General features: G+C 40.7%; 1 protein-coding gene across 4 annotated transcripts; it reads right to left on the reverse strand.

The window, feature by feature from the left end:
* Nucleotides 1-20,369: 20,369 nt before the first annotated feature.
* LOC124803023 (trifunctional nucleotide phosphoesterase protein YfkN) lies at nucleotides 20,370-230,438 on the reverse strand. 4 transcript variants are annotated; one of them, XM_047264135.1, is made up of 13 exons: nucleotides 230,419-230,438; nucleotides 229,808-229,967; nucleotides 229,090-229,318; nucleotides 200,404-200,490; nucleotides 161,578-161,726; nucleotides 142,722-142,838; nucleotides 120,932-121,054; nucleotides 82,943-83,108; nucleotides 82,592-82,855; nucleotides 69,851-70,101; nucleotides 68,530-68,657; nucleotides 36,220-36,448; nucleotides 20,370-21,139 (listed from the first exon to the last, which is right to left on the reverse strand). In XM_047264135.1, the coding sequence occupies exons 2-13, from the start codon at nucleotides 229,931-229,933 to the stop codon at nucleotides 21,035-21,037; spliced, it is 1,974 nt and encodes a 657-aa protein (XP_047120091.1). In that variant the 5' UTR covers nucleotides 229,934-229,967; nucleotides 230,419-230,438; the 3' UTR covers nucleotides 20,370-21,034. The 4 variants fall into 4 exon arrangements, with proteins under 4 accessions (XP_047120091.1, XP_047120089.1, XP_047120090.1 ...); XM_047264133.1 differs by lacking the exon at nucleotides 230,419-230,438 and adding an exon at nucleotides 230,184-230,316; XM_047264134.1 differs by lacking the exon at nucleotides 230,419-230,438 and adding an exon at nucleotides 230,051-230,159.
* Between the last annotated feature and the right edge of the window lie 57,920 nt (nucleotides 230,439-288,358).

The following is a 288,358-nucleotide window of genomic DNA, read 5'->3' on the forward strand; positions in this document are numbered from 1 at the left end:
GACTTCTTCCATCTCCACACACTGTACTGTAGAGGTGGGGTGGAGAGTGCGTCTTATTTGCCATTCCCAGTACCTGTTTTTCCGGAATACAGTTTTGAGGTGTTCCAGCTCTTGGGCAGACTCTCTGCATCAGAGATAGTGCGCACCCTGTGCACCAGTGTTTTTAGCACCCCATTCCTCTGCGCAGGGTTGTGGCAGCGATCTGCTTGCAAATACAGGTTGGTGTGTGTTTTTTTCCTGTATACCCTGTGGCCCAGGATATCCATCCACTCTTATTTTGACCATGACGTCCAGGAATGGTATTTTCCTTCTGCTTTGGTCTCCATAGTGAATTTGATGTTCGGATGTATGGAGTTCAGGTAAGTCTACGAGCTTGCCATGGGGCCAGATCATGAATGTGTCATCCACATAACGTAGAAAACAAGTATGTTTCCATTTGGATGATGCCAAAGCTTCCGCCTCGAAGTATTCCATATAGAAATTTGTGACCACAAGTGAGAGTGGGCTCCCCATTGCAACTTCTTCTGTTTGTCCATAGTATTCTCCATTAAAGAGAAAATAGATGGAGGTCAGAACGTGCTTGAAAAGGTCGGTCATCTTCTCGTCAAATTTCTGTGCAATAAGCTCAACTGACTCTTGAAGAGACACCCTGGTGAATAATAAAACATCAAAACTCACCAGGATCTCTGAGTCTTTCAGCTTGAAGCTGTCAAGACGTTTTACGAAATCCACAGAATTATGAAAGTGATGATGGCATTTACCCACATAAGGGCTTAGTAATTCTGCCAGTTATTTGGCCAGCAAATATGTAGGTGCCCTAATGTTGCTGACAATTGGGCGTAATGGCACCCCTTCTTTGTGGGCTTTAGGGTGTCTATAAAGATAGCCACTGCCTATATACTGTATACTGGCGCACTATCACGGAAAATAGGATGAATATTGAGGAAACTCCGAGTAGGAACTGTCTTTTGCCCACCAAATAAAACACAAGCATCATTGGGAGGTGTCAAAGACGATCTCAGTTTGCGGAAGGCTGGCATATACCAGATTCCATGTCAATGTGGGAAGACTTATATTGGATAGACATTGCACACCATCGAAGATCGTTGCTGAGAACATCAGAGGCACACTTGACTCGGGTACCCCAACAAGTCAGTGGTCGCAGAGCACTGTTTGTCCGAAAATCATGAAATGGACTACCAACATACCAGGGTCTTGGCACAGACATCTAAATACTGGGACAGCGTCGTTCGAGAGGCTATCAAAATTTGTACCAGGGACAGATTCGTCAACCAAGATTGTGGCTACAACCTCCGCAGTACATGGGACCCAGCACTGAGTCTAATTAAAAAGATACTCAGCACAGGAAACGAACGGGCGACTTGGGCGGACGAGGCAATTACACCGACGCCACCACAGACGCCGATGCCAGCATCTCACCTACTGCTGACGCATGGGCGCGGACCGTGGAGAGAACGCCTCATGAGGGGAGGGGATTCAGGACGGCTGCCTGCCCTCAGGAGCTCAGTTTGTCAGAGCACCTGACGATGGCGACATGTCTGATCACCGAAGTATTGTGCCCGTTGGACACTACGGATAGGCAGTACACCCGTGGACTGTTCAAGTTTCATTATAATTGTTTGTGTGTAACAAATATATGATTACTGAGTTCCTGATAGATGAAAGAACTCTAGAAATAAGTAAATTATTGAAATATCTGTCCACTATTGTTATCAGAAATGTAAATCTGTAAGCATAATTTGTGAAAATCTGGCAAACAGTAATAGATAAAATCAGTTCTAATTATTGCAAACTTATGAAAGAAGCATGTTGGAAGCCATGTTAAGTCAGCCTACTGTGAGTTTTGAATGGAGCAGCATCTCTGTCCATGAATATGGTGGAATGTACCTCAGTTTATGTAGTACAGATTAAAAGTCAGAAAATGTTGTGCATTTTTTCCAAATTTTTATTCCAGAAGTTTATTCAATAATTTAATGAATTTTTATAAATGATTGATTGAACTGTGAAAGTGTAATTACTCTACTCTCATGGGACACACAAATGTAAGATTATCACTGATTGTGACAAGAGAACTGGGCAATGAACAGTGTTGCTTTCAAAACTGATACAGTGCATATTTTATTCATTCTGATATTATGATCTGCTTCGAAGGCCAGTGTAAAGAGTGATTTATTTACGAACTGTATTGTGTGTTTATTTGTTCCATGCAAAGAATCGTGCTTAATTATGTTTTAGTTGGGTTACTGCACTTGAACAATATAATGGGATATCAACTGAATGTAGTACATAATTACTCATTTATCTGTGCATAATTGACCCTTGTACTACCAGGATTTGTTTGTTCACTGAGTACCACTGGGGCTGTGTATTTGCATAATGAGCTAACATAAAAATATGCATTACATCTGTCAGTGCAAAAGCCATCATTCTATTTCTATAAATGTTACATTCAAGAAACAAAAAGAAATTTAGACTGGGATCATATTGACCCCAGTGGTGCTAAGTGCTAAAAACTATTAATAAATTTTAATATGTTGTAAATATAAGACTGAACATAATGTTATTAGATATAACTGACTCAGTGGGAGAAAACCATATCTTTTGAAAATAATAGCTTTGAAAACAAGGGAGATATTCTTCCCCATTCCATTCACATATTGAGGATGGGAAGATCAATTGTTTGAACACCTCTGTGTGTGCTGTAATTATTCTAATCTTGTCCTTATGATCCCTATGTGAGCAATACGTAGGGGTTGTAATATATTTTAGAGTCATCCCTTAAAATCTGTTCTTGAACCTTTGTTAACAGTCATTCTTGGGATAGTTAACATCTATCCTCAAGAGTCTGCCACTTCAGTTTCTTTAGTATCTCGATGACACTCTCCCATGGACCAAACAAATCTATGACAATTCCTGCTGTCTCTCTCTTTATACGAGGGCCGTTCAGAAAGTTACCTCCGGTTGATTTAAAAAAATACACCAAGTTAAATAAAAATATTTTAATATATACATCTTACAACTACATCTTTGCACTATTTTTCTACATAGTCTCCATAGCGATTGAGGCACTTATCGTATCTCTTCACAAGCTTTGAAATTCCTTCTGCATAAAAATCACCCGCTTGTGCCTGGAGCCAGCCTGTGACCGCATCTTTGAGCTCTTCGTCGTCATCAAACCGCTGTGACCCGAGCCATTTCTTCAAATGCATGAAGAGGTGATAATCACTTGGCGCCAGGTCTGGGCTGTAAGGTGGATGGTTGATAACGTCCCACTTGAAGGACTCAAGAAGGGCCGTTGTTCTGCGAGCAGAGTGAGGACGGGCGTTATCGTGCAAAAAAACGATACCGGAAGTCAGCATACCACGGCGTTTGCTCTGTATAGCCCGTCGTAACTTTTTTATTGTTTCACAGTACATGTCTTGATTAATGGTCGTACCACGTTCCATGAATTCAACCAACAACACCCCTTTGGCATCCCAAAACACCGTTGCCATCAGTTTTCTGGCAGAAAAATCTTGCGAGGCTTTTCTTGGTTTGGTAGGCGAATTTGAATGTGCCCACATCTTTGATTATTCTTGTGTCTCAGGGTTCACGTACTTAATCCAGGTTTCGTCACCGGTCACGATTCTGTTTAACAATGGTTCTCCTTCGTCCTCATAACGTGACAGAAAGTCTAATGCAGAGGCCATTCTTTGAGTTTTGTGGTGGTCGGTAAGAATTTTGGGCACCCATCGTGCACAGAACTTACGGTAACCCAATCTTGCTGTCACTATCTCGTACAAGAGAGTCTTAGAAATCTGTGGAAAACCAGTAGACAACTCCGACATTGAGAAACGTCGATTTTCACGAACTTTTGCATCAACTGTCTGAACGAGTTCGTCAGTCACCAATGATGGTCTACCACTCCTCTCTTCATCATGAACGTTTTCTCGTCCACTTTTAAATAAACGTACCCATTCACGGACAACTCCTTCACTCATAACTCTTGGTCCGTACACGGCACAAAGCTCACGATGAATAGCTGCTGCAGAATATCCTTTGGCTGTAAAAAACCTTATGACAGCACGCACTTCACATTTGGCGGGGTTTTCTATTGCAGCACACATTTCAAACTGCCACAAAAACTAAACTAGCGCAGGTACGACATTCACTCGACCACGGCTTGATGCCGACTGACCTGTTGAGTGCGTGAACGCACAGATGGCGTCGCTACTCCCCCCACAACCCGCACTGTGACCAATCGGAGGTTACTTTCTGAACCGCCCTCGTACATTCAATACCCCCTGTTAGTCCTATTTGATATGGTTCCCACATACAGGATATTCTAGAACCAGTCACATTGATTTATAAGCAAACTCTTTTAGACTTATTGCACCTCCCCAGTATTTTACCAATAAACCGAAGTTTACCACATGCTTTACCCACAACTGAGCCTGTGTGATCATTCCATTTCATATCCCTACAAAGTGTTGCACCCAGGTATTTGTAAGAGTTGGCCAATTCCAATAGTGACTCATTAGTATTATAGTCATAGGCTACTATGTTTCTTCATTTTGCAAAGTGCACAATTTTAAGTTTTTTAACATTTAAAGCAAGTTGCCAATCTTTACACCACTTTGAAATCTTACCAAGATCTGATTGAACATCTATGCAGCTTTGCATCATCTGCAAAAAGATTGATGTTACTATTGTCTGTTGGGTCATAAATATACAACATGAACAGTAAGGGTTCCAACTCATTTCCCTCTGTCACATCTGAAGTTACTTCTAAATCTGAAAATGACTCTCCACCCAAGATAGCACACTGTGTGTCCTCCCTACAAAAAGTCCTCAAACCAGGCACAAATTTCACTTGATACCACATATGATCATACTTTTGGCATTTCAGCTTTTGTTTTGCTGTCCTCAATTTCAGTCCTTGCGTCATTTGCTAAGGACTGGACACTAACTTTGGTGCCATTAACATCCTTTACATGCAAGCAGAATTTTTTTGGGTTTTGACAGTCATCTGCTATAGTAGTCACTGAATGCCTCATGCATTGCCCTTTTGACAGCCAAACACATTCGATTCAGCATCTCTCTATCTATAGTTCTATGCTTTGTTTTACACATATTATGCAGCAGTCCCCGTTTCTTTGGAAATTACTGTAAACCATGGAGGGTCACTCCCATTATGAACTTTTATACTGGCTACGTATCTGTCCAGTGCATTGTGAACTATTCTTTTAAGCTTGGGCCATAGTTTCACTACATGCTCCTTCCCTGTGCTGAAAGTTTCATTTTCCTTATGGAGATCTGACACTGCTGATTTTTTTTTATCTAGTTTACTGGTCGTATACTATACTGAAGTCAGTACCGAGACTAAGTTATCTGTGTACCGTTCAATCTTTCGACAAACTTTTTTGTATGGGAGCAAAAGCTGGGTGGATTCAGGTTACCTTATCAATCAGGTTGAGGTTACGGATATGAAAGTAGCTAGGATGATTGCAGGTACTAGTAGATGGGAACAATGGCAGGAGGGTGTCCACAATGAGGAAATCAAAGAAAAACTGGGAATGAACTCTACAGATGTAGCAGTCAGGGCGAACAGGCTTAGATGGTGGGGTCATGTTACACGCATGGGAGAAGCAAGGTTACCCAAGAGACTCATGGGTTCAGCAGTAGAGGGTAGGAGTCAGGGTAGACCGAGGAGAAGGTACCTGGATTCGGTTAAGAATGATTTTGAAGGAATAGGCTTAACATCAGAAGATGCACCAATGTTAGCACTGAATAGGGGATCATGGAGGAATTTTATAAGGGGGACTATGCTCCAAACTGAACGCTGAAAGGCATAATCAGTCTTAATTGATGATGATGATGATGATGACTGGTCATATATATATTTCTGCGTGTTTGAGTTGTCCTTTGTACTTCAGTAATCATTGCTGTCACAACTGCATCATGATCACTGACACCAGTTTTGATGTGGACATCCTGAAGAGGTCAAGTCTGTTTGCCATTAGATCGAATGTATTTGCATCATGGGTGGGATTAACTATATGTTCTAGGTGGTTTTCTTAGAAGTCATTTAGTAATGTTTCACAGGATGTCTTATCATGCCCACAATTAAGAAAAATTCACTCATGATTACAGTTGATTGAGGAACTTACATACAAGAGAACTGAGGTTTTCTCTAAAGTTTTCAGTTACATCAAGATATGAATCTGGTGGGTGATAAAAAGACCCAGTTTCCATTTTATTACCACCTCCTCATGCTGAGTCTTTTGCACAAATAATCTCACATGCAGCTTCAATGTCTGCCTCAGTGGTTGTGAGTTTCTTGTCTACTGCAACAAATACACAACCTCCATTTCCAATTAGCCTATCCTTTCGATATAAACTCAAATTTTCCCTAAAAGTCTCACGGCTATCAATTCAGTGTGAGTGCATTGGCAGCTAACTACTAGGATTTTAATACTCTCGTTTGGGAGGCATTTCTTCCAAACTTACACTGGTACATCTGGGTTTCCTATAGCTACCATTATCTGGATTGGATGGAGAGTCACCCAATTTTTTAAAAAACAGCCTCCAATATGTAGTGCACACCTGACCCATTTAAGGGCATCATACAGTTCTCAACCCTGTGCCGTCAGTCCAGGAAGCTGCAGCTAGCTTGTCACAGAACTTCTGAAGGCACTGGTTCACTCCTTCCACTCAACTCAGAACCAAGGGGCCATGATCAGTTGTGGGGACAATGGTGCAATTTATGAGCTTTGTTGAAACTGTGCACAAGGCTGGTGTTCTCTGTCTTCTCTGGCAGATGCTGGAATGATACAAGTATGACCTCAAAGCCCAGACAACAGTCATCATTAAATTAAATTAATTCACAATTGCAAATAAGGGCAATCATCAGTTGTAGAATGGAATGATGACAATGAAAATTTGTACCGGACTGGTACCTGAACCCGGACTGCCCGCTAATTGCTTGCAGTTGCCTCACCATTTGGCTATCCGTGCATGACTCACAGCCAGACCCAAACTTCAATATGTCGTCAACCGTGCATCTATGACCTGTACTCATACATCCATTATGTATATTCCCCTACAGGTCAGACGTACTTGAAAGTCGCTGGCTGAGTAAGGCAGATAAATATGATATTGCAGTGCCTGTGTTATTCTGATTACGATGCTACATGGTTGACGACATATGGAAGTATCTGGCCGTGAGTCGTGCAGATAGCCAAATGTTAAGGCAGCCACTCATGATAAGCGGGAAATCTGGGTTCGGGTTCTAGTCCGGCACAAATTTTCATTGTTATCATTCCATTCTGCAGCTGATGGTTCTCCTTATTCACAATTGAATTCATTTAATGTATTTCATAATGGCTATAGTCACTGCAGTGCCTGTTCCTTTAGCCACACATGCACATTCAACACAGGCATTGCAATATTGGCAGTCATCATTTGTTCCAATATGTGTGACACGATTTGCAGTTCCTTGCACACTGTTCCCTCAATGGCTGCCGGAGTAGCCTCTTCGACATGTTGAATGAGGCCCCCAGGCATACAAACTGAGTGCACCCAGTGACCTTTTTTGTCCCTTGCTGCCATTTCCCACAGGGGTACAATCTTCCTCTGTATATTTGAACTGGTGACAATTAATGGACCCCTACCCGTTTGCATTTGCCACCTCTTGATACCAGACAAAACATGTTTCCCCAAAACAGTTGGAGTGAGTCCCATGGGCTCAGTTTCAGCGAAAGGCAGCACCTCAAACTTGTTGGTTAGGGGGGACAGTATAACACCTTGAGTCCTCCCTGTGCCCTGTCCATGCTGTACAGGACACCTAGATCTAGCGTTGAAATGCCACTCACAGTCCAGTGGACAAGTAATGACAGAACCCGTACTTTTTACAGAGGAGACATGATCCACAGAGAAGGATAGTAACTGAGGTACCTTTGGTACCGGTACCACCCACCGATTTGCAGCAGTTGCCAATCGTTTGACAGTAGTCAGGGCGATTTCCAGCTGCTTATGAACAAGTCAACTCATCCTGTGTTCAAGAATAGCATTCACAGTGAGACTACATTTTGACTGGTGCAATGTACTACAGGGTGGTGAACAAATAACTCGAAACTAAGCCTGCTGATTATCTTTAATATCTGTTGATCTAGAAAATTACTAATTCCCTATAAGAACTGAAGCAAATACACAAAATGAGGTTTCTGTTAAGGCGAGAGAAAAACCTGTGATAATAATTACCAATTTCCTAAAACTAACTGAGGTTAATTACAGTTATCAGCAAACTTAATACAATTAATTAATAATGTATGTAGATAAAATATACTCCTCTTTAAGGGAAAACCAGATGTAACATGTTTGTTTGAATATGTACTACAGTTACTAAATCACAAACGCCAATTAACTACAAATTAAATTATGCACAGCCCAATGGTAACTTCCGAAAATTCTCGAAAATGCATATTTACTTGCTTTGATATACAACAAAATTCAGGAGTGATCTATTCTTTGGCAGTAACTGTGAACCTCAAATACTGATTTGTTATGAAATCAGGTATTTATTCAAAACACTCGTACTGATAATTTATGAAATATACTTTTATAAATAAGCTACTTGTCATGTTATTACACAATGAAATCACAGAAAGATTGTTTTGAACGAGGATAGGCCAACTGTTTTAAAAAATTTTAAAGAGTGCAAATAAGTTTAAGCCTACAATTGATGATTATAACAGAAGGTGTTTATCGAGGCACTCAAGAATGTTCAAAATTTCACAGTACATCACAATACAAACAGATATTGATATAGTCAATGAAAGATGCAGAATTTCAAATCAACACACAAATCTTGCACATGCGGTCTCTCACGAAGGAAGATCCTGAAATTGGCTTTTAAATATAAATAAACGTGTGAAATCCATGGATTTTATATATTTATACATACACTTTTTTCTCCCAGTAGTACTAGGAAGGGTACAACAGTTGAGGAAACTGGGGCAAGAAACAAAAATAGACTAATTGTTGCAGGTGTCTCGTATAACAGCTGTTTAGTGTCACAGTCATCAATCTACTTTCATAAATGTTATATTCAAGAAACAAACAGTTCAAATTGGAGTCATACTGACACCAACTGACTCTGTGCAAAAACCAATAATAAATTTTAGTATGTTCTACATATAAAAAAGAATGAAAGATCATTGGATTCAACTGACTCACAGGGAGAACGTCATGTATTTTGAAAACAATAGTTTTGAAAACAAAGGAGACATACATGTCCAATACATACCCAAACGTGCTTATGGGGTAATATTGACCCTAGTGGTTCTAGAAGGGTTAAAGCAGATGAGGCTTGAATTGGCCATAAACAGCAGTTTGTACAGCATCCAAGTATAATTAAAATGTATGAACTGCAATGTTGGCGTCTACTACATTATTGGCACCAGAGTATTCCCACCACCAACTTTTCAGACAGTTTCGATAGAGGCAATGCTACTGAGGCCATCTGTGCAAAGAAAATGGATAAGCTACAACTGTGTTTAGTATTACTGCAGATTTATCAAACAGCTCTCATATAGGCCCTGCACAGGAGTGACATATTACAGGAAAAATTATATTAAAAATGTAATTACTTTAGGAGTAAAGGAGATGAGTCAGTGATAACCAGAAGCACTGAGTCGTCAATAGGAACACACAAAAAGACAGAAAACTTGCTAACTTTCAAATCGGCTCCTTTCTCGACCTAAGACTATACGTGCATACAGAAACACATGCGCTTACATGCACACGCCTTTGCCCCTTCCTAGTGCTGGATGGATGCACAATGCCAGGAGTGCAGTTTGGCGGATGGACTAGGTTGCAGTGGGGTTGAGTCAGGTAGGGTGGGTTAGAACAGAAGGAGCCAGCCAGTTTGCTGGCTAGAAATGCAGGAGGGAGGAATGACAGGTGCATGGGCTCAGCATGTAACCAAGGGGGTTCGAGCTAATGGAAGTGCATGTTGAAGGTGATGTGAAGAGATGAATTGAGAGGGGGTGATAGGACATAGGAAGGGGAAGCAGTTGGGTGGTGGGTGTGGGGACAGTCAGTTAACTGAGATTTAGGCCAGGATGGTTCCAGGAACGAAGGAAATGTTGCAAGAATAACTTCCGTCTGCATAGTTCAGAAAAGTTGGTGGTGGAGGGAAGGATCCAAATTGCCTGGGTTGTGAAGCAGCCATTTAAATTGAGCATGTTGGGCTCAGCTGCACGTTGTACCACCAGGTGGTCTAGTTTGTTCTTGGCCACAGTTTGGTGGTGGCCATTCACATTCAGGTGGACAGCTGGTTGTTTATGCCGTCATAAATTGCTGTGCAGTGATTGCAGCAGAGTTTGTATATGACATGGCTGCATTCCACAAGGATATGATCCTGTGGCAAGGGGCTGGGAATGGGAGTTGCATAGAGATGGATTAGGATGCTGTGTAGGTTTTACTACAATTTCATCAAATATCATATGTGTATTTTATTTGTAAATATGCAGATAATCATATTTCATATCACTTAAATATGATGTACATTTTCACACATTGAAGTGGTTTTATGTTGGGCTTTTTAGTAATTTATGCATATATTTCATTTCAAAACAAATAATCATTTCCAATTATCACATGTACTACTAATGTTAATTGGAGTAAAAACCCTAGCTCTTTGACAGTCAGTATCCCCAGGGAAAAAAATTGTCATTGCCATTCTTACACTGCATTGTAGTATAATGTTCTCTCAACTAATGGATAAGGTCACATGAGGTGCACACACGCTGTGAGCAGAATGCAGCAAGAAGGGTTAAGACGAGGCTTTCCTTTGAGCAACACAAGTTCATACTTTATTTTGTTGTTAGTAGAAGCGTAAAAACATTACTTATGATACAAGTAATGTCTTAATCAGTTTTGAATTCAGCCACTAATATATCAAACAATTACCTATATCAGGATACATTTAAGAGCTATGGTACTGTTCATGAGTTGAGTAAGAAGCATTTGGTTTCTTTGATACTAACAATGGAAGCTATGATGCTATGTTGTTGTAACATTTTACAAAAAAAATCTGTGAATTAGGGGTAAAACAATTAAATGTACAGCACACTGTGCAGGCTGCAAAGTATAAAGGCTCAGGTACTGTGTGTAGTTCTAAGGCATGGCTTATATGAGTATGAGTTTGCAGCAAATGTTAATCATTTCAGATAAACACTATTGAAAGTGAATAGCCCCATAGATCGTTAAAACTGTGTGCTGGGTACTCTTGAAAATTAACATGTTTGCATGAACAAGGAAACCAGTCTGTCTGTCAGGGGTTAATGTATGCATTGTTACTGGCATGGTCTTCAATCCAAAGACTGATTTCATGCAGCTCTCCACACGAGACTAGCTTGTGCAAGCCTCTTCAGCTCTGAATAACTACTGCAACCTACATCTATTTGATGCTGCTTACTGTATTCAAGCCCTAGGACTCCCTCTACAATTTTTATCACTTGTACTTCCAGCCACTACCATACTGATTATCCCTTGATGACTTGGCATCTGGGTTAACCAGACCCTTCTTTTCTGCAAGTTGTGCCACAATTTCTCTTCTCCTCATTTCTTTTTCTTCAGTACCTCTTCAACAGTTATTTAATCTACCCACCTAATCTTCAGCATTCTTCTTTAGAACCACATTTCAAAAGCTTCTATTCTCTCCTTGTCTGAACCATGTTTCAGTTCCATACAGGTCTGCACACTCTGAACAAATACCTTCAAAAAAGACACATTTATATTGGATTTTAACAAATTCCTCTTCTACAGAAATGCTTGCCTTGCTACAGCCAGTATGCATTTTATATCATGTCTACTTCATCCATCAGTTACTTTGCTGCACAAATAGCAAAACTCATCTACTACTTTCAGTGTTTCATTTCCTGGTCTATTTCCCTCAGGAACAGCTGATTTTATTTGACTGCATTCCATTAGTTCATTTCAAGACACTATCCATTGTGTTCAACAGTTCTTCCAAGTCCTTTGCTGTCTTTGGCAGAATAACAATGTAATTGGCAAACCTTATAATTTTTATTTTTTCTCCCTGAACTTAACTTAATTTCTTCTCCAATTTTTTTTTTTTTTTTTGTCTCCTGTACTGCTTGGTCACTTTACAGTTTGAATAACATCAGGGATAGACTACAACCTTATCTTACTCCCTTTTCAACAACTGCTTCCCTTTCCAACAACTGCTTCCCTTTACTGTCTGTTGATTCTTAAGATTGCAGTCTGGTTTCTGTACAAGCCTCTGCTTCATCCCTGTTACCTTCAGAATTTCAAATAGTGTATTCCAGTCAGCAGTGTCAAAAACTTTCTTCAAGTTTACAAATGTTATAAACATAAGTTTGGCTTTCTTGAATCTTTCTTCTAAGACAAGGTAAATATAAAATGCTAGAAATGTTTCAGCTTTCAGAAAAACTCCTTCTTCAGAAATAGAAAACCTGCTTATCACTGTCAATGCCACCTCTCCCTACATTAACATCCCCAACGTCCATGGCTTTGCTGTTGTAGGACAGTTCCTTTCCCAACATGCGACTGACTGACTCCAAACCTACAACCTCCTTCCTGGTCACCATTACCAACTATATCATCACCCATACTTCTCCTTTGAAGGCATCACCTGGATACAAATCTGTGGTTTAGCAATGGACACCCACACAGCAGATACTAACCTCGTCATGGGCCATCTAGAGGAATCTTTCTTAACAATTCATATTCATTGATGACATCTTCATGATCTGGACTGAGTGTGAGGACACCCTATCCACATTCCTCCAGAACCTCAAAATCTTCTCCTGCATTTGCTTCACCTGATCCTTGTCAACCCAACATCCTAGACGTTAACCTCCACATGTTTCTCATCATGCCCTGAAATAAGAAATATCCTCCCCTCCCCTCCCACAGTGATATTCTGCCACCCAGCAAACCTATGAAATATCGTTATCCGTCCCTACTCTACCCCTGTCCAAAAACCCTTTGCCTGACAGTTTATACCCCTGCAAGACCTGTCCTATACATCCTCCCACTACCACCTACTCCAGTCCTGTCACTGGCACTACTTTAACTGTCAAAGGCAGGACCACCTGTGAAAGCAGTCATGCAATCTACCAACTTAGCTGCAACTACTGTGCTGTATTGTATGTGGCATGACAACTAACAAGCTATCTGTCTACATGAATGGACACTGCCAAACTGTGCCAAGAGAGAGCTGCCCTACCCTGTTGCTGAGCTTGCCACCCAATAAACAGCCTATGCCATCTGGATTCTTCCCATGGACCCCAGCTTTTGCGTAATGTTCATTCGTAAGAGCTCCCTGGCCTCAACCTTCATACCTGCTACCCTCCACCTGCCTATCCCCTTCACTGCTCTCACTCGCATACAATGCCCTATCCTCTTCACTGCTCCCACTTGCATACAATGCATACTCATCCCTCCCATTTGCCACCCCACACACCTCTTTGTTACCCCCACTACACACCCCATCCATATTGCTCCTCATGCCGGATGCAATCGCACCTTAGTGCTTATGGACAGTGGCCCTGTGTATATTTTCTTCGAGTGAAGGACTTTGTCTGAAAGCTGAAACATTTCTGGCATTTTTTCCCCATTGTGTCCATCTGCGAATCAATGCCTTCTCTGTGTGGTGAGTGGCAATCTATCCTTTCCATATTATTCTAATTCCATCCTGGGCTTTCCACTGTTTTATTTCTCTCTGTAATACCGCTACTAAACTTTAGTGATTTGTGCTGCATATTACATCTCGAACCAAATAACTTTGCAAGGAGACCAAGAAAATATACAAGTGTACAAGAAAAGCCCTTTATTGGTAACATGGCATTCTAGTTTATAGGGTAGCATTACATAACAATAAAAGCAAAATGTGATTCACGCACACTACCCAATAAAGCAATAAAATTATGTAAGCAAATAGTGCATACATATAAAAACATGTGCAAATATTTAAAATGACAATGCTATTTGACACAAGTCAAATCTACCAGTCAATGACATACCTTTGTCAAAATTAGGCCATTAACTATAATAATCTCTTTATCACATACTCATTTCATTCCAATATTTTGGAACCTATAAGCACATTTGTTACAAATACCCACAATTTATAACACAAAAAATATCTATCAACTGCAATTGTGTGTAATCTTTCACATAATTTTTAGTGCTTTCTTTGGTTATGATTTATTTAAATTAAATATCTTCATCTTGAAATAGTGAAATTACTGAAATATATCATCATACATTCCAGAGAGAAAAAGTAGATAAAGTAAAGTAAAGTAATTTAATAAATAATTTATCATATTTTCAGTGTGGACAATATTAATAAGACATTCTTACACTAAAAAGTGCTTTTTCACACAGAAAGACAATTGTTTTGACTACTTATGAATTGTGTGTGCTACTTTCCAAAAGATGTCTACAAGAAATGTAAAGCTGTTATATTGACACTTATTTGCAGTCAAGAGAAATTCCTTAGAAGAAAAAACAGTAATTATACATCGAAAAAACTCCTTAGTATTCCTGTGAACAGATTCCTGAAAGCTTAACAGTAAAAGTCGAATGTCCTGGAACTCACTGTTAGAAGTCAAGGGCACAATAGGGGTTAATGCGTTCTTTCATGTCATTGGAAGGTTGTATGTGAGAGCAGCACATAACTATATCTGCATAAAAAGATGCATAAATTTTTCCCCAAGAAGAAAAATGCACTTAGAACCAATGGTTCCATTTTATATGCTAATTTGGTTCATTAATAAGAGCAACAGATTTTGAGTTTTCTCCATATAAAGGCCACAATTGCTATCAACCTTCAGCAACAGTTCTCTTCATCTCAAAAACTCTCTCCCACACATTTCTCACTGTCTGCAAATGGAGATATGGGCTAGAAAGACTATCACTGAACACTGATAACATTTCTGCATTATCCCAAACTTGTTCTCTTTGAAGGTCATAATGGGAAGTAGAATATCCATAAACAAAATTATTATAACAATTTTTGGTAGCAGATGGTTAAAAAACAATAGTACTATATTCCAATAAAAATAACTTTGTGATTGACAGACTGTTGTGGTGGGGGCAGTGTTGCCAGTGTGCAGCCAGTGTGCTTTGCAAGGCGCCACATATAACTACAAAAAAAGACAACACAGTTTGCATATGGCACTGGGCCCCTGCCATCTGACTCGCTGAAACGTGTCACAGCGTGGGACCTAGGTTTCTACTCTTGAACTGCCATACTGAGAAAATAGTCACTAACACATTACAGTTTCAAAATTCAGATTATGTAAACATACCATACAAACTAAATGACAAATGTGTGCTTTAATTCAATATTTTACAACTTGATTTTGTGTCTTCCAGTACATCCAGATGTAAATACACAGTTTCTTTGATCAAACTAATTTTGTGTGATGAAGATGACAGTTTCTGACTGTACTTCAGAAGTATGGAATGAAAAGATAAAGATCAAAGGCAGACACAAACATTATTACACTGTGTATTTTGTAATCTTGTGCCTGGAAACATAAGGACATCTGCTGAGAGACTGTGGCTCTTTATAGTGCTAGGTGGTGATTGATATTACACTGGTATCTGAAATCAGAATCTGACAATCAAAGCATAACCCAATTTAAATTTTAAAAATAGTAATATCAAAAATACTCATGATACAAGCGGAAAATCCACTTACTAGTTGCCTAACAACAGCAACTGGCATAAGTCACAGAGACAGTTTAAAAATATGATTAAATATTGAGCAGAATTTTTAAAAATTTCATTGCGATATGCAACAGATAAAAGGTACAAGCATTGCAAAGAAGTAGAAAGTGCTCCAAAACATGGACATGGATGCGAGATCAAAATTAAACAAACACTTAAATGAAATGAAAAGGAAAGGGGGGGAGGGAGGGGGAGACAAGCAACTAAGAGAATATGATAATGTAGAATGTAAAAAGAAAAGTGAGAAAGGAACAAAATTGCTTTAATGCAGAAACAGCGACTGTAAGCACTCCGTCTTCAGGCCACAAGTGGCCCATCAGGACCATCCGACCGCCATGTCATCCTCAGTTGAGGATGCGGATAGGAGGGGCGTGTGGTCAGCACACCGCTCTCCCGGTCGTTATGATGGTTTTCTTTGACTGGGGCCACTACTATTCTGCCGAGTAGCTCCTCAATTGGTATCACAAGGCTGAGTGCACCTCAAAAAATGGCAACAGCACATGGTGGCTGGATGGTCACCCCTCCAAGTGCCGGCCACGCCCAACAGCGCTTAACTTCGGTGATCTCACGGGAACCGGTATATCCACTGTGGCAAGGCCATTGCCAGAAACAGCAACTGTACTGTATTATAAATTCATACAAGTTATACTTTCTTTGGATATAGTATTTTATAGGCAGTGCTCATCTAAAGATGATTTATGAACACAATGCAAATAAAACATGTCTGTAAATATAAACAGAAACTTTAAAAATCTGCATGCTTGCCCAGCCCCCCACCACCTCCCTCCTCTGACACTCATTTGCAAGTGATAAACTTGCTATTTGAATAACATAACCAATGAGTATGCTAAACCTTTCCGCTACAGCTGGGTACCTGCAACCCTCCAAAAGTTGATATAGCGACTTAGGCAGATGAGTAAATTATCTAACTTTTAGTGGTTTCCTTTTTCCCCTTCAGACTGTTCTAATGGTCTAAACCAATTTAATTTCTGTAGCAGCTTTACTTCCATTCCTCTAAGCAACAAACAATTATTATAAAGCAATGAAGGTTATTTATCAATATTTCAAAGGCTGTAGAAATACTTTGGCCAAAATAAATGCTGCTGGAAAAATTAACAATAATGAGTAAGCATCAGCATAACAACAGCTACATTCAAAAGAACAAAAATTATACAGTACCAAGGTAGATGTGATAAAATAATGAATAAGTGGATGAAATCGTTGGAGGATGGAATAGATTTTCATCTTTTTGTTTACAATCTGTCAAATAGGAGATATAGAAGCTCTAAATTTATACTTGCAGATGACAAAAGATTCGCCATTGTAATCAGCAATTAATTGTCTGCTCAAACAATGCTGAAACATTTTGTGTCACCATGATGGAAAACTCTTTTTTAACATGTTGACTGCTACACACACAGTGCCGGACATTTCACTGCCAGGCCAGGACAGACCATAGCATCAGGCATGACGAAGCTGTGGCTGCCGGCAAGCACACAGTTTCAGGAGTAATTCTGTATTATAGCTGGTGGTGGCCTTGTGGCATTTAAAGTGGTAAGTACAGAATAACTGAAGTGTTGGTATCAATGAAAGAAGAAGATAAATCTGTTGCCTTTCTTTGGGTGATGTTGCTTAGTATGATTAACGGTAATGAAATTGTTGACCACTTAGCTATAGATGCTATGGAAGGAGACATTACTCAGATTAAAATTCCAAATATGGATTACTTGGACTAAAATCTAAAGTGCAGACTGCAAATGAGTGCTAACTAGAAGACTGACAACATGAATGGAAGCAGACAACAAGGCACAATGGCAAGAGTCATGCAATTCATCTACTTGGCTTCTTTAATAGCTAGACTCAGATTTAACAATGGGCATTTTCTCAAACATCTGCACATTACACAGACTGCTTCTTGTTTGGTGGAGCACAGAACTTTCAGCATGTCTTTTTTGTCTGTCAAGGAGGACATGAAACTATGACTGTTCTCTCACACAAGTGAGTGAAGTTTGGTCATGTGTCACCCCCGTTTCTAATGGCCATGTTAGCAATACGGGAACACAGAACTTACAATACACTCTGCAGATACCGACATCTAATGCCAACATAATGGAGCCCATGTATGTAAAAACATACTGTAACAGTAATGATGTGTAACAAATCAAAGTTACTGATGGATCTGTTGCTAAATAATGATTACAATGGGGATTATTTGTTTATCACCTGTACTAATAAACAATAATGTTGAAAATGTGGTTGAAGAACAGTTGGAAATACACCAGAAGAAAAATCTTACTGGAAGAAGAATGACATTGCTGGGACATATCCACAGTGTTTCAGGATTAATTAAATTGCTCATAGGGCAAGAAAGCTGCAAAGTCTGAATATGTAATAGTGTTTATTGGGGATGTTTATCATACACTATATAAAAGAGATAAGTAGAGTAAATTAAGATACTTCAGTATACACTGCTGTTTGTTTGGAGAAAGAGACAATTAGGAAGTTCAGAATTTGGTATTGTGTTAAGAGTGGGATCTGCTGAAGTAAGGAAAAACACAGACCGAAATGAATCTGAAATATGTACTTTACTTTATGTTTGTTTGTTTGTCTTCTGGTGTTACTCTAGTTATTATTTTTGGTCACTACCAAGGCATTCTTCTTATATTGAATATATTAGCTCGCGTTTCTCTTTCAAACTCTGAATTAAGATGTTAAAATCGTATTAGAAGAATATTTTTATTGGGTTGTCACATATCATCTCCTCTTGACATAATGTTAAGCTCTCATGAAGCTATTAAATTATGGCTTAATGATATCTGTAATACAAGAAATTAATATGTATACAGTATATGCTGGAAATAGTTATAATGGAAGCCTGTAGAAAGAAATGGAGATCTGCAAAACAAAGAAATAACACATCAAAGAATGGAAAATTTGAAAACATAGCAGGCTTTTAATGTGTTTGTTTTAAGTTATTAGAATTTACACTGAAAAGTGAAACAGTGACAAAAATTAAAAGTAACTTTGAAAAAAAAAATAATAATAATAAAAATTAATACACTAACAGAGACAGATAAAAGAATAATAATAATAATAATAATAATAATAATAATAATAATAATAATAATAATAATAAAACAATGTTCCTGGATTCATTCTTGTCTATTAATTTATATTCACGAAAGGCCAAAGCTACATTTCCAATCGTCATTTTTAGAATGACATTTACTCGAGCACTATGCAGTACATACAAGGCAAATGCAAGCTGCATGTTCTCGGATTTAATTTTGAAAAGGAGAGAGAAAAAAAATTACAATAAATAAATGAACTTAATGATGCGAAGAAAATAAAGTTGTTATGACTGCTAATTGGGGGGGGGAGGGAGAGGGGGTGGGGGGTGGGTGGGGGGGGGGGGAGGCATGTGAACCATAATAAATAGAGTAAAATTACTATTTTTCTCATTATACAGAGGGCTCTCTTAAGCAAGTTTGAATGCACGAAACACAGATTTATGTGCTTAGGCTTCTGCCATTATATAGAAAGAGAATTCTTTTTATAATAGCTTCTCCTAGGATAAAATAATAAGAGTAAGCTACCAGCTTATACAACAATTAATGTTCCATGTATTTTTGTGAGGTTTTAAAAACGAGTAACAGGTAAACAATGCAAATTTAGGACACCCAAAAAGCTGTTTTGAAATATATTTCAGTTTCAATAAGTGAGAGGAAAACTTGTGACCACCAGCGAATGAAATTGTTTTCTCCAAGTGAGATGCTCCCAGAATAGCGTCCTATAAGTGATCACTTCAAAGATAAGAAATTTCTTACATTGATAATAATGAGCAAGAATTCCTCAAACAGGACAAGACACAATGATGACTGTGCATGTCTGGACTACATTAAAAGCTGCAATAAACAGCAAGTATAATTGTCACTACTTTTTAATGTATTCATTACTGCACTGTATTACTACAACAGTACATATGTTTTGATATTATTAACAGAAAGTTACAAAAAATGGACGGAGACACATTACAAGACTGCAGACCATCATTTTATATTCTTTAATAAGCCTGTAACATGGCTCTTGTATTTAAAATTCTAACACTGTGCAAAAACTGCAACCAACGTAAAGTATGTACTGAGGGCACAGGGTGTGTGTGTGTGTGTGTGTGTGTGTGTGTCATGATAAGCTTTAAAGAAGATATGCAGTGAAAAGATGACACAAAAAATGACGTATTGGATATTACTAAAATCACAATAATTCAAGTACAAAATATAATGTTTACTACCAACAAATATCATGATGATAATTTTTATCTATACAGAAAAAGTTTTTTTTTTTTTCACTGAGTCCTGTATTGTTTCACATGGCATACTCTGCACTTTAATTGAAATGATACATGAAATTAAATTTTTTGAGAAAAATTCTCAGCTACTATCACTAAAATATAATGAGAAAAAATCAAATATAATTATAATTTTTTTATATACCATATTTTGTTACAAGGAAAACAAACAAACAATTATTTGAGAGTAATATTTGACATCAGAAATCTAAATCCCAAGAATTGTCTTTTGAAGGTATAAATATATTTTGTACTGTTACCACTGTGCTTTACATGTATGTTCCAAATTGCAAAAGCAAATTGAAATTAAAATTCAATATAGGTCTATGCACAAGCAAATAGGTCACAATTTTGTTTTTTTTCTCACATTTTAGATTCTCTCTAACTACTATTAAACAAATATAAAATATTTCTTGTTTGTACACATTATTTACAATTAATAAATTAAAAGTGATAAAATAAAAGAATCAGTGATAATAATATAATTATGGCAATTTCTGGCACTTAGGATTTCAAGTGCAAGATTTTTGTACAAGAATACTGGTAAACATTAGCATAATTTGACAATTTAATGTACGATTATAACACACAGCACCATCAGTTACCTAGAAAATGTTTCAAAAACTGAAGTTTGGAACAAAATCTATCTAGTTTAAGGAGGTAGTCAAATAGATAATAAAATTAAAATTATATTAAATATTGTACATCCTATACATTGAGTATTATCAGTGGTACCACATATACTGTGTACAAAAGAAGGAAAAAGATACTGAGTGAGTCCAACAGTAAATGTGCAATACGTCCACAGCCATTGTCATTTATTTAATTCTCCTCTGTATTAAAATTTATAGTTAATCACATACTGAACTAACATGTCTTTAAGTATTTGTATATAAACTACGACTGATCAATGCTTCCCTGAGGTGAACATTCATCTTCTACTTCTGGTATTACTGAGTCTTCCTCGAGCCTCTTCCGCTCCAATAATAGTTCCTGGCGCTTCTACAAAAGCATGAGACAAAAACCGCAATTTATTTAAAATCTCAGTAAAAATTCTATACAGTAACAGAAGCTGCACAATTTAATAAGCCAACAGTTACCAACAGAACCTCCAACTCCCAGCAACAATAGGCAATCACATGTTTATGTAAAAAGATAAAGCTTAAAGATGCTTGACTTTTCTATGTTGTTTCTTTCATCCATTGGCAATTCATGATTTCCCAAGCCCTATGAATCTTGAAAGTCATTGTCTTTTTTTTTTCTCACCAGAGCTATTGTTAGTCTATTAGAATTTAAAAATTTTCCGTAAAAATAAACATCTGAAGAGATGGGCAGACGAAATTGCTAACTCTCAATTTTGTAAGCATGAGCATGATTACATCATTACGTGTTATATTTTCAATTGTGCCACATACTGTATTATATTCATGTTCTTGCCTCTGAATTTAAACAAACAAATAATATCCAATAACTCAAACTGACGCTTGTTGGACTAGCACTTTCTTCTACCTACCTCTTCAGTTTTTAGGATAGTATAAGCCAATCAATCATTTAGAATGTAGTACAATCATTTACCATTGAAGACATTCAAGATTTAATTCCAACCTAAAGCTTTAAAGTTATAACTAGAACACTATTCAGTGAACAACTGAATGTTGTTCTGGTTTGAAGTAGCTCTGCATCCTAGTCTCTCTTTTGCATGCCTTTTACACCTGTGCATAACTAATACATCCAACATACATTTGAACCTGATTACTGTAGTCAAACTTTGGTCTCCATCTACAATTTTTAGCCCCCACAGTTCTCCTATTACCAGTTTAACTATTCCTTGATCTCTCAGGATATGCCCTGTCGACTGACCACCTTCTTCTGTCAAGTTGTGCCATAAATTTCATTCACTGCCAAACTTACTTAGTAACTCATCATCAGTTACTTGACCTGTGCATTTAATCTTCAACATTCTTCTGTAGCACCAAACTTCAGAATTTCTGTTCTGTTTTTATCTCAATTGTTTATCATCCTGCTGCACTAGTGTCAGTCCTAGTCGAGGGAAAGGGAAATTTTATCAAAATTCAATGAGGGCGCAGTTGGGCGATGAAATCTAGGGTCGCTGGCAGAGTGTGGTAACAGTCGACAGTCAGCAGGTCAGGCAAGATAAACATGGCACTCGCGGGTGCGGAGCTGCAACAGCGGTATTGCACGCACGATTCGTTTTGAGTAGAGCAACAACGAGGCAGGAAACTGCAGCGTTGCTTTGAGTTATTGTGATTTATGAGGCGAGGCACTACGCCAGAGCCAAGAGTGGCGATTAGTAAGTGGCGGATGTGTGGGAATTTATCCCTGCCGAAGTTTCTGTCACTACGGCAGAAGCGAAGGAAAAGCCAGTATAAGTAGGCGGGCAATTTTAGCTTGGGTCAAAAGTGTGTCTGGTCAGTCGAGCATCAGGATGGACCTATGCTGGTCTTCACTTACAGGAGCCAGTCTGGCAGCAATGTTATAAGTATTCTGCATAAACTTGTATTCTGTTTTCTATGTACTTGTTCAGGCTGTATTCTGCCTCCGGGGCCGCAACACTGGGGTGGGACGGAATGGCAGCCTGGAACTTGGAGATTGCACGGTCTGCCTGAAAGAGGGCAGCGACGGTGGTCTGCAGTGGGCCCAGAGCGGCTCAGTTTCACTCGGGTCTGCAGACCACGTTCGTTTCCCACCTGGCATACCGGGGTCCGGGCGAGGCGTATGCTGCAGGAGGCACAGCAGCGCTACAACAGCGCCAGAGATGGTGGCGTGTGTTGCCATCCGGCAAGCACGACTAGCGGCAAGTTGCAGCACAGCGTCCAGGAGGGCGTGGGTTCGAGTCCAGTCCTACCCTGGGAGCAGCAGTGGCCCGAGGGCCACATGTGACCAGTACACCCACCTTCATCCCATGGTCGGACAGAGCTGGCCAAACGGGGCGGAGGGCAGTGAGGTACAGGGGGTTGGGTTGGGTTGGGTTGTTTTGGGGGAGGATACCAAACTGCGAGGTCATCGATCTCATCGAATTAAGGAAGGATGGGTAAGGAAGTCGGCCATGCCCTTTTCAAAGGAACCATCCCGACATTTGCCTGAAGAGATTTAGGGAAATCATGGAAAACCTAAATCAGGATAGCCAGACGTGGATTTGAATCGTCATCCTCCCGAATGTTAGTTCAGTGTGCTAACCACTGCACCACCTCACTCGGTCAAGGTCTAAGGACTGAAGCAGTTTCCGGAATTGCGGACAGTGGAACAGCACCAGACCCAACACCCTGGCGGGCGGCGACCAAGGGATCACAGCCTACTTCCATCAGTGGGCGGCCTTGATGATGGCAGAAGCAGCGTCGGCACATCAGGAGTTTGCTGAGCCGGGACAGCGCGGGCGGCATGCTGACATTACGCTTCACCCATCGAGTACCGTCAATTAGTTGAATAAATGAATGTTACAGAATACTGCTCTATCACTCTGCACTGCGACTCGACGCTCTTGAAGTTGCTCGGCCTCCTGACAAAATATGGCGCGGTGGGTCCCAGCTTCAGCTCTGCAATCTGGAGTTCCGGATTTGACACACCGACCCCACAACAGTGGTGTTGGAAGTGGTGCCGGTTAGAACGCTGATACCGGATTTCCACTCCCACATCTTATATGTCAAGCAAGTAGCATTGAGGTGTGCCTGTGTGGAGGGGTAATTGAGGTGTTTGGTTGCATTCGTGACTGTTGGTCTTGCACTTCTTGTCATTCGGCAGCTGTTCGTCCTTACCAGTATAGGGAGGAAAGCAGGACTGTTCACCTGCACACGAGCACGATGTGGAGGGGTGAGTGACATTTGATTTATGGTTTATGTGTCATTCTTCTGATAATTAGGATGGACTTCTTAAAGTTGTCTTTTGTAGGGGTGGAGGGGCCTGTAGATTTACCTGGATTCAGGGGAAATGGGAGACACAGCGCCTAACCGATGTAATTTTTGTAACCTGTCAGGCCACAGTTTACTGTGTACAATGTGGGTTCCAAAGAATTGTTTTATTTGTAAGAGATTTGGTCATTTGGCGTGCAATTGTTCAGAATGTAGATGGGCGATGATTCGCCACAAGAACTAGAAAAATATGAAGAATTAGCAGGGAGATTTGAGGCACTGCGAGTAGGGGAAGGGACGTCGGGTGAAAGTAAATTACAGGTCGTGGAGTGTCACAGACCATTTGACCCAGCAATCGCGGCATTGATTAACCCCTTTTCGGGTAAAGCAATGGCGGATGTGTTGGTATTCCTTAATGACATTATCACAATGGCTGAGGCCAATGGGTGGTCAGATGTTGTAATGTTGAGAGTGGCAAAGTTACACTTGATAGGGGATGCCAAGTCGTACATATTGTACCATGAAACGTTGAACAATGTGGGGACATTCTCAGAGCTTGAAGCTGGGTTACGCCAGAGGTACCAAAGACAGAATAGTACCAGGTTTTTTCGTGAAAAATTAAGTGCATTAGTTATGAGGAGCAATAAGACTGTGGAGGTTTTCTCAGACAGGATTCGAAAACTGAAAGCACAAACGTTCAAACTGTCACAGAATGGGGAGACTAATAGAGTGCTGTTACAAGAGGCCAAGAACAGGACATCAGATGTGCTTTTGCGGGGAGTACAGACAGAGATGTCACGTCAGGTGAGTATGGAGAATCCCAGCGATCTTGCGGCGGCTCTAAAGATTGCCGCATACTCAGAGGAGGTAGAGTATGCAACGAAGCAAAGGGTGGAGCATAGAGTTCTAGCAGCGGAAATTAAGTGTTTTGGTTGTGGCCAGGTAGGGCACATTAGGAGGCAATGTCAACATCAGTTGCAGTGTTACTCATGAGGGAAAATGGGTCACCGGCAGTGAACTGCAGGAGTAAAAGTGGGGGGGGAACCTCGACGGCAGCAGCCGTTAAATGAGAATGGGATTGTTTCAACCATCGGAGGGCAGTCCCGGTCAAATTAGGTAATGCGCTTGTATGTGCACAGACAGAATGCTGCTTATTAGGCTTGGTAAACAGGAGGGAACAAAGGTTTCTGGTTGACACAGGGGCACAAGTGTCTGTTATTAGTCTGGACCTGGTTAGCAAGAGAAGGCTTCAGCCACTATGTTATAGGTTACATGGGGTGAGAGATAATAAAGTGGAGTCATTGGTATGACAGTACTTCAATTCATGATCACAGGAACTAAGTTTAGTGAACAGGTAGAGGTGTTACCATGTGTGGGTGAGGGGTATTCGGTGATTCTCAGACTGGACTTCCTTGAAAAACATTGTGCAAGGATAGATCTTTGGCAACAAACAGTGGAACAATATTTTGCATGGGGGATTCGGTTGCAAATGGACAAATAACATGAAGGTGAAGCCAGCTAAACTGCGAACGGATTCATTAAAGGTCGATCAGCAGGATAAAATACTGGCAGGTACAGGGAAGGTAGTTTGGGTTTCAATAAATACGGACTTACCAAAGCATACGTTGTACATGATGGAGCCACTCTCGAGTGATGAGGAGTTGGATATGCGCACTGTTTTGTGCAGAGGAGTTTAGCTCATACAAGTTATGTGGAAGGAGATTATAGAGTTCCAGTAAGTATAGATAACTGCAGCAGAGCAGATTTTAGCTTGTCGAAAGGGTTGTTATTGGCCACGTTGGGGGTTTTCGATGAAGACGACCTAATAGGGAGGATTTAGAGGTGAGCCATAAGCAAAACCTCAATGCAGCACAATTAAGGGAAAAATTACAGCATTTGCAGGGAGACGACAGGGTCGCGTTGGAGGAAATGTTATTGACATTTAGCGATTTATTCGCAACGGAGGGTAGGTTACCAGCAACACCAATTACAAAGCATCACATACCAATGGAGGATAATACACCAGCATTTAGGAAACCATATAGGATAGCACGTCATATGCAACTGCTACTAGAGGAGTTTGTAGAACAACAACTACGAGATGGAATCATAGACCATAGCGATAGTCCATATTCAAGCAATGTAGTTCTCATACCTAAGAAGTTGGTGTATGGTGCAAGGAAATATCGGTTTTGTTGTGATTATAGGTTTCTGAATGCGAAAATCATTTCGGATGCATATCTGATTCCGAATATCACGGACACATGGGACAATCTGGGGCAGCAATGTAAGTATTTTATACAATGGATTTATGGAGCGGATACCATCAGTTGGAAGTAGTGCCAGAGGATAGGGCAAAGGCAGCTTTTACTGTTCCTGGGGGACACTATCAGTATATACGTATGCCATTCGGGTTGAAAAATGCACCAGCAACTTTTCAGCGATTATTAGATGGAATTTTAAGGGGACTGAAACCAAAGACGTATATGGTTTACCTAAATGACATTATAGTATTTTCAAAGAATATACTAGAACATGTATCATGTTTAAGAGAAGTCTTTAAAAGAGTGCAGTCGGCATGGTTAACATTAAATTTAGAAAAATGTAATTTTGCGTAGATGCATGTCAAATATTTAGGTCATGTAATAGTGAACAAGGAGTTCAAACTGATCCTCAATTAACAGAGGCAGTTCAAAATTTTCTGACACCACGTACAACGAAGCAGTTACAATCGTATACTGGATTACGTTCATATTATCGTAAATTTGTAAAAGATTTTGCTACAATAGCCGAGCCAACAAAGATTTTAAAGAAAGGGGTTAAATTTCAGTGAACAGAGGAATGTGAGGGATGGAGGAATGTCAGGAAGCTTTTGATGGATTAAAGATGAGATTAGTTTCTGGTCCGGTATTGGTGTTTCCGAATTTAGAAGAAGACTTCATCTTATCATGTGATGCTTCAAATGGCGCAGTAGGATGTATTTTGGGGCAAATGGTGAATGGACAGGAGCATCCGGTGGCATATGCTTCTAGACAGTGAAATAGGGCAGAGCGGAATTATTCCACAATGGAAAAGGAGATGTTGACTGTAATATATGGAGTAACTTATTTTCGTTGTTACCATTATGGTAGCAAGTTTAAGGTCATGACAGATCATGCAGCATTAAGATGGTTACTGGGACTCAAGGATCCTTCTAGTCGGCTAACACGGTGGGCTCTAGAATTAAGCGAATTTGACTTTGAAGTAATTCATAAGCCAGGGAAGAAACACGGGAAGACAGGTGCGTTATGTTGCAAATTAGACGTATTAGAAGTAATGGGTAAGAGTGTCGCGGAATGGCAAAGGGCACAAGCAGAAGATGAGGACTGCGAGGGTTTTAGAACTCAACCACATTTCATTGTGGAGGGAAATTTGTTGTTTAGAGTTACCAGGTGCAGACCATGGGTAGTGGTACCAGAGTTTGAGAGAGGAAGTCTTAAAGCAGGCCCCTGATCATGTGCTTTCAGGGCATGGTGGTCATCAAGCAACAGGAAGACGAGTAGCTGAATTATTTTGGTGGTGCACTTGGAGAAGGGATGCGGAACAATACGTAGCAAATTACGTGCTGTGTGCACAGCGTGCAGATGTGACGCGAGCAAAAATTCCATTGCAGCGGTTACCAGAGGCTTCGAAACCATTCGAGTTTATCGGGCTAGACATTTGTGGGCCATACAACAAAACACCGGTAGGGAATTGTTATGTTTTAACTATAATTGATCACTTTTCGTGGTTTCTAGCCATGGCTGTAATACCAGACCAACAGGCAAGTACGGTAGCATGAGCTTTAGTCAATAACTGGTTAATGAAGTTTGGGGTGCCTGATACCATGATTACGGATCAAGGAACGAACTTCATGTCTAAATTAATGTCACAGTTGTGTCATCTATTGAGAATTAAAAAACTACAGACCAGTTCATTTCATCCGCAGGCGAATAGGAGAACAGAGCGAGTACATAGGACAATTTCGAAAATGCTAAGTTATTATGTGAATGGAAACCATGATAACTGGGACGTTTATCTTCCATACAAGGTATCGAGTTATAACACTAAAATACATTCGGGGATCGGAATATCACCATTCGAGATGGCCTATGGACGAAAGATGCCATCACCATTTGACGTTCTATGTCCGAAATCGGGAGCTAAAGGGGAAGCAGTGAGGGAATTTGCACGAACAATATGGGAAGTCTGGAAGAGGGTACAGAAGGCCAATACAAAAGTGTTAGAGAGGCAGGAAGAACCGAATAAGTGGTTGGGACCTTTAGCACAGTATAGGGTAGGTCAATGGGTATTAATCATGAATCCATATACATCTAAGGGAAAGACGAAAAAGTTCTTGACAAAGTACCACGGACCATATCAGGTCGTGGACATGAGTTCGCCTGTGAATGTTAAAGTGCAGCTGCCAACAAAAACATCCATTATCCACGTGAGTAGAGTAAAGCCTTTTAAAGGAATGGTGGCTGGATTACCTCAATTACAAGGAAGTGGCTCGAATGCAGAGGCTAGGCAAAGCAAATGGAAGGAGGAGGTCTCAGGGGAAGGACAACAGCGGACGCATTACTTTCCATATACGTTACGGTCATGGAGGGAGTAAATTATTGTATGTGTAATATTTTATGGCATGTTTACATTTTGTGTTTTAGTATCAAGGGATAATTTGCATTTTGTTTTTTTTTTGTGTGTGGGTTTTTGTTTTCTCTCTCTTTTTCTCACGTTTTGGTGGGTCCAATAATAACTGCATTTTTCTTGTTTGTTGTTTTAGTTTTATGGGGGAGACAATTACTTTTTTTTTTCCAGAGAATTCGATAGGGGCAGAGTGAACTGTCGGGAATTTTTGAGGATGTCGTACGATGTTGTAATATCTTGTAGTGGAAAACGGGTGGTACAGGCATGTTCCTTTTCTTCGCAGGGTCAGAACATATGTGGATGTGCTGGGTGATAGCCATGGGGATGCTGATCTTTGGTCACAACAGTGGAGATGGACATCAACAGATAATGATCCAGACCTTGCAGTCAAGGGTACTGTATTCACGGCAGCCAGATATATTAGTAACAAGTCATAAGTGGTCACCACGAACAACAATAGAGCTATGGAAGATCAGGAATGAAGTACGAAAATTACAAAAATCATTCTCAGAATTGTATACCGCAGGGAGGGGGGGGGGGGGGGGGGTGAGGGGGGAAGGAATCACATATTTAAAAAAGTACAAGGGGAGTATCAAGAATTACAGTTGCCTTATAGTAAACTCAGGGAGCAGTTGTCTCGTATAGTGGAGAGTGTGCCACAGGCGGTAACTAGGAACAAGAGGGGATGGATAAATGCAGGGGGAAAGATACTGAAAACAGTATTCGGTACAGCAGATGATGATGATGTCCGAGCATTGAATCAATCGGTAATGCAGGTGTAGCAAGCGGTCAGTGAGGTTAGAGGAACCATAGAGTGGCACGCAACATGCTGATAACACCAAGCTCATACGAACCTTAGTGGAGGAGTTGACTCGATATGCGGGAGAGACACGGGAAATTATAAACAGTGATTTAGAGATACTGCAGAAACAATTGAACATATTGGATGGTAAGTTGTCTATTGCCTGATTGCTCAGGACATTAGCAGACCGATTAAGTGATGCACGTACAGAGGTTACGATGTTACCGGAATCAGTTTATCATGCAGTAAACAGGCATCGTGGTCCAGTGTCAATCTCGCCAGACGATCTTTAAAGAGGATTACAATTAGCAAAGAGACAATTCCCACCAGATATAGAGTGTGTAGTGGAGGTATCACAGACCGCTATACCAATATTCTTCTGTGTATTGTTGATACAGGTGAGGACAGATGGGGACGAGTTTACATCAATGTCAATTTTCCAGTAGTTGAATTGACTCACGTTATGAGTGTTACACTATTCATCCATACCTAGTGAAATCAAAGGAGATCAGTAAATGGGTGCAGATTAGGACGCGAGACATACTTTTTATTTTGGCAAACACAGAAGCTCACAGAGTACTACCATTGTCAGAGTTGGAGCATTGTACACAAAGATGAGTGATGATTTGCCCTAATTGACCAGTTTTTTCAGACAGTAGTACATGCGAAGTTGGATTGTTCCTGGGGATTATGAACGGCTCAGATTGTGAGACAGAGGTGTTATCGACACATTCCTACTTCTTGAAGGTAGGGAGGCATTGGTTATATTGGGTATTTACAACGATATGGGTGATGGTAACTTGTCATACCAATCAGAGAGCAGATAAAATAAGGAGGTTGCGACTGCGGGAGAGTGGAATAATTACAAATGGTACGGTTTGTGAGATTTTGGGGGAGGATTTCCATCTTCCAGCATCACGTACAAGTGAAACAACTTTAATTTTGTCACAGGGAACGTTGTTTTATCCGGAAGGGGTGCTGGAGATATTACCAGTGCAGCATCTGACGTATTCGAACTCCACGCTAAACCCAGAGTTTTTTGAAACATTGCATTCCTTTATTAATGCACACGAAGGATCTATCATGGTTATTAAAGTATTGCAACACGTTCAAACGTTACAACAGCATCGGAGCGACAGAACAATGACAGTGAGCATTTCAGCCACCGGGTGTACCTTTTTCTATTTTTCTTTAGTATAGCTTTGTGGAGAATGCGGAAACGTGCACCAGTGGAGGAGGTGCCAACACATCAGTTGCCTACAGCATGATTAATCAGTGCATAGGTGTCGAGTTAATGTTCTGACATTCTCGATAGTTTTAGTCTGTAGAATGTAAGTTTTGTGAACAACGTATGTCTATAGGCAGCCACAGGCCACATCTGTTTTATCTCAGTTTGGGATGAATCTCGTTGAAAGGAGGGAGGTGTGCTGTGCTAGTGTCAGTCCTAGTCGAGGGAAAGGGAAATTTTATCAAAATTCAATGAAGGCACAGTTGGGCAATGAAATCTGGAGCTGCTGGCAGAGTGTGGTAACAGTCGAAAGCCAGTGGGCCAGGCAAGGTAAAAATGGCACTCGCAGGCACAGAGCTGCAACAGTGGTATTGCATGCATGATTTGTTTTGAGTGGAGAAACAATGAGGCAGTTGCATTAAGTTACTGCAATGTACGAGGGGGGGGGGGGGGGGGGGCACTAGGCCAGAGCCAAGAGTGGCGATTTGTAATTGGCTGACATGTGAGAATTTATCCCTGCCGTAGTTTCTGTCTCTCTCTGACACTACGTCAGAAGTGAGGGAAAAACCAGTACAACTAGACGGGCAATTTTAGCTTGGGTCAGACTGTGACAGGCCAGTCGAGATTCGGGACGGACCTGTGCTGGTCTTCGCTTATAGGGGACAGTCTGGCAGCAACGTTATAAGTATTATGCATAAACTTGTATTCTGTTTTCTATGTACTTGTTTGGGCTGTATTCTGCTGCCGGGGACACTTCACCGGGATGGGACAGAATGGCAGCCTGAAAGAGGACAGTGACAGCGGTCTGCAGCGGGACCAGGAGGGGCCCGGTTCCACTTGAGTCTGCGGGCCATGTTCGTTTCCCAACATTTCCCACTTGGCGTACCGGGGTCCAGGAGGTGCAGCACCGCTGCAACAGTGCCAGAGACAGCGGCGGGTGTTGCCATCCGGCAAGCACCACTAGCGGAAAGTTGCAGCACAGCGTCCAGGAGGGTGTGGGTTTGAGTCCAGCCCTGACCGGGGAGCAGCGGCGGCCTGAGGGCCATGGGTGACCAGTACACCCACCTTCATCCCACTGTCAGACAGAGCAGGCCAAATGGGGCGGTAGGCGGCGAGGTCCAGGGGGTTGGGTTGGGTGTTTTGGGGGAGGAGACCAAACTGCGACGTCATCGGTCTCATCGGATGGGTAAGGAAGTTGACCGTGCCCTTTTCAAGGGAACCATCCCAACATTTGCCTCAAGAGATTTAGAGAAATCACGGAAAACCTATATCAGGATGGCCGGATGTGGGATTGAACCGTCGTCCTCCCGAATGCGAGTCCAGTGTGCTAACCACTGCACCACCTTGCTCGGTTGAGGTCCAGGGACTGAAGCAGTCTCTGGAATCGTGGAAAGCGGAGTGGTGCCAGTTGCAATGTCCCAGCGGGCGGCGACTGGGAGAGCTCGGCCAACTTCCATCGTCGGGCGACCTTGATGATGGCAGAAGCGGTGTCGGCATACCAGGAGTTTGCTGAGCCAGCTGGAATCGCGGGACAGCACGGGCGGCATGCAGACATATCGCTTCACCCATCGAGTACTTTAAATTAGCTGAATAAATAAAGGTTACCGAATACCACTGTATCACTCTGCACTGCCCCTCGACGCTCTTCAACTTGCTCGGCCTCCTGACAAAATATGGCGCGTGGGTCCTAGCTTTAAATCTGCCATCTGGAGTCCCGGGTTCGACCCCCTGACCATCTATATTTCACCCAAGGCTACACACCAGAGAAGTACCTCTAAAAAAACTCTTCTTGACTCTAATTGAGTAAAATCTGAACCTGATGCAACAACAATTAAAAAAACCAAACAAACAATTCAATTTGGTGTCTGTAACACCCAGAAAATACCTTTGAAGGGTTATTTTTGAATGTGCATAACACAGGAGACATTTCTTGTGTAAATAAATTTTCAGCTTACCCACTTCTATACTCTGCAAACTACTGTGAATTACATGACAGAAATTAGTTCTAAAGTAGTACACATCAGTATGGGAAAACTTATTGCTTAAATCCCTCTGTATTGAAATTAGTCTGATATTGCTTCTTTGATGATACATAGGAGGCTGTAGTATATTCATACATACACAGTTAATTCTAGCTCTTGAAACTTCATACAATGACTTTCATGGTATAGGTGATGTTTATCTTCAAGCTTTTTCCACTTCAGGTTTTTCAACGTTTCCATTATGCTCCCCCATGTGTCAGATTAGCCTCCAATCATTCTTTGCATACATTCAGTATCCCCTGGTAGTCCCATTTGGTAAGGGTTCCACACACTTGAACAATATCCTAGGATGGGTAATCACATGAGAGTTTTGAGATCAATCTCTTTTGTAGACCAACTACATTTTTCCTGTATCCCACCAATGAACCAAAGTCTGCCACCTGCTTCAACCATGACTGAGGCTACACGATAATTTGGTTTCCTATCCACACAAATTCTTATGCAGAGGTATTTGTATGAATTGACTGATTCCAATTGTAACTCATTGTTATTGTAGGCATTTGTGGAGTTCACAATTTTACATTTCGGCAAGAATGTATTCAAATTTTTGACCAGGGATTAAAAATGTAAAAACATATTGACAAAATTTAGTAAATGTTGATGGAGGAATGGGACAAATTGTATGTATTTAATAATCTGGCTATAATTTACAATTTCCTGCCTCATTTCACAATTACTCTTCACTATCCATATGATAAGAGCTTTGAAAGACACATGAAACCTTGCATTTTCCACATTGTATGAAGGACACTGAATTTGTCTTCAGTAAAACAAAATTTTACTGCAAAAACATTTTAGAATATTAAAAAGATAAAAAAAGCATTAAGGGTTTGCACCATACTGCAGCATTGTCAAAAGTGAACATTACATTAACTGCCAAGTAACAATGAGCCTCAAAGTCATGAATTTAGAGTCTGCAATTTATACGTACTGCCACCAAACTTCTGTCTGGACAATAAGGGCATTCATAAAAATATAGCTCCTAATTTTAAATTGAAATGTTTCTTTTGTGAAGAAAATGCGAGCCTACTATAGAAAAAAGTGATACAACATTATTTTGTTTATGAAACTGAATACTTTTCATAACTGCAAAGTTTGATACAAATAAAAACTAGCCTAAAAACTATCACACTTACATTTATCTTGTAAATGTCAACAAACATACCCCTGGTTCAAAATTGCAATGTTGGGAAAAATTCTTGTTTTGCATAACAAGATTTTATATACAAGAGGTGATCAAAAAGCTTCCATTTGAATGCCGTACAGTACAGAATTGTTGTGCCAATCAGGGAAAATCACGAAGAGCATTGAGGCAAACATCCCACTGACACACTATGTTGAAGATAACCATTAGGTATAACACGGTGTCCTACAGTGTGAAGAAATCTGTAATTGCCTGCTGCATATTCCTTATCTGATAGGAATTGTTGACCCTTCAAGACCTTTTTCAAGGGACTGAAGGCATGATAATAGCATGGGGAGAGATCAGGACAATACGGCAAGTGCTCAAACATCTCCCAATTGAGTTGGCAAATTTTCAGCATTACGAGATTTGCAGTATTGGGATGTGTGTTATCATGAAGCAACAGCACCCTTGTCACAGTTTTCCCCAGACGTTTTACCTTAATTGCACATTCTTTGTTCTCTGATGAATGTCAATGGGTGTTTGTCCTTTGGCAGCCATGAAAATAAGAACATGGATAACATTGGTCCTGTTTGGATGCATTTAATAATAACATTGCCATAGTTCATGTTTCGATATTTACTGCAATCACATCAGAAAGACACGTATGCCACACTAATCCCTTGCCTACATGTTAGTGCTTACATACCCACATCGGAGTTGTGCTATATTGCATATACATTGCAGCAACATCCTCAAATGGGAACTTTGTGATTACCCCTTAACACGGATCAGCCAGAACAGCCAGCCTCTGCGGCACAGCGGTTCTAGGCGCTTCAGTCCAGAACCGCATTGCTGCTATGGTCGCAGGTTCGAATGCTGCCTCGGGCATGGATGTGTGTCATGTCCTTTAGTTAGGCTTAAGCAGTTCTAAGTCTAGGGGACTGATGACCTCAGATGTTAAGTCCCATAGTGCTTACAGCCAGAACATTATGATCACCCACCTAATAGCTGGCATGTCCACCTTTGGCATGGATAACAATGGTGACACGTCATGGCAGGTAGGTCGCTGGAGGGAGACAGCACCACATCTGCACACACAAGTCACCCAATTCCCGTAAATTACGAGCAGGGGGGGAGGGGTGATTAGCTCTGATGCCACATTCAATCACATCCCAGCTGTGTTTGATCGGATTCAGATCTGGTGAGATGGCAGGCCAGTATGTCAATTGAAACTTGCCACATCTTTCTTGGACCACCCCATCACACTCTTGGCCTTGTGATATGGCACATTATCTTGTCAAAAAATACCACTGCAAATGCGAAACATGATCATCATGAAGGGGTACATGTGGTCTGTAACCAGTAAGCGAAACTCCTTGGCCACCACGGAGTCTTGCACAATCTCCACTGGAACCATGGGTGCCCACATGAATGTTCCCCAGATCATAACGGGGCTGCTGCCAGCATATCTTTATCCCACAGTAGAGGTGTCAAGGAGCTGGTTCCCTTGAAGATGATGGATTTGTGCTCTTCTATTGACATGATGAAGACGATATTGTGATTCATCAGACCATGCAATGCTCTGCCACTGTGCCAATGTATAGTGCCGGTGGCGAGGAGCCCATTTCAGTCATAGTTACTGATGTCATGTTGTTAACACGTGGGTCGTCAGCTGCACAGGCCCAGTGTTAGGACTGTTTGGTGCACTGTGTGTCCACACACACTTGTACTCTGCCCATCATTAAAATGTGATGTTAGTTCTGCCACAGTTCACTGCCCGTCCTCTTTTACCAATCTGTCCAACCTGCGACACCAAACATCTGTAATGAGGAGTGGCCACACAAACCCACAATGTCTGGACGTGGTTTCACCTTGGTTTTGCCAAGTGTTGAAGACACTCACCACAGCATTCCACAAACACCCGATAAGTTGTGCAGTTTCCTAAATGTTCATGCCAAGCCTCTGGGCCATCACAATATGGCCTTTGTCAAACTTAGATAGATCATGTGCCTTCCACATTCTACACACAGACAGCTTGCTCACTGATATTACGTGCTCCATGCATGTGTCCCACTAGCAGTCTTTCCTCACCAGGTGACACTGCTATCACCTGGACAAGCTTATATTGATAGTAGGTTGGCTTTAATAACACTCAGGCTGATCAGTGATATGAACTTTGGGTACCAGACTGCAGAGAGAACCCACAACCACTGAAGCATTATTACAATAAAGAACACACTGTTTGATTTATGAATACTCATTCCAGTAATACTTATGTACAAAACAAATTAACAAAATAAAAAATAATTTAGTACCAAAGCAGTAACTATGTCTGTTGAAAGTTACTGACCTGATCAGTAAGGATCACTATTCGACCCTCAACACGTGGCATCAATTGACAGGACTCATGCTCTAGATCATCGAGACTGGCACGCCGAGTTAGACGGTTACGTGGTTGAGGAGGTGGACTCGGGGAGTGTCGAGGCCCTTCACCAGAGCCTACATCTACAGTAGTTGAGCGGCGGAGTGGTGTAGGTCCATCCAGTTCACCACCATCCAACATTTTTACTAGACTGTGTCTGAAAGCATATTGGATCCTATTAACGACTGTTATTTGATACAATTTTACATAACATTGCTAAACACAAGTTACCTCTTTAAGACATAATGGCATGATGAGCTGCAGCCCTTCACTAAAGCTAACATGTCATTCCTCTGAACTGCAGCAGATACACCTTGCTGAGTAAGTAATGGTCTACTTCATTGCTACATGTTGAATACTGCATAACAATCTTATGCTCTCCTCCATGATAACACATTAATATTTGTCCAGTTGCAGGAACAGAATATACTAACTGAGAAATTTTTCAACAACATGACCATCTCAGTAGCAATGTCTTACTACTAACAAATAAGACAGAACTACTCCTCGAGGCACTGTCACAACTGATGCAGATTGAAAACTGAGAATCTTTATATGTTGACTGCACAATTGGGGGGGGGGGGGGGGGCAATCGTGAGACTAATACATTTAATTTATTGGAGGTAAAAAACAAATGAAAGGCACACAACCTGTTGATTTGTTTTTGGACAATAAAAATAAATCTTAATTGGTTGGTGTTGAAAGTCACCTAATCTTTATTAATTATTTGCCTCTGTATAATACTGTGCAAATGAAATTCTAATAGCTGTTTTGATAATAGGCAATAAAGAATACGAATGCTGCAAAAGCTACTGATAAATTAAATTTACACAGCATGGCATATCAGTACAAAATCTTTAGGTTTAGGTGCACACAAGAAAGCAGTCATTTATGAGTCTGGAATCTGTATAGTAGGAACATATTTGTAGTGTATGCACAAATATTAGCTATTTTGTTTCTTTTTTCCAAGCATTTGGACAAATTTTGTTTTGGTTTCCAGTGCAATAATGCATACAATTTAAGATAGGTCGAGATATAATTGTGCTTTGATATGTGTACTTTGATTTCTTTCATAAATACAATACATATGTAAGTGATGTCAAAAACTTAAAAACTGAATCTTAAACTCTGCGAACAGGCTCTGAATACCACTTGATGTCGACGGGCTACCATGCCATCCTCTACGATGTGGCATCACGGATACGGTACGTAGGGTCCTTTTTAACACAAATAACAGCAGATTGTTATAAGGCAGAGTCTGCCAGTGGTGAAAATGGTTTGTTGTCTTCCATCTGGTGTGGATGCATACATTTGAAGTTTACCACACCAACTAATAACTGGCCACACTATGTTCAGAATGATTTTACTCATCTGATGCTGCAAACAAGGCACCAGCTATCAGAAAGCACTGGCACAGCCTCTTTGAGCCCACTAGTTTGCAGAGCCATTGCAGCCAAAGAGACCAATATTTGTATGTCAACATGTCATTGCATAGATTGTGTAAAAAAATGAGCCATGTACCAGAATATAACTAATCTCATTTAAAAACAAAGATGATGTGACTTACCATATGAAAGCGCTGGCAGGTCGATAGAAACACAAACAGACACATACATACACACAAAATTCAAGCTTTCGCAACAAACTGTTGCCTCATCAGGAAAGAGGGAAGGAGAGGGAAAGACGAAAGGATGTGGGTTTTAAGGGAGAGGGTAAGGAGTCATTCCAATCCCGGGAGCGGAAAGACTTACCTTAGGGGGAAAAAAGGACGGGTATACACTCGCACATACACACATATCCATCCACACATATACAGACACAAGCAGACATATTTAAAGACAAAGAGTTTGGGCAGAGATGACAGTCGAGGCGGAAGTGCAGAGGCAAAGATGATGTTGAATGACAGGTGAGGTGTGAGTGGCGGCAACTTGAAATTAGCGGAGATTGAGGCCTGGTGGGTAACGGGAAAAGAGGATATATTGAAGAGCAAGTTCCCATCTCCGGAGTTCGGATAGGTTGGTGTTGGTGGGAAGTATCCAGATAACCCGGACGGTGTAACACTGTGCCAAGATGTGCTGGCCGTGCACCAAGGCATGTTTAGCCACAGGGTGACCCTCATTACCAACAAACACTGTCTGCCTGTGTCCATTCATGCGAATGGACAGTTTGTTGTGGTCATTCCCACATAGAAAGCTTCACAGTGTAGGCAGTTCAGTTGGTAAATCACGTGGATGCTTTCACACGTGGCTCTGCCTTTGATCGTGTACACCTTCCGGGTTACAGGACTGGAGTAGGTGGTGGTAGGAGGGTGCATGGGACAGGTTTTACACCGGGGGCGGTTACAAGGATAGGAGCCAGAGGGTAGGGAAGGTGGTTTGGGGATTTCATAGGGATGAACTAACAGGTTACGAAGGTTAGGTGGACGGCGGAAAGACACTCTTGGTGGAGTGGGGAGGATTTCATGAAGGATGGATCTCATTTCAGGGCAGGATTTGAGGAAGTCATATCCCTGCTGGAGAGCCACATTCAGAGTCTGGTCCAGTCCTGGAAAGTATCCTGTCACAAGTGGGGCACTTTTGGGGTTCTTCTGTGGGGGATTCTGGGTTTGAGGGGATGAGGAAGTGGCTCTGGTTATTTGCTTCTGTACCAGGTCGGAAGGGTAGTTGTGGGATGCGAAAGCTGTTGTCAGGTTGTTGGTGTAATGGTTTAGGGATTCCGGACTGGAGCAGACTCGTTTGCCACGAAGACCTAGGCTGTAGGGAAGGGACCGTTTGATGTGGAATGGGTGGCAGCTGTCATAATGGAGGTACTGTTGCTTGTTGGTGGGTTTGATGTGGACAGACGTGTGAAGCTGGCCATTGGACAGGTGGAGGTCAACGTCAAGGAAAGTGGCATGGGATTTGGAGTAGGACCAGGTGAATCTGATGGAACCAAAGGAGTTGAGGTTGGAGAGGAAATTCTGGAGTTCTTCTTCACTGTGACTCCAGATCATGAAGATGTCATCAATAAATCTGTACCGAACTTTGGGTTGGCAGGCCTGGGTAACCAAGAAGGCTTCCTCTAAGCGACCCATGAATAGGTTGGTGTACGAGGGGGCCATCCTGGTACCCATGGCTGTTCCCTTTAATTGTTGGTATGTCTGGCCTTCAAAAGTGAAGAAGTTGTGGGTCAGGATGAAGCTGGCTAAGGTGATGAGGAAAGAGGTTTTAGGTAGGGTGGCAGGTGATCGGCGTGAAAGGAAATGCTCCATCGCAGCGAGGCCCTGGACGTGCGGAATATTTGTGTATAAGGAAGTGGCATCAATGGTTACAAGGATGGTTTCCGGGGGTAACACAATGGGTAAGGATTCCAGGCGTTCGAGAAAGTGGTTGGTGTCTTTGATGAAGGATGGGAGACTGCATGTAATGGGTTGAAGGTGTTGATCTACGTAGGCAGAGATACGTTCTGTGGGGGCTTGGTAACCAGCTACAATGGGGCGGCCGGGATGATTGGGTTTGTGGATTTTAGGAAGAAGGTAGAAGGTAGGGGTGCAGGGTGTCGGTGGGGTCAGGAGGTTGATGGAGTCAGGTGAAAGGTTTTGCAGGGGGCCTAAGGTTCTGAGGATTCCTTGAAGCTCCGCCTGGACATCGGGAATGGGGTTACCTTGGCAAACTTTGTATGTGGTGTTGTCTGAAAGCTGACGCAGTCCCTCAGCCACATACTCCCGACGATCAAGTACCACGGTCGTGGAACCCTTGTCCGCCGGAAGAATGACGATGGATCGGTCAGCCTTCAGATCACGGATAGCCTGGGCTTCAGCAGTTGTGATGTTGGGAGTAGGATTAAGGTTTCTTAAGAGGGACTGAGATGCAAGGCTGGAAGTCAGAAATTCCTGGAAGGTTTGGAGAGGGTGATTTTGAGGAAGAGGAGGTGGGTCCCGCTGCGACGGAGGACGGAACTGTTCCAGGCAGGGTTCAATTTGGATGGTGTCTTGGGGAGTTGGATTATTAGGAGTAGGATTAGGATCATTTTTCTTTGTGGCAAAGTGATATTTCCAGCAGAGAGTACGAGTGTAGGACAGTAAATCTTTGACGAGGGCTGTTTGGTTGAATCTGGGAGTGGGGCTAAAGGTGAGGCCTTTGGATAGGACAGAGGTTTCGGATTGGGAGAGAGGTGAGGAGGAAAGGTTAACTACTGAATTAGGGTGTTGTGGTTCCAGATTGTGTTGATTGGAATTTTGAGGTTTTGGAGGGAGTGGAGCTGGAAGTGGGAGATTGAGCAGATGGGAGAGACTGGGTTTGTGTGCAATGAGAGGAGGTTGAGGTTTGCTGGAAAGGTTGTGAAGGGTGAGTGAGTTGCCTTTCCGGAGGTGGGAAACCAGGAGATTGGATAGTTTTTTGAGGTGGAGGGTGGAATGCTATTCTAATTTACGGTTGGCCTGTAGGAGGATGATCTCATAATAAGCTTTAGTAGGCATACAGCAAAACATTTTAACAGGTTCATTCCATCACTGTTGCTCAATGTTAGCTTTTAATTCTCATTCTCTGTCCATGTTTCCTCTTCTCAATTTAATGGCAAATAATACATGCTCTTATTCACCCTTAATGATGATGAATTTCTGATCAGATCAATGCATTGTTTGGTTTTGAAATGTTACCATGGCAAAACTGACTGCAAACTTATTTTTTTGCCTCAGTTAGCCTCTTACATTTGATGACATTAGGCAGCATATTAAAATTTGAATGTGATATCACTGAATCTTGCTACATGAAATTTGTCAACAAATCTGACCAAAAATTTCAGACTATATATTCCATATGGGTCTAATCACTTGAGTTTATTCGCATGTATAGAGTTGTCTTCATTGTACTCTACACATGGGGATTTTGCTACATCAAGACAAACTGCAGGAAACAATACATGAGAGGGTAAGGAGCAAAAAAGATCATATGGAGTATGATTGGAAATGGACTGATGTTTATGCTACCAAGGTGATTATTAATTCATCGTGCCTGTACAGTACAATGCAGTGCCCAACATGTTGTGCGAGACCACCATTAGACAAGACATTTGAAGTGGCTCCCAAGGGCCTCCAAGTTTCATGAACATGACACACAGTGAATGATGCACACATTCAAATGTGCCACCCTGTAATTGAATGGCATCACAGGCAGTGTGAATGTGTTGTTCCAGTGTCTGCTTGCCCATTATAGGCCCCACATACGAGACATTTTTCCGATTCTCCCCACAGGTATAAATCTAAAGAGTTGAAACTGCTCCGATAAGGATGCACCAGTGCTGATGGTTTACTGCTACTGTACCATGGGGATACTCCACAGCCCGCAGGCGAGCATTATGAAGGTTGAGAATAGTGGAGAGAACAAATCCATTGTCATGGAAGCGAATCCACAGGTAATAAGAACTCCACAAATTGTGAGTGATATGGATAGTGGCAGCTGTTGTGGGGAAAGTTCTACATAGTCGCCTGGCTTGTAACGTGCTGGCAGGCCACTTGCCTGGTGCTGATACTCAAGTCTTCTTGTACAGGGTGCAACACCTGCTCCACCAAGGCTTGTGTATGTACCAGGCACACCCACCTTAATGGTTACCCATTACGGTAAAGAAGCCCTTTCAGCAAAATCATCCTATATGCAGATAGCTCTGCAGATGACGAAGAAATTGAAGAAATGTATGATGAAATAAAAGAAATTATTCAGATTGTAAGGGAGACCAAAATTTAATAGTCATGGGTGACTGGAATTTGGCAGTAGGAAAAGGGAGAGAAGGAAACGTAGTAGGTGAATATGGATTGGGGGTAAGAAATGAAAGAGGAAGCCGCCTGGTAGAATTTTGCACAGAGCACAACTTAATCATAGCTAACACTTGGTTCAAGAATCATGAAAGAAGGTTGTATACATGGAAGAAGCCTGGAGATACTAAAAGGTATCAGATAGATTATATAACGGTAAGACAGAGATTTAGGAACCAGGTTTTAAATTGTATGACATTTCCAGGGGCAGATGTGGATTCTGACCACAATCTATTGGTTATGACCTGTAGATTAAAACTGAAGAAACTGCAAAAAGGTGGGAATTTAAGGAGATGGGACCTGGATAAACTGACTAAACCAGAGGTTGTACAGAGTTTCAGGGAGAGCATAAGGGAACAATTGACAGGAATGGAGGAAAGAAATACAGTGGAAGAAGAATGGGTAGCTTTGAGGGATAAAGGAGTGAAGGCAGCAGAGGATCAAGTAGGTAACAAGACGTGGGCTAGTAGAAATCCTTGGGTGACAGAAGAAATACTGAATTTAATTGATGAAAGGAGAAAACATAAAAATGCAGTAAATGAAGCAGGTAAAAAGGAATACAAACGTCTCAAAAATGAGATCGACAGGAAGTGCAAAATGGCTAAGCAGGCATGGCTAGAGGACAAATGTAAGGATGTAGAGGCTTATCTCACTAGGGGTAAGATAGATACAGCCTACAGGAAAACTAAAGAGACCTTCAGAGAACAGAGAACAACTTGTATGAATATCAAAAGCTCAGATGGAAACCCAGTTCTAAACAAAGAAGGGAAAACAGAAAGGTGGAAGGAGTATATAGAGGGTCTATACAAGGGCGATGTACTTGAGGACAATATTATGGAAATGGAAGAGGATGTAGATGAAGATGAAATGGGAGATATAATACTGCGTGAAGAGTTTGACAGAGCACTGAAAGACCTAAGTCGAAACAAGGCCCCGGGAGTAGACAACATTCCATTAGAACTACTGACAGCCTTGGGAGAGCCAGTCCTGCCGAAACTCTACCATCTGGTGAGCAAGATGTATGAAACAGGTGAAATACCCTCAGACTTCAAGAAGAATATAATAATCTCAATCCCAAAGAAAGCAGGTGTTGACAGATGTGAAAATTACCGCACTATCAGTTTAATAAGTCACGGCTGCAAAATACTAATGCGAATTCTTTACAGACGAATGGAAAAACTAGTAGAAGCTGACCTCGGGGAAGATCAGTTTGGATTCCGTAGAAATGTTGGAACACGTGAGGCAATACTGACCCTACGACTTATCTTAGAAGCTAGGTTAAGGAAAGTCAAACCTACGTTTCTAGCATTTATAGGCTTAGAGAAAGCTTTTGACAATGTTGACTGGAATACGCTCTTTCAAATTCTGAAGATGGCAGGTGTAAAATACAGGGAGTGAAAGGCTATTTACAATTTGTACAAAAACCAGATGACAGATATAAGAGTCGAGGGACATGAAAGGGAAGCAGTGGTTGGGAAGGGAGTGAGACAGGGTTGTAGCCTCTCCCCTACGTTATTCAATCTGTATATTGAGCAAGCAGTGAAGGAAACAAAAGAAAAATTTGGAGTAGGTATTAAAATCCATGGAGAATAAATAGAAACTTTTAGGTTCGCCGATGACATTGTAATTCTGTCAGAGACAGCAAAGGACTTGGAAGAGCAACTGAACGGAATGGACAGTGTCTTGAAAGGAGGATATAAGATGAACATCAACAAAAGCAAAACGAGGATAATGGAATGTACTCAAATTAAGTCGGGTGATGCTGAGGGAATTAGATTAGGAAATGAGACACTTAAAGTAGTAGATGAGTTTTGCTATTTGGGGAGCAAAGTAACTGATGATGGTCGAAGTAGAGAGGATACAAAATGTAGACTGGCAATGGCAAGGAAAGTGTTTCTGAAGAAGAGAAATTTGTTAACATCAAGTATAGATTTAAGTGTCAGGAAGTCATTTCTGAAAGTATTTGTATGGAGTGTAGCCATGTATGGAAGTGAAACACGGGTGATAAATAGTTTGGACAAGAAGAGAATAGAAGCTTTTGAAATGTGGTGCTACAGAAGAATGCTGAAGATTAGATGGGTAGATCACATAACTAATGAGGAAGTATTGAATAGGATTGGGGAGAAGAGAAGTTTGTGGCACAACTTGACAAGAAGAAGGGACCGGTTGGTATGACATGTGTTGGGGCATCAAGGGATCATCAATTTAGTATTGGAGGGCAGCGTGGAGGGTATAAATCGTAGAGGGAGACCAAGAGATGAATACACTAAGCAGATTCAGAAGGATGTAGGTTGCAGTAAGTACTGGGAGATGAAGAAGCTTGCACAGTATAGAGTAGCATGGAGTGCTGCATCAAACCAGCCTCAGGACTGAAGACCACAACAACAACATGCAATGTTCTGCTTGTTCTTTCACAGGGTTACTAGATTTATTTAGCTATTGTTGTCAGGGTAGGTTTCGGCTTCATGGCAGCCTTATGTCAGTTGTAAGAGTATGCTTCTGACATCTACTTATTTGTTCCATTTTGTACTTGACGCACAACTGTGTTTCCCAATTTTTGTGAATCTATGGTCACATTAGTTGGCCCACTTTCTGAATGAAATTCTCACTTATCATATGACATGCATCTGCAAACACAGATAATGCCATGGCCCTAAATGTGGGAACTCATTGTTAATCAATTCACTGAAGCGAACACTTTTGGTAGGTCACAGAATATTTCTGTATCCTATTTTACCTTTACATGTTGTGGAGGTTATTGCCTGAGAAAACTCATTGATGGCAGTAAAGGCAGATAATGAGCTACCTGAAGTGTAATGCCATCTTATAACAGTGTATGGCTCTAAGTCTAAATTCATACTCTCCGATTTACTGTGGTTGGGGTATTTCCCATTGTATAACAAATTATGGTTTCTTCACATTCCAATTGTATACAGAGCATGTGTAGAACAGCTGCTAAGTGCCCCAATGCATCCTGTAATTAGTCTAATCTTGTCTACATAGTCCCTACAAGAGTTTTACATATGGGCATGCATTATATCCCTAGATTCTTTACCTAATACTAGTTCTTCAACATTTTGTAAATAGGCTTTCATGAGATATGTATCTTTTTTATTCAAGTACCTAATAGATTAGGTTGTTATGCACTTTCACGATTCCCTCCTGTATGTCGAGCAAACCTGTCACCATTTGTGCTTCTTTGTACATGTTCAACATCCCTATTAGTCCTATTTGGTACTTTACCCATTCACTTGGACCATATTCTTGGAGTGCTATGTAAACAATCCTTTGAGCAGGGATGTTTTCCAAATGTATTGAAATATTCTGAGATAAAACTATTATTCAAAAAGGGATCACAGAAGATATGGGAATTCTCTCTCTTCTGTCAGTCTTGTCTAAAGTGCTTTTACATGAAAATCAAGTGCCAATATCTATGGTGCAAGATAGTAGTGTCTTGTCAATCTCTAAGCTCAATATCTTGTTCGTCGTGGGCAGGTACCGATACCGTTTCTCAAGTGGACTGGGGGGAGGACATGAAGACACGCATGCTGCATGTTTATGGGCATGGAGACAGTTTCTTGGGCAGACTAGACGGAGCACAAGCAACACTCTGTTTTGCCATTCTGATTTTACGTTTCCCTAAAGCATTTCAGGCAAATGCTGGGATGGCTGCTTCAACATGGTCATAACCATCCACCTGTCCTATCCTCATATAAACATACTTATACATTTTGAGTTATTTATCTTCATTGTGTTATAATAACAAATCCTGTATCACTGTAGGATGATCCCTGGATGAATAAATCAAATGAAATATGGCAACAAAACAAATTCAAAAATTTGTAATAAAAGTGACACAAAAAAGCACCATTTGGAGTCCAACAAGGTAAAAGCACTCTGAATGCCATCAATGAGTTTTCTCAGGTGATATGCTCCACAACATGTAAAGGTAAAAAAGGATACAGGAGTATTCTGTGGCCCACCAAAAGTGTTCGCTTCAGCGAACCAGTCCTGTAGGGACTACTTCATCAAGTATAATTTCCTGATTGTGTGATCACCGCATGTCCTTAAAACAATTATATTAGTAAAAGAGAATGAAAAAATAAGAGTAATGAATAGAGACATTCACCAGTTATGATTAATACTCAGTCAGAGAAGATAATATAACTTGATTGATAAAAGCATCTACTCATCAAGCAATGGCAGGAGCAAAAACCACATACAAAGGGTAAAGAAATGGGCAAGATTTTGGAGCCACTGGCTCCTCCTCCTGGTAGAAGGGTTGAAGGGATAGGGAGAGTGATGAAGGAAAAGAACCAGTCAGGTTTAAGAAATGGGGAGAGTTTGGATAAGTTTCCCAGAACTCCATACCAGGGGAGACTTATCAGACAGAAAGGAAAGACTCTTCCTCTCTCATCTTGTATTGAAATGTCTGCTAACCCAAGATTCTGTACAACTTTTCCAAAAGCTCTCTATTTCCTAAGCATTGCCTGTACATTTCTTTCATCACTTTTCCTTCCCCTTCAAGCCTTCTGCAAAAGGAGGAGCCACTGGTCCCAAAAGCTTGCAAGTTTCTTTAACCTTTACATGTGTTTTCTCCTGCTGATACTTAATGAGTAGATTTTTTTATCTATGTATGCCAGACAAGGCATGTCTGGAAAGTAATTTAGAAAAAAATCCATAAAAAGATTTTTTTTTTCAAACCAAAATTTATTTTTACAAGAAAGAGCATTTCTTAAAATATTTTTCTACATAGTTGTCACCATTGCTCAGATATTTGCAAAACCAACTTTTCTATGCCTTTTTCATAGGAAGATGCTGCCAGTGAAGATAGCCACTTCTGATCGCCACTTTTTGCATCATCCCTGTCAAAGCGCCTTCCTTCAAAATCACACCTCAAGTTCAAGAACAAGTGGTAGTTAGAAGATGTGAGATTGTGGCTGTATGATGGGTTATCAGGCTGCTCTCAACCAAATTGCTGAGTAATGTTTTGAATGACACCAGCAGAATGAGGATGTGCGTTGTCATGCGGCAACACAATGCCTTGACTAAGGATTCCATGCCTTTTGTTTTGAACTGAGTGCTGAAATTTTCTCAATGTTTCATGGTATTGTATCGCATTGACAAGCAGAATGCCCTGTCTGTCCCAGAACAAAGTGCACATGATTTTTTGTGCTCACAACATTGTTTTGAATTTCTGTTGGAGGATCACCAGCGCCTCGACTCCATCGACTGTTGGTTCTATTCAGGAGTGACATGACAAACCCAAGATTCATGACCAGTCACAATTCTGTATCCTTCATCACTCTATCATGTAAGAAATGTCAAATCAGTGCCAAGTTGCTTCATTTTGTGGACATGCATAAGCATTTTCGGAACACAACAGGAACACAATTTGTGAAATTTTAAGAGATTTGTGACAGCCACATGCAAAACAGTTTTTGAGGAGGAGGAGGAGGAGGAGATTAGTGTTTAACGTCCCGTCGACAACGAGATCATTAGAGACGGAGCGCAAGCTCGGGTGAGGGAAGGATGGGGAAGGAAATCAGCCGAGCCCTTTCAAAGGAACCATCCCGACATTTGCCTGAAGCGATTTAGGGAAATCACGGAAAACCTAAATCAGGATGGCCGGAGACGGGATTGAACCGTCGTCCTCCCGAATGCGAGTCCAGTGTGCTAACCACTGCGCCACCTCGCTAAACAGTTTTTGAAATTTGTGTAAATTCATCACAAAGTGTTCTTATTGTGAACCATCTTTTCATGAATTTTCTCATTCACTTTCTCAACTAAACCATCACTGAGAACAGAAGGCCACCCATCCATGCTTCATCATGTTGGTTTGTCCATCACTGAACTATCTCGACCACTTTCTCACCATTCTTTCAATCATTACACTGCATCATAAATCTCCACAAGTTGGCAATGAATTTCAGTTGGCTTAATTTTCTTTGCATTCATAAACCATATTACAGAACACACTTCACAGCTGATGGGCTCAAAAATTGTCTTAAATAATTTGTTAACAGAATCTTCCATCAGTTCTTGGTAGAACAACATTATAATAAATGAAAAGCATCAGTTTGCTTTTGATCCACAATATTACTTTTATTGTTAACCAGTTTTTGGCTTACAAGGCCATCTTCAGACATTTATGGAGTACTATCACAAATTGTAGCCAAAGCACTGAAATCCTGCAAGTATAGGCTTTCCTACTATGTCAGGAACATGACAGCCCAGTGTGTTTTTAATAGCAAAGACAAGATCCAGTTATTAGCCAACAGTAGGGTATACAAAATCACCTGTTCTGATAGTGACAAATTTTACATTGGTCAGTCAGGCAGCGACATAGCAACTAGGGTGGCTGAACATGAACACACCTGGAGGTTGCAGAATTCAGACTCTGCATTTGCTGAGTGAGGGTCACAACTACCAGCCAGTGTCCCGTGTACTTCACCTAGCAAACAAAGGCCATAAACTCAACCTGCTGGAAGCCCTGGAAATTAACAAACATCTTGCTCACAGTCCAGATCTAATCCTAAATGACCAGACACAGCTCAACACTTCCCCTCTCCTAAACTTCATATAATCATCTCTGTTGTTCATTACTTCCCACACTGTCTCTTCCTACATATTCCCATTTTCCTGTATTCATTAAGTTCTTTTGTTTTGTTGGTTGTCTTTTGTTCATATTTTACTTTGTTCATTTATTTAATGCAAACTGTTACACAGCCACTGTTTTGATTATAATGTTAATGTTAAAATGCAGTACCACCACACTCTCAAAGATTGCATTACTGTAGGTTCCCTCAAATGCCTCCATTTTCCTGCATTTATTTATTTATTTCTGTTTATCTTACTGATATTGTGTAAGTCCCTTATGTATTCTGTAGTTACACTGATAAATGTCTCTTCTTTTAACTGGTTTGTGTATCACTCTTCATGTTTCATACCTCCTGATGTAGCCTTATCTAGTACTTATTTTATTATATTTCATTAATTTTGTTTATTAATAGAAAATGTTTGTGATGAGAAGAGGAGAGAACTGGACGAAGGTTGAAGAGGGGGAATGGTGGAAAGACAGAACACGATGGAGAGGCTTGTGTTCCCGACAGACCCAGCCAGTGGCTGGAAACTGTCCAAGATGATGATGATGATGAATAGAAAATGTTATGTAGGAATGCTATTCCTATTTTGTGTTAAAGGTTTTCCTGTCTACTCCATTGTTATTTATGTACAGTTCAATTTTTAGTTTTTCATTGCATTACCACCACACTTTCAAAGATGTTACTTACTGTAAGTTTCTACTTCAGTCTAGACATGTTACTTCTCTTCCAATGTTGTTTGCAAACATTGTAACTTCTTTGGTGATAATACTCAGTAAATGTCTGAAGATGGCCTTGTAAGCCGAAAACCCGTTAACAATAAAAGTAATACTGTGGAACAACAACAAACTGGTGCTTTTCATTTATTAAGTATTTTGAACAATCACTAGCAAATGTAAACACAACACAATCCAGTTGCAATGGCATCAGTGGAAATAACAATGAACCAGAGAGACGAGTGCAAATGTGTGGAACTGCAACAACAAAGCTTCAGTGGCAGTAGAATGACTTACTTTCTGGACATGCCTTATATTATATTTTCAAAAAATTGATTACTTCAGTAATAAAAGAGCTACAGATCACAGTCCACTTGCATCTGGAAGACAATTCTGTAATAGGTTGTCAAATAATATAAAGCAACTCTGTGGAAATCTTTTTAGGGACAAAATGAAACAATTAAGTAAAAGATTTTTAAACTAACTCAAAGATTTCTGAACCCCATTATCAATAGCACAATTGTTGTACATTGCAATATATTAGCGGTGATAAGTGTTTATATAATAGTAACTAAAGTGCTATGTGTTGTATACATTCATTATATTTACTGCTTGATATCGATGTGTGAGGATCATCCACAAAGTAAGTTCCGTTCCTATTTATATCTGCAGCAGCGCTATGTTCGCAGTTCCGAGCATGCGTGGCAGGAGAAGACATGTATGCCATTTTCAGATCACTGCTGCTGACGTGTCTTTTGTAGTGCTTCTTTATAATGTCAGCCGTATTTGAAAATGCCGCCGCATGTGAAATCAGATCTGTGGTTAGTTTTCTAAATGCAAAGAAAGTTAAACCAAAGGAAATTCATCAGCAAGGTTTACAGACTAAATGCTATGAGTGATTCAATGGTTAGAAGATGGGTCAGACTGTTCAATGAAGGATGTGGTCAAGTGCATGATGAAGAAAGAAGTGGATGCTCAACTGTGGTTACTGATGAACGAGGCCAAACAATCACTGCACATGGTTACTGTGAGACCGTTAAGAAATTGCGCTCCACAATACAGAAGGAGTGCCGAAGATTACTGTCAAAAGGTGGTGGTGTTTTTTGCCACAATAATGCCTGACCTCACACGGCGAATGTGACCAAACAATTCACGCGAATTTCGCTGGGACGCATTTGATCATCCTCCGTACAGCCTGGACCTCGCTCCTAGTGACTTTCATCTCTTCTTACACCTAAAATCTGTCCTTGTTGGTCAACACTTCAATTATGATGATGAGCTGAAAGAACATGTTACCACATGGTTGAATACACAGACAGCAACCTTCTATGAAGAAGGCATACAAAAACTTGTGCCACGCTGTGACAAGTGCCTACAAAATTTCGGAAGCTATGTAGAAAAGCAGTTTAACAGTTGTAGATTTTTGTACAATAAATATTTTTTCTGTATCTGTACACGTTTGTTTTATATAACAAAATGGAACTTACTTGATGGACATACCTCGTAAATGCACACAAAAAAATGGTGATGATCAACACTATAAAGTTACTAAGGACAAATAAATGAAAATAATCAATTTTTGAAAATATAATGTAATAAGACAGATAAAAAAATAGGCAGTGATAGGAGAACACACATATAAAATGTATTAAAATTTCCAAGCTTTCAAAGCTAGTGACTCCTTCTTTTGGCAGAAGGTTTGAAGGGGAAGGACGAGAGGTGAAGGAAAAGGACTGGTGAGGTTTAGGAAAAGGACTTAGAGTTGGAAACAGTTGCCCAGAACCCCAAGTCAGGGGAGACTTACTGGATGAAACCAAACTCTGCCTCCTTTTCCTTCACCCCTCTTCCTTCCCCTTCAACCTTTTGCCACAAGGAGGAGCCACAGGCTCTGAAATTTGCAAACTTTGATACCTTTTATATGTTTGTTCTCCTGCTGACACTTGGCGAGTTGATTTTTTTAAGGACAATAAATATTATTTTTATCATGACTATTATTATCACTTTTCTACAAATTACAGATACATGGAATGAGTGGTGTCAATCACTCTTGTAGATGCTTGTTTCGTAAGATGGGGATCCTTACCACCACCTCACAGTATATCTTTTTTTGTTGACATTTGTCTGTAATAACCCTTCTATCTACAAAGTTAACAGCCAATTTCATGACTATAACACAAGGACCAAAAACAGTCTGCACATTGAATTGAAAAGTCTCACTATGGTTCAAAAAGGAGCTTACTACTCCAGTACTAAGCTGTTTAATGCTCCCCCACCACACATCAAATGCCTTAACAATAGATTGCCACCATTCAAACAAACTCTCAAGGAGTACCTGATAGAGAAATCTTTTTATACAATTGATGAATATGTGAAAGAATATGTATATAATCACTAAACTTGCAAGTGTTGTACAAATAGTGTAACTAATTTTTAAAGAATTTTTCTTTTTAAAATTCAGTATTGATCACACCATGTATGCTACAAGAATATGTCAACTGTTGACCACTTGACATCACAGCAGCTGAGAAGAGTGCTCCACCTACCATCTTCGAAGGATGCCATGGGTCTGATGGTGGTCATATGATATGACCGAAACTGGTCACCTATGTTCTTGTAGCATACGTGGTGTGATCAAGACTGAATTTTAAAAAGAAAATTTTTTTTAAATCTTTTGATTGCTGTTCCAAAAATATTTATTAAAATTGTAATTAATTTTGTTTTGAATAGGCATATGAAAATGGTTTATTGGTATTTCTCTTGGAATAGTGAACTTATCTTGATTCCTGTATATATTACTCATCCTTAACATGTGAAACAAAAACTTTCTGTTAATTGAATGTGCTGTTGTTTAGTTGGTATCTTATTTACAGTGTATCTTTTTGTTGCATTTATGCAAGATATATTTCAGGTGTGTACAATCAGACACAACCCATATTGTGTGTGTGTGTGTGTGTGTGTGTGTGTGTGTATATATATATATATATATATATATATAAATACAAAGATGAGGTGACTTACCGAACAAAAACGCTGGCAGGTCGATAGACCACAAACAAACACAAGCATACACACAAAATTCAAGCTTTCGCAACAAATTGTTGCCTCATCAGGAAAGAGGGAAGGAGAGGGGAAGACGAAAGGAAGTGGGTTTTAAAGGAGAGGGTAAGGAGTGTCTGCTTGTGTCTGTGTATGTGTGGATGGATATGTGTGTGTGTGCGAGTGTATACCTGTCCTTTTTTCCCCCTAAGGTAAGTCTTTCCGCTCCCGGGATTGGAATGACTCCTTACCCTCTCCCTTAAAACCCATATCCTTTTGTCTTTCCTTCTCCTTCCCTCTTTCCTGACGAGGCAACCATTGGTTGCGAAAGCTAGAATTTTGTGTGTATGTTTGTGTTTGTTTGTGTGTCTATCGACCTGCCAGCGCTTTTGTTTGGTAAGTTTCATCATCTTTCTTTTTAGATATATTTTTCCCACGTGGAATGTTTCCCTCTATTTTATATATATATATATATATATATATATATATATATATATATATATATATATATATATATATATCCTTAATATGTGAAATCAATTTTCTGTTTATAGATTGTGCTGTTGTCTATCGATTTTATTTACATTTTATCTTTATTGTATGTATTTATACAAGTTATGCTTGAACTCTGCACGATTTGACACGTTCCACATCCTTGCAATTCACTCACTTCCAGGATCTATGGAACATGAAATAAATAAATAAATAAAAAAATCAGGGACAAGCTTTACAGAGGTTCAACTCTTACTTCACAGATAGGAAACAAAGACTAATTGTATCTCAACTTCAAGCAATTACTTCTCAAACAGGAAAAAAAATTCCCAAGAAGTCCCACATGGTATGATTTTACGTCCCTTTCTCTTCCTTTTTCACATAAATGACCCACCACTTGCTATTGATGTCCTTTCTGTTTTATTTGCTGATGATACATCAATTCTCATTGAAAATGAGCCAACTGAAAGGATTCTAAAAAGTGTCAAAAATAATTTAGAAACTCTTGACTCTTGGTTCTATCAAAACGGATTAAAACTAAACCTAACTAAAACCAAAATTCTGCAATATGAAACTAAACCATTAGAGTGGAGTAAAATGAAAATAACTTTCAATGATCAGTGTGGTGTCACCGCCAGACACCACACTTGCTAGGTGGTAGTTTAAATCGGCCGCGGTCCATGTAGTACATGTCGGACCCGCGTGTCGCCACTGTGATCGCAGACCTAGCGCCACCACCAAGGCAGGTCTCGTGATACGAGAGTGGACTCGACCCCAGTTGTACGAGAACCAAGCTACCGCCCAGTTGTACGCGAACCTAGCTATCGCCCAGTTGTACGAAGCCTTCTCTCTCATTAGCCGAGAGACAGAATAGCCATCAGACGTTAATGGCTACGAACTAACAAGGAGCCATTTGTATCAGTGCCTATAGCTTACGAGTATTCAAGAGAGATGTATTCCAAGGAATTATTAAAAGTTAAGTAAAAAGCATCTACATACTTTTCTTCTTATTCATTCATAAGTTTTTATGTTCCAGACTTCACGCCCGTATGCTTATTGCCGTGCGTGCACTATCGGCCACAGCGTTAGTTTAGCATTCCTTTTCAGCAATCCACATCACGGTGTCGGTCCAGCTACCGACACTACAATTATTGGCGACGAGGGAAAAGGACCTTTTTCTGATTGCTTACATTTATTTCTGATTGCTTACATTTCATTGTGTCATGGCTTCGCCACATTCTCCAGATGTACTGTCCGAATTTTATCGCTTGCAGAATCAGCAGACGCAGGCGTTACTGGATGCCCTTGGACAGCTCGTCCAGGGTCAACGTGCGCTGCACACCGATGCGGCCGCCGCCGCTTCTTCGCTACCGCTGCCACTGAACGCTGTTGCACCTCCCTTTCGACCATACGTGGCAGCCGATGAGACCTGGCAAGAGTGGTCTCGTCAGTTCGCCTTTCACCTTGCTGCCTACAGAATTCAAGGTAATGAGCGGCAGCCGTTTTTGCTTTCTTGTGTCGGTGTGTCCACATACCGTGTGATAGTGAAATTGTTTCCCCGACGAGACGTAGCAACTCTGTCCTACGAGGAAATTTTGTCTGCATTAGATGCCTATTTTAAAGAAACAGTTAATGTGGTTGCAAAACGGTATACGTTCTTTCGTACAAAACGTACGGCCGGTCAAACTAATAGGGAGTGGGTAGCAACATTGCAAGGACTTACTAGGGACTGTGCCTTTGAATGTGACTGTGGTCTTTCTTATTCAGATACAATGGTGCGTGATGCAATTGCACAGAACGTTTCTGATGTTCGCATACGGGAGCAAATTTTGAAACTAGTTAATCCCTCCCTTCAACAAGTGATAGACATATTGGATAGACAGGACACACTGGACTGTGCTCAGGAATCTTTTGAAACTTCGCCAGCCGTGTGTAACATTAACCGGCCCGCTGGACGCGCTGCGCGGCCCGGTAATCGGGCCTCGCGCACGGCGCCACAGCGACCGCAGCGTGCTAAGCCAGGTGTGCCGCGCCAGCCCGCAAATGCAGTGAAATCATGCCCGCGGTGTGCTACTAGACATTCGCGTGAACATTGCCCGTCACACCAAGCTATTTGCTTTTTCTGCAATAAGAAAGGACATGTTCAAAGTGTTTGCCAGAAAAAGCTCAGATCAGACAATCACAATCATTCCAGGCCCTTTGCTTCGCGCCGGAATCGAACCAAAGACACTCAGGCTCGTGGACCTTCGCCTATGGACATTCATGTCGTTAATTCCACTTCGTCCAGTGACACTTTCTCTAACAGTGACTGTGATCGTCCCACAAACACTGTGCGTCGACGTCGCCGGAAATCACGTCAATTAGCAAGTGATTCTGTACCAGTGTCTGTTCCAATTGCACAAAACAGTCGCTCTTGTCGTCAGAAGGACAATAAACTTTTTGTGGACTTAGACTTTGAAGGCCACAGTGAATCCACAGCTAGTGACTGCTACTTTTCCTTTGCCCCGCCCGGAAGATCTTTTTGCTAAACTGTGCCCGGGAAAATATTTTTCAAAGTTGGACCTAGCCGATGCGTACTTGCAAATACCGGTGGACGACGAATCCCAGCGCGTATTGGTGGTTAACACGCATCTTGGATTGTACCGCTTCAAAAGACTGCCATTCGGGTGTGCATCCGCCCCTGCCTTGTTTCAGCAATATTTACAAACTATTTGTGCGTCGGTCCCTACTGCAGCAAACTATCTGGACGATATAGTGATCTCCGGACAGACAGAAGAAGATCATCTTGCGAATTTACGAACATTATTTCAGGTCTTGCGGCACAATGGTCTTCGCTTGAGGAAGGACAAATGTGTGTTTTTTGCTCGTGACTTACCATACCTGGGACATGTCATTAATGCCCAAGGCATACATCCGAGTCCAGAGCACCTCCGTGCCATACAAGACTTGCCGTCCCCTAAAAGTCTGAAACAGCTACAGAGTGTGTTGGGTAAAATTAATTATTACCATAAATATGTGCGCAATGCCTCTTCCATTTCAGCTCCGCTTCATCGCTTACGCCGTAAAGGTGTTCCGTTCGTCTGGACGCCGGAATGTGAACGCGCCTTTCGCCAGTTGAAATCGGCGTTGCTTTCTAATACTTGCCTTACGCCATTCGATCCCCAGAAACCCCTTTTGTTGATGGTAGATGCATCGGATTTCGGGATCGGTGCTGTGCTTGCGCACAAAGTTGGCTCACATGATCGCCCTATTGCCTTTGCGTCCAAATTGCTCTCGTCTGCGCAAAGAAATTATTCACAGATAGAGAAAGAAGCTTTGGCTCTCGTGTTTGGTGTTACTAAGTTCCATGATTTCTTGTATGGTCGTCACTTTACCATCATCACAGACCACAAACCTTTGACATCGCTTTTTCATCCGACCAAGCCTGTACCTCCACGTACAGCGCAGAAATTCATTCGCTGGTCTATTTTCCTCTCGCAGTACCGCTACGATATCTTGTATCGGTCCACTGCTAAGCACGGAAACGCCGATGCGTTGTCCCGTTTGCCTGTTGCTGAGGATAAAGCATTCGATTCTTCCGAACTTGCTTGCATGTTCATTGATTCGGAAACCGATGAAGTGGTCGAATCGTTTCCGATTGATTTTCGTCGTGTCGCTACAGCCACAGCTGCTGACCCTGTCCTTGCTACTGTTTTACGTTTTGTTGCTACGCAATGGCCTTTGTCAAAGTCTCGGATCGAGGATCCGTTGGTTCGCCGATTTTTTGCTCACAAGGAGAGACTTTTTGTTCGACGTGGTGTTTTGTTGTTGCGTTCTGATAATGATCAGTCCAGAGTCGTGGTCCCACGTTCGTTACAGTCCTCTGTTTTACGGCTTCTTCACCAAGGACATTGGGGTATAGTGCGAACGAAACAACTTGCTCGTCAGCACTGTACTTGGTTCGGAATCGATGCTGCGATTACGAATATGTGTTCTTCGTGCCCGGCGTGTGCCGAACAACAATCCGCACCGCCGCGGAAAGCCTTTGCGTGGCCAAAAGCCACTTCCCCTTGGCAACGCTTGCACATTGATTTTGCTGGTCCATTCTGGAATGCTCGATGGTTGGTTCTGGTCGACGCCTTCAGTAATTTTCCTTTTGTTGTCCGGATGTCTTCCACGACGTCCTCCGCCACCATCCAAGCGTTGTCTGCTATCTTTTGCATTGAAGGTCTTCCGCAGACTATTGTTTCCGACAATGGCCCACAATTCATGTCCGCAGAATTCCAGTCTTTCTGCCAGGCCAATGGTATTCAACATCTGACATCCGCGCCGTTTTCGCCTCAGTCCAACGGTGCCGCTGAACGATTGGTCCGGACTTTCAAGTCACAGATGTTGAAATTGAAAGAGTCGCATTCTCGGGAGGACGCATTGTTGCTCTTTTTGTCTTCGTATCGCTCTCAGCCCCGAGATGGTCGCTCGCCGGCTGAGTTGCTCCACGGTCGTCCTCATCGCACCTTGATGTCTTTGCTGCATCCGCCGCATCAGGTTCCTGCGCAGCGGCAGACTCCTGCTTTTGCTCCAGGCGACGTTGTATTTTATCGCAACTATCGAGGTTCACGGCGTTGGCTCGCAGGGCGCATTCTTCGCTGCCTCGGCCGCGCGATGTATTTGGTTTTGGGGGCCTCTGGTGAGGTGCGTCGGCATCTCAATCAGCTGCGCCTCTGTCGTCGCTCGGGATCTGCCGCTCCCCGTCTGCTTTCAGCGACGGTGCCGTCCGGTCAGCGCCCTGGGGACCCATCTACTGGCTCGCCTCATCCCCAGGTGTTACCGACGATGCCTTCCATTTTGCCCCATGGCGACGCGCCGCCGCCGCCGCAGCAGCAGCAGCAGCAGCAGCAGCCGCCGCCGCCGCCGACCGCATTCGACGCTTCGTTGCAGCCGCCAAGCGCCTCCCAGGGTCACGCGCCGCCGATCGCTTCCCGTGACCAGCTGTCCTCCGCCATGGAACGCCCGCCCGCTCCGGACCACATGACGTCATCGCGCGTCGGCTACCCCGACGCAATGGATGTCGACCCTTCACTACCTCCTGTCTCTTTACGGGCGCATACACCGCATGTTGACGTGCACCCTGGACTAGTTTTGCAGGCGTTTCCTAGCTCCCCTCGGACCGGATGGCCGGGTGCGGGTGGCACAGCCTCGCCTGTTGTTAGGCTCCTCACCTCATCGCATACGTCAACATGTGGTCCTCCCCACGGCGGGCGAAAGCCTTATTACACGACCGTTCGCCGATTTGCGGGGGAGGAATGTGGTATCACCGCCAGACACCACACTTGCTAGGTGGTAGTTTAAATCGGCCGCGGTCCATGTAGTACATGTCGGACCCGCGTGTCGCCACTGTGATCGCAGACCTAGCGCCACCACCAAGGCAGGTCTCGTGATACGAGAGTGGACTCGACCCCAGTTGTACGAGAACCAAGCTACCGCCCAGTTGTACGCGAACCTAGCTATCGCCCAGTTGTACGAAGCCTTCTCTCTCATTAGCCGAGAGACAGAATAGCCATCAGACGTTAATGGCTACGAACTAACAAGGAGCCATTTGTATCAGTGCCTATAGCTTACGAGTATTCAAGAGAGATGTATTCCAAGGAATTATTAAAAGTTAAGTAAAAAGCATCTACATACTTTTCTTCTTATTCATTCATAAGTTTTTATGTTCCAGACTTCACGCCCGTATGCTTATTGCCGTGCGTGCACTATCGGCCACAGCGTTAGTTTAGCATTCCTTTTCAGCAATCCACATCACGGTGTCGGTCCAGCTACCGACACTACAATCAGGATATCACAGAAGCTTTTGACAGCCAGTCTTGTTCCATTTGGTATTTATAACTAGCCCTATGCTTTGTTTCAGATCTGCTGTGTAGTAGGTCCTGTTGCTTTAAAAGTTACTTTACAGAGACTTTGTAACATCGATGGTCCCTCACATCACAAACTGTTTTACTAAGTACAAATCTATCAACAGCCTGGTCACTTATTCCACTAAAGTTCTGCTACATTTCGTATACATGCTCATGCCCATAGCTGAAAGTTTTAAGAGCTCCTCCTTGGCCTGCAAGGTCTGAGACTTCAAAGAGGGTTGGATTATTGGTGTTTGGGAGCTCCAATGTTATGCTCATGATGAAGCCACTTAGGGATATGGTTGATAATGAGGAGAAAATGTCCAATTTGTACTCTGTGTGCATACTGGGGAGAGTTATTCCAGATGTGGAACTGATCTTTCAGGATGTCATACAAGGTACAGCTGCACACAACTGCAGGTGGTGGCACATGTCAGTACTAACGATGTGTGTTGCTTCAGATCAGAAGAGGTTTTCTCAGGTTTCCTGCAGCTGTCTGAAGTGATAAGACAGATGATGAAATTAAATCTCACCATCTGCAGCATCATTTACAGGACCGACTGCCAATATTCAGTAGAGCGCTGAATAGAGTGGTTAAATGGGAGGTTTAGGCAGTTCCATGAGTGTCTACGCTACAGATTCCTTGATTTGCATTACAGGATGGAGAGGGGTCTGGATTTCCTTAATAGTTTAAGTGTCCACTATACATAGGAGGTTACTACATAGGTAGCAATGGCTGTGTGAAACAGACTGGGCAGTTTTTCAGGTTTAAGGACTTCAGAAAAGCAGGGGTACAGTCTCAAAGGGAGCAAGTCGAACACAAGATAAGGGTGAGCTTATAAAACATTTGTATTATGATTGTAAACTGTTGTACCTGTGTTGGAAAAGAACCACAACTCCAAGAACTCATAGAAATCACTGAAGCAAAATTAGTTATATGTACTGAAGGCTTTCTGAAGCCAGAGATAAGTTCAGCCAAAGTTTTTACCAAAGAACTAATGGTGTGCTGAAACAATGGACTAAATTCAGTTCACGGCAGTGTGATTGTTGCAGGTAATAGTAGTTTTACTTGTAGCAAAACTGGAGCTAGAGTAGATAGTCCCTGTGAGTTAGTATGGCGAGAAGTTATTTTCAAAAACTGGAATAAATTAATAATTGGTTCCTTTCCTCTCACCCCCCCTGCCACCTTAAATTCAGGTTGGTGGTATGAGGACGATAAGCATTTTGGGGCATATACTGTGTTCCAACATTATGAAACACTTTGAAGAAAACAATCTATTGACTACAACCAGCTTGGTTTCAGAATATATTGCACTTCTGAAACACAACTGACTCTTTATTTATATTAAGTAATTAATGCTATTGACAGGGTATCAAGTTGATTCCATATTTCTAGTTTTTCAGATGGCTTTTGGTGCCAGTCCTCGCCAGCAGCTGCTATTGTGAATGCCTCTGGAGCACTGTCTCAGCTCTGCAATTAGATTCATGATTTCCTGCAGAAAGGTCAGTCTTTAGTAACTGACAGGAAGTCATCTACTTTGAGATTTCCCATGAAAGTGTTACAGGAAAATCCAGGATGAAACAATGACAGTATTAAGAAAAAGATAGATTGCTACTCATCCTATTGAGGAGATGTTGGGAGAAGCAATCTGTGGCTGATAGGGGTAGGGATTCGGTTGGTGCAGAGGGGGTGAGAAATAGCAGGGTATGGGTGGAGGACAGTAAAGTGCTGCTTGTAAGAGCATGCAAGGACATTGTGAGGATAGGGTTGGACAGCTAGGTGCAGTCAGGAGTTTTACAGGAGGGGGGGGGGGGCAGAGGAGGGGAGAAAGACAGCTGGGTGGGTTGGTAGGATAGATGGCTATATAGTGCTAGAGAGCGAGCAGGGAAGAGGATAGATGGGGGTGGGAGTGAGAGGGCAAGACAGGGAATTGGGAAGGTTGAGGCCAGAGGGGTTATGGGAAAGTAGCATATATTGCAGTGAGAATTCTCCCTGAGAACAGGCAGTTTGTTGGTTGTCATGTCCACACAGAAAACAGCACACTGGTTGCAGCTTAGTTTGTAGATAATGTGACCACTTTCACAGGGAGTCTTGCCTTTGATGGGATAGGTGACGCTTGTGGTCAACTGGAGTAGGAGGTGGTGAGAGGATGTAAGGGACAGGTCTTGCTCCTATGCCTACTGCAACGATATGAGCCATAAGGGAGGGGATGGGAGCAGGGCTGGAGTAGGGATGGACAAGGACATTGCATAAGTTCAATGTGTGGCAGAATACCACTGTGGGAGGGGTGAGAAGCATAGTGGATAGGATATTCCCCATTTCAGGGCACAATGAGAGGTAGTCAAAACTTGGCAGAGAACATGATTCAGTTTTCCCTGTCTGGGTCACGAGGGGGGAGTGCTCCTTTGTGACTGGATGGTGGGAATCTGGGAGGTGGCAGGCGACTGGAGAGAGAAGGCACAGGAGATCTGTTTCTGTACAAGGTTGTGAATGCCTCAATGAGACCCTTGACATATTTAGAGAGGGACCCCTCATCACTAAAGATGCGATGGACACAGATGGCTAGATTGTATGGAAGGGATTTCTAGTGCTGGCTGTTGAAGTGGAGGTATTGCAGGCAGTTGGTAATTTGATATGTATGGATGTAGCCATCTTTGAGGTGGAGGTCAACCTCATGCCTCATGGCTCATATCCCTGCAATAGACCTAGATTCAAGACCTGTCCCATACATCCTCCCACCACAACCTCCTCCTCCTGTCTGGTCATATGCATCACACACCCCATCAAATGCAGTGCTAGCTGTTAAAGCAGTCCTATGATCTACAAACTAAGCTGCAACCACTTTGCTGCTTTCTAAGCTGTCTGTATGCATGAATGGCCACATACAAATTGTGACCAAACTATAGCCAAACCACCCATTTGCTGAACATGCTACCCAACACCAAGCACTTCACTTCAATGGCTGCATCACAACCTTTCCTATCTGGATGCTTCCTACCAACACCAACTTTTCTGAACTGTGCGTGTGAAACCTCCCCCTCCATTATATCTTATGTTTCGATAATCCCCCTGGCCTCAACCTTTGCTAGTCCATAACCTTCGCCCACCTATCCACTTCCCCACCCCCACTTCAGCACTACAGTCTTCTATTCCATCAAGCACCCATTAGTCTTTTTCCCGCCCTCTACTTCTTTTCTGCCTCTCTCCCCACACCCCCGCCACCACACTTCAAACCTCATGAATGCACCTAGCAGCCATACCTTGTTCTCACCATTCTCCCACAAGCACAGATGTCTCTCTCACCCCTACCCTAATATTCCTCTCTATTCCCCACCCCAGCCTCCCCCTTACCTCCATCACCAACAGATTGCTTCTGCCATCAGGCACAGTGCTCGCCCATGTGTGTGTGTGTGTGTGTGTGTGTGTGTGTGTGTGTGTTTAGCAGTTTTCAGTTGTGCCTGTATGCAACTCAACATCTCTTCTGTGGTGTCGACTGAAGAGCAAGGTGCCAAAGCAAGGTTGGTACCTCACTTATGTGACCATAAGAGAAGATAGTCATTGCAAGTCACATCAACAAATGAGCTACACCCACATAGCCACACCCAAAAACATTTTGCTACACCACTGCAACCAGTCTTCTACTTAAGGCCAAGCACAGTACCACTTAGCTCAGTCTGTAATAATCGACTCAGATGACAGCATTGTCTTCAAGTAGGGCAGCTGTGTGATCAATGTATTAGGCAGAATTCTATGTGAGAGTTATTGTTAAATGCACTCAGAGACAATTGTGAATACCATGACAATCCTGTGGAAATGGATTGCACAACATTAAGTAATTCTTCTTATAATACAATGCAATAATTCTTCTTACTAATATTTTATATGTTATAGTTTACATTCCATCTCCTCCAAGAGCAAATTAAAGAACCCGCTATTGTACTGACAAGTCTACTTTCATCCAGTACAACATCCTCTATATGAAGAGTCTCCCACGATCATTCGCTGATAATGTTGTGTTTTTTGTCATCTACTTAAGTCATTAGAAGATCAAAACAAATTACAAAATGATTTAGCCAAGCTATCTGCATGGTACAAAGAGTGGTGTTCGAACTTGAACAATAAAAAGTGTTAAGTACTACAGATAAACAATGAAAAATTCTGTTAAATTTCAGTTACACAATCAATCACATGAACTTAAAGGCTGTCAGTTCAACTACATAGGGTATCCCAGAAGGAAAGGCCAATATTCTGTGATATGACAGGAACGATCATTCAAAGCAAAAATGTCTAGCAAACATGAGCTCTAAAATATGTACCTCAAGAGCTATGAGCACTTGTTCAGTTGAAGAGATGTTTCTTAGTATCAAAGATGAACAAGTACTCATAGCTCTTAAGGCACGCATTTTAGAGCCCAAAGTTACTAAACTTTATTGCTTCAAATGATCATTCCTATATATCCTGAATACTGACCATTCCACCTGGGACACTGTGTATTCTTAGGGATTACAATTATGAACAACTTAAAGTGGAACCCTCACACAGAAAATACTGTGCAGAAGGTGTTACAAAGACTGTGTAAAAAGACAATGCATTTACTACACTTGTGTTTCCTCTTCTGGAGTACTACTACAGGGTACAGGATCCTTACCTGATAGGATTAATGGAAGACATCAAAAGAAGAACAGCTCATTTTATATTATCACAAAATAAGGAAGGAAGCCTCACAGTGAGTTCAGCTGGTGATAATGAACAGGTGTTTTTTGTTTCAGTGCGATCCTTTTAGAAGTTATTGTCACTAATGTTCTCCTCTGATTGTTGCAACATTTTGCAGCCCAAAACCATCGCATTCTTTCTCTGGCTGCTTGCCTTCTCACCTACATCCAGCCCGTGTTCTGGTTTTGTTTATTATGGAAGCCCTTTAAATTGTTGATCACGTAATCTGTACTCAAATGCTCTTTAGATCATTTCGTACCTTCCTGAACCATTTACCAGAAACTTTGGGTCCATTCTTCAGTGCATTAAGAGTCTGCTTTGTTACTCAGATCACACTCATCTTGAACAGATGTATGTAGAACACTGGTCATAGTAGCCTTATTGACTCCACTAGCCTTTCATTATTCCTCACACAAATCTTCTCTTCCTTGTGGTCTGTGTGTCCAGGTATCATTTCAAGACCCATTATTTTCCAAAAAATCTTGCACTCAAACTTCTCAACTTCAATCAATCAAACCTTTCCTGCCAATCTGTGACATTCACTTGTTTACAGATATTTGGTTTTGATCACTGTGTTATAATGCCCAAGTTTAGCCTCTATTGAGATCTGTTTGTTTTGTTTTGTTTTAGGGCATGAAAAACAACTAGGTCACGTGCACCATGTCAGAACAGTAGAACACAAAGAAAAAAAAGGAGTTAAAAACGACTACATGTACAAATCAATGGATGGAAAGACAGCTAAAAACAGGAACTTGGAGATAGATCCAAAAAATACACCATAGAGAAATGGAGGTCCTAAATGAAAGATTAAATGTCCTTCGTTATATTGTTACAATGGATAAGTCTAATTACATCTGTCTGTATAACTTCACTGGGCAACTGTATTGCACTTCGTGTGACTGGATCTTCAAAGTAAAGCTCGATTTTGCATGCCACATCCAAGCCCGCCACAATACGGACTAAACGACTGACAGAGTCGCTGTCGCCAGACATGGCGAGGAGGACATCATGACAATGGATAAAAAGTAAAATGTGGTTGATAGCCTGCATGAAGTTCTCTAAAACAGCTGATAACACAGACCGCAAACATAAATAAGAATGTAAGTTGTTTAAAAAAAAAGGACATTCAATCAGGAAATGGCGAACTATCAAAGGTTGAGGGCAATGAGCACAAAATTGAGGCTAAAAAGACAGTGCTCAATATGCAACCTAACTGACATGAACTACTCATGGCGAGAGGGCCAAGAGGAAGTCATTCAAGCCACTGAGAGATGCAAAAGTGATACCACCTGCTGACAGACGACAACACAGAGGTCATCAGAGGGAATGGAACAACTAGCAGGCCAAGGTATGAGGACTGCATCCTTGGCAGCAGTGTCAGCGGTCTCGTTTCCCATCAGACCGACATGACCAGGAACTCACATAAACATCACATTGGCTTCATCAAGAGTGAGCAAGTGACACCTTTCCTGGACTCATTGCACCAGGGGATGGATGGTATACAGCACACACATGCTCTAAAGGGCACTGAGAGAGGGGGAGCAGATGACGCCATTGAAAAGCCTATGTCTCCGGATGTATTGCATGGCCTGATACAGAGCAAAAAGCTTTGCTGTAAATACTGAGCAGTGTTCTGGAATCTGATAGCGAAAATCGTTTGTGCCAATGATGAAGGCACACCCAACACCACAGTCAGCCTGACAGCCATCAGTGTACACAAAGGTACTATCACAAAGTGCTGTATGAAGGCCATAAAACTTATGGCATTAGAGCAAGCCTGGAGTAGTGTCCTTAGGAAGCGAATGAAGGCCAAGGTGAACATGGGCTGCAAGATGAAACCAAGGTGGTGAAGGATTCACACTCATCGGGAAAGTGACAGGTAGCTTGAAGTTAAGTTACCAGAGCAAGAACCGAAAGCGAACTCCTGGAGGTAAAAGAGGAGACGGACGCAACCTATACAGGCGATCAAACGAGTCATTGAAGAAGGAGGCATAGGATCTGTGGCCAGGCATGGCAGACAAACGGCATTCATGTCTGCTGAGGAGAAAGTCATGGTGGTATGACAGCAGTAGTTCGGCAGCTTCTGCTTCTGCATACAGACTCTAAGCCGGGCTAGTTTAAAAGGCACCAGTAGCCAAAGGGATGCCATGATGATGGATAGTATTGAGATGGTGTAAAAGGGACCAATATGCAGATGCATAAACGAAACACCCAAGTCTAATTTCGAACAGGCAAGGGACTGTTACAAACAGAGGAGGGTGGTTCGATCTGCTCCCCGGGAAGTACAGCTGAGGAGAAGTAGGACATTGAGCGACTGTGTACAGTGGGCCGCCAGGTAAGACACGTAGGAGGACTATGAAAGTTTTCTATTCAGAATGAATCCCAGGAATTTTGTAGTTTCAACAAATAGAAGAGCAACAGGCCCAAGATGTAAAGACCGTGGATGAAAATTGCACCACCAGAAATTCATGCAAATGGTTTTGTCAGTGGAAAAGTGAAAGGCATTGTCGATACTCCATGAGTAAAGACGATCGAGACATCACTGAAGATGCTGCTCAAGGAGACAAGTTCGTAGAGAATTGCACTAGAACGCATCTTCATCTACGAAAAGGAAGCCGGAAACACCCAGCAGGAGACAGGTCATAATAGGGTTAGTGGCAATAGCAAAGAGGACAACACTCAAGACGGAACCCTGAGGCACACTGTTTTCCTGGATAAAGGTGTCCGACAAGGTGGAGCTCACACATTTATTGAAAACTCATACTTTTAAAAATTCCTATGAAAACCAGTCTTTACTGAAGTGGTTATATATGTTTAATGTTTTTCCTTAATAGTTTCACAATGACTGATATCTGTAAATTCTACATGTTGATGACATATGCACTTGTAGATACTGGTTACCGTTGGATTCAGGGTCTTGTTGTTTGCTATACAAGTGACTTTTGAGACAGAGAGGTAAATTCATAATACTGTTGTTCTTGTGGTCTTCAGTCCTGAGACTGGTTTGATGCAGCTCTCCATGCTACTCTATCCTGTGCAAGCTTCTTCATCCCCAGTACTTACTGCAACCTACATCCTTCTGAATCTGCTTAGTGTATTCACCTCTTGGTCTCCCTCTACGATTTTTACCCTCCACGCTGCCCTCCAATACTAAATTGGTGACCCCTCGATGTCTCAGAACATGTCCTACCAACCAATCCCTTCTTCTAGTCAAGTTGTGCCACAAGCTCCTCTTTTCCCCAATTCTATTCAATACCTCCTCATTAGTTATGTGATCTACCCATCTAATCTTCAGCATTCTTCTGTAGCACCACATTTTGAAACCTTCTATTCTCTTCTTGTCCAAACTATTTATCGTCCACGTTTCACTTCCGTACATGGTTACACTCCATACAAATACTTTCAGAAACGCCTTCCTGACACTTAAATCTATACTCGATGTTAACAAATTTCTTTTCTTCAGAAACGCTTTCCTTGCCATTGCCAGTCTACATTTTATATCCTCTCTACTTCAACCATCATCAGTTATTTTGCTCCCCAAATAGCAAAACTCCTTTATTACTTTAAGTGTCTCATTTCCTAATCTAATTCCCTCAGCATCACCCGACTAATTCGACTACATTCCATTATCCTCATTTTGCTTTTGTTGATGTTCATCTAATATCCTCCTTTCAAGTCACTGTCCATTCCGTTCAACTGCTCTTCTAAGCCCTTTGCTGTCTCTGACAGAATTACAATGTCATCAGCAAACCTCAAAGTTTTTAATTCTTCTCCATGGATTTTAATACTTACTCCGAATTTTTCTTTTGTTTCCTTTACTGCTTGCTCAATATACAGATTGAATAACATCGGGGAGAGGCTACAACCCTGTCTTACTCCCTTACCCTCTATATACTCCTTCCACCTTTCTGCTTTTCCTTCTTTGCTTAGGACTGGGTTTCCATCTGAGCTCCTGATATTCATACAAGTGGTTCTCTTTTCTGCAAACATCTCTTTAATTTTCCTGTAGGCAGTATCTATCTTACCCCTAGTGAGATAAGCTTCTACGTCGTTACATTTGTCCTCTAGCCATCCCTGCTTAGCCATTTTGCACTTCCTGACGATCTCATTTTTGAGACGATTGTAATCCTTTTTGCCTGCTTCATTTACTGCATTTTTCTGAATACTAGTTATGTATTAAATGAATGATATAACTTGCCTGTTTTGAGACATTTATATACAAATTCTAGGTATATAATGTTTTCCAGTATTGTAATCACAATCTAAATGACCTCTGTAAAATATAAAGAGTTGAATATTATTGTTGTGGTCTTCAGTCTGAAGACTACTTTGGTGCAGCTCTCCACATTAGTCTATCTTTTGAAAAGTCTCTTCATTTGTGCATAACTATTGCAACATAGATAACCTTGAACCTGCTTACTGTAGTCAAGCCTTGGTCTGCATCTACAATTTTTATCACATGCACTTCCTCCCATTACCAAATTAAACATTCCATCAGGATGTAGCATATCAACATATCCTTTCTTTTCTGTAGTTGTGCTATAAAGCTCATTTCCCCTTCATTCATTTCTACACCTCTTCATCAGTTACTCCATAAACATACATGATCTTTGGAATTCTTCTATAGTGCCATACTTTGAAAGCTGGGTGACTTCAAAAGTTGTCTGGTGACCAATTGTAACATACTGGTCGATGGTCATTGGTAAAAATAAACTTTATGAGTGAAAAGAGTATGAGAACAACGTTTTATTTTCATTATACTTACTAGATAACTGTCTCAGATTGACTCTCTATTGTAACTCCTATTTATGTTAACAAGCCTACACCGACTGAATCTTACAAAGTTTGTGATGTTAACTTTCAGATTCCTTAATCCATGCTGCAAACAGTAATACATTTATTGCTACAAAAATATGTTTTTTTCTGAATGATTTGCAGGATACATTTAGCCAGTACAGAAGAACTAAAGGAAGGGAGATATAGCTCACCTAGTGAAACAAAAAATCAGTAACCTTACCTGCGAGACAATGTGACAAGGCTTTGTCGGTGTTTTGAATGTCGTTTAGTTTTGCCCAGGCGCATATTTATGGCATGGAAGTGATTCTGAATTGCTAAACCCAATTCAGGACATTCATCTTCATCTACCTAAAATTAAGCAGTCACAGTTAATTTAGTGTGAGTAATACATTTATATTTCACTGTATCCACTAAATTTGGAGTAACATACCAGCAGGTAGAATCAATACTTCATTTAAAAAAAAAGAATTAAAAAACTACAAAATAATAGATGAGACAAATTTATTCTCCACTTCTGCCCAACAACATGACAGGGGTTGGGAGAAAAACTGTATTATGTGGCAAACCACCACACAATCTTTCTGTAAATTATGGAAGCAATAAAGGTTACACATACCCACACTGTTGAGGAGCTCAGTCATCAAGAGGTACATAAACCAGGCTGAAAACACACTGAAGAACATTTTGTGAAGGCATGGCAACATTTTTGGTCTTGTTTATGCACATACTGGCCACTCAATGCCTTTACAGTGAGTTGCTACTTTCACTGCTTCAATTATTACATTCCACTGTAGACAGTCCATTACCTCCATGAATGCTCTGTGAATTGATATAAATTTCTGATTTGGAATTCCACTCATCAGGTCATATATTGTATCTTTTCTTATGCTTCAGTCCCTGATTTATCTTCAAACTTCGAAGTTTCTTTTGATAACAGAGTACTAACTGATTTAAAGATAATTTTCAAAACACTGTAAATATGGTTTCCATTCCCCTAATACATTGTTAAACCTGTATGTGAAATATTTCGTATCGCAGTCACCTACATGAAGCAAACGTAATCTCAGTTATGGTGAAAGTCAGTGAGATACATATAGGTATATCTAGTGAATCTGTACACAAATGGAAGAGTTATTTCTCATTGCTGCCGAAAATATACTTTACAGTCACATCAAAACTTGGTAAAGGGAGGGAGATGCTCAAAAAATGATGTTTTTGGAATAGGGGAGGAAGAAAATACCCCCAAATCAACCCAATTCTGAGAGCTTGAAATTGTAACCAGTGGAATGAAAATTTACCAACATTTTAGATGACATTAATGTAACATATACACATTTTAAGAACTATCTGTAGGACTTCTGTGTGCACACGCACACGCCCATGCAAACACGCACGCGCGTGCGCGCTCTCTCTCTCTCTCTCTCTCTCTCTCTCACACACACACACACACACACACACACACACACACACACACACACACAAACAAACTTACAAAACATTCTTGCCTGTATTTTATCTTTCAAACTGAGTGTATAACTCACCACTATTTTGGCATCTTTAAACATGGTGTATCCATCACAGCCAGAATAAAGGTAAGACTTTGTTGCAAGGCGATAATGCTGATCTGGAATCAGGTACTCATCTCCAATGCGCACCAGCTGAGGATCTACTCTCTGCCCCGCTGCTTTGGATGGGTCAAAAGCGAAGCTTAGACCAGCTACTTGAGGAAATCTTCCCTCTAGCTTTGGATAGTTTGAAACACCATTCTCCAGTGCTCTGAGTATATCATTTCCTAAAAAGAAAATAAATTTTGTGTCTAACTTCCAAATATCATGGGGTAACTATTAAAATGTGACACTTTGATAAAATCATATACTAACAATGTTCTCAACTTATCACCACTGACCACTCTAAGAATAGCATAAACACAGGTTCCATTTGTGAAGCAGGACTGACTAATGAATCTGTAGAAGCAGCTGCCAAACACGAATGAAAATGAATAACATCACTATCTTTATGGATTACAAGCAGTATGAGCATTCAGCAAGACAGACGTTTCTAGTAACATCACACAAGTTGCTGATTTCGCTGTTTAGTTGGAAAAAGTTGCCTGCATCATAAGACTGCCTCCAGAGATATTAAACAGAGTACAACATCAAATTATGTGAAAGATGCAGTTTGCACCAACTGTTACCTCTTCATATCCTTAAGCACAGCTGGTATTCAGAGAATAGACATTTTTAGAATATCCATTTAATGTAATTATATTGTATCAACATTAGAAATGAAAAACAAAGAAAAATAGTTCCCTCCTTACATGTGATGATAACAATCATCATGTGTTACAATGCAAGAGTGTGTGGAGTTTTGAACTGGCATTACAAATAGGCATATCTGAAAGATATGCCCAGATACCTACAGCACCAGGGAACAGATTTTCAACAAAATATTCTTGTTACCAAAGTACACAGTTTGTCAGTGATCATTAGTCTTACTATGAAATGAACTACGGTAGAGGTTCAGACAGATTTTGATATTCATGGGTGTAGCCACAGACATCCATAATAACAATACTCCGTGATTTACCCCTGACAACACATGCAACAATTTCATCTGTGTGTGGAGCAGTTTCTCATTTCATGTACAACCTGTCAAGGAGCTGTCACCAAGTCATTTGGGTTGGCTAGTCTCAACACAATGCCCTTCACATCAGCTCCAAGTGAGTAGAGAAGTCTAGTATTGAGTGAAATAATGATGTCATAAAAACTTTAATGAGTATGTCAGTGAAAGAAGCATAAATTAAAAGAACGCTAAACCTTATTTGCTTAATTCATGACAATGCTTTATTAACAAGACTTTTGCAGTACATAGAGAAGTGGCAAGTAATTTTTAAATTAACCCTCTTCCTGCAACTTTGAATATTAGTTTAATAACTGATTAAGTGAAAATAATGTTATGCAATTGTACTGAAGCATGGTCCTGTCAACTAACAAATGTGGCTTGCACTAGAATAAACAGTCAAATATAAGTGTATTAACATTAAAGAAAAACTATAAAATTATGATCAATAAAGCTTTGCATTTCAGCTTTTTAGTTCATGCATGTGGTAGTAATTGTTTCATCACAAAAAGCACTAATTGTGAACTAAATCTGGCACAATTTTAAAACATACCCCCCCCCCCCCCCCACCCTTTTCCCCGTAGCTACGCAATTTTTCTGATCGTGGCTAACCAATACTCCATTGTCATAAATGACATTGTGAATCTGCATTGTTGTCCTCATTCACAACTACCTTCCCAACACGAACAAGAAGTGCAATCTAACTTCTGTTGCAAGTAATAATATGAACACTTTATCCGAACAAGGCATCACACTGAGAATCCAACTGTAGGTCAGTGTGTGATAAACACTTTTTAAATTTGAGCTGCGCATTTTTATACCTTTCATATATATTTCCCATTTCATTTAACACAGAAAACATTGTGGCTGCAGTTTTCTGTGTAATTTGTGAGTTTATCTGTTATCACAGTGTTCTTTTAAGCTAAATAGTAACAGTTTGAAGAGAACTACCTTATGCTACCATTACCATGCATAAGAGTAATTTCAGCTTTTATGACAATCGATATGAAAACCAAGGTTTCAGAGGATTTAATATTTACCTGGAGGTGAAAACATTAGCCACGACAGGAAAAGATGGAGGACAGTTGAATGGCAGCTTAGGAGGGAAAAAGACTTTGCACCTGCATTTTAATAGTCTTCCTACCCATCATTTGACTAACTGGATTGATAATCATTCTAAATTTTTTTATGCCACATTCAAACATTCTGCCTAACTGTAGATTGCTCAAAATTTACTGGTTACTTTAATGGATTACAGTGATTATCTCGTGTGTAATGAAGGTGCATGTGTGACTCAAATTCATATGAAAATCATATGAAGATCCCCTAGCCTTATGGAGAATTGCTAATATCTTACGATCAACTCATTTCACACATTTTGGATGTGTGTAGTAATGAAAACATATGACCGATAGCGAAAACAAAACAGTCAGCTCACAATTAGCATGTGATAATGTGGACAGGGAAGAGAGAGAATAAGGTTTGGACAACACAGCCATCTGCCCACACTAAGTTATCACCAACAGTCATTTCTAACATGGTAAATGAACATGAGTGCTCATGCTTGTCGGTTTACCTCTTTAACAGCAGACAACTGTTTAAGGGGTTAGACACTTCTACAGGGCAATTCAAAAAGTAACAGCAAGCTATCAGTATTAAATGTAATTAACACATCAGGCATTTGAAACTCCCAGGAAGTGAAGATGCATGCTCTGAGGAAGTTCTGGCATATCCGAAAATATGGCACAACATGCTTAATAGGAAAGGCGTTGAAACAAAATGGCTGCATCCCTAGCTGTGTGCACCCTAGAAGAACAGCGAGCAGTGATATGATTTTGGTGATCAGAGGACATAAAACCTCAACAAATCCATAGGATAATGGAAAGAAAGGTATGGAGATAGCTGCATTAGTGAGAGAAGAGTGTATGTGTGGGTAGACACCTTTAAAAGTGGATGTACTTCAGGCACAGATGAGCAATGCTCTGGTCATCCCAGCACAGCTGTTACTGACATGAATGTGGGACTTGCTGACACCATGATTTGTTAGAACCAATGTATTTCTGTACAAACATTACCCAGGGAACTAAGTATGTGTCACATAGGCTGATACTATTATTAGTGAGGTTCTCATGTACCATTTTTTGTGTGCACGATGTGTGCCTAAGGCGCTCACTGGTTAACACAAGATTATGTGTGCTCAGGCTGCCACATAATTTCTGGCACGATGTAACACTAAAGGATAAAACTTTCTGCCATGTATCATCGCAGGAAACGAAACCTGGGTGCATCACTTGTAGTGTCTCGAGAATTTCAGTGTAAGTTCCAGAGACACTCAGCTTTCCACTGTCGCAAACACCCGATATTTTAAGTAAGAGGGTCAGAGAGTGGAGACGTGTATACTTCGCCACTGGTTTTTGTGTGTGCAGGATGGACGTGTATCGGGAAAATACTACAATAGTGACGGTCGATCGGCATGGACAAGCATTTGCTGCGTGCGCCATAGAAGCTTTATGTCCAGTACAAGGAGCAAGCACGCACTATTCTTTGATGGTGTAACGACTGTATTGTTGTGAACAAATGAATTATGTATTAAACTAAAGACATTTACATTTGACTTTCTGGTATTGGACTTGCGAGAAGCAAGAACTGGTTTTACAGGGGTTATTAAACCAAACATATTGTAATTGCATCTGTTAGTATCCAATGGTCCAAGATGGGGTTGACTCAGGAGTGTTCAACGCTTGTGTGAAACTTGTGAAGTTGTTTTATTGTGGAGATGAAAATATAACAGAGTTGAACAAAAGTATCCTGAGAGTACAGAATCATTTCAAGAGTAGAAAAGAAGTCTATTTTGAAATTCCTTTAACCAGCTATAGTCTTCGGAGAAGAAGAAGTTGTGAAGATTGACACAACCGTCTGACCGGAGAAGAAGATCAGCTGCACACAATATGTGAGTCAACTGTGAGAGACATGTGAGTCTTGCACCCCAGTACCACACTGTCTCCTGTAATCCCCTAAGTGACAGGACCCAAAGAAAGCAGTAATTTAAAGACAGAAACGGTAAGAAGATATTAGGTGTTGCCATAGCACCAATCCTAACAACATACAAGAACAGTTTCCAGTAATCGTATTGAGTCCAATAAACAAATCAAAGATAGCTGTGAGTGCAATGCTGTAAAAGATGTGAGAAAGTAATAGCGGAGAAAACTGGAGAGAAGACCTCAACTTTTAGACTAAGAAGATTGGGTGTGGAGAGTAAGCAGTCTTCACACATGTACATCACGCCAACACAGTAACCAGCCACTAATGCCGACTGCACCAGCTGCTGCTCACCGGTGCTGACTCCACATCCGCTCGCTGACGACGACGCTGAAACCAACGTCTGACGCCGCCGGCACTGATTACACATCTGCTCACCAACGCAGCTAGAACTCTACGCCGGGCGATCGAAAACCAATAATTATTTAGTAGAAGTTGAGGGGATGGAGGAATGATAAATTATTATTGTAGTTATTGTACTCAGTGGTGAATTTTCTTTAGATGATTACTGGGTCTAAGATCAATAAAAATATGGATCAGGAACAACTAGCAGAACCAGTCGCACTGATTAGAGTGACCAGGGAAATGCCAGACTTGTCTGAATTAGTGAATTTAATTAAAGCCCAGAATGAAACTCCAAGGAGAGAAATAGGTTTAGTACATTCTAGATTAGATGCTAAATTAGATGACCAGAGAACAGAGTCAAATTCTCAAAGTGCTTTGTTGAGAGATGATCTGAATGCTCAAAATGCTTCAGTGAGAGATGAACTGAGTGCAAATTTAAGCCTTAAATTAGATTCAGTGAATACCCAATTAAATAGTAAATTAGATGCTCAGAGAGAAAATTTTAAGTAATCAAAGTGAAACCCCGAATAGTCAAGCAGCAAATATAGTTTTATTAAAGTCTGAATTTGACTCTTTACATAAGAGGTAGAATATCTGAAGTTAGATTTAAAGAGTAAATTCACTAGTTCTTTGAATACCCATGTTAATCGACTATTTACTGAATTTAACCAGAAACAGGATGAGCAACTTCAAGATTAAAAAAATTAGAATTTCACATTGAAGATAAATGTAATAATGTAGAAATGGGACTTGTTGAAAAATTAGGATCATTTCAAAACATACGCAATGTTACCTTCAATGTCGTAAATCAGAGGTTGCACACCCTAAAGGAGAATATTGAGAAACAAGATAAGTGAATTCCTTTTGTCCAGTCGCAAATTGCAGGTGTCAACAATACAGTTGATACTGTGGAAAGGGGTTTTAAAGAGAAGCTAGCGACATCAGATACCTTAAATATAAGCAATCTGGAGGAACAAGTAGAAGAGTTAATAGACAGAAAAGTGGCCAAGAGGGTAACCCCTAACAATGTTTCTTCAGATTTAGCTTTGGAACTTAATGATACGAAGAAAGACATGGATAGTTTATGGAAAGAATTCAAACTTGTCCATGACAAGGCATAAAACAGACTAATACTTTACCTGATGTTGTGTTATGTAGTAAAGTGGTGATTGTTTTGTTGTGGGTAGACTTTCACACAAAATTTAACGAAAAGTACTGGTTTACATTTGCTCAAGTAAGTTTAATATCAGATCCATGGGATCTGGGCAGAGTCACATCTGTCCCCCAGGGACGTGAACATTCTGTGTTAACGGACAGAGTGACGACCATCAGTCCCTAGTTGTTTTCGGCCTTTCTTCAAACTTAGTTTTCTTGCACCAAATTCCCTTCAATTCTTAAACTATTCTGTAATCTATTCCTGAATTCTCAAACTACCCTATAATTTTAGTACGTAGGAAACTGGATATGACTACAGGATTAGGACCAATTTAAGAGAATCACAGATGAACAGTGATCTCTAGACCTGAAATGAAACGAATAAAATATTATTTGAGTGAAAAGTATAATATCTTAGTACTATTCAAACAAAGTGATATCTAATCGTGATAAACTGAACAGAGTACTTTATGTGTGCATGAAATATAGTGTAAAGTGAATGACTAAACAGCTATGTTATCGTAGTGTATAATTTTCTATTTTTTAAGAATATTTTATACCTTTTGTGAGATGTAATGTAAAGGGGAGGGTAGTGTAGGTAAAAGCATGACTAACACTACACACACATCACACCTTTCGGACAACCCTCGCAGACAAGAGTAACTGATTCTTCACCATTTGCCATTCCATAGGTATTGCTAAGATTTTTCTTTGGTGGCTTCAAAGCTGAAGGTGAAAATGTCCATTCTGTAGGAGACGTTTAACATCATACCTCCTCCGGCTTCTCACTCAAGTACCAGTGAAGTAGGGATCCTGGGGAACAGGGGAGGGAAGGGTTTCCTGTCTGTCTTTGGGGCTATCTTCTCTCTCTTCTTCGATCTTAGCAACCAGTTCTACTTTTTCCTTTCTTACTTCTAATTTGAGTACCAGTCTATCTTTACCCCTTTCCACATGCATATACTTCTATCGCTGAAGTCCTTCTTATTTTCCGTGGTTTCAATAACCTTCAACTTATTTCATATAAGTAGGCTGAAGAATCAGGATACACGAACACACATATACATACATGCAAAGATATACTTAAGCACAGACAGAACAATTACGAATTAGGAACCTGAAGGACATCAGAACCGCCAAGGGATGTAGGGGAGTAAAGATATACATATATCTGAGTAGATGCACATATAGCATTGTTGATATGTGATGGTTCTGCATCGTTAATTTTTGTTGCTCTCAAAAATATATTTACATGTGCCATGCTAGTCCTTAGAGAAAAGGCATCATATCTATAGGGAGTTAGTAAATACAGGTAGACATAGCATCTATGATGTGTGGGTATGATATCTGTCTATATAGTAGGAGTGAGGAGTGAAAGAGGCCTCAAGGGTATTAGAGGTAGTATTGGAAAGTGGAGTTAAGGTGAAAAGTAGATTTGTAATTTTACCAGAGGTTATTTAGGAATAGTATACATGAAGATGTATGCCAGGGCAATGAATGAGGAGGCCCACTCAAGAAGGATATGGAGGGCACAATCGACATTCACTGGATGAGAAAAAGCGTGGATAGGCAGACCTAGGAAAAGCTCACCTATACTGCACAGACGAGGGCACCAAGAAAGGGGTTTACCTGTACCATAGGAGGATAGGAATAAGAAAGAGGCGTACCTACCAAAACAGAAGGAAAAAGGGTACTCCTAGGATCAACCCATGTAAGATATAGGTACTGTTCCTAAAGGGAAAAAGGGCAGTATCATGACAGAAGTCACATGTTTAAAGGAAAGAGTCTGGTAAGTTTGGATTCTATACATTAATAGCCTTATTAAGTTTCAGGTTACAAATGTATTCATGAGTTATGCACACCTGTAATTTATGATTGGAAGAGGAATAGAAAACGAAGATTTGGTACTCACGAATTTTTGGAGATTGAAAAGAGATAACTCCAACATGGATTGCAAGGGTCATGTATTATAATTGTGCTAAAATATTCACAGTTATTAGTAGAAAGAAAGGCACTGTTAAAACATAAAGAATTATTTTGTGTAATTATAAAAAATAAATATGTATAAAATATCGCGTGTTCGAGCTAAAGGGAGGGGTATCTAGTGCCTCGAGAATTTCAGTGTACGTTCTAGAGACACTTGGTTTTCCACTGTCTCAAATACCCGATATTTTAAGTAAGAGGGTGAGAGAGAGGAGATGTGACTACCTCACCGCCAGTTTTTGAGTGTGCAGGATGGATTTTTATCGGGAAAATACTACAATAGTGACGGTCGATCGGTGTGGACAAGTGTTTGCAGCGCGCGCCATAGAAGCTATATGTCCAGTACAAGGAGCAAGCATGCTCTATACTTTGATGGTGTAACAACTGTATTGTTGTGAACAAATGAATTATGTATTGAACTAAAGACATTTACATTTGACTTTCTGGTGTTGGACTTGCAAGAAGCAAGAAGCAAGAACTGGTTTTATAGGGATTATTAAACCAAACATATTGTAATTGTATCTGTTAGTATCTAATGGTCCAAGATGGGGTTGACTCACGAGAGTTGAACACTTGTGTTTGTGAAGTTGTTTTATTGTGGAGATGAAAATATAACAGAGTTAAACAAAAGTATCCTGAGAGTACAGAATTGTTCATGAGTAGAAAAGAAGTCTATTTTGAAATTTCCTGAACCAGAGTCTTCAGAGAAGAAGAGTTTTTAAAGATCAACGCAGCTGTCTGACTCGAGAAGAAGATCGGCTGCACACAATTCGTAAGTCAACTGCGAGAGACGTGTGAGTCTTGCACCCCAGTACCACACTGTCTCCTGTCATCCAAAAACCGTTAGCAAGGGGGTGAAACAGTGAACAGGGCTCAGTACAGTGCCATGTTGAAGAATGAACTAAAGCCAGCAATATGGAGCTGTCGGAGAGGACTTCTATCATGACAACACATGCCTCCACACTGCCATGCCAACTCCTGTCATCATTCACAGATTGAGATTTCAGGTCATACTGTATCCCCCATAAAGCCCTGATCTTGCTCGTTTGGATTACCATATGTTTGGACCCCTGAAGGACGATTTGAAGGTGATGATGAGGTTAAGGATGCGGTGCACTCTTGGTTGTGGGGAAAACTGAAAATCTTTTATTCCAATGGAATAAAAAAGTTGGTATGATGGTATGAAAAATGTATTGAAAAGGAGATGTCGAGGAATGACATCTTGTTTGCATCCGTTAGTGAAATACATGCTTCAAAAAAATAGTTTGCTATTACTTTATGAATCATCCTCGTATATTGCACATATGTCTCAAAGGATGCAAGTAATTATACATATAACAGACATTTTCCAAACTCAAATTTCATCCAAGATTTACCACTCTTCAAACACAGAACTTCTGCCTTTTTACTATCTGTTTTACAAGATGTACAGCTTTGTTTCTGCCGTATTTTCCCCAACATTTGAGGCTTCAATGAAACAAATAGGTTACACATGTATCATTCAAAGTATATTCCATAGCTGGCTACTACTTTCTCCCATCTTTCACGCAGTGTATGAATCCCGTGTCGAAAAGATTGTTCATCTTTTGAAGAGATCCATGAATCGATCCAATTTGTGACTTCTTCATGAGATCAGAAGTGTTGGTCAGCCAGGCCACGAGCCATTGATCTAAACAGGTGATAGTCAGAGGGAGACGTCGAAAAATTGATAATATGGTGGGTAGGGTAGGAGTTCCTATTTTAACGTTTCCATGTACGTATTGACCTCTTTTGCAATGTGGGGTCGAGCATTGTCATGCTGCAAAATTGCTTTATCGTGCCTCTCACTGTATTGCAGCCGTTTGTTTTTTAATGCTCTGCTCAAATGCATTAGTTGCGTTCGATAACGAGCATCTATGATTGTTTCACTTGGTTTAACACCTCATGGTACACAATACTGAGCTGGTCTCACCAAATGCAGAGCATGATCTTGGAGCCGTGAATATTCCGTTTGGCCGTTGACATGGAAGCATGGCTGGGATATTCCCATGATTTCTTGCGTTTAGGGTTATTATAATGAACCCACTTTTTGTTCCCAGTCACAATGTGATGCAGAAATCCCTTCCATTTTTGCCTCTTAAGCAACTGTTCACACATTTTGAAATGGTTTGCTGTGTCACTCCCACTAATCTTGCCAATTCTTCTTGAGTTTGATGCGAGTCTTCAGTCAGAAATGTCTCCAATTCTGCATCTTCGAAAACATTCTCTCTTCCACCACTATGCTGGTCTACGACGTTAAAATAGCCGTTCTTTCACTAATAGCATCCTTACCATATGTACTTGAGAGCACTCGGTAAGACTCGGCCGCTGTTTTCATATTGAAACAAAACAGTAACACCTCCTGTAAATGATGAGAATTAGGCTCGTAAACTGACATTTTCAATCAAGAACAACTTTATGATGCAGACACAAATCGACTAATGTTTGAATGAGGTTATGTTGATCAAGGTCCAAGCTAACTGCCTGACGTCTGCCATCTCTTTCTTTCGACCGCTACTTACTGTTGTCGCCACCTACCGGCAAACGGCAGAAGCAAAGTTGTACACTTCGTAATTTTTCATTTATCTGTAAATTTTTTCTTGGAATTAAACCTTTATACGGCAAATAAGAGTGTGGAAGAGGGGGAATCTGCTGCATTCTAAATATATGATAACAGATAACGGTTTTATGCATAAGCTTCAATTTGATAACATTCCACTCATTTCTTTTTCTCCATTGATGCAGAAGCATTATTGAAATTTGTCTTCTGCTTGATAGTAGTATATGCTCATTTTGAACATACCACATTATTGCCTCTACTACTGGTGCAATATGTATGTTCATAACCATAGCAGCACCCATAGGAACCAATTCTTTTTAATAATTATGAATTTTCAATAATTATACGCTAATAAGTGGCAAAAGGAAATACAAACACCTTTGTAGGCATATGACAGAAATTTGAGGATAAATTAGAAGGAAACACATAGTGCATAAAACTTATCTCTGGTACCTGTCAAAGAGTTTAGGCACTCCAATATTCTGATTCTCAGTGATATATGGAGACATACAATACTCTAAAAGTGGCCGTGACATTATTTGTACAGTACATCATTCTGCTTTTAGTTGATGTGACTCCAAAGATTGCACCACACATGTCACACTGAAATGGCCATTGGCCATCGGCAAGAAATAAAAATACGGTCCAGCAAGTGGATCAGCAGTTCGCATCTTGTTACTGAAGCCTCTAAAGTCCAGTTCCCAAATGCAACTGTTCTATGCTTCTTTTCACTTGGCTTTTGACTTTGACTTGGAACACTATGAGATACTGCGTTGTTGAATATGTTCTGGTTTTGCTCATCAGTACTGTTTTAGGCATATATTACTAGCAGTAACAGCATTCTCTTCCTTCTGCTATTTTGACCATCAGGTTGGCATTAATATTGGTTTTTACACATTACATGATTCGCAGCAATGATCTGTGAAACAAAAGGCACTTCACTAAGAATGCCCTGCTGATTTGTGGACCACTGTGTTAATAGACCCAACAGTGTTTTCACTTTTTCTCTGACTATTAAACTTCCAACTGACATCACTTCAAAACTACATGATGATCTTTGAAGGACTCACACATATTTTTTTTTTATATTTTGTTTTCCCTGTGTCGTACACATCTTGAATGTTTTATCAGAAAGGAGAGAGAGGCTCATAATATTTTTCATACATATTGAAAATTATGTGAGTGTAGCCACAGTTGCCACACATTCCCTGAAGTGAAACTCTCTGATTTCCAGACACAGTTTTAGTATTTTTCCCTGACAAAATTTGACACCTGAAGAGTAAGTAAACAGGTAAGTTCACAGATAAAGTAAGGAATTCTGCATTTCTGAATGTATTTTTAACTCTTAATTCTGAATGAAGAGCAAGTTATTGTCACCTTTACAGGATTTATGATCTTAAGGGTAAGTAAACAGGTGAGTTGTGTAAATAAAAGCCAGTTTTAGTAAAAGGATTTTTGTGTTTATTAATGAGTTAAAATTCGAATGAAGAGCATCCATACAGGATCTATGAACTTTCCAGGCAAGATAATCCATCAGATCGGACAAGAAACATAAAAGGAATGTTTTGTATAACATAACAGTTTCAAAAATAAGAATGATAGCACTGAGGTATGTACTTTTACAGTAACATTTTCTCTGCCAAATAATACTTAGTTTTGTCAAACAATAAAAAGTCAAACACACAATTAAAGATCAATCAACGAAACCTGTGAAAATATCTCTGTGAGAGAAGTGATCTCTTCATCATTTCCACTCAGTTCAATGGCCCTTGGCTAGTATCTGTGACTTTTTGACCCATTAAGTATGCACCACAGTCCTGAGTCCCTGGATAAATCATGGAAATCCACTGATTTACACCACACGCGAATGGACCCAGCCAGCTGGCAGATCAGAGAGACTAGATACAATGGGCAGAACCTGCACTTTAGTGGGAAATGACAGGCCTCAGATAAGTGGGGCTGATCCATCAGATACCCATAGAATTGGTCCACGGTTCTGGCCTGTCATGGAAATCAACTCGTGTGTGGCCAGCAATTCACACCCATAGTCATGAGTCACCAACAGCATGTTGATAAACTGAGTCCGCAGTGATCAATCTGTGCAACGGATAACTTGTGTGAATACTCTGAGATCCAAACATACCACTTCTCATGCCTCCTTGCTGCTCTCATTGGCAGTCGTTCAGCTAGTGGTTAGCACTGGTGGTGGCGCTGGCTGCAAGCTGAGAGGAGTGGTGGGGAGGTGAAAAGTGGTAGGAAAGGTGGTGCAGGGAGGCAGCACCTGACACCCAGCAACTACTCAGCTGCTCCTGGCCAGCAATAATGCATAGTGTCTCCATAAGCAAACCATTTCATCTGTTGGGTCAAAAATGAAATTTTCCAGCATTTTTTCGAATTTCCCAGACACATTTGAAATTCCATGATTTCTAGAACTTGTGGCAACCCTGGTAGCACAAACAGACTCAAGTACCTAGTGATATTATTTAGTCATAAAGTGTACTTCATCTCAACTGCAAATTACGTCTGACAAAGTACTTAACTTTAAAGCTATTTTGCTGAATCTCACCTGTGACAGAAAGAACTAGTAACGGATCCATCATAGGTATTACAGCAACAAGTTCTCTCATAGTAAATGGTCCTGCTGGGTGGATCATATCTGACCTGAATGTTCCTGAATTCAATAAAACCAGATCAGCACCAGTTGCAGCTAACACAACATCACATACCCAGTTGCCCAAATTGGTCTCGCAAGTTCGTACACTTTCAAATCTGCCATCCAGTGGAACAGCAAATGATCCTAAAACTTCATCCATTTTACCTTCCATGATACCTAAGAATGAAATCAAAAGAAATGACTTCCCATGCTGAACTACAATTCACACAATATATAATGTTTTAGAATTAAAGATTCACTTACTTGAATATTTCTCCAAAGCTTTGGACAATATAGCATCCTCACAATATTCAGAGGAAACATTAATCTCTTCTACGTTAACATCAATATTGTTTTTATCAAATGTAACAGTGATTTTTGAAAATTGCCGAAAATCTGTCCCACTTTTCACAACATATTTACCATTCACCTGTAATTCCACACAAATGAAATTACCAAATAACAATAATGAACTAATTAAAAGTAGTGAAAGGCAGGAAGTTCAGAAACACACAGTTACATTTAGATCTCACTCAGTCATCATCGGATTTTACAGCATGACTTCTTGCAAAGAAGAGAACTTTCATTGACAAGAACATATTGAAGGAATATGCTGCCAGAAGATCAAAGCTATCACAAACTGCTTGTGAATTCTATACTAATAACAATTACTAATAGTCTCATTATTTGGCATCAAAAGAGCACAACTGTTTACTGATGATTATTATTTACAGTTTTATTTAGTCTTTAGTAAGGTTATACTACTTAGCTGCAGTTTATTTTGTAGCATGTGCTTTTCACTTACATATTAGTAACTAGTTGCCAAATGAAATACATGGTGCCCCAAACTTTTAGGCTCAAAATTATACATAAGGTTCAGGATCATAAATTGAATACATTCAAGCAACCATTAATTGTTTTCTGTAGATATCATCAAGTAGGAGATCCTTCTGGGATGTGGAATGAGTCAAGATATACATTAACATGAGACAAAGACATCACAGAAACTTAATCTGCATAGAATGAAGTATCACTATGCTGTTTAACACTATCTGTGCTTAAGCCACATAAAATTGAGTAAATCAATAAGAAAGCTGCTACTTTGAAAAAGCACATGTCTCCTCAATTTTATCGTATAGATGCTGTTTACCTGCTACGAGTAACTTAATGTTTACTTGACTAGAATGGTACTTTTCAGACAAAATATTTTTACATCTATAAATACTGAGTCCTTTTTATATTATATAGTTATTTGTCGTACAGCTTTCTAACCAACACTGCAACATGTCATGTAGCTAACAGAAATGTTTGATCTCAATGTAGATATTCAGATAATTTGTAGGCAGAGTGGCTGATGAGCTATGTTTTTATTCTTTGAGGTCAGGAATTACTGGCTGAAAACAATTTCATAGTTTTTCATTGATGACCAACTCACACCTTATATCAACATCTTCAGCTCATAGTAACTTACGTAGCAACCTCCAGTCTCAATGCACACACAACAGCAATGCAAAATTTTACATGCTCTCTCAAACAGCCTTCTGTTTTATGATGGGTCAGGCAGCTGGAACCCTACCAGCTAGTTTCTCTAAAATTTCTGTTGGGGTCTCACACATAAATAACTTTGAAAACTTCATAGGAATTACAGCTGATGATCATGCAAGTCATGGAACCGTATCTGTCTTCCAATATAGTGTGTGTGTGTGTGTGTGTGTGTGTGTGTGTGTGTGTGTGTGTGTGTTCAGGTGTTCACAGACATTAATGTCAAAGCGTGATGGTGCACCGTCAAGTTGAAACCACGTCTTCTAGTGAACAACAAGACATACAATCTCCAGCAACTGTGGAAACGTATTGCAAATGAACATCAGTCACTGCTACAGTGGCAGCTGAAAACACCATCACAGCTGAAAGAGGTGTTCAGCAGTGTGGTGTTGACTGGATATCCCATTAACAAAACTGACTTCTAGAACCAAAATCATTCGGCCCAATTAATTTCACATATAGTTTACAATAGGGGTATAATTGCTGCTCCACTCTCACTCCCCAGATTGTAGGCCTCCAAGTTAACAGGTATTGCTCAGAATTTCCTCCAACATGAGCAAACACTATCTTCCCAAATTAAATTATGGAAACAATTCTATGTCCACGATCTTCATCAGCTCCCTGTGGCTTGAATAATTCAGTTTCTCCAACAAATTTCTTTCACTTATAACATTGCGTGTTGCAAAACTTTTCACTGTTTATTCGTTCAGCTTTCTGAGCATTGCGTTCTGCTACACCACACATTAAACGCATATCAATATAAGTTCCTGTTATGAGTAATGATTCACCTCCAAAAATCACCCATGAACTGCAAACAGTGGTAAAGTCTACTGTGGACAAACACAGACAATTTTGTCTGTTTTTCAAGGTAGGACTATCAATATTGATGCAATAGGTACTCTTTTTTTTATGAAAACACTAATTTACAAAAACATGAATAATATACATTGATGATTCAAGACCTTGTGCTGGCTGAATATTCGTTTGTGATCATTCTTTTCTTATTTTAAAACATCTGTTGAAGATCCTCTAACATCTGCAACTCTTTGACTTTAAAAGATGGGAACGCCCAGTAGATTATGCATGGAAGACTTATTTTACCCGGAACATTATTCTCTGTATCAATGAGAGCTATTTGTAGTACCAGATGCCACATGGTCAGACAATTCACAGGAACAGATAAGACACCAAGTTTTCACTTTATTTGCTCAATAGACTTTGTGAATTGTTCTATTTCCGGAAAATTCTGCAGTTCTCCACTGGAGATTACTGTCATGAGTAATACAAAATGCTAGTCGCACAGTTCCCTAAATTTGAGAGTAACTGAGATGGTGATGTTTTATGTTCATTGGTTGGTTGGTTGATTTGGGGGAGGGGACCAAACAGTGGGGTCATTGGTCCTATCAGATTAGGGAAGGATGGGGAAAGAAGTCAGCCGTGCCCTTTCACAGGAACCATCCCGGCACGTATCTGAAGTGATTTAGGGAAACCAGGGGAAACCTAAATCAGGATGGCTGGACATGAGTTTGAACTGTCATACTTCCAAATGCGAGTCCAATGTTTAACCACTGCAGCAACTCGCTCAGTGTGATGTTTTGCATGGGAGATTTCTGAGAAGTGGAATAAGAACCAATGGTTAAGAAAATGAATCATTTGTTCACATTTACTATTACCCTTAGTTGACTATATGAGAGCCATGGTAATGAAGAGATGATGTAGCAGTATTTTTCATTAAAATTATCCAAACATGTTTTGTCTAGAACTGGAATCAGAGTCAATTCAGTAACACATTTTCAACCAAAAGAACATTAGTAAGTTGAGAAAGATATTACAGCTATAATGCAGCCATACAACACAGTAACACACAATCACAATGTCAACATTTCAATATCAACAGATAGACAATTACCAGAGAAGACAATGGGAAAGTATGAATCTTATGTGTCAAGAGAAATCGAGCAGATACATACAGCCAATACTGTCATATACGCAAGTGTGAGCATAGCTGAAGATCTTTGTTGTACAGATTTTTAAGCTGACATTTGTTTAAAAAATCTCTTGTATTGTATGATTAATGATATCGACATAATGATGGATGAGTATAACTGGAAGTCAAAGGAGAAAACCACTGAGACTTCAAAATCGTTGAGACATAATTATTATGTAAGTGCAGCAATCTAAAATTTGCAACATTAAAATAAAAGACTTCATTTAACTTCACTCCTGTATGTTGCAAGCAAAATTATATACTGATCTGTCCCAAAGTTCCATCCATCTCAATCAATTTTCAGCAACTATCCACAGGCAGATGTTTAATTATGCACAAAAGATAGCTGCTAAACTGGTAAGCCTGTAGACAGTTTCAAAAGAGTCATTAATGCTGTTTCCCAAACTGACATTACATTTATGGATTGTGGACATCTTTCTTGTGATATGTGTATATTCCAAACTAAATGTACTGCTTTGTTCATTCAAATGACAAACACTGAATCCATGATCATTTGACAAAACTTCTCTGTCAGTGTTCATACAGCTTTACAGGAAATGATCAACACATAATACACATATGTACACAAACCACTAGAAGATCATGACATTGTTATTTTCATAATTATGCCTATTAAGAAATCAATATTTTTTCCATTATCTGTCTTGGTTGGTGACCATGAAACTGCTGCCATTTCACCAAAAATACAGCACAAAAGATAAAAGTAAACATGAACAGCCTCCTGCGGGCAAACAGCCAATTTGGGAACCACTAAATGGTGTAATCAACAGTGACTGGCTGCTGTTCTAATTTCCAGTAAGTAATCACAAATAAATATTATCATTGAATAAAGTCTGCGAAGAAATAGCATAATCAGACAAGTGACACTATAAGTAACTGTTTTCTTGTGAATCAGAGTATTTGACCCACATTGCTGACTAAAATGATATGTCATGCAGACAGTAACATGAACTACTTATACAAGTTTATTAATAACTGTTGACTGCACTCAGCCCATAACTAGCACTAGTTAATGTATCTCTGTATACACATCATTTTAAATTGATTCTATTATCAGAATATTCCTAATGATCTAATGTCAGCAAAAAGACAAAACCAGTCATATTGTGAATTACATGATAAACAGTGATCAAGATGGGCAGTTATTAATAAAGTGCCAAATCTGATCGCCTGTTTGTATACATACTTTGTGTGACTGATTGAGAAATTTATACACGTATTTGGGCGCACTTGAATATTCTCACTACTAATTTTTAATGAGTAAGACATTAATGTATGGTTATTTTAATTAGTGTCTTAGTGAAAAGTAACAATATGAGAAAATATTTCCTGACTTTTGTTTTCCAGTTTAAGAAGGCATAGGGCACACAGTGTCATTTGTAAGTACCTCTGGGGGTTCAGAAGATGACTGCACAAAATCTACAAGAGATACAGGAAATGGACATACATCAGCAGATAGAGCATTTTTAGACGGTTGTAGCTCACATTACAGGTGCTGGTGCTCATCTTGGACACTGTTTGAGATGTGGCACATGCCAATACATGTGTGTTATTCATTGACACGAATTTTCCAGGAAGGCACGACTGGTCCATTTTGCAAATCTGTTCATTGGGTTGCCTATCTGCAGGCAGAAACTAATTCAATGTGACAATGCAGAGCAGAGGGCTTACAACGAAACTTAAAGATGGCACAACCTACAGGTGCAGTCTGTAATGCAAGTATTCTGTGAACCACGAGCATGGACCCCTTTACTTGTGGGCCAGTGATACAAAGCAAAATATATAGCAAATTCTCTCTGATTCTATGGTAATCTATCATGGAATATATGTGTTCCAATGGTAGTCACAGGGTTAAGTCCAGATGGTATAGAGGCAATGTATTAAAACACATGGATTTGCCACTTGGGATATAACATGTTGCTGACAATAATGACAAAAATTAATTTCTTAATTTCCATTGCTAGAAAAACATTCTGTTTTGAATCATTTTTAGAAACCACATAAAAACATATAATTTAAAAACATTTATGAAATTTGCAGTTTGACGCTGTCACTTACCACTTCATTTGCTACATCATTACTTCTTTTCAAGAAAGTCATACTCTGAAATTATTTATTTATTTATTCATTCATTTATGGACCATTTGCATTGTTTGTGTGTAGTCAAAAGTCTACATAGTTCAAAATACACAAATACAACAAACACACAGTAATCATTCAAACAATATTTTAATTATACATCCTCACAATATTAGTTTGTTATGTTATATTTTTGTATAGTTTATGTCACTATTATATTGCACGATGGCTTTTGATCATAACAGTTAATTGCCCAGATGAAAACCTGCCTAAATAACCTGCTTGTCAGTTTAAATAATCCTCAACAGTCCAGAAACTTTTATTTAGTAAATTGGTTTTTACTGACAGCATGCTCTTTGATCTCTTGTGGAAATCAATTATATAATTTTATTCCATTGTGCAAGCGAGTTTTTGAATTTCAGTTTTGATTTTCCTGTTGAAATGTAAATGATGGCCATATCTGGTCCCATGTTCAAGTATTGACTCGTTGGCTTAGTACTGGTGAAAGTTTTTTCTTTATAGAGATAACTGTTTGATAAATATGTTCACAGGGATCTATAAAGATACCCAAAGTTTAAAATCAGGCAGTTCAGTGGACTGCTCTTTGTTATGAAATCGACATATGCACAATATGTTGTTCTAACACATGAGCTGCTAGACACTGAAGATATTGTTGGCAATGGTGACACTGTCAGCAAATATTTTCTTCTTAAACTGTCTTAATGCAATAATTTCACTGCACAAGAGTGCATCACTACCAGCAGCACTTCTTAAATTGTGGGCTACCAAGGTTCATAGAGACACCACCCCATCTAACTTCCATTATCTGAATCTGCCTTTCAAACAAAACTACATACAAAATTTCGTGGCAGATTAAAACTATGTGCTGGACTGAGACTCGAACTTGAGACATTTGCCTTTTGTGGGCAAGTGCTGTACCAACTGAGCTACCCAAGCATGACTCATGACCTGTCCTCACAGCTTCAATTCTGCCAGTACCTTGTGTCATACCTTCCAAACTTGAAATTGTGAGGATGTGTCGTGAGTCATGCTTGGGTAGCTCAGTTGGTAGAGCACTTACCCGCGAAAGGCAAAGGTCCCGAGTTTCCGTCTCGGTCCAGCACACAGTTGTAATCTGCCAGGGAGTTTCATATCAGCACACACTCCGCTGCAGAGTGAAATCTCATTCTGAGAACTACATACCATTAAACTTATATTCCAGTAACGGCTACAGCTCTGCCATGATTGATAACATACTACGAAAGAAGTAAATCACAGTTACACCACTTCAGTATTCTGGCCAACAGGAACCAGTCAATAGTTAAGAAAACTATTGCACCATCCTATATGTTGGCAAAACTTTCAGATTATCTTACTAAACATTAAAGTCTCAGAAATAAAGGCCTGCATTGTATATTATCAACAGCACATCAAATTTTTTATTGAACATTAAGGACAAATTGCAACTTTTTGCAAAGTGTAGTGTATACAAAATTACATGCAAACACTGTGGTAAAGTACATGGTGACCAGTCACGCAGTGTTACAGTAAATAAGCTATCTGAATATGACAGAGGCTGGAGGTAAGGAAATGCAGATTCAACATTAGCCAAACATATCTTAACAGAAAACCAAACATACAATGAAGCATGTAAGTTTCACATTCTGTTAAGAAAAGTATAAAGATGACCCCATGGGAAATACTGAAATCAATAAGCATATGACACATATCGCAAGCTTAGTACTAAATGACCAAATTCAAGTTTCCTTTTTCCCCTCTGTTGATTTAAGTTTTTGTTATACAAATATTAGATTGCAATTCAACTTTAATTTTCATATATTGTTAAATATAACTCCAAATAAAACTATTTTTTTTTTAAATTTAAATGTAACTGTTTCTGCGTGACATACAAATCTAATACATTTCTGTGCAAACACTCCACACATCATCATTTTTGTATCCCTTTTCTTCCATCTGGTGATGGTTTAAGAAGCTGAAAGCCAGTTCTGGCTAAATAAATATTTCCTATTTGATATTAGTCTTGTAATATATAATACATAATTTGGACTGCTCATCCACAAATACCTGAAAAAAGTCTAGCTCATTTATGAAATACTGTACATTTAGAGGAGCAATCTGGTTTTAGACAAAAGACAGACAACAAGGCACATGAGATGCAGTAAGACTCTTGCGAATTTTGAGAGAGAGATTTACTGGAAAGGGAAAAGACCTTTATATGTGCTTTATAAACCTGAAAGGTGTCTTATAATGTAACTTAGGATAAGCTCGCAACTATGAGAGAAAAAGAGTAGGGTGGAAAACAAGATGACTTATAAACCCATTATATTTAAAATTAAAAGCATCTGTAAAAGTGGGAAGAAAGACTGCCAACTAGACAAAAGTAAAAAAGGAGTAACACAAGGCTGCTGTCTGTTTCTTATACTTTTCTGTCTGTACCTAGCAAATATGACTGCCCACTGCCCACTAGATGACAAAGGGGTAAAAACTAGAGGAAGAAGAACATTGTATTTGAGGTTTGCAGATGACACGGTCGGTCCTTCTAGCAACAGATGAAACAAAATTACAGGATATACTGGATACCGTTGAAGCTAAAGGGAAGAGTTATGGAATGAAAATCAATATAAGAAAACAAAAATAATGGCCCTAGAAGGAAATAAAAGGGGTGAAGATAACACTGAATGGAGAAATATTAGAGCATGAGCCAAACTTTAAATACCTAAAAAGTAGGATAAAAAGCAACTGGAAAAATAGCACAAAAATTAAAACTAGAATAGTATTGGAAAAAGACACTTTGAGTTTTTTGCAGCAATCTGGACAAGATTTAAGGAAACGACTAGTAAAGTGTTTTGTATGGAGTGTCATTCTACATGGTACTGAAATGTGGACAATGCGGAAGATAGATAGAGCAAAGCTGGAGAATTTTGAAATATGGATATGGCAGAGGATGGTACGAGTAAGTTGGATGGACAGAGCAAAAAAATGAGGAGGTACTGAGAAGAGTGGGAGAGTAAAGACAATTACCAAATGTAATAAAAAGAAACAAAAATAACTGGATTGGACATTTGTTAACAAAGAAGGAGAGGCTTATAAAAATGGAAGTAGAGAGGTAGAAGGGAAGAGGAGACAAAATAGGAAAAAGTTTTAGATCCTGGATGATGGGCTGGATGGCATCACATACAGATACGTTAAGGGGACTTGTATGTGAATAACTGTCAAAAATTGATTTTTAATTTTTGTCTTAAAAAATTCTCTGTAGTTTTCTGAACAATAAAAAATTTATTTCCAGAAAATGGGCCACAGAAAGTACCAAAATTAAAGGAATTTAAAAGTGGCTGCACGTATCATGACATTCTCATGGCACACAGTCAGCTGTCTTAAAAATAAAGTTTTACTCTCATTTGTTTCCTTTTTATGACTTTTTAGTCCCTTATGTTGGCTAACCTGCAAAAGCTTTATAGTTGCTTATATTTTGTTTATACAGAGTGTTTAGTCATTGTTTGCTGTTGTTTTGGCATGAATATTTTGTTTACAGTGAAGTAATTTGTGTGTGTGTGTGTGTGTGTGTGTGTGTGTGTGTGTGTGTGTGTGTGTGTTTCTTATTGTGTGCATGAGTTTCTTATCCCGCTTGAAAGCAATGAGAAGAATTAAGAAGTTCAGTGTTAAACGACATAAATTTTATGTAAACCATTTCACCAAATGGATTAACTCTGCTAATACTGAAATACAATGTGATACAACACTTGAACCAGCTTCAACTGCAAGTGCTTCAAAGCTAAAACTGAAATATTTGGACAATGGGCTTGACAGTATTAATGCTAATAATATACACACACCAACTCAACAGAGTCAGGTTATACTATTGTTGAACTCTCTGTTGTATCTGAACTAATAAATAAAGCTTTTCAGTGTAAGGAATGTGGGAATAGCAGTGTGAAGGTAGTTGAGAAGATACGTGCTAAGAGAGGTTGTCCATCAAAATTAATAATTGTTTGTAAATAAAGCAAATGTGGTTATACTTGAGGAGTAACTAAACAGAGAGTGTATAACACAAATATTAAACTTGCTTATGCTATGAGGTGTATAAGCAAAGGGTAGAGAAATGCACAAATTTTCTATGCTCTTATGGACTTGATCTCCCCCTGCAATGTTCAACAGGTACAATAAAATTATTCTACAGACTTTAGAAGAAGTAGCAAATGATAGTATGAAAAATGCTGTTCAGCACAGTGTAGACGTGAATGACAGCAATACATGTGTGTCTGCAGCCCTGGAAGCATCCTGGCAATGAAGAGGCCATAGTTCCCAAAATGGTGTAGTGACAGCTAACTCCTTGGATAATGGTAAAGTCACTGACGTGGACTGCATTACCAAGTATTGTCATGGCTGTACTTCTGGAACTGAAAATCATAAATGTTTGATTAATTTTAGTGGTTATAGTGGAGGGATGGAATCTGAAGGTGGTGTGAAGATATTTCGAAGATCCGTGGAGAAATGTGTGATGTATACATATTACCTAGGAAATGGAGAGTCAAAAGGATACCAAAAAGTTTGTGAATTCAAACCTTATGCTGACAGAAGATTTGAAAAAATGGAATTTGTTGGATATGTCCAGGAAAAGCTAGGTACAACATTGAGGACCGTGAAGAGGATTTTGAAGGGAAAGAAATCAGCTGATGGTAAGTGCATTAGTGGACATGGTCGGCTTTCAGACAAAGAAATAAGACAGGTTACATTATTATTATGGACAAGCCATAAGACAAAATAAAAATGACCTTCAAGTTATGAAGAAGGCAGTATGGGCTACCTTCTTTCATAAAGCCTCCACAGATGACAGGCAACCTATGTCATGCACTCTGCCCAGATGCCAGAGGGCTGTTGCTAAAGGTGAGACCTATAATCATAAACATTTTTTGTCATTTGCTATAATGGAAGTTATAAAACCTATACATAAGGACCTTCGTGACACAAGATTATTAGAGAAATGTTTACATGGTAGGTCTCAAAATCGAAATGGAAGTTTCAACAACTGTGTATGGGAATGGATACCAAAAACTGTTCTAGTAGGACTAAATACTTTGAAAATAAGTGTTCTAGATGGTTCTATGTTTCAATGACGGTGCAATGTCAAGGTTTAATGATATGAAACTGATGGGATTGCCTGGTGGACTAAATATGCAAGAGCCATTGACCAAAGGAGACTCTTTGAAGCAGTAAAATCGGTGTTGGACGCCACCAAAGAAGGAAGAATATGAAGAAGAAGAGTGAGGAAGAGAAGGGAAGAACAACAACACAGGAAACAAGATAAATATGGACTTGGTATGCATTAGTGCCATGCAAGTTAAAGTATTTCATGCTTTGGTACACTTTGGCTAAAAACTGTTACAGATAGAGTATACTGTCTTAAACGTTGAAAATGAAATCCTTTTTTGAAGAAAAAATCTGAGTTCATTTCTAACATTTTTGGTAATCATACTTAAAATTTTTTTGTACCACATTTTATGACAGCACCATCTTTTCAATAGTCTGCTTTAAAGATAACAGTGTAAAGAACTTACAGGAAAAAAATACACCTTCTACTTTGTTTGTATTTTGAGTAATGTATACCTATGATGTACATAAATAATTAGTGTAGTTTATTTCACTTGCAACAACAAAAAGATTAAAAAAGTGAGAGCTAAAGCTGTGGTTCATAGATAAAAATGCTCCCAAAATATTTCTTTAAAAAAGCATTATAAGGGCTTACAAATCTTATTCTTTGAGTTACACTGGCAATTTTTTCAAGGCTTCCCCAGGTATTTATGGACCAGTCCCCTTAAGAAGAAAGCAATGGTTTGCAAGAAATGGACACTCAAAGGACCTGCTAACACAGCAGATTATTGATGATGATGATGGGTGATGGTGACATTGGTGATGACATTTAGATGTATCATCCTCAAGGGTGTAGCTTCTACTTGGCTGTAAACTAGTCTGTAAAAACCACAACTATCTGAGACTGTATCATGGCAGAATGGAATGACACAAACAGAATCTAATGGGAGGGTATGATACCAAAGACATTGCTGCATCCTGCTACTAGTGCATGTGATGTGAGTGCACCAAGCGTGGGTTGCCACGTATGTGCATTTGTATCGGCTGCCAACTATATCAGCGTGGGCTGGCTGCTGGAGGCCACATGTGGGAGGCATCTCCGTTGGGCCATCTGCTGGTGACTCACACATATATATGTGCAGAACAGCCCTGACTACTCTCTATTCTACTCTAGTTTTGTATAGTGCACATCCATTGTTCTGTGTCTAGCAGAGCCCTGATAGGCTATTTCCGTATTTGTTCAGAGGTTATGAATAAAGACCTATTTGTATGACTTGAATTGGGTTTGTGTATTCCTTGGTTACTACAAAATTTGCAATGAGGATGGGATGGTTTCTGCATGTGCAATCTTTAAGTGATGTTTCATCATGTTTATTCATTATGGATGCCATGCTACCAGCCATGATTGAACAGTTTAACTTCAGGTGTGAACACTTCGTTGGCTTCCATAATAGACAGGGTACCAGTCCACTGGTCAATCCATGCACTTTTGCTCCATATGATGATCCAGCCAAGGATTGGGAAGCATATGAAAAAAGATTCGGACAGCATTTTTTGGCTTTTGGTATGACGGACTCGAATTTGTGCAACACCTTCTTCCTCTCATGGATTCCACCTAAGGTATATCAATTAATGTGTCAGCTTACCCCTTTACAAGTACCAACAGCTCTCATTTTTCATCACATGTGCAGTTTATTGTCCAACTACTATGACACACAAGTGCATGTCATAGTGGTGAAAATTGAATTCTACCGGTGCTGCAAGAAAGCAAACCAGTCATACATGGCCTGGACAGCCGAAGTTCATAGCCTTAGCCATAAGAGTCAATTCATTATTGATGCCCAAACTGACTCTTATGCAGACTGTAAGGTGCACGATGCAGTTATCTGTTTAGTTCCAGACATGGAAGTGTTCAAGAAGACTTAACCACCATTGGCAGAAGCTTTGCAAATAGCACAATCTTTTGAAGTTTCACATGCAGCAGGTGACCAAACATAAGTGTGGGGTGATGAGACAGTAGTGTCACAAGATGTGCTCACTAGGACGACAGATAGCTTGCACGAGTAAGCAGCAGTAGCAGCCATAAACATGTGGGCCCAGTGCCAAGCAGACTAAGGCCAGCTCAAGCAGCTGTGAAAACCACAGTGCCAGCATCATCATTCTCTGTTTCCATCTTCTCAAGCATGGACGTTCAGTGTGCCCAAAACACAGGGCTATTTGTAATGCTTGCCACAAGAAAGGCTACATTGCCTCTGTGTGTTGTTTGCCGAGGTTTGCTCAGAATACAGATATGGATGTAAACTATGTGAGTCCAATACTTGTGACTTCTTCCAAGTTGTTTATCAAGTTAAGTGTTTTCGCAAAGTGATCCAGCTAAAGGTCAACATAGGTGTTGCTGTGACAATACTGAACTCTAAAACCAGTGTCAGTTTAGGCTTGCCACCACTGACACTGGTCACACGGAAGATGGTCAGTTATAACAAACAGAACATTACACTGCTGGGACAATTTACAGCATCTGCCTCTTGGAAATCAGTGGTTTGTTCCATGACATGTTTGGTGGTTGCTGGTGTTGGGAACTTGTTCGGCATGGACGCATTTGGGCCTTTGAATTTTCTGTCATCAATGCAGCTCACCTGGTGTCCAATCAGGTAACGTATCCTCACTTGGAAACACTGTGGGAGGAATTTTTGGACTTGCCTTGAAAAGGTATAGGGTATGCTACAAATTTTGCTGCTCGTATTTCTTTAAAATCCATGGCTCAGCCTTGTTTTTGTCATGCATGTCCTATTCTTGTCACCTTGAAAGATCAAGTGAAAGCAGAATTGGGCAGACTTCTATCCCTAAGTGTGGTGAAACATGTTATGGCTAGTGAAGGGTTGTCCCCGCTGGTTGTAGTTCAGAAGCCATCGGGGAAACTTCGCCTCTGTAGTGACTTCAGTACTACTGTCAACACCCAGTTGACTGTGGACACACACCCCCCGCCAAGAGAAACTGTAGGCAAAAATACTGAGTGACCAGTACTTTTCTAAAACTGATTTGTTTGAAGCGTGTCTGCAGGTTACTGTGGATGAAGGGTCTCAGTGAGTTCTGGTTTTGAATGCTCCTTTTGCGCTCTATCAAAATTTTCCAACGATTTTTAGAGCAACTGATTATGCCTGTCCAGGGTTGCATTAATTATCTGGATGATACTGTTGGCACAAGCTCCTCCACAGCCGATCACTTGAAAAATTTGCACACTTTGTTTTCTGTCTTACAATCCGTAGGCTTACAGTGCAACCTCACAAAATGTCCGTTTTTTTCAGCCTTCTATTGTTTATTTCAGGTTCAATGTCTTATGGGATGGGATTCGTTCTCTGCCAGATCTCATCTCTGCTGTTAAGTCTATGCCTTGCCCCCTCATCTATGAAGGAGTTTCAAGCCTTCCTAGGGAAGACAGCCTACAACCATAAATACCTGCCAGGGATGGCCATATTGGCCCACCCATAGCAAGCTTTGTTACACAAGAAATTACCTTTCTGCATCAGCCCAGACTGCAAATGTACTTTTCAAATATTGAAATCCAAACTGTTCTTGGCCCTTATGTAGCTACGTTCTCTCAGAACCAGCACATAGTTTTGGTAATTGATGCCTCACAATATGGCCTCAGTGTGATACTAGTACACTGATATGCCGATGGCACTGAATGACCAGTGGCTTTTGCTTCTAAATCTCTCACTCCAGCTCAGCAGCGTTACTTGTAGGTGGAAAAAAGAGGCTTTTGCCACTGTCTATGCTCTACAGAAATATCACTTTTTTGTATGGCTCCAAGTTTCACCTTATTACTGACCATAAACCCTTGGTCTTATTGTTTAACCATTACACTTCCTTGCCTGACAAGGCAGCACACCACCTACAGTGCTGGGCATTGTTCTTGTCATGCTACAATTACGAAAACCATTTTTTACCTCTCTCTGAACATGCCAATGTGAGAGCCTTGTCCAGTCTTCCTGTGGATCCTGATCCCAACTTTCATTGTGAAGAATTGCTTTGCTTCCATTTTGATGCTGGAACACAGGCTGCAGTTGAGGATTTCCCTATTACGAGCTCACTCATAGCACCTGCCACTGCCCTGACCCAGTTCTCTGTCAGGTGGTTCGGTTTCTTCAACAGGGCTGGCCAGATCAATTGCTGGGTCACGCTTCCGATGCCATGTGCAACCATTTTTCCTTACAGTATCGACTCTTTGTGATGGTGTTTTGCTGTTGTCCACAGAAGACCTCTCTCCCAGAGTAGTTATTCCCACCACATTACAGTGGAAGATTCTACGCCTTCTCCACCAAGGCCACAGGGGAGTTTTGCATACTATACTGTTAGCTAGGATACAGGTCTTTTGACCAGGAATTGATGGCGTAATTGTCCATTTTGTCACAACTTCTGAGCAGTCCGCCCGACAACAGGCAGCTTCCGGGGGCATCCTTGTACCCCTGGCCTGCTCCCCACCAGCCATGGGAACACATTCCTGTAGACTTTGTGGGCCCCTTCTTGAATTCCTATTGGCTCTTGGTTGTTGATGCATTTTCCTGGTTTCCTTATATTCTACAATGTGTGTTAGTGTCAGCTGAGGTGACAATTTGTACACTTAAAGAGGGTATTTTCTATTGAAGGGTTGCCTTTTGACTTAAGTTTCCGACAACGGGCCCCAAGTCATTTGTCACACCTTTAAATTGTTTTGTCCCCATCACAGAATTCTTCATGTTACAGCTCTGCCATTCCATCCTCAGTCAAATGGCATGGCAGAATGAGTAGTGTGCACTTTCAAGTCCCAAATGAAAAAGTTTGTTGTGGATTCTTTGCTGGATGACCCCCTCCTCTGTTTTCTGAGCATCTATCACTTAAAGCCTAGGAGGAGCAGAGCCCAGCTGAGTTGCTTTCCGGCTGGAATGCTATTCCACCTTCTCCAGCCTGTGCTGCACCTGCTGCAGTTGAGTTCTTGCAGCCACTTCATGCCAGGGCCACTGGTGTGAGCACGGGGGTTTGGTCGCCGTCCCAAGTGGATACTGGCCACTGTTACCTGCCACCATTTTTGTGAGATCTCCAAGGCCAACGGACTGGTGACACATCACATTGATCAGTTGTGCCCCCACTCGCCACTGGAAGCTAATGGTTAGTAAGTGCGGCCCCCATCGCCGCAAGCTACCCCACCTGGCCTTGAGCCCCTCATCTCCTACTGTGGAGGGCCCTGTTCCACTGCCTGCCTCCTCCAAATGTGGTTCTCTACATTCCACCTTCCCAGAGCTGGACATCGGTCTGTCTCCAGTCTCAGGTCTATTGTCGCAGCCTGCTGTTCTGGCTGGGCCACCTCCACTGACACCCTCATCACCACTGCCTTGGCCATTGTTGCTGATGGGTCCAGTCCCATCTCCTCCACACTGGTGACAACAGAGATGGTGATTGCACCCTCCTTCCCAGTTCTGTTGTTGTGTGCCGTGTGGGCTCACCACCTTTGAGCATGCCCAATTCTCCACACATTCTAGCCCCATGCTCTGGTGCCCGCACAGCACATCGTCCTACCCCCTCCATCGGCACTGGCTGCTGCCATTCGAGATCTGATGGATGTGACTCTTGTTGGGCCGCCAGTGTCTCCTCCATCAACCGGGCACATACTTCACATGAGGGAGAGGTGTGCTGTATCCTGCTACTAGTTCATATGTGTGTAAGGACTCTGAGTGTGGGTAGCTGTGTGTGTGCATTTGAATCACAGGCTGACTGCTGGAGGCACCGTTTGCCAACTACTCATGCGCATGTATGAGTGGAGCAGCCCTGACTGACTCTCTATGCTAGAGTCATTCCATGTCAATTCAATGCAGTAAAGTAATATTTTCAACCTGGGCATCTCAGATTTCTTTCAAATTTGGTGCAATCAATGACCCAGATAAGAGATGGAAAAATGTCAGTCTGCAGGTGTGTGTGTGTGTTACAACTGTGAAGAAAGTTATAGGTCTGTAAAGTCTGGAATTAGTACGAAATTTACATGCATCTGTCACAACATAAATAACTGTAATTCTGGTTCTAATTCAGTTACAGCAATGACAAATGGTACCATTGGAAAGCTAATGGATAGACCTTTACATTTATATGCTACATGCCAAGTTAGTGAGAATTTTCATACTTAAGGTCATTGACCTTGCACTTGACCTTTGACCTTGAATATCTCAAAACAGCCCCTCTTCAATTCTTTTGAAAAAAAAAATTAATTGCTCCAGTATGTTACTATAAATATGGTAAATAACAAGATGGTGCACCAACGTCATCATGCACAAAAAAATATTTTGTCAGCATCAATACACTACCGAAATGAAGAAGGTTACACACACATATGAAACACAAATTATGATAAAGTAAAATCCATAAGTAATATTGTACAAAAATATGGTTTATGTTATTATAGTGTATTATGAATTATTTAGATTACATTACATTATTTACATTACAGTTGTAATGAAAAGGCAATGAAAAGTAATAAGATCTCTCCTCATAATTCTCCAACTAAATTGTTCACGTTCATCAGATCTGATGCAGGGAGACTGAATGTCCTTCCAGTTGGTGTCACTGGATCCACTCTTGTGATAATGTCACATTTTCTGACGAAACAAGTGTCTGGTTTGGCAGGAAACACACATGGCAGAGATGGTCCATATGGATGTAAGAAGCTGATCTTTACTTCAGCTGTTTCTTCACACGTTTGTAAGACATATGCAACCCACCAATGACTGTCATACATACAGGCAACAAATCCATGTATTTTTGTTAACAGCATTTCATTCACCATAGCAATCACTGACTCTTCTCTACTAACTAAAGAAGCAGAATATATCTTTGTCTTTACTAAACTTTTGTTAACAGGTATTATGCAATGAAGCTTATGGGCACCTGGAATCATCCTTGAATTTTAAAATGTTGTTTCAGCTTGGCCGTATGTATAACGGAAGACACATGAAGGAATATTTCCCATGCACCACTCAAACAACAGTCGTGATGTCAAAATGTGATTCTTGTAAGGTCGCTTGATGGTGGCAAGTCTTGCTAATCTCTTTACAGTCCCTGTTACCCCATCACAAGGTCCTTTACCATGCGCTGTAGCAAAAAAATGCCATTCTGCTGTAACATCAAAATCTTTTTGATGGTAGGACAGATTCATAAAGTTCTTTCTGTTTTTGTATTGGGCAGCACATCCATCCAAAAAGTAATAAATGTGCTTTGGATTTGAAAACTGACGTTTCAAGAAATTGATGAAATTTGTCTGAAAAGAACAAACCTATACTGTATAATGCTGACGGCAGTCAGATATTTCCACGTATTATACATGCTGTATTTCATTAGTTCTTGGGTCTATGTATTAAGCAACAAATGGGTGAATTGTAGCCTGTGAATTATTCCAGTGGAATCCTTGTACCTCATTCTGAATGGTGAAGGAGTAATTTTCTGCAAAGTCACAAAGAACAAGAAACTCATTTACTTTGAGATCTTCTTTAGTAATTTTACAGAAATGTGACTGCTGCTGGGAGATAAATGAGTGCAGTAGGAGCTGTTGTAACCTCGATGCAAACACCTCAATGAAATCATCTGTAGACTTTGTTATAGCCTCTAGAACTACCCTGCCTGTAGTTAACCAACACTTATATGCAATTTCTTCAATGCATTTCTTACCAAACAGACCATACAGATAATCAGTTAGTCTTGTCATGCCTGGACAATAGGGACATGAACCTAAGAAACATGCTGGTAGTGCAGGATTACATGTAACAAATGCTAAACAGTGCTTGTATGACAGTAATGTGCATTTTTCACTCTTTGTTAGTGCTTTAAGTTTACAACCTTCAATCATTAACTTGAATTTCTAGTGCAAGACACACACACACACACACACACACACACACACACACACACACACACACACACAGCATGGGTTCACTGGCTTTGGCAAGAACACAGTGCTTTAGCCGCAACTCACAAATTTTGGAGACTCCAATGTTTATATCTAGGTATTTATCTTTGAAATATGCATACATCTCCTTAAGGCTGTGCAACACTAGATGCTTTTGTTTATGTACTGTAATTCTATTTTCTTTCACAGACACAAAGTCTTTTCTTCCTGGCATCATACGGCTCATGTCATGATCACAGTAAAAATCATGCACACATTGAACAGTTTTCTCACATAATGTCTTACCTGGCTTTGGATTTGGTGTCACTAATATACCATGTTTGCTACTAACTGTTTTGCTCTCCATACCATGTAATCTGAAGCAGAGAATTCTTTCATAGTTTTCCTTATACTCCAACTCTTTGGGAGTACAGTTAGAATTTGTGTTTTGTCACACATTCGGTCTGTGGTCTAAATTGTGAAACTCATCTTTCAGCTGGGTGATAATTTCACTTTCTCCATTTTCACTCTCTTCTTTTTCCGATTGTGCCACATAAGTATGCTCCAACACACAGGCTATTTTTTTTTTTTTTTTTTTTTTTTCGGTTTTCGCTTTGTGTACTTTTCCTCACTCTGAAGCCTCTTTTCCTTCACACCAGATTCACCTAAATACTGAAGGCTACTATTTAAAGCATCGAGTGCCAGATATGATGCTACTTCATCTTCACTTAAATCTTCTCTGGAAGTACCTGGCACAACTGAGGCAACATCTGCAGTGATTGTTGGGTTAATTTTTCACCTAACAATACATTAGGTTACTTGTTTATCATCCACTCCTGAATATTCCTCAAATTCTTCTGCACTCTTCCCTAAACAGATTGCAACAATACAATTTTGACTTGAAATCCATTTTTTACTAAATATTACTTTACGACACATTTACACTCTTTTTGTTAAACAAGCCACAGCCATAAAACATACAAAACAAAATTTGCATAATTTACAGAGATCAGTGGACTAATGATGACTAGTTGAAATAAGAGTCTCTCTGATTGGCTGTTCACTATGACAGGCTAATGTTGATTGTTTGAAATAAAATTCTTTCTGATTGGCTGCTCACTGAAACAGGCTAATGTTGACTGGTTGAAATAAAAAGTCTCTCATTGGATGTTCACAGCTAAAAATATTAAAGAATTAGTCTGAATAAAAGTAACTGCAATTGGCTGGTGTTATAGAAAAAACTGGATACATAGCTGCTCATTGCAGGTTGATGGTGTACTTAAGTTGACAAAATAATTTTTTGTGCATGATGCCTTTGGTGTGCCATCTTGATATTTACCATATTTTTAGTAACATACTGGAGCAATTAAATATCTTTTCTTTCTAAATTGAAGATGGGCTGTTTTGAGATATTCAAGGTCAAAGGTCAAGTCCAATGTCCTTTAGTATGAAAATTCTCAGAAACCTGTCATGTGACGTATCAATTTAAAGGTCTATTTGTTAGCCTTCCAATGGTACTATTTTCATTGCTGTAACTGAATTAAAACCAGAATTAAAGTCATTTATGTTGTGACATATGCATGTAAATTTAGCACAAATTCCAAACTTTCCAGACCTGTAACTTTCTTCAGAGTTGTAACACATATCTGCAAATTGGTATTTTTCCATCACTTATCTGGGTCATTGAATGCACCAAATTGTAAGAAATCCGAGAGTGTCAGGTTGAGATGTACGTTGAATTGACATGGAATGACCCACTATTGTAGTTTTGTATTGTGCCATTCATTGTTCTGTATCTTGCAGAGTCCCAAAAAGCTATTTCCATATTTCTTCAGAGGTTATGAAAAAAACCCTATTTATGTGACTAGGATTGAGTTTGTGTATTACTTGGTTACGACAGTCATGAACATCAATTACTAATTGTGTATAGCAGTTAACTTCATTATTCATGAGTTCATTTGTTAACATTCAAAGCTGAACTGTGCCTGCGATACTGCTTATTTCATACTTCAGATAGTTTCCTTGCTGATAGTATCATTATGCAATTAATTGACCATAAAAATATTCCCATCAATGTAAATATTACTGAGATCTGATTTTAGATTAGATTAGATTTACTTTCATTCCAATTGGTCCGTAGTGAGGTGGTCTGGAACATGTCAGAAAAACAACAATACATGACAAATATTTACAACTGAAACAAGTAAGCCATTGCAACATTCCACAGGTCCCAAGTGGAATGATCGTCATTTTTTAATGAACACTATGTGAAGGGGTCATTTTTCAAATACTTGTTGTTGTTGTTGTGGTCTTCAGTCCTGAGACTGGTTTGATGCAGCTATCCATGCTACTCTATCCTGTGCAAGCTTCTTCATCTCCCAGTACCTACTGCAACCTACATCCTTCTGGATCTGCTTAGTGTATTGATCTCTTGGTCTCCCTCTACGATTTTTACCCTCCACGCTGCCCTCCAATGCTAAATTTGTGATCCCTTGATGCCTCAAAACATGTCCTACCAACCGATCCCTTCTTCTAGTCAAGTTGTGCCGCAAACTTCTCTTCTCCCCAATCCTATTCAATACCTCCCCATTAGTTATGTGATCTACCCACCTTTTCTTCAGCATTCTTCTGTAGCACCACATTTCGAAAGCTTCTATTCTCTTCTTGTCCAAACTGGTTATCGTCCATGTTACACTTCCATACAAATACTTTCAGAAACGACTTCCTGACACTTAAATCTATACTCGATGTTAACAAATTTCTCTTCTTCAGAAACGATTTCCTTGCCATTACCAGTCTGCATTTTATATCCTCTCTACTTCGACCATCATCAGTTACTTTGCTCCCCAAATAGCAAAACTCATCTACTACTTTAAGTGTCTCATTTCCTAATCTAATTCCCTCAGCATCACCCGACTTAATTTGAGTACATTCCATTATCCTCGTTTTGCTTTTGTTGATGTTCATCTTATATCCTCCTTTCAAGACACTGTCCATTCCGTTCAGTTGCTCTTCCAAGTCCTTTGCTGTCTCTGACAGAATTACAATGTCATCGGCGAACCTCAAAGTTTTTATTTCTTCTCCATGGATTTTAATACCTACTCTGAATTTTTCTTTTGTTTCCTTTACTGCTTGCTCAATATACAGATTGAATAACATCGGGGAGAGGCTACAACCCTGTCTCACTCCTTTCCCAACCACTGCTTCCCTTTCATGCCCCTCGACTCTTACACAGGTAACTGCCATCTGGTTTCTGTACAAATTGTAAATAGCCTTTCGCTCCCTTTATTTTACCCCTGCCACCTTCAGAATTTGAAAGAGAGTATTCCAGTTAACATTGTCAAAAGCTTTCTCTAAGTCTACAAATGCTAGAAACGTAGGTTTGCCTTTCCTTAATCTTTCTTCTAAGATAAGTTGTATGGTTAGTATTGCCTCACGTGTTCCAACATTTCTACGGAATCCAAACTGATCTTCCCCGAGGTCCGCTTCTACCAGTTTTTCCATTCGTCTGTAAAGAATTTGCATTAGTATTTTGCAGCTGTGACTTATTAAACTGACAGTTCGGTAATTTTCACATCTGTCAACACCTGCTTTCTTTGGGATTGGAATTATTATATTCTTCTTGAAGTCTGAGGGTATTTCGCCTGTCTCATACATCTTGCTCACCAGATGGTAGAGTTTTGTCATGACTGGCTCTCCCAAGGCCATCAGTAGTTCTAATGGAATGTTGTCTACTCCCGGGGCCTTGTTTCGACTCAGGTCTTTCAGTGCTCTGTCAAACTCTTCACGCAGTATCTTATCTCCCATTTCGTCTTCATCTACATCCTCTTCCATTTCCATAATATTGTCCTCAAGTACATCGCCCTTGTATAAACCCTCTATATACTCCTTCCACCTTTCTGCCTTCCCTTCTTTGCTTAGAACTGGGTTGCCATCGAGCTCTTGATATTCATACAAGTGGTTCTCTTCTCTCCAAAGGTCTCTTTAATTTTCCTGTAGGCAGTATCTATCTTACCCCTAGTGAGACAAGCCTCTACATCCTTACATTTGTCCTCTAGCCATCCCTGCTTAGCCATTTTGCACCTCCTGTCGATCTCATTTTTGAGACGTTTGTATTCCTTTTTGCCTGCTTCATTTACTGCATTTTTATATTTTCTCTTTTGATCAATTAAATTCAATATTTCTTCTGTTACCCAAGGATTTCTATTAGCCCTCGTCTTTTTGCCTACTTGATCCTCTGCTGCCTTCACTACTTCATCCCTCAGAGCTACCCATTCTTCTTCTACTGTATTTCTTTTCCCCCATTCCTGTCAATTGTTCCCTTATGCTCTCCCTGAAACTCTGTACAACCTCTGGTTCTTTCAGTTTATCCAGGTCCCATCTCCTTAAATTCCCGCCTTTTTGCAGTTTCTTCAGTTTCAATCTGTAGTTCATAACCAATAGATTGTGGTCAGAATCCACATCTGCCCCTGGAAATGTCTTACAATTTAAAACCTGGTTCCTAAATCTCTGTCTTACCATTATGTAATCTATCTGATACCTTTTAGTATCTCCAGGATTCTTCCAGGTATACAACCTTCTTTCATGATTCTTGAACCAAGTGTTAGCTATGATTAAGTTATGATCTGTGCAAAATTCTACAAGGCAGCTTCCTCTTTCATTTCTTCCCCCCCAATCCATATTCATCTACTATGTTTCCTTCTCTCCCTTTTCCTACTCTACTTGACCTTTAACCCTACGTTCCTCCCATGGTGTAGTCAGGGAAGGGAACGAATCGGGATCGTATCTCTCAGCATTATATTGCACCTTATATCTCTTAGAGACTGCTGGGGCCATTTGACACCAGCGTCGAACAACTTCATCCGCTTCACTGCAGGTCATCTGCCCTGATGCCACCCACTCTGACCCGGCACTCTCCCCACAGGTGCCACCCAGCCACAGCAAAGGCCACCTGGCAGGATGGCCATTGCCAGGAATCCCAATGCCCCAGGTATACGGGCATCTACTCCTTGGCATACTTGGAGAGTTTGCAGTGCAGGCATCAGCAGCACGATCCCTGTGTTGTCAGGGTACCACAAGGGTACATGACGGACTGGCTATCATGCTGGATGCAAATGAAGGATCCATTATTATTGTGGATGCAGTAGATGACAGTGCACAATTGATGTAAATTATGCACTCTGCAAGGCGTCCTTGCCCAAAAGCCTGGATTATGGGTACAATTATATTTCCATTACAATAACAGGTACAGACAGTATCAGCACACAATGGGTAGATGATGCACCATGCAAGGCGTCTTTCCCCAAATGGCCCACACTTCTATAGAATTTTGAAAGATGGAATTCAAACCCTAAAAGGGGACTAAAATTTATTAAGCTGAAAAGCAGGAGACTCCTTTCAGTTGCCTCCTATGACAAGCAGGAATACCTCAGGTCTATTCTAGCCCCAAACCCGTGAGGAGCAAAAGCTACTGTTCAATACCAGGAAGGTGATGGGCATTGGGGATGTTAATGTAGAGGGAGGTGACATCAACAGTGACAAGCAGGGAGATAAAGGAACAGGAACTGTGGAGTGTCAGTGGAGGAAATTGAGAGTGTCTTTTCTATGCTGAGGGATTTGGATATGAAGGTGAGGAAAGTTTCAATATTAGGAAATTCTGGAAAATTAACAGGGGGTGAGTTGGGAGCAGTGGGGGGTGGATCACAGTTGGATGGAGGATTATACTGAGTGAGGCAGGGTTCAGTATTGGTTGTAGATTAAATCTGGTTGCTAGGATTAGTAGTGAAAGAGAGTTTCCACTGTAGGGACCAGAAGAAGGAGAGCATGTCTTTAACAAGTCCAACATGGTTGAGAATGAGGAAAAAAGTAAGGCCTTTGGAAGAACTGATGCTTCTGTGACACTGAGGCTTTTGGAGGACACTTTCATAACTGAGTTGTAGGTCTGTTTAGGATCTGGGATCTCTAGGGTGGCAGGAGAGGGTTTCTCAGGGTGTGGTAAATGTGGTAGGTCAGGAAGGCTCAGTTTTGCAGCTATTAGAGGATCCAAAGGAGATTTGATGGATGATCTTGTAGTGGTTATTAATTTATGACCAACTATATCCTCATCCATAATTATTCTCCTTTGAAAGCATCACCTACAAACAAACCTGTGGCACAGCAATGGGCAATCACATGGTACATCCTGTACTAACTTATTCATTGGGCCATATAGAGGAATCCTCCCTAGCCACCCACAATCCAAAACCCCTCACATAGTTCAGATTCATTGATGACATTATTATGATCTGAGCCGAGAGTAAGGACACCTTATCCACATTCCTCTAGAGCCTCAACACCTCCTGCATTTGCTTCATCTGGTGCTCCTCAACCCAACAAGCCACCTTCTATGATATTGAACTCCACCTGAAATAAGACTACATCAGTACCATCATCCACATCTTACCTACCAACCACATACAATGCCTTCACTTCAACAGCTGCCACCCATTACACACTAATAATCTTCTTCCATAAAATCTAGCCACCAATGGCTATCGCATTTGTAGTGATGACCAGTTCCTCCCCAGAAATGACTAGGGCTGCACTGAGGCCTTCACAGACCGAAATTACCCTCCCAACCTTGTCCAAAAACGTATCTCCTGTGCTTGTCTCACTAGTCACCTACAATCTCCCACATACCCATAGCCTGGCCACAGAGCAGCAATGTTCTTGTGACTTAGGACCATCCAAGATTGGGGCAACCGAATCACATTCTTTGCCAGGAATTTGAGTACCTCTCATCCCACTCTGAAATGAGAAATATCTTTCCCACTCCTCCCACAGTGATGTTCTGCTGCCAACCCAACCTATGCAATCTTCACTCCTACTCTACTCTCGCTCCCAACCCCTTGCATTATGGTTCATATTCCTGCAACAGATCCACATGCAAGACCTGCCTCATACATCCTCTCACTACAACCTATTCCACTCCTGTCACTGGTACTGTATTTACCAGAGTATAACACGACTCTGAATATAAGACACCCCTTCATTTTAAGAGGCTCCTTGACAAAAAATTATATTTTAACATATTCTGACAAATCAAATGTACAACTTTTACCAATGTAAGGTTATCTGCCTAAATGGTTAACATTACACATATTCTAAAACTCCATTTATTGACTGTCTACATTTTCATAATACAAGGAGAAATAAAATTTAAAAGTAAAAGAAATTGTTTAACTTAAATTTTATCTTCAGTGGCTTTTTCCTTTACTTAGCCTGTCACATGTGGTATCAATATTTTTAATCATAATCATCATCATCATCATTATCATTCTAACAAGATAGCTGTGGAACTTACATCTTTGCCCATCTTGGCCCAAATATTTGTTTGCTTCTTTTGAATATGTTGCGATTTCTAAGGTTGTGGATATGGTGGGACCAGAGTACACAGCTGTTTTTTCTGAACTCATAGCAGATTTCACTTTTACACTGACATGAGAATGTTATAGTCTTTTGTTTGCCAATCTCTCATTGGCTGTGTAGAACAAGCAGCTGATAATATTCCCCCTATTGTACCCATCATACCTCACAGTGTTCATTGACAACAATGCTGCACAAAACATATAAGTACAGCACTCGCCCCAACCTAGACTTTTAGTATCTCCTGCAGATACCGTATTTACTCGAATCTAAGCCGCACTCGAATCTAAGCTGCACCTGAAAAATGAGACTCAAAATAAAAGAAAAAAAAAAAAAAAAAAAATTCCCGAATCTAAGCCGCACATGAAATTTGAGACTCGAAATTCAAGGGGAGAGAAAAGTTTTAGGCCGCACTTCCAAATCGAAACAAAGTTGGTCCATTGTAATATGAGACACAATTTAGGTCGAATGAATGACAATACAGCTACAGTAGTTTGGTTCGAGTCGTAAGCTTAGCAGTTAAGCTTTACCAGGTAGCCATTGCTATGCGTCAGGCGCTCCGTCCGTATTTATACGGGTACCCTTCCTTTGCTTATTTTGCTTTGATCTGATAAGTGCCGTTTTCTTTGTTATAGGTGTTTACGTCACTCTAAGCTGAAAATGCAATACTGTACTGTCGCATTCTGATAGTGCGTGTTTACAGCCTGTCGCCGCTCGCGGCATGGCTTGCCTTCGTGCACGCTACCGTCGCTTACAATTAAAAAAAGAGGAATCGTCTCATTAGCGAAACAAAGGCAAGAGACTGCTATTTGTTGTTACTTACACTGCTGCTTTCTGTGATAATGATCAACAAGAACCAAATAATAGACTGCGTATGATGGAACATGTTCTGATTGAGAGTTAGGCGAAAATTTTTCTCCGTTTGAAAATCTTTGCGGCCGCTTCTTTAGTACATCAAATTCTGCACAGAAATTAGAGTCATCTTAGATTTAAAATCTAGTCAGTTGCCGTGCTTTGTTTCTGACTGTATCACTATTAGGCATAAGAATAATACGAAGATAAACATGACACGATATGTATATTCTTCCGCATTTGCTGTTGTCTCACTCTATTTTTGTAGTTTATTAGGCAGACAGGATTTAAATGAGATAGCAGCAAACACGAAAGAATACATGACAAAATGTTTATATTCGTATTATTCTTATGGTGAAGAGAATACTGCATGTGATTCACATTTCGTCAGGTTCCTATTAGTAACCATCTCTTCTCACCGGGCAGGAAAAAATTCAGAACGTAGAGTTGGCCATATTGACAAGCATCCCAAACAGTCTTGCCAGTCGGATTTTCGTAGTACATTGAAATTCTGCTACATTCGAAGATGAACAATACGGAATTTGTATTTGCTTCGTTGGGTAATGTATGAAAATGCAGTGGTCGAAACTCAGGGCAGAGAAAAAAAGCTCGTCTTCCACCCCCTTTTTTTATTTATTTACTGACGCAGTGGTTTTGGCGCCAGTATTTATCTTTGTGCCTACAAAGCATGCCTGTGTAGCGCTACATATATTCGACGGCAGAAGTTAGTTGTCTCGGCGCCTACCAACATTTTTCAGAACTTCCACTTCCTTTGCACTCGATTCTAAGCCGCAGGCGGTTTTTTGGATTACAAAAAAAAGTGCGGCTTAGATTCGAGTAAATACGGTATTTATGCTACTGTTGAGTATTTGTCCAATTTTAAAGCAATTCGATTCTGAATGCAACTGGATTCTGATAAACTGCAGTTTAAACATGCTGGTTGTTCATAAAAATCCAAAGTACACAGTATACATTCCCACAGTCAGCAACTTGACATAATTTCTGCCCATTCATTACTCCCCTCCTCGCACTTATCCAAGTTCACAGCCAAACTGGTGTCACTGTGTCCCCTCCAACATTCCATATGCCATGTTTGATCAACTGTGAGGGTGCAGCTCATTATGTACCAACAGCAAGCAGTACGTCAATAGAAGATTGTAGTCATGATTCAGTTCGATTCTCAAACTTTCGCTCATCCCGCGATGCAGTGATGTCTGTTGGTTCTACTGCATGAAGTAATTTATTCTACAACTGCAGTCAGTTTAATGTGATTTATTTCATGTTTTAGACATATAATTCTGGATTAATTTTTTTCTCATTTCATCTGAATGTAATCACCTTGTTCTGAAGCTGATTAAAAGCTGGTACATTTTTTCCTGGTATAATACATGAACAGCACCTGAACTTCCCATTTGCATCTCACTTGGTAAATCATTACAAATAAAATATTGACTTGGGTTCAGAATCCAGCAATGGGTTTTCAAGGACAAGATGTTCACCTTTGAATTTCACCTTTACTTAAAAAGCAGCATAAATGTATGTGTATGTGTGAGAGAACTTTTATTGCAAACCTGTTCAAATACAATTAAAGTTTGTAAGCTGACAGAATTTGAAGCTATTTGCTCTTATGTTTCACAAAATTGTCAATTTTTAAACAGAGTATTAGTTACTGTAGTCTCTACTTTGTAGTATCTCGCATATCCCTTCTGCTGGTGTCGCGAGTCAAATGATGCACGATTGTTTGAGCAAGATCAATACTGTATCGAGTGCTTCAGCGTACTGAGAAATCTCTAGCCTATTTGACCACAGGCATTGTTTGCTAAGTTGTTCCCCTTGGGATTGACCACAAGAAATTTGTATAACACCCAAAGCTTGAACTGTAAATGTAAGAAGGCCCCCATATTAATCCATTAAGCAATGTAAAAACCATTGACCTCAGCAGCAATAGTTTAATCTGTGAATATAAGGCAACCCCATATTTTTCAAATAATGAATTTGGAAAAATACCTTGTCTTATAATCAGGTGAATATGGTATCTTCTACTCCATACAAGATAGGACCAACTGCGAAAGCACCCATGCAATCTACCAACTTAGCTGCAACCTCTGTGCCGTATTCTATGTGTACATGACTATTAACAGCCCTCTGTCTGCATAAATGGGCACCACCAAACTGTGGCCAAGAGCTGGACCACCCACTTGCTGAACATGCAGCCCAACATGATGTGCTTCATTGTTACGATGTTAATGATCCCTTTATAGCCAGTGCCATCTAGATTCTTCCCACCAACATCAGCTTTCCTGAATTCCACAGGTGGAAATTCTTCCTACAACATATCCATCGCTCCCATATCCCCCTGGCCTCAACCTTTGTTAATCCCTGTCTTCTACCAGTCTATCCCCTTCCCTGCTCCCATTACAGTCTACAAACACCCTCCCATCCCACCAATCCACCTACAAGTTCTTTTCTCTTCTCTACTTCTCCCCCCTCCCTTTCCCCCTCTTCCTCCACCCCAACACAGCAACTCCATGCTGCACCTATAATCCATTCATCATAAGAATAAACATGATGTAAACAAACACAAATGTAATGATTGGTCAGAAGCCATAGCACACGTACACTGGTGTTGTTATGCTCTTGAAAGTAGCTCCTAAAAGTAGGTCCTACTTATGTATTAGATATATTATTACCAAGTTGCGTTAAATGAAACTTTAAGATATTCAAAAGTATTAACAGCCATCAACATTTTTCTTAATCGGCTGAGGCAGCTTTCTACATCTACGTGATTACTCTGTTTTTCACAATAAAGTGCCTGGCAGAGGGTTCAATGAACCACCTTCAAGCTGTCTCTCTACCGTTCCAATCTCGAACGGCAAATGGAAAAAAACGAGCACTTAAATTTTTCTGTGTGAGCCCTGATTTCTCTTATTTTATCATGATGATCATTTCTCCCTATGTAGGTGGGTGCCAACAGAATGTTTTCACAATCGGAGGAGAAAACTGGTGATTGAAATTTCATGAGAAGATCCTATCGCAACGAAAAACAACTTTGTTTTAATGATTGCTACTCCAATTCACATATCATGTCTGTGACACTATCTCCCCTATTTTGCAATAATACAAAACGAGCTGCCCTTCTTTGTACTTTTTCGATGTCATCCGTCAGTCCCACCTGATGCGGATCCCACACCGCACAGCAATACTCCACAATAGGGCAGACAAGTGTGGTGTAAGCAGTCTCTTTAGTAGACCTGTTGCACCTTCTGAGTGTTCTGCCAATGAATCACAATCTTTGGTTTGCTCTACCCACAATATTATCTATGTGATCGTTCCAATTTAGGTTATTTGTAATTGTAATCCCTAAGTATTTAGTTGAATTTACAGCCTTCAGATTTGTGTGACTTATCACGTAATCGAAATTTAGCTCATTTCTTTTAGTACTCATGTGAATAACTTTACACTTTTCCTTATTCAGGGTCAACTGCCACTTTTCGCACCATACAGATATCTTATCTAAATCGTTTTGATCATCTGATGACTTTACAAGATGGTAAATGACAGCATCATCTTCGAACAATATAAGACAGCTACTCAGATTGTCTCCTATGTCGTTAATATGGATCAGGAACAATAGAGGGCCTATATCACTTCCTTGGCGAATGCTGGATATTACTTCTGTTTTACTCGATGACTTTCTGTCTATTACTACGAACCTTAACCTTTCTGACAGGAAATCACAAATCCAGTTGCACAACTGCGGCAATACTCCGTATGCATGCAGTTGGGTTAGAAGACGCTTGTGAGGAACGGTGTCGAAAACATTCTGGAAATCCAAAAATATGGAATTAATTTCACATCCCCTGTCGATAGCACTTATTACTTCATGAGTATAAAGAGCTAGTTGTGTTTCACAAGAACAATATTTTGGGAAACCGTGCTGACTACGTGTCAATAAATCGTTTTCTTCGAGGTACTTCATAATACAGTATGTGTTCCAAAACCCTACTGCAAATTGATGTTAGTGATATAGGCCTGTAATTCAGTGGATTACTCCTACTTCCCTTTTTGGGTATTTGTATTGACTTGAGCAATTTTCCAGTCTTTAGGTACAGATCCTTCTGTGAGCGAGTGGTTGTATGTAATTGCTAAATATGGAGCTATTTTATCAGCATACTCTGAGAGGAATCTGACTGGTATACAATCTGGACCGAGGGCATTGCCTTTATTAATTGATTTAAGCTGCTTCATTACTCCGAGGATATCTACTTCTAAGTTTCTCATCTTGGCAATTGTTCTTGATTGGAATTCAGGAAAATTAACTTTGTCTTCTTTGGTGAAAGCGTTTCAGAAAACCATGTTCAATAAATCTGCTTTATTGGCACTGTCATCAGTGACTGCACCGGTGTTATCGCGCAGTGAATGTATTAATTGCGTCTTGCCACTGGTGTGCTTTATGTATGACCAGAATCTCTTTGGGTTTTTTGACAGATTTCGAGACAGAATTTCATTGTGGAAATTATTAAAAGCATCTCGCATTGAAGTACGTGCCGTATTTCGAACTTCTGTAAAACTTTGCCAATCTTGGGGATTTTGCGTTCTTTTAAATTTGACACCCTTTTTTCTTTGCTTCTGCAACAATGATCTGACCCGTTTTGTGTACCATGGGGGATCAGTACCATCACTTATTAATTTATGTGGTATATATCTCTCAATTTCTGTCAATACTCTCTCTTTGAAAACATTCCACAACTTTTCTACACTTACATGATCAGATTGGGAGGAGTGAAGACTGTCTCTTAAAAACATGTTAAGAGCATTTTTATCAGCTTTTTTAAATAGATATACTTTGCGTTTCTTTTTGATGGTTGTAGGTGTTACGGTATGCAGCCTAGCAGCAACTGCCTTGTGGTCGCTAATCCCTGTATTCATCACAATACTCACTATTTGTCCAGGATTATTTGTTGCTAAAAGGTAAAGTATGCTTTAACAACCATTTACGCTTCGAGTGGGCTCATGAACTAATTGTTCAAAATAATTCTCTAAGAAAGCATTCAGTACAATTTCGGATGACATTTTATGCCTGCCGCCGGCTTTAAACATATAATTTTTCCAGCACATCGAGGGTAGATTGAAGTCACCACTGACTATAATTGTATGAACAAGGTACTTATTTGAAATGAGACTCAAGTTTTCTTTGAACTGTTCAGCAACTATATCTTCTGAGTCGAGGGGGTCGGTAAAATGATCCAATTAATAGTTTAGTCCAATTGTCACGTATAACCTCTACCCACACTATTTCACATGAACTATCTACTTCAGTTTCGCTACAAGGTAAACTACCTCGGACAGCAATAAATACTCCACCACCAACTGTATTTAATCCATCCTTTCTGAAAGCTGTTAGATCGTTTGAAAAAATTTTAGCTGAACATATTTCCGGCTTAGCCAGCTCTCTGTACCTACAACTATTTGAGGTTCAGTGCTTTCTATTAGGGCTTGGAGCTCTGGTTCTTTCCCAACACAGCTACGACAATTCACAACTACAATACCAGTCATTTCTTCATCCAACTTACTGTGTTTTACCTGCCACTTTTAGATGGACATCCCTTCTGTGGTTCCTTGAGACCCTCTAACCTAAAATACCATCCAGTCCCTTCCACACAGCCCCTACTACCGGTGTAGCCACCTCCTGTTTGTAGTGGACTCCTGACCTATTAATCGGAACCAGGAAACCCACCACCTGATGGCACAAGTCAAGGAATTTGCGGCCTACATGGTCACAGAACCGCCTGAGCCTCTGATTCAGACCCTCCATTTGGCTCTGCACCAAAGGACCACAGTCAGTTCTATCAACGATGCTGCAGATGGTGAGCTCGGAAGCAAGACTGGCAGTCTTTACCATTTCCGCTAGCCGCCCGAAACCAGACAGAATCTGCTCCAACCAAAGCGACACACGTCATTGGTACCGACATGAGCCACCACCTGCAGTTGGCTGCACCCTGTACTCTTCATGGCATCCAGAAGCACCCTTTCCACATCCGGAATGACTCCCCCCAGAATGCACATGGAGTGCACACTGGCTTCCTTTCCCTCCATGGCAGCCATGTTCCTAAGCGGCCCCATTACGCGCCTAACGTTGGAGCTCCCAACTACCAGCAAACCCATCCTCTGTGAATGCCCAGACTTTGCGGGTCGAGACGCTTCTTCTGGAACAGGGTGGACGACTGCATCCAGCTCAGAGACATCGTCAGCCACAGATAACGCCTGAAACCTGTTCGTCAAACGAACGGGGGAGGCCCTACAATTGGCCAATTGGCCCAGTTTTTCGCTGCCTGGCAGACTTTGGAATGATCTCCCACTCGACCACAGGTGAGGGATCAACCTCAGTGCAGGCAGTACCCGGGGCGGCCACAGCAGTGGACTGATCGGAGGACACATGGGACGTGCTCGACGTCCCTCGTATCCCCGAGTTTGATCCCCCACAGTGACGCCCCTTGGCAGCAGCCTAAAGCTGTGTGACGGAATCCAAAGCAGCCTGGAGCTGTGAGCGAAGGGTCACCAACTCAGCTCGCATCTGTACACAACAATTACAGTTCCTATCCATTACTGCACTCGCTCCTGTTTGAAGCTCGTAAAAATATGTAACAAGCAAACTATGTACTCGCCTTATTAGTAGCAGGAACTAGCAGTGCTGCTCTCACTGATGGTCTAACTGACACTGAGCTGTTCTAACCAAACAAACAAAAGCCTGTACGATACGAGGGTCAATAGCAATGGCAGTACTGTACACTACACAGCTATTCAAATAAAAGGTTGTGCCTAGTAAGCACTCAAACTTGCAAGAAATTACAAAAATAAACTAGTAACTACCCAGATAACTGAAAATAAGTCACTCCTGTTTGAAGCTCCTAAAAATATGTAACAAACGAATGGTGTACTCGTCTTATTAGTAGCAGGAACTAGCAGGACTGCTCTTGCTGATGGTCTAACTGACACTGTTCCGTAATGAAACACGCACGTGGAACACTGTTAAAAAGTGCCAAGAAATAGGCTGCTCTTAATGTTTTTCATAAATTTATGGAGATAATCGGCTTTCACAGTTTTCCAAACCGTTATACTGCAGTTGATAATAAAATCCACATTAAATGTGCGGTGCAGTCAGTAGCATAAGGGAATGTGAACTAAACGTGGTTACTTGTGCGTTGGTTAGTATCTCCCCGATATCTTTTTTTTTTTTATCGTTTGAATTGAAATACCTACATCTCGTAATTATAAAACTCCATCATAATTTTTTTATGAATAATGCACTTCTTCTTGTTTCTAATTACATATTGGACATGAAGTTCCTGTTTTCATTTCAAATACAAATTATTAATTATCGATGTTTTATGAAAGACTGTTCATAAAAGTTGTTTAAATTAAGAAAACATAACAATTTAATTTTTTAAGACGAAAATGAAAAACCAAATCCTCTTTATTTGGACTGTGTCCATCGTTTAATACCACAGAGGTAGATAAGTATTGTAGAAATATGAAAAATAATCATTTTCACAGCATCAAGCACATCGTACAAATTCTGCATCTTTACATTTGCCACTGTACCATTACAATATGAACCCAACAGAACTGATCTGGAACCAAGCTGCAAGATTTGGTCCGAGAAGTAACAAGACTGTTAAGCTGTCAGACGAATTGGAACTAATGCACGCAGCTTATTCACACGTCTCTGCCAAACACTGACAGGATATGGAGTGGCTCATCATAAAAGAAGAAGAGAAAATGCTGCGCCTGGTTGGCTTCATGGATTCTGTTGTTGACAGGCTCGTTATCAACGTAGCAGGTGACACTTCCAGAACTCAAATGTATTTCTTGGGTTCGGATAAGGAAGGAGCTTAGAGATTAATAGACGACTAACTGTAAGTAATACCTTCAGTGGGTTCAGTATTTAACTGTTTGGTGAAATCCTTCAATACTCTCTTATGTTACACACAGCTTATGCAGAAAAATTACCCTGTGGTTAAGTCAGGAATTTTCATCATTCTTGTCTTTAATTATGATGAACGGATTATAGCAGCCCTGTCCTGTCCACACCACATCCCTGCACACTCCCACAGGCAGCAGCAGCATCTTCCCCCACATTAACCCTAGTATATCCCCTCTCTATCCTAGTATATCCCCTCTCCCTCGCCACATGCCTCCTCCTTACCAACACCTTCCACATGCACACGTCAGACAGTCAGTCAGACCTTAACACCCATAAATAGTAGCCGTGTGTTGAGTGAGTTGTGTAAAAGTGTGAGAGGTCTACTTCTGAGGAAAGACTTTGTCCAAAAGCTCAAATATTTCTAGCTTTCTTTTCCATTGTTTCTGTCTGTGGCTCAATGCCTCCTCTATGTGGTGAGTAGCAATCTATCCTTTCCATATTGTTGGAATTCAATCCATAGTGTGTTATATATGTTTCAATTTGTATGTCTTTAGGATTTCAGGCAGTAATATTCCAAAATATACAGGGTGAGTCACCTAACATTACCGCTGGATATATTTCGTAAACCACATCAAATACCGACGAATCGATTCCAGAGACCGAACGTGAGGAGAGGGGCTAGTGTAACTGGTTAATACAAACCATAAAGAAATGCACGGAAGTATGTTTTTTAACACAAATCTACTCTTTTTAAATGGAACTCCGTTAGTTTTGTTAGCACATCTGAACATATAAACAAATACGTAATCAGTGCCGTTTGTTGCATCCAGAGATATTGTAACCTAAAGTTGACGCTTGAGTACCACTCCTCCGCTGTTCGATCGTGTGTATCGGTGAGCACCGAATTACGTAGGGATCCAAAGGGAACGGTGATGGACCTTAGGTACAGAAGAGACTGGAACAGCACATTACGTCCACATACTAACACCTTTTTATTGGTCTTTTTCACTGACGCACATGTACATTACCATGAGGGGTGAGGTACATGTACACACGTGGTTTCCGTTTTCAATTACGGAGTGAAATAGAGTGTGTCCCGACATGTCAGGCCAATAGATGTTCAATGTGGTGGCCATCATTTGCTGCACACAACTGAAATCTCTGGCGTAATGAATGTCGTACACGCTGCAGTACATCTGCTGTAATGTCGTCGCAGGCTGCCACAATACGTTGTTTCATATCCTTTGGGGTTGTAGGCACATCACGGTACACATTCTCCTTTAATGTACCCCACAGAAAGAAGTCCAGAGGTGTAAGATCAGGAGAACGGGCTGGCCAATTTATGCGTCCTCCATGTCCTATGAAACGCCCGTCGAACATCCTGTCAAGGGTCAGCCTAGTGTTAATTGCGGAATGTGCAGGTGCACCATCATGCTGATACCACATACATCGACGCGTTTCCAGTGGGACATTTTCGAGCAACGTTGGCAGATCATTCTGTAGAAACGCGATGTATGTTGCAGCTGTTTGGGCCCCTGCAATGAAATGAGGACCAATGAGGTGGTCGCCAATGATTCCGCACCATACATTTACAGTCCACAGTCGCTGTCGCTCTACCTGTCTGAGCCAGCGAGGATTGTCCACGGACCAGTAATGCATGTTCCGTAGATTCACTGCCCCATGGTTTGTGAAACCCGCTTCATCGGTAAACAGGTAGAACTGCAACGCATTCTCTGTTAATGCCCATTGACAGAATTGCACTCAATGATTAAAGTCATCACCGTGTAATTGCTGATGTAGCGACACATGAAACGGGTGAAAGCACTGACGATGCAGTATGTGCATGACACTACTTTGACTCAGTCCACCGGCTCTCGCAATGTCCCGTGTACTCATGTGTGGGTTCATGGCAACAGCAGCTAACACACCAACTGCACCCACTTCTCCCGTGACGGGCCTGTTACGGACCCGTTTGCGTGCTATGACCATACCTGTTGCATACAGTTGGCGGTAGATGTTTTGCAATGTACGACATGTTGGATGCTCTCTGTCCGGGTACCGTTCTGCATACACCCTGCAGGCTTCAGCTGCATTTCGTCGACACTCGCCATATATGAGTATCATCTCCGCCTTTTCAGAGTTCGAATACAACATGGTCACAGTTCCCAAAACACTACACTATCACAGACGTCTGGTAACACGGTGTACTACAGTTGGTCTGCGTGTGGAGACGAATGCAGAATAACAATAGCAGCAAGCGCTACATGTAGACACTGCGACAGCTAGACCAAACCACAACAGTGCACTACAGCCACACTTGTAAACACGGTCGTCATCATAAACATGTCCCTGCAGATGCTGCTCGCCGACCTTGGCCGTGTTTGTTGCAACACGCAACTGAACGTCGGAGGTTTCAAGCGTCAACTTTAGGTTACAATATCTCCGGATGTAATTAACATTTTACAATGCAACAAATGGCACTGATTATGTATTTGTTTCTATGTTCAGATGTGCTAACAAAACTAACGTGGTTCCATTTAAAAAAACGTAGGTTTGTGTTAAAAAACATACTTCCGTGCATTTTTGTATGGTTTGTATTAAACAATTACACTAGCCCCTCTCCTCATGTTCGGTCTGTGGAATTGGTTCGTCAGTATTTGATGTGGTTTACGAAATATATCCAGCAGTAACGTTAGGTGACTCACCCTGTATATTTAGTTGCAAGCAGCTAGACACCTGCCAACAAAGTACCAGTACTTCAAAGTAAGTAAATGTGTTAAAGGCACATTTCAGTATATGGGATTTAGAATCATCTTGTACATTACCCATCACTTGATTGACAGACCGATGATATAAGTTACTCATTTCTGGGCCTATTTTGTACCCAGGTGTAGAGGGTTCAGTCAGGGACATGAAAACAGTCAAGTTGATCAATGTTGCAGTACTTCTTTATCCTTTACAAATACTTGTAATTACTGTCTATGATAACAGCATTCTCCTTTTAAAGGAAAACAGTTGCACAGTTTCATTTAAATAATTGCCTAAATAACTCTGCTGAAGCCATTGTCATGAGGTGGATAACTTCATCCAGAAGTTTCACATCCACTTGAAATGTTTGACAAACCTACATGATACCAGTTACTCAATTTATTGAATTATTTGGTTGTGATATCTTAAGATAATAGTTTTACACAATCATCCTTAAAACTGTATGTAAGTTCATCATACCAGAATGTAGACTGGCCACACCAATTGAGACAAGTAAGAAAAATTTGTAATAATTCCAAAATCTTGCACATCTTTAAATTTAGTGACTTTTCTTAATATTGCTCTGCTGTTCCTCAAGTTTTTCAGTTACCTCTGAACACATTGTTATAAAACCACACACACGTATTAGCTATTTTGCAAAAGAAAATCCAACTAATTTACCTGTCTAATGTCATAAATGTGATCATGTCCTCCCAGAATCAAATCAATTTCTTCAACAGCTTCAGCAAGTTTAATATCATTTGGCATTCTCATATGAGTGAGTGCTATAACATAGTCACAACCCTGAAATAGTAAATAAATTTGACTGAGCATAGTTGACAAATGCAACAGAAGTGCAATTATTTATGTTACAAGACCTGTTGTGTGAAAATACAAATTACTGAACACAACATATGTTAGTTACATTACATAATAATAATCTGAAAAGAACATCTATATAACACTCATTTGTTTGAAGTTCACACAAATAATCAAGGAGTCTACACTGCATATAAAGTGTATAAATTCAACAATTTGCTATTTCACATCACTCCCTCTCGAACTGTCAACAATATTTCAGACTGAAGCACATGCAACATCCAAAGTGGTTTGTGACTGTAGGTTTACTCAGACGGCCCCATTTCTCCAAACAATAGGATCAATATGTTGTCTGTTCATAAAGTTATCACAATCAGTACTATAGAGATTGTGGAAATGAAAAGAAGCACAGAATTCAGATGATTCCTGTTTAAGACTTACCATCTCAGAAATTTTTAGCAGTATTATACCAACTCAACACACAAAAAGAAAACCAGTTCAGTATGAAGTACTCTGGCTCTAACGCTCAATGTCTGCACTTCTGAAACGATATCCTCAATTTCAGCTTCTCTGATAGTGCATGGTTTTTAAACAGAGATCCAGCATATTTGGATCAATCAGGACATTACATCATAGATTTGTAGAACGAGAGGGTAAGAATGCTGACTAGATGCCAATAGAATTCACTTACTAAATTAACATTTAAGTTCCATCAGGAATTCACTTTTGAAGCACATCTTTCAACATCAGAAATCAGCTTCAGAGAGAGAGAGAAGAAAAGAAAAAGAAGAACTAAGGTCGAATACCAGAAATGAACACAGAAGTGGGATTGGTGAAAAAGAGAACTATGTTCATTCACTTGTCAAGAAAGAAGAGCTACAAAGAATATTTACTTCCATGATGGAAAATTAGCTATACCAAGAGAAAAGTTTTCAATCAAAAAGTAGCTATACCATTTTCATAAAGCATTTTATCCAACGTGAGCCATTAAGAATGTTTACGATGAAAGTGCCTTAACAGTACTTGAATTAACATATTAACTGCACCATGTTGTTGTTGTTGTTGTTGTGGTCTTCAGTCCTGAGACTGGTTTGATGCAGTTCTCCATGCTACTCTATCCTGTGCAAGCTTCTTCATCTCCCAGTACCTACTGCAACCTACATCCTTCTGAATCTGCTTAGTGTATTCATCTCTTGGTCTCCCTCTATGATTTTTACCCTCCATGCTGCCCTCCAATGCTAAATTTGTGATCCCTTGATGCCTCAAAACATGCCCTACCAACCGATCCCTTCTTCTAGTCAAGTTGTGCCACAAACTTCTCTTCTCCCCAATCCTATTCAATACCTCCTCATTAGTTACGTGATCTACCCACCTTATCTTCAGCATTCTTCTGTAGCACCACATTTCGAAAGCTTCTATCCTCTTCTTGTCCAAACTAGTTATTGTCCATGTTTCACTTCCATACATGGCTACACTCCATACAAATACTTTCAGAAAGGACTTCCTGACACTTAAATCTATACTCGATGTTAACAAATTTCTCTTCTTCAGAAACGCTTTCCTTGCCATTGCCAGTCTACATTTTATATCCTCTCTACTTCGACCATCATCAGTTATTTTACTCCCTAAATAGCAAAACTCCTTTACTACTTTAAGTGTCTCATTTCCTAATATAATTCCCTCAGCATCACCCAATTTAATTTGACTACATTCCATTATCCTCGTTTTGCTTTTGTTGATGTTCATCTTATATCCTCCTTTCAAGACACAGTCCATTCCGTTCAACTGCTCTTCCAAGTCCTTTGCTGTATCTGACAGAATTACAATGTCATCGGCGAACCTCAAAGTTTTTACTTCTTCTCCATGAATTTTAATACCTACTCCGAATTTTTCTTTTGTTTCCTTTACTGCTTGCTCAATATACAGATTGAATAACATCGGGGAGAGGCTACAACCATGTCTCACTCTTTTCCCAACCACTGCTTCCCTTTCATGCCCCTCGACTCTTATAACTGCCATCTGATTTCTGTACAAATTGTAAATAGCCTTTCGCTCCCTGTATTTAATACCTGCCACCTTCAGAATTTGAAAGAGAGTATTCCAGTTAACATTGTCAAAAGCTTTCTCTAAGTCTACAAATGCTAGAAACATAGGTTTGCCTTTTCTTAATCTTTCTTCTAAGATAAGTCGTAAGGTTAGTACTGCCTCACGTGTTCCAACATTTCTACGGAATCCAAACTGATCTTCCCCGAGGTCCGCTTCTGTCAGTTTTTCCATTCGTCTGTAAAGAATTCGCGTTAGTATTTTGCAGCTGTGACTTATTAAACTGATAGTTCGGTAATTTTCACATCTGTCAACACCTGCTTTCTTTGGGATTGGAATTATTATATTCTTCTTGAAGTCTGAGGGTATTTCGCCTGTCTCATACATCTTGCTCACCAGATGGTAGAGTTTTGTCAGGACTGGCTCTCCCAAGGCCATCAGTAGTTCTAATGGAATGTTGTCTACTCCCGGGGCCTTGTTTCGACTCAGGTCTTTCAGTGCTCTGTCAAACTCTTCACGCAGTATCTTATCTCCCATTTCGTCTTCATCTACATCCTATTCCATTTCCATAATATTGTCCTCAAGTACATCGCCCTTGTATAAAGCCTCTATATACTCCTTCCACCTTTCTGCCTTCCCTTCTTTGCTTAGAACTGGGTTTCCATCTGAGCTCTTGATATTCATACAAGTGGTTCTCTTCTCTCCAAAGGTCTCTTTAATTTTCCTGTAGGCAGTATCTATCTTACCCCTAGTGAGACAAGCCTCTACATCCTTACATTTGTCCTCCAGCCATCCCTGCTTAGCCATTTTGCACTTCCTGTCGATCTCATTTTTGAGACGTTTGTATTCCTTTTTGCCTGCTTCATTTACTGCATTTTTATATTTTCTCCTTTCATCAATTAAATTCAATATTTCTTCTGTTACCCAAGGATTTCTACTAGCCCTCGTCTTTTTACCTATTTGATCCTCTGCTGCCTTTACTACTTCATCCCTCAAAGCTACCCATTCTTCTTCTACTGTATTTCTTTCCCCCATTCCTGTCAATTGTTCCCTTATGCTCTCCCTGAAACTCTCTACAACCTCTGGTTCTTTCAGTTTATCCAGGTCCCATCTCCTTAAATTCCCGCCTTTTGGCAGTTTCAACTGCACCATAACCACCTCAATTATTATCTAAATTCTACACTTGTCTGACAGAATATACATGAAAATGCTGCTACTGCCTTTACTTGAATTCAATGCACTCTCATTTTCTGCTGTTACAATTTCTGTGTGCTACACTATATGGAAATAAATGATCCATAATGTAATAACAGATAAAGCAAATAATATCCATGTTGATTATATATGACAAGTCACAACTGGGTGCCAGACTGGGGATCACACCTAAAGGTAATGTATTACCAATTACATTACCTGAGCACACCTTATGGATGAGTGCATAGCTTCAACTTGCCACAGACAAGTGAAAAAATGAGGAGAGACCCGAGGCAAGTTGTAGTTTTCTACTTGGTACATGAGGTGTGCTCTGAAAGAGCAAATGATGACTGTGTATCCAAATCAATTCCAGCACACAGTTTTGAATTATCAAATGTAGTTGCCACAGCATATACCATGAAAAAAGTAGAATAACTGAATCTCAAAATGATTTTAGAAAAGACACTTTGCCTCTGACTGCAATTAAAAGGTCTTCATTTTATTTAGACATTATCAATTTCGAGACGTGTATCTGATACTTATACATATGTGATACGTACATTATATAACTATGTATTGTTGACATAACTGACTCACAAAATTGTGTTCTGTCAAACAGGGACATTTAGCATGACTCATGAAGTAAACAGCCACTGAGGGAGTGACTTTGTCAATAATGCTAAAATAAAATGAAGACTATTTAATTTTAGCTGGGGGTAAAGTTTTTTCTCTTAATTATTGATATGGCTGTGTTACCTACTGCTATATCAGCAATGGAAAGCTATAATACACCTCAAAGTAATATCTACTTACCAGACGGCAGCAAACTAACAGACCAACACAGGCTTGGAGACTCATAACTTATAGAACCTAGAGTTCATTCATTCAAGAAAAGAGAATGGAAAAAGTTGACAGAAACAGGATACTAGAAGAATTAGACACCAAAGACACCCAGTAGCTCGGGTCGAGGAAACCATTATAGAGCAATGTTGCTGATGTCCCTTTCATCTTGCCCTGTTGTGCCACCTTACCCATTCTATCTAGCAACTTATCATTGTACACTATCTTCCCTCAAAGCCTTTCCATCTCTCTTTTTCTGAAGAAACGATTGCCAGGTTCTGAAGCAAGTGATTACCTACATTTTTGTAAGTCTGCCACTTTGCTGATATCTCACAAGTCGATATATTTCCTATACTTGTTTGGTTAATGATTATTCTAAGTTATTTCTGTGTTTTATGCATCTTGTTTGGAACAAAAGACACACGTTGGTGTATTGAAGGTTTATTACTGAGTTCCACGTACCTTATTCTCCGGCAATCCTGATAGTAAAGTAACAACAAATTAGTAATGTAACAACAAATTGTACATAGAAGACAATGTCACAGTCTTCCTTTACGCAATATCCTTAGTGTTTTACCAACCTAATCAGTCCAGAATGGCTGTAACAAGTACCATCAGAACTTTTGGTTCATGAATGCAGCACTTGTTACGCCCTGAAGCACCCTACATGATGTGGATTCTTAGAACTGGAATGATATCAGATGTTGCTGGAGGAGGATTATGAGGAGGCCCTTTTGAGTTTTGCTTACATTTCCTCACACTGCAGTCAAGGAAATGCCTTCCATTATGCCTACAATAGAAGACAGATGACTTCAGAATTTCATGTAATCTGATACTGCAGCATGACAGAACCTTGGCCACTTCTATAAACACGTCACCACCAAGTTAAAAGACTATCCTTCTTTGGGTACTAATAGTCAGTTTGAATAGCTGTCAAAAATTATAATATCAGTTTATAATCTTGCTATGATATCGAATATATGTGTACATAGTTCTTATTTAAATGTATGCAATTATGTTGTAGGTGAATCAGAATTATTTCATATTACAAACACAAATTTTAAATTTTTTCAGTAATTTAACCCTATTAACTTCACACAGGGAGGCACACAATAAGTTGTTGACAAGATTTGTAATCTATTGATGTAGAAGTAAAGAATACAGCTTGGAAATACAACCTAATGAATCACATGTTCAATATGACTGCCATTTTGGTTTACAACTTCTTCAAGTCACACACGTGCATTTGTGACAACTCTCCGACAAATATTCTGGAATGGTGCGGCATAACTTCACAATGATGGCTCGAAGTTGCACTGCATTTTTGGGTTCTCTTTAAGCAACCGCCAAAGGAAGAAGTCATGTGGGTTAATGTCTGGGCTGCAGGGCGGCCACATTCCTCCTCCCACATAACGTTCTGGAAATCTGTTTGACAATACCCTTAGGCCACGTCTTTTGTGTAGGAAATGAAGCACAACGTTGGCACTATGGGGGCACACTCCATCCTGCATGAACAACTGTGTCTGCAGTGGAAGGTGTGAAGCCATGAGTTGAGGAAAGAACTGGTTTTGCAGCATGTGTCAATAGTGTTCACCAGTTACTGTAGCATCGAAGAAGAACAGACCAATGATTCCATGGCTTGACATCCCAACCCACTCACACACTTTCTCCCCGTAGGTGCCTTTCGTGTGGATTATTTGCTAAGGTTCATGTGCCCAGAATCGAACATTCTGTTTGTCCACATCACGGTTCACGTAAAAGTAAACTTTGTCAGAAAACCATGTGTTGTGTAGCACTGCCTCTTGGTCTTGCTCGATTGCCCACTTTGCAAACTGCAGTCTCCACTCCTTATCTCCTGCAGTAAGCTTATGTGCCACAATCATCTTATATGGATACAAGCGAAGGTCAGATTGAATAATTATTTGTACAGATCGGCGTGAAATTTCCAACTCTGCGCTGGCTCTTCCTGTTGATTTACTCGGACTAAGAGTCAAAGCCACTCAAACTGCTTCAATATTTTGTGGCGACTGTATGGTACGTGCATGTGGCCGCTGACACTCCAGAACGGATCCAGTACCCTCAAATTTTTTATGTAATCTGTGTATTGTCTATGGGCTGGGAGCCCACCATGTGCCGAAATGAGCACAAAACCTTCTCTGTGTCAATCTAACACTGTTCGTAGCCACGAACAGTAACACAGTAACACCTTTTCTGCAATGGTCAACCGTCCTCTGTCCAACCATCCAACTGAAATGGTGGACCCACAACAGAAGTGATGAACTCGCAACGACATCTCACATAATTTCCATGAACTGCACCAAGTTGAGCGCACAATTTGAAAGCTATTGCCCAATAGTATAGTTGTAAGATCAAAATTCAATTGGTGACTTATCATGTGCCACCCTGTATTCTTTGTAAGACTCTGTCATGATGGCTGATGCTGCTTTTCATTCTCTGTTGCATAAGAGGCATTCAAAAAGAAACGAGCCGGAGACATAATTACAGAAACCAGTACCTGTGTGTTAGAAGTATCGACCCTGGCTGTTGAGAAACTTGTCCCACTGTGACAAAAGGCGGTGAATGGCTGTCTCATGAAATTCCCGGGACTGCGATGTTAACCAGTTCCACACATACAGCTGGACAACATCATCCGAGGTGAATTGTTTGCCCCTCACAACCTTTTTAAGGGGACCAAAAATGACGTAATCGCAGGGAGAGAGGTCCGGACTGTAAGGAGGGTGGCTGAGAACCTCCTATTTTAATTTCTGTAGGAGTGCCGCGACTTTGTTGGCTGTATGAGGCTTTGCACTGTTGTGGAGCAGAATGACCCCACGGGTGAGATTGCCCAGTTGTTTTGATTTGATAGCTTGGTGAAGGGTGGTCAAGGTTTGCAAGTAATACTGGGCATTCACTGTTGTCCCATGCAGCAGGAAGTGAATCAGAAGGGGGCCATCTTGGTCAAAGAAGAAAGCCAGCATAACCTTTCCTGCACTCATGTGGACGACAACATCCAGCTGTACATGAGGAACTGGTTAACATCGCAGCCCTGGGAATTTTATGAGACAGCCATTCACCACCTTGTGTCACAGTGGGGTAAGTGTCTCAACAGCTAGGGTCAATACTTCTAACAAACAGGTACTGGTTTCTGTAATTATGCCTCTGGCTCATTTCTTTTTGAACACCCCTTATATGTTGCAACAGGGAGGATGAGATTTGCACATGCACACAACAATGAGTAAGCTCAGCACACTTCCATCACACTATCTGAACCACAGTAAAATGCATAAAGGACAATTGCCACCAGTGCAATAACTTCTACAAAATATTGATGTATTAAATTTTCTGCACTAAAAACACTCAACACACATTTTTATTCGCGACCATGTCGCAGCTTGTGAACATATATTTTTCTGTGTCACTTGCTGCTACTTTACTAGTAACAAAATGAACGAGTGAGAAAGAGTTTCACACATAGCCCTGAGAAATCAGTTTGGAAGACTTGTTCTGAAGAAGCACCTACAGTGACATCTGTATGGAGGCTTAAGGAGTCACTTACAAATACATCCTTATCATTTGCAGTTGTTACAATCTTTAAAGGCTACACAGTATGATTTACTTGTCAACTTTGAGAACGAAATGTTGCTGCATGATGATTCAGATTTTGTGGATAGTCTCATTTCCAATGATGAATTGACATTTCACATAAGTGGAAATGTGAACACACATAATGTGCGCATCTGGGGGTCAGCAAATCCCCTCAACATGGTACAGTACCAATGAGGCCCTCCTAAATTGAATGTTTCTTGTGTCATATCCCGGTGGAAAGTTTATAGGTCTCTCCTTTTTGGTGAAGCAACTGTAACTGGTGTTTCTTATCTTGATGCGCTAGAACTGTGGCTATTTCCTCAACTGGAAGAAGCTAAATCACAGAACTTTACTTGGCAGCAAGATAATAGGCATAACTCAGTACACGATTGGTTAAACTATGTTGTACCCAACTGCTGGATTCACTGCAAGGGGCCTGATCACAGAGCTCATTTCACATACACTCTAAGTTCACCAGACCTGACAACAATGTGATTTTCACCTTTGGGTTTTCATATAGGATCATGTGTATGTGCCTCCATTACCAGCTCCTCTGCTTGAATTTAGAATCAGAACTGAAGTAGCTGTTGCAACAATTACTACACACACACACACACACACACACACACACACACACACACACACATACTGATCACGGTTTGGGAAGAACTTGTCTCTCACCTCGATGTGTGCAGTGTGATGAACGGTGGTCGCATTGAGCAGTTGAAAGGAAAACTGTTTGATTTATTCTTTCAGTTAATGTATTATTTATAATTGTGAGTTGAATATAATAAATGGTACAAAGTGTTAAAACCTGGACATTCATTCTGAAACACCATGTGCTCTAAAACTTGGACAATCTGACATCCATTTGCTGGGACTTTGGCTATTTTTCTGAATATGGTTTTTAAAAATTTCAGTTCAACTAAATACTTTTATTATATAAAACAGACTTGACACTAGGTGCTATATAAATGGAGCACAGAAAGTTCTGGCAGAATGCAAATAGCTTAAGAGCAACTTTTAATAGTTTTCAGATGAATCTTTTTCCAAGCTAGCATGCACACACATGCACACCTGTACAGTCACACTGTGCCAGCTGAATACACAATATTGGGACTGCAGTTCTGTAGGCATACTGGCTGACGGGTTGTGTTGGGTGGAGTGGATGAAGGGAGAAAAGAGGCAGAGAAGGAGGGGCATGGTTGACGAAGGGTAGGAGTGTGTGTGTGTGTGTGTGTGTGTGTGTGTGTGTGTGTGTGAGAAAGAGAGAGAGAGAGAGAGAGAGAGAGAGAGAGAGAGAGAGAGAGAAGATGCCTGGAATCTAGCAAAGTTTTTAAGTACTATTTGTGTGCCTTTCAACAACTCAATGCCTCTAATATTCATTAACTTGTTACCTCATTTTTAATTATTTACAAAGTTGACACACAATATTAGTCTCTTCTGAATGGTACTGTTGTAGACTGGGTGATTACAATAAGCCTGATGAGACAAATGTCAGTATGCATAAGGTTCTAATATATGGAATTCTTGATGTGGTCATTTGAATTCCATTTCATTGCTATGGTTGTACTATTACTAACAGATAAGTTATGGTAATTAGTATAGATTGTCATCTTTTAGTAATAAAGTAAGTAATTCCTGTGCATTTTATGGAAAAGTGCTCCTGAGAGTTCCAAGCAAATACATCTACATCTACATCTACATTTATACTCCGCAAGCCACCCAACAGTGTGTGGCGGAGGACACTTTACGTGCCACTGTCATTACCTCCCTTTCCTGTTCCAGTCGCGTATGGTTCGCAGGAAGAACGACTGTCTGAAAGCCTCTGTACGCGCTCTAATCTCTCTAATTTTACATTCGTGATCTCCTCGGGAGGTATAAGTAGGGGGAAGCAATATATTCGATACCTCATCCAGAAACGCACCCTCTCGAAACCTGGCGAGTAAGCTACACCGCGATGCAGTGCGCCTCTCTTGCAGAGTCTGCCACTTGAGTTTGTTAAACATCTCCGTAACACTATCACGGTTACCAAATAACCCTGTGACGAAATGCGTCACTCTTCTTTGGATCTTCTCTATCTCCTCCGTCAACCCGATCTGGTACGGATCCCACACTGATGAGCAATACTCAAGTATAGGTCGAATGAGTGTTTTGTAAGCCACCTCCTTTGTCGATGGACTACATTTTCTAAGGACTCTCCCAATGAATCTCAACTTGGTACCCACCTTACCAACAACTAATTTTATATGATCATTCCACTTCAAATCGTTCCGCACGCATACTCCCAGACATTTTACAGAAGTAACTGCTACCAGTGTTTGTTCCACTATCATATAATCATGCAATAAAGGATCCTTCTTTCTATGTATTCGCAACACATTACATTTGTCTATGTTAAGGGTCAGTTGCCACTCCCTGCACCGAGTGCCTATCCGCTGCAGATCTTCCTGCATTTCGCTACAATTTTCTAATGCTGCAACTTCTCTGTATACTACAGCATCATCTGCGAAAAGCCGCATGGAACTTCCAACACTATCTAATAGGTCATTTATATATATTGTGAAAAGTAATGGTCCCATAACACTCCCCTGTGGCACGCCAGAGGTTACTTTAACGTCTGTAGACGTCTCTCCATTGATAACAACATGCTGTGTTCTGTTTGCTAAAAACTCTTCAATCCAGCCACACAGCTGGTCTGATATTCCGTAGGCTCTTACTTTGTTTATCAGGCGACAGTGCGGAACTGTATTGAACGCCTTCCGGAAGTCAAGAAAACTAGCATCTACCTGGGAGCCTGTATCTAATATTTTCTGGCTCTCATGAACAAATAAAGCGAGTTGGGTCTCACACGATCGCTGTTTCCGGAAACCATGTTGATTCCTACATAGTAGATTCTGGGTTTCCAAAAACGACATGATACTCGAGCAAAGAACATGTTCTAAAATTCTACAACAAATCGACGCCAGAGATATAGGTCCATAGTTTTGCGCATCTGCTCGACGACCCTTCTTGAAGACTGGGACTACCTGTGCTCTTTTCCAATCATTTAATAATAACAAAATAGTGTAACAGCTAGAATCATGGCAGTTTCTGGTATCAGCCCTTCAGCTGCTGTTTCCTGTATTTGCAAAAAAACATTTCAGTCACTCCATTACATCATCCTGACATCACCAGCCAAATAACAAGATGATTATACACAGAAGAAGTCACATGCAGTAACAGCAGGATTCCATCAGAATTATTTCTGATGAAGTACATGAAGATCAAATTCAAAATTCTGAATTTAACTTTTGAACTGAAATAGTCGAAGAAACAATTACCTTTTAGATGCAAATGACACAAAAAATGTTATCATCTTTATATTAATAACAGCTATGCTATGAGTGCCATATTATACTTATCTCTGGTAACTGTTTCTACAACACTAATAAAATTATAAGCACATATTCCTTTACCATCTTCTTCACACTCTACATCAACAACAGACAAACTGTTATGAAACTTTTGATAAGCAGTAATCTTTCTTTATGCAAAAACTTTCTTCTATGTTGAAATTTAAAAACTGCATCACTTCCTCAGGACAGATGGGTGACAGCCCCTATTGCTAGTAAGAATGTTCAGAAGACTTACATAAAAAATTACAAGCATTATTGTAACACCATGAAACTGAGATACATTATACAAAATCCATGTGCAGTGTGTGGCACATCGGAAAGAGACATATAGAGATTACATACATAAACATCAGACAGAACACACTGATTTGGAAGGGACATAGGTTTGGGTGGTGAAGAGTATGTCATCAAAGAGCAGTGTATGGGCTGTTTCCAGTGGACACAATGGGACGTCTGGAAAAATGTTGAGCATTTATTTCTGAAGAAACTATCAAAACATGGTGGCTGCTGATAGTAACATAGTGTGCATCTCCTGCCCGCTTTGTACTCGGTGGGTGGGTGGGAGTGTGTTAGGAGGGATAAGAAAACAAGTCACTGTTGGTTGAAAACTTTACAAAAAAAGGTTCTGCATTGAAACAAAATTTCCTAGCCATCCGCACACCGTAACAGACTTAGAAAAAGGGCAGCTGTCAGGGCCTTGGAGTTATTCACAGAAACACACTGCTACACAACTGCTGCCCAACAGAACTGCGAGGAGAATTCCGCACTGAGATCTGCAAATGCATCCCCACAAAATAGCAACTAGATGAAAAGTGAAGGCAAGTGAGTGTCATAGCTGTACAAAGATATGTTGACACCTTCTGAATGCTTGCATACAGAAGTTTATTTATTTATTTATTTATTTATTTTGCCTTTTTTCCTCCTTGATGACATACATTTCCACCCTTCTGACACAGTAAACTGATACTGGTCTGGCAGTAACCCTTGTGAATTTCACTAATGAGCAGCACATGATACCAAAATGACAGAGTGGTGTGCCATTTTTAACTCTTGTGTGTTGGATTCATGACTCTCTCACCTCTGCTCCCCCCCTCCCACCTCTGCCCCTTTTTCTAGGATTTCTTACCTCCGTCAGTAAAAACAGAACTCTTATAGGATTACTTTGTTGTCTCAATCTGTCTGTCTGTCTGTCTGTCCAATGGTTCTAAACCCTATTTCTTAGGAATATGTAGACATATCAACTTGAAACTTACATCACATATTAAGATCTACAGTCTCTTGGCAATGTAAAAACGTGAAGCTTTAAGTCAATACAATCAGCAGGTACAGTTATTTACATCTCATAGTTTGATAGTCACAAGCTCACTCATCAAAACCTACAGGGTACTTTCCATTGACCTAGAATCATGAAATTTATCAAGAAACAAGATTTGACACGATGACCAAAGGAAAAAGTCTGAAATTTGTTAATTTGTATTTAAATCACACAAATAAAAACATTCTGTCATTTGTTATCACACTATCTGTCTGACCATCTATTAAGACCCCTTGCTCTCAGGAACGGATACGCATACTTAAGTTGAAATTTATGTCACATCCCTTGATGGTATAACAAACATAAGCTTCTAAGAGAATGCAATCAAAAGATACAGCCATTATACTCTTGAAACATATACAGTACTTTCCCTTCACATAGGATCATGAACTTGGTGAGAAGAAAGATTTCACAGTGGAAGTAAAGGAAAAAATTAGAAAACAGTTAATTTGTAATTGTATCATATGAAAAAAAATATTTCGTTCATCATTTGTTACCTGATTTCAAGTCTGAAATTAAAACATTCTTGAAAGTCTTGGAATCTCTATAACCGATATCTTGCCAGTATCAATGTTGATAACAGGCAACAATTGAGATGCTCGATTCCCGGACTGGATGAACTATCTACATACTTAATTAAGTATGTACAGAACCCTCAATGTGCAAATCCTATTCACACCTATTCACACCAGGAGCCCCTCCCCCCCCTTTTTTTTTTTTTTTTTGAGGCGGATGGAGTCACTGTTATTGGTAAGAGTGATAATGATTGAGGTGTTACAGAATTTTTTCCAGCCTCAATTGGGTGAAATTCTCCATGATTATTATGCTGGTAATATGTGGTTCACCAGATGGTACAACACATGCCTTTCCTTTCTGAGATACATTTTTACCATACATGTTGCCCACTTGTCTGCCAGTATTAAGCACTCCCACGTTCGCCAGCTTTGACCCACAGTTCAGATTTTTCAAAGCAAATGGTGGTTCATTTGTAAAACTTCCATTGTTTTAAATAAATCTTCACTTTGCTGAAAAAGCTGTGCTTCACAGTAGTTAGACACAGGGAGATGAGGAGGATCTACAACAAAGTTCAAAATAATTATCCTCATAAAACATAACAAGTGACCCAGACAATGCCTTTCTTCATTGAATTTATTAGCTTCCAATATTGGGAACTTCTTTCAGTCACACCCTGTATTTGAGAGTAAATATCGTTAGTTTTAGAGAGAAACACTTACTGTAATGCAACAATTTATGCATGCCAGTGTCAGGCAGTGTGGGTGCAGAGGGAGAGAAAAGTGCAAGCATGTGTGCGCACACCAGCCACAGACAACACACTGAAATGTACATACCAGAAAGCCACGATAAGTACCGGAGCAAAGGGTAAAAGAGGAATTGGATATAATATTTCAAAACTATGGAAATTTAACTTATGCTGCTTTACCCCTCAGGTACAGATTTGTTCCTCAAAAAGTAATCCACCAAGACAGTGTGAATGTCTGGATTGGTCACTGGAATCTACCTCGGCTGATTACCTTAATCCTCACTAAAATTTAACTAAGGGCTTTTAATAGTGTCATAGTTTTCACTCTTTCCAATGTAACTGTTCATAGGTAGCACTCAAATATAGCACACTCATTCTTTTCATCTGACATTCATTAATACAGCTCAACTGGATGAAATACTGAATTTTTTTGTCATGTGAAATAGAGGGCAGGAGAGAGGAGACGAACTACTTGTTCTGAAACACACACAGTATTTCTTCCAGAAACAATTTTGCACAGCTACTGTACTTAGAAATCCACTCATTGATATAGTGGCAACAGATAGGTGTGGATTTCTCAATTTACTACAGTGGGGAGACAAGTCAGACCCATAGGAAAATATTCAGCAAATGTGACAAATTAAGAAACTCAACTGAAAATACTTTAGGTAAGGAGCTGGAGAATGGTTAAAATATTGTTGTCAAATGCAGGAAGGCTTGCAGATGATGTTTGGTTTGTACAAATATTGAATGCTGACTGTCAATGAAATAAAATTTATGGAAACGAGAACAAGATGACTGTCCATATTTTAAAGTTCAAGGTAACATGCACAATAACATAAAAGAGATTTGATTCCATATTGACAGAGTAAAATACTTGAGCTAGGCCACAAGAATCAGTAACAACTATTTAAAAAAACAATGATTTCACAGACTTATGATGGGACAATCTTCATACAGTTGTCAAGAAACAGGTGCCAAGCTACGATTCATTCAAGATTTCATCTAATGAGTAACTCACCTATGTTGGAAATTGTTAAGGGACCATTTGTCCAACCCATCCTGGAATATTGGTACTCTTTCTTGGTTCCTTAGGAAACAAAATGAATGCAGCAAATAGAGAAATTCTAAAGACGAACGGCACAATATGTCATGGGTTCATCTAAGCAGAATGGATGACACGTGTGACTCACGAAGTTGGAATTATTCCATTTATTACAGCTTCAACTCCTGTTAATAACTAATTTTCTTTCATACAATTTTGTGAGGGGTTGGGGGACAGCAAGTTACCCTAAGTTTAGGTGAGGGAAGTTACAGGAGCGAAGGATGTGCTATAAGGATAGCTCCCATCTGCACAGGTCAGAAAAGCTTATCCTCATTCCTCCACAATCTCAACAACTTCTCCCCTATCCACTTCAGTTGGCCCTCCTCCACCCATTGCGCCACCTTCCTAGATGTCAATTTCCTCCTCTCAGTAGGCTCCATCCACACCTCACTCCACATCAAACCCACCAACCATCATCAGTACCTGCACTTTTACAGCTGCCACTCCTTCTACACCAAAAAATCTCTCCCATACAGTGTAGCCACTGGTGGCACACACGTCTGCAGTGATGAAAACTCCCTGGCCCAATACGCTGGAGGCCTCACAAAGGCCTTCGCAGACAGGCAATACCCCCAAGACCTAATACACAAACAGATCTCCCATTCCATCTCCCCACATACACCTGATCCTCACATCCATCCCAAGAACCAACCACAAAGAAGTGCCCCTCTTGTCACCCAATATCACCTGGGACTGGAATGACTGAACCACGTCCTTTGTCAGGACTCTGATTATCTATCATCATGCCCAGAAATGAGGTACCTCCTACCCGAAATACTTCCATCCCCTCCCAAACTGGTGTTCCACCACCCACCAAACTCCCACCCCCAATCCCCTGCCAGAGGGATCATACCCTTGTGGAAGACCCGGTTGCAAGACCTGCCCCATCCACCCACCCAGCACCACCTAGTCCAGTCCCCTCACAGGCTTATCCTACACATTCAGAGGCCGGGCCACCTGAAAAAGCAGCCATGTTGTATACAAGCTCTGCTGCAACCACTGCAAAGTGTTTCACATTGATATGACAACCAACCAGCCATCAACCAGAATGGACAGCCAGCGTCAAACTGTTGCCAAAAACAAGGTGAACCACCCAGAGGCACGACATGCAGCAGAGCACAACATGCAAGATTTCAATAGCTGCTTCACAACCTGTGCTATATGGATCCTCCCCACCGCTACCAGCTTTTCTGAGCTGCACAGATGGGGGCTATCCTTACAGCACATCCTTCTCTCCTGTAACCTCCCTGACCTAAACCTAAGGTAACTCGTTGTCCCCCACCTCATCAAATAGTGCGTGTGTGTGTGTGTGTGTGTGTGTGTGTGTGTGTGTGTGTGTGTGTGTACTCCCACACAATACATGTCAACTAATTGTGTGCTGCCATCTCACACCCTAGTCTGTGAAATTGAGGGTTCAGCCCTCTGCCACATGCCCCCTCTACCTGCATCCCTAGCTAGCCCATGGACAGCTCCCCACTCTCCCACGAGCAGCTTCCTCCCAACTCCCTCCCTGCCTCCCACCTTGCTCCAACCCTCACCACACCAAACACTGCACTCCCACCTTACCCCAGTACACTCAACATCGGCCAGGAAAGAGTTGGCAGTCAAATGAGGACAATGTAGGGAGACAGGTGTGTGTGTGTGTGTGTGTGTGTGTGTGTGTGTGTGTGTTATAGCTTGAGAAAGGAATTCCATTCTGAAAGCTAGCTTTAGTCGGTAACTTTTGTGTGTGTATCTGATACCTAATTAAAAATTCCATCTCATTACATATTAAGAAAAACCTTGAGGACTAATATGTATGAGGGCATCCTGAAAAGCAATGCCTCCACTTTTTTATGTGAAAATGCTTAAAGCTTTGTAAATAAAACAAACATAACATTCTACACCTTTATTCTCGATGTCTACACATCTGCAGCCCTCTGTCACTAATGGCCTCTGAATTGTAGAATATAACATGGCAGTGTGCAACATAATTATGTCAGTGTATATGAAAAAGCATGCAACAGCAATCTGATGCCTTGTGCTCACTGTTACCAGTCATCCTTTATACAGTCCCAATTTGGTTCCATCCTATTTTCACCTGTTTCCAAAACTTCAAAGAACATCTTCAAGAACTTCACTTTGGTAATGATAAAGCGATGCAAGCAGAGGTGGTGATGTGGCTCCAATAACAATGTCAAACATTTAACAGAGACAGGATTGACAAACGGGTCTCTCGTTGAGAAAAATGTGTCTGCCACCAGGACGAATATGTTGAGAAATAAATATGCAGAAACAAAGAATAAAGATGTAGAATGTTGATAAAGTATGTTAAAATATTTTAAGTAAAACATAAAAGATTCAAAAGCATTACTTTTCAACATACCCTTGTATTTCAGGGTACGATGACACCACTAGTTATAAAGATTGGCAGTTCCACTTTCAAATAATGTATTTCAACAGCAGCTACATATTCCGTTGCAAATTTTGTCTCTACGCTTGTTGAATTCCAACCATTCCCATTATACTTTTACTAACTTGAATTTTATGCACAAGATGACATACTTCATTAAGTGTTTATTCACTAAGATTTTTACATAATTTACCATGATTTTCAAATTGGCAGTTGTACTCTTATAAGTCAGGTATTCCTAATGTAGTTGCATAAAATGATTCCATAAACTTTTCTAAACTCCTAAACCAGAACATTTTTCACAAACCAAATTTTTATCAAGACTTACAGTCCCTCCTGAATAACAAAATCTAACATAGCAATTTTTGACATGACAGTGTAGTTTCCAAATTTCCATGCTGATCTTTAAATAGTCTGTCTCATTTGAGATCTGCAGTCTGTGCCCAGTTGTACTGATGCTAATGAACATGTAACACATATGTCAAGACTGCTACCAATGTTCGCTCGTATAATTGTTACGTGCAGCTTGTCCGTGCAAATATGTGTATCAGTATGCATGAAAATGCAGTAATTTTGAAGTTTAAAAGCCTACAAGTGTTTTATTAATTAAAGTCTGATTGTGTTTTAACTGAACTGTATGATAGTTTGTAGGACATTCAGACCAGCAGTACCATTTTGAGTGATTTATTATTGAACAAGATGACTTTCACTTAGAACAGATTAAGTGGATTACTGCAATGTACTTTTGCCCAGTGGATTACTATAAGACAGTATGTGTATTGTGATGTATAGTGTAAATATGTACAGTGTTTTGTGGCTTATTTAAATATTTTGTTTAGTGACTTGTTGGAACTACCAATGATTATCAGGTGGTACATCATTAATCTGTGCTACAATAACTTTACAATTTATTTGAGTAAGTCTTTCACTGGACTCTAGTACATTTGTGGGCACTGACCCAATTTATGTGCTAAGTAATTGTATGAAGTTGAAATACTGGCCATCACTTAAATAATAAGCCTCAAGGATAACAAATGTATAAAAAGTGAAACCAAAACTGTGGTGCTGCGTACATTTTTTAGCTGTCCAGTAATGATTAAAATTTCAGCTTCATGGCTCCAGACTGACATCCCAGCAGAGAGGCAATGGAGAAGAGAGAATGGAAATCAGGTTGGTGAACTTACACACACAAGAAAGTGTTCAACCAACTCATGTGAGATATGTTGAAAGTGAAGATGACGTTTGTCATGAGAAGCATTATGAAAAAAAAATTCACAAGCACCCACAGAAAATGGCATGACACAAATTACTGTCTCATGCATATACAGAGCAATTCAAGATGAATATATTGATTACAAATGACTAACTATTTAAGGCATAACGATACATCACCAAGAATTACAGGGCACATACAAGGAAGTTCAAAATTTGTATTGTTGTGGAAGTGCAGTGAATTTAAGGCCAGTACAGGCGTGGTGATGCATAAGTAAAAAGTTCTGTGTCATAAGTATAAATGGTGGATCCTTCCTGAAGACATTCTGCATGTTAGAATTTAACAATTGTTGTTCCGTCATCACAGTGCAGAGAAAATTCCGTTGACATTTCAGGTACTTAACAAGTCAATGGAGGCAAGTGAATTTTCCCACTGCATAAAGTTTAATAGAGTACTGAATGGGCACGAGTGTCCACTGTTGCATGAACAAGAAAGGTAAGCTTCAGTCCAGCAGGTTTTGATATCTACAGGCAGAAAGAAGTACATCATCTGATTTTAACAATATTGTTCCATGGTCAACTGAGGCAACAGAATAGCCCAATTGCTCACCAATTGTTGTACACCGTGATTCAGAAGAGATAAAAATTGATGTTGATGCAACTTCTGAACTTGAAAACATTTTAGATACGATTTTCACCCATAATTTTGGGGGAAAATCACAAACAGGGTCAGATAATGAGGATTAGAACATGAATGATCTTTTCTGGCAATAAGCTTCAAGGTTAATCGCCTTCCTAACATTGTAATTACATGGTATACATTTTGTCATTAATTTTCCTGGGATTTTTCTATAGTCACTCAACAATGATTGAACATACACGCTAAGGAGATGTTTTGGCTTTGTGCACTGCACACAGCAATTCACTTTTGTCACTTCTATTTAACATTAGCAAAAGTCTGTACAGAATATTTTGTGAAAGTGAATAATTATTTTTTTCAAACAGAAGAAAGGATATATGCTGGCATATGGTGGCACTCAGCATTTATGGTGAAGTAACGAAAATGGATGCCGCCATGTCGATATTAACACAAATACTGCCCATACCACTGCAAGAAATAACCTCCAGATGTAGCACCACGCCACAAATATAATTACATAACTTCTGCGTGCCATCTGAAAATGACTCTGAAAAGTCTCAAAGACTCGTTAATGGTAATAAACAGGTATTTCATAAATGACTGGTTGCAGTTATCTGAATTTATGTTCAATCATACAGGAACTCACTTTTACTTCTCTGGAGTTAAACTGCCATACTTTGTATTTTCACATTTACATTTTTTAACTCTTAATGCAAAGGCTGACATAAATGATGATAATATTCTGTGAAAACCCATCAGCTTCAGAGAAAGTGGCAGTGAAAGATGAGAATGATTCACTTGAGAAGGCAAAAAAATTATCAGTCAGTTGTTTCGACTGTATTTTATTTTCAGAAAATTTTCCCTGCAACAGCACTCACCTGCATGAAGATGTATAAGGCACAGTAAATGTAGACTTAACATCTTTGTGTGTGCATTCTAGATGAAGGAACAACTACTATGTATCTGTGGGACACAGTGCTGACAAGAAAATTTCTTGCTTACTGGAGAAGTTCCTGAAGACATTACCTATTGGTTTGAAGCACATTGCAGCCTTTAATGACTACAATGGTAGGCAAAACAAAAGCCAAATTGTGATAAGCTCTGGCTGTGGGTCATGTACAGAACAGGGATTGGAATAGTTAGCTATAAGTACTTCTTCAGTGGACATTCTTCTGATTAATGCGATCAAGATTTTGGTATCATCAACAAAATTAAATTTCACAATCAGCATGAAGTTTATGTCCCAGAACATTGGCAGCAGGCTGTTGCTAAGTCTTACAAAAAGCTTACTGTCATAAGAATGGAAAAAGCAGACTTCGAAACACCATCAATGCCATGTATGCAGGCAACAACAATGTACTGGCTGCTTAATACACCACATTGTGTGTTACTGGTTATTAATTGTACACAAGTAAGTCATATTATGTATCTTCAATATGTATTCATATCCAGTAATTGGACAAATGGATTGAGACCAGACATAGATATTCTTTTATTATGACATTTCACTCAGACATGTCAGATATATTGTAAAATTACAATGTGCACTTCTCCTTGTGATATCTGGCACATCCAACAATGGAAATGGTGCTAAAAGTATGCCATTTTTAAACTTAAAAGGCTGTAATTTGACATGACAGATGTAAGTCAAGCTTTTCACTATGGGTTTTGTCAATGGATTGGCTACTAGATTGTATATAATCACCAACTTAATCACCAAGACTTACTATTAATTAGATTTGTTATTGTAATCAGTAACATTTGAACTCAGTCCTTCTCACAATAAGGTTATGTTCTAATTGCATATATTGTGCACATATACAGGGTGTTTGAAAAAGGACTCCCTAGTTTTAATGTGTCCTAGAATCTGTACAAAATGACATACGCTATTTTAGTTTGTGGTATTTGATTCATCAACTCTCCAAGTTTGTATCCGCTAGAGTTGATAGGTCTGCTCGACCTAGAGATAGTGTGAGTGCTGTTTTTTGGCTTGTGAAAACTGAGTCAGTTATAACAGTGCAATATAATTTTAGATGACAGTATGGTGGTGAACCACCTATAGCAAAAAACTATCTGTCATTGGCTAAAGTCTTTCAAGGAAACCGGTAGTGTTTTAAAAGCAAAATCATCAGGTAAACCACGAATTTTCTGAAGGTGTTGTTGAACAGATCCTTGTTTCGTGTGTTCAGAGACCAAAGTAGTTATTGGCCAGACATAGCCTACAATTAGGAGTGCCTAAAGGTACTGTGTATGATGATGTGCATAAAAGACTTAAGTTGCGTACCTACAAATTGGCCACTGTAAAGCCCAGACATGACCCCACTGCACTTTTTCTTTTGGGGCCACATAGAAAATGTTGTGTACAGTGGAAAGATCAGAGACATCAATCATTTAAAGGAAAGAATCATCATGGCGGTTTGGACAGTTACATCTGAAATGTCGGTGAATACGTGGCGAGAAGTGGAATATCGTCTTGACGTGCGCAGGGCAACAAATGGATCCCACGCTGAAGTCTACTAACACTAAACAAAACTTGAAGGAATTCTCTTTCAAGATATGTACTCATTGATGTGATTTTTCATTAATTTTCCAGTTAAATTTATACTTAAAACAAGGGAGTTCTTTTACACACACCCTGTATGTATTACTAGTTTCAGAAATAAATACCTCCTGCTTCAGCTGAGCTCCTAATTTCTTGCCTGCTTCCACAAAATCAAGGAATGTTACTTCTTCTGGGTTTATAGTCGCAAGTGTGTCCAGCCACTCCTTTTCCACAAGACCAACCTGTAAAATAAATACCAAATCAAGTCATATTTATTCACCAATGTGGCAGCTATCAATGTAGCAATCTGGTGCCTGACATGTCACATATTAGTTTTTTCTCATTTGTACCTGTATTGTAAGAGATTAGTGTGGTTTACATATTGCTCTTGCACATATGACACACACACACACACACACACACACACACACACACACACACACATCTCTGTCAATGAAAAAAAACACAAAAAAAACAACCTTTGGATTTTCTAGAACATAACATTCTTTTAGAACTAACACAGTCTTGGTTTCCATTTTGAATATTAAATTATTTTCCAGAGCAGTGATGAAAGAATCTATCCATATGATATACGCAGCCTGTTGCAAATTTACAGAGAGATAATTTAACACTTTAAAGAATTCAATTACAGTAAACCCTTGCTAATTCAGAACTAACAATAATACTGATGGTGAAGTGAAATGCCTCCTTACTATACTGGATATCACACACGTCAATTTCATTTATGAAAAATGTTGAATACATCCTCTTTCTTCCCATTTGCTTCACTTGTGGCCAATAATGAGTAATGAATGGTTTTCTTCAATGCCAAAGACAATGGCAGAGACAATATTGGTGAACAGGTCTTCAGGAAAATGAAAGTTTATTATGAGATGAATTCAATAAGTAATCCAAAACATTTCATTTTTTCTCACCCAATTCATGGGTGCTTGCAGAATATCTATGTAGACCTGGCAGTGAACAAAACCACGGTGAGCTGTTAGGCAAGGCATCTGTCATCATCGCAATAAGGTTGCACAAACCTGTCTGGTCTCTCGCATTCTGGCCAGCCCCACACAGCTGTGACACCTGAAATGTTAGAATATGTGGACACACTCATTTAGTCATTGATGGATCACAATTAAACACCTCACTGCTCAACTGGATGTCTCTTTTGGTAGTGCTGACACACTCATCCACCAGTTGGGGTACTCAAAGGTGTGTACCAACTGGGTCCCTTGCCGCCCAGCAGAAGACCATCTCTACATAATTGCTTGCATGTAACTAGGCTGATCATTACAGTTTTTGTCATACATTGTCAAAGGCAATGAAACACGGGTTCATCACTTTGAACTGCAACCAAAGCAGTAATCCTTGGAGTGGCATCACATCATATCTCCTCTGAAGAAAAACTTCAAAGCCCATCCTCAGCTGATAAAGCCATGGCGACAGTCTTCTGGGATCCTGAAAGGGTTATTCTGTTTGATGTCCTCCATCGTTTGCTCATGAAATGACTTAAGCATGTTCGACACCACCAAAATGCAAATCAGCTTCTCCTTCTCCGTGACAACACAAGGCCCCACACCAATCTGTACACTCAAGAGGAGGAGCTCACACAACTCCATACACACTACAGCCGAGATCTCACACCTTCCAGCTTCCATCCATTTGGCCCAATGAAAGGTGCACTCTGCAGGAAGCAGTACATGGATGATAGGGAGGTCATTGATGCAGCAAGACATTGACTCCCTGACATCATCCAGTAAAGTGGTACCATGTGGGCATACAGGCCCTCCCAGTAATGTGGCATAGGGCCATCACACTAAATGGAGATTATGTTGAAAAATACGGTTTAGTAGCCAAAACAGCAGGGAATAATATGGTGTATTGAAATCCTGAATAAAACCAATCTGCTTTCAGAAAAAAAATTGCTGCATTACTTACTGACTGCCCTTCATAGCAAGAGTGCCATTTTCAACTCGATCAGCAAATGGAATAAAGTTACTGAAGATTCGCATTTCCAGAATGTATTTGCAGCTACAACCACAAAGAACGTTTGTGACTGAAGTCAACGATATTGATGAATGAACAGGTATTAGAGAAATGTTTGAAATGGTGAAAATAAGGGAAAATTTGGATACATTTATCAATTTTATTGAGATTAATATAATCTTATGTTGAAAGAGGTGCAGCAAGAAGTGACAAAAGAACAGTGCACAACAGTGTCTCACAAAATTAGCCCATTATCAACAGATGTTGGCATTATGAAGAAGGTATCGGGATTCATCAGATCGTACAACACTCTGCCATTGTGCCAACGTACAGTCCCAGTACATTTCAGTCATAGTTGCCAATGTCATGATGATAACATTGGGGCATGCACAAGTCGTCAGCTGCGGAGGCCCATCATTAGGAGTGTTCAGTGCACTATGCGTTCAGACACACTTGTACTCTGCCCAGCATTAAAGTCTGATCTTAGTTCCACCACAGTTTGCTGCCTATCCTGTTTTACCAGTCTGCCCAGCCTACAATGTGCAATATTTGTAATGAGGGGTGCCCATCCAGTCCCATGATGTATGGATGTGGTTTCATCTTGGTTTCACTACATGTTAAAGATACTCACCACAGCACTCCTTGAACAAATGACAAATCACGCAGATTCCAAAATGCTTGTGCCAAGCCTCTGGGTCTTCACAATCAGCTCTTGGTCAAACTCAGATAGATCGCATGTCTCCCCCATTCTACACATGGGCAGTGCATTCACTGATACTACATGCACTGTGCATGTGTCTGACTACCAATCATTCATCAGGTGATACTGCTATTGCCTGGACAGGTTTATATTGACAGTAGGTCAGTGGTCATAGTGTTCTGGCTGATCAGTGTAACTTTCCCATAAAATGTAGGTTTTCATTTTATAAGAAATGTCAGGGTGTTGTTGTTGTTGTTGTTGTTGTCTTCAGTCCTGAGACAGGTTTGATGTAGCTCTCCATGCTACTCTATCCTGTGCAAGCTTCTTCATCTCCCAGTACCTACTGCAACCTACATCCTTCTGAATCTGCTTAGTGTATTCATCTCTTGGTCTCCCTCTACAATTTTTACCCTCCACACTGCCCTCCAATGCTAAATTTGTGATCCCTTGATGCCTGAGAACATGTCCTACCAACTGGTCCCTTCTTCTTGTCAAGTTGTGCCACAAACTTCTCTTCTCCCCAATTCTATTCAATACCTTCTCATTAGTTATGTGATCTACCCATCTAATCTTCAGCATTCTTCTGTAGCACCACATTTCGAAAGCTTCTATTCTCTTCCTGTCTAAACTATCTATCGTCCATGTTTCACTTCCATACATGGCTACACTCCATACAAATACTTTCACAACCGACTTCCTGACATTTAAATCTATACTCGATGTTAGCAAATTTTTCTTCTTCAGAAACGCTTTCCTTGCCATTGCCAGTCTACATTTTATATCCTCTCTACTTCTACTATCATCAGTTATTTTTCTCCCTAAATAGCAAAACTCCTTTACTATTCTAAGTGTCTCATTTCCTAACCTAATTCCCTCAGCATCACACGACTTAATTCGACTACATTCCATTATCCTCGTTTTGCTTTTGTTGATGTTCGTCTTATACCCCCCTTTCAAGACACTGTCCATTCCGTTCAACTGCTCTTCCAAGTCCTTTGCTGTCTCTGACAGAATTACAATGTCATCGGTGAACCTCAAAGTTTTTATTTCTTCTCCATGGACTTTAATACCTACTCCAAATTTTTCTTTTGTTTCCTTTACTGGTTGCTCAATATACAGATTGAATAACATTGGGGAGAGGCTACAACCCTGTCTCACTCCCTTCCCAACCATTGCTTCCCTTTCATTCCCCTCGACTCTTATAACTGCGATCTGGTTTCTGTACAAATAGTAAATAGCCTTTCGCTCCCTGTATTTTACCCCTGTCATCTTTAGAATTTGAAAGAGAGTATTCTAGTCAACATTCTCAAAAGCTTTCTCTAAGTCTACAAATGCTAGAAATGTAGGTTTGCCTTTCCTTAATCTATTTTCTAAGATAAGTCGTAGGGTCAGTATTGCCTCACATGTTCCAACATTTCTGCGGAATCCAAACTGAACTCCGCCGAGGTCGGCTTCTACCAGTTTTTCCATTCGTCTGTAAAGAATTCGCGTTAGTATTTTGCAGCTGTGACTTATTAAACTGATAGTTCGGTAATTTTCACATCTGTCAACACCTGCTTTCAATGGGATTGGAATTATTATATTCTTCTTGAAGTCTCATTCATCTTGCTCAATAGATGGTAGAGTTTTGTTTGGACTGCCTCTCCCAAGGCTGTCAGTAGTTCCAATGGAATGTTGTCTACTCCCAGGGCCTTGTTTCGATTTAGGTCTTTCAGTGCTCTGTCAAACTCTTCACGCAGTATTGTATCTCCCATTTCATCTTTATCTACATCCTCTTCCATTTCCATGATATTATCCTCAAGTACATTGCCCTTGTATGGACCATCTACAGGGTGTTTCAAAAATGACCGGTATATTTGAAACGGCAATAAAAACTAAACGAGCAGCGATAGAAATACACCGTTTGTTGCAATATGCTTGGGACAACAGTACATTTTCAGGCAGACAAACTTTCGAAATTACAGTAGTTACAATTTTCAACAACAGATGGCGCTGCGGTCTGGGAACCTCTATAGTAAGATATTTTCCACATATCCACCATGCGTAGCAATAATATGGCGTAGTCTCTGAATGAAATTACCCGAAACCTTTGACAACGTGTCTGGCGGAATGGGGAATGGCTTCACATGCAGATGAGATGTACTGCTTCAGCTGTTCAATTGTTTCTGGATTCTGGCGGTACACCTGGTCTTTCAAGTGTCCCCACAGAAAGAAGTCACAGGGGTTCATGTCTGGCGAATAGGGAGGCCAATCCACGCCGCCTCCTGTATGTTTCGGATAGCCCACAGCAATCACACGATCATCGAAATATTCATTCAGGAAATTAAAGACGTCGGCCGTGCGATGTGGCCGGGCACCATCTTGCATAAACCACGAGGTGTTCGCAGTGTTGTCTAAGGCAGTTTGTACCGCCACAAATTCACGAAGAATGTCCAGATAGCTTGATGCAGTAATCGTTTCGGATCTGAAAAATGGGCCAATGATTCCTTTGGAAGAAATGGCGGCCCAGACCAGTACTTTTTGAGGATGCAGGGATGATGGGACTGCAACATGGGGCTTTTCGGTTCCCCATATGCGCCAGTTCTGTTTATTGACGAAGCCGTCCAGGTAAAAATAAGCTTCGTCAGTAAACCAAATGCTGCCCACATGCATATCGCCGTCATCAATCCTGTGCACTATATCGTTAGCGAATGTCTCTCGTGCAGCAATGGTAGCGGCGCTGAGGGGTTGCCGCGTTTGAATTTTGTATGGATAGAGGTGTAAACTCTGGCGCATGAGACAATACGTGGACGTTAGCGTCATTTGGACCGCAGCTGCAACACGGCGAACGGAAACCCAAGGCCGCTGTTGGATCACCTGCTGCACTAGCTGCGCGTTGCCCTCTGTGGTTGCCGTACGCGGTCGCCCTACCTTTCCAGCACATTCATCCGTCACGTTCCCAGTCCGTTGAAATTTTTCAAACAGATCCTTTATTGTATCGCTTTTCGGTCCTTTGGTTACATTAAACCTCCATTGAAAACTTCGTCTTGTTGCAACAACACTGTGTTCTAGGCGGTGGAATTCCAACACCAGAAAAATCCTCTGTTCTAAGGAATAAACCATGTTGTCTACAGCACACTTGCACGTTGTGAACAGCTCACGCTTACAGCAGAAAGACGGCGTACAGAACGGCGCACCCACAGACTGCGTTGTCTTCTATATCTTTCACATCACTTGCAGCGCCATCTGTTGTTGAAAATTGTAACTACTGTAATTTCGAAAGTTTGTCTGCCTGAAAATGTACTGTTGTCCCAAGCATATTGGAACAAACGGTGTATTTCTATCGCTGCTCATTTAGTTTTTATTGCCGTTTCAAATATACCGGTCATTTTTGAAACACCCTGTATATACTCCTTCCACCTTTCTGCTTTCCCTTCTTTGCTTAGAACTGGGTTTCCATCTGAGCTCTTGATATTCATACAAGTGGCTCTCTTTTTTCCAAAGGTCTCTAATTTTCCTGTAGGCAGTATCTATCTTACCCCTAGTGAGATAAGCCTCTACATCCTTACATTTGTCCTCTAGCCATCCCGGCTTAGCCATTTTGCACATCCTGTCGATCTCGTTTTTGAGACGTTTATATTCCTTTTTGCCTGCTTCATTTACTGCATTTTTATATTTTCTCCTTTCATCAGTTAAATTCAGTATTTCTTCTGTCACCCAAGGATTTCTACTAGCCCTCGTCTTGTTACCTACTTGATCCTCTGCTGCCTTCACTCCTTTATCCCTCAAAGCTACCCATTCTTCTTCCACTGTATTTCTTTCCCCCATTCCTGTCAATTGTTCCCTTATGCTCTCCCTGAAACTCTGTACAACCTCTGGTTTAGTCAGTTTATCCAGGTCCCATCTCCTTAAATTCCCACCTTTTTGCAGTTTCTTCAGTTTTAATCTCCAGTTCATAACCAACAGATTGTGGTCAGAGTCGACATCTGCCCCTGGAAATGTCTTACAATTTAAAACCTGGTTCCTAAATCTATGTCTTACCATTATATAATCTATCTGATACCTTCTAGTATCTCCAGGATTCTTCCATGTATACAACCTTCTTTTATGATTCTTGAACCAAGTGTTAGCTATGATTAAGTTATGCTCTGTGCAAAATTCTACCAGACTGCTTCCTCTTTCATTTCTCTCCCCCAATCCATATTTACCCACTATGTTTCCTTCTCTCCCTTTTCCTACTCTCGAATTCCAGTCACCCATGACTATTAAATTTTCATCTCCCTTCACTACCTGCATAATTTCTTTTATCTCATCATACATTTCATCAATTTCTTCATCATCTGCAGAGCTAGTTGGCATGTAAACTTGTACTACTGTAGTAGGCATGGGCTTCGTGTCTATCTTAGCCACAATAATGCGTTCACTATGCTGTTTGTAGTAGCTTACCCGCACTCCTATTTTTTTATTCATTATTAAACCTACTCCTGCATTACCCCAATTTGATTTTGTATTTATAACCCTGTATTCACCTGACCAAAAGTCTTGTTCCTCCTGCCACCAAACTTCACTGATTCCCACTATATCTAACTTCAACCTATCCATTTCCCTTTTTAAATTTTCTAACCTACCTGCCCGATTAAGGGATCTGACATTCCACGCTCCGATCTGTAGAACGCCAGTTTTCTTTCTCCTGATAACGACGTCCTCTTGAGTAGTCCCCGCCCGAAGATCCAGGAATATTTTACCCAAGAGGACGCCATCATCATTTAACAATACAGTAAAGCTGCATGCCCTCGGGAAAAATATCAGGGTGTAATCAAAGCAAAATTGAATTATTTTTTAAAAGCTATGTATTTTAATTTTTTTTACAAAACAACCTTATCCCCTTCACAATACTCGCCATTCCAACTAATACATTTGTCCCACTAGTGCTTCCATTGTTCAAAACTTTTTTTCAGTCCTCTTTACACATAGCTGACAGCTCCTCCCTCGTTTTTTTCTTGACTTTTTCAATGTTGTCATACCGGTGTCCTTTCATGCCTCTTTTCATGCGTGGAAATCAGAAAAAAGTTGCACAGAGTCAGGCCAGGTGAGTAAGGTGCATGGGACAGTGGAACCATGCCATTTTTAGCTAAAAACTGTCCAACAGAGATGGCTGTGTGTGCAGGTGCATTGTTGGGGTGGAAGAACCAGTCTCCTGCCTGCCACAAATCAGGTCTTTTTTGACAAACACTGTTGCATAATCTTCTTAAAACTTTCAAATAAACAGCTTGATTGATGGTCTGACCTGGGGGAACAAACTCTGAATGAACTACACCCTTGGCATCAAAAAGGCAAATCAGCATTGTTTTGATGTTTGATTTGACGTTGGGGGGGGGGGGGGGGGGGGCAGGGTTACGATGGCTTCACTATCGCTTTGTTTCTGCGTTGTAGCCATAGCAACATGACTCAGTACCAGTAATGACCAATGACAGAAAATCTGGATCAGTTTCAATCTGTTGTTTCAAAGCAAAGCACGTTTCAACTTGAGATTCCTTTTGATTATCAGTCAGAACCTGAGGAATACCAGGGTGTATACATGGACAAGAAAAAAAAATTCCCGGATTTTTCCTGGATTTCCCGGTTGAAAGTACACTTTTTTCGTGTTAAGTGACAGTATGCTTTTCCTCGGCACTGTAAAACTTAATCAATTCTTCGAATGTTTATGGTTTTATACACTGACGTAGAATTTCCTGGCACTTTAGAAAACGAAACTCGGGGGAGGGGGAGGGAGGGGGGGCAGGGGACACATTTCGGAAAGACCTTTGATGTGCAGCAACATGTACACTGCATATTTTCCTGTTACAAAGGTATAAATTCGAATTCCACCAAACACCACATGTTACTTTCTGAAGCATAGAAATTGAGATTGCAACGCGGTTTTGTAAGCCAGTCATAGCTCATGTCATGTGATCTCACCAGCTGATGGCAGCATAGGACATGTGATGTAGTCAGCCAATAGCAATATCACTCTTAAGTAGCGCGAACACACAAATAAGAAAAGTTAATGATTTAAATTAATATACATAGTGTTGCTACAAGAAAAACAAAGCTTTCACATATAATATTGGTCCCGAAGATTAATAAGTTGCAGGAGAAGTTAAGCTTCCACATATAATGATCTTTTTTGCATGTTTTACACTTTAAGATACATCACACAAACGTGCCAGTGAATTTTTTAATAACGACGTAAATGTCTGATCTTCCAGGCTCGAAATTCTTCTAGATGGTCATCCTCAAAGAGTTGATTTTTAAATGAGAGTCAAACGCTCTGTGATTTAAGAAATTCATCATACATTCTTGCACATAGTTCATCTTGCATAAAAGGAAATTTACTTTGAAAGTAACGCTTTTCAAACCACCATTCGCAATATTTTCATGTAACCTGTTAGAAATTGGTACGCTTCAGCAATTGCCAGAGAGCACCAGATAACAGGCATCACAGCACTTGCGCAGCTATGATGATGCAGGAACCTCGCATGTTCGTACGGGTAAAACATTAAAAGATCTTGCATTATGTCATAAAAGAAACAAGGCATCAGAGGATACTTCAAGAGCATCGAAATTTCTTGAACCATACTAAAATGCATAATTCGGCTTAAAGTGCACATTCATACGTCCGCATTTGGATGTAAATTTTCTTGGACTACCAGTACTGTATTATCTCATGTTTGGTTGTTTATGCTGGCATAATGCCATACGAGCTAGAAGATGGAAAATGTGCACTTGAAATGCTACGAACAGTTGAAACTACCCAACAGTGTGAAATTAAACACCTTGTTTCAAATAAATTGACTGCCTCAATGCAAAATATTAATAAAAGCCACATCTCTTTAGCAAACCGACAAAAATAACTTCATTGTCCTGCAAGGCGATTAATGCTTGGCTGTCACAAAGGTGGAAATAAAACCTGAAACTAATAACATATTTTAGACTTCCATAATTATGCGAACGTATTTTAATTCATTTGATACCTCCCGGCCACAGAAATCCGTTTTGTTTTCATTTAATGTGAGAGTAATAAATGAAGAGAAAACAGCAAAATCACTAAACGTAAACACGGGTCACATGGAGACTTCCCACTACAACTCAGACTGCTCTGTGGATCAGCCCCGGATCTCTGATATTTCCGAACCGGGGCAATATTAGATAGTGGCGCCCAGCCACACATCTGTAGCCAGAAGCGAGAGAAAGTACTACTCATACGCGACTCAACTGTGCATGCACAAGAGCCCGCTCGCTACTGCTCAAACGAATCTAACGTAAACAGCTGTCACGTCGCACTCATCGGAGGCAATTTCTTGTTAGGAAGCATTGCATAGTCTTCCCAAAGCCTTTGACACACTTCGCTTTTGGCAAATGCTTGTATGGGCACTGTGTTTTATTGTCGTATATGGCGTATTTCCTTTGTGACTTAAGTTTTATTTTCGTTTTTTTTTCTCTCGTTCACGTTTTGTTGCTGCAATATTATTCTGCAGAAGCAGGATACAGTAATATCTTTTGTTAGAGTATTGGTTCTTACCAGTCAAAACCACACAAATTTAACTGAAAACTAAAACAATGAAAAATTCCCGGAATTCTAAAAAATTCCTGGGTTTTTCCTGGTTTTCTCCCGGGTGAAAAAATTCCCGGGTTTTTCCCAGATCTCCTGGTTGTCCCGGGTCGTATACACCCTGCACATTTGGCAGCAACCCTTTTCATTCCCAAATCTTCCATTAAAATTTGCTGAACCAAGCTCCAAGATAACCCACTAATCTCTGACAGCTGATCAATTGTCTGTTGATGGTCAGTGAGCTCAAGCTCTCGAATTTTTTCAATGTTTTTGTCAGTTCAGGCAGTTGATGGAGTCCATAAAGAGGTTTGTCATCAATTGATTTAAATTGTGTAAACCACTCGTACACTTGGCTTTTGCCCATAGGATCATCTTAGTAAGCTGCTTTCAACATTAAAACAATTTCAGCAGCATTTTTACCAACTAGAAAACAAAATTTCACAGCTGTACATTGTTCACTTAAACTTGGCATCATAAAAAATGGAACAAGAACAAAACAGCACTAGCAAAAACAATCACAGCAGATGAACAGAACAAGCCAGGTCGACAACACAGGCAAAACTGAACTGCCAATGAATTGCACTATACACACCTAGCGGCGGAATGTGTACTACACAAGCTCCGCCCACGGAAATGTTATTCTGTTTTTTTTTTACCTCTCATATAGTAATGTATATGTGCAGTAGTGTATATATCAGGATTTTTAATGAACATTTGAATATGTATTGTAACTTTAATTTGTTTAATCCTATTGTTCATTATTGTAATATCATTACATAAGTTACTTTTAAATTGAATATATTTTACACTATTTCACATAATATTACTGTTCATGCAGTTTTTATTTAATCATGTTACACACAGAATGTTGTATTTTATCTTCAGATAACTATTTTAGAAAACATTTCTGTGATTCGATCTTTCGATAATATGGGCTAAAACCCGTCCCAATTAGTTTGAATTAGTGGGGTTTCACCATACTATCAACTACAAAACAAACATTTGTCCCATATTATGTTTCTCAGTTTAACAATGTTATAGCAACACTTCAGGAAGATGTTAAATCCCAAGAAAAATCACAAAGCACTATATACCAGCTGGACACAGTCACAGTTCACAATTTTAAAATCACTACAAACATCTTTCATAAACTAACACACAAGAATTATATGACATTTTGTTATTTATAAATAATGGTTCTTACAAGTTGATCAATAACATTGTTTTTTCTGTACACAGAAAACTGCTTAAAATTCCTACAAGTCACTTACCATTTATAATGACTAGGTAAAGTTAAGTTTTGTTACATAAAAGACCTCTAATATATCTCACACATTTTCCCCCAATAGACATTAGTTCACTAATGCTATTTTAAAGAAAACAGACCCCTCCATGATGCAAAGTGGTGTGTCAAGGCCTTATGCTTACCCATCTAGCAACCAACTACTCAGATGGGTTATGTGGACATGGACCTCACAGGAAATAAATTGGAAATTTATGGTAAGGTCTTATGAGACCAAACTGCTGCGGTCATCGGTCCCTAAGCTTACACACTACTTAATCTAACTTAAGCGAAAGACAACACACACCCATGCCCAAGGGAGGACTCGAACCTCCGATGGGGGAGCCGCGCCGACCGTGACAAGACACCTCACACTGCGCGGCAACCCCACATGGTGCAGCGAGCAGTTCTTCAGACAGACAAGGTTGTAATTTCCAGCCATACTGAATAGTAATTAACTGTGACTGTTTCAAAAATACAAAAAGGTTATCAAATACCATTACGAGTCACACTCTTGAGCTACCAGTGACTGGTAGCAACATTTGAAAACCTTTACAGGTATGAATGTGCTCCATCTGGCAACAAGGCCAGATGTCAATGACCCCACAGACCTTTTCTCCTCCATGTGCCACATAACGGAAAGTCGTACCTCCAATGTCCTGATGCCAAGGCAGTATTTAGGTCAGTGCCTAGGCTACACTTGAGAGTTCACTCCGAGTGATTTTCTTGGGCCAGGCACTGACTGCAAAAGCTTTTCCACAGTCAGGATCTCACTCGCGTGTCACCAATAAGGTGCTAAAAATGTCATCCATGTCAACCTTCATCTCCAGAAGCGGCTAGATATGGACCTACATCATTTGGAGCCACTACACTAAAGAGAAATGGCCTCTGACACCAGCAATTGGAAATTGTAATGTTGTCTTTGTTCTTCATCAACAATACTCTGGACTTAAACTTTTGCTCATCCTCAGGGGACTTTAACATTTACATGCCCCTTTCAGACTTCAATTGTTGCACACTTAGTGAATGGACATTGGATTTTGGAACTTCTAGTGTACTGTAACGTTTTCAGGTCTTTAGACTACAGGAATTATTACTGTTCTTTCAATGTTCAAGAAGTTACTTGTGTTCAGTTACTGTGTTCCAAACTAACTCCTGTTAGGAATAATTGGTTATATGCGTTACAATAAACTTCATATTCATTTTTATACCTGGGTGTTTTTTCTGGGCCACCCTCAGTTGGCATTCCAAAAACATTAGCTAACAAAGGTAGTGAAACTTACATGTATACAGCATCAATATATACAGATATGCACAAATTGTGACATAAATGCAGGGATTTGGAACTAATCAGAATGAAAGGAAAGGCCATTATGAGTCTGGATTAATCAGGAATTATTTATCTATTATCAAATGATGCAAAACAAAACTTCAAGCAGAAATGCTGAACTCAAGTTTCAAAACATTCCTTTACAAGGAGGATCCAGGGCTGTCCCAATTTAATTATTACAAAACCGCAATGATAATTTACATAGATATTATTGTCACCCGTGAAAAACCCAATTTGCACTTTTTTCACCTGAGGTCCTGAAAGCCATGGACCAAAGCAACTGGATGGATGCTTTATTTTTCTGAATTCTGGACAGGATTTGGCTCAATTTGACACCAAAATGTACGGTAACATTGGGACCATGGCGTAACGACAACAGAAAAGACTTAGCTAAGAGAAGCATGTTGGGCCATTTATTGTTCATGTTGTATATTAATAATGTGGCAAATAATATTAACAGAACATTTTCTTCTTTTTTTATAATGAATTACTGTCTGAGAAAAAGTTGTTCAAATATCCTATCAGATATTGATAAGATTTCAAAGTTTTGTAAGTTATAGATTGCAGCAATCAGTCACCCTATTTAAATTTTATTGTGCAGATCTATATCTTGGGTAGAAGCTAGCCATTCTCAATGCCCTATTATTTTTGCTCAATGCATGTAATTCCCTTTTGGTTGTGCTCCATCCACAGTTCATTGAATACTACACAATATTCAATGAACTGTGGATGAAGCCCGACCAACAGGGAATTACATGCATTAAGCAAAAATAATAGGGCATTGAGAATGGCTAGCTTCTAGCCGAAATCTAGATCTGCACAATAAAATTGAAAAAGGATGACTAATCGCTGCAATCTATAATTTACAAGTCAATATAACAGTCGCTGAGTGCAACAGCTTTCTGAATGGAAGGTAACCTGATGTAGATTTCAAAGCATTATGCAGACTGGCAACTTGCTCTGACTGTTGAAAAATATGCACTTCATACAACATACATGACTAAAATATCAATGAGTCTCATTTGAAATAAGTCAATTCATAAAATACCTATGTGTAACAATTTGTGGGAATATGAAATAGAATTACCACATAGGCTCAACCTATAGGCTCTAGAAAGGAAACAGATTACAAAATACACATGAAGCCTATCCTAGAATATTGCTGAAATGCATGCAACCCACCCAAAGTGGACTGACAGCAGGTATTAAACATATGCAAAAAAGGACAGCATAAATGGGTACAGGTCGCCCAATTCATGCAAGCGTCTCTTTAGAAATGACAAAAGTTGGAAATTATAAAATGATATGGAGACAGAATGGCTGGCCAGTACTTAACTACAGTAATTAAAGTCCAGTAATGCTGAAACACACCCACAAAATTAAAAAAATCTTTTCTAGCTTTCAGAACCATTGTTTCCTTCATCAAGGGGGAGGGGAATCAGATGAGGAAGATAAAAAAAAAAAGTGGGGCAGGACACCGTAGAACGAGAGAGATACCCACCTATTGAGGGGATGAAAACTGGCAGATGAAAAACCCAGATCATCATCTATTTGCTGAAAGCCCATTTACAATGTTTTGAGAACTGGTATGAAGCAAGTAATCTAGGAATATAGTATAGCTCCCTACTTGTCACCGCTGCAGGAATCACAGAAAATTGCCAGCCGCTGTAGCTGAGTGGTTCTAGGCACTTCAGTCCGGAACCGCACTGCTGCTACGATCGCATGTTCGAATCCTGCCTTGGGCATGGACGTGCGTGACGTCCTTAGGTTAGTTAGGTTTAAATAGTTCTAAGTCTAGGGGACCATAAGTCCCATAGTGCTTAGAGCCATTTGAACCATTTGATCACAGAAACAAGATGAAACAAATTACAGCACACACATGGATATTTAAGCTGTCATTCTTCTTGCATCCATATGCAGATGCAATGGGAAGAAATCCTAATATACTGTAGCCTTTACCAGGCTACAGATTAGCTGGCTGTTTCTCAAGGAGTTCCTTGCGGTGTGGGGGAGTGGCTCTGTATGTAAAAAACAGTATTTCATTTGAGTCCATAGACGTATCACGACACTGCACTGAACAGATATTTGAAAGTTGTGCAGCATTAGTTGAATTTAGTCAAACTAAACTTTTAATTGCTGTTGTTTATAGGTCCCCTAACTCTGACTTCAGAGCATTTTTGCTTAAGCTAGAGAGGGTTCTTGATTCACTTTGTAGGAAGTACCAGAAAGTAGTTATATGTGGTGACTTCAATATTAATTTTGTACATGATTGTGCAAGAAAAAGGATGTCGGTAGATCTCCTAAATTCATATGATCTGATGCAAACTGTGTTTTTTCCAACTAGGGTGCAGGGGAACAGTAGCACAGTCATAGACAATATTTTTATTCATTCTTCATTACTAGATGGGCATTCTGTTAGTAAAAGGGTGAATGGCCTTTCAGACCATGATGCACAAATTTTAACACTAAAAGGTTTTTGTACTCAAACCACTGTCATATTTAATTACAAACTATGTAGGAAAGTTAATCCAACAGCAACAGAGAGTTTTTCAAAACTTGTCAAGGAACAAGAATGGCAAGATGTTTATAGTGCCGATAATATAGATGATAAATACAATGCTTTCCATAACACATTCCTCATGCTCTTTGAGAGTTGCTTACCATTAGAACATTCTAAACAGGGTACTAGCAGTAATGGACAGCCCAGTTGGCAGACTAGTGGGATAAGGATATCATGTAGAACAAAGCGGGAATTATATCAAAATGTTAGAAGTAGTCACAATCAAGATACAGTAGCCCATTACACACAGTATTGTAAGGTGCTTAAAAATGTTATTAGCAAGGCAAAAAGTATGTGGTATGCAAATAGAATAGCTAATTCACAGGATAAAATTAAAGCCATATGGTCAGTTGTGAAGGAAGTGTTTGGTCAGCAGCACAAGGCTGATGATATAAAGTCAGTTCGCAGTAATAATATTTCTGTTACTGATAAATCAGATATATGTACAGTATTTAACAACCATTTTCTGAGCATTGCTGGTGAATTAAATAAAAATTCAGTTTCTACCGGAAATCATATAAATTTCTTAGCAAATGCCTTTCCGAGATTGACGTCTGAAATACTCCTCTGTGATACAGACAAGAGGGAGATTGAGTCAATAATTAAATCACTGAAGACTAAGGACTCTCATGGTTATGATGGAGTGTCTAGTAGAATATTAAAGTATTGCGCTGCATATGTTAGCCCTGTACTTAGCCATATTTGTAATTTTTCCTTTAGGAATGGTCAGTTTCCTGAGCGATTGAAGTACTCAGTAGTAAAGCCGCTTTATAAAAAGGGAGAAAGGATAATGTAGATAATTTTAGACCTATTTCTATGCCATCAGTGTTTGTAAAAGTTATCGAAAAGACTGTGTATGTAAGGTTAATTGATCATTTTATATCACACGATTTGCTATCAAATGTACAGTTCGGCTTTAGAAGTCGTTTGACAACTGAAAATGCTATATTCTCTTTTCTTTGTGAGGTACTGGATGGGCTAAACAAAAAGTTTTGAACGTTTGGCGTATTTTTTGATTTAACAAGGCATTTGACTGTGTTGATCTCACAATATTGCTCCAGAAGTTGGACCATTACGGAATAAGGAGAGTAGCTCACAATTGGTTCACCTCTTACTTTAGCAACAGGCAGCAAAAGGTCATTATTCACAATGTTGATAACGGCTGTGATGTGGGATCTGAGTGTGGTACTGTCAAGTGGGGGGTGCCCCAGGGATCAGTGTTGGGGCCACTCCTGTTCCTTATTTATATAAATGATATGCCCTCTAGTATTATGGGTAACTCTAAAATATTTCTGTTTGCTGATGACACTAGCTTGGTAGTAAAGGGTGTTGTGTGCAACATTGACTCAGTTTCAAGTAGAGCAGTACATGACCTCAGTTCATGGCTTGTAGAAAATAAACTAACATTAAATCAGAGTAAGACTCAGTTTTTACAGTTTCTAACACACAATTCAACAAAACCTGACGTTTTAATCTCACAGAATGGGCATATGATTAGTGAAACTGAACAGTTCAAATTCCTAGGTGTTCAGATAGATAGTAAGCTGTCGTGGAAAGCCCACGTTCAGGATCTTGTTCAAAGACTTAATACTGCCATTTTCACTATTCGAACGGTATCGAAAGTGAGTGATACTTCGACACGTAAATTAGTCTACTTTGCTTATTTTCATTCACTTATGTCATATGGTATTATGTTTTGGGGTAACTCTTCCCATTCTAGAAGGATATTTTTTGCCCAGAAACGGGCGGTTTGGGCAATAAGTGGTGTGAGTTCACGAACCTCTTGTCGACCTCTGTTCACGAGTCTCGGTATTTTGACATTGGCCTCTCAATATGTATATTCCTTATTGTCATTTCTTGTTACTAATATTAGTTTATTTCCAACAATAAGCAGCTTTCACTCGGTTAATACTCGGCAGAAATCAAACCTCCATTTGGATCGGACTTCCTTAACTCTTGTGCAAAAAGGTGTGCAGTATACTGCTGCATCCATTTTCAATAAGCTGCCACTCGAATTCAAAAATCTAAGCAGTAATCCACATTCTTTCAAATCGAAACTGAAGAGTTTCCTCATGGGTCACTCCTTCTATTCTGTCGAGGAGTTCCTTGAAAAATTAAGCTGATTCTCATTGTATTGCTGATAGCGTTTGTTTAAACTTATGGTCTGATTTTCTTTCAGGTTCATGAACATTTATTTTTATCTGTTATTACTTTTATGTTGTAAGTTCATGTACTGACACGTTCCATGACCTTGGAGATTTGCTCCTCAATTTGGTCCTACGGAACTTGACATGTAAATAAATAAATAAATGGGAAGTATCTTCTATGATGCACTTCACAGTGGTTTACAGCATGTGGATGTTGATGAAGATGAGTACCATATTATCAGTTACTATTACACTATTTTGATGAAATGATGTCCCATCTGCTTTTCCTTCCGTTTCCTCTATCCATCTTCTACTCCTTCCCCTCTCTCTATTCTTCCCCTCCATCTCTCCCTCTGAGTTCATCCCCTACTCACCCTCTCTGAGTGCAACTCCTTCTCCACCCTCTTTCTGCTCAGCCACACCCATCTGCTCATATAGCTCCTGGGATGCATTCCAGTATTACCCACATGATACGCCTGTTATGCAAAGCAGTGTAGATGTCATGGATTACCAATCCTTTTCACACTCATCCGAGACAGTAAGTAGCACATATACCAAATTTGGTTGAAATTGATCTTGTAGTTTATGAGATGTGGAAACACACACACACACACACACACACACACACACACACACACACACACACACACTTCATTTTTCTCTGCACTGAAGTAATTTACATAAATGAATTGTATGGCGTCAAGCTTAAAACAGTAAATTATTTAATCTAAAAACTAACAAAAAATATCAAATTTATGAAAATCTGCAAAATAAATTATTTGATATGCATTAACAGCACCTCAAAATTGTTTGCTCAAAAATTTAAAAGAAAGAAAAATTACAAGCATTTTTGCTACTCTTAACAATCACAAAAGAATAACTATGCTGTGTAATTAACTGAAATATCAAAGAAGGCATTTGGCATGCCTAGATGATGTCAGCAAAGGAATTTGAAGGAAGGGAACATTAGGATTTAATGACTCGTTGATGCCAAGGTCACTACAGATAAACCACAAGCTCGGCTCGAGGAAGGATGGGAAAAGATAGTGGTCACATCTTTTTCAAAGGAACCATTCAGGTATTTGCCTGCAGTGATACAAGGAAACTATAGAAAACACAAATCTAGGAAAAAATGTGAAGTGCCATCCTCCCAATTGTGAGTTCAGGGCCTTAATCACTCAACCAACTTGCTCTGTACAAAAACATGAGGTTGCAGCAACAGAAAACCCAAGATCTATTTTTGAAGCAAGCATCTGAACATTGTATATACTACAGTACCTGCACCAGTAATCAAACAAAACAATAGCAGCATAGAAACTGTTTGTCACTGAAAATCATTTGCATTGCGGAGTGACAGATAGTTGAAAAAACAAAAGTTTGATGTATGAGGTCATACTCACAAGTCCTATTCTCTTCCCATTCCAGTCAACAACATATGTTATTCGGCCATCTCCCAAAGGCCTCCCAGTCTCTTGATCAATAACATTTGACATCAGCCATGGAAAAGTAGTCTGATTCACCAATTCACCAAGAACTTCTAGTCCAAAATCTGAAAGTAGTACAGTTTTGTCATTTATTTTCACTTCAGAATAACAATAAACTACAAAAAATGGAAATACATTGACTGTAGCAAAATGTATAAGCAGCAAAATCTGTATTTTACTGCTTTTTTTTTTTTTTTTTTTTTTTTTTTTTTTTTTTTTTTTTTTGTTACAACAGAATTCATACGAAAACTCCATCAATTGATCCACGGATGACTTTTGATCTACCCTCACAGCTTTGCTTTTGCCACTATGACTCCTACTTTCTAAATTTTGCAGAAATTCTCCAGTATATCTTGTGAAGGAAATGTTCTTGTGGGGTAATAGCTTAGCCAGTGCATAGGGGATTGCTTCCAGAAGGAATTTTCATTTTGTGATGGAATGTGTGCTGATCCTGTAAAGTTTGGAAAATGGGAGAGAGATGTAATGGCAGACGAAAAGCTGTGAGAGCAGTTCGTGAGTCGTATCTGGGTAGCTCACTTGGCAGGGCACCATACAATAAAAGGCAAAAGTTCTTCATCCTAATCCTTGTCCAGCACACAGTTTCAATCTATCAGGAAGTTTCATATCAGCCCACTCTCCACTGCAGAATGAAAATTCATGATAGACAAATTTATACATTACAGCATCCGTGTAGTCCCAGGTCTTTTGACACCATTTGTTTATGTAAGAGTTTTAAAATTATTCTCCAGTAATAAAATATTATTTCTCTTTGAAAATACCAACCAGAATTGTTTTCTAAAGATGAAGCTCCCATGAAAAATAATTTTACAGCAGTACAAAAATGTTCATTCTTTCTACAACAGTACTTTAGGTTTTATATGAACAATCATTGCCAGTTTATATCACTGTGGTGCTGTCATCAGGAGTATGAATGTAAGTTGTCTCTCAGAGGTCATTCTTTATCTGGCATTCCTTATCTGTGGGAGAACAATCCAACACATTGGGAATACAGTTTACTGATGGCAGGAAGAAATAGTGTCAAAGATTTAAAAAATGCTATGACAATGAATATTATGGTTGCTTCAAAAGAGTTATCCTGTGGTAACTTTTCAGTAACTCTCCCTGGAAACTCAGAAAGCCATAAGGATCAGTGAGTGGTGCTTTGTAGATCTTATGTACACTGGACATTAGAATAATGGCAGCTTTTTACTCTTTTTCTCCATGAGATGCCCGTCCTCCACAAACTGGCTTGTGGCAGACTAGCTTGAGTGACTTGCTGAGACTTGTAACGTCTCTGTCACCTGTCAGTGTCTTTGGACTGGAGGAGAAGAGTCAGCTGCACTCAAATGTCGGTATACCATTATGCAGAGTATGCACACAGCCATCACAGTATCTTACACCTGTATCTCGTTGGAAGAGATTGAGGAGATCAACTGATATACATTTGCTGTGGATAATAATGAGTTATTTATTCTCTTTCTTATTATATCCAGTTGTATGTATTGTTGTTTATTAATCACCATCAGTTAGGAAAAAATGTGTTTTGCAGTTGCACGATATGTCAATTGTCATCATGTATGCCAGATGATGTTGACTTAAATGCTTTACCATCGATAGCAATAACAAATAACATTAAATAAAGCTGTGCGAGGGGCATATCACACTAGGAAGACTAAATAGTGCATATAGTGCACATTTAGCTTGAGAACATCATGTTGTGATAGTTGTAGTCATCAGTCCAAAACCTGGTGTAAAGCAGCCCACCTCCTCCACCCCGCCCCCTCCCTCCTCCTCCAACTCGCACTTCCCTCCGTTGCTACATAACTGTTCCTTGAGGCCTCTGGTTGTGTTCTATCAAAGAATCCCTTCCTTTAATCTAGTTGTGCCATTATGTTCCATTCTGCTCAACTTGATTCAGTACCTCTTCAATAGTTAATATAACCATCTAAACTACAATACTCTTCTGTGATACATTTCAAAACTTCTGTTCCCTTCTTGTTTGTATTGTTTATCATCCAAGTTTCACTTCCAAGCAATGCTTGCTACCCTCTAAATACATTCCTGCAAAAAATATTTCCTAACAAATTTATACTTGAAGGTAATACAGGGTGTTACAAAAAGGTACAGCCAAACTTTCAGGAAACATTCCTCACACACAAATAAAGAAAAGATGTTATGTGGACATGTGTCCGGAAACACTTAATTTCCATGTTAGAGCTCATTTTAGTTTTGTCAGTATGTACTGTACTTCCTCGATTCACCGCCATGATTTCATACGGGATACTCTACCTGTGCTGCTAGAACATGTGCCTTTACAAGTACGACACAACATGTGGTTCATGCACGATAGAGCTCCTGCACATTTCAGTCGAAATGTTCGTACGCTTCTCAACAACAGATTCGGTGACCGATGGATTGGTAGAGGCAGATCAATTCCATGGCCTCCACGCTCTCCTGACCTCAACCCTCTTGATTTTCATTTATGGGAGCATTTGAAAGCTCTTGTCTATGCAACCCTGGTACCAAATGTAGAGACTCTTCGTGCTCGTATTGTGGACGGCTGTGATACAATACGCCATTCTCCAGGGGTGCATCAGCGCATCAGGGATTCCATGCGACGGAGGGTGGATGCATGTATCCTCGCTAATGGAGGACATTTTGAACATTTCCTGTAACAAAGTGTTTGAAGTCATGCTGGTACGTTCTGTTGCTGTGTGTTTCCATTCCATGATTAATGTGATTTGAAGAGAAGTAATAAAATGAGCTCTAACATGGAAAGTAAGCGTTTACGGACACATGTCCACATAACATATTTTCTTTCCTTGTGTGTGAGGAATGTTTCCTGAAAGTTTGGCCGTACCTTTTTGTAACACCCTGTATATTTCATGTTTTCAGGAAGCTATTCTTGTAACTACTAGCCTACATTTTATATCTCTGGTATCAGGCTCTGTGGAAGTTGGATGTCCCCCAGAAGAAATGGAGGATTGATAGAGACATAGTATTGCCACAAAGCTGCACTTGCTTAGTGAGCGTGCCGTCCATCTCGCCACATGAATATGCTGGCCAACAGTGCTCCTCACGGCTGGTATAAATATAACTGTCCAGCAAACCATCAGTCAGTTCTATACTTCATCAGATATTGTCAATTACTGTCAATGATGTATTACAGACTACGTGGTGACAACCTCGCTTGACACTTGCTTCTTCTCTCTGGTTGTGTTTTGGATTGTCTCTCTCTTTGTTTTTGACCTGCTGATATCGCTGTGACAAAGGTTTTTGCTTTGCATCACATTGTTGTACAGGTTGCTTTCGGCTTGTCCTAGTCCGTGTCTCATCCACCATCAGTCAGCTGTCTTTCGCTCAACCACCACTTGGTATTGTGTTGTCTTCCATAGGTGGTCCTTCTGCCATGCGGCTTCACCTGTATCTCTCTTGGGTTCTGAAGCATGTGCTGATATTCACGTACTCAAGGGCATAACAATATTGCCTTTGGTTTTGCCATTCTCTGTTATTTTGCTGCCCAAAGAGAAAACTTTGTTTATCACTTTCAGCATCTCATTTCCTTAACTAATTCCATCAGATTTAATTCAACTGTACTCCATTGCCCTTGTTTTACTTTTATTTATGTTTGTCATATAATCTCATTCCAAGACACTATCCATTCCATTCAACTGGTCTCCCATGTCCTTTGCCACCTCTGATATCACTTGTACACTGTCAATGGCAAACTTAACAGTTTTTATTTTTTCTCCTTGAACCTGAATTCCTTTCCTAAATTTCTTATTCAATGTGGGGTGCAGGTGGGGGAGGTGGGTACAGCTATGTCTCATTTCCCTCTCAACAACTGCCTCCTTTTTGTGTCCTGCAAGTCTTAGAACTGTAATCTGGTTTCTGTGAAAGTGGTAAATAATCTTTCACTCCCAGTATTTTATCACAGATAAATCCAGAATTTTGAAGAAAGTATTCAGGTTGTAATGGGACATCATCCTCCAGCATTCCCTTTCCTCAACAGTAGTTGTTGATACTAGTATTATTATTATTATTAATTTTGGACAGGTCAATATTATCTCAGTTGCTTTTCTGAAAACTTTCACATAATTTTATACACAGTATGTTATATTTTGAACTAAAATTTATGAAAAGGAATTACTTTATACAACCTTTCAGTTTCGATGTTATAATCAATAACTCCCTGTTATTAATTATGCAATCCTGTACTGTTTACTATGTTTATTTCTGGATTCATTTATGAAATAATAATTGAAATTAATAATGTAACAAAAACTGGTAGCAATTCATTTGTTAAGTAAAATTGTAAGCCCTTTGGAATATTGTTATTTTCGCAGAGTCTAAGAGTCGTATGCTTGCTTCTGATGTGATCAGATGTATCTTTGTGCGAACAATGTAATTTTGGCTTTGTTAATGTGAGAAATCAAAATACAGTATGATACACTAAAATGTGATAAAATCAGTGGAAATATATTTACATAAAAAATTCTGCAACAACAATCTTCCAATTTATTTATTTCACACCAACCCTGTGGACCTGATACATTTTCAGCTTCAAGAATCAGCCCCCTAGACAAGAAGAACTGGAGCCATCTCAACATGACAAGCTAAGTAAACTTGAAAGTTTACTGTAATCTTCTTACTTTGCTTATTAATTACTTGGACTGGGTATTGTTTAATGTGGACAATACATGGAAGAAGAAAGGAGGGGGACGATTACACGACAATATTGTCAAAAGCTACAAAAACTAAAATTGTGGGTTTGCCTTTCTTCAACTTATTTTAGAAGATAGGTTGTAGGGCTAGTTTTGCTTCACATACTCCTGTTTTTCCCAGATACTGTTGTTCTCCCTGTCTGTAGATAATTTGTGTTAGTATTTTATAACAACTTATTAAACTGATGGTTCAGTTATACTAAAACCATTCAGTAACTGCTCTCTTCAATTATTACATTCTTCTCAAAATCTGTGAGCATTTCGCCTATCTCATAATTCTACATACCAAATGGAAGTCTTTTATGGTTGGATCTCCAAAGGATCACAATAATTCCAAAGGAATGTCATCTATTCCAAGTGTTTGTTTTGCTTTCTTATTGTCAAATTGTTCTCATAGTAATGACATTGAAATTCTTTTGGTTATACAGCCCTTCTGTTTATTTCTTCTATCTTTCATCATTCTCTACTTTGCTTAGTACTGGCTTGCCATCTGGCCACCTAATGTTCATGCAGCTGCTTCTCTTAAGATTTCTTTAGTTTTCCTACAGGCAGCATATACCTATCCTACAGTCAAGCATGCTTCTTCACCCTTGCACTTATCCCCTAGCCATTCCAATATTTTTAGCTGTCTATATATCATTTCACTAGTTACATTTGGTGGATTTTTATATTTTTTTCCTTTCATTAATCAAATTTAACACCACCATTGTTATCCGCATATTTCTTCTGGACCTTGGCTTTTTGTCTAATTTTACCTCTCATGCCTTCACTCTTTCATATCTCAAAGCTAGCCATTCCTTTTTTAATGTACTCTGTTTCCTCCATTTTAATCAGTCACCACATATTGTTCTCTTCCCCGTCACTGAGCTGTTATTCTATAATGTACTCACTGTGCCTAACCCAACAGCGTTAGCATAACCGCAAATGAAACATCATGAAACATTAGTAATTAATTCAAGACAAATCTGCATCTGACATAAATCATTTAGGGAACAAAAACCTGTTTCACATAATTAATAAACAGTTCACTTTGTCAAGAACATTTTAAAAGTGACCCAGATGGCGTAACAAGAAAGTAGTTCACATCAATATCAGTGCTTGACAAACTGCTTGAAAAGATGGTACTCACTCAGATGGAGATTTGAGAAAGTGACAAGATGGATTCAGAAAAGAAAATTCAAGATAGCAGCAATGGGAACTTATTTCTAAGGAGAGATAAGTAAGAGAAATGGCAAACTTTAGCGTGTTAAGGTATAAACAACAACCATGGCAAACACAACAATTAGGTAGTAAATCATAAGTACAGCCTAAAACTGATAAATTTGTTATTTTTTATCATGGAAATCATCTCAATTGATAGAGTAGACAGAAGTACACAATCTGGTTGAACAAAGTCTTTGTAAGTTTGAAACAAGTGAGGTACAAAGGTGTCCAATAGATGGCACTTTGACAAAGATTTAACGTCAAGAGTAATTTCTTACTCTGGATGTTGCCAAGCTTGAAGTCAATAGGACTTGTCATACAAGTTTGTATCCTTCATGTGACCACAGAGAGATAAGCAATTATCTCAACTCCCTGCCCACACAACAGCAATTTATTTCATACAGGGAGGTGAGCAGTATTAACTCAGAATGCACAATATTGCAAAAACAACACCCAATAAGAGTTGGCAGGCTACAGAGATAGTTCACGGTAGAGACCTGAAGAAAAATGAACTTTAAACTTTGCACAGTCATCCAAATATTATCTAACATATTTAGGAACTTTCAAGCTGGTCCTTCATACTAAAGCACATGCACTGAGGTGACAGAAGTCACGGTATTCCTCCTAATATCGTATCAGACCTCTTTTGGCCTGGCATAGTGCAGCAACTTACACTGCTCAGACTCGACAAATCGTTAGAAGTCCCCTGCAGAAATATTGAGTCATGCTGCCTCTATAACCGTCCATAACCGCAAAAGTTTTGCCAGTGAAGGATTTTCTGCACGAACTAACCTCCTGATTACGTCCCACAAATGTTCAACAGTATTAATGTCGGGCAAGCTGGGTGGCCAAATCATTCAATCAAACTGTCCAGAATGTTCTTTAAATCAATCGCAAACAACTGACGTGGCACACTGTCATTCACAAAATTCCATCATTGTTTGGGAACATGAAGTCCACGAACTGCAGCAAATGATGTCCCAGTAGCCAAGTTTAACCATTTTCAGTCAATGATTGGTTCAGTTAGACCAGAGGATCCAGTCCATTGCATGTAAACACAGCCCACAGCATTATGGAAACATCACCATCTTGCACAGTACATCGTTGACAACTCGGGGTCCTTGGCTTTGTGGGCCCTGTGCCACACTTGAACCCTACCATCAGCTCTTATCAACTGAAATTGAGACTCACCTGACTTGGCCAGGGTTTTTCAGTTATCTAGGGTCCAACCAATAAGGTCACGAGCCCAGGAGAGGTGCTGCAGGTGATGATGTGCTGACAGCAAAGGCACTCGCATTGTCATCTGCTGCCATAGCCCGTTAATGCTAGATTTCACTGCACTATCCTAACAGATGCATTCATCACGCATCCTGAATTGATGTCTACGGTTATTTCACACAGTGCTGCTTATCAGTTAGCGCTAACAACTCTAGGTAAAGTCCATTAATTCCCATCGTGCAGCCATAATCACGTCAGAAATCTTTTTACATGAATCACCTGAGTGACAGCTCTGCCATTGCACTGCCCTTTTATACTGTCATCTGTATACGTGCATATCACTATCCCATGGCATTTGTCACCTCAGTGTAAAATAAATAGTAGTATTCACTGCAAAAGTTACAAGTCTATGGAGCATCTGGAACTTTTTATAATTTGATTCTTTTTGTTACATATACATTGATCGTGACCGGGCCAAATATCTCACAAAATAAGCGTCAAACGAAAAAACTACAAAGTCTGAAACTTGTCTAGTTTGAAGGTGGAAACCAGATGGCGCTATGGTTGGCCCGCTAGATAGCGCTGCCATAGGTCAAACGGATATCAACAGCATTTTTTTTTTTTTTTTTTTTTTAATAGGAACCCCCATATTTATTACATATTCGCGTGGTACGTAAAGAAATATGAATGTTTCAGTTGGACCACTTTTTTCACTTTGCGATAGATGGCGCTGTAATAGTCACAAACATATGGCTCACAATTTTAGACGAACAGTTGGTAACAGGTAGGTTTTTCAAATTAAAATACAGAACGTAGGTATACATGTACCTTTGTGAACTTATCATTTCTGAGAACACATGTTGTTACAGCATGATTACCTGGAAATACCACATTAGTGCAATAAATGCTCAAAATGATGTCCGTCAACCTCAATACATTTGCCAATAAGTGTAACGACATTCCTCTCAACAGCGAGTAGTTCGCCTTCCATAATGTTCACACGTGCATTGATGACGCGCTGCCGCATGTTGTCGGGCGTTGTCGGTGGATCACAATAGCAAATATCCTTCAACTTTCCCTACAGAAAGAAATCTGGAGACATCAGAGCCATGAACGTGTGGGCCATGGTATGGTGCTTCGACGACCAATCCACCTATCATGAAACATGCTATTCAATACCGCTTTAACTGCACGCGAGCTATGTGCCGAAAACCCATCATGTTGGAAGTACATCGTCATTCTGTCATGCAGTGAAACATCTTGTAGTAACATCGGTAGAACATTACATAGGAAATCAGCATGCATTGCACCATTTAGATTGCCATCGATAAAATGGGGGCCAATTATCCTTCCTCTCATAATGCCGCACCATACAGTAACCCGCTAAGGTCGCTGCTGTTCCACTTGTCGTAGCCAACATGGATTTTCCGTTGCCCAATAGTGCATATTATGCTGGTTTATGTTACCTGTTGGTGAATGACGCTTCGTCGCTAAATAGAATGTGTGCAAAAAATCTGTCATCGTCCCGTAATTTCTCTTGTGCCCAGTGGCAGAACCGTACACGACATTCAAAGTCTTCGCCATGCAATTCCTGGCGCATAGAAATATGGTACGGGTGCATTCGATGTTAATGTAGCATTCTCAACACCGACGTTTTTGAGATTCCCGATTCTCGCACAGATTAGCCGCAACAGCATCTAAAACACCTACTTGGGCATCATCATTTGTTGCAGCTCGTGGCTGATGTTTCACATGTGGCTGAACACTTCCTGCTTCCTTAAATAATGTAACTATCCGGCGAATGGTTTGGACACTTGGATGATGTCATCCAGAATACCGAGCAGTATACATAGCACAGGCCCGTTGGGCATTTTGATCACAGTAGCCATACATCAACACGATATCGACCTTTTCCGCAATTGCTAAACAGTCCATTTTAACATGGGTAATTTATCATGACGCAAATACTGTCTGCACTGGCAGAATGTTATGTGATACCACATACTGATACGTATGTGACTATTGCAGCGCCATCTATAACAAAGCGAAAAAAGTGGTCCAACCAAAACATTCATATTCCTTTACGTACTACACAAATATGTAATAAAAAATGGGGGTTCCTGTTTAAAAAAACGCAGTTGATATCCGTTTGACCTATGGCAGCGCCACCTAGCGGGCCAACCACAGCGCCATCTGGTTTCCCCCTTCAAGCTAGACGAGTTTCGTTCTTTGCAGTTTTTTTGTTGGATGCTTATTTCGTGAGATATTTGGCCCAGTCACTATCAATGGAAAAGAGACCCATAAATGTGTAACATTTTAATTTATGCATATGATGCAGTTCAATTTTAGATACTTTTACAAAACTTAAATAAAATCATGAAACTAGTTAGAACTGCATTATAAATAAGCTGTTTGGGAATAATGACACAACGTTTTGAAATGATTTTTATGTCTCTATAAATCACTGCTACAGATCATAAATATCTACGTATGACATTGATGTACTCTCCATCATGGTGTGTGTGTGTGTGTGTGTGTGTGTGTGTGTGTGTGTGTGTGTGTGTAAGGGAAAGATGACTGTGATTTACTGTCCCATGATGAAAAGGTAATTAGAGTGACTATAAGCTTATGTTAGAAAAGGATGGAGAGAGGTTAGACATTATATATACCGTCATCAAACATCTGACATCCATTGCTGGATAAAGGCCTCCTCTAGACTTTTACATGCCTTCTAGAACCAGTTGTATACAGTTCTTTAAACAGTTGGACAACCTAACAACAGCCTTGCAGTGCATTTAGTCCCTTACAAAGTTTGTTGCCAACAATCACAGTTTAAAAAGACCAGTAACATTAATAACTACAAAAGTTGAGAGAGAGATTGAACATGGTTAAGTATAAATCACAGCATGGAAAAAATTCATAGCTTAAGACAAATGGACAGTATATTACCATTATTTTCAATTAAGAAAGTACAGCTTAAGCACTCACCACTGTAGGCTTCCTGCATCATTTGGTGTTCCTCTACAAAGATTTTCTTGAGTTTCACATAGAATTTAATGTGGATTCGTTGTATCCCTAATTCTGCCATCTCAAAATTGTGCTACACAACATTCTGCTCGATATAGCACTGAACAGGAACTAACCGACATACAACAATGAAGCTTCTGACAGTTACACATTAAACACAGGCTTGTGCAGGAATGCCAACCGCATTTCACTCCAACACACCATTGGTGGGAAATTACAACTGTTCTGAAATTTTTTGAATAAATCTCGTACGTATATTCATCATTTTCCAAGATGATGAGCTTGTTACTTTTGAACCAGTATACTTCCCTATGTGATGTAACTTCACTCCTGATGCATGTTACTGTCAGTGCTAAGTCACCAGACAAATATCTCGATGGAAGAAGTACTCCAATGTATCACTGTCCAGCAGCAAGCTTTTGCGGAACAGCAGCAGGCTTTCACCACCGCTAGCAATCATGTAGCATCTGAATGTTCGCGGCAGGTTACTCTCCCGTCAGCACAACAATCCCGTCAGCACAACAATCTGGCATATGATGAATTGGCTGAAGGTTGGGACTCCTGCGAGACATGGTTACTCCAATATTTCAAGGTTTTTGTGTGGGCAATGCAAATCTGTGTAGGGCTTTCTTTCTTTCCTGGCTCTCGCTATGCATTTATAAGCTGTTGTGCCAACTTGCACCTTTGCAAGGCCTGGCCAGGTTATCATTTGATGAAATTTGCAAACTTGTATCATACTATTACCATGACAGAATGCATGTCATTGCAAAGCGAGTAGAATTTTACCATTTTCAGAAACGCCCAAACCAATCTGACAAAGCCTGGGATGCAGAATTATACAGGTTGAGCCACTGTCATAAATTTGCCACTAGTACCCATCATGAATCCTACACTGATCACGTAGTGTGTGATATTTATCCTCTGACCCCAGATAGGGAAGTCTGTGAAAAAGCACTTCAATGTGAGAATCCGACACTTACGGACATGCTCAATGCAGCAATGTCTTTGAAGTCTCACAGGCTGCAATCAACCAGATTGCTCAGTCAACCCCTGTTAGCCACACTGCAGGTGATCAAGATGACAGGGAAGCCATTGTAGCAGTACAATCTTCGACTCAATGTTGCATGGGACAGTGTTGGTTACGGACACAGCAGCAACGGGCTGTGTCACAATAGCAGCCACATGGCCCCCCTTCTGTCTTGCCCATACCGCTTCATCCAACATGGGCATGTTGCATGCTTTCAAAAGAAACACCACATTGCATCGGTGTGTAACCCCTCTTCAAACGTGGTGGACACAGTATTGCCAATGGACATAAACTGTATCTCTACAATGACTGTCTCCCCGAACAAATTGTTTATTGACTTGCATGTGTTTAATAAATCGCTAAAAATGCAAGTGGACACACAGCTGCAGTGAGTTTAGTAAATGCACACGGACTTCAACTCCCCTCCCCTCACACAGGTTTTATGGAAGCTGGTTAGCTACAAAAACAGCAGATTCCAATCCTAGACCAGTTCTCCGCTTCCATCTCCTACAAATATGTTGTTTGCCTTCTCACCATTCTTGTTGTGGATCATTCCCATACTGCAGACCCGTTCTGGTGAGATGCGTTTAATGCTTTCGGTTCCTCCATTGCTGACGATGTAGATTAGTGCCAGATCAAGTTCCATAGCAACAAGTGGTGTCCCTTTGCTCTCTGTTTTGTCTCTGTTTTCCCCTGAGGTTGGTAGTGGTACCAGTTTCCACAGTACCACAGAAGAGTCCACCTGTTCTCGTCCCCCCCCCTCCCCCCCCCCCCACCCCTCCCCCCAGGTGCGGCAGGTGCCTGTCGCGTTGCGCGACTGCGTCAAGTCCGAATTAGACTGTTTAATGTCATTCAACCTATTTCTTCCAGTGCATGGGTTACACCACTGGTCATTAAGAACCCGATGTGTAAGCTTTGTCTCAGCGGCGACTTCTGTGTCATAAATTAATGCACAGTCCACGATAGATACATACCGTTTGCCCTGCCCTGACAAGCAGCTTGCAAAATTATCTGGTGGCAACTACTTTTCTAAGACTGACTTGTCAAAAGCGTACCTCCAGTTCCCCTCGGATAACGTCACTACACGCCTTCTCCTTGTCAATATACCTTTCGGCCTACACCAATACCGACACTCGCCTTTTGTGTCGCTAGCACACCCGCAACTTTTCAGCATTTTTTAGAACTGCTGATAGTCTCTATGCACGGCTGCATCAATTACCTTGACAATATCGTTGTTTTGGGTACTTACATAGAAGACTATCTTAGAAACATCCGATCGTTTTTTTCTGTTTTCCAATCTGAAGGCCTCAAGTGCTATCGTGCCAAAACTCAATTTTTGCAGCTGCAAATTGAGTACCTAGGTTTTGAGGTTTCTCACACAAGGGAGGGGGTCAAGCCGTTGCATCACCATGTTGACCCAACTGAAGCACTGGCACAGCTGACCACCTTTAAGGAACTGCAGATGTTTCTATGTAAAGTTGCGTACTACCATAAGTTTTTACCTGATGCATCCACTGTTGCTCAGCCCCTGCATGTGCTTTTGTGTAAAAGTGTGCTTTTTTTCTAGTCCCCAGCTTGCGACCGAGCATTCTCTTTGTTTAATTCTAGCTTGAATCTGCCCTGTGTCTGCCCACTTTTCAGCCTAGTCAGCTTCTGGTGTTGGCTACAGATGTGTCCCAGCACGGTGTTGGTGTGGTGTTGGCACATAAATACTCAGACGGGTCTGAATGACCCATTGCTTATGCTTCTAAGAGTGTAACTCCCATTCAGCATTGGTATTCTCAGACTGGAAAGGAGGCCTTAGCAATTGTATTCACCCTCGAGAAATTTCACATCTTCTTGTATGGTTCTACATTCCATTTAATCACAGATCACAAGCCATTGATTGTTCTTTTCATCCCTTCGACACCTGTGCAGGACAAGGCAGGGCATCATTTGCAGGGGTGGGCTCTCTTCCTCTCCCTTTATCATTATCAGATCCGTTACAGGCTGACGGCACAACATGCCGACACCGATGCCCTTTCTCGCCTTCTGATTGGGCCAGACCTGGCATTTGATCAGGACAAGTTGTTTTGTTTGTATTTATATACTGAGAACCTGAATGTGGTCAATGGTTTTCTCATCATTAGTGCCACGATAGCATCAGCTGTCAACACGGAACCCGTAATTAGTCGGGTCCTCTCTTTCTGCAGCACGGTTGGCTGGAAAGACCCCCGGGCCGTGCCTCAGATCCCTTGCGTAATTACTTCTCCCTCCAGCATTGCCTTTCTTTGTTTAACGGGGTTCTTTTGTAAGCTACAGAGGATACTGCTCCCGGAGTTGTGATGCCTTATGCCACAATGTACTGTGACTTCTGCATGTTGTTCAAGGGGGAACCTCTCGAACCAAGGCTGTGGCCCCCCTGGTACTTATATTGGCCGGATGCAGACGGGGACATTCCACAGCTTGCGCTCACTGTGCTCAGCAGCCAGCATCCCCGTGGGTGTTTTTTTTTACCCTGGCTCATGCTGCAGTGTCCATTGGAGCATCTACATGTCAATTTACCTGGTCCCTTCCTAAATCAGTATTGTCTAATTGTAGTGGATGCCTGTTCGAAGTTTCCCTACGTGGCACGTCATCCATCCACATCCGCAGCGGCCAATACTTCGGCCATGTCTAAGATTTTTGCAATTAAAAAAGAGGGATTTCCATATACGATGGTTACAAATAATGACCACCACTTTGTTTCTCGAGAATTTGCATCTTTTTGTTAGGCTAGTGATGTTTGCCATCTCACAGCTCCCTCATTTCATCCTCAATCTAATGGTGAGGCCAAACGCATGGTTCAAACTTTTAAAACTCGGATGTGGAAATATGTATCGGGCAGATCCCCTGAAGCTGCTTTAGGGCATTTTTGGAGTTACACTCCAAAGAGGGACAAGCGCCCAGTGGAGCTGTTGTATTGATACTAACCACAGACCCTCCTTCACCTGCTGCATCCAACACTGCGTCCACCAACGTTGCCAGCTCTGTGATGCTTCCGGCTTTATATGTCTGCCTGGGCTCACGGTTTCGGCTGCCGGCCGAACTGGGTTCTGCCACCATCGAGCATCATAAGAGCTGGTGCCTGTGTGTCATTTGCACTCCTGACAGGCAGATGTCCTGTCACTCTGACCAGCTGTGGCCATACATGGTATGGTCTGTCCCAATAGGCCCACTGCCTCCCCCACCCCCACCCTTGTCGTCAATGCCTGTTCCTGTGTTGTAGATGGTCCGATTCACACCGCAGTGGGGGTCGCTGCCTGGCACATCACTGTCTGCCCCACCCCTTGACTGCTGTCGCTGGTGCAGCCCCGCTGCACCTGATGCCGCAGCCACCGCCGGCCCCGTTGCTGGGTCCTGTGCGGCCATCGTCTCTAACATCCCTGTTGACACTGACAACATCGAGCGCCGGTCTCAATGAGGACGTCACTATGGAGATACCAACCCTCGTCCTGGCCTATGGCCTCTTACGAGTGGGGAGACGGCACGCCAACCCACCCCCTCATCACTTCTGTCCCTACTTGCCAGAGACTGCCCACCACATGCTGAAGCAGCCGCTGTCATTGGTGAATGGCACAGATGTCAGTGTCGTCATAGGTGTTTCCCATGACTTGTAATGTCAGTGCCTTGTGAGATAAGTGCTTTCTTTATGGTACCATTGCTTTTTTGATACCAATGTGTCATTTCTGTACCTTGCATTTTTTCTGTACCATATATATTTCTGTGCCTAATGTTTTTATATATGTATGTGGTTTTCCCGCCCCCTAGAAAGGAGGAGTGATGTATCTTCACTCATGACACACACTATTTCAAGATGGCATGTCCATACAGTCAGAGGCCGGTTATAGAGGCCCCTTGGCTCGGACCCTGTTGTGCTCTGGTGAGCCACCAAAGAAACAGTATTATTTAAGCGATCTCAAATGAGTGATTGGCCTATTCTGTAACCTGTATTACTTTCGTCCAGTGAAGGTGTTCAGTGCTCTGCACAACCTGTACTTCATTGTGCCCTACGTGCTGCTCTATAAAATACTATATTCCATAAATCGTGTTTGTTCTTGCAATAGTACTCTTCTTAAATAAATTGTCATAATCTACAATTTCTGATTTCAAGCCTCATGAATCTGTTTCTTAACATCTACATAAATATTTTTTCTCTAGGCATCTAAGATCACATAAAATACTGAAGTACTTTAAGGCCATTGCAGCCAGTAAAATTTCATTATTGTTTGACAATGTATATCTAATATAATTTTTCCATTTGTTTTTCTGTTTCATTCAGTAAGGGCATGTCACATAACTAACGGTGAGCCTTCCAGAATTTGGAACCAGTGTGGATTAATGACCGCTATAGAATTGGGACTACCAGCGTCCATTGTAAACAAATAAAGTAGAGCAGAAAATGCATCTTACAACACAGACAATTCCAAATTCAGTTTCCATATGAAAAACATTGAAATATTACTGTATCTCATTGCTACCAATCAGAAACCCTCGGAGAGCGTTAAAGATAAACACCAGTTCTAATTGCCTGATTGTAAAGTGACCTGTTTCCAAATTGCACACAAAAATAACCGCTATTTCAGTATACATATAATTCAAAAACGATGCTTTGCTGATTAACATTGTTCTTATGTGAAAAACACAATATAAATGTGAAATTAATACTGTAACTAATCGAAAGAAATGTAGCACATGGTCAGGATGTACCAGTAAACCTATCATTATAAAATTACTACAACAATTTAAATGGAACATATAAATAAAGCACGTTAATTGAATCTCCGATATATGTTAGCACTAAAATTCAGGCACTAGTTGATTTGTTATAAACAAATTTAGAAATGTAATTGTTACCTGTAACATAATTAGTCAGAAAATGTTATATTAACTCATAACTAAGTTGAAAATAGGTTCACCTTGTTCAGCACTGTGACTGTAAATTTTTAGCAATGTGTGTCTCATATTCGGTTCAACTTTTAATTGTGATTTTACATAAAACTGTAATTTTCATTGTAGGTAATTGTTAACGAAAGTATAAATAGAGATCACGCAGGTGCCTTGGAGCACTCGTTTTTTGGCTAGGGTTGCGAGCAAATGTATCATAGGCTCACTCGTTTGTTGACTGTTGTGAACTCTGTGTCGTCTGACGTCAACTTTGGGTACATGTGATGTAACCGGTACAGTTCACCAGGCTCAGACACCAGAGTCCTGGAAATATATTGGTGTTAAAACTGCACTGTACTTTGGAATTTATTTGGGAGTCTTCCGCAATCCTTTTCATAGGCTGCACAGCGACAAGACGAATCCAGGAATTTTACAACACCCCGAGAACTAAACAACTCTCACTGTTGGTAGAAACTAGAATTGACGTGAAAACAACAGCACATCGACTGGGTATTTCACTCAAAAGTCAAAACATTTGCAATGCGGAGGTGGGAAAATACAAACATCTCAATGTGGTGGAGGAGCTGGGATCAAATGGAAGACTGAGCAGAGGACGACTCGCAAGAATTCCATGTACAAGAGGCAGGAACCATAATCTTGTACGTTGCAGACTGCGCCACGGATGTCGCCAGGAGCAAAAGTGATATTCTGGAATGACATCGCGAATGAATCAGATAAGTACCCCTTTTAATTGTGTCCTACAATTTTCTGTTTTTCTTTCATTGCGTGCGTGTGACAATTTCACCTGATAGGCAGGAAAGTGTTTTGTCTAGTGTCTAGGCACTTACATCAAAATGAGCGAAACTCATTTAAATCAAATAGGCATGACCACGCGGTCAGGCCATCAATTTCATGCTTCAACTCCAAATGTACACTTAAACAGTGAAGCAAATTCCGTGAGCAGTAGTTGTTCGCCTTTTCATGGTTTTTTGGGAGCAAATCAGCAACCAAATTTAATTGATCAGATATCTCAATTGTTGAATAACAAACTAGAATAATTGGTAACTCAAAATAACCAATTAGGTAGCAACATTAAAGAGGTCACAGAAAAGCTGGACCAAAATTTGAAATCATTGAGAGAAGAAAAAATCGCAACAAATACCAAAGTACAAATTGTTGCATATGACATAGAAAGGGTAGAAAGCAAAATTGACTGGAGGCTTTCACAATCTCTGAATTTAAAGAAACAAACAAAAGCATTGAATTAGTTAACGAACGTGTCAAAAACATGGAAGTAGTCGTTTTAAATGAATTAGTGAACCAAAAAGACGAGTTAAAAATGTTGCAGGAACTCATTGTTTCAGAAAAAGAATTGGTAGGGGAAAGATTGAAATTAAATTCTGAAGTAGTTTCTGATAAGATATCTCGTATTGACAAGAAAGTATAAAGTGTAACAATAGAACTGCAGTCAGTCAGCTCTGAAGTACAAAACTGCAAAATAATATAATGTCCAGTTTTGATTCAAACCAGATGTTTGTGTATAGTTGTAACAATATTAGTTTAAAATGTTACCCAGGTGATGTGAAATTGCATCCAGTAGACTTTGTGCATCAGTGCAAAGACAGTTTCCAACCTAACATGCCAGAGTCTGCTAAAGTTAAATTTGCGAAACGTTTTTTGCATGGTGAAGCCCTTACATGGGCGAACCAAAACATTAATACAAATACTACGGCTTTTGCTGATTTTGAACGCCAATTCTCGGCAAAGTTTTGGTCGGAAAACAAACAGGCAAGAATAAAATCTGAATTTCTTAACGGTAGCAAATATCACACAGGTCTTGCAATTAGCATGCGAGAATTTTGTGAAAAACAATTAAAGACATTGTCACATTTGAGCAAACCTTTGGACGAACTGATACAGATTGATGCACTGAAACGGCGCCTACCACACCGTTTTCAGTGGGGACTTGTATATGGGCCAGATGACAGTGTGGACGAATTTTTACGTCAGACAAAATTGACCATGCATGGCAGAATGATGACAGACAGTACAATCAAAACCTCAGAAACACTCACAATAGGAATGGGGGTCACAACAATATAATGGACACAGAAATAATAACTGGCATGGTAACCAAAACAGTAGTTACAACAGACACGAAAAACCACCAAGAACAGAAAAACAGTAACCAGTTTCACAACAGCAATTCCAACCAGGGAAACAGGTAACCACCTCGTTGGGAGCCTGTCAATTTGAGGTGAATAGTTATGGCACAAACCAGGCAGATAGGAGGTTAAAGAGATGCAAATGTAAAAGCAATCATAAATGTAATGTAAATAGGGACTACTACTTAGATGATACTAGTTATAAGCAAAACTTTTGGGATCACATGTTGAGTGAATTGAATAATGCACATACTCAAGTAGGACCACAGTTTGAACTTAATGAACACGACTTAGCATTAATTGATGACACATTAACACCTGATGTAGACAGAACTTATTATATGTATGGTATCACTAGCTTGTTTTCTGATGAAGGTAAGGATAATGGGGTATCTATATTAGTAGAAATTGGTAGCCAAAATGAGGAAATAATACCTGACTCTGATAATGAAACAGGTAGCGAATTCAGTAGTGTAACTTCAGATGTTGGACACTTAGTAGTTAAGGCAGATGTGCATGCAGAGGCATCACCCACAGGTTATTTTGATGATGATTGTGATAAAGATAGTGTTGTGAAGGATGATGTATTTGATGATATATGTACACAAGAGGAATTAGATGGCATTATTTATGTTGAAGTTATTGATAATGGTGTTGCAGCTGAAAGTAACTCTGAATTCGAAGTTGGTTCATGTGAAGATATTAAGAGTGCAAGCAATGTATTGGTACCAATTTGTATAAAAGAAATCTTAAGTAAATCTACTAATAAGAAGGAACAAGCTAAGTTGATAGGTGAGAAGATTTTGGAACCTATTATCAGTGAAAATGAAGTTTGTTTAGAAAATAATAAGGAAAGTGAAGTCATCAAATCAGATCCATCCATGAAAGATAATTTTAAGTCTAGTTAAAGTAAGGTATCTGTCTCATGTGTATTTGATTCCAGTCATAATGACACTCAATCTTGTGTTGATTCTGACATTGAAACCTGTATTGAAGAAGTATGTAACAACATCAATACAACTGAATTAGAAAGTGACTTGTTGGCAGAGAATGTGAATAGTGACCCAAACATTACCTTAGGTAGTTCTTACGTAGAAATAAGCATTAACAATTGGTCAGGACTTTGTTTGATTGACACTGGCAGTCCCATTAGTAGTATCTCAGACAAGTTGAGGAACAGGATAAAAGACACTGCAAGTTACATCAAATTTCCAATCACAGGTGTATGGATTAAAGGTGCCACTGGCAAGTTTAGTAAGTTAATAAATAAACAAGCTTTAATTACATTCTCTGTTGGCAATGTTAATTTTGAACATGGTTGTTTAGTTATTCCAGATCTCAATGAGCAAATGATTTTAGGGATGGACTGGATAGTTAAAGCAAAGGTGAGTTTTGATTGGCAAAATTCAGAATTACTGTTCACTGAACCAAAGACCAGTATTCAAGGAAAAGTAGCGATCCAGTTAAATTCAAGTACGAGCAGTAGTAACCATATTAGGGAAATAGTTTATCCAGAGTGTAGCCATTACATGGAGGAAAAGGAAAATAGGGATCACAATAACCAGAATTTGGTTGATGATAGTTACTCCCTAACAATATCAGAAAAGGTAAAAGAAGCAAATGACTTGACTGAGTCTGAAAAGCAGGAATTAGAAAATTTTCTCAGGGAAAACTGTAACATTTTTTGTGATCAACCTGGTAGGGTCAAAGATTATGAATGTCATTTGAAGTTAAAGCCACACAAACCCTTTTTCATTAAGCCTTATGGGGTACCCATCTGTAAAAGGAAAGAAGTGGAGAGGGAACTCCAGAAAATGCAAAAATGGAGAATAATAGAGAGAAGTCACAGTCCATATAACAGCCCGATGGTCTGTATTTCAAAAAAGGATGGTGGTGTTAGGCTGGTATTGGATTCACGTCACCTGAGTAAGTTTATAGAAAGAGAAACAGATCATCGTGAATCCATGGAGGAACTCCTGTACAAATTCAGTGACACAAAATATTTTTCTAGCCTGGATTTGACCTCAGGTTTTCATCAAATCCCATTAACACAGGATTCAAGGCAGTACACAGCCTTTTTATATAATGGTAAATGTTTTCATTATTGTGTTGTTCCGTTTGGGCTGAATGTGTCTGTAGCCGAGTTTATTCAAGCTTTGGATCATGTGATTGGAAGTGAACTACTATCTAAACTCATTATTTATGTGGATGATATATTAATAACCAGCAAAACTTGGGAGGAACACCTTAATACTTTGTACAAATTAGCCAATAAGTTCAGACAAGGCGGTATGACCCTTAAATTAAGTAAATGCAAATTTGGAGTATCAGACTTGACGTTTTGAGGCCATATAATTAACAGAGAAGGCATTCTACCTGACAGTGATAAAATTTCTGCAATTGTTCAGTTTCCATGTCCAAAGAACAAGAAACAGCTGAAGTCTTTTTATGGTCTATGTAATTTTTATCTAAGTATGTCAGCACCCAAGCTTTAAATGCACCGTGTTTGAGAGAGCTATTAAAAAAGAACACCATATGGGAATGGACAGATCAGTGTCATGCAACATTCGATGAGATCAAACAACAACTAAATAACAGTCAATTACTCCAGAGACCTGACCTTTCACTACCATTTTGCCTAATGACAGATAGTTCAGATTACGGATTGGGTGTACATTTGTTTCAACAGAAGGAAATTGATGGAAAAATATAACATCTTTCAATCAGTTTTGCCAGCCGAGGTCTGCAGAAACATGAACGTAATTACACAGCGACTGAGAAGGAACTACTTGCCATTGTATGGGGTTTCACTAAATACAGGAACTATCTAGCAGGCCATAAAGTCATAGTTTTCACGGATCACAAAGCTCTATGTTATATTCAAGACTGTAAACTTTTCAATAGTAGATTAACTAGGTGGGCCATATTTTTACAACAATTTGATTATAGCATTCAGTATATAAAAGGGGATCAGAATATAATTGCTGATGCTTTGTCTAGATTACCTGTGGGGGGGGGGGGGGGGGGGGTCAGGAAGAAGAACTATTGGATAACAAACTGTTTAAAATAATGTACATGGGATGGATTAAGGGTGAAGAGGAAATTACTAACATTTGCGGTCAGCTTAGGAGATACCAGAACCAGGATGATGATTTGAAACTTGTGAAAAGCCTTATTGGTAAAGAGGGTTATGAAAAGGTTGGCATGTATTATCAAAACTTTAAAGGTATTTTATTCAGGAGACATAAAACTGACTCTGACATCTGGAAGGTTTGTTGGCCTAGACAATGTGTTGATGTTTTAATTAAGTACACACATGAGAGCTATGGACACTGTGGAATCATGAAATGCACTGACAAACTTAAGGAAAATGTCTATTTTAATAATATGTTTAGAAGAGTAAGACAGGTTATACAAAAATGTGATCGGTGTCAAAGAGTAAAAGTCACAAATCAGAAATACCAAGGTTATTTACAAAGTATTGTGCCAAAAGGCAAATTGGAACTGATAGGAATTGATTTGTTTGGCCAATTGCCGAGAACTAAAGAGGGTTATACATATTTGTTTGTAGTTGTAGACTTATTCACTAAACTAGTGAAATTGTATCCACTAAAGAAGGCAACAAACAGGAAAATTTTAAACTGTTTCTGTAATGATTACTTCACACAGATTGGAAAACCAAAAGCCATTCTTTCAGACAATGGGAGCCAATTTACATCTAATGTTTGGAAAGATTTCATGAAAGATGAAGACATTAAGCACGTCCTTATTTCTGTTTATTCTCCATCTTGTAATACAACTGAGCGCTATATGCGTGAAATAGGCAGGCTTTGTAGAACTTACTGCTCTAAAGATCATACAAATTGGTCAAGTTACATATGTGATTTTGAAGATGTTTTGAACACCTTACAACATACAACAACTGGCTTTACGCCTTATGAAGTCCATTTCAACAAACACTCACCAAACATCTTGTATGAATTGATTAATTTCCCTGTCTGTAATGAGTTAACACCAGACAAAAGAATGGAAATAGTAAAGAATAATTTTGAAACACACTTTGCCAAGAGAAAGCTAAAACATGATTCAAAAGGAAAGTTTACACAGTACAATGTAGGTGATCTAGTCTTAACCAAAAGTTATGAGAAATCCAAGGCGATCAATAGAGAGATCAAGAAATTTTTCGATATTTACATTGGTCCATTTGAAGTTTATGAAAAACCACAGCCAAACGCCTACCGACTTATCTATCCCAAATCAAAAAAGCTATTTGATTTAAGAAATGTCACTAAGTTGAAACCTTATGTGCAATAATTGCAATCCCTCAGGGGGGTACACAATCTTTGAGTACTATGCGTGTGGCTTATGCAAGGTGCCCCAGCTAATGTGACATTTTCTTCTCGAAAACACTGATGCCACATTCTACGATACCTTTCTGACACACAAACTTCCGACAATACATATGTTAATTTTTTGTACCTATGTTCCCTTATATTTGTTATGTAAGGTATTTTCAAGTGATTTAATTTGTAATATACGATACATTTTGTTTTGATTGAGTAATCTGCATCATCAGATGTATTGATAATTTGACATTTACATCCTACCGATTGTGACTATTACTGATATGTGAGGACTATGATTTGCCAGGAAAAACCAATATGTATTTTCTAGTGAGGAACAGTTACACATCTTTACAGACAACAGACCATACTGTATTTATATCAGCTTATGCAGAAATGAAAGGTGGATTGTGTGAAGATACACTAAGCTTATTAATGCATACTTAAAGATTTTATGGTACATTTGTGCAGTTAAGAACAACTATATACATCTGTTCACTGTTTTTATCTTATATAGGTTATCCACAAGGAAGAAATTACTATGTTCTGCTTCTCATACCGTTATACAATTGACAACTGAATTAATGTGTTACTTTATATAAGACCACATGAGATGTTGAAAGACTTTATGATTTATGAAAGGGTTGAAGTGATTTATGCTGTTAAGAAGGGATTATCACCATGATATACTATATACATGTTTCACTAAGTTATGTACACACGAGAGAGATGTTGAAATTGATATGAATTGTTGAGGAGTGTCTTGAAATAAGGTAAGTGATGTGATTTGCATTTGTATTAAGGATTTGAGGTTGCCGACTCATTCCCGTTTCTGATTCACATGAATTGATGTTTACGGTTTATTGATGGAAGATGGTTTGATTTAATATTGCATTTTCGCAGGGGTATTTGGATGATGATGGTGGTGGTGATGGTGATAGGTTTAGGTTATATGATATGCAATGCTGCTGAGGTGGTTGGTGGTATTCAACCCTCATTTATTAATGGTTTTGATGATTCATTTAATTGAGAGGATTGTAATGTGCAGTCACACATAACGGAACTAATGAATCATTTGAATCACATGAAGTAGAACTCTTATACATTTTGATTGAAGGAAATGCTGATGTGAAATTAAACTTGAGAGTTATTCTGAACAACTATGACAATGCATAGCACACAAATCACATTGAAAAACTATTATTTTACACTACTCACATCTCGCAAGACACAATCTGGAGACTAGTTTGGTATTGAGGGGTAGGAAATGACAACTTTAATAGACAGACTGAGGACTTTGACGAAATGAAATATAAGATGTCATGTGACAAGGTTCTGCATTTTTTTTACGGAATCTTCTTACTGCAAGGTTGCTAACTATAGCACAATTACATTTTCACTTGCTTAAGTGTATCTTGCCACTTTCAGGAATTTTATTGACGTAATACTTATTTTGTCACAATTTATAAAATCTTGAAGCTGTTTCGCAGTGTTAATTTGATCTGACTTTCTGGATGTCTGGTAAACATTTTGAAACGTTATTGCATTTGATGTACAAAGCCAAGAAATATTGACTATACATAGTATATTCAGATACTTGTGACAACAATCCGGATTGGATATAAATGAACAGTTTCTATACTGTCACAATATAAATATACAAATATAATTTTGAATATTCATGTTTGATAAGATTTGTAAAATATTTTATGGTATTGCAAACTGTTATGATTCTTCTGTCCTTTATATGATAATATTATTCTAGAACATGTCATATGGAAACTTTAAAAGTGCAACATAATCAATCCAATCAAATTTGTGATTTGTTAGCTTACTTGTGTCTGAGTGTTTGAAGGAGGGAAAATTAATGGACACTCTAGAAGTGACAAAAACAAGGACGCTCTAGAAGTGATAGTTTCGGAAAAACATTCATTCAGAAAATTTGATGTAAATATTGATTTTGTAAAAGTTTGGAAAATTCTTTGTAATCTCATATTTCCAATTCTTGTTTCCTTGATGTATATGTTTGTAGCTATTTGGAAAATTTATCTATATGTAAAGTTTCATGATTCAATTTTGTACCTTTTAAGATATATGCAGTTTGTGTTTGTTTGTCCAACTAGTATTGTATCACATCAATCGCACTAATATTTCTGTGAGAAGAGTTTCATCTATCAGGCTAGGCAAATCTCTTCGGGGGGTATTGAAATATTACTGTATCTCATTGCTACCGATCAGAACCCCTCGGAGAGCATTAAAGATAAACACCAGTCCTAATTGCCTGATTGTAAAGTGACCTGTTTCCAAATTACACACAAAAATAACCACTATTTCAGTATACACATAATTCAAAAATGATGCTTTGCTGATTAACATTGTTCTTATGTGAAAAACACAATATAAATGTGAAATTAATACTGTAACTAATCGAAAGAAATGTAGCACATGGTCAGGATGTACCAGTAAACCTATCATTATAAAATTACTACAACAATTTAATTGGAACATATAAATAAAGCACGTTAATTGAATCTCTGATATATGTTAGCACTAAAATTCAGGCACTAGTTGATTTGTTATAAACAAATTTAGAAATGTAATTGTTACCTGTAACATAATTAGTCAGAAAATGTTATATTAACTCATAACTAAGTTGAAAATAGGTTCACCTTGTTCAGCACTGTGACTGTAAATTTTTACCAATGTGTGTCTCATATTCGGTTTAACTTCTAATTGTGATTTTACATAAAATTGTAATTTTCATTGTAGGTAATTGTTAACCAAAGTATAAATAGAGATCACGCAGGTGCCTTGGAGCACTCGTTTTTTGGCTAGGGTTGTGAGCAAATGTATTGTAGGCTCACTTGTTTGTTGATTGTTGTGAACTCTGTGTCGCTTGATGTCAACTTTGGGTACATGTGATGTAACTGGTACAGTTCACCAGGCTCAGACACCAGAGTCCTGGAAATACACTCCTGGAAATTGAAATAAGAACACCGTGAATTCATTGTCCCAGGAAGGGGAAACTTTATTGACACATTCCTGGGGTCAGATACATCACATGATCACACTGACAGAACCACAGGCACATAGACACAGGCAACAGAGCATGCACAATGTCAGCACTAGTACAGTGTATATCCACCTTTCGCAGCAATGCAGGCTGCTATTCTCTCATGGAGACGATCGTAGAGATGCTGGATGTGGTCCTGTGGAACGGCTTGCCATGCCATTTCCACCTGGCACCTCAGTTGGACCAGCGTTCGTGCTGGACGTGCAGACCGCGTGAGACGACGCTTCATCCAGTCCCAAACATGCTCAATGGGGGACAGATCCGGAGATCTTGCTGGCCAGGGTAGTTGACTTACACCTTCTAGAGCACGTTGGGTGGCACGGGATACATGCGGATGTGCATTGTCCTGTTGGAACAGCAAGTTCCCTTGCCGGTCTAGGAATGGTAGAACGATGGGTTCGATGATGGTTTGGATGTACCGTGCACTATTCAGTGTCCCCTCAACGATCACCAGTGGTGTACGGCCAGTGTAGGAGATCGCTCCCCACACCATGATGCCGGGTGTTGGCCCTGTGTGCCTCGGTCGTATGCAGTCCTGATTGTGGCGCTCACCTGCACGGCGCCAAACACGCATACGACCATCATTGGCACCAAGGCAGAAGCGACTCTCATCGCTGAAGACGACACGTCTCCATTCGTCCCTCCATTCACGCCTGTCGCGACACCACTGGAGGCGGGCTGCACGATGTTGGGGCGTGAGCGGAAGACGGCCTAACGGTGTGCGGGACCGTAGCCCAGCTTCATGGAGACGGTTGCGAATGGTCCTCGCCGATACCCCAGGAGCAACAGTGTCCCTAATTTGCTGGGAAGTGGCGGTGCGGTCCCCTACGGCACTACGTAGGATCCTACGGTCTTGGCGTGCATCCGTGCGTCACTGCGGTCCGGTCCCAGGTGGACGGGCACGTGCACCTTCCGCCGACCACTGGTGACAACATCGATGTACTGTGGAGACCTCACGCCCCACGTGTTGAGCAATTCGGCGGTACGTCCACCCGGCCTCCCGCATGCCCACTATACGCCCTCGCTCAAAGTCTGTCAACTGCACATACGGTTCACGTCCACGCTGTCGCAGCATGCTACCAGTGTTAAAGACTGCGATGGAGCTCCGTATGCCACGGCAAACTGGCTGCCACTGACGGCGGCGGTGCACAAATGCTGCGCAGCTAGCGCCATTCGACGGCCAACACCGCGGTTCCTGGTGTGTCCGCTGTGCCGTGCGTGTGATCATTGCTTGTACAGCCCTCTCGCAGTGTCCGGTGGGTCTGACACACCGGTGTCAATGTGTTCTTTTTTCCATTTCCAGGAGTGTATATTGGTGTTAAAACTGCACTGTACTTTGGAATTTATTTGGGTGTCTTCCGCAATCCTTTTCATAGGCTGCACAGCGACAAGACGAATCCAGGAATTTTACATCACCCCGAGAACTAAACAACTCTCACTGTTGGTAGAAACTAGAATTGACGTGAAAACAACAGCACATCGACTGGGCATTTCACTCAAAAGTCAAAACATTTGCAATGCAGAGGTGGGAAAATACAAACTCTCAACATGTTGTGTATAGATAAAACCAAAGTCATGTCTGATCCTCCTCTATAATAGAAAAGTATATACTTGTTCATGGTAGCCATAATGCAGAAAAATAATCATCTGAGTGAACAACATTTCTGTATACTGCTTTGGTATTGTGGCAATTAGCAATGATACATTTTACAGAGTAGACCTTTCTCTGTCTCTGAGAATCAAGGTAGCATGTAACTCCTTAGCATGGCTGGCATCTCTGCATTCATACTTAACTACCTCAATGGAGTGTTTTGGCAGCATTGTAGCAAATCCAACTTGGCAGAGTTCTTTCACGTGACAGTTGTATTGGGTGGTCATAATTACACTGACAGTGTTGTGAGTGCAGACTTTATACATATCAGGGTGCTGAAATATTTAAAGTATGTTCATTAATCAGTGCATTAGCAGATTATGCAGAAAAAAACAATAATTTCACTTTCTGCCACCAGGTGGACATATGCTTCTGTACACAGTCAAAATGTAAAATGTTTCCTATTTTGACATCAGTATGTTGTTTGTTGCTTGGTGATGCATGCTGATTTCCTCTGTGCAGTGACTGTTGGTGCATACGGTTAAGCTGGTTGTTTTATCAGAATGGCAACAATAGCAGCACTGCATAGCAAGAATATTTCCAACACAAACAGCTGTGAAGAGGCCCCATGTCAATTAATGGATTAAGAATAAAATCAAGAAACTTGAAGCAATAGTTGAATTAGGTAGTGTAGAGGGAAGTAGTTGTTGATGAATCTGCTGTAGTTGTAGCTGACTGTGCAGTGCATGCTGCAAACTCTGCAGCTAGTGTTCAAGCTGCGTCATGGGAACTGTCTCTCCCGTGGTCAATACTTCAAAAGATTTTGCAGCATATTTTACAATAGTGTCCCTACAAGATTCAGAAAGTGCACCAAATGAAGCCCCAAGATAGGCTACAACACTGTCACTTTGCCCTTCTCTTTTCTGGCAAGTATGGAAATGGATGACGTGCTCAGGGAATGTTCATTGGACAGACGATGGACATTTTACTCTACATAGTGCCATGAATGCCCAGAACTGTCACATAAGGGGATCTACTCTGCTACATCTACATCTACATCTACATTTATACTCCGCAAGCCACCCAACGGAGTGTGGCAGAGGGCATTTTATGTGCCACTGTCATTACCTCCCTTTTCTGTTCCAGTCGCGTATGGTTCGTGGGAAGAACGACTGTCTGAAAGCCTCCGTGCGCGCTCTAATCTCTCTAATTTTACATTCGTGATCTCCTCAGGAGGTACAAGTAGGGGGAAGCAATACATTCGATACCTCATCCAGAAACACACCCTCTCGAAACCTGGCGAGCAAGCTACACCGCGATGCAGAGCACCTCTCTTGCAGAGTCTGCCACTTGAGTTTGCTAAACATCTCCATAACGCTATCACGGTTACCAAATAACCCTGTGACGAAACGCGCCACTCTTCTTTGGATCTTCTCTATCTCCTCCGTCAACCCGATCTGGTACAGATCCCACACTGATGGGCAATACTCAAGTATAGGTCGAACGAGTGTTTTGTAAGTCACCTCCTTTGTCGATGGACTACATTTTCTAAGGACTCTCCCAATGAATCTCAACCTGGTACCCGCCTTACCAACAATTAATTTTATATGATCATTCCACTTCAAATCGTTCTGCACGCATACTCCCAGATATTTTACAGAAGTAACTGCTACCAGTGTTTGTTCCGCTATCATATAATCATACAATAAAGGATCCTTCTTTCTATGTATTCGCAATACATTACATTTGTCTATGTTAAGAGTCAGTTGCCACTCCCTGCACCAAGTGCCTATCCGCTGCAGATCTTCCTGCATTTCGCTACAATTTTCTAATGCTGCAACTTCTCTGTATACTACAGCATCATCCGCGAAAAGCCGCATGGAACTTCCGACACTATCTACTAGGTCATTTATATATATTGTGAAAAGCAGTGGTCCCATAACACTCCCCTGTGGCACGCCAGAGGTTACTTTAACGTCTGTAGACGTCTTTCCATTGATAACAACATGCTGTGTTCTGTTTGCTAAAAACTCTGCAATCCAGCCACACAGCTGGTCTGATATTCCGTAGGCTCTTACTTTGTTTATCAGGCGACAGTGCGGAACTGTATCAAACGCCTTCGGAAGTCAAGGAAAATAGTATCTACCCGGGAGCCTGTATCTAATATTTTCTGGGTCTCATGAACAAATAAAGCAAGTTGGGTCTCACACGATCGCTGTTTCCGGAATCCATGTTGATTCCTACAGAGTAGATTCTGGGTTTCGAAAAACGACATGATACTCGAGCAAAAAATATGTTCTACAATTCTACAATAGATTGACGTCAGAGATATTGGTCTATAGTTTTGCGCATCTGCTCGATGACCCTTGTTGAAGACTGGGACAACCTGTGCTCTTTTCCAATCATTTGGAACCTTCCGTTCCTCTAGAGACTTGCGGTACACGGCTGTTAGAAGGGGAGCAAGTTCTTTCGCGTACTCTGTGTAGAATCGAATTGGTATCCCGTCAGGTCCAGTGGACTTTCCTCTGTTGAGTGATTCCAGTTGCTTTTCTATTCCTTGGACACTTATTTTGATGTCAGCCATTTTTTCGTTTGTGCGAGGATTTAGAGAAGGAACTACAGTGCGGTCTTCCTCTGTGAAACAGCTTTGGAAAAAGGTGTTTAGTATTTCAGCTTTACGCGTGTCATCCTCTGTTTCAATGCCATCATCATCCCGGAGTGTCTGGATATGCTGTTTCGAGCCACTTACTGATTTAACGTAAGACCAGAACTTCCTAGGATTTTCTGTCAAGTCGGTACATAGTATTTTACTTTCGAATTCACTGAACGCTTCACGCATAGCCCTCCTTACACTAACTTTGACATTGTTTAGCTTCTGTTTGCCTGAGAGGTTTTGGCTGCGTTTAAACTTGGAGTGAAGCTCTCTTTGCTTTCGCAGTAGTTTCCTAACTTTGTTGTTGAACCACGGTGGGTTTTTCCCGTCCCTCACAGTTTTACTCGGCACGTACCTGTCTAAAACGCATTTTACAATTGCCTTAAACTTTTTCCATAAACACTCAACATTGTCAGTGTCGGAACAGAAATTTTTGTTTTGATCTGTTAGGTAGTCTGAAATCTGCCTTCTATTACTCTTGCTAAAGAGATAAACCTTCCTCCCTTTTTTTATATTCCTATTAACTTCCATATTCAGGGATGCTGCAATGGCCTTATGATCACTGATTCCCTGTTCTGCACTTACAGAGTCGAAAAGTTCGGGTCTGTTTGTTATCAGTAGGTCCAAGATGTTATCTCCACAGGTCAGTTCTCTGTTTAATTGCTCGAGGTAATTTTCGGATAGTGCACTAAGTATAATGTCACTCGATGCTCTGTCCCTACCACTCGTCCTAAACATCTGAGTGTCCCAGTCTATATCTGGTAAATTGAAATCTCCTCCTAAGACTCTAATATGCTGAGAAAATTTATGTGAAATGTATTCCAAATTTTCTCTCAGTTGTTCTGCCACTAATGCTGCTGAGTCGGTAGGTCGGTAAAAGGAGCCAATTATTAACCTAACTCGGTTGTTGAGTGTAACCTCCACCCATAATATTTCACAGGAACTATCCACTTCTACTTCACTACAGGATAAACTACTACTAACAGTGACAAACATGCCACCACCGGCTGCATGCAATCTACCCTTTCTAAACACAGTCTGTGCCTTTGTAAAAATTTCGGCTGAATTTATCTCTGGCTTCAGCCAGCTTCCTGTACCTATAACGATTTCAGCTTCGGTGCTTTCTATCAGCGCTTGAAGTTCTGGTACTTTACCAATGCAGCTTCGGCAGTTTACAATTACAATACTGATTGCTGCTTGGTCCCCGCACGTCCTGACTTTGCCCCGCATCCTTTGAAGCTGTTGCCCTTTCTGTACTTGCCCGAGGCCATCTAACCTAAAAAACCGCCCAGTCCACGCCACACAACCCCTGCTACCCGTGTAGGCGCTTGCTGCGTGTAGTGGACTCCTGACCTATCCAGCGGAACCCGAAACCCCACCACCCTATGGCGCAAGTCGAGGAATCTGCAGCCCACACCGTCGCAGAACCGTCTCAGCCTCTGATTCAGACCCTCCACTCGGCTCTGTACCAAAGGTCCGCAGTCAGTCCTGTCGACGATGCTGCAGATGGTGAGCTCTGCTTTCATCCCGCTAGTGAGACTGGCAGTCTTTACCAAATCAGATAGCCGCCAGAAGCCAGAGAGGATTTCCTCCGATCCTTAGCGACACATATCATTGGTGCCGACATGAGCGACCACCTGCAGATGGGTGCACCCTGTACCCTTCATGGCATCCGGAAGGACCCTTTCCACATCTGGAATGACTCCCCCCGGTATGCACACGGAGTGCACATTGGTTTTCTTCCCCTCTCTTGCTGTTATATCCCTAAGGGGCCCCATTACACGCCTGACGTTGGAGCTCCCAACTACCAGTAAGCCCACCCTCTGCGACCGCCCGGATCTTGCAGACTGAGGGGCAACCTCTGGAACAGGACAAGCAGCCATCTCCGGCCGAAGATCAGCATCAGCCAGAGACAGAGCCTGAAACCGGTTCGTCAGACAAACTGGAGAGGCCTTCCGTTCAGCCCTCCGGAATGTCTTTCGCCCCCTGCCACACCTCGAGATGACCTCCCACCCACAGGTGAGGGATTAGCCTCAATGTGGGCAGTATCCCGGGCAGCCACAGTCGTAGTCCGATCGGGGGATGCGTGGGATGAGGTGGCCATCCCCGACAAACCCCCATCCGGACCCCCACAGTGATGCCCATTGGCAACATGTGCAGTAACATCCATTGTATTCAGCTTATGTGACTGAGTGGTGAGGTCTCACAAGCTCCTTCAATGTCGGTCCATTTCTCTTCAAGGAGATGACATCTCACAGGCCTGCCACGTGTACAGTGACATCTACACATTGTAACAACCTCCTTGTGCAACATGTGACCCCAACTTTCCAAGAGCACAACAGTATCTGCACACTATTAACATATAAGATGGGGCAACACCACAGGTCAGATTTGTTTCAAGAAACCTTTGGTAGTGACTGCATCATATCTAGGCAATTTGAAGACTTGTGGCCTTCCAGACTCCCTGGACGTCTGAAAGACTGTGTCTATCAGAGACATATCCAGATTCTTCATTATCTGAAAGATAGCATAGTACAACACATCATTCTGATTAACCAGATATGCTGAAAGCAACTGTCGACCATGCCACGTCATGCATGCAACAAGTTGTCGAGTAAGGAGACCATACTGAACACGTGTTGAAATTTGTGACGATATCCTAATAAACATGCCAGAACCATAATTATCACGTGTTTCATCATTCGTCCCCTTTTCCTGCGCGCATATCACATTCTGACTGTTTACAGCATCATATTTCCACCTTGTAGCAAAAAGTGGAACTTTTTTTTTTTTTTCGCGTACTCCATGAGCGCACCAATTAATGGACATACCTACAATGTTCCAGTGTCCTGCAGTGTATACAACCTGCACTGCAGCACTCAGAACACCAACAGTTTAATTACAACCACTTTGTATATGAAAAGTGGATCCAGACTGAGAAGTGGTCTTCTTATAGTATAGACCTGCCACTTGAAATGTGCTACCATGAACAGCATGATAAAGGGTTTTCAGTGAGAAAGAATGACTGTAACAGTGCTGAAGTGGGTAACACCTCTAGTGTTTGAGACAGATACACTGCTAAAAAAAAAAGTATGGAATACTATCTTAAAATGTAGTCTATGATACTAGAGATCTCACTGACATAGGCACTTCATGCACTACCAAATTACAGCCCATATACTGGACGGTGTTTACTACTGGCATGCTTTGTTGCCATTTCCTAGTCACATAAAGATACCAGTGCTGCAGCGGCACACCGCAACCAATCAAGTATCAACAACAGCTTCGTTCAGTTTGTGTTTAGCACTGCAGTAACATTTTGATGGAATCAGGATCGTGGCTTTACTTTCGACAGGTCGTACACAGCAAAATATTACTGATCAGTCACAAGCCACTCAAAGTGGTGTGTTCAAGGTGTGGATAAAGTAGAGAGATGGGAAATGTGAATGACAGAACTTGCAGTGGTTACCCTCTTATGACAAAACCAATGCAGGATTGTTTCCTCCAACTGTCGGCTTGCATGTGGCCGAGATCAACTTCCAGAAATACTGGAAATGACTTTTCCTAGGCAACAGGGATTCGTATCTCAGACCAAACAGTCTGTAGAAGATGGCATCAGAGTGGCCTTCATTCCAGAAGACCAATGAGAAGTTTTTCAGTGAACCAACAGAACTGATGCAATTGAAGGGCCTGGGCTCTTGCACATCAACATTGAATGGAGTAATGTAAAGTATACTGATGAGATCAGGACTGCAACTGGACACTAGATGTGTTAAAGGTTTGGAGAAGTGCTGGACGACACCAGGAATTCCGATACGCACAGAAAGTCCATTCATTTGCAGGTGGAAGTGCAATGTTCTGGGCCGCAATAATGATGAGACAGCAGACCATTCTAATTCCCATCTACAACAATTTGACTGATCTCCGATACCTCCAAGAGGTACTACAAATGATTGAAAGGCCCAACAGACATCAAGTAGGTGACAGCTTCATCCTCATCGATGACAATGCAAGACCGCACCATGTTCTAGCAGTGTCTCAGTATCTTGAACGATGCAACATCAACTGAATGCATTGGCCAGCACAGTCCCCAAACATGAATGCAATTGAGCATGTATGAGACCTGCTGAAGGACACTATTGCACAACACCCAAATCTACGTGGCAATCCTCAGGACTTCACTGAAGCTGCCCTTGAGGAGTGGGACCTCATACCAGAAGATATACTTGTCGTCTCATCCAGAACATGCCTTGCAGAATGCAGCAACTCATCTGTGTGTGGGGAGAATATATTCACTACTATCACCATGAGACAAAAATTTCCACCATTTTTGTTTTCAAGATGTACACTTAGGAGACAGCCTGCTTTGGTTTGTAATGATTTTTTGTAGCTGACCAAAATTGTTCTTATTTTCAGAATGAATTATGTTTATTTTGTTAATATGGTATTGTACAAAATCTGAATGGGTGTATGAGGTCTGTTCAAAAAATTTCGGATCATTTGTAATTTCGCACCAATGATGCATTGGAGCAAAATGCGGTTTTCATCCCTGCACACGCCTATGCTTAATGCGTAACTGGCGGAAGTTTCATTGCTGTATGTCTGTTAGTTATTGTAAAGTGCTGTAATGAGTAGAATGCTGGGTCGCACAGTTTGCAAATTTCGAGATGGCAGAGTTAGAGGAGAAACGAATCTCCATTAAATTTTGTATGAAAGTCAAGAAAGCCTTTACAGAGACATACCAAATGATGCAGAAAGCTATGGTGATGAGTGCTTAAGCTGTACTCAATGTTGTGAATGGTTCACATGGTTTAAAAATGGCCGGAAGGAAGTTAAAGATGAGCCTTGTTCAGGACGCCCTTCAACATCTTCTGATGATGCTCACACCAGGAATATCAATAAAATTATGCATACCGATCAAAGAATGACTGTCCAAGAGATTGCAGAAGAACGTAGCAATTCAGCTGGATCATGTCATAAAAATCCTGAAACAGCATCTTGAAATGCATCATGTTGCTGCAAAGTTTGTCCCATGGCTCATGAGTCAAGACCAGAAAGAGCTTTGCCTCCCAACCTGTGAAGAGCTTTTGGATCACGCAAAAGGGAATGAGATGTTCCTTAAGAGAATCATGACTGGTGATGAGACGTTGGTCTATTGTTATGATGAGACCAAGTTTCAATCTTCACAACTGGTCAGGAAAGGTTCCAAAAAAAGCTCATCAGGTCAGGTAAAATGTCAAAGCCATGCTGATAGTATTCTTTGACTTTGAAGGATTAGTTCATCATGGATCTGTGCCACAGTGACAAACAGCTAAGCAATGGTATTATCAGGACATGTTGCGATGTCTGCAAGAAAACGCGAGAAGGAAACAGCCTGAAATGCAGTGAGAAAATTCATGGCTCTTGCATCATGATAACACACCTGCAGATACATCCCTATTGGTGTGTGACTACTGCACAAAAAAACAAAAGCACTATGCTGCCTCATCCTCTGTATTTTCCAGACCTGGCTCTTGTGGGCTCTTTTTTTATTTCCAAAGTTGGAAATTCCACTGAAAGGATGAAGATTTACAATGGTGAGGGACATAAAACAAAACTCACAGATAGTGCTTTGTGCAATCCAGCAAGAGGCATACCAAGACTGCTTCCAGAAGTGGAAATGGCATTGGGAGCAGTGTGTCAGTTGCGCAGGAGAGTATTTTGAAGGTGGCCATGGACAATAAGTAAAAGATAAGCGTAGAAAAATTTTGTGGACAAAATTCTGGAATTTTTTGAACAGACCCCATACTATAAGAATGCATTGTAATAAACTCTATAATACCCCAAACTTTTGTTGAATGTGTAGATCTGAAGTAAGTACAATGTCAGTTACTATGTCTTAAGGCAGATTATGGTACAAGCCTGAAAGCTAAGGCTCCATGAGGGGAAAATGACAAGGTAGGGGGGAAGCGAACAAAATGGAGGAGGAGGAGGAGGAGGGGGAGGGGGAGGAGGAGGGGGAGGGGGAGGGGGAGGAGGAGGAGGAGGGGGAGGGGGAGGAGGAGGAGGAAAAGAAAATTAAGTATTCAGATAGCTTAATATTTAGAATGAATTTTCTCTCTGCAGTGCAGTGTGTGCTGATATATCGGCAGAAGTTAAGTTGTGAGGACAGGTCGTGAAATGTGCTTGGGTAGCTCAGTCTGTAGAGGACTTGTCCACAAAAGGCAAATGTCCCAAATTCAAGTCTTGGTCTGACACACAGTTTTAATCTTCCAGGAAGATTCAGTTTAATAAGTATTTGTTATGGCATATCTACTGCATTATCACCACTATGGTATTATGAGCGCACGTCCGCATCTTGGAGACATGCCCACTAGAAGGCACATTCACCAAAGTACAAACAAAGGCACAACCACCAGCTGAAGCTGGCCAATGGCATTAGCCTCATGATAAGATTAAGCTTTTAAAAAGGCAAGGTCAGTCTAAAATGGCCTGGTTCATGTTCTCATCTAGCAGCATCAATATCTCTTGCTTCTTCAAACTGTGTGGTAATCAAAGAACTGTGTACCGTCTTGGTATACACTTTGGATTAATCTAGTGAACTCTGCTTGCTTTACTACTGTATATAACGTTATCATGCCTACTTCTATTTTGTTCTGACACTGCTGAATGGTTGAGCCTAATATTCCACTTTGCAATACTTCTGGAATGGCTGCTAATGCATAAAAATAATCTAACAGTGAACTCTCAGCCTATTTCCATTACATTCCAATAGCTGCAGAACAACTCCACCTTGTCATTTTTGTCTTGTTAAGTACACTCCATTCTTAACACTATTACAGTTTTAGTCACAGGCCTCAAACAGAGACACAAATCACTCACATTGTGACTGAAAGATACATGCATCGATACCACAGATAGCTGTATATCAGTGGGTAGAGGATGTGTAAGGACTGTGTGCATCATTTAGAAACTCTTCCATTTCACATTCAGCCATGTAACTAAGATCATCTTTCTAATGGAAGGCACAGCATCACAGAATAGGAGTGTCAACCGGTTTATCTTCATTAAGACATGCACAGGATCCTTACTGGCAATGTTCTCCTTTTCCCCCCTTTTCCTGTTTTTGCCTGTGGGAAGCTGTGCTCTAGTTGAAGGACTTGACTGCTCCCTACGAGAAGATTTTAACTATCATAAGCTACATGGAACAGCCATCTCTGATACCTCAGGTACCCGAAACAATACCATTTGGTGGTTTGAACATAAATGTTTAAGCTTGTCATTCTCACTTATTTTGTATTTGCCTCTTGGCAGAGGAATCAGCGAAGTTTCAGTTTCAACCACTTTGTTCTCTTTGGCCACTGACTGATGAGAATGTTAAGTAAAACACTGTACACTTTTGTTGATAATGAACTGTTTGCCTATGGCCTTGTGCCCATAATGGGAGTGAATCCCCATGACCCATTACTTCTTCACATGTACTTCCATATCCTCATCACAATCATTTTAGAGTAAGTTCTATTCTCAGATTTCATCACATGTATTCTGGATTTATTTGTGTATAACTTAATTTTATTGAATATAGCTTATTAATATTTAAATTTGCTATAAATTATGGAAAATATATTATCTGCAAATGAAAATTCCATGGTGTCAGCTCGGAGGCGCCCAACAAACAGAAGATTTTTCCTATCTTGTTACACAAAGTACAACTTTCTGAGAGGTAACACCACTGCAGTTTTATCGTTTGCTTCTTATGTGACAAGACATGTGGTTTCATTTTGTTTCTGCTCACATTTCATCCATCAAAATAACAGAAAAAAATCTACAGTTGGTATTTTACACGAGCATGTTGACTGCTGCACGCTTAGTTACGGATGTTTCACTGCCAGGCCAGGCGCATAGTGTTAGGCATAAAGCTCTGCTGTGGCTGCCACCGGCCTTATGGTGTCAGGCATGTGATTCTGTTGTGACCACCAATGGCCGCATGTTGATCAACATGTTAAAAAAGATTAATTCCAGTTTTTGTTTTCAGAAAACTGTTGCTTCTTTGCAATGTACCTTTGACCGGCTCACATTAACACCCCACTGCTTTTTTAATAATTTTTTTTAAATTCATTTATTCAGTTTTATTTGCTCCCAATCTCTTTATCTTCAGATGAACTTTCCAAATATAGTACAGGTAGATAAAGAGAGTAGTTAAAGGGAATTACACACATCAACATAAAGATGACAGTGAACATGTTCCAGTTTCAACATAATGATTATTAATTCCAAGCTGCTTTCAGACACTTAGTACTTTCCCTCATGGTAACTTTTGGTAATAATTTTTTCCCCAAAGAGATAAAAGTAAAGGCTCTGCATATAATACCAGGGCCAAGAGACAAGTTGGGGCAATCAAATTTCATTTTACAAATATGAATATGGTGGAAAATAATTCTGGAAAGCTAAAACAACAGTTAATGTGGCTACTATACAAATAACATTTTATTTATCAAGGAACTGTCAAGGTGAAAAGCTGGAGACATTGCTGCTCAAAATAGCCATTCCTTCACTGAGTAATTTTTAATGATTACGGTGTTCATGCGACTTGTTTTGTGTAAAAACTTACATTTCTTGAACAACACAATATGATTAGTACAAACTTTGGGTTTGTGTGTAATCAATGAACTTCCCAAAACTTTAAAAGTTTGTAGACCAGTAAATTATCATTCCTGTTAATATCAATTAAATAAATTATCTTCTTCACAATTACTCCTGTGGTAGGTAGCTTTACACTAAGTTCTACTAGTACTGTAAAATTTAGCATCTCAGCAAGCATTAATTTAAATTACCAAAATCATGGTTTCCAAATACAGCACAATGTGTGCCACACTCGTTCAGGACTGGAACCATCTGCTCTCCTTTTGTGAAGGAACTCACTGAAAGAAAAGTCATTATACAATTTGTAAACATTACCACACTGCATAAGTACAAAATTTTGTCAGATTTATGAATAACAATAAAAACAAAAAAATATTACTTAATGGGAAGACTGTAGATTGATATGAAACAATGAAAATGAAATGATCGTGTGGCATTATTGGCCAGGGGATCCCATCTGGGGTTGTTCGGCTGCCTGGTGCAAGTCTTTCTATTTGACACTAGTGGCTTGGATGTCAATGAAGATGAGAAGAAATAATTAGGACAACATAAACAAGAAGAAATAATTAGGACAACATAAACATGCAGATGCTCAAACAAAGAAAATATGTGACCCATCCTGGAATCAAACCCAGGACCCCACAATCCAGAGGCAGCAACACAGATGACTAAATCATGAACTGTGGATTATGAAAAAATAAACAAATGAAGTTGGCAGAATGCTTAAGAGTGCTGTAGAAGAAGAGATTGGCAATAAATTCTTATTCAAGAAAGAAGCACAGATGGATGTTGTTCCACAATTTAGCCACAAAATTCCACACAGTTGGTCTGTAAGTTTTGTGCCCTTCACTTCTGTACGACTATTTAATACAAAGTAGTAGTGGTATTTAAATATAGATTAAGATGTATGTAAAAGCCTATCACACAAATAGTCAGCTTATAACCATACTTTCACTGTGAAGATGTATCACATCTGCACAGCAAAAGAGTCCTTTAACATCACTGTGAGATACTACAAATGTGATTATGGTGATAACTATGCTAAATGAAAACCTAACACCTCATTATTGCTTTTGAGACCATTAAGCAAATATACAGTGTGAATAAAAAAACATGAACAATGATTAGTAAGATATGTAGGACAGTAGTTTTGGCATTTTTCAAGACAGAACCCCTGTCCAGAAGTGGATACATTCTGCACTGTGGGGCATTGAAGGTTGAGAATAGTGACTTCCAAGCTTCTGTAGTGATCTCACAGGTTACTCTGCACCTGTCTACTGGCAACACCATGAATATACAGCAGTCAGTAGATCACTATCTGTCATGGTCAAAGGATTGGATTTTGTGCCATTGTCAACATGTGTTACATGAAATAACCAGTGGGATGGTAATAATATATGTGATAGTAGTTATTCATCATCTTGTTCTACAAGGCAGTAAAGAGTCTTATCTCTAGGCGAAGTGTATTGTTTATTAAGTACTTCCATACTGATGACTCCAACAGAAGTATTACGGAGCAGTTACAACAACAACAACAACAACAACAAATGGAACAATTATAGCAACAATGATAACACCAGCAATAGCTGATAAAACCACAGCAGCGCATGGAAGAGATCCACACACTGCAACAGCGAGATTAGGAGCAGCAACAAACAAGGCTGGAAGCAGAGGGACAACCTACGGTGCAACTACAGGTGTTGCCACAGTCGTACATCCAGGAAAGTTGGTGTCCAGGCACCCTGGCGTTGTCTGCTGGTATCCCACTAGCAGCCAACACCTGTTCTACAGCCTACAGCTGCAAGTTCACTGAGTCTTATCATCTGCTGCCACCCTCTGGGACTGTCCCAGCAATGTAAGTGAACTGCATGGCACTTAAAGCACCAACCCTCTAGACAACTGTCTGTCACCGTGGTTCACACACATAGAATGATTTCATCACCACTATGATAAATATGCATATGTGGCGGCACTACTGGATAGCCGGTCCACCACAAGGTTAGTGAAATAGTGACTGGAAAGTACAAGGTTTAGGCGAGCTCATTCGGTAGATTTCCCTCACTAACTCGCAATGCTTAGAATAATTGTTGCACAGGGAGGAAATTGGTGACAAGAAACTGTCACAGTTTCTATAACATCTTCGCACCTTGGCCAGATCAGCGGTTCTGGATCCACTCCTTTGATCTATATGGATCTCACATTTGCTGGAGATGCATCATACCATGCTCTCAGCAATGCTAGAGGTGAACCTGACTAAGCTGGCATAGATCCACAGCTATTAACTACAACGCCCTCCAGAGAGAGACTGCATGACATCACCTTGCAGTTCGGTGAGATGAAATGATGGGTCACAGACCTCGGCATATACAAACAACAAGTTTGCATGCCATCACATGGCTAACATAGGGTGGGCTCTTCGCACTCACCAAAATGGAACAAATGCTTTTACCACCACCACTTGGCAACAGCAGGTGCAGATCTTCGTCTACACTGCCCTATTCCTGGATGGGAATGCAAACCGCAGCCTCCCACACCCACCAGTGCAGCAGCCACCAGCCAGCAGCAGCAGCAGCCTGTGCAATTATTGTGTCATTTAGTGGTAACTGAGATGCAGTTTCTGATGGCAGATTGTATGTATGTGTGTTCCCCAGGTGCCTGCTTTGGCAACTGTGACTATGTGTAAATCATGATTTATCAGCTGCAAATGGTTAGCTCATAGCTACATGTGGTCTCATGACTTTAAATTTGAACATTGGTTAGACTGGATTTCCTGTTCTCTTATGACCCCATCCTGGATGTGTGGAATGCTTCTATTTTGGATTAGGTTAAATCACTGTAGGCTGGATGCCACAGTGCAGAAGTCCTTCGGTAGGCTTCCTCACTGCATCACTGCCACTGGTGTGCCTGCTACACCTGTCCCTATTAGCCACATGATCCGCCGGAGCGCCATCATAGCCCTGCCACACAATAGTGCATCACATCAGGACTACACCAGGTTCTCTTGTTTTCTAGGTGCCCAACAAACTTCACATTGCAAAACCAGAATTCAACACAATGATCCAAGCAGGTATGGCATGACCATCAGAAAGCAAATGAACTACTTTCCTCCACCTGCACCTAAGCAATCATTTGGCTGGCATCCTTGTGGTGACTATAATGGACTCAATACTCTGACAATTGCCAACCAGTATCCTATGCACTTTTGGAGATTTTGCATGATAAATGGTGGGCTGTGCTGTTTTTTCAATGCTGGATCTAGTAAAAGCCTATAATCAAAAACTTGTGGCAATAACTGCGCCCTGTACACTATTTGAATTTCTATAGATGTCATATGACCTAAGGAATGCTGCACACACTTTTTAGCACTTCATCAATGAAGTTTTGTGATAATGGACTTCTGTTTCACGTACACTAATTATGTGTCATTAGCATTGTCATACTCACAAGAACACAAAAGATATCTACACTTAGTACTCCAAACACTTGGTGACCGTAGAATCCTTATAAACGTGGCTAAATGCGTTGTCAGTGTCAATGTAGTGATCAGTACATATGCTGAGTGCATCACCACAATTACAACTTAAACTGCCCTAAAAATGGTGTGCGAAGTGTGTTGGTACCTTGGGATGATAAACTTTTACCATGATTTCTACCCTGAGCTGCTGAGACACAGGTGCCACTCCATGCAATCCTCTCCAACCCCAGTGTGTGGTTCCATACCTGTCACTTGGACTGATGAACTACACGCAGCATCTGAAGCCTGCCAGACAAATTCCAAGCCAGCCACCCTCTTGGACTTGTGCACGCAATTGCTGATGTCCTGCTAATGATTTTCTCAGATGCCACAATCCGCACGGTCAGTGTCATGCTACAACAGAATATTAATGGGTACTGGCAGTCTTATGGTTACTTCTGCACAAAGATGGTTCAAATGGCTCTGACCACTATGGGACTTAACTTCTGAGGGCATCAGTCCTCTAGACTTAGAACTACTTAAACCTAACTAACCTAAGGACATCACACACATCCATGCCCGAGGCAGGATTCAAACCTGCGACCGCAGCAGCAGTGTGGTTCTGGACTAAAGTGTCTAGAACTGCTTGGTCTCCACAAAGATCACAGTAGCAATGCTCATGGCTGCCAATCTACACTGCACTTTTAGCACCTTATGAAGCAGTTAAATACTTCTGGTTCATGATGGTTAGACATGTAATCACTATATATACAGACCACTGGCCACTAACTTTTGCATTTTTGCAGCTGTGAAGTAACTATCCCACAATGCGAGTCAGGCAACAAAATTTTAATTCACAGTTTACAATGGACATTTGGCACGTAAGCAGTTCAAAGAAAAGTCACCACTAATGCTTTATCTAGAGTGAAAGGCTTTTCCACACCAGTGGATTTCGCCAAGCTGGTGACAGTACAAAATGAAGATGAGGAGCTGCTCAGACACAAAATATTCCAGCATTTGTGTGGCTTGCCACTGGAAGACAACGAAGAGCTGATATACTGCAGTGGACCGAGAGAGGCTGTACGTACCAACCCTACCAGGACTCCACTATGAGGGCACTAGTAACACATGGTTTCATGTGGCCTCGTATACAGAAGGACTACCATATATGGTCTCACACCTGCATTCCAAACTAAAAGTTCAAAGTAACACAGCACATGCAAGCTCCGCTCAGACCATATCATTTATACAGATTAGAGACAGTAGAAAGCCTATAACACTAGCTCGGGGAACATCACATTTAATTTCTGTTTTACTGGATGACTTTCCATCAGTTACTATGAACTGTGACCTTTTCGACAGGAAATCATGAATCCAGCTGAGATGATTCGCAATTTGATTAGAAGTTGCTTCCAAGGAACAGTGACAAAAGCCTTCTGGAAATCTGGAATCAATTTGAGATCCCCTGTTTATAGCACTATTATATAGGGTGAATAGAGAGCTAGTTGTATTTTACAATAATTATATTTTCTAATGTTTGAATATTTCCACCATTTGACTGAACAACTTCTTTATTTTATATTACTATCATGATCTTGGCCTTAAGCCATTATCAAATATAACAATGTTGGGTATAATTAGACTTTGATGAGTGAAGTCATCGTTAAGCTCTATTGAACTTCCATAGTATATAATTTGGGCTATGTTCACTGCACATATAATTATTGTACTGGTGTTCATTCTGTGGCTCAGTTGTTTTATACTTGGAAAACTTGTTTGCTACCTGTCTGCTGTACATTTCATTGATTTTGTACTCATCTACATGAAGGGGACACCTAGGTCAATAGATCTTGATAGTGATTTCACTTAACAGAGTCTACTTATACCCAACATTGTTGTACTTTATAATGGCTTAAGGTCAAAATCATGAGAGTGATATAAAATAAAGAAGCTTTACAGTCAAATGGCAGAAATATCATTCAAACATTATTACATGATTGTGGCCCAAAAATATGAAAAGATATTTTCTGAATCTGTGCCATCTATTTATCAATAAAATGTTTCCTTCAACGTAATTCAAAATGATCAACCACAGTTTATGTTCCAAAACCCTACAGCAAACTAGCGATAGTGATATAGGTTCGAATTCAGTGGCATGATCCTTTCTTGAGTATTGGTGAGATCTGTGCAACTATCGAGTCTTTAGGTACGGATGTTTTGTTGAGCGAGCTGCCATATGTGATACTGGAGGACTTGCCTTTATTGAGTGAGTCAAGCAGCTTCACAATACAGAGGATATCCACTGCTAAGTAACCCATGTTGGCAGCAGCTCTTGATTCGAATTTTGGAACATTTACTACGAAAACCATCTCTGAGATAAATGGTAAATTGGTTCTGTAAGTCTTTTTGGCATTAGATATGACCCAATAATATGATAACGGACACATGAATTTTTGGTTGCTAAAGACGAGTGTCATGCAATTCACAATGCCATCTTGAGTGAATGTGCATTCATAAGTAAACAGCACCCAAGTCCAGAATTGTGGCTGGAAATAACATTGCAAAAACTGCACTCATCATCAGTGGTCCTCAACAAATATCCCCTACAGTTCCTACACATGGTATTAGTCAACCACAATTCATTGGACCTGGGAATGAAGGTGCTTCAATTGGCTTATCATGAGACAGTGAATAATCAGGGTTGATAGCATAAGCACAACTGACGTGAATGCATTGACTGTGCAATGCATTCAGAAGGCCTACTGTATGGACAGAAAATTTCTCAGTACCACACAACACTACTGTCTATACAGGTAAATGTAACAAGTATATAAAATGAACTTTGCTGTATGTACAAGTTACAATTTTGACAAAATTCTGGGAAAGAAAAAAATAGTATGAACTTGCAGTTTTACAGTCTCCATTGTCTTCTCTCACTAGCTGCAAGCTCTGAATGATGGAAAATATTCATGTTGGGGAAATGTAACTTTGCAATTATCATGAACTTAGCCACACACAAGCAGCCCTTTGGCGTTTCATTACTTGTTTACTGCTACATGCAGTAATGTTGTCAAAAACATTTGTGTCCTGGTAAACACAACTATCCAATTATGATGATATGAAAGAACAATGTGAAAATGAAGCACATGTGCAGGAATGTCAAAAGGTGCAGCCCGTGAATCCGTCTTACACTGATTAACAGAATGCATAACTCAGGGGTTCCTAACCCAAAGGGGGCCACAGGCAGTGGGGCACTGGGCCGCCGACAGTGTGACACTGGGCCGTGAACACTGATCGAGAGCTGAAGACAAAATAAAAATTGTAAGGAGCTTCTGGGATTTCACTTGTCAGCCATCAGGATCTGCAAGTATAGAATGAAATAAAAGTTGAAATGCCCAGTCACTATACAATAACACTCACAAGGAAATGATCCATTTTGTTATGTTGAAACCTGTCCTGTTTTTTCTCACACAGAAAGAAAATGTCGAAATAAGCTAGTAAGACGGACTGCCAGTCTCTCTCTCTCTCTCTCTCTCTCTCTCTCTCTCTCTCTCTCTCTCTCTCTCTCTCACTCACTCACTCTTTTTAAATGTTGAAAATTACCAATATCATGTGCCACCAGGCAGCTTGAAGCACGTACCCTTATACACTGTGCAACAGGGCTGGTGTGTGACCTTGGATAGCTGCTTATGACATAGATGCTTAAAATATCATAATCTGATTATAATTTGCTGAATTGGGAGTTTCTCGGTCACAATTGTTCACAAGGATGACTCCCGTCAATTTACTCTTTTAATATCCACACACAACAGGAAGGAAGGAAGGAATTAGTGTTTCACAATTTTCAGAGTACATTGAGAAGTCAATCTACATAACACACACATTCTTATAGCTGACATCCAACACGTCTGGTATCACTTGCTGTCTTCAATAGTTTTATACAAAACTGCAAGAGAGGGGGCATTAACATCAGCATTTTCTGCATGCAGGCACAGTTTTAAAGAGATTTGGTAATTGCAGAGACATAATGGAAATTGTACGGATTATATGAATGCATAGTGTCCGTTCTTTCGGACATGTTTGAAAGAACAGACACCTTGCGGAATCCACAACTGTGATACATTATATGTAAACTGAAGGCAGAGGGGGTGGGAAGGGAAGGGAAGGGAAGGGAATATCAGCTGCATCGGGACATTACATGGGATCAGTGGTGGCGAGCACAAATGTGTACTGCACCGGGATTCAAACCCAGGATCTCCTGTTTAATAGGCAGGTGTGTTAAACACTGCACCTTCAGGTACACAGTATAACTACAACTGTGCAGACTAATTCAGCACGCCTCACGGCCGACCCACATTCCTACCAAGTACCAGCTATCCACAGTCCCTGTCCATTTCCTCCATGTTCGCTACTCTGAGATTCCCGCCGGAGATCAGACGTACCTGTGCATCGGCACTAAAGAAGAAGGATCCATTGTTCATCTAAGCTAATCAATTATATGAATGTGTGGTGTCTGCTATTTTGGACCACACATTCATATAACTGATTCGCCTAATTGGACAAGGAGTACAGCTTCTTCAGTGCATATGTACAAGTATGTCTGACCTGCAGGAATCTCAGAGATGCGAAATGAACAGGGGCTGGGGATAGGTTGCGCTCAGTGGAAATGTGAGTCATCCGTAAGGCATGCCGAGACAGTCTATGCAGTCGCAATCACACTGCGTCCCGACTGGCAACGATGGCAAGAGCACTGTTTGCACTGTCACACCACAGATGAGTACGAACACAACCTTTTAAATTCCTAGAACAATATTTCCAACTACATTGGTGGAATCATGGGACAGTCATGGCACTGTGGCATCCTATATGTGTGTAAATCCACTTTCAGTCAAGGATTGTGTCTCATATCACAAGAGTTGTGCCTGCTGTTATTAGTTACTGCTAATTTACATCAATATGGACGCTTGGTTTGGGATGGGACTTGCCGTAATACAAAGCAGTCAAGTGATGAAGGAACTTCCACATCAAATTTTGTAAGTTGTGGGAATGTTGAGTCCAAGTAATATCAAAATAGTGAAGAAGACAAACATATTTTCATAAATACAGTCACCATTTTTTTAAAAACTCTAGTTTGTGTATTCTGGTGCTGAGTGGGAGAGCAAATGCCTCAATGTGTGATTTGTTTCAAAACACTGTATGAGCAACAACAAATGCATGAAACTATTATAACTCAAAATGCATCCCTCATCTAAAGGTCCTGAATGCATACAAAAGTCTCTCGATTTATTTCAAATCAAGAAAATATTTTTGTATGACTAAATCCACCATGGAACAGGCTTCAAAACAGAACATACTAAATAGAAGAGTTTCTTATGAGTTTTCTTTGTTAACTGAAAAGGAGTTAGCCCACACTGTAGGAGAAGAATTTATTATACTCACAGCAAAATTAATAAGCAACACTTTGTTTGAAGAAAAATGCACACAAAATACAAAAAACTCCATTATCAAAAACAACTGTGAAGAGAAGAATTGATGAGGCATCAGAAAATCTGAAAGAAGCCACCATAATTGTTTTGAAACAAAGCAAATATTCTTTGCTGGAGATGAAAGTAAAGAAAAGCTGGTCAGGCTAATTTATTAGTGCCTGGAGTGTGGTCTCAGCTCTCTGAGACTGCAGACATGTGTGCAAGTTGCGTTTGTGTGTGTGTGTGTGTGTGTGTGTGTGTGTGTGTGTGTGTCTACTGTTGACAAAGGCCTTAATGGCTGAAAGCTTTAATTCTGTGAATCTTTTTATTGTGCCTATCGTGACTCAGGATCTCCACTATATGGTGAGTAGCAACTTTCCTTCTCTGGTATTGTTACATTCCATCCTGGATTTTCCATTGCTAGAGAAAAAGGGTTGTTAAGACTTAATGTCCTGTTGTTGCCAGTCATTAAATATGGCTCAAGCTTGGTTTGGGGAGAGGAGGAGGGGGGATTCCAGATTGCCTGATGTATTTTAGGGAAACAATGGAAAACCTATATCTACATGACCATATGAGGACTTAAACTCCAGTCTTTCCAAATGCAAATCCATTGTCTTCACTGCTGAACCACCTCACTACAGTCCTCACCTTGCTTCAGAAGAGGTATTTGGTGTAGTGTCCTATTTTTTCACATTCAACGGAACAGAGGAGGGGGGGGGGGGGGGTTTCTTCTGTGAACCCTGTGAATAGACACTCCATGATGAAATGGACCTCACAGTGAACAGATGCTATTATGAACTGTAAATAATGCTGAATTCAGATCCCATGTGATAACAGGGTAGTCACAAAATTTTTTACTGTTTGAACCAAAGTTCTTAACTTTCACTGTAAGTGATGTCTCTTTGATGATGTCACAGCTCACAGTTGATTCTGCAAATGTTCAGACTAGTCAGGGCTATGTCACCTCCTTAGATTTGGACTGAGAGCAATCATAAGTGGTTTTAAAAGACCTAATCATGATCTTTTCTTGTTCTGCTTTATAATTCAGCTGTACTTTATCTCTCACTACCTGAGAGGCTGCAAGATTTTCATAAGCCCATTAGCACTGGAACGTGCACAGAGCTCTCTGTCTGCCTATGATTGCAAGATGGTAGATCCCACTCCACCAGAGCACAGGTCTTCATACATGGCATGAATCCTTTGAAACAGATGTACCGGCTGCTCGGTGGATTACAATCAATGTGTAAGCCACCCCTTCCAGCACTGCATCTTTACTGTCAAACACAGCCAGTTGGCTGTGCCCATTCAGCCTTGCTGAGCATCCATTTCGGCAGCTTCCTTCTAGGGATTTGTTTATCTGTTAGTTATGTCCAGATCAAGACACAATCATTTGAGGGCAAGTTGTCACTAAGCAGCATCAATGTGGACTGTAGAGTGTATCAAGAAACAGATGAAAAATAATGACTTACTTTTAGTGTTGCAAGATGTAATCTGCCCCATGTCAGAAGACTCTCTAAGTTATGCTCTCAACAGCTCTACCTCGGGGCAAGTTGTGGTGGAGCTGAATAGCATATCCTGTGCAACATAGTTTCCATAAAGCAGCAGTGACTGAAAGAGCTGTGTACTGTTCAGAACCTCACTGCCTACAGCTGCATTAGACATCAGTAAACGGAACATATGGTCACCTATTGCAATGCTTGCACTTCTTCAGCAACTGCTTGTAACCTGGTTAAAAAGTTGAAGGGTTGAAGTGCAAAGTGGTGTGCATTGTTGAAAAATATAGCCACACCAGCTTTAGCCCTCATGCCACTGAGTCATCCTTTTTGCAGATACCACAGTCCTTTAGCACAGGAGCATCAGTGTGTTTCCTGTAGACAAACAAAAAGGTTTAAATTCCACTACAGTATGATAACTAGTTTTTAGCAATGTTTCTTTCCATCAAACTGTTGTGCCTATGGTAGAGGGGATTTTTGTTGAGGGACTGAGAATAATCCTCAAATTCTATATGGTCATCATCAGAACCATGAGAGAAAACCAGTGTTGCTCAATCTGATTGCTTGGAACTGGTTTTTCTCAGTTTTTACTTTTTTGCAAACTTCTCCTTCTGTAGTCTACATGGGCATGATGTTGGCAACACTCCATTTACTTTTGCTGTGGTTTGGACCATGCCTAGCCAGCAATGTCTCTTTGGCAAGGTAGGAGGAGGGGGAATGGATGTATAAAGGAAAGCACTGAGGATGCAACAAAAATGGTATACAAGAAGAATGGACGAGCCTGAACTACCAAATCAGCTTTAGAATATGGCAAGTTGAATAACTGTTTAATGCCAACTATTGCCCTCCATTTAACATATTTAAGATTGACCTCAAAACATCCTGCCAGGAGCAGTTTCATGGCAGATTTTTAACACATTCAGAAAACAATTAACAAAATAAATTTCAGTGAGATGTCACTTGAAATGCTGAAACTTAGTTTATCTATTTATGTTTCGATCATAGTTTTAAATATTAGACTTTTTATTACTTAGTGTTTTCGTTGTTTTTCAAAAATAAAAATAAAATTGTACAAATGATTACTACCTACATTGAAGCTCTCACACATCGCTATAAAGATTTCCTTGTGGATCTGTCAGATGTTGGATGCACTTTACAGACATGTGATGTAAATTTTTCCTGAGTAGGTGGTCTCTACAGGGTAAGACTCAGATAAGCAACAGTTTCTTGACAGTTGCCTTGTGCTGCAAAAAAATTTCCTAACTCTACAAGAAATAGAGGGGACAAACTTTTGCCTTATTGCAAATTTGTTGTCTCTTCACAAAGTGCCAAAACATTAGTAATGTCTAATCATAAAGAGAAAATAACAAATTTTCTATCATTTAAATTATTCTCTTGCAAAGACAATAAACACTTATTTGGCGTGATTTACTCTCTCTTATATTTCACTATGATTTCTATTACTGAAAATTATTATTTCAAAGTGGTTTGGTGCGCTGACAATAGGCCAGCAGGGATATGTATACATAGCAAGTGAAAATATCATGGGTTACAACACACTGTTACACTGTTGCTGTGAACTACAGATAGTACTAGATGGCAGTGCAGAGATCCTTTCTTGGGTTATCAACAATCCTAACAGAAGGCACAAAGTGCAAGGGCAGGACAGAATTTTTACACACAGTGTAAACAAGAGTCTGGTGCCACCAGCCTGACTAACTGCTAACCTTCCACCCCCTTGACATTTTCAAGTTCCAACCAAAACATGTTAACACACCATACAAAGCTGAAATACATACATAAACTACAGATAATTTAGGAAGAATGTATAAGTTGATTCAGAAAAACTATTTGTACAGTATTCTGGGCACCATTTGTACATGAAAGCAGCCACACTGAAAGATGATTCATGAAGACATAAAATCAGCTGTATTGAAATGTGTCAAATAAAACATCACAATAATGATGTCTGGAAAAAAACACTATTCAAACAAAGTGATTTTCTGCTGAATGAGGTAAGAAAATGCTGAATAAAAGCCTGCCTAAAGCCAGGAATTTTAAATCTACTGAGCTATCAAAATACATTTTGAGAGCAGGAGTTCATCATTAGGAGATTCATATCAGTTTCAAACACAATACTTGTATTTTTCATTGGTCACATTACATAAAAAGAAATTTCCTACAGGGCAATACCTGTAACACAAAGATAACTATTTCCTAAAAACCCAACAATGCTCATTGCATCTATAGTAATGAGCAGACCCTCTGCAAATATACCAAGGGTCACACTGAGACCTCCACAGACCAAAATTACCCCCTCAACCTTGTACAGAAACAGATCTCCCAAATCTTGCCTCTTCAGTCACCTACCACCTCCCACATACCCACCATCCAGCCACAAAGGAGCACTCCCTTCGTGACTTAGTATGACCCAGGACCGAAGCAACTGAATTAGATTCTCTGCCAGGGTTTCGACTACCTATTGTCATGCTCTGAAATGAGAAATCTCGTATCTACTATCCTTCCCATCCCTCTGACAGTGGTATTCTGCCGTCCTGCGTAACATCCTTGTCCATCCCTAATCCATCCCTGCTACCAAAATCTTCTCTCTTGGCTCATATCCCTTCAACAGACCTAGATGCAAGACCTGTTCCATGCATTCTCCTACTATCACCTACACCAGTAAGGACACAGTCATCTATCATCCCATCAAACACAGGGCTATCTGTGATAGTAGACACACTATCACCTACACCAGTTAGGACACAGTCATCTATTATCCCATCAAACGCAGGGCTATCTGTGATAGTAGACACATGATCTACAAACTCAGCTGCAACCTCTGTGCTGCTTTCTACGTGGGTATGACAACTAGTAAGCTGTCTGTTAGCATGAGTGGCCAAGAGACAGCTGGACCACTTAGTTGCTAAACATGCTGTCCAACACAATGTGCTTCACTTCAATTACTTCTTCACAGGCTGCACCACCTGGATCCTTCATACTGTTGTGACTCGCCGATCAAAGTGCCACCGCGCAATTACGCGCGTCCTCTACGTGCATCGCTGTCTGCCAGCCATGCAGCAGCTGCGCCACCTAAGCGGCCAGCCAGGCAGCGGCTGCTAGACTTGGACTCAGTGCTCATTCGAATGTTACCGTGTTCACATGTATCGCTTGCCAACTTGCTCTGTGACTTATATGTGTTGTGTCGTTTTGAAATATATGTGTTCAACTTGACGTTATAACAATTGGCGACAAGGATGGGATTTTTCCTTGTCACCGTTGACCCACAGGCTTCCATGGCTACTGCCGAGCAACTACAGCAAGGTCTCATTGAACAGCAAATGCTTCTAACATCAGCGATTCGCGATTTCGTCGCGGCGTCAAATGCGGGGCGTTTCTCATCGTTGGCTATACCTCCTTTTCCTCCTTACGACGAGACGGCGGAAGACTGGTCTTATTATGAAAAACGTCTTCGACAGCACTTCTTGGCATTTCATGTCACAGATGAACAACCATGTAAGTCTCTGTTCCTTTCCTGGATTTCACCTCAAATGTATCGGTTGTTGTCGCAATTGGCTCCTTTGAAGGATCCTGCGTCTTTGTCCTTTGCTGAAATGTGCTCACTTCTGCCTGTCTATTTTCAAAAGCAAACGCATGTGGTAGCCTCTCGTGTTGCCTTTTATAGTTGTCAAAAACAGCCGCATCAATCCTATTGCGCTTGGGCTGCTGAACTTCACGGCTTCAGTCGAAAATGTCAATTTGTTACTGACGTTCACAAAGAATCCTATGGCGATTCCATAGTACGGGATGCTATTATCCGGTCGGCGTCCGACAAAGAAGTTCGGCAACGTGCCCTTCAGATGGCAAATCTGACTCTAGGTGAAGTCCTCTTCATCGCGCAGTCTTTTGAAATTTCTCGTGCCGCTGGGGCGCAAATAGAGGCGTGGGGTGACGTCGGGGAAATACAACCTCTGTGCGCTGTTGATGACACGTGCGGCACGCCCCCACCGGCCGACGTGGCCGCAGTGCACTCCCACGTGCAGCCTCAGCCTAACCGTAAACAACCCGCTAAGAAACTGCAGCAAAACCCCCGGCAACTTCCTTCATGTCTGCGGTGTTTTACGAAACATTCACACGAGGATTGTCCCCAACGTTGGGCTGTGTGTCACAATTGCAAAAAGAAAGATCATGTGTCTTCCGTCTGCAAATCTGACCGCATACATGATGTTCATGAACATAACGCTGATTCTGATTCTGTGTTGTCTGTCAATTGCACTTCTTCCCTTTCAGGGAAGTTGTTCCTCACTGTCCAAATTCTTGGTCGAGATGTTCGCATGCAGGTGGATACCGGTTCTGCTGCCACTATAATTAATTCTTAGACGTATCTTCAGTGGGGTTCTCCACTCCTGTCATCCATCACTCCGCAATTACGGACGTACAATAAACAGAAGATTTCTCTCTTGGGACAATTTAATGCTGAGGTATCTTATAAATCCGTCGTTCGCACTGTTCCCATATTTGTGGTCGACCAGAGTAACGCAGAGAATCTTTTTGGTTTCGACGCCTTTCGCGTTTTTGGGTTCTCCATAGATGACTCTGTCAATATCATCTCTGATGCTATTCCTTATGCTCAATTGGATTCCTTGTCGACGGCATTTTCGACCCTTTTTTCTCCTGGGTTAGGCCGTGCTAATGACTTTGAAGCTCATATCACGCTCAAACCCACTGCTCGGCCTACAATTTTTCGGGCTCAGCCCATTCCTGTGGCCCTTCGTCTCACTACTTCAGGGGTCTTGCTTCCTGTCACTTCCAGTGAGTGGTCCTCGCCTGTCGTTGTCGTTGCTAAGTCAAATGGTGATATTCATCTCTGTGGCGATTTCAAAGCCACTGTCAATGCTCAATGCCTCATCGACACTTACCCTATGCCCCGACCTGAAGAACTGTTCACTAAACTTGCTGGAGGCCAGTATTTTTCTAAATTGACCTGTCAGAAGCTTATCATCAACTTCCTCTCGACGCTGCTTCCCGGCAGTTTCTGGTCCTTAACACGCCTTTCGGCCTCTATCAATACCAACACTTGCCATTCGGGGTTGCTAGCGCCCCTGCTCTCTTTCAGCGATTCTTGGAACAATAATTGCTCCCTGTCCCTGGGTGTATCAATTACATGGACGACATTGTTGTCACTAGCTCCACCACTGAAGAACATCTTAAAAATCTCCGCACACTTTTTCATGTCTTACAGACTGCCGGTCTTAAGTGTAATCTTCAGAAATCACAATTTTTTCAGGCATCTATCACGTACTTGGGGTTTCTACTCTCTTGGGATGGTATTCGTCCACTTCAGCAAACTGTCACTGCGATTGATGCCCTTCCTCGCCCTACATCTGTTAAGGAACTGCATGCCTTCTTGGGGAAAATAGCATACTATCACAAGTTTTTACCGTCTGCGGCTTCGGTGGCTCAGCCGTTGCATCGCCTGTTGCATAAAAACATGCCTTTTCACTGGTCCGCGTCATGCGATGCGGCTTTTCAGAAATTGAAGACTGTGCTGAAACAGGCCCCGTGCCTGGCTACTTATCGACATGGCCAACATCTTGTTCTTGCCACGAATGCCTCTCAATACGGGGTCGGTGCAGTCCTTGCGCACCGTTTTTCTGACGTTTCAGAACAACTCATTACTTATGCCTCCAAAACGCTCACGGATGCCCTACAAAAGTATTCTCAAATTGAAAAAGAAGCTTTGGCCATTATTTATGCTCTTCCTAAGTTTGGTGTTTTTCTCTATGGCTCCAAATTTCATCTTGTTACGGATCACAAACCACTTGTTTCCTTATTTCATCCATCAACGTCACTTCCCGACAAGGCTGCACACCGCCTCCAGCGTTGGGCTCTTTACTTGTCTCGTTTCAATTATGAGATTCATTTCCGGCCAACGGCTCAACATGCAAATGCTGATGCTCTGTCTCGCCTTCCCATGGGTCCTGATCTGGTATTCGATAGGGACGAACTTTCGTGTTTCCACTTGGATGTTGCCGAGCAGTGGGTTGTGGACGGGTTCCCCATCACCGGGGACCGGCTGGTGGCTGCTACGGGTTCTGACCCTAGCCTCACCCAGGTTTTATACTGTACTCAGAAGGGTTGGCCAGATCGCCCGTCCGCTAAGACTTCTGATCCGTTGCGGAACTACTATGCTTTGCGCTACCGCCTCACGGCTAGGGATGGTGTTATCCTCCTTTCCACCGACAATGCTTCGCCGCGTATTGTGGTACCTGTGTCTTTGTGTGCTTCGGTCTTGCGCCTCCTTCACCAAGGGCACTGGGGTGTGTCTCGCACAAAATCTCTGGTGTGCCGTCATGTGTACTGGCCTGGTATTGACTCTGAAATAGCACACATGGTCGCTGCCTGCGGCCCTTGTGCGTCCAGGCCGCCGCCCCGAAGTCATCTTTGTCACCGTGGCCTTCGCCTGAGAAGCCCTGGGAGTGCATTCATGCTGACTTCGCGGGACCCTTTTTAGGTACTCATTGGCTCCTCGTCATTGACGCCTACTCTAACTTTCCTTTTATTGTCCGTTGCACGTCGCCTACCACCGCGGCAACCACAAGTGCTCTCGCCCGCATTTTTTCTTTGGAAGGCCTCCCCTCTACTCTTGTTACTGATAATGGTCTGCCATTTGCCTCTTCCGAATTTGTGGATTTCTGTGCTTGTCACGGCGTTATGCATGTCACGGCCACGTCGTTCCATCCACAATCAAATGGTGAGACTGAACGATTGGTCCGCACATTTAAGGCTCAGATGCGGAAACTTCTGACTTCTTCTGCTGCTGATGATGCGCTTCTCCAGTTTCTGGCGTCTTACCGTTTCACTGCCACGAGCGACCACAGCCCGGCTGAGCTCTTACATGGCTGACAGCCCCGCACGCTACTTCATCTTCTGCGGCCTTCCACCTCACGGCCGCGGGTGCCTTCACTTGGCCAGTTCACCGTCGACGACTTCGTCTGGGTCCGGGGACATGGCAGGTGGCCAAAATGGACTCCGGGCCGCATCTTACGACACCGTGGCCGATGCCTGTATGAAATCCAGACGGACACGGGTGTAGCAGTGCATCATTTGGACCAGCTTCGGCCTCGTGTGCCGACAACGCCTGTTCCGAGTGCCACTACACCACCTCCAGCTCTACCTGACGCTCGGGATCTTGGCATCTCTCAATACTCACAACGCAGCCCTCTTACCGTCATCACAGTGCCAGCACAAGAACGGACACCACCAGGAGACGTGCCCATGCAGGAACCAGATGACCATCCTCTGTCGGAGCCAATCTATTGGCCTCCTCCTCCTACAGACGGCGACACGTCGCCCATGTCTCCTGTTATATCAACTGGACTTGCCGCAACGGGCAGATTGGTGCACAGGGCCCCAGCAGATTCGACCCCTACGTCTCCTGAAATCTCGACCCATTATCATCAGGGACATTTCCGTCCGTACGGGAAGCCTCCTCCTCAAGACTTTACCGCCAGTCAAACAACGCCTATGGATGTTAGCCATCTCCAGGCCACCTCCATCAAGACCAGTGCAACAATTTCAAAAAGAGGAAAAGTGTTGTGACTCACCGATCATTCAAAGTGCCGCCGCGCAACTACGCGCGTCCTCTACGTGCGGCACTGTCTGCCAGCCATGCAGCAGCCGCGCCACCTAAGCGGCCAGCCAGGCAGAGGCCACTAGACTTGGACTCAGTGCTCATTCGAATGTTACTGTGTTCACATGTATTGCTTGTCAACTTGCTCTGCGACTTACATGTGTTGTGTCGTTTTGAAATATATGTGTTCAACTTGACGTTATAACACATATCAACACCATTTTTTTCTGAATAAGGCAGATGGGAACTCTCTCTGCAACACATGCACGTTCCCATAATCCCTCCATATGCCCCTGGCCTCAGCCTTCACTAGTCTCTGCCCTCCCCCTATCCCTCCCTGCTCCCACTCCAGGATTGCATAGCCTTCTATTCTGCCAATGTGCCCACCAGTCTTTTTCCTCTTCTCTACTTCTCTCCTTTTCTGCCCCCTCCCCCCCCCCCAAAAAAAAACCACACAACGTCTCTCTCTCTCACACACACACACACACACACACCACACACACACCACACACACACCACACACACACACACACACACACACACACACACACAAACCTTCCGATTGCACCAAGTAACCCTACCCTGTCCCCACCACATCACTGCACATTTTCACAAGCAACACAACACCTTGCTCTACCCTTACCCCTATCTTCCTATCCATGCCTCCTGCCCACCATTAACTCCTATTTACCCCACCACCCACACCAGACTGCTTCTCCCATCAGGGTCTGTTGGAGTCTGCAGTCAGACCGCAGGGGCCAGAGACTCGGCTCTTGTGTGTGTGTGTGTGTGTGTGTGTGTGTGTGTGTGTGTGTGTGTGTGTGTGTGTGTGTTTTTCTATATTTTTACATAATATATAATATTTTCTATATCATTAATGCAGAATGATGAAACCTACATTTAAATTTGTATTTGGCAAGAGGCCACATGCACAATGGGTCATAGTGTACCAGCACCCTTAGAGCATCTTCATATTTTCTTGTCAATGGTGTACAGGTATCTTGTCAATGGTGTACAGGTAGGACAACAGTTTATAGGGTTTTTACCCTTATGGTTATTACATGACAATTATATGGATGACAGCAGCATTATTTCTTGACATCTACACATCAACTGTGGACAAAAATGTGTGCATATTTCAGAACCTATCTAGAGCCTACACACAAACCCATAGCTCTAAAGTAATGTATATTACCCACCAACACAGTTCAACGCAAATTTAAAATGGATCCTTGTACAGATTTTGATAAACACTCCTTCTGTTCAGTAACCAGATCTTCCTCTAAATGAATGTAGGAAATAAAACGAATCAATGAGCTTTATGTATTTAAACAGTGACAGATGAAGATCTACACACCAAGTGGCAGCAGATGCAAGTATGTGGGAAATCAGAGACTTGCTAGCTTTTGAAACCAGAGGCTGTTTTTAGTAAAAGGAAGCTGGGTGCCAGTCTGCAGCAAATATACAGTCCAAATAAAGGCTGAAATATTGAATAATGAGAACACAAACCCTACTCACCCACATATTTTATGACTTGCACTGCTAACAGTGTTAATCTTGGTGGTGCTGGGATTTCAAGACAATGTGAGTTCCAACTTTGTGAAATAAAAAGACTAACATTAACACAGATTTTCATTTGTGCTTGGAACAACACTACAATACACGTAATAAAAAAAAATATTTTAGTGCTTTCCTCTTTCATAAAGAAAGAACTGTAGTCGAATTAAGTCGGGTGATGCTGAGGGAATTAGATTAGGAAATGAGACACTTAAAGTAGTAAAGGAGTTTTGCTATTTGGGGAGCAAAATAACTGATGATGGTCGAAGTAGAGAGGATATAAAATGTAGACTGGCAATGGCAAGGAAAGCATTTCTGAAGAAGAGAAATTTGTTAACATCGAGTATAGATTTAAGTGTCAGGAAATCATTTCTGAAAGTATCTGTATGGAGTGTAGCCATGTATGGAAGTGAAACATGGACGATAAATAGTTTGGACAAGAAGAGAATAGAAGCTTTCGAAATGTGGTGCTACAGAAGAATGCTGAAGATTAGATGGGTAGACCACATAACTAATGAGGAAGTATTGAATAGGGTTGGGGAGAAGAGAAGTTTGTGGCACAACTTGACCAGAAGAAGGGATCGGTTGGTAGGACATGTTCTGAGGCATCAAGGGACCACCAATTTAGTATTGGAGGGCAGCGTGGAGGGTAAAAATCGTAGAGGGAGACCAAGAGATGAATACACTAAGCAGATTCAGAATGATGTAGGTTGCAGTAGGTACTGGGAGACGAAGAGGCTTGCACAGGATAGAGTAGCATGGAGAGCTGCATCAAACCAGTCTCAGGACTGAAGACCACAACAACAACAACAACAAAGAAAGAACTAATTTCTATAGCCATTCAGATGCAATGTATATCCCATTTCTCCAATACTGAGTACTAGGTTTCTGTAAGAGACATCCCAGTGTCATTGTCCATGACCTTCATAAAAAAAAATGTAGTCTTGAAGTTATACCTCAAATGAATGGTTCTTCACTATCATTCATGGCTTATTTTAATTGTCTCTTTACTTTCAACAATATATTTATCGTAACCTTAACAGTAAAGTTGTTGTTGTATTTGAAATTCAGCATGGAAGAGGAAGAAGAAGATGACTTTTGCAGATATATTGCAGGAACTGAACCGGAAGACTCTTTAAGGACAGACGTGAACTATCTCGAGAAATTCTATAAACAAAGTTCAAGAAATGGCTTTAAATGATTACCCTAGGATTATGCTACAACCCCTTATGCATCACTCACATAGAGACTGTGAAGATAAGATTAGAATAACTACTGCACACACAGAGGCATTAAAACAATCATTCTTCTTGTGCTTCATAGATGAATGGAACAGGAAAAAACCCTAAAAGCTGGTACAATGGGATGTACCCTCTTCCATACACCCTCACAGTGGTTCACAGAGTACAGAAGCAGATGTAGAAGATGCTGAATTTATGGTATTTTCAATAGCATGGTCAAGACTTCCCTTACTACATATGAAAACACACATCTGTTTTCAGGCAAAATGTTGGTACTGTCACTAAAACCTATAAAGAAATGTTGGTACCGTCACTAAAACCTATAAAGATATATGCACTACACAAGCTTTTAGGACTAATAGTTCCTTCTTCGGAAAGGAGAGACGGATAGACTGGTGAAGGTTAAAACAGAATGCCAAGTGACCCAACCTCACAATGAGAGGGACCCATCTTTTTAACCTACCCGAATCCATCTTTATCTCCATCCTGAAGAAGGAATTATTAATTCAGAAAGCAAGGATAATGTATATACTTTTATACACTCCTGGAAATTGAAATAAGAACACCGTGAATTCATTGTCCCAGGAAGGGGAAACTTTATTGACACATTCCTGGGGTCAGATGCATCACATGATCACACTGACAGAACCACAGGCAACAGAGCATGCACAATGTCGGCACTAGTACAGTGTATATCCACCTTTCGCAGCAATGCAGGCTGCTATTCTCCCATGGAGACGATCGTAGAGATGCTGGATGTAGTCCTGTGGAACGGCTTGCCATGCCATTTCCACCTGGCGCCTCAGTTGGACCAGCATTCGTGCTGGACGTGCAGACCGCGTGAGACGACGCTTCATCCAGTCCCAAACATGCTCAATGGGGGACAGATCCGGAGATCTTGCTGGCCAGGGTAGTTGACTTACACCTTCTAGAGCACGTTGGGTGGCACGGGATACATGCGGACGTGCATTGTCCTGTTGGAACAGCAAGTTCCCTTGCCGGTCTAGGAATGGTAGAACGATGGGTTCGATGACGGTTTGGATGTACCGTGCACTATTCAGTGTCCCCTCGACGATCACCAGTGGTGTACGGCCAGTGTAGGAGATCGCTCCCCACACCATGATGCCGGGTGTTGGCCCTGTGTGCCTCGGTCGTATGCAGTCCTGATTGTGGCGCTCACCTGCACGGCGCCAAACACACATACGGCCATCATTGGCACCAAGGCAGAAGCCACTCTCATCGCTGAAGACGACACGTCTCCATTCGTCCCTCCATTCACGCCTGTCGCGACACCACTGGAGGCGAGCTGCACGATGTTGGGGCGTGAGCGGAAGACGGCCTAACGGTGTGCGGGACCATAGCCCAGCTTCATGGAGACGGTTGCGAATGGTCCTCGCCGATACCCCAGGAGCAACAGTGTCCCTAATTTGCTGGGAAGTGGCGGTGTGGTCCCCTATGGCACTGCATAGGATCCTACGGTCTTGGCGTGCATCCGTGCGTCGCTGTGGTCTGGTCCCAGGTCGACGGGCACGTGCACCTTCCGCCGACCACTGGCGACAACATCGATGTACTGTGGAGACCTCACGTCCCACGTGTTGAGCAATTCAGCGGTACGTCCACCCGGCCTCCCGCATGCCCACTATACGCCCTCGCTCAAAGTCCGTCAACTGCACATACGGTTCACGTCCACGCTGTCGCGGCATGCTACCAGTGTTAAAGACTGCGATGGAGCTCCGTATGCCACGGCAAACTGGCTGACACTGACGGCGGCGGTGCACAAATGCTGCGCAGCTAGCGCCATTCGACGGCCAACACCGCGGTTCCTGGTGTGTCCGCTGTGCCGTGCGTGTGATCATTGCTTGTACAGCCCTCTCGCAGTGTCCGGAGCAAGTATGGTGGGTCTGACACACCGGTGTCAATGTGTTCTTTTTTCCATTTCCAGGAGTGTATTTCTACCAACAGTATTTAAATTTCTCCTGAAAATACTGGCCAGAAACTCTGTCTCATAATGTTATAGCTCACTTGAGTGTCTTGTTGGTCCACTCAGAGTTCGTCGACTTCCTAACCTAACCTAACCTAACCTAACCTTCCTCTTCCCTAACACTAGAAAGCCTGGAATTTCACAAACTTTTAAATGTGTGTTATATAGTTGCTATTATGAACAAGGATAGTGGGCAGGTCTCCAGGCAAGGTGAGAAAAAATGGCACTTTTTACCATTTGCATTACAGAAGGTGGTACTCTCTAGTTTTAAGTTTTGATGTCAGGAAAGCTGTTAGGTGTGTGGTTTGTAAAATGTTGTTGCCTGGGCTGGTACATTATGGATCTGAATGTCATGATTACCATCCTTATGCCGAAAGAGGAGAAACCTGAAATGCCGAGCACCGTGTGTCTTTCTTTCTTTCTTCCTTTGTAAAGTATGGTGCAGTGGTGGAATATGTCAACTGACAAAGTTATGGAGAGCTTATGAAAAATTCTCAGATTGGTTCCTTCCTGAACTAGCAATGGTTTTATGTAGCACTGTCCAGATGACAACTCATGGCAATCCATTCAGTGGGGAAACTAGTTTGAAAAATATAGACTAATAAACTGTAATATGGTTCCCTGACTCCTTACTTTTGTTATAGCTCCTCCGTGTGCTTTTTTGCTTATGAGACAACGTGAATGTTCAGCTATTGATTGGTTTTGATTTTGTATGAAACATGTACAGAATTTATCAAGTGTAGGGGCACATAGATGAAACTGGAATGGTAGTGAAAAATGGAAAAGTAAATATGAGAAGGGCACAAAATTGTGGGAAACTATTTGTGTGGAGCTTTTGTTTCTGGAGGAAGGGGGTGGGTGATATTTTTGAGGTTGTTTTTAGTGTAACTGGGGGGAAGAACAAAGAGGATGCTTGTGATGTTAATAGAAAGGTACATTAAGGAGTATTTGGACCATTTCAGATTATTTTACCATATGGGGATTTGGAGAGATGGGCAATTAATCCCTTAATGAGATTTTCACTCTGCAGCGGAGTGTGCACTGATATGAAACTTCCTGGCAGATTAAAACTGTGTGTCGGACTGAGACTCGAAGTCGGGAACTTTGCCTTTCGCAGGCAAGTGCTCTACCATCTGAGCTACCCAAGCACGACTCACGCCCCGTCCTCACAGCTTTACTTCTGCCAGGACCATGTCTCCTACTTTCCAAACTACACAGAAGTTCTGCAAATCTTGCAGAACATAGCACTCCTGGAAGAAAGGATATTGCCGAGACATGGCTTAGCCACAGCCTGGGGGATGTTTCCAGAATGAGATTTTCACTATTTGACTGCAAGTCAAAAACTTGAATTTAAAAGTATTGAGACAGGGGCCTGTATTAATACAACAAAGATGAGACAGGGGCCTGTATTAATACAACAAAGATGTATTGGAATGGCATTGAATCTATTTTGGGCATGGGTAAAAGGTGCTCTTCTATCTTGCAGAATTGCTGTTGGCTAAAGTGGGGTGGGTTGCTTGTGGAGGGAAAGGGGGTGGGCAGCATTTTATGATTGTCATGTTTCATTTCAAAACGAATGTTTTAACTTTTCTAACTTAATATTGGTTTGCTTATTGTAGGGAAATGTGCATTGGTTGGGACGAGAGGGGGATGTTTGTGGGAGTGGGATCTTGGGGGAGTATATGGAATAAGTATTTTATATAGTCCTATCTTATTCAGTGTTGTTTGATTTGTATGCTGAATGGTATATTTTCTCACTAGTCTTTTTCTTTTTAGTTTGACTTATTTTGTAAGTTTATTGTTAAAATGTGTTTCTCAATATTCGGTTTTAATTATGGATGTAATGGTATGTGTTTAGTGGGTGTCACAAAATTCGTTTTGGCTGTATGGGTAAATTGAAATTAATGGTAGTAGATGTATGTTCATATTAACCTCCTCTTCCTCCTCCTCCTTCTTTTCTCCTTCTTCATGAATATTGTTTATTTCTCATTTGCAAGTATCAGAGAGTTCATTTTAGCTACACAGGTAATGTGCAAATAACACTAACACCCATATGTTATAAATATCTTGTTATGTTTTGGATACTGATGTCCTAGAGTTCATTTTAGCTCTATTGGTGAAGTGAATTTATCAATACCACAAATGTGGCATTTTTTTTTTCCATTCCTGTATATGCCAGGTAATAAACCAGCTATTCTGTGTTATTTGGATAACTCATGTAACACGAGAGTAATGGATTTTTAATAAATTTTTGAATTTGTTTCATATCTGAGGGGAGAGGATGGAAGATGTATATCAAGTTTTGTCCATGCCAGAAGTTCCCAAGGTGCCTCAACAGTTACATACTGCCCTGCACTCCCGCATACGCACACATTCACATACTTGTGAGAGTAAAATTAAACTCTTGACATTGGGGCACAACTGGATCTATTTCCAACAAGAATAATGGCTGATAAAGTCAAACAAGTGCAACACATGCTGGCTCAAAATCAAATGACTTTATCTGAAAATGATATATGAGGAATAGGGGATTAGCAAGAACAGTATTAATGCCATCACTCACAGGGATATGGGCAAGTGGTAAATCTGTTCCTGATTTGTACTACATAGACTTACTGACAGACAGAAGGCAAACAGATGGAAACTGATGATGATGCCATTGACATGTTCAGCCAAAAATCAATCTTATCATCAAATCATCTAAAGGAATTATATCAGATGCGCCATTTAGATCTAAAACAGAGAAGGTAACCATCATGTCCACAGCACACAGCTCTCTACATCAAATGTATGTCAGATGATTACAAGGCTGTGTTCCAATCGAATAAAAACGAAATCATCAATTTCTAAAAATGCTGATAACACAGATTGTGGCAACCAAAACTTACTTTGAAAGAAAATGTTATTTTGCTTGTACTTTCTGCTTTCTTTATTTTATAATACCAATAATGAAACCTTTTAGGTGCACTTTGGATACTAGAAAAGACAGTAAGTCACCACTAAGGCATGAACAATATCTTGGGGGTTATAAGAAGCAGAACTCCAAATATGTATTAAAACTTACGATATCAATACAATAGAAGGAAACATTCCACGTGGGAAAAATTATATATAAAAACAAAGATGAGGTGACTTACCGAACGAAAGCGCTGGCAGGTCGATAGACACACAAACAAACACAAACATACACACAAAATTCAAGCTTTCGCAACAAACTGTTGCCTCATCAGGAAAGAGGGAAGGAGAGGGAAAGACGAAAGGAAGTGGGTTTTAAGGGTGAGGGTAAGGAGTCATTCCAATCCCGGGAGCGGAAAGACTTACCTTAGGGTCCGCGCATGCAGACGGAAGCAGACATATGTCTGCTTGTGTCTGTATGTGTGGATGGATATGTGTGTGTGTGTGTGTGCGCGCGAGTGCATACCTGTCCTTTTTTCCCCCTAAGGTAAGTCTTTCCGCTCCCGGGATTGGAATGACTCCTTACCCTCACCCTTAAAACCCACTTCCTTTCGTCTTTCCCTCTCCTTCCCTCTTTCCTGATGAGGCAACAGTTTGTTGCGAAAGCTTGAATTTTGTGTGTATGTTTGTGTTTGTTTGTGTGTCTGTCGACCTGCCAGCGCTTTCGTTCGGTAAGTCACCTCATCTTTGTTTTTATATATAACTTATGATATCATATTCACAAGCATAACAAAACTAGGCAAACTCTAACAGAACCCTCATTATTTGATGCAAAGCACTTTTTTTTCTTTTTTTAATTTGAAAACTTGATCTGAATGTCACAATATATATGGCTGATGGTAAACAGCTATTATTTTGACAAAAATAAGGCTTTTATGAATAAAAGTAGTTACATCACTCAAGACTAAGAAGGAAACATACCAAATAACCCATTTGGAGTACACTTCTAAGCAAACAGGATCTTACAGGGAAGACGTGACAAAAGGGTAGACAGAAACAAAAATTACTGAAAAAGTGCTAAAAAATGATTTAATGAGATACGCAAAATATTCAAACAAAACAGAAAAGGTGATATATAAAGAAGTGCCTTGAGTACAGGAACAGAAATGCGGATATTAAACTGCAAGCCACTCACAATCTTGGTTGTGGTGCCAGACTGATCTGTATAATTGCGTAGGCTTCCGCGGCCAGTCAATCGACATAAAAGTTTACTGGGTTTGCTACCGCGTCACAATGTAAAAACTACTGCTGCTGGAGAAAAACCAATGTTTCGGCCACGATTGCAGTGGCCTTCTGCATTAGACCCAAAAGAAGGCCACTGCAATCGTGGCCGAAATGTTGGTTTTTCTCCACCAGCAGTAGTTTTTACATTATGACGCAGTACCAAACCCAGAAAACTTTTATGTCAACAGACTGATCTTTAGTTTAGCCTGACATCAAGGTTTGGTTCACAGGTGACAGTTTTATAGGGAGTAGGGAAAGCCAACAAATGTAAATAAGAAATGAAAATTGTCTTCACAGATTGATTTGCAGTTTTAGTTTTGAGTTCTGTGATAGCTATATTTGCTGCACATTTCATTGTAATTAGCTAAAACAGTGAGTATTACTCATAAAAGCTTTATTACACAATAGACAAATCTCTCTCAAGTAATTTGGAGCATATTACATACATGTACCACACAGCAACTATGAAAAAATCAAGAGGAAGGGGGTATGTACTTTGTTACTTAACAATAGCACAGTGAAAAACACTCAAATAATTTCATATCATGATGCTTACATTTTAAAACTCTATGGTTTGGTGTCAGTAAAAAACTTATAAGTTGGAAGCAATTACTGACTTAACTAGTAAATATTATATTTGGAGTAGAGTTAAAGGCTTACTGAATGTAATTAACATCATTTTTGAAGATATTTTCTGGCAGACTAAATATTACATGATATCAGTCCCAGTAATAAATAAAATATAGAGCATCAACTACTCCAAGCCAAAATAACTGTTTCTGGTCTTTTCAGAGACAAAGTTACCCATAAAACATTATGGGAAATAGTTACTTAAATGATGATGATGAAATGGCAGAAAATTTTACAACTTGTTCAAGGCTGTCCTATATTTTATGACAGTGGCAATGGCATGTTTTGTGACTTGGATATTTTAAAAATTAAGTTATGCAAAATAAATAGTACACAATTTTATAAAATCTCAAACGAGAAAATCAGTCTAAGGAACAATTTGGGTCAGGGACTTAATACGACTGCAAATAATACAGTATATACAGTCGGTGCTTTGATAATAGATACGTATCCCAGTGTTAATTATTGACTTACTTTTGTCAGCACAGTGGCATCTAATCTCAAATTTACTTCCATTAATCAGTGACATTACAGATGTGCAAATTATAGATCATCTACACATAGGCTTAGTGTGTGAAACTGAAAGGCGACAATGACGTGAAAAGTTGAGCTAAGGGCTATGCAAATTCTATTGCTTAATATTAACAGCACCACCATCACCACCACCCCTCACCCCTACAGCTGCTGCACAACAGAGTGAGGTTCTAGGCACATCAGCATGGAGGTTTTCTATCTGCTCCCACATCAACATTGACTCTCCTAACATCCCCTCCCCCCTCTCTCTCTCTCTCTCTCTCTCTCTCTCTCTCTCTCTCTCTCTCTCTAGGGTTAGCTGTGTGGATGGGATGAATGAGGCATTAGCCCCTACTAAAGGAAAAAAATTAACTAATTTGGGGGGGGGGGGGCATGGAGATACAGATGTGAAAGAGAGGAGGATGTCATTGAGAACACACACACACAAAAAGTACAAACATGGTGCAGATAAGATTACACTACCCAAGGCAGCTGCCAATAATTCTTCTAGGGAACATCTCCTGTCCATTTTCCACACTTGACTTCAAAATGTGGTACAACTATCTATGAAACTTGGAAAGTTTCCATGTACCTAGGAAATCTTAACTATAGTATAACTTTGTGACTTATCAATCTATTTAATGTAATTTACATTTTTTAATATTCCTGTAGGCCTATATGTTTCACATTTATGAAAGTTTTGTTTTAAAATTAACACACAGAAGACTTACGCATGCTTGGAGAAAATATATCACCACTGAACAGCACTAATGGATTAAGATGGCTGAAAGATTTAATTGCAGTACAGAATCTTGCTGCTCCTCCCACTGGTTCCGTTGCTCTGGACTCGATGTTATATACATCATTATAATGCAGAATCGTAATGGGAGAAGTAGCCATAGCTCCACCTGACAAGGTAGTGAGTGTTCTCCGACCTGCCTGGCGTACCTCTAGAGACGCCTACATTGGAGAAATATAATTAGTTATTAGTTACGATTGTGAAGTGATGTTGCTACACTTTCTAACATAACGTGTGTCTACATACAATATGAAATTTCAAAATACTTTTAGTAACCATAATTGCTAACCAAATTAAATGTGTATGTACGTTTACAGCTATTTTGTGCGAAACTGCGCACGAAAACTGCAGTGATGGCCAGCAATTTAAAATGTAATGCATTAAATAGTGGTGCAACTGTCGTAACATATTTTCTACTTATATCAACAAATATTAAGCGAATAAGGCAATAGCTGTGATGTGTGTGCGCTTAACTTAAGTGCAACTAAGTTCTTAATTGTTGGCGCTCTTAAAGCAGGTGTTGGAAACAGTGGCAAGACAAAACTGTACAAAATGATGTGGTGCAGGCGAATTTTACTTTCATGCCTGGTATCTGACAACAATCGTCATGCAAAGTAGAAATTCTGATTTTTCTATGAAAACACGTTAACCTGTTTCAGCCATCCAACAACACTTCTCACACCCGACGAAACCTCTCCAGGTACATCAAATGAGGAAGACTCAACCAAATTACTCCACTTTGACCTCAATGCTGCCTGAGCAGCAAAGCCTGCCATTCTGAGGTGCAGCTTCCAAATTTTTAATGATAAACTACAAAAAAGATTAAATTTTCAAAGAATACATCTGAATTACTTCGAACAGGACAAGATCTGAACTTTAGCACAAACATTAACTTAGTATGACAGGAATCGCTCTATAAGGTATATGCCAATCTTTATTTCTCCTTGAGTTCATATGCAGTTTTTCTACACTCTGGAAAACATGGGAGATGTGATGTTTTACGACTCCATGCGAAAAAAATCTTACATTTAATGCTGAATTGATAAGTATCTTTATTTTGGATGCGAGAGTTCTGTTAGACGCAAACTGACAACCAACTATCCCTTGACAATTCGTAATATACACTCTCCCATAAACGTAAGTACTAAATTGTTTGAAATTCAACAGCACTGTCAAATTCTTGTTGGCCAACATTACAACATAGAATTCCCCACAGATACTAATGAGCACCTAGGAAATTTGAAACACAAATATTACTTACGCGTAGCTTAACTATGGACAGATCGACTACGTCATACAGATAACGCTACCGTATCCGTTTAAGTATTCGTCGACAGTGTATATGAATCAATTCGGGTCAGGGAACATTTATTTAACAATTACTCTCTTCACAAACGCGCCAATGACTTTAGCCTATTCACAAATAAGTGCAGCGACAATTTTTCGAACCTGTTACGAATCTGTACATCTTCATGATATAGTTATTTACTTAGCATTTGGCTGTTATCACTTCACACAAGAAAACATGTTAGCAACTATTTTTATTGTTATCAACGTGAAACAAAGAAAGTGAAATTTCGGGGGAAGGTAAAAACAAGAAGAGGGTTTTTGCATGCTTTTGTGAAAGGTAACATAAATGAGGGACGCAAATTCTATATTGCAGTTGGCAAGCTGTGATAACCTGATGAAATAGTCTTGTGGCATATGGAGTAATCATTATCTACGATTATAAGCTAAGATTATCTGCTGAAGCCTGAAGGATGTTACTCCTTCTTCCTTTTTTATTCTTGTAAGAAGGTGAACGCCAATAACTGCACCGAAAATACTGGACGCTCAGAGACGAGTGTCATAAATCGCTTATTACTACGACATTTACACTCTTGATCGAACAGTACGTGAGCTATGTCTCAAATCGTTTCTTCCTTCTTACTGCCATTCACTGTACTGAAAACAGAAGTAGCGATCAGTCAAACTGACAAAAAAAAAGAGCGTATGGCATTATTGGCCGGGAGGCCCCATCCAGGGAAGTTCGACCGCCGATTGCAAGTCTTATTTCAATCAACGCCTCACTGGGTGACTTGCGTGCCAGTGATGAGAATGAAATGATTATGAGGACAACACAACACCCTGTCCACGAGCGGAGAAAATCTCCAACCTGGCCAGGAATCGAACCTGGGCCTGCTACATGGTAGGCAAGCACGTTACCACCCAGCCAAGCAGACGGGCATGTAATAATAATAATAATAATAATAATAATAATAATAAGATTTTAATTATTGTAGGTCATTACATCAGTCGATAATCCAAATAGGTAGTACATTAGTTAATTCAATATATACAAAATACAACATGTTAGGCAGATAAATTACATTATTATATTAAAATTAATGTATTATATCCTCTCGCAGAATGGTTGGGCAACTAACCAATCAGTCTTTGTTTGAATTGAAGCTCATTACAGGCTTGATCCTTTGCTCAGTGAACAGAGGTTGGCAGTGTATTTCAGTAATTATCATAATGGTAACGAAAGGAATTAGAGTTGTCCTACAACATAACTTCACATGATATACACTGAGGTGACAAAAGTCATGGCACACCTCCTAATATCGTGTCACACCGCCTTTAATCTGGCGTCGTGCAGCAATTCGACATGGTATGGGGTCAACAAGTCGTTGGAAGTCCCCTGCAGATATATTGAACCACGATGCCTCTATAGCCATCTTTAATTGCGAAATTGTTGCTGGTGCAGGATATTGTGCACGAACTGATCTAAAGATTATGTCCAATCAATGTTCGATGGGATTCATGCCGGGCGATCTGGATGGCCAAACCATTCATTCGATTGTCAAGAATGTACATCAGATCAATCGCGAACAACTGAGGTCTGCTGATATGGCGCACTGTCATCCATAAAAATTCCATCGTTGTCTGGGAACGTCACCATGAACAGTTGAACACGATCTCAAAGTAGTCAATAATAAGTTCAGGTGGACCAGAGGACGCAGTACATTCCATGTAAACAGAGCTCACAATGTTATGGAGCAACCACCAGCTTGCCCAGTGCCTTGTTGAAAACTTGGGTCCATGACTTTTTTGGGTCTGATTATGGAGCAACCACGAGAGTGCACTGTGTCTTGTTGACAACTTGGATCTCTGGCTTCTTGGGGTCTCCATCACACTTGAACCCAAACATCAGCTCTTACCAACTTAAACTGGGATTCATCTGACCAGGCCACGGTTTTCCAGTTGTCTAGGGACCAATTGATTTGGCTACAAGCCCAGGAGAGACACTGCAGGCGATGGCGTGCTATCAGCAAAGGTAATCGAGTAGGTCGTCTGTTTCCACATCCCATTAACGTTAAATTTCTCCACAATGTCCCACATTGATTTCTGTGGTTATTTTACGCAACGTTACTTGCCTGTTAGCACTAATAACTGCATGCAAACGCCACTAGTCTTGGTCGTTATGTGATGGCCATTGGTGACTGCTTTGTCCATGGTGAGAGGTAATGTTTAAAATTTGGTATTCTCGGCATACTTTTGACACTGCAGATCTCAGAATATTCAATTTCCTAAAGATTTCCAAAATGGAGTGTCCCATGCTTCTAGCTCCAACTACCATTCCGCACTCATGGTCTGTTAATTCCCGTTGGCCAGACATAATCAGGATGGAAAACTATTCATGTGAATCTCCTCAGTACAAATCACAGCTCTGCCAATGCCAATGTACTTACCTTGTGTACGCAATACTATCGCTATCTGTATATATGCATATCACTACCCAATGACTTTTCTCACCTCAGTGCTATGCTCTGAAATAGCGAAAAACGCGATGATAAAATATAGATATCGGATGCACAATTCCTGAAGCACCTTTACAAATAAATCACTCTAGGCAATCTCCCATTAATATATTCTGTACATTGTCGCCACAGTAACTTACCAGCTAATGATATTCCTAAGTACCAAACAGACCTAGGATCATCAGCGAAAAGATTGATTTTCAAACTAAACACCATCTGTTGCGTTTGTATATTACTCGGCAAAAACATATTTGCTTTAACCCAAAACTACGTTTTGCTTGTATTATCCACATATTTTTAAAGACTGTTAACATAATTTACTGCGAAAGAAGGTTGTGTCACCTGCATTTAATATTGTATTGGATCTCATAACCTAGGCTCATAACACAGTTCCCTGTCAGACACTTACTGTTCTACTTTAGATCTTTCATTATCTACACAGACAACTTGCTTACATTTATCTAAAAACGTTTTAAAGGTTTTAGGCTTTTGTTTCAAGCATCACAAAATTCTAGTTTGTATAGGAGGGATACGTGTTCTACGCAATCAAATGCTGTCTTTAGATCACAAAATGTTACCTGCCCAAAGACCTTGTCCTTGAACACTTGAGGGACAAATGTAATTACAGCATCATACGTTGATAACTTTTTCCTAAAACCATATTGTGCTTTATTAGTTATTCTCAGATTTTACAAAGAAACACATAATTGACTGTAGACGAGGCCTTACAAGATTTTAGAGAAAACTGGAACAACAGGATCTCGTGTGAACCTCAAAAGAGAATGTTTATCTCATTTTATATAAAACAGAACCACCCCAGAGAAGTTAAATTCTCTTGGAAAGTATCCCTCACATATACTCTTATTTGTGGTATATATTAAGGGTAAATAAAACACTCTACTGAACTTTTAAGACAGTTGCAAGGTTTACCATATCTGATGATTTAAGTTCTTTTCTAAATCTGGGACAAAACTGAATTAAATCTCAGAGAAAATAAACATAATCATATTAGTTGATACAAAACAACGATTTTGGGAATAACTGTTATCTGGCCTGATGATAATACTGCCTAATTCATCCCTCGACATAATAAAAAAAAATGAATTTTTGATGTTGTTTCTTGAGTCTTTGGCAATTACATTTACTAGCTTCCACACACCTTTTTATATGTTGAAGGACTTGTCACTAATATTGAAACCATGAACTTTTTACGCCGAGTGTCAATCCAGGCAGGAAAAAGGATGCCAATTCAAACTACGTCCCACTAGTTCCCCCTAAGGCCATATTGTGTTGAGATGTGTACCTGATGGAGAGTATAATTCTTTTTAGAACCTGACACCAATGTTCCTTCTCTTTTTCCAGTAGTTCAAAGTCAATTTGATCAATAATACTTTTTTCCTTCAAATGTATCTCACATACTATCCATTATTTTATTTATTTATTTTTTGCACCATCTATGAGGTTAAATGATTATTCATGCTGTTGAAGCCGATTTCCTAAATGAAGCCAATCACAGAGACCATCACTTGAAAGCTTGTTTGAATGAAATTCAAAAAGTTTAAAACAAAATCAAAACAACTTTGTTGGTAGATTTCGAATATACAAGCCATTTACGAACCCTTTTTTCTCCATGTGCTAAAGTTCTCACATAAGAATGAGTTGAAAATTTTCTTCTGTTCTTATTTAAGAGATACTCAAAATTTACAATTTTAGTAAGGCCTTTCTGTACAAATTCATTTATCATGGAGAATGTTAACGTATTAGGCCAAGTGCATGGGTCCAAATTTCTGATTACTTCACAACTGTTACTACTAGGCCTATCTGCATCCGATGCATGATATTTAAATAAATAATATGTATGTATAATCTCAGACTGTGTTTGTGCTTTATTTCATACGTCTCTCATTGTAGTCCAAGTATTATGCTTACTAATATCACTATTTTTAATGCTGCACCTATAATCATGTAGTATTAAACAACTGCCGCAAACTCCTCCTCACCAGTCATTGTCAAAATAAATTATGAAGTTGTATATTTACCCATGAAAAGTAACTTCTTCATTAATTTCAACAACAATTGGTGAGGAGGTGTTCGAGGAAATTATCTACTGCTGCATGATTATAGGTGCAGCATTGAAAATTGAAATACACTCCTGGAAATTGAAATAAGAACACCGTGAATTCATTGTCCCAGGAAGGGGAAACTTTATTGACATATTCCTGGGGTCAGATACATCACATGATCACACTGACAGAACCACAGGCACATAGACACAGGCAACAGAGCATGCACAATGTCGGCACTAGTACAGTGTATATCCACCTTTCGCAGCAATGCAGGCTGCTATTCTCCCATGGAGACGATCGTAGAGATGCTGGATGTAGTCCTGTGGAACGGCTTGCCATGCCATTTCCACCTGGCGCCTCAGTTGGACCAGCGTTCGTGCTGGACGTGCAGACCGCGTGAGACGACACTTCATCCAGTCCCAAACATGCTCAATGGGGGACAGATCCGGAGATCTTGCTGGCCAGGGTAGTTGACTTACACCTTCTAGAGCATGTTGGGTGGCACGGGATACATGCGGACGTGCATTGTCCTGTTGGAACAGCAAGTTCCCTTGCCGGTCTAGGAATGGTAGAACGATGGGTTCGATGACGGTTTGGATGTACCGTGCACTATTCAGTGTCCCCTCGACGATCACCAGTGGTGTACGGCCAGTGTAGGAGATCGCTCCCCACACCATGATGCCGGGTGTTGGCCCTGTGTGCCTCGGTCGTATGCAGTCCTGATTGTGGCGCTCACCTGCACGGCGCCAAACACGCATACGACCATCATTGGCACCAAGGCAGAAGCGACTCTCATCGCTGAAGACGACACGTCTCCATTCGTCCCTCCATTCACGCCTGTTGCGACACCACTGGAGGCGGGCTGCACGATGTTGGGGCGTGAGCGGAAGACGGCCTAACGGTGTGCGGGACCGTAGCCCAGCTTCATGGAGACGGTTGCGAATGGTCCTCGCCGATACCCCAGGAGCAACAGTGTCCCTAATTTGCTGGGAAGTGGTGGTGCGGTCCCCTACGGCACTGCGTAGGATCCTACGGTCTTGGCGTGCATGCGTGCGTCACTGCGGTCCGGTCCCAGGTCGACGGGCACGTGCACCTTCCGCCGACCACTGGCGACAACATCGATGTACTGTGGAGACCTCACGCCCCACGTGTTGAGCAATTCGGCGGTACGTCCACCCGGCCTCCCGCATGCCCACTATACGCCCTCGCTCAAAGTCCGTCAACTGCACATACGGTTCACGTCCACGCTGTCGCGGCATGCTACCAGGTTAAAGACTGCGATGGAGCTCCGTATGCCACGGCAAACTGGCTGACACTGACGGCGGCGGTGCACAAATGCTGCGCAGCTAGCGCCATTCGACGGCCAACACCGCGGTTCCTGGTGTGTCCGCTGTGCCGTGCGTGTGATCATTGCTTGTACAGCCCTCTCGCAGTGTCCGGAACAAGTATGGTGGGTCTGACACACCGGTGTCAACGTGTTCTTTTTTCCATTTCCAGGAGTGTATATATAGGGTGGTCCATTGATAGTGACCGCGCCAAATATCTCATGAAATAAGAATCAAACGAAAAAGCTACAAAGAACGAAACTCGTCTAGCTTGAAGGGAGAAACCAGATGGCGCTATAGTTGGCCCACTAGATGGCGCTGCCATAGGTCAAACAGATATCAACTGCGTTTTTTAAAAATAGGAACCCCCGTTTTTTATTACATATTCGTGTATTACGTAAGGAAATATGAATGTTTCAGTTGGACCACTTTTTTCGCTTGGTGACAGATGGCGCAGTAATAGTCGCAAACGTATAAGTATGTGGTATCACGCAACATTCCGCCAGTGCCGACGGTATTTGCTTCGTGATACATTACCTGTGTTATAATGGACCGTTTACCAATTGCGGAAAAGGTCGATATCGTGTTGATGCATGGCTATTGTGATCAAAATGCCCAACGGGCGTGTGCTATGTATGCTGCTCGGTATCCTGGACGACATCATCCAAGTGTCCAGACCGTTCGCCGGATAGTTACGTTATTTAAGGAAACAGGAAGTGTTCAGCCACGTGTGAAACGTCAACCATGACCTGCACAAATGATTATGCCCAAGTATGTGTTTTAGCTGCTGTCACTGCTAATCCGCACATCGGTAGCAGACAAATTGCGCGAGAATCAGGAATCTCAAAAACGTCGGTGTTGAGAATGCTACATTAACATCGATTGCACCCGTACCATATTTCTATGCACCAGGAATTGCATGGCGACGACTTTGAACGTCGTGTGCAGTTCTGCCACTGGGCACAAGAGAAATTACGGGACGATGACAGATTTTTTGCACGCGTTTTATGTAGCGACGAAGCGTCATTCACCAACAGCAGTAACGTAAACCGGCATAATATGCATTATTGGGCAACGGAAAATCCACGTTGGCTGCGACAAGTGGAACATCAGTGAACTTAGCGGGATAATGTATGGTGTGGCATTATGGGAGGAAGGATAATTGGCCCCCATTTTATCGGTGGCAATCTAAATGGTGCAATGTATGCTGATTTCCTACATAATGTTCTACCGATGTTACTACAAGACGTTTCACTGCATGACAGAATGACGATGTACTTCCAGCATAATGGATCTCCGGCGCATAGCTCACGTGCGGTTGAAGCGGTATTGAATAGATAGCATATTACATGTCAGGTGGATTGGTCGTCGAATCACCACACCATGGTCCGCACTTTCACTGGATCTGACGTCCCCAGATTTCTTTCTGTGGGGTAAGTTGAAGGATATTTGCTATTGTGATCCACCGACAACGCCCGATAACATGCGTCAGGGCATTGTCAGTGCATGTGCAAACATTGCAGAAGGCGAACTACTCGCTGTTGAGAGGAATGTCGTTACACTTATTGGCAAATGCATTGAGGTTGACGGACATCATTTTGAGCATTTATTGCACTAATGTGGTATTTCCAGGTAATCATGCTGTAACAACATGCGTTCTCAGAAATGATAAGTTCACAAAGATACATGTATACCTATGTTCTGTATTTTAATTTAAAAAACCTACCTGTTACCAACTGTTCGTCAAAAATTATGAGCCATATGTTTGTGACTATTACAGCGCCATCTATCACAAAGCGAAACAAGTGGTCCAACTAAAACATTCGTATTTCTTTACGTACTACACAGATATGTAATAAAAATGAGGGTCCCTGTTTAAAAAACGCGGTTGATATCCGTTTGATTTATGCCAGCGCCATGTAGCAGGCCAACCATAGCGCCATCTGGTTTCTCCCTTCAAGCTAGATAAGTTTTGTTCTTTGTAGTTTTTTCGTTTGACGCTTATTTCGTGAGATATTTGGCCCGGTCACGATCAATGGAACACCCTGTATAGCTGAATTCTCTGTGTAGCCTGTATAGCTCATTGTAAGTAAATTCAAGGTGGCGAGAGGAGGAAAGGAAAGGAAATGGGAGGGGTCACAGCTGTCAGCTGCATGGGGCATTGCCTAGCTGGGCAATGAGTCCATCTTCTTCAGTGCGAATGCACAAATATGTCCGACCTCCTGTGGGAATCTCGGAACAGCAAATATGGAGGAAATGGACAATGGCTGCAGATAGGTGGAGCTCAATGGACATGTCCGAAAGAACAGACACCACACATTCATATAATACTATATAGACAGGGCTATAGTGGATACACATACTATTGCCATCCTTAGAAGGGCGTCTTTCTATATCTGCGCACTACTTGTTGGTACCTGATGTAGTTTGTATTGTAACAGTGTGGGTGAAATACCCTCATCATAAGGGTTTTTTGTTGGTGACACGTCCTATGAAGATACCAAAGAAGAACTGAAGAAGAAGAAGAAAAATGAAATACTCCTTCTGATAATATATGAGCAGTTATTGTAGGTCCTTCCAATTGTGGCAAGACATACGTCCTCATGACGCTGCTAACACATGTTGATTGAGTTCAATCTAAACATGTTTGTGTATTTTCAAAAACATTGTTTCAGTCGAGGTATCACATATTACAGAAGATACAGCACACCATAAAAGGGGTCATGTACATGACATTCAGTGAAAGTGGTGATATCCCCCCAACTGAAAAAGTAAAGCCAAACACTGTGTTCATATTTGACGATGTTGCGGTGGAAAACCAAAACCAAATTCGAAAATATTTCTGTTGCGGTCGTCATATGGGTGCTGATGTATTTTACCTCAGTCAAACATATTCCAGAAACCTAAAACAGTTGGTTAGGGATAATGTAAACCTCATTATAGCCTTCAAACAGGACAATCTGAATTTAAAACACATTTACCAAGCACATGTACGAACTCAGATGTCGTTCAATGACTTTGTAAATGTGTGTGCCCATTGCTGGAATCATTCACAGTATGGGTTTCTCGCTATTATTAAAACAAGAAAACTGAATGATGGTACTTAATGGCGAAACTTCCAAGAGATTCTGTACATATAGTCTAGTAATAGAGGTAAGTACATCAATTTACGCTGGATCATGGACAAATTCATGCACATGTTTGGCTCTCAATCCGAGAGAAGCAGTTTACATAGACAGAACATCCACTTGAACACGGATGAGAAACTTCAGACTATCGTGCATAAAGTTGGAGGTATGCATATGGAGACATATTACTGGACTCTTCTGACAATGATCAACACATTAAATGAGTTAGTTAATGAAACCGGTAAGTAACCGATTTAACTGAAAAGACTGAGGCTATTGGGAGGAAAATGGATGTAGATGCCCTTGTTGTAGAGAAGGAAGAGCAGGCACATAATAAAAGGAAGAAGAGCAGCTATATGAAGCCTCACACTGCAGAGACGTCTGATTACTATACATCGAATTGTCAACGAAGCAGAAAGTCATTCAGTCACAGAAAGCCGATCGAGAGAAATTAGGGCTGCTACAGTTAGGGCATACGTAACGACAGCAACACTAAGAGAGGCCTTTAAGCTGGTTACTGAATCTCTCAGTCAGCTCTCAGCAAAAGCAAAACCACACTATAACGATGGTGTTGAAACTGATGAATGCATCATCCTTCACGCCCCTGGCCAGAAAGAACATTCAGTGTCCGCAGGGGAAGACTTTAAACGCTGGGTATGCAGCCTATAAATGTAACTGATGAACAACACAGATTGATGATAGGCTGTTTGAGGGAACACCTGGCTTAATGAATCTTATTTTCCTAAGACTCATAAATTATTCAGTTAATGAGAGTGAAATGTGTTGTGAAATACTCCATTTGACTGATGTACATAATACCACAAAAAGCCAGAACAGCAAGAAAAATAAATCCACATAAAACCAAAACTTGATGGTGAAAACAACAACAACAGCAGCAGAGGTGATGGTATTGACATTGAGCATAAAACAGTGAACCATCGGACCCCACAGTATGTATACATTGAGGAGCTAAAGAAACTGGTACACTGTCTAATATAGCGTAGGGTCCCCACGAGCACGCAGAAGTGCCACAGCACGACATGGCATTGGCTCAACTAATGTCTGAATTAGTGCTGGAAGGAACTGACTCCATGAATCCTGCAAGGCTGTCCATAAACCTGTAAGAGTACGAACAGGTGGAGATCTCTTCTGAACAGCGCGATCCAAGGCACCCCAGATATGCTCAACAGCATTCATGTCTGAGGAGTTTGGTCGCCAACGGAAGTACTTAAACTCAGAAGAGTGTTCCTTGAGCCACTCTGTAGGAATCTTGGACGTGTGGGGTGTCGCATTGTCGTGCTGGAATTGTCCAAGTCCGTCGGAATGCTCAATGGACATGAATGGATGCAGCTGATCAGGCAGGATGCTTACATACATGTCACCTGTCAGAGTCGTATATAAAAGTATCAGTGGTCCCATATCCTCCAACTGCACACGCCCCACACTGTCCATGGATTCATGAGATTGTCTCCATACCCGTATACCTCCATCTGCTCGATAAAATTTGAAACGAGACTCGTCCAACCAGGCAACATGTTTCCAGTAGTCAACAGTCCAATGTCGACGCTGATGGGCCCAGGAGAGGTGAAAAACTTTGTGTCATGCAGTTATCAAGGCTACACGAGTGGGTCTTTGGCTCTGAAAGTAGATGTCAATGATGTTTCATTGAGTAGTTTGCATGCTGACACTTGCTGAAATCTGCAGTAATTTGCGGATGGGCTGCATCCCTGTCACGTTGAACGAGTCTCTTCAGTCGTCAATGGTCCCGATCCTGCAGGATCTTTTTCCACCTCAGCTCTGACAGAGATTTGATGATTTACCGGATTCCTGATATTCACTCGTGAAATGGTCATATGGGAAAATTCCCACTTTATCACTGCGTCGGAAATGCTGTGTCACATCGCTCGTGCGCCGACTACAACACCACGTTCAAACACACTTAAATCTTGTTAACTTGCCATTGTCGCAGCAGTAACCAGTCTAACAACTGCGCCATACACTGGTTGTCTTATACAGGCGTTGACGACTGCAATGCTGTATTCTGCCATATCTCTGTAATTGAATACGCATGTCTATGCCAGTTTATTTGGCGTTTCCGTGTATTATGACGACCGCAACGAGCTAATACACTCCTGGAAATTGAAATAAGAACACCGTGAATTCATTGTCCCAGGAAGGGGAAACTTTATTGACACATTCCTGGGGTCAGATACATCACATGATCACACTGACAGAACCACAGGCACATAGACACAGGCAACAGAGCATGCACAATGTCGGCACTAGTACAGTGTATATCCACCTTTCGCAGCAATGCAGGCTGCTATTCTCCCATGGAGACGATCGTAGAGATGCTGGATGTAGTCCTGTGGAACGGCTTGCCATGCCATTTCCACCTGGCGCCTCAGTTGGACCAGCGTTCGTGCTGGACGTGCAGACCGCGTGAGACGACGCTTCATCCAGTCCCAAACATGCTCAATGGGGGACAGATCCGGAGATCTTACTGGCCAGGGTAGTTGACTTACACCTTCTAGAGCACGTTGGGTGGCACGGGATACATGCGGACGTGCATTGTCCTGTTGGAACAGCAAGTTCCCTTGCCGGTCTAGGAATGGTAGAACGATGGGTTCGATGACGGTTTGGATGTACCGTGCACTATTCAGTGTCCCCACGACGATCACCAGTGGTGTACGGCCAGTGTAGGAGATCGCTCCCCACACCATGATGCCGGGTGTTGGCTCTGTGTGCCTCGGTCGTATGCAGTCCTGATTGTGGCGCTCACCTGCACGGCGCCAAACACGCATACGACCATCATTGGCACCAAGGCAGAAGCGACTCTCATCGCTGAAGACGACACGTCTCCATTCGTCCCTCCATTCACGCCTGTTGCGACACCACTGGAGGCGGGCTGCACGATGTTGGGGCGTGAGCGGAAGACGGCCTAACGGTGTGCGGGACCGTAGCCCAGCTTCATGGAGACGGTTGCGAATGGTCCTCGCCGATACCCCAGGAGCAACAGTGTCCCTAATTTGCTGGGAAGTGGCGGTGCGGTCCCCTACGGCACTGCGTAGGATCCTACGGTCTTGGCGTGCATCCGTGCGTCGCTGCGGTCCGGTCCCAGGTCGACGGGCACGTGCACCTTCCGCCGACCACTGGCGACAACATCGATGTACTGTGGAGACCTCACGCCCCACGTGTTGAGCAATTCGGCGGTACGTCCACCCGGCCTCCCGCATGCCCACTATATGCCCTCGCTCAAAGTCCGTCAACTGCACATACGGTTCACGTCCACGCTGTCGCGGCATGCTACCAGTGTTAAAGACTGCGATGGAGCTCCGTATGCCACGGCAAACTGGTTGACACTGACGGCGGCGGTGCACAAATGCTGCGCAGCTAGCGCCATTCGACGGCCAACACCGCGGTTCCTGGTGTGTCCGCTGTGCCGTGCGTGTGATCATTGCTTGTACAGCCCTCTCGCAGTGTCCGGAGCAAGTATGGTGGGTCTGACACACCGGTGTCAATGTGTTCTTTTTTCCATTTCCAGGAGTGTAGATCGACTACATCTGCTCATGGCATCAGGTGCTGCAGATAATGCAGCTCATACGAATGAGGCTGTTTCAATAACATCTGAGCTTAAAGAGTCTGTATCATCAAATAAGTATGGAGACAGTAGTTCGAGAACTGCACAAACCAGCATGCAAAATGTACCCCCGCATGCATGTTATGATTAGAGGTTTGGATGACTTATGGCTGGCTAATCTTATTGAGGTGAGGGAATATTCACATGAGAATAATGGATATAATGGATTCAAATGTATTTTTATGGTTATTGATACATACTCAAAATTTGCCTGGACATTACCTGTTAAAACAAATATGGGGAGAAGTGTTGCAGATGTGTTTCAGCGTTTGCTGCAGACAGGAATGGATCGATGCCCAAACAACCTCCAAACCGATCATGGTGGAGAGTTTTACAATAGGTGTTTCAAGACTGTGATGCAGCAGTGTGGAATAATTTCTCAGCATAATCGAACCAAACATAGCACAATAAAAATGAGATGATAGACTTATGAATGCTGTGTACTATTGAATTATAATGCTGGATCCACGCAAACTGAAATTTAATGTAGGTAATTTGATATGTATCTCAAAACACAAAACAGGGTTTGAGAAATCATACCAACCAAACTGGTCAAAAGAGAGATTTACAGTTTCAAAGGTGCAAAGAACGAACCCTAGAACTTATTTCTTGAAGGGCTGTAAAGGTGAAGAAATTGCAGGTTGCTTCTACACCAATGGACGCAATCTAAAGCACATCACTTCACTGTCAAACAGCAAAGTGACAACGTGCGTGACCTGTGAGTTTCTTAAATCAGTTGGCTTGAAACCTTGCAATGATGCCCGCACTTAATATAACCAGTCCAGTAGAGCATGGCAAGCGAATTAAACATCAGGAATACTTCTTGCATAAAACTTATGCTTCAATCACGTTTAACAAGAATGATGAAATTAGGATTGTCATCTAACACCAAGATGCGCTGATGCATCCATGCAAGAGATCATATATTTGGAGGGATCATTCAAGAAAAGCGATGGCAGCACTATAGTGGGATACAAGCTTAGATGCAGTGCTTTAGCATTCCTGTTTCAAGGCGTACACTATGAACTCGGTAGGCCTCAGATCGGCCATACACCCAATGTCAGCATAACATCAACCCATAAAACATATGTCTCTGCACCACCCACGAATTTGAATGGATAAGAAAATGCAGGATGGTTCTTAGACAATCAGTGGATAGTACAGTTGCATAGCACAAAGGATTTACTGTATACATACTTCTAAAAATTCTTATGGGCTACTTTGAGGACATGTAGCAGATTACTATAAATGGTAAGCAGGAAATGATTCTGGTAAGAATGCGATGGGTAATATACATTCAAGGAGCTCAAGACGAGAATATGATCACAATCAGAAAGATAACATGGAAAATCCCTCACATCAATGTGTAGCCTCCCCCTCACTTAGCGACCTAAATGACAGTGAAAAATTAAACTGTGTGTACCTAATGGAAATTTGGGAAAAGCAAGCGTCACCAAAAAATCTGTCGATAAAGAGGGAGGAAAGGGTTACATCTAAATGAAAGGAAAAATTCAAATGAAATTGGTGGAAATTAATTTTGAAAAGGGGTAAAGTTAATAAAGAAAGTAAATGTGCAGTCGTTACATTAACAATTAACTGGTGTTAATTAGATATTTGAGATTTGGGGAAAATTACGGTCGCCACATCTATGGACAATTACTATAATAACTGAAACAGAAAGGCTATTGCACATATAATTAGCACTAAAATCGTGGCAACTGAAGGTTGACATGTGTTGTGTGAAAACTGAATGTTTGTCAGAAGTAATAAATTTCGCTACACTATGACTTAATTTAGCAAAAGAATTAATAAAACCGGAAAACTGAAAGTTAATTTATTGACTGAAATTAATAGTGAGCTTTGTTTCTGAAGCACTGCGAAATTCAGTAAAATAAGGTTAGTCTTGGGCTACCTCAACAATCATTTCAAAAGCTACTTGAATCTACGCAATTTAGAAATAAGAGATTTAACTTAGAACTTGAATTAAATGATTCTGAACAATTAACAATAGTAAAATTTAGCACTTACCAAGCTGAGCTGCAGTCATAGGTAAGCTAAAATATGGTAACAAAACTCGCACTCTTAATTTGTGCTTGTATAATCTAAATATTGTAGCCAGCTATGAATACCTTAACTGAACTTTGAAATTAAAGCAGTAAAATCGAATGATATTACTTTAATGCTGGGACCGATGACCGTAGCCGTATGGTCCCTTTCATCCCACAAACCAACCAACTTTAATGCTGGCGTTTGAATTTCAACGACACTCGGGTTCATTCCGGTAAAGGAAGGGACTCTGCTTGGTAATACAATTGGGACAATGAGCAACAAAGGTTAATGCTAAGTTGCTGTAATTTTGAGGCAAATGGAACAATTTTAAAAGCTGAGGTCTGCCATACAGTTCTAAAACTTTGCGTGCTTCCAGTCTTCCATGTTGGTTAATTGAAGGTTTGAAGTCGTCGGTCGAGGAGGTGGCGACAGTCACTCATTGTCGGCCGACGCTGTTGCAGAAGCTGGATGTTGGCGCGCCTTCTTCTCGACACTATCACCAGGCGAAACGGGCTCTTGACGTGCGGCAGCTAATGCTTCCTAAACACTTTGGTTCTCCACACGACCTATCGATGTAATCGTTCGATAGCATAGTTTTCCCTAGGCAAGACCCAGCGTAAAAATACAATTTGGTATTTACAAAACAAACCAATTATACATCGACATAAGTGCATAAATATATATATATATATATATATATATATATATATATATATATATATATATATAAAGACACAGAAATGTCGTATCCTCAGGTAACAAAGTAAGGAAAAAATTTATAGTACAATAGATGGAAATAGGAGGATATGCATTTCCAGCGTTACAAATGTATCAGACGAGGTGCGTTTGAAGCTTTTAAAAGTTCTGAATTCCGGTATATATCTATCACTAACATTCCACTCTTGGGAGGCTTTCGAGTACACAGTGCTACCGACTGCAAGCAGACAAATAGGGGCTATTAAAACCTCTTCATGACCAGAGACACGTGGATTCATCATAGTTGCGTTTCAGACCGATAGAAGAGGGATATGGCAAATTATTCCATTGTATTCGACAACTGCAAGTTAACTAATGCTATAGTCTACCTGAATTCAGAATTCTGCCCATAATACAATTTACATCTGCAATGGGATGAAAATGTATACAGTCTAACATATGACATGTATGCGAGGTTTCGTGCTTCTTACAATGAAAGTGCTGAAGAAGAAGAAGGAGGAGGGTGTTTACTCAGTCCATGGAAATTCAGGGAGCTATCACTGATCATCGTAATAGACTGCTCAAAACAAAAAGAGATAATTAAGGCTGGACCTATGGACATACAAATTGAATCTGAATCTTCAGAAAATTTTGTGGAATGCACTGCAGCATATGCTCTAATTCTACATGACTGTGTGGTTAACTACTGCCTGCTCACCAGTGTTGTGCAACGAGCTGTATAAATGAACAGGTGCTGCACCATACCTGGGCATTCCACTGTGGTATCCCAGGGTGTGAACATCAATGCAGATGCTCTGGGTTTCTATGATGATGAGTGTAGGCAGTTCATATTTAAAAATGTTGCATACACAGAAGATGCTGGAATAATAGAGACATCCCCAGCAAACCTCGCCTAACTGAGGTGTTTCAAGGATGTGAAGTGCGCTAAAATACTTCAGAGTGTAAAGTGGTTAACACATTTCTACCATAGAATTCACTGAGATGATGCTGGCGTACCCTATAAAGATATGGTGACGTTGCTTCGATTATTCGACCACACAGATACTATCATCTACATGAAGGGAAAGGAGAAGATCTTATAGATGCGTCGAATCTGCCATTCAAGACCTGGAATTTTACAGCTGTCCTGCTCTTCGTCGACTCGAGAAGAAGATGTGCGAAAATATTCCTGCTGTGTACGCTTATGAAAATTTAAAAGTACTTTCAATTTGGATGAGAAATAAATGAATTTTTACCTCATAATATGTGTATGATTTCTCTTCACCATGTTCCCATTCTGATAGTATCCAGTATCATCCAGATACTATGTCTGTGTTTTTCTTCAAACAAACGAGATATAATTTTAGACATGTTTGCTATATATGTTTGGAAGTGTACTTGGTCATGTGGCTCCTGCTCCCATAATCCAGTACCTGATGCACAATAGGCGTAATTCCATCCAACTATTCTACATATTTTGGTATTCTCTGTCTTAAACTTCACCTTCTTAATACCACTCATCTTCAGAAAAACTAATGTCATTTGTGTTCTGTGCTGCCTTCGTATACACATACATAATGCAATAGGGGATAGGTATTTGTAAATAAAAATAAAAACAACAAAGTCATATGATAATGAACTGTTTTGTTTATTCGTTTCACAAACATACAATTCAGTTCTTGGGATACAACATAATTCTTGAGGTACAATTTGAATCTGCTATTCGAATGCAGAGATACTTTTAACTTACATGCTACAACAGTAACACTGGTTGAGAATATTTTCTTACAACTTCTTTCCAGTAGCTCTGGATGAGAATGTTTACAACTTTTCCAGATATAAAAACATACACTAAAAACTTATGCGGAGATAATGTTCGCTAACAGTACTATCAACAAACAAGCAATCTCATAACGTATTTCCCGTCAACGTACATTCTCCATAGATCAGCAGCATTTCTACCATATCTTCATGTATGTGCACTCAACAGCAAAAAAAGTGGGTCTCCCCCGAATTCCAACGTGTAGGCTGCACCTGAATGTATGCAACCAACATAGCATACCTGTGTTGCACATAATCACAACCCTCCACAGTAGAGTCGTTGTAAGATACACAATGGGTACTGCTAGAGACTACTAGAGAACACCAATCTTTATGACAGTCCGTCCAGATGTAAAGTAACACCACGATTGTACGGAACAGATCAGACAGTCCTTAACGTTTGTAAACTAAACTTAATTACAATAAGTGACATTTCAAATGTTATGGGACAACTAGTTTTGTCACATAAATCGTTCAGTAATCCTTAGGCACAATTAAATATTTGAGAAAGTATATGGATTTATAAAGTTGTATGGCAATTGGAAACAAGTTCTTTGCTGTCTAAAAGGTTTACCCAACACATGCTGAACGTCGTTCAACGTTCAACGGGGAGTGGTGCGCATCAACTTGATGTAATACTAAGCAGTAACCACTCTACGGAAATACCAACATTAACAGCGAATCACAAGTAATATCATTGTTCACATTATTCATCAACAGTTACTTGTGCACGAAGTTGATCTTTAAATGACATGACCAACGTCTTCGTTCTGGATCCGGATGCAAACCCAGAATGTAAAGCCATTGTTAACCAAGCAAAGCTTTGTGCCTTATCAAGACTCGATCGCTAGGCAGAAAGAGACGTCAAATATTGACGTTTGCACCAGTATCAGTTATCAATTTTCAACTTGAACATAAATGACGATAATGTTTGTACGAAAGCAGGAACCCTAACATGACAATTACCTTCTTGGTAATTAACCTCGAAAGACGTTGTATAGTGTTGCATTGTCAAGGAATAAAGGATGCACATGTTTAAAATTGAAATGCCATCATGTAATGCTGGGGACAAGGATGCGAACCCAGCACCTAATCGGATTGTTGAATAAGTACATAAAATCAGAATGAAGATATCACAGTTTGTCACCAGTAGTGGGGTTGGAACCTTAAATGACGACTGAAGTTGTATTGCCTGACTGGGATTCGAACCCGGCGCCTACCGCCGTCGTTGTCTAACCAGGAACAGACGAGAAATGTCCAATTTTGGTCCACCATCAGCGAGATGTGCTCACGTTTAACAAGAAATAAGGTGACGAAAACGTCTATGCTGACTGAGAGTCGAACGCCGCACACATGGTTATGAAGACACGTCAATAATCAACTTCATATTCAGTAGTAGCTAGGAGTAGCATGTTTAGTTGCAAACCTTAGGGCCTTACTCACCCCTAGTAACGTGTTGCCTAATATCTGCGATATCATGATGTTAATTTACAAGTGGATTGACTGCCATAAAGAGCAACGTTCCCTAGTAGTTGTGTATCATTGAGATGTAAATGAAGTGCCTCAGCAGAAAGTAATTTCCGCCGTGCAGCACGTATTATTTCAGAGACACTGAGTACATGTTATAAGTACACAAAACGTGTAATATATACTAAGTATATACTATTATTTGGAGAAGCTGCCGTCAAACCTGTTTACTTTTACATTCCGCTTAGTCGTCTTGGTTGAATACAGGTTTGCTTAAGGCTACATCTAATGCACAGCGCTTACAAGAAAGTATAGTTTCCTGCGTCATGCTATTGCTAGCTAGGTGAAATATTTTGTAGTAGCTATGTTTAAAATGAATGTATTTTTGAAAGTATAGTTCGTCAAATATTTGCATAAATCGTCAACTGTAGGTCTGCCTGCACATGTTATAGCATAATAGCTGTAGCTGCGTTAGTTTGTACTACAGACTTGGGTAGGTCAGGTGTAACTTTTGATCCTTCAAGGGGTGGTCGTGGCCATGCGGTCCGGGTCTGTACCAGCCGCGGCTCGCGAGCTACGGGCCAGCCAGGCTGGCCGAGGCGAGACGCAAGTGAGCGAGCTGGCGGTGGCGTTGGTGGGCCAACAGCCCGGGACGAGCCAGCACGGCTGCGCCGCATGCCTCTGCCTCTGCCGCTCCGTTTGACGTAAATATGTTTACCTCCTCTACTGGAATCAGTATAAGAGCGGCAAGCAGAAATACACATCAGGCTGTCTGCCGTAATGGCTCACTGGGAGAGGTCTATTCGAGGTAGAGTCAAAAAATGGTTCAAATGGCTCTGAGCACTATGTGACTTAACATCTGAGGTCATCAGTCCCCTAGAACTTAGAACTATTTAAACCTAACTAACCTAAGGACATCACACACATCCATGCCTGAGGCAGGATTCGAAACTGCGGCCCTAGCGGTCGCGCGGTTCCAGACTGAAGCGCCTAGAACCGCTCGGCCACTCCGGCCGGCAGAGGTAGAGTCGTCGCTCTCATTGAGGAAGGAGGATGTTCCATCAGAGAAGCTGGCAGACGGTATGGCGTACCACATACCACTGCAACGAGATTGAGGATCTGCCTTGAAAGAGGCACCACCAACAGGGCTCCTGGCTCAGGCAGGAAGAGAGTGATCTCACAGCAGGATGACAGGGACCTAGTGTCTAGGAGCAGAGAAAATCCCTTTCTGAACGCGAAGCAGTTGCGGCGGGAGACCAACTTCCCCGGCTCTAATGACACGATTCGCCGAAGGCTGAGGGACGCTGGACTGCATACACGACGATCCGCCGTGAAACAAGAGCTCAGCGAAGACAACGTTTTATACCGGCTAGCATTTGCGGAGCTGCATTTGAGGGCGTGGTGGGACAGCGTCATTTTCACCGATAAGAAGGTGTTTTCCACCAATAACGACGGTCCACGAATCGTTTACAGGCCGCAAGGGACTCGCCATCGACGCGAATATGGTACCACGACGAGAAGAAGTGGCCGGCTATCTGTTACCTGCTGGGGTTGGAATTCTGCGAGAGGGGCGGGAATTCTTCACAGGATAGAAGTAACTCTGGACAGCGCTCAGTATGCCCAAATATTGGAAAATGTGATGCTTCCGTCAGTGCAAATGCTGTACGCAGAAAGGGGACGTCACATTGGAAGAGGACCATTCTCCCATTCACAAGTCTGGATTTGTTCAGCAGCGTCTCTCCACGATTGGCGTCAACGTCATGGACTGGCCGCCACGGGCGGCTGATATGAACTCCATGGAAAACATGTGGGCTGAGGTCGCCAGAACATTAACAGACAACTGGCCACGAAACCAACCAACTACTGCGGACGCTCTTTGGGACTGAGTCCTGAAAGCCTGGGAGGAAGTTGCTTCTTCAGGCTGTTACGTCCGACGGCTTATACATTTTGTGCCAAGACGCGTGCTAGAAGTACAAAATAATGAAGGATTCTGGATAAAATATTAGAGTTCTTAAAATGTTTTGTTATGTCTTCTTTTTCGTCATTTTTCCTCATTGGGAGCTAGTGCAAGATCGCGTGGCAACAGAAAAGATACAATATGGGTTAGCTTTCCTTTGAGTTGCCCTTTTAATTCAAGTGGGTTTCTTTTGAATATACAGTTTGTTAAGTATTCTATTTTGATCTCATTTATGCCCTGTCTACATACTTACAAACTAATCAGCGTAGATGGACTCTGTCACAGTAGTTTTTGTTATTTCAAATACGTCTCTCTCTTCCCCTCCATCCATGAATATACCCTCCGTCCTCCACACAATACGCCAACGATTTCATATTATGTTTACTCGCGGCGCGGGATTAGCCGAGCGATCTAAGGCGCTGCAGTCATGGACTGTGAGGCTGGTCCCGGCGGAGGTTCGAGACCTCCCTCGGGCATGGGTGTCTATGTTTGTCCTTAGGATAATTTAGGTTAAGTAGTGCGTAAGATTAGGGGCTGAGGACCTTAGCAGTTAAGTCCCGTAAGATTTCACACACATTTGAACATTTATGTTTACTCGTTGTTAATATCTCTTCTATTCTCTCTCACAGTTTCTCTCTCTGACACTATCGCCGCAAGTGTCCTTCTATTACACTCCCCCAAAACTTTGTAAACAAATCTAGCGGTTTCCAATGACGCTACATTTTCTCTTTTAATTGCTGCTGTCTTTACTCTCTATCATTCCTCTTACCACCTATGAAACCGTATTCTTTGATCTCCCCTTCCCTATAACCCATTTTTCGTTCTGAGAACAGTTCTTCCTTATCTCTCGGTCCTAAGATAAAACGAACTATGGCACACATCTAAGTAAGCAATACTTTGCAAGCATTTCACGCTTGTATTTTGCACTTCTGCACTTCTACCCATTCCCAGATCCCGCCCTCCTTCCTGTTACGCGTCCCTTGACATCTGCATCTACATCTAAATGAATACTCTGCAATTCATAATTATGTGCTTGGCAGGGGGTTCTGTGGTCTGGTGGATTAATCTTGTATGGATGTGTAAAATGTGTAGGTTCACATCTCACGTCAGGCGTAGATTTTTAACACAAAAGTAGCTCTCCTTCACCCCTAGTAACGCCAAGTGCAGAACGCCAGTAAGCTCCGTAGTGCAATATCCGCAGTAAAGATAACATCCCTTCGCTGCCGACTGGGCATTCGTTTGAGCTGTGACAGATGGAGAAACCCCGTAAGGCAGAGACTGAGTCACCAGCAAGCCGTCGTAAACTAGAAAACTTATTTCATTTAATGAACCAATGGCCATGTAAGTTCACAAGGCTCTTACTTTATTTGAAACTGAGACGTTGAAAATTGTGGTGCTGGACTGGGATTAGAATTCGAATTCACTGTGTTCCCGAAGATTGCAAACTCTTCTAGGCGTCCTCGAAAGGCACCTATCTGGTTTCGAATCCTGATCAGCACAAAATATTCATTATTTCATTTCAAACCCTAGCATGTGCACTCCGAACTACTGGTGAAAAATAGTTGCATTTTCAACGTCTCTTCGTGCGTTGTCAGCTGTAACGTGTTCGTTTCAACTCACAGCCACATGATGAGAATTTTATCACAACATTACAAGATCAAACGTTTCCTTACGTCTTTTCAAGTTCAAACATTCCTCTCCATCCTACTGGTGAAAACGGATTTGGGTTTGACGTTGTGATAACCAACGACGACATTTTGTGGATTCAACTTCTAGCCAGCAGAGCATTGAAAGTACAAACATGCCATTCCTAGCTATTGTTGGAAAAGAATTTGATGGTTAAAGTTCCTTCATGACCACGTGTGCGGGGATTGAATTCCATTCAGCACAGAACTTTTCGTCGCCTGATGTCTAGCTAAACATGCGAACATCTCGCTACTGGTGAACCAACAATAGCTATTTATAGTCTGTTCCTGGCTAGAAAACGACGGTGCTAGATGCTGGGTTCGAATCCCAGTCAGGCAAAAACAATTCTATCGTCAATTAAGGTTCCAGCATGTCGCTGTTGGTGAAAAATTTGATATTTAACTTCTGACTTTATCTACAGTCGTGCTCAAAAGTATCCGAACGACCTGAATTGCATTTCACCTGATTCCCATGCGACCTACATAACGCAGCTGTCTAGCAGGTCCTCTAATCGCTCCTTGGTACAGTCGTTAGACTACTGAAAATGGTTCCAACAAATCACCACTAGAAAACACTGCCCTGTATCGCAATAACTCAAGATGTAAATTAATCCACGATACTACAAATATCAGGGAACACCTCATCACAGGTAAGACTGTCCTTAAGGCATCTAAGCTCACATTTATTGCAATAAATGACATACCTGAAATGTTAGCACTCTCATTATTACGTCAGATAGGTAATTCACGTAGTAAGTTCTTCGTATTCATGATTTCCTCTTCAAAGTAACATACAATACTTGTTATTTAAAAAAAATTTCATTAAAAATTTACGTTATTCACGAGCAGCTAGTTGAGAATATGTATTAACTTCAAATGACACGACGAACCGCCTCGTTCTGCATATGGATTCAACCCCGGTCATACAGGCTAGGCCGCGGTAGCCATGGGGTTCTAGGCACTTCAGTCCGGAACTGTGTGACTGCTACGGTCGCAGGTTCGAATCCTGCCTCGGGAATGGATGTGTGTGATGTCCTTAGGTTAGTTAGGTTTAAGTAGTTCTAGGTTCTAGGGGAATGATGACGTCAGATGTTTAGTCCCATAGTGCTCAGAGCCATTTGAACCAATCATGCAGACTAAGATTTCGTGGCTGACGGAAATTAACAGTCATTCCTGACTAGACATAAAGAGAGTGATATACCTCATCTTTGGACAGAATCAATTAGCAAATATCAACTTTAAATTACATAACGTAACATTTTTAACGGACGCGAATTCCTACCCAGCATGTATTGTCCCTGTTAACGAACTACGAGAGATGTTAAGTATTGCTACTTCACAAGTAACTTACTTGAAATGCAGTGAGGTAAAGCTTTGTGTTGGACAGGGATTCGAACCTAGAACCTAATCGGATTGTTATCGAAGCACAATCAACTTTGACACATCGGATTTTCTCGGCAGTAGCTAGTTGTATTAAATGAAATGACGAGAGGAAACATTAATTTACCCTTCCCAGGACTCCAACCCGGCACGTATCGCTGTTATATTCTAGAGAAAAGGAACGCTAAGTATGGGTTTGCTACACCAGCAGCGACATGTGAGGATGTTTGAACTAGAAATAATATGACAAAGAGTTCAGTGCTGACTGAGAATCGAACCCCAAACATACCGTTGTTGACTACATACAAAGAGACGACACTTACCGAATTTTTCTCCACCAGCAGCTCGGAATAACATCCTGGAACTTACAGTGATCTCGCAAATAGTTCTGTGTCTCACTGGGAGTCAAAAACGTCGAATACCGTTAGTGTTGACAACGAATGAAAATGCATTAAAAATAAAAATTATTATTCAACAGCAGATAGGTGTTCTCATCCTAGAGCTTGATTATACATAGTGAAAAGTTTAGTGCTGGGCCGGATTCCAACCCATTCATGCGCAATATGTGGAGATGTTGAGGAATCTGCAGTTTTGAACAAACAACAAGTTGTAGTCGAGCTGTATTGTCACGAAGGGATTAAATTCTGCGTTTAGGGCGGTCTGAGTTGCATTCCCAGTTCAGAACCAATTTTATCGACATACAGAAGCTCAAATAAAATACAGAATAAGTGTCCTGTGACCATACACAGGGTTTGTTTCGTCACTAGAAATAAATAACTAGTGTAAGACAGGTTACTGGTGATAGAGTTTCTACATGTCGCCACTGCTTACTTTATTGTGGTTCCACCTAACGTCTACTTGGTAGAGAAGGAATATCATGTTTAATGTGATTTTCAGACCACAATGCCATTATACCTTCTTCACTTGGCGTAGCCACAAGAGAATAGAATCTGCCTCTCCCTATCAAAAAACATCGAGAGAAGTTGGAATAGAACCGAGACCAACATCATATGAATCTATCATCAGTCCAACAGACCACCAAACCCTCTACTCTACGACTCATTTCTGTATCACAACACCGTTGCGGCACACACGATGAGAATTCTGACACACAGGCTCCCTGTAGTGGTTTGTGTGATGTTCAGTACATTCATTTACTTGGTTGACCGAATCGCCATGAACTAGAGGCCTTGGCTAACCAGTGCATACATTCGACTCTATTTTGTAATCACCGAAATAAAATAACGTAACTGCCACCTACACAGAACTGCCAACAGTGTAGGATGCAGAACTTTAAAAGGGAAGTGTTCCTTTCCATTTGAGCTACTCTATTGCGCTATCTGTTTGTTGAAACCATCGTGCAGTGCAAAAGAAATGCTGTAACTGTCTGTCTCTCAGAAGTCTATATCCGGCCATATGCATTATCTCACAGCACTGTGGAATGCCGAAGTTCTGGAGGAACTGTTGTTCACTTCCAGAGGTGCTGTAGCTATGTCACAGCTAGTAGCGTAACGGTGAGCATCGCGCTCTGTTGATAAGACCTCGCGTGTTGTATTACATTCGCTACTACATTTTTTAAAAAGCAATTCTGCTGCCTGCTGAAGTCATCAATTTAATGGAACATTGAACGTAATTCTCTTCACTTCTCAACCCAAAATAGTCGCATGTGGGAAAACGGCTAACTTCTGCGTTATTTTGTTCTTTTCAGGTTTAATAGACGGCCAGGCAGCAGATGCATCTCGGAGCTTTTGTATTATGTATGGGGAGAGTGCATCGTGCCAAAATAGTCAGAAAAGTATTTTCTACATTAGCTGTCGTCTGATAGTGGCATTTTATTCTTCTTCAAACCTTGTTTGACAGCTTTAACTCAGAACAAGTTTTCTACATGCATGTAATCAATAAACTGCATGTGCAGTGTCAGACTGTTATAGATAACATAAGAGAATTCGCATATATCGTTGATGATTAATTTGTCTCTCATGTTTAGTATTGTTTTAACAACACTAAACGAAACGTTACGAAAACTGTGCACTGTATTGTAAGAAATGAAATAAAACTACCCACGGTAACCTTACGACGAAACTTTGATTTAACAAAACTGAGTATCTGTACACAAGCGTGCCTCTATCTGCACGAATTAGTAAAACACTATTCACTTAGATTTCGATTGGGTCTGTGTTTAAATGGTATGCTGTGTCATACTCAACAGGTATGCAAATGTGGCATTTCATAAAGAAAGTTACGTATTCCTAGAAACCCAAAATTTGCTTGTCAGCAGCGGAAAGAGGCGTTACCTGTTGTGCGGCATTGTAAGTTTTTCACCATTTCACTTTGAGCTGAAAGTATTTTCTTGCGATTTGCTAATCTATTTCCTTCATACTTATCACCCTGGCGTGGGAGTCTTAAGTGAAGAACATTATTGAATTTCGTATCGTTGACGGTCGATTCGAATTTCTTCAGAGACGCTTGTATTGGCAGTCAGAAAGCCGAGAACTACGACCATTAACACAACTTACTGAGTCGAGGTGCCAAGAGGATTCGATGTGTAACGGTTTTCTTCTGATTTTGTTACAGAATTTTTTCTGGGAATTCGCAGCTCCATGAAATAATACACAAAAAAAGCTCACACGCGCTGCCGCTACCACGGTTAGAACTAACGATTCTCTTAACCGTTGGAACTCGAGACACGGGCGGTACCCCGGGGCTACGGACACACTGCTGCCAGCACGCCACTCTCGTCATGGTATTACTCGCTCAGCCTCATAACGCGTCGTGAAAGATATTAAAAGTTGTCACTTACGTGAAGAATAGCATTTCTTTAGCCAAAAAATTGAAATTTCTGTCTCAGTGTCTTAGTTTACGTGAGGATTATATACCACAAGTCATTCAAATGGAAAGGGAATATCAAGTGAATTTAGCGAGTCAGTTCAGTACCATACGCGGAAGTGATTGCACTGTCACAGTGTTGCCAAATGTTTGTGACGATGTTGCCAATTCTCAGCTGTGCTAGGAACAGCTCTGTAGCGTTATAGGAGGTGCTCGTGTCATAGGAGGATACAGAGAGGAAGCGCGGGGTTTGGTTAATATGCAGCGTTTTCTCCTACCAGCTGTGTCAAACATTCAGGTCTGTAATCTTCCAACACGATTACAGTTTCAAACAAAATATATACGAATAAAACACTTACCTTGTTACTTTGTTACAAAAGATTATTTCAGTACAACAAAAAGTCTTTGGAAATCAACTTTGCCAACCTGTCACGAGAAGTAAGATAACAAACACTTTGCACCTCGAAATCGATTGCATCTATGTGCAGTCTTGTGATCATACAAGTAGAATTTCATGAATTGCATGAGAATGTAGAAAAACGTTGGTGCGAATGGAAGCTGTAAGAAACACAGTTACCTAATTATTCTGTACCACGTAATAATGACGGTGATAATCGAATTATCCGGTAACTTCACACTTCACAGTGGATTTTCTGGAACTAAAAAATTTCCTGAATTAGTGAAAATTTCAAAATGGCTTCAAATCGAGGCTATGACGCCTAGAAGAGTCTTTACATCCTGCTGACATGAGAATAGCATAATCTCCACGTCAGAAGCTTGCTTCTACTTAACCATTTAATAGACTCGCGTTTTTTTCCACCGAGACTAGTTTAGTAAGCTAAGCACATCATCCATTACAGCACACTCCTGGGGCTGGGAAATGTGCCCACAATGGTCTGGTGGAACGAACTATAATAAGTGCAATGCGTGGGTTCAGGCATTTACTTTTAAGAGGCACAAACAGATTTACTTTATCTCTGGTAACCTCAAGAGAGAGCTGTTATAATCCAGAATCCGCATTAAACATCACATTCCTTCATTCCAAACTGGGCAGAGCCGGTTTACGTTGGAAAATGACATAGGTGGAGGTCAGGGTAAACAGAAATACTGTCACCAGTAAACTTACTTACATTAGAAAATTTTATTTTATTTGATGAACTGATAGCCGTCTAAAGGAACAGGGCTTTACTTGTACTTGATTGAACTAGAGAAGTTGAAAAATTCGGTGCTGGACTGTGATTCGAATTCGTATCTCCTCTTTCGAGGATCTGAAGCTCTCGGAACAGTATAGTTCAATCATTTCATTCCTTTTCCCAAGACTGCAGTCTTCTCTAGGTCTCCTCCAAAGGTAAATATGTGGGTCCGAATCCTGATCCAGTACAAAAATATTCATAATTTCATTTCAAGCCCTATCACGTGCACACCGGCCTGCTAATGAAAATTAACGTGCATTATTAATGTCTGTTCATGTTGCCAACAATTTCTGGACAAACACGCACACATCTTACTGTTGGTGGGTGAGCAACTGATACTTAAGCAATATTCGTGGACAATAAAGAAGAACGATAGGAGTGCGGTTCGATTGTCGCTCAGGCACAAAAATTTGTGTCCTTATTTTAGGTTAAACACCTAGCAGCTGGCAAGAAAAACCGATACGTAACATTTGATTTTACTTAGTTAACAATCCGACTACGTCTTGGGTTCGTATCTCCGTCGCAGAACTTCACATCATGCGCTTCATCTTTAAATTCATGTGCACTTCGTTACTTCTGAATTGAGGTATATCAAACATCTTTCATGGTTAGTTAACAGGGATGAAAGGGTCCTGATAGGAGTCCCGGTTTATTACAAAAACTGTCGTCTTTTATTTTCAAGTTTAGATTTGGTTACTGGTATAGGCGAAAATTTCGGTACTTCATGACTCTTCATGGATAGTCAGCAATGTGATATGATTAGATTAGATTAGATTAATACTTGTTCCATGGATCATGAATACGACATTTCGTAATGATGTGGAACGAGTCATTTTAATGAAAGTTTCTTTACATACCAGTATTCAATTTCTTTACAACAATTTTTACCCCCCCCCCCCCTCTCTCTCTCTCTCTCTCTCTCTCTCTCTCTCTCTCCTTCTCTCTTTTCTCTCTCTCTCTCTCTCTCTCTCTCCCTCTCTCTCTCTCTCACACACACACACATTCTCTTTTTATTTTTATTTGTTTCTTGTGCTCGACTATCGGCGAGGCACGAAAACGTCCGTGAATGAGTTTCTTAGTTTTGAGTACAGTCACGAAAGAAATATAGAAACAACTATGAGAGTTACTGATTTATGATTCTTAGTAGCAGTCAGTTCTGATTATTATTTGCAACTAAGCTCCAGTCCCTAAACCTACTTACAGAAACGCGAATCAGACGCATTATGTATTCCAGGCCGTAGCAGCCGCATCTTTGAGGTGCCAGCTATGGTCACCTCCCAGCCCGCTGTAGGATCACAGCAGTTCGTCTTCTTCCTGCTGGTAATGTAACTGAGATTTGGCAACAACGCAAGGTATGTTTGGCAACTCTGTGATCGACGAGTTACTTCCTGGTGTGCACGGAATTAAGCCTCAAAATTCACTTGATTTCTCGTGTCATTTCCATTGAATAACCTGAGTTGATATAGCTTGAGGTGTAACAGAAGATTGTAAATTTACGGTTTTCAGCCCAGCAAAGTCATTGAACGTGGCAATCGCAACTAATCTCACCCTGTAAATAGCGGTTTACGAGTTCTAGCCACTATTAGCATCGTAAGAGGAAGGCGCAAACAACATCTATCCGCTAGCTCTGTGTTGACGTGCTGACCTGTAGAAACGCGACTGTTGTGGTTCGCGGTTCCAGCCGCGCTGAATCTAACGTTTTTATCCCTTCTGTGTAAGAGCTGCAAGCAGTCAGATCAAACATCGATAAGCAAATCGTAAGAAAATACTTTCAGCTCACAGTGCAATGGTGAAAAACTTACAATGCTGCACAACAGGTAACGCCTCTTTCCGCTGCTGACAAGCAAATTTTGAGTTTCTAGGAATACGTAACTTTCTTTATGAAATGCCACATTTGCATACCTGTTGAGTATGACACAGCATACCATTTAAACACAGACCCAATCGAAATCTAAGTGAATAGTGTTTTACTAATTCGTGCAGATAGAGGCACGCTTGTGTACAGATACTCAGTTTTGTTAAATCAGACTTTCGTCGTAAGGTTACCGTGGGTAGTTTTATTTCATTTCTTACAATACAGTGCACAGTTTTCGTAACGTTTCTTTTAGTGTTGTTAAAACAATACTAAACATGAGAGACAAATTAATCATCAACGATATATGCGAATTCTCTTATGTTATCTATAACAGTCTGACACTGCACATGCAGTTTATTGATTACATGCATGTAGAAAACTTGTTCTGAGTTAAAGCTGTCAAACAAGGTTTGAAGAAGAATAAAATGCCACTATCAGACGACAGCTAATGTAGAAAATACTTTTCTGACTATTTTGGCACGATGCACTCTCCCCATACATAATACAAAAGCTCCGAGATGCATCTGCTGCCTGGCCGTCTATTAAACCTGAAAAGAACAAAATAACGCAGAAGTTAGCCGTTTTCCCACATGCGACTATTTTGGGTTGAGAAGTGAAGAGAATTACGTTCAATGTTCCATTAAATTGATGACTTCAGCAGGCAGCAGAATTGCTTTTTAAAAAAATGTAGTAGCGAATGTAATACAACACGCGAGGTCTTATCAACAGAGCGCGATGCTCACCGTTACGCTACTAGCTGTGACATAGCTACAGCACCTCAGGAAGTGAACAACAGTTCCTCCAGAACTTCGGCATTCCACAGTGCTGTGAGATAATGCATATGGCCGGATATAGACTTCTGAGAGACAGACAGTTACAGCATTTCTTTTGCACTGCACGATGGTTTCAACAAACAGATAGCGCAATAGAGTAGCTCAAATGGAAAGGAACACATGTAGAAACTCTATCACCAGTAACCTGTCTTACACTAGTTAGTTATTTCTAGTGACGAAACAAACCCTGTGTATGGTCACAGGACACTTATTCCGTCTTTTATTTGAGCTTCTGTATGTCGATAAAATTGGTTCTGAACTGGGAATGCAACTCAGACCGCCCTAAACGCGGAATTTGATCCCTTCATGACAATACAGCTCGACTACAACTTGTTTGTTCAAAACTGCAGATTCCTCAACATCTCCACATATTACGCATGAATGGGTTGGAATCCGGCCCAGCACTAAACTTTTCACTATGTATTATCAAGCTCTAGGATGAGAACACCTATCTGCTGTTGAATAATAATTTTCATTTTTAATGCATTTTCATTCGTTGTCAACACTAACGGTATTCGACGTTTTTGACTCCCAGTGAGACACAGAACTATTTGCGAGATCACTGTTAAGTTCCAGGATGTTATTCCGAGCTGCTGGTGGAGAAAAATTCGGTAAGTGTCGTCTCTTTGTGTGTAGTCAACAACGATATGTGTGGGGTTCGATTCCTAGTCAGCACTGAACTCTTTGTCATATTATTTCTAGTTCAAAACTGCTCACATGTCGCTGCTGGTGTAACAAACCCATACTTAACGTTCTTTTTCTCTAGAATATAACAGCGATATGTGCCAGGTTGGAGTTCTGGGAAGGAAAAAATTAATGTTTCCTCTCATCATTTCAGTTAATACGTCTATTTACTGCCGAGAAAATCCGATGTGTCAAAGTTGATTGTGCTTCGATAACAATCCGATTAGGTTCTGGGTTCGAATCCCTGTCCAACACAAAGCTTTACCTCACTGCATTTCAAGTAAGTTACTTGTGAAGAAGCAGTATTTAACATCTCTCGTAGTTCTTTAACAGGGACAATACATGCTGGGTAGGAATTCGCGACCGTAAAAGATGTTTACGTTATGTAATTTAAAGTTGATATTTGTTAGCTGATACTGTCTAAAATCGAGGTATATCACTCTCTTTATGCCTAGTCAGGAATGACTGTTAATTTCCGTCAGTCAAGAAATCTTAGTTTGCATGACCTGGGTTTGAATCCATTTGCAGAACTAATCGGTTCGTCGTGTCATTTGAAGTTCGTACATATTCTCAACTAGCTGCTCGTGAATAACGTAAATTTTTAATGACATTTTGTGTTAAATAACAAGTACGGTATGTTACTTTGAAGAGGAAATCATGAATACGACGAACTTACCACGTGCATTACCTATCTGATGTAATAATGAGAGTGCTAACATTTCAGGTATGTCAGTTATAGCAATAAATGCGAGCTTACAAGCCTTAAGGACAGTTCCCTGATATTTTTAGTATCGTGGTATTACATTACATCCTCAGTTATTGCGATACAGAGCAGTGTTTTCTAGTGGTGACTTGTTGGACCCATTTTCAATAGTCAAACGACTGTATCAAAGAGCGATTAGAGGACCTGCTGGACAGCTGCGTTATGTGGGTTGGATGGGAATCAGGCGCAATGCAATCCAGGTCGTTCGGATACTTTTGAGCATGACTGTACTTCGTTAACAATCCGTTTAGGTGCTGGGTTCGCATCCCTGTCACAAACTTTATATGATGGCATTTCAATTTTAAACATGAGCATACGTTGTTCCTTGTGAATGACACCATATTAAACGTCGTTGGGGGTAGTTCCCAGGACGGTAGCTGTTATGACAGGATTCCCAGTTCAGTACAAACATTTTCGTCATTTATTTTCAGGATCTAAATTGATAAGTGATACTCATGCAAACGTCTGTACTTCACGTCTCTTTATGCCTAGTGATCCGGTCTCAATAAGGCACAAACAAAGCTTAGCTTAGTTCGCAATGGCTATAGGTGCTGGGTTTGAATCCAGGTCCAGAACGACGACGTTGGTTATGTCATTTAAAGTTCAAATTTGTGTGCATGTAGCTGTTGATGTGTTACGAGAACAATGATATTACTGGTGATTCGCTGTTAATGTTGAGATTTCCTTAGAGTGCTTGTTGCCATTAATCGCGTTTTTCTACTGGTTCGTCCAATATCCAGTTTCCAGAGCACACGCCATTGAGCAACCTTCAGCACGTGGATGGAAAACCTTTTAGAGAGCGAAAAACTTTTTTCCAATTGCCGTACAGCTTTGTAACTCCATATATTGTCTCAAGTATTTAACTTTGACTAAGGATTACTATACGATATATGTAAAATAATCCGTTTTCTCAGAACTTTTGGAATGTCACTTGTTGTAATTAAAGTTAGTTTATGAGTGGTATGGGGTGCCTCATCGCTAAGAACGTGTTTTCTAATATGTTTTGTATGACGACATTAGTTGACAATTAGACTGCCCGCCATAAAGACCTTTGGTCTCTTAGTAGTCTCTTGTGGTACCCATTGTGTGTAGTCAAACGACTGTACCCCACGGGGTTTTGGTGTTTAGAGGAGCTGCAACACTTCTACGTTATGTTGGTTGTATTCGGCAGTGACCCACTTTTTTTGCTGTCAAGCGTACATTATACTGTACAGTATAAGTTCCACAACACAACATTTATCCACAATGTGTCGTCACTAGATTACTCTGATGCACGACTACACTGGCAAGCGGTGTACTGCACGCCAAACCAACAACAAATGGGATGCTCGGAGGGTGGTGGAGTACAGGACTTTGCATGGGTCGCAAATCATAAACAAGGCAAAGTGGCAACTGTGGCAGTAGTGGGAACTACGTTGGGCAAGTGACTAGGTAGAGCCAGGCCCTGCACAACAGGCACAATGGGTCATATAACGCATTAGATAAATCTTATTTTGGATGTGCAGGATAAATAAGACAAACTGACGGGTGTACACTGATCAGTACTGGATCATATTGTGTACGTAGATACATAAAACGTGCAAGAGGGAAACCATTATGTGCTTATGAGAGTTGATGGCAGCAGACCGTATTATTCGTTTCGGACCTCTTGATAAGTATGGAAGCTAAAGTCAACCAGGAATTACCAGTCACAACCTCATTTGTAGTGCAAGAAAAATTAACCTTGCATCCTACAAAAGTAATTGGTCCAGTAAGGAGCTCTTCTTGGACAACCTCATTTGGTGTAAAGCTGAAGCTGTCAACTGTCTTGTATACTGGCAATCTTGGTCTCCTGCTGTATTTTCTCCTCCTATAAGGCATGGCTGTGTGTCGTGCGGCTGCCTCGAGTCGAATGAACATGCTGTTGCCTCACGAGAGAGACTGGGCCCCCAGCGGATGTAGCTACTGATAAGAGCGCACCAGCCAATCAGCGCGCACCGGAAGGGTGTCGCCGCACCGGAAACTGCTTTTTAGCAGCGGATTGCGCGTAGTTAAAACTGAGCGCGATCCTCCAAGCCCTGGCGGCGATTACGGGCAGCATGGGGTTCACGCCTGAGCCTCAGGGCGTGCGCTATCACCGCATTTCGGGTGTTTCAAGCGTCAACTTCGCGTCTTAATATCTCGGGATGTAATGGGAATATTGCGATGCAATCAACGCCATTGTGTATGTGCTTTGTCATGCTATGGATTGCTGAAGAAAAAATATAGGAGGTCCATTTAAAAAACACAAGTTTGTGTTAAAAACACATATGCTTTCGTTTTAGGATGTTTCCAAATATTTACATTCATGGCCCCCAGCCCTACATTGATACAGGTGAAAGTCGTTTTCCAATAACTGTTATTGTTCCAGAGATATTTTGGGTGGACAAGATAGCTGGGACACCCTATATATATATATATATATATATATATATATATATATACAACTATCGAGGAATCTCCCTTCTCCAAGTCACTTATAAAATCCTCTCAGCTTGTCTTCTTCAACGAACACAAGAACAACTCGAACACAGTATTGGTGAATACCAAGCTGGCTTTCGCTCTCACCGATCCTGTGCAGAACAAATTTTCAATTTGAAGACAACACTAAAATACAAAGCAGTCAGAAACAGTCCGATCATTTGTTCCTTTGTTGATTTCGCAAAGGCTTATGATTCAATCGATAGGCAATCTCTCTTTATTATCCTTGAGGAGCTAGGACTCGATCCGAAAACCCTAAACCTTATCAAAGAAACGCTCACAAACACAACTTCTAAGATAAAATTCCTGGGTGAAATATCAGAGCCCTTCCTGATCAAAACCGGCGTCAGACAAGGTGACGGCTTGTCTCCACTCCTCTTCAACCTTGTCTTAGACAAAGTCATCCGAGAATGGGAAAAAGAACTGAAGAATCAAAATTACTGGAAGCCTATACAACTAGGAAGATCGAAAGATGGTATTAAAATTTCATGCTTGGCATTTGCAGATGACGTGGCCATTCTAGCAGAAAACGAGACCACAGCAATTAAACAGATAGACATTCTCAAAGAATGCGCCGAAAAAGTTGGGCTACAAATTTCCTTCCAAAAAACCAAATTCATCCGCTCAAAATTTGAAACTCAAAAACTGACTACAAAATATGGACAAATTGAGAGAGTTCCATTCTTTAAATACTTAGGCGGGTCCTAGAACCCACAGGGGGAGAGAAAACTGCACAAAAAGTTCGACTGCAAAAACTGAAAAGAGCATACTGGAAAACCCACAACATCTACAATAAAAAGTGTCTCTCCATTCACTTAAAAATACGACACTACAATACAGTAATCAAGCCCGAAGCACTATATGCCAGCGAAACACTCACACTCCATAGAAAAGGCGACCTGGAAGGCATCCTGAAAGAGGAACGCAAAATTATCAGAAAGATTCTTGGCCCAAAAAGAACTGAAGACGGATACAGGTTACAGTCTCGGAAAACTACAGAAAAATTATTTAACCTCGCCGCAGACATCCGGAAAAGAAGACTAAAATTTTACGATCATATCCACAGACTCCCAACACCCAGACTCTCCCACAAAATTTTAATATACATTGAAAAATTGAAAACCATACCCTGGATAAAAGAAACCAAAACAGATCTAGCAAATGCACAAATAAATTCTTCAGAAGTTATAAACAGAAATGTATACAGGGAAAAAATCAACAGTTGGAAAGTACAACCCGAGAATGAAGTTTGCAAGAGACAGGGGACAAAATGGACAGAGGAAAGAAAGAGAATTCATGGGGAAAGAATGAGAGAAGTTTGGAGAATTAAAAAATTGAATTGGAAAAGCTTTGCGTGATCCGTATGGGTCCAATCGCACATAATAATATATATATATATATATATATATATATATATATATATATATATATAAGTGTGTGTGTGTGTGTGTACATTGTACACGTAAATAAATACATATTTACACCTCACACACACACACAAAATTAATTAACATTATAATTAAAGGGTCATACAACTGCTCTGCAGACACTTTCTGTCTCTGTGTCTGTCTGTCTCTATTTCTCTCTCATTCATTCTCCTCCTATCACTCAATCAGAGTCTCCCACCCCTTCTCTCACTACAAGTGAGTAGTGATGATGATGTTTGGTTTGTGTGGCACTCAACTGCGCCGTTATCAGCGCCCGTACAAAGTCCTAATTGTTACACAATCCAGTCTTTTCGCAGTCTACTCTACCCACTGCCACAAATGATGATGATGATGATGATGATGATGAAACGGTGAGAACAACACAAACACCCAGTCTGCAGGCAGAGATAAACCCCAATACAGCCAAGCATCGAACCCAGGGCCCTGTGATCCAGAGGCAGCAACGCTATCCAGTAGACCACGAGCTCTGAACAAAATGAATAGTGTGAGTTTCAATCCTGTCATCACAAATTACCCTTTTATGGTCATGCCGTGACAGTCCGATATTAGATTGCAGCACAGTGTTTACCTCATATCCTCTTGATCGAATACTAGTTTGCTGTACCATATGCGGCAGCTGTGGTGCAGCACCATGAACATCTCTGTACAGGAATTTCAAACAGTTTTGATAGAGAGGACTCTCGATGCCATACGATGCTCTCCCTTAGTGCGCCTGTGGGTGGCACTTTCCAATGTGCAATATGCAGTCATTTTTGATAGCCAATCTACAAACTCCACAATCGCAGTTCTGTGGAACAATACCGTAAAGACTATCGGCTATGTATGAGGACGTAACGAATTCATTACTGTGGTACCTCATCACTTCATATGGATCGCAGTCCTCCACCAAATAGATTAACACCTATCTACATCCATATAAAGTAATTTAGGATCAGTGAAATAAGTTTTCGCAAACTCATAATGATAGCGGTAGATGTGGAGTTTGGGATGCTCTAGTATGCACATCGCTACACAAATAGGTTTCATAAACTCTACTTCAGTCTTCGCCATCTCCACAGCAGCAAAACTCTTATTGAATATGGTAAATAGCTTAAAATTTGGCCTGACAATGCAATTTCTTACGCCATAACGTCCATACCATTCGGTTCTAATCAAAATTTCGCGTCGTTCCCTCAAATTCTCCATTGTTTTGCCGAAAACGAAAGTATTCATTAAATTATACAAATATTTTTCAAAGTCCAACATCCCAGAAGCTCTATGTTTCGTATTCAAATCAATACACTCCTTCAGCCAGGAGGACTGCTTGAAGGTGATAACCTGAGTGATTCTAACTCATATTCAAATCAATATACTCCTTCAACCAGGAGATTGCTTGGAGAAGATAGCCTGGGTCATTCTAACCACCTCCAGCTCCAAGCTGACACACTGCTGGAGATTATGATACCAAGTAATGTATCTCCACTTATCCGCCAGCATTCGCATCTGTTTTGGGGTGGAGCTTCCTCACAGAACTAGTTGCTCTGGACACAGCGTGCACGTCATACAAAATAATAGGGTATGTTCGTTTTGCCTTTACCAAATACCCTACATCAGAATTAGCCGCCATACGACCTATGATTTTTCCAACTAATCCTTTGCATTCGTCTTCAGGCATCCATCGAAACTCACCAATCAGCAATGATCCTTGCATGGCGTACCCGTATAAGTTATTTACATTGAAGTACATTATGTGACTCAAATCAACTGAATCGTGAACCTATCACCCATCTGTGGGTTGCTTGCCTTCATGTGCCTATGGACACATTTGCGAAGTCTGCCACAGATTCCTTGCTCAAAGAAAATAAACATGTCAGCATCAGTCAATAATTCGTTGCCACACTTCGTTTTCCTGAGCATTGCATCCCAAGAGAGTGTAATGTGCCCACATAAAATACCCTCTACCACGCACCAATTAATCATTTTCAATCAAACCATCCACATTCATTCACTTTGGAAAAGTTATCTGATCTGATTTTCTCGTAATATATGCGGCGACAGCTCGACGACGCCGAAGTATTTTCTAGTGCGTTTATTCTTTGAAATACCAGAGATGCATATATGCATTCTCCATGGTTGTTGGAGTGGTAACTAGGACAGCTTCTGGAGTATCTGTTGAGGGATTGACGTGTTTCTGAGAGATACATATTCTGCTTTTTTTCTCGCTAAAGCGAGCCAATTAACATTTGTGCCGCTAGCGGTTTGTTTGAAGAGAAAGAGACTGTAAACGGAAAACAATTAAGACGTGGAATCACCGGAGATCTGGACATGTAATGGAGATGGATTTAATACACAATTTCCTTCATAAATAAGGTTTGTGACTTTTTTGTTCTGGAGTGAATGAACGAATGAGTTTTTTCTGAATCATTTGATGATCACGTAGGCCCTGTAATTAGTGGGGAAGTTTCAGCTGTGTCGAAGAGAGCCTGCAATCACTGAGTCTGTGTTAAATCGTCCAAAAAGGCTTCGTACACGTCTGGAATTCGCAATCTTTCGTAAAAGGAACAAATTGTCCAAACGATTGATTCTCCCGACTGAATGCAGTGTTTAACAGTAATAATAAATGTAAAGATCTCTTACAGCAAGCCAGCCGCTGATTACCAAGACGAAGGACTCCATCAAAGATTCTATTTGGCTGATTTCACGTAATGAAATATTATATTAAAAACTGTACATAGATAAAGGAGAGAAAGAGAGAGAGCGAATGAAAATAGAGATAATACTAATAATTCTCCATTAGTCTAACTTTTCGCCTGTCTTATCACGGATCAGCCAAGAAATGGGAGGCCCTTACTTTACTGTAGAGATTTATGTGTGAAGGTGAAGGGATCTTAAAGGCAACAGATACACGTCTATACAGACAACACATTACACAGAGTTAGCGGCTAGCTGCATTCATCATCTATTCTTAGATGAAGAGACGGCAACTTAGTATCCGAACATGTAAAAATGTTAGAAGAGGCCAGGCGCCGCGTAATGAAAGGCAAGATCCAGAGAATATATGTTCATGCATAGACTCCACAATTTCTCGAAAATGTCTTCAAGCAAGCACACATCTCAGCTGTGCGTACTCTCCTAAAAGGAAGATGTTGAATTCCCGCCAGACATTCACAGCGCGCTCAGACCTTGCATCCGTTATGGCATCGTCTGCAAGGTTACTGGAGAATGCAGTTATGTTAGATAGGTGGTTTCGTTGTGTTTTGCCATACTATCTACATATTCATATGGGAAAATTCTCTTCCTAGTCACAAGCTGAAACTTTTGCTCATCGGGAAATGAAGTTTGAGGGATATGTATATCCCCTTAGGTAGAGTTTCAACGAGTTTCTGGAGTGACACCTGCGTAAAACGTAGCGCTTCAAGGTAGCATATCGTTATTCTCGGAGTCATTCGTTTGGAGAATGATACGTATTTCTCGAAGTTTTCATGTAGGACGCAAATCGTTCTCCATGCTGAAATCAGTCAAGTACTCAACAAGAATGTGAGCATCATACCCACTTAGACTATGGAAGAAAACAGGTATGTGCCTTGGTGGCTGGTACTTCAAATTGCACATATTGTGAGTTGCTCCAGCGATCTTCCCCGTAAGATGACAGTGCTACCTACAAGGAGTTTCTGCTTTTCTATATGATGGCAGCCGACAAATGTTACAGCCAGCCGCGTTATTGTACAAATCTTTATTCTCCTTCGATTTGCTCATGAGATTGTTGTCACTGTAAAGCTTATCAACCTCCCAAGAAAGATTTTCGAGCTCAATGAGCAGCCAAACTTCAAGATTACCCCCGAAATAAGATTTGTAGTGGTTAAGACTCGAATCATACGACGATACAGTTTGGTATGTTGCCGCATATGGTACGTGCTTTTCTGTAAAGGTGGTAACTGACGTCGTGGTGTCACCTTCACATGGATCACGGGAGCATGGAGGCATTCAAGGTCGGCATACACTACTAATGGGCATCCCTCCTGGTGGTGAGCATTTTTAAACTTTATGAATTTGTTTACCTCAGCAGGCTTGATAACAAGTACCAGGTCCTAGGACTTGGTACTTGTTATCAAGCCTGCTGAGGTAAACAAATCTATTAGATGCACTGCTAAGAACTTATGTGAGGAAAATACATTGAGGCATCTTAAGCAAATATGCTTTTTACACTCAAGTTTACTCAAATGGGCGGAAAGGAATCACGACTTGTCTTCTATCCAAACATAATGTTAATTATTATCTTCAGAGAAGAGTAACATGTGTACATGCATCTAATGCTCACTGGCAAAGTTTGAGAAATGGAGAAGGCTGACGACTATATGCTTGTCCTGTTCATCTGACTCGCTTTTTTTTCTCCAGGCCATAAACATGAACTAATATTCCAGTATTCTGCACCTCAAATTTAAGTATTCCTGGATGTTGATGGGGAACTCGATACCATCAAAGTTATAACACCCACGAATATTATCACCTATATGGTATGTACTGGGACACTCAAAATGATCTCTGTAATTGTAATTTCTCTCGCAAGCTAGTACTGACTATGTAAAACTAGCCTGATCCTTTCTGATTTCAACATTAAAGCTTGGCTGCTTATTATCTGTATCCTTAGGAAGCTTGATATAGCTAGGCCCTCCACTTACTGAATCATAGACATGTGTATGGATGTCCAGGTATAGTATCCAGCTGAGTGCTTTAGCTGTCCCTTTCACTTCCATCTCAGAAAACTGGGCCAGTATAGCTCTCAAGATGGAGTCACTAAACCCCTCAGTGATTGACGTGCTCCACATTGTCACGTCATATTCCCCCAAAGATAATGAAGACTTGTCTTTTCAATGCCACACGCAATTTTGTATGAGTGCAATAGTTCGACGCAGAGCACCATACTGCATTTAATGGCGTGATTCCGCGGGTCATTGACTACTTTGAGGAACTCCTTTTTCATGACAGGAAGGCACGCTCTTAGAAACCCAATAAGGTTGTGATACCCTCCTGCCGGATTCTCGAGCCCTGTGAACGAGATTCGCTCCTCAAAGGCATCTGCAATCACCGAGTATTCCAACTGCAGTATGGTGTCTGTGACCTGATGTCCTTCACTAAAAGAATGGGAGAGGAAACAACTGCTAACTGCAGGATCACCTCTATTACCAATAATATTACTACTAGAGGATGATGAGGTCCATCCTGTTGATGACTGACAGGGGTTTGTGCCAAGGCACACATAGCTTTCGTTGCCGGCGATGGTTCTGACGAGGCTGAGAGGGAGGATGAGGTGGCACTACTGGGTCAGGCCAGTGACAACAGTCAGGCTGTGGCGACGGCTCCTAGTGCTCCTTTTGCTGCTGCTGTAGGTTTGATGCGCTAGCCTGATCGGTGGTAGCTCGTTGCTCAGTCCAGAGACGCGATGCTGGGGCGGCTGTGCCGGCTTTAGTGGCGGCTGCGACCTCTTGTGCGGCGACTAGCGGTGCCCTTGTTGGCGAAGCATGCCACGCAGGACCTCGCCTCGGTGCTACAGGCATCGCCGTCACTGGTACTCACATCACAGTGTCCTGTGGTTGTGAGGATGTAGCTGCTGTAGAAAAGAGGAAAAAAATAACGAACACTACTAAATTCAACGTTCTAGGCACTGCTTGCTGCTGCTGCAGGGAGAGAAAGGACATTGATTGTGTGTAAGTAGAGTGAGTAGTTACTAGAGACCGGATTACGTGCATTTGCATGTTGCTTATGCATTTGCATAGTTGGATCCTTTTCACTGGTTTTAGCATACTTTAACTAAAAACTAGTGACGATGCATATTTTCGCCTATTTCGCATTTTCAACATTTTAAAAATTTAGGCGGGCGATGCCAAGTTCGATCTAGTTTTGATGTCTCACAGACTGACCGCGACCTAGAACTGCGTGCAGTCGCTAATCGAGAGATCACTGTCTAGCGAAATCATTACAGAAGAGGAACAGGAACAGGCAGACAGAATCAATGCTCCTGCGCCCGCGCACCCGGTTAATCCCCTCTGCTGTCATACCGTACACGTCGGCAACAATTAAATTAAACTACGCAAGCTTTTAGTCGCTCGCTCTTGTTTCAGTTTAGCTTTCTATTTACTCGCACATAGTTGAACGTGTTTACGACGTGTAGTGCGCCATGCCGCCAGGAAAAAGAAACGTCATTTCGTGGATAGCTGACCATCCTGGGACATTTTCAAATGACAGAATTGTTTTATACTGTCGAGTTTGCGAGAAAAACGTTTCGTGCAAAAAAAAAAAAAAAATAGATCAGCGTGTCACGACAAGTCTTCATATCGCAGGAATGCAGATGAAAGGACCCACGACAACAACAACTGACAACAGCAAGTTCCAATAGCAGGAATTCGTTCAAAGGTAACCAAAAAAGTCTGTTTGACATGGATCTATGTAAAGCATCCATTGCAAGCAATATTCCTCTTCAGAAACTTACAAACCCTAAGCCTTCCTGCGCAAATATTGCTAAAATCAAAATACACCAGATGAATCAACATTGCGTGAAAATTACATAGCGACAATTTACTTAAATGTTCTGGAAGAAATACGCAGTGAACTCAAGGACAACATTATCTGGATTTCAGTCGACAAAACTACAGACAGTTGTGACTGTTACATTGCAAATTTAATTGTTGATGCTTTAAAAGAAGAGCTTTCTTCTTCATATTTAGCGGCCTGCAAAGAACTTGAAAAAGTAAATCATTCTACGATCGCCAGATTTGCGAATGAGGGTATTAGAAAATATTTCCAGAATCTTCTGCAAATGAAAGCCGACTGCGGTGACCGAGCGGTTCTTAGGCGCTTCAGTCCGGAACCGCGCGACTTCTACAGTCGCAGGTTCGAATCCTGCCTTGGACATGGATGTGTGTGATGTGATTAGGTTAGTTAGGTTTAAGTAGTTCTAAGTTCTAGGGGACTCATGACCTCAGATGTTAAGTCCCATAGTGCTCAGAGCCATTCTGTAGATTAAAGGATGTTTGTGTTTATTTGAGTTACTGCTCCCTATATGTTCAAACCAGGAAACGTCCTCTGAGTATTTTATCCCAATTTGATTCATGTGACGTTCTTTGCTCATGGAGTACATTGCCTTGCTAAAGAAGTACGTTCCACGTTTGTGAATTAAATAAATTGATTTCATCCACAAAGAAAGTGTTTCTAAAGGCTCCTGCTCGCATAAAGACCTACAAAGAAAAACTACCATATGTGCCTTTGCCTCCCAAACCACTGGTTACTCGCTGGGGTACCTCTTTGGAATATGTGGGTCGTCGCAGTGTTGTTTTACAATGAACATTTCAAGGCCATTACAGGGATGGTAAACGACTTCGATAGTGCAGAGGCTTTGGCAGTTTGTTAGTGCAAGGAAGCTTTTAATGATTCCGGTATTAAAAAAGCTATTGCTGTGATTAGCACTTCTTTTTGCCATATACCTGCAAGTATTAAAAAACTTGAAACTCAAGGTTTGGCGATGAATGAATCTATTGAGTTAATGAAGAAATTTATTCTAGTGAACTCCTCATTACTGGAGGCATTCCGAAGAAAACTTGAAGAAAAGTTTGAAAACATTTTAAACAACAACACACCTTGAACTCTTGTGCCAAATTGGTAGTTTTATTAATGGGGCTGGTGAACTTTTTACCAGAAACAATAAGTGCTAACATAGCACGCAAATTCAAATACTGCCCAGTTTCCTCAGTTGATGTAGCACGGTCCTTTTTTGCTTATAAAAATGTTTTGAGTGATCGAAGGCATAATCTTACTACCAAACATTTTGAACACTATTTTATGTTTACAACTGTAGAAAAGAAGTTAATGCTGTTCAAAAATATTTATGAATGCATGTTGTTTTTTAAATAAAATATTAGGGATTTTTTGAGCGTGCCCCTCCGAGTGCGATATATCTCGAAGTTGGTCTTGTACATACCGATTGTTTCGCTGCGATTCACTCGCATCGCATTCGCTTGTTACCGTCAACAACAGTAAAGATGTTACAATTCTTGAAACACGATATGCGTCCCAATATTGCAAATAGAAAATAATCCCAGAAAGGCACCCTTCTTAACCTCTACCAGAAACTGTTCAGAAAATGGTATCAGCGCTCTAAACGTACCGATTTTTCGCGTGGCCGCCGCTCTTCCTCGTAATTGATATGCACAGGTTCGATTCTGAGATATAATGGACACAGTAACTACCATGTTTCTTTATTATTTCCTTACTTTTCACACATTTTAAGCATTTTCATGCATATTTTAAGGTTTTTATGATGCATATAATCTGGTCTCTAGTAATTACCTTTCACACTCTAGGTCCAAGGCATGAACATTTCACTGACATTGTCAAAGTATCGCTACCATTCCTTCAGGAAAATCATCGTCTGAAAGGCCCAAGTCACGCTGCCTTTGCAGCTCTTCATCTAGGGACATTTCCCTCACTCATTCAGGGATCAGTTCCTCATCGGAACCAATATGGCGCCCTGGATCCATCTCGTCTAAAACGACATAAAGATATACGTACAGATTTGTTAAAGAATAAGAAAAGCCTTCTACGCTGCAGACACAAACAAACAACAAAAATTAGAATTCTTCGTTTTCCACTTACACTACTGCTCCGCTGTCTCACTGATTGTCACAGACTGCTGATGCAGTCGATGAATAGCCTCCAGCTGCCTGCCTAGGAGGTCTAGTCTCCCTACAATTGTTGTAACAAGACGAAACATAATTTTTACTACATAGACATTTTTTTCTATACTTACGTGACTGCTGACGTTGTGCATTCTCTGCTGGAGGCTGTTTCACAGCATCTGGCTGCTGTATTTTTTCAGCCTCCAACTCGAGCTGTGTTGTCACCATGTGAGTTATATCAAGAACGAGTATCAAATAAGAAATAAACCAATACCACTACCATGAATTTTTTAATACTCACGTGGCAGCTCTGTTGCAGGCCTTCCATAGGAGGCTGGACCTTAACAGAGGAAGTTTGCTGTGGTCCAGCCTCCCCCATTCCTCCTACTGTCTACCCTCGCAATCCGGGATAAAATCCTGGCGTTGCATTGTAAAAACAGGGAAAAGGAACTAAATTAATGATGAGAATTTTTCAACTCCATTACCACATATTTACAAAAATGAATTATTTATTTACATGGCGGTTCATATTCTTCCTATCCTACAATTGCACGTCGTTTTACACTAACGATGATGGTGTTTGATGTTGCCGAATGCTTCATTTTCAACAACAAACGGATGTACACACAACTAAAAGAACAATCACACTGGCTAGCTGACACTGGCAGAATGAGACCGGAAGTTGATGGGTTAAGGTTTATATAGATGCACTCATTTGAAGGGAGGTAATCAGGAATGGCTAAAAGTCCTGAACAGTATTTTCAGGAGCCAATAGGAATGCAGCATTCCACCCCACCTACCGATGAATGCTGGTTTGAGCATGCAACACAAGCTGGTGCTACTATGGATTACGCGCACTTTTGCATGTGGGACTCTGGAAGTACCAACTGGTTCTGCTGATGTGTTCTGTGTACGCTGAAGTGCCTCCGCTTCTGGTCGCCGCTTCACTTGTGGCTAGCTGCGACCGCTGACGGATGCGCCCCCGCTTCACGGGTCCCGTGTTACGACCGTGTCTCTTGTAGCAAACTACTATGATAGTGTATTTAACAATTTTTTTACGTGATATAGGGTTGTCTTCAGAGTTTCGACTTGGAGTGTTTGCACTCATTTATTTTAGTTTCAATTTATAAACAATATTCCATCACTAAATATTTTCGAGTGTATTTGTCGTAATATATTTCCATTCCATGCACACCTGGGAAGACTGCAGGTTTTTTTTTGTGTCCGAGTGTATTTGAAACAAATTGTTTAAAACAACATTCGCAAATAAATGTATTGAGGCGTTAAACACTTTACCTTATTTGTTTGTGCACTTAAATATTACAGAACAATGGAGGAAGACTTCACAAGTGTGCCACAATCTTTTTAGAGTGTGTGTTCAATTGAGGTGGAAACTGTATGTAGAGACATATTGAATTTAATTTAATAACTCCCGAAGCAGCTCGAGCTCAAAGATAAGGTAAGGATGTGGTGTATCCAACAAAAGCTATGTTCAAGTGCGGTGGTTGTATTCCTCGGAATAAAATGTGCAGTTACATCCCAAATTAGTTAAATATTCTTGAATTGTCTGCAAAGTCTCTCTCTCTCTCTCTCTCTTTCTCTCTCTCTCTCTCTCTCTCTCTCTTTCTCTCTCTCTCTATTTGTGCAGTGGTACATTTAGCTCATGTGACATTTTCAACTTATGTATGTGACAATATTCGGCACATTGCTTAAACACTAGATGAAATAATGCCTGAAGCAGTTCGTGTTCTACGACAAAGGATACCTGTTCGCCAAGTGTGAGGTGAGAGGCTGCAGCTATTTTCAAGACAACAGGAAGTGCTCTGTGCGGCCGCACTGCAGCTACTGAGTGCCAGCACTGTGAGCCCAACACGAGCCCTCTTCCAGCAGGTATGGAGACTCTGGGGCAGGTAGCACGCTTGGTGGAGTGGGTGAACGTCTTGTCCCTTGCGCTTCAGAAAACTAACTGGACTTATATCAAACGATATACAGTTACAGCACATGCATTTCTCAGCCTTTCTTGCAGAGTGTAGCTTAGCCTCATCCTGCTGCATCTTCGTTATTGGTTGAAGTGTATTTATCTTTGTACATTCACCAAATATCATTGCTTTCCAAGAGTTGTGCAGGTGGCTATGGACACAGTCCTCAGCTGTATGATTACAGCTAATATACCCATTAAACTCCTCCTTCTCCAGCACAGACATCTCATCCATTGAACATATAGTACGCAGTAAACAATTACGTCTGTTCTCTTGGGAAGCTCAGCACAGATTGAGCGAATTTCGCGCCATTTTTTCCCTGAACCACTATCTTGGATTATGTCATGGGACGGGATGGGGAGGGTCAACAGCTCCCTCTGGTAGTGGTGTTGTGAACTAGGTCATTTGGACTCTGGACCACAAGCTGAGCACACTGGATGGAGCGACTATCTATGGCAGCTCAAATTGTTGAAAGAAACAATATACCACAATGCATACAAAATACTTACATCCATCCTATCCAGCAGCCCAGCACAGACTGAATCCTTTTCTAGATAGAGGAGGGGACGGGAGGCAAGGGGAGGGGGAAAGTGGGAGGGGAGGGGACAAGATGGAGTTAGGTTAGTGGAGGTATCTCCATTGACCTATTGTCCCACCAAAATTTGAACTTCATGGCATGATGTCAGTGGATGTTACCACATCTATGGCTGCCGTCTTGGATCCGCCATCTTGAATAAATTTGGCAACAATGTAGAGTAGGATGACACCCCCTTTGCTCCGCTACTAGTAATGAATGACATAGCAGAATCTTTCTGTTCTGAGGACCTTGGTGTACTGAGTGGTAGCCATCTCAGACAATGAAAACCTGCCAAAGAAACTGAACCACTTATGGAAAACATTCAAGAAAAACGGCTGCAACGACCGCCAGATATCGCAAGCCCTATGTCTGAAACCATGTAAGAAGAAGGACCCCAAGGAGGAATCGAAGATGCTTGTGGTTTTGCTATTCTGTGACTCAGTACCAGGAAAGAATATCTGGCTCCTAAAGAGGCATGAAATCGATTCATTCTTCAGGTCTCCAGCAAAAATTCGACGACTAGTGAGATCTGTGAAAGGCGACATAGGCTTCAAAACGTCAGTGGCGTAAAATACCGTATGGGTATGGATAATTTGAAGTTGGACAGACGGTCTGTACTATTGAAAAGTGCTGTGTAGAACATGAGAGGTGTTTTAATCTTTGGTACCCTGAGAAATCAGCGGTAGCAGAGCATGCTCTAGAAAACAGACACTGTATAACATTCAACGAGGTATCTGTTATTACATGGACTAATAATTTCTGGGACAGCGTCATAAAAGAAGCGATTGAGATAAAATATTTGTGACAACAGCCTCAATAACGACGGTGGCGTGCAACTAAGTTTGGCTTGGGACCTGCCCATTTTAATGTTGAAGCAGCCATGCAATGTAAACGTTACCTTATACAGCGCTGGAGTGAGCACCAGCAGCATCACAGAAGGTAACATGGAAATATAAGGACGGTAGCAGCAACAATGAGACAGTCACCACTCAACAATGCCCGAGGAGTAAACGGCTGAAAGCTCATGGATTTCAAACCACTTGATGTTACTGGTAGCTCGAGAAAAATTTACCAGTTTCATCATTTGTTATGTCAAATTGCACCTAGAATTACTAAAATGAATACAGTGTCACGAGCTGCCATCACAGCCTATGATAAATTTGTTTATTTAAGGTTAAGTTTATTTGCCACTCCAGTGCAAATATTTGTGCAATTGTCATATCTCCCTCAATACCTATCTCTTCGAGATTTAGAGGTTTTCTTTACATCTTGTATTTGACTTTCAATAGTTCAAGTACTTTATTTGTACTGAGGTTAGCTAGTGAAGCCACATGAATACTGACCACTGATGTTTGCAAAACTGTTGCAGACACAACCCAGAGAGCTACTTAATAATAGACAAGCTTGCCACAAACACATATTTAAACAGACAACTCTAATACATTATTTGATGTATACATCACAAATAAAAAGTATTTTGCCTCTGGTGTTGTCTCTGAAGGTTTCAGTCCATTTCTTTATCAAATATTATAAATGTCTGACAACATACAAATAAATTGCACTTAATAATGAATCTGACTCTACCCACAGAACTTTTCCCACTTCAACCTGCAGCCACATGGCAGTGTATTTCATTGTAAAATATTAAATATGGTGATATTATGTATAAAAATCCACTTTATAAATGTAATAGAGGGCAAGTATTTTAGTACACTCACGTCGTACAGTTCAGACTGTTGGCCTCACTGTTTCAGTTAATCTTTCATCATTCATTGTAAAATTGTACATTTTAACAAAAGAAATAATGAAACGAAACACTTAATAACAAATAACAAAAATAACAAATAACAGAGACTTAAAATAACAAATATTAACCACGAAAAGGCAATGTAACGAAGTATGGAGATGATCGTATGGCTGTGTGTTGGGAGAAAATGGGCTGCAGGGTCACGTGATCAGCAACAGACGATGACGTCAGCCTTCAAAACTTTCTTTCCCAGAAACCTTGATGGTGCTGTGCCATGTCAGGACGTGCACTGACGGCCAGTGTAGATTCTGCCATTTGAAGTGCTTGTGGGACTTGACGTGATGGTCAAAGCGAATTAGCCTTTACAAAGTCTATCAGGTTGACATGCACTTTACAGATTAGATTAGATTAGATTTACTTTCATTCCAATTGATCCGTAGTGAGGAGGTCCTCCAGGATGTGGAACATGTCAGAAAAACAACAATACATGACAAATATTTAAACTAAAACAAATAAGCTAATGTACCATTCCACAGGTCCCAAGTGGAATGATCGTCATTTTTTAATGAACACTAAGAGTCATTTTACAAATACTATTGCACTGAATTTAAAATAAAAAAGTTTTATATTTATTTATAAGGTAAGAAACATGTAATACAACTACTGTAATACTTATTTACAATGGACACATTACTGCACTGAAATGGTGCAGAAGTTAGATTATACTTACACACACACACACACACACACACACACACACACACACACACACACACACACAAATTTTCAGTGAACACATTACTGCACTGAAATTGTGCAGAAGTTATGTTGTACTTATATACAAATCAGTTAGTTTTCCTCAGAAATTCATCAATGGAGTAGAAGGAGTTGGCCACCAATAAATCCTTTAGGCTTCTCTTAAACTGAATTTCATTGGTTGTTAAGCTTTTTATGGCTGCTGGCAAGTTATTGAAAATGTGTGTTCCTGAATAATGCACACCTTTTTGTACAAGACTAAGTGACTTTAAATCCTTGTGAAGATTATTCTTATTTCTAGTATTGATTCCATGAATTGAGCTGTTGGTTTGAAAAAGTGATATATTTTTAATGACAAATTTCATTAAGGAATAAATATATTGGGAAGCTGTAGTTAGTATCCCTAGTTCCCTAAACAGGCTTCTGCAGGATGTTCTTGAGTTCACACCACATATAATTCTTACTGCACGTTTTTGTGCCCGGAAAACTTTAGCTTGGCTTGATGAATTACCCCAGAAAATAATCCCATATGACATTATGGAATGAAAGTAAGCATAGTATGCCAGCTTTTTCATTTTTATATCCCCTATGTCTGACAAAATTCGCATTGCAAACAGAGATTTGTTAAGACGCTTCAGCAGTTCTGTGGTGTGCTCCTCCCAGTTGAATTTATTATCAAGCTGTAATCCCAAGAATTTAACACCGTCCACGCTTTCTGAGGGAATTGTTCTTTGTGCGACTTTACTGCGGACGTGTCTCTGTTGATGCTTGGGAGAAACTCGCACTGCACGCTAATCTCAGATAACACTGACTGACAATGAAAGTTTTTTCTTAGAGGTAGAGGTTTATTCTGGTATATTTTTGGGTGGTGATTTCAGGTATTTATAATGTTCAATCACATCCAGTTTTGACACAATTTTGTAATTTGTGTGAGGTATGCAAAGTGTAGCTACTTAATCCTCTCATTAACGCCTGTGTTGATTTGTGGAAGTTCACAATGTAACTTGCTACAAAAAGAAATTTAATTTTATACTCTGTAGCACACTCCCTGTGTAACCCAGCAATGTTGTATCGTTGAATCCCATATGTTTGTTTTACTTATCATTTTATGTACAAACCTCTGCAATGCGTGATAACTTGGATGATGCCTGCGTATGGAAACTTCATGGGTTTAAGAGGTTATATTAATTCTCCTGGCAACTTCTAATATATTTGTCACAAACTTGTAATGAAAAAGCTGCAGCAGACAATCTCATACTTTGCCAAAGATGTCTATTTTGAATACTTTACCGTAAAAGTTGGCGAACAGGACAAGTAATGTGTTCCATGCCGAGTGTGTTAAGTTGTTTGGGAGGACCCCTGCTTCCTATGTGAATCAGACAGTTGTGGAAAAAGACAAGTAGTTGGGAAATGCGAGTTCTGATGGCTGTTTCTGGTATCAAACTGATACGCAAATTAATTAAATTGTGACAGTTAATTGCTTTATGACTTAACCTATTGTTCTACTAAGTGGTTTTTCATGTAACCAGTCCCTTTCCCCTTACCAATATTCCTTGTGTACAGGAGTTATGTATAATCTACTTCATTGTTAATCAGGCAGCAGAAATCGAAGAGCTGCAAGAAACAGTTAGGTAAAAAAAACTTCCTGGGAGATTTGAACTGAGTGCTAGACTGAGGCTTGAAGACAGGACCTTTGCCTTTTGTGGGCAAAAGCTCTACTGACTGAGCTACATAAGCATAAGTCACGACCCACACTTAAAGCTTTACTTCCGCCAATAGCGCGTCCCCTACCTTCCAAACTTCACAGAAGGTCTCCTGCAAAACTCGGAAGATGGTTCAAATGGCTCTGAGCACTATGGGACTTAACATCTGAGGTCATGAGTCCCCTAGAACTTAGAACTACTTAAACCTGACTAACCTAAGGACATCACACACATCCATGCCCAAGGCAGGATTCGAACCTACGACCATAGCAGTCGCGCGGTTCCGGACTGAAGCACCTAGAACCACTCGGCCACCGCGGCTGGCAAACTTGCAAGACTAGCACCCCTGGAAGAAAGGATACTGCAGAGACATGGCTTAGCCAGAAGCTAGGGAATGTTTCCAGAGTGAAATTGTCACTCTGCAGCGCAGTATGTGCTGATATGGGAAGATTAAAACTGTGTGCTGGACTGTGACTCCAACCTGGTACCTTTGCATCTCACAAGCAAGTGTTCCACTGACTGAATTACCCATCCATGAGTCACAAACCGCCCTCACGAATGCACTTCTCCAGAACCTCATCTCCTACCTTCCAAACGTCACAGAACTTCCCCTGCGAAACTTCAGGACTAGCACTCCTAAATGAAAGAATATTGCAGAGACATGCCTTAGGCATGGTTTGGAGGATGTTTCCAGAGCAAAATTTTCACTCTGTAGTGGAGTATGAGCTGATATGAAACTTACTGCCAGATAAAAACTATGTGGATGTTTGGTGAGTCATGCTTGGGTAGCTCAGTCAGTAGATCATTTAACCTGCAAAAGGCAAAGCTCCCTAACTTGAGTCTCAGTCCAGCGCACAGTTTTAATCTGCCATGAATATTCATATCAACCACACGCCACTGCAGAGTGAAAATTTCATTCTAGAAACATCCTCCAGGTTGTGGTGAAGCCACATCTCTGCAATATCCTTTCTTCCAGGAGTGCTAGTCCTTCAAGATTTGCAGGAGAACTCCTGCGAAGTTTGGAAGGTAGGAGATGAGGTACTGGGTGAATATAGCTACGAGGATGGGTCGTGACTCATGCTTGGGTAGCTCAGTTTATTTGCAAATGAGAGGCGAAGGTCCCAAGTTTGAATCATGGTCCAGCACACAGCTTTAATCTGCCAGGAAGTTTCATATCAGCACAAACTCTGCTGCTGAGGGAAAATTTCATATCTAAGGGTTAAGTAATTTCCAAACTGCGCTAATCTGTCGCAGTGAGAATTAAATTCTGATGAGCAGGTAAGGAAAGGAATAATCCTGAGTCTAACAATAGTTTATGGAATGGTGAGGGTGAGGAGATACAGAGACATTTTATCCATTTACTGTATCCTATTATGGCTATTATACAAAGGATTATTAAGTTGCAAATGGAGTCTAGTGAACAGATTGTAGAATTTTTTGTATTTATCAAGTTACAACAACAAGCTACTGCATTGTAGGTTCCTGATCTTGAAGTTCTTCAGATTACTTACCACTAACCAGCGATAGGTTGGCTAGGCTTAGCGGTCAGGTTATTCAAGAGAGGGATACATTGAGTGGTTTGTGTGGCAGAATTGTTAACCAAAGGTTGTCAGATAGATCGAGAAACCTGTTGATTAGCAGGTATTATATGTGGGTCAAAAGTCAACAAGAAACCCTTGTGAATTACGTTGAAATTATTATAAATGCACAATTAAAGTCCGCATCATGTAGGGTGGCGGCCCAATTTTCAGCCGTTCTGCGTATCCCCCTCCACTGACAGCCAATAACATTCATTCTCTTTCCGAGCGGCTATCAGCGGGTTACACCTAGACGAGACTTGGGCTCTTACATGCTGCACTGCTGCCGTCCTTCGTGACATCCGAATTATTTGTTCAACTGTCAGTTTTTTGTTTTCTTTTCTTTCCTTGTATCAATATAGCTGTGAATGTGTATCTGTAAATGTTTAAGTGCTATTAAAAAAACAGACGAGGGGGATTATTTACCGCATTTATAACTTTTTTAAACGTGAATTTGAAAGCAGGTCTTCTACTGTTGACATTTGAAGACACAAGAACGGACTCCAGAGCAATGTGGCGTCGACAAGAGAAGTGTTAAGAGAATTGTAAACGAAAATGTCAGAGCTGTAGGAAGCGTAGAAAAAGTTGGTTTCGTGTTGCCTGGAAAGCATCCAAGTTGCAAGTAACCTGTAACACAAATGGATGGTTTTAACAATGACGTTTTAAAGGGCTCCATATGAATGATGAATGCTCGACATCACAAAAACGTGTTACTGTTATGCAAGAGAAAATTGTCTTCAGTGGTAAGTGCTTCGTCGATGTACAGAATTTTAAAAGACGTTGGTTCCAGATATGTTAAGAAGAAAGTTTTTAGTTCAAAGATGTGACATAGGTGCAGCGCAAACTACATCTGATATAAAGTTTCACAATACAAGAGGAGGTAGTTCAACATTGTATTACCTTTATGAAACATGGGTCAATTAGAATCATTCACGGAAATCTGCTGGAAAATGAGTGATGGCACTGGCGGTATTAAAGTTCTCATAGGTATAGGTTCCTGGATAATTATTCTGCAAGCTGACTCTTCTTCTGGTTTTGTTTGTGAGAGTAAAAGCAGTGACTACTATTCGGAAATGAACGCTGTCAGTTTCGTGACGTGAATCACAATTCTTCTCAAACCTTGTCGGTCATTGCCATTTATAATTCAACTCTTACATAGGAAACACCAAGTACAAACACCAGAGGAGCGGATATTTTTCCCTGGTTTAAACATAAAACTATTAAGCACAGTATAAACCAGATTCGTGCCGATCTCCCGTTAATTCATACAAGTCACGTGACATAACGTACAAACTAGACTTCCTTGCACGTGAATGGGGCCACACAGTTTTGCGTTTAGCCACATGTTACTGTCAGTGTATCCCCATGGAATTAATTTGGGCAAAAGGTTAAGGCTATGTGGGAGAAAAAACAAAACCTTCAAGGCAACACACACTAAATCGTTTGTGCATGAGGCAATAGACAACACCCCACCTGGAGCGTGGACACAGTCTGTGTGGCACGCTGAAAAGCCTCAGAAAGAAGAATTTGACAGTGAAGTGATGAAGGATATAAGCCTTGAACATCTCATCGTAATTTACAATCGGATTCTTCAGAAAAAGTCTCAAATAGAAGTTACGATGGTACTAGGATGTAGACTTTGGAACAAAGTAATAATATTTCTTAGTTTTAAAGACTCATATTTTAAAAAAAAATGTGTTTGTCAACATATCAGTTGCATACATAAAATGAGAACTTCCCAGCCTTTCTGATTATGACTTAGAATCCTTTGAATTATGCAGACTATAATGTTCAACATATTACCCCAAGGAGAAGTTAAGCTTCTCTCACCATGTTGTATCCTCTAACAACACACGAGAATGCTGCTGAATAAATTCGTCAAAAGTCCGATATTTACACTTGCAAACCCCTGTCATTTTGAAGGCATGAACTGGATAAGGTCCTAAAATGACAGTAACTGCTACTTGTCGACATATCGACGGTTTCCGATGTTATCAGTCAGTATTCCCTGGAATTATTCGCAGATGATGGTTAATTGTCTGCTTGTTCAATAGATTATAAATGCTGTCTCTCACTGTAATGTGGAACGAGTTAGTTTACACTCATGATGCCCATTAACAGCGAAAAATATGACTTACTGACCATTTTTACGCCAGTCCTTTACATTATTCTTTTCTACCACTAATTCTTTTTAACGCGCCGTGATTACGCTTAACTACAGTCATCCACATCCACACTCATACACCTTATATACATTTTTAAGAGTTCTATTAAGTAGAAGCAGTTGTCAAGTAAATGAAATGATTTCGGTTTGTACTTAAAGTTAATTTTGTTGTGTATTAAATTTTTACTTATAATAGAGCTCAGATCGCAATGAATGATAATTATTGCAAGCAGTTTCAATTATCTTGTCGTTAGACAACTGTCATTTTGAGAAAAATTGTACTCTACGTTTTCACAAAGCTGTGTCAGCTGTTCTAGCCTCCCGACGTCACGCAGAGTAAATCTGTGGAGCAGTGGACTCAACATCGTCAAGACATGAATTAATATTTCTCTCATGACGATTGGTCGAAATTGGTTTTAATATTTACTATTCCCCTCATACATCTGGACATATAATACGTTGTACCATAGGCAAATGGGCCTGACTACTGTCCGCAGCAACGCCGTTCACAACATGGACTTTCCCTACTCTCTGCTGCCGCGCAAGCACAGTTCTCATCCCCCCACGCTTGCTTACTAGTCTGCCTCTGTGCACAGAAGGGCTGTCCTACAAGACGTGGGCTATAGCATTCCATGCTGAGTTCAGCAAAAGTGTATTTTCTGGCAATATAACTGACTTATGCAGGCGGAGGACCGTTTGCAACTAGTTTTTGTTAACAGACCTAGTAGCTTCAATGTGTAGAGGGCACATGGTTGTTGGCACCACTACGCTGTTGCCTGGTAGCACTGTGGGGTTGACACAGATTTCAGGTCACCGTTGGGTGAGATGGAGAAAAGGGCCAGTGGGACCCAGTGGCAGACTGGTGGCCTAGAGAAATATTTTATTATGCTTCAATTGCGCATCCAACATCGACCATGTGCTTGAGAGAAATATTTTGTTGGGTTTCAGTTACACATCTCATTATTGACAAAGTGAGTCAGACATGCCCCTCTGTGACAGAGCAGGCCAACAATGGCCAGTGGACTGCTGATTTCTGTCCTTGCAAAGAGGTACATGCGTCAGCACTCCGCGATGCTGGCAAACAGGGCAGCAGAAATCCAGTGGCCCATCAGTCGGTCGAGGCTCTGACGTCAGCAGCACTCCCCTTCTTCTGCTGTGACTGAATTCCACTGCAAAACACCCAGGTCCAGGCGACTATGATCCAGCTCACGTCCACTGCATTGGTGAAAGAAGACCATACATGGTTCACAGCCCTCTGCTTCCTGATAAGGAGTCTGGTGGCAGTAGGTGGGCAGTATGGAGGCACCAAGGCCTACAGGGTGATCTTAGTGCAGGATGTAGCTGTCCCCACCTGCACTCAAGCACACGGCTGCAGCTGGCAGCGCCTAGTCGTCTTGTTATCAAGCATTGCCCGGGCATCATGGTGGTGCTTCTGGACTCTGAATGAATCTGCCTCAAAATACACAGTCATTTATACGGCCCTATGGCGCATTTGTTGCACTATTCAAAAAATGTGTGTGTAATCTTATGGGACTTAACTGCTAAGGTCATCAGTCCCTAAGCTTACACACTACTTAACCTAAATTAACCTATGGACAAACACACACACCCATGCCCGAGGGAGGACTCGAACCTCCACCGGGACCAGCCGCACAGTCCATGACTGCAGCACCTTAGACCGCTCGGCTAATCCCGCGGCCTGTTGCACTGTTACCCAGGCAATGTTCCTTCAGACATATATACATGTCTAAAAGAACTTTATATCATATTCAGAATAACATGGGCACTGCAATTTCGTATTTATCTGCTGCAATGGGGCACATTCAAGTAAAATGCCTCGCCTGTACAGAAATACACTTAATGAATATACAAGTACAGGTTGCTGGCACATAGGTGACAGCATATGAAAATTTTAGGTATGGCCATGAATCGTGCACCGACAGCCAAATGGTAAGGCGATTGCTCGCGATAAGTGGGGAATTTGGGTTCGAGACCTGGTCTGACAAAAATTTTCATTGTCGTAATTCCATTCTGCAGCTGATGGTTGTCCATATTTGCAATTGTGAATATATTTAATATATTTCATAAAGGCTGTGGTCGCTGCAGTGCCTCTTCCTTTGGACATGCATGCGTCTCAAAAGGAGTTTTGCATCGTATTTGGAATAACACAGGCACTGTGATATTGTATCTTCTCGGTATGGTCGACCCACTGCCTTGCTCCTGATCAACTAGATGGCGCATTCGCTTCGTCCTGTCTGGATCTCACAAGAGGGAAACAGGGTGACCACCCTTCTTTAACATTGCTGTAGGTCTCTCTCGATCAGCAATAAGTGCTGATCTTTATCTTCCACTACCAGTAACACACCATCCTCTTTTATCTTCACAAACTTCCCTACCGTTCCCAGTCTTAGTGGATAGGTTGTAAGTAGGCTGTTTAGGTTTTTATGTTGGTAACGCCACGTGGTGCCCTGTATGAAAATCGCTGACTGCGCTGTGTGCAGTCTGTGGCTGGTTGGACTCATAATTGAAATATTCGCTTGTGTAGTGTTGGGTAGTTGGATGGGAACAGCGCGTAGCGTTGGACAGTTGGATGTGAGCCGCCAGCAGTTGTGAATGTGGGAAGAGAGATGCCATTGTTTTGAGAGGTTACTACGAGCAGACGATCTGGACGTGTGTCTGTCAGAAAAAGGAAATTTGTTTAATTGGATGTCACAAAATTATATATATGTTCTGACTTTTGAACGCTATTAAGGTAAATACATTGTTTGTTCTCTGTCAAACTCTTTCATTTGCTAACTATGCCTATCAGTAGTTAGTGCCTTCAGTAATTAGAATCTTTTATTTAGCTGGCGGTATTGGCGATCGCTGCATTGCAGTAGTTCGAGTAACGAAGATTTTTGTGAGGTAAGTGATTCATGAAAGGTATAGGTTA

This window comes from Schistocerca piceifrons, chromosome 6 (genome assembly GCF_021461385.2).
Source record: "Schistocerca piceifrons isolate TAMUIC-IGC-003096 chromosome 6, iqSchPice1.1, whole genome shotgun sequence".
In the NCBI taxonomy this organism is placed as follows: domain Eukaryota; kingdom Metazoa; phylum Arthropoda; class Insecta; order Orthoptera; family Acrididae; genus Schistocerca; species Schistocerca piceifrons.

Excerpts from the sequence above, each read along its gene's own strand:
- LOC124803023 (XM_047264132.1), bottom strand. The coding sequence starts at position 230,351 with ATGTTGGCCAACAAGAATTTGACAGTGCTGTTGAATTTCAAACAATTT. Across the intron at positions 200,491-229,089 it reads TATATTTTCTCCAAGCATGC|TGAGTTCCTTCACAAAAGGA; the intron begins GTAAGTCTTCTG and ends CTTTTCTTTCAG. Across the intron at positions 161,727-200,403 it reads ATTTGGAAACCATGATTTTG|ATTTTGGACTAGAAGTTCTT; the intron begins GTAATTTAAATT and ends TACTACTTTCAG.